Source organism: Miniopterus natalensis, chromosome 14, assembly GCF_054644295.1.
Source record: "Miniopterus natalensis isolate mMinNat1 chromosome 14, mMinNat1.hap1, whole genome shotgun sequence".
NCBI lineage: Eukaryota > Metazoa > Chordata > Mammalia > Chiroptera > Miniopteridae > Miniopterus > Miniopterus natalensis.
Genome location: NC_142094.1, coordinates 34632205 through 34920562, shown reverse-complemented (window position 1 = coordinate 34920562; position 288358 = coordinate 34632205). Strand labels below are relative to the sequence as shown.

Genomic DNA, 288358 nt, shown 5'->3' with positions numbered 1-288358 from the left:
GCATTCACATATACAATAAGGTAAGTGATTTTTAATTCCTCCAGACTCAAATCTCCCTGGCGTGACTTACTGTCATTCTGCTACTGAACCTTGAGAAATTATGGGTAAGTGCCAAGAAAAAAAGATGACTTTGAACTGCTCTTTCACCAGTTAAAAATAATACTGAAACCAAATGTAAACATAAAAGAAGTGGTCAGATTCAGGTTACATATTAACCGTGTTTGGTCAGGCTGGCGCTGAGGCACAGCTGCAGAAAACACCTTTCACTTCTCACTGTTTCCAAACCTCCCTACCTGGACTGGACTGGATTTACAAGAGAGCTTTTGAAAAGATGCAGAGAAGGCAAGCAACACACATTTCCTGGCAATAAATTTAAAAGGTTGCTAAAACATTCCAGAGATTTTCACTCAACATTCCTCTGGCCAACACATCTGCAATCTGCCAATCCTTAAAAATTGGTGTTTTTGCGTCTTAATCTCACAAACATGTTTGAAAATACCTTTCCTCCCTGCCTCCATGTCGAGCAATTCCAACTTTTTCCATTCTCTAAAACCACAGAGCTAAAATGCTGTTTAATTCATGCAAGACTGAGTTAACTGGCATGAAAATACATTTTCGGATAGTTTTGCTCACTTTTCCCCTACTAGATGATTCCATTCTCGAAATGGCCCTGTGGTGATACTCTCATTACAGAGGGGTCCAGCAAAATAAAGGAGCTGAGTTCTGAAATTATATAAAAGCAAAACTACTACTCTAAAAATATAAGCTGTAGCCCTGGCCAGTGTGGCTAAGTTGGTTGCGTGTCATCCCGTGCACCAAAAGGTCACTGGTTCCATTCCCTGTCAGGGCATATACCCAGGTTTGGGGTTTGATCCCCAGTCAGTGGGGGTGTGTGCAGGAGGCAACTAATCAATGTTTCTCTCTCACATCCATATTTCTCTCCCTTTCTCTTCTCTCTCCCTCTCTCTCTGAGATCACTCCTCCTTATATCCATATGCCTTTTGCCATTTCTTCCCAGAGTATGTCTTCCCACCCATTGACTTTGGGTTCAACCATGGGATTTGTAGTGGTCTATGAAATGAAGTGGAAGTGATGGTGTACTCGTTCAGAGCCTAGGCCATAGGAGTCTTCGTGTTTCTGTCCGCCCTCCTGAACCATGAGATGAGCATGCCCTGAGTAACCCACTGTTCCCAGGAAGCTGATGAGACAGACATGGAGCAGAGCTTGGCCAGCTGCTGCAGCCCCAGGTGACCCACAGACCCACAGTGAGAAGCAGAGCTGCCTCATCAGGTCCAGTTGAACCCCAGCCAACCCAACGCGTGAGCCATAATAAATGTTTTTTTTAGCCACCAACCTCTGGACCAAATTGTTAAGTAGCAAAAGCCAACTGATACAAGCACATTCCTGAATTATTAGTTTTACCCAAAGAAAAATAATACCAGCTCCTTAGTATTTTAAACTCTGCCTGCTTTCCATATGGAGTAAATTCGTAAAAAGAGAGACTTAGGAAAGGTCCCAGGGTCAGTTGGAAGAAATCTTTCATAGCTCCATGTTGCCCCATTCAGCAAATGAACCAACACTTGATCCCCATCTTTGCTGATGGATGGGGAAAGTCACTGCAGCACCGTGGACCACCCCATCTCCAGCTCTTTCTCTTGCATCCTTTCTGGTCTTCTAAAGGCAGTGATTCTCAACAGGGGTGATTTTGCTCTGCAAGGGACATTTGACAATATCCAGAAACATTTTTGTTTGTCACAACTGGGTAGGGGGGAAGGTGTTACTGGCTTCTAGTGGGTAGAAGGTAGGGCTGCTGCTAAACCTTTCGATGCACAGAATAACCCCCAATAACAGAGAATAACCTGCCCAAGATGTTAATAATGCTGAAGTTGAAAGCTGTTTCATTATTTGAAATTATTTGATTCTTTCTTCTTATAAGAGTGTGTAAGAATTGTATGATACAAATTTATTAAACATACGAAAATTATCTTTTTTAAAAATTCAAGCCAAATTTCTGTATATAATGTGCAATATATGTGAATGCATACTTTCTTCAAAACATAAATGGCTCTTTTCTCATACATGTCCTGAGCATATAATAGTTGATAGAAGAAAACCTTTGTTTGGCTATTTCTGTACATCTAGAAATAATTACTAGAAACTCAAATTGGCTGTCAGAAATCCCACTTCATTCCAAATATTTCTGGATATACAAAAAACACAAATAAGTAAAGGCATCTATTGCTGATTGGGCCCTCTGCCCCACCCCCCACTTTCCACCCCCAAAGGCACTAGAACTTTAAAATGTATTTGTCACAGTGGTCTTGGGCATGAGACCATTTTAAGTGAAATTGCTGTATTATGACAATATCCTTTAGTGTTTCAGTAATTAAATCCTCTTAATGACATCCTAGGGAGACCAGGTTAATATTGAAGACTAGCCTCAATGTTTTTGGATCTGTGTCAAGAAAAATAACCGTATCCCCAGAATCACTGAGAATTGATGGGGGTCGTCAGGTTGGTGAGTCAACTGTAGTTGAAATATGTGGCTATTTCTGATGAAAGGTTGTATTTGGCTGGGATGTCTAAAGTAATAGAGCTGATAAAACTGGAAGAGACTCTGGAGATTCAGTGAATGAAGGATTTTAATGCACCGTTGTGTATGGCAGGGTCTATAAGAGGCATTTGGAAAGATATAAGGAACTTTAAAATAGAATTCATAAGAGAGGACCCAGGATGGTCTGCTCGAGATTTGCAAGGAGAAGGGGAATATAAGTCTGCTGGGACAGCATTTCAAATCACGCGAAAAGGGTAAGGTTACAGAGAGGGAACCATGAATCCAGAATCAAGCAGACGAGCCCCAAGGGAAAGGTGAGATCAGGGAATTATCGTGACCAGGACCCAGGGGACCTGTGCTTGGCATGGTCGTTCCTCAGCCATGCTCTGTGGGAGGACAACAAAGTCAGCAGACTGGCTTGAAAAGTCAAGGCCACAGGAGTAGCCTAACTTAAATTGAGGCTGAACAATTGGGTAATATTTTTTAAGAACCTAATTATTATTAACTTGTGCCAAGCATCAATAAATACTGTATTAGTAACCTAACTTGACTAGGGAGCAAGAATATTCATCCTATAAAGTAGCAACACTTTAAATGCCTGGTAGTATATGCTCTGACGGTGGATTTAAACCTACGTTCAACAAAGCCATGAGGATCAGTAGAGTTCCCCACCCCCCACTTCAACCAGGAAAAGCTCCACTTTATCTGTTTTAAATATCAGAGCCTCTGGCTCTTTATTTGAAAAAATAGATTCTACTGCAGAAAAAAGTTTGAAAAACAATATGCTAAGATGCAGTGGTCCTGGCTGGGAGGAAGATTGCTGGAGAAATGAAAGTCAGATCCATGACTCCCAGGGCCAAGAGTCTTATAGACAGAAGCATTGGAAATTTTTCTGAGCAAATCAACAATATGAAAAGGGAAGAAGGCCTGTCTGTTGGAAGGCTCCTCCCTGGTTTCATTCATGTTGGCGGGGAGTGTACATAATTTATTATGCTAACCGGAACACTTTTGAGAATGAAGTGGGGTTCTATGAAAATGTATTGGTTGGGACCAGGGGCATAATAAACTATGACTGTTCTGGGCAATCCAAAATATTTGGTCACCCTAATTAAAGTAGGTAGTAGCCATGGTGACACAGGTTTTAATAGAAAAGATAGATCCATTTCTAGGTTCGACATCAGTGTGAATTGCTGTTGTACTGACTAAAGAAGATGGTTCCAATAAGGAGGTTAACTTATACAAGTGGATTGACCATGTATATCAAGGTCATTTTTTGTCCATTAAATGAGACTAGAGAGAGAAAACCTTCTTAAAGTTTCTATAATATCAATGTCATAATTTTATATTATAGGCCCTCCCCTCTTCTGAAGTTGAAAACGGAGAGTGCGTTGTTCAGAACTATCCAACTGAAGTCACTAAAAATGACAGGGAAACTTAGTTTGTGTGCCATTGCTCATGGATAGTGCCCAAGATTAGATGTGGTTACGCCAGCAATTTTCAACCTTTTTCATCTCATGGCACAAAAACTAATTACTAAAATTCTGCAGCATACCAAAAAATATATTGTATTTTTTGCCAGTTGGACAAAAAAATAGGTATAACTATGATTCATTTACAGCAGATGGCTATAGTTGTGTTGGCTGTTGTCACTTTTTTATTTGACAAGCTAAGGGAAAAGACTTCAGTGCCCCTGACTAAATAGTCAGGTATTGCATGTGTTAAAAATTCCTGAGGCACACCAGCGAGTCGTGGCACACCGGCTTAAATAGCTGGGTTATGCCATCAACCAGTGTCCAAGCCCACAGAGCGCTGCTCTGACTGTGGATCTGTACATTGTGTTCCCCTCTTTACCACTGTTGGCCACCACTGCATCCCCAACCCCACAGCAGTCAGGTTCTGTTTGGGTGATAGTTAACACGTCTAACCACTTCACCAAAAGACCAACAAGAGGAAACCACCAGTGAGAGAGAAAGTTAGCTTATTACGAGTTCTGGCCACCTCACACCTTGTGTTTGTTCATTGAATTTGCCAGAAAGTTCCCTTCTGACAGCCTAATTTACAACTTTCCTTGGGCTGCCAAATCATCACCCAGTAGATTTCTCCTATTACTCCTACCCTGCTACCCATCTATGGCCTTCTCATAGAGCATGAAACAAAAACTCTCAGACCAAGCAAACGTGTGACCCACATCAGGCACAAGCAATCTACCTGTCACTCACCGGCCACACTTGGCAATTGGCAATAATGATGTGGGCGGCCAAGTAATTACAGCAGGGAAGTTGGAAGAAGAAATTTATGAGTTTCAATCTAAATGCTTGGCATGCTGTATCACTGGAAAACTGAGCTCCTGAAAGTCAGGAAAGGAGAGCTATAAAAAGTGTGTAGATTAACGGTTCTGAATTACATATCAGGGGTCTCATCACTGTTTAAAATTTTTTTTATTAACTAGGTATTCACAGTTCCTTGCCCTCGATGCTTCCTGGATCTCTCCCTGAGGAACATGGGAACAGGGGAGCACTGAACTCCAATGCAAACATCATTGCCAACAATTCTTGCGTGGTGGCCATCTCCATCTGGTATCATTAGCGCTGGTCTTTATTTCCTTCCTGCTGGCTTTCTGTATTTTCTGTATTTTCTACCATAAACACATATGCGTTTTATAATCAGAAAAATATAAATGTTGATAGAAAAAGGTTGTGGAATTAGGATTCAAATGCAAGTCTATCTGATGACAAAGCCCATGTTCTTTCTACTACACTTCAGTCCCTCTAACCCATCTTTTATACACTGTGTATTTTTTTTTTATTTAATAAGCAAGTAAATAGAGTTGAATGTGTGCCAAATACCTTTCTAAGCATTTTAAATATATTAATTTGCTTAAGCCTTACATCAACCCTGGGATATGAGTACTGTTCATATTCTCATTCTACAGATGGGAAAACCGAGGAACAGAAAGGTTAGGTAACTTGTCCAAAGCGGCACAGTGGGTGAGCAGCGAAACTGAGACTCGTCCCCAGACAGTCTACTCCAGAGCCTGCTCTTCATTGCTCTGCTAAGCTGCCTTCTCCTGCTTAAGATAGATCCTCCTTGGTCCTCATATTCTTTTCTAATCTGGCCAGACACCACCCCCCTCGCCTATGTTAGTGTTAGAGGGGGGCTGTCAGGCTAAAGGAGCATTTTTAATAAGAGAATGACATAGGTAGGTTACTAATAAGATCAGCTCTGGCCTCAAAGCCTCCAGATGAGCCCTGGCCAGTGTGGCTCAGTTGGTTGAACACTGTCCCAGTCACCCAAAAGTCTCAGGTTCAATTCCTGGTCAGGGCACATACCCAGGTTTGGGGTTTGGTAGCCAGAGTCGAGGTGTGTACCGGAGGGAGTCGATCAATATTTCTCTCTCACCCTCCTCTCTCTCTATGTGTATCTCCCTCCCTCCCTCTCCCTCTCCTTTCTTCTCTCCCTAAAAATCAATAAAAACATATTTTTTAAAAGCCTCAGAATGAAAAGTTTCAGGTGAAATCAACTCCAGTCACTGTCCATGATGATAAGAACATCCTCCTGCCTGAAAAAATAATCACAGAATCTTTTTTCTCGTCTCATCTAACACGGATTTAAATTAAGTCCCTTGGCAATGTTTTTGCCTCCTTGATTTGTCCCCAGTGTTCGATTTTTCTTCAGTTTTACCTTCTTAACCAACCCTTACCCCATCACGAACACGTGCCATCAGCATCCCTCTCTATAAAGCACTCGCCCACACTGAGCCAGACTCTTGACCTCCATAGAGCCCAGATTTTTTTCTGTAAACTCAGGGGTTGGAATTCAGGATCCTCAATTGGGATGCCACCTGACATTTAACAGTTTGTAAGCTACTTCCACGTCCATTATCCCATTTTATCTTCCCCATGACCCTGGATAGTGGACACAATAGGTAAGCTATCCTCAATTTCCAGGTGAGGACATGAAAGTTCTCTGTAGCAGAGAAGAAAACCCAGATCTGCCAATTAGAAGCCCAGAGCTCCTTCCTCGTTACTTCCCCGCGTCTCTAAGGGCTCTTTCAAGCTCACAGTCAGCGCTTCTGTGCCTGCCTTCAAGGCCCCTGTCCCCCATCAGGTCAGTGCTCTCTAAAGCTGAAGCTGGCTGCTGCAGGATCCTGGCTCCTAGACACATCTGAGAGGCTCACTTGGTACCTGAGGGCCACAGGGATGGAAGTTCCCTCTTCGATTTTTATCCTCATGAGTCTGGAACGTCAGAGCCAGCCACTGAGACCACGAACAGATGTGAAAGTTGGCCTGGGTTTTCTGGGAGTTGCAGCTGGTTGGCCTTTCCCCAGCCTCCTACTTCCCTCCACAGCTGGTTGTCATGGGGGCTGCAGGCCCGCCTGCCTGGGAGGGGTTGGGGTGGGGGTGGGGGAGCTGAAGGGTTATCCGGACCCTGGGTTGCTGGCCCTCTGGATCTCATTTGTCTCATTACGTATATCAGACGTGTTATTTTCATGCGCGCTGTGTCACGCATTTTAACCTTCCTTCCCGAAGGTCCTTGTCTACATAAGGAGGGTCACTGGCCAAAGAGGGAAAGAACTGATGTGGTTCTGAATGCGCGGAAGCCAGGTAAGCATGAGGCTTGTAACTCGCACAGAGCTTGGGGGCCGAAGTGTGTACCCGAATGGGGATAAAAATATAGCCCGCTTGCCCAGACCAGTCCTAATTTATACCTACTCTGCAGTTATCATTTTAGTAGCACCCTTTTACACTCTCAAAATTTCCTAGCTTGGACAATAAGTTACATGAATTCCTGTCCATGAGATGAGATCAAAAACTACCACATTACCAACTCTCTAAGCTGAAAGGCACATCAAAGACCTTCAGAGGCCCAGCCAGGGCTCCGAATCCCCTTGTAAACATCACAGCAGAATTTACTCTATTAAGCAGCACATTTGGACCCACAGTTCATAAAGAATTTTAAGCCGCTTCATATGTGTCTGTTTTGTCTCAGTAGCTCATAGTATTGGAGGACATCACAGACCATAATGAAGGAGAGAAAGATTCCAGAATAGCTTGGTTGCACATGATGCAGAGATATTTAGTGGAAAGAAATGGGTACAGTACTAATATTTTGAGTGCCCACTCTGTGCTGTACTCTATGATACGATGTTTTACCTCCAATATATCCATATTGGGAGCAATGTCGAGAAACGGGCATTATTTCCCGTCTTATGAGTGAGAAAACTGAAGCATAGAGAGGTTAAGTAAAGTGCTCAAGATCCCCCGAGCTAACATTGGCAAGACTGGGATTGGAACCTCACTCTTTCTGATCTAGACGCCCACGAGCGGTGCCCCTATTAGAGCCTGTGGCCTCCCACTTTGCCTCCCCTCCCCATTTCCTTTCTCCATTGGACTTTCTGGTGGGAGAGAAAATGTGTGGTAGGTGGGTCTCACCCCTTAATCCAGGCAGCCCCTCCCACAATCCATCCAGTTCCTGAAGAGCACACTTCTTCAGCCAAGGCCAGAGACAGAGCTGCCCTGGAGAAATTCTGTCACGACCTCCCTCCAACTTACAAGAATCAGCTTGTGTCCCCGTCAAGATCTAAAGTGAAGTGACAGTGAACGGTGGACAGTTATTAAGTCATTTCGGTGTTCCCTTTCCTTTTGAGGGAAAGGCAGAGGCCGAGAGAAAGGAGAAAGAATTGGAGCTGCTCTGTTGCTCTGAGTGACATGGCCGTGGCCCCGTTTCCTGCCTGTGATATCTCTTCAGAGCAATTGTTTTCTCCTGCGGGGACACTTCAGAGGCTCGGAGACAGAAGCTCTTGTGACCGGCCACAGCGATTCTCAAAAGGCCTGGGGAGAATTACGAAGCAGTTCTCGTGCCCCATATATTGGGAAGTGCTCACAGCCGTGTGGCAGATATGAGTGGGCACAGCGGCGGGGGAGCTGCCCCCAGGGAGGAGGCAGGGGAAGCCGCAGGCCAGGGGCCGGCTGAGCCCCGCAGAGCAGCCTCAGTGGCAGCACAGTTCCCCAAGTGAAGCCAAAGGTTGGGGTGATGAAAAATTAACACCACCCCCCTCAATCAAGTCTGAGGCAAACATGAGGAGGAACGTCAAGGGTGAACCGAAACACTGACAGCCACTAACTTGACATTCCAATGTGCGTGTGCAAGTTTGTGTGTGTGTGCAGATGCGCTTGCATGGTTGTGTCTATGTTGATCCCACAAACAACGGCCTAGCGCCTGCCATACGGCGCTGAGCCAGGCAGGCTTGGTTCCTGCCCTGATGGAGCTCACGGTATCAGGACTCTACGATCCGTCTCGAGGTCTGGTGCTTTGAAGCGATGTGGCCGAGTGGAAGGAGACAGAACAGCTCAGTGACCTTACTCAAGTCCTTTCACTGTCAGGGTCTCAGGTAAGATTTTCCAAGGTGCAGTCCTTGTAGTATGTAGTGAAGATGTTTTACTTTGTTTCATAATTATTTATTGTGTAAGTATCACATCAGATCCAGTATTTTCATGGGTTTTATGGCTTAAGACAGGCTAGGTAAAAACGGTCAGTTTTTTAAAATTAAGTCAAATAATATTGGCAATAATATAAGGAAACAGCAAAGATTGTGAAAAGACGCCTCAAAGAACTGACATTTCCGAATCACTGGGACAGTGGGTGTGAAAACAAAAACGCATGTGACCCATAGAAATAGAAGGGAGTCTAATTACCGCTCAGTGGGCATTTGCTCCCTCGTTCACCCCAACAGTAATGAATTAAGCAACTATCTTGTAACTAGCACTGCTCTGATTGCATACGGCCTTGTTGACAGCTCGGCCCCATTCAGAAGGCACTAAGTGAGTGTTGATGTGGGGAGAGCTTAACGAACAGTGAGACCTAGACCCTGATCTAAAGAGAGTATAATTTAGTAGGAAAGAAAAGACCAGCACGCAAATAACTGTAAAATAGGATAAGCTCCAAAGAGGAGGTACAAAGTCCCCGTAGAAGGTGCTCAAAGGAGGGATAAGTCACGCCTGCTGGGCGAGGTCAAGAAAGACTTCATGGAGATTTGAGATGGCATTTAAGATAAGCCCGAGAAAGATGGGTAGAATTTCAAGGGCCCAAAAAGAGGAGGGAGTGGGGGATGGGAGGCATTCCAGAGAAGGGAAAACACTTGAGCAATGGTTCAGAGATTGGGCCGTGAGGGTAGAAAGTCCCTCTGACTATCTAGCTAAAGTGTAAAATGCAAGCAGATGATTAGGTGGGATCATAGTATAACCAGCCTTGAGGGGCAGACTAAGGATATTTTACTTAATGTAGTGGAAATGGGGTGGGGGGCAATGGAGAGTTTAAAACATGACTGGAGCTGCACTGGAGAAAACTAAGCCTGCAGATGGGCTGGAAATAGAGGCTAAGGGTATGAAAGAATGAATTTGGTGGATCCAAATGATGACTTTACAAACAGAATCTCTGGGACCTGGGAATTAATTCAAGGTGGGAGACATGGATAGAAGCTTCAAGGACAACTAGACAACTAGATCCCTCCTGTTCCTCTGATTGATGCATGTCAATAATAATTGTTCTTGTTAATGACATATAATAATTATATATACCATATTAATATATAAAATATGTTCTATAATATAATACAAATATTATATATCACATATAATGAACCATTGCCATTTGGTATATTTCATCTTGACTTTTTTTCTATGCTTAGATTTGCATGTGTAAATATACCGATAGGAAGCTACCTATTTCCTCTTCTAAACTAAGAATCATCCTCTTGATCTTCTGTTTTTTCCATTTACCCTGGTCTTTTCTCCTGGCCGCATTCTTCTCTCGAAGCCAATGTGAACCCCTAAGACACTTACATTTGTATGATATCACTTACAAGTGTTTTCCTTGGCCTGTAACTTCAGCATATATATTTGTTTAAAATATATATAAATATATGTGTGTATTTATATGTGTGTGTGTATATATATGGGGGGCAGGGGAGGGGCTCAACCTGATTACATGACTCCTTAGAAGTGGAAAACCACTTTTTTTCCTAACTGGGGTCAGAGAGAGAGACTGACCATGGAGGAAGGATCGTAGAGAGGTGATGTTACTGGCTTCGAAGATGGAAGAAGAGGGCCACAAGCCAAGGCCTGTGGGCAGCCTCTAGACACTGGAAAAAAGCAAGGAAACAAATTTTCCCCTAGAACCTCCAGAAGGCACACAGCCGAAGGCACACAAAAACTATGTTGCCAACCTTCTCCACTTACTAGTTGCATGGCTAATGGCCTGAGAAAGTCACTCAAACTCTGAGTCTCCTTGTCCTCAACTAAAATGGGGACGATGCCTTGTCATGGAGGTCAGGTTACTCAACGAAATCTCAAATCCGTTATCCCTTGGTTCTCATGCAGAAGCCATTCAGTAGGAAGTGTCAGTGCTTCTGCAAAACAGCTGATTCAACATTACTTTATCAAACCATTCCCTTCTCTGCTCAAAACCTTCCAGAGACTCCCCTTCTTACTCATAGAACAACCTTAAAAGACTTCCCCTGTTCTCAAGGTCCTCATTATGTAGTCTAACCCCATTTCCTCTCTGACTGTATCTCCTCCTCTCCCCCTTGCTGACTGTGCTCCAGCAACGCTGAGAGCTTTGCTCTTCCTGGGGCAACCTCCAGCTTCAGGACACTTACTTGTCCTTGCCCTTTTCTCTGTCTAGAATCCTCCATATCCACATGGCTTCTCCCTCAAACCCTTCAGATCTTCACTCAAATATTACCTTCTTTCTGAGGGCTTCCCTAACAACCCTACTTAAAATTGCAATACTCCCAAACACTCCTCATCCCCGTCTTGTACTTTAGTTTCTGCCATAGCAATTTCATCTAACATAATACATATTTTATTTATTTTACTTACTTTGCTTCCTCCATTGGAATGTAAGCTTTATGAGGACTCTTCATGGAGGACATATAATAGGTACTTGATAAATATTTGGGGGGTGAACAAATCGGTGTGTATTCAAATCTATAATCAGAAAATAAATATAAGCATTTTCTCCCATTAAAGACATACCCTTTCAGTTACAGATGGAAAATGGAGTCAAAAGAACAGTAATGGACCTGTCGTTGGACAGTGATGTTGCAGCTAAAATCAACTCCTTTACTGATATTGCTGAACCCGACCAGATCAAAGGAGGAGTGGCAACATGACCAAGGGTTCCAAGACCCAGCCCTTGTCTCCTAGACAGAGAGAACCCAGAGAGAGACAGCTTTCTGATTTCTTGTCCTTCCTGGTTTTGGCCAGCCTCTAAAAACCATAAGAACAGTTTGTCTCAGTATTTCAGTACTTCCGCTTCCAGGCCCAGGAAAGAGCAGGAAGTGTGAGGGCGTGTGAAAATTGAGAGAAAAGAAGAATTAAACCCACTACATGTAAAGAGCTCAAAGACTTCCTCTGTGGCCTGTCACAGTACATGGGTTTTAATGTGCTTTCACTGTAAGCCCAGGGGGGACCAGTCTCAGGCAGAAATCCAAAACCCAAAATGCTAGTGCTGGTACTCATTCATCCAATACAGATTTATTTGGGAACAACCGTGTTCCCTGCAGAAGACAGATGTGGTCCTTACCCAAGTGAGCTTACACTTCACGGTGGTGTAACATTAGAAAGATAAACTCAGTTCAGGTCTACCTACCCAATATCCATGCTGAACAGGCTGAGTTTCCAGGCAGGTCCCCCAGGGGTGTCTTAGACTATGAGGAATTATATGTAGGGTTAAGGTAAACTTTAGAATCAGGCCAACAGAAGTTCTAGTCTTGGCTATGCCACACTCATTAGCTAACTGTAAAGTTCCTAAAGAAAGGGCTGTGTTTATTTCATTTACAGCTCTATCCCCAGCTGTATCCTTAGCACAGTGCCCAATACTCTCAACAAATACTTGTTGCCTAAAAAATTTAAACTCTCAGAGTCTTCGTTTCCTCCTTTGTAAAATGGGATTATAAAACCCACCTCATGAAGCTGTGTGAGGATAACATGAAATCGAGTATGTTAAGTGCTTACACAGTGCCTGCTAAGTGATAAGCATTCAATTCAATGAACTGCTATTTAGGTGGCAATGGTGGTGACTTGATGGTGGAGGAGGTTTCGTTAGCTCTGAATAAATCATTGCACATCCCTAGCCTAATGATTTGCTCAATCTGGAATTTTGGATTAAGAGTGGGCTGGATGAGTTAGATGTCAGAGTGATCCATTTCTCTTAGAAAAGTCCTGTTCAACTTGAGTCAGAAACTCTGGAAAGGGGAAGGACTCGTTCTACATCCCAGCTACTGGGGTAACTGGCAGCAGAACCGAAACAGCATGACTAAGCACAGCCCATGGTGTTTTATTGCATGGGGGAGGGGAGCTGAGGTCCCTCCCTCTCTGCTCCAGAGGACTGGAGAAGTAAAGGGTACCAGTCTTAATTGCATCTGATCATGATTGTGAAGAGGAAGGGCAGGCAATTGGCACATTTCCCTGGCCTTTCCTTTGTTAGGTTCTCAACACTTAAAAAAAAAAATGTTAAATGTCCTTTCCCTAGCTACATATCTTCATGTGAGGCCCAGAGAAATTTCCCTTGAAGTTTACTAGCTCGTTTCCTCAGTAGATTTACAGGGCCACCTGCCAATGTGCAGGGGTTAAATAAAGGCCTAAGGCCTCTCTAGAAGCTAAGAACCCAAGAGTCCCTTAAAGCTTTGGAGGTTCTTAGAATACTGTGGTCTTTATAATACTTCTCACTGTGGTAATAATATAAATGAGATCTCTTCCAGAAATAAAGGCAAAGAGCCTCGAGCTCGATGCCAGGGATGTTTGTGAAAGAGGTCTGCAAGAATGGGATATGAGCAGCCCCTTTCGCAGTAATCATTTCAGAAGCTCTTGCAGATACAGGTGGGTTTTCTGTCAGCAATCGTGGTGGAAATAGGGGAGCATCTTCTCAAAGAAACAGAAAACGCAACAACTCAAATGACTTCAAGTAATTGTCACTATTCCTGGATTGAGTCATTTGTTACCTCTTTCTCTTTTAGACACCTAGCTTTAAATGAAATGCTCCAATAAGCAGCAGCAGTCTGGTTAGTAATGGCTAATGGGTTCTTCTAATTTTTTCAAAAAATTTTTAGGACCATGTCGGGGAGAGAACTCCTGATTCCCACTTCTCTAAACAACCAGCCAGTCCTCACTGTCCTTCTGTAAAGCTGCCACAGCTGTGGGGGAAGAGAGACATTTCAGGAACAGCTCAGAGCAAAGTACTAATTGAAAAATCATCTCCTTGTATTGAAGGCCTACTATGTGTTACTCCCTGTGCTGGGTATTGGGAATATGGGGGTGAGTGAGGAATGGGAGCCCAGCGCCGAGGAGCTCACAGACTGGAGGAGGACCCATGGAAGAGGCCTCTGCATAAACAGACAAATGCAATAACTTATAATTAGTGTGGTGACCAAAGCATGTGAAAAGTGGTGAGGGTGCAGAATTCAGGGCCCATTTTTTGGAAGGTAATATTCACATGCATCTCAGAGGATGACTCAGAGTCTACCAGTCCAAGAGCAGCAGGCCAGATACTCAGGCTCTGCTTCATGCGGGGCTTTGCTTTCTTAAGAAAAGCTGCCAGAGACCCACAATTTCCTTCCAAAGGGTATAGTGATGCACTTCATCCTGAGGTCTTAACTTCAGCTTCTAGACCTAGAGATCATTTTCCTCAGATGTCTCTTAGGTAAGCTTTCCAGTCGGCTACATCTGAGGCCACCAGTGCCACAGCTGAACTAAAAGAAAGGAAGGTAACAGCCTTACTGTAAGCAAGGTGACCTCACCCCCTCCCACCTTGGGTTTGAAATTGAGAAACCCAGAGATGACCACAGCCCCAGGCCACTGTGTGCAAAAATGGGAAATGTCACCCACCAGGTCCTCCCCTGTGTCTAACCAGAATCGTCAGCTTGTAGATTGGGGAACTAAGTGGCTTGACCATGTTGCACGTAAGCCGTATGCACTGGTCCGAAGGAGACTACTAGTGAGCAACAATTCGATTTAGAGTTCACTGAACCCTCTGGTTTGGGAAGGAAATTGCTGGTAATCAATTGCAGCAAGCACATAGGCTCGGGGCCAGGAAGAGAAAAATCACTTTAATGGGCAAAGCAGATGTTGCTAAACTCATTGCAAAAGTGAGATGGGCACGGAGCCAGGCCTTGCAAGAGAGATGCTGATCTGTTCTTCTGAATGAAGAAAACAGAGACACTTCAAAAGCGGGGTTCTACGAGGGAAGCCAGAGGTCTGTGTCCCCATTAGGTGGAATCAAAGAAAATGCACAGAGCTGTTCGGGTCTCCCATACCACCGCAGGACCGACAGCTGTTAACATCTCATAAGGGTTTTAAGCAAACCCAGAACGCTAGCTAAAAACTATCTGGCACGTCTTCATTCTGTTCTAAGGAGACTACGTAGTATAGTGGAAAGAACATGGGCTTTTGCATCAGACCTCTTTCTTCTAATCAGCTCGTTGGTTTTATCCTCAGGAAGTTTTATGACCTTGGGCAAAATTCTTAATCTCTCTCAGTCTGAGTTTTCTCAGCTGTGAAATGGGCCTAATGTGAGAGCAGTTGCGAGGATTAATGAGACTGTGAAGTACAGTAGAAAATGCATGTAAGCAGTAACCTGTTTTCGGAGCCATGACAAGACTAGTGCCATTAGGATGTGGGAGAATTGGTTCATGATGGGATGAGAAGGTGGGGAGGGGGTGAATTTCTGGACCCATATCAACCAGCTTTGCCACTGCCTCTGAGTGGTGGATTACTTCACAGGCCAAATTTTCATTTGTATATTTAGGTGGATAAAATATCTCTCGCGCATTTAAGAATTCAAAGAGTACAATATCAAGGCCCAAGGCTGGTCACCCTGTGTACTAAGAATATTTTCATGAAGTAACTTCTAGCATAAGCCCCCTACAGACAGAGTTAATCCTGATTCCCCAAATCCAAAATGTTTTTTCCTTAATTCCCACTCATTCTTTGAGGGCAAACCAGAGGCCCTCCTCTAAGAATCACCACAGGTTCCTCACAATCTCTACCTATTCGTATGTTCCCCCATGTGAGTTTTGATCAGCTGTCTTAAGTCCTTCCTGGAACAAGAGAGGTTCCATGTTAAACTTACTCATTTAAAAAGTTAAGTGCTACCTGCTCAATTGTTTGGCCTGTAGCAGTGACTTGTCTTTCATTGCTCTTTACCTGAATCATGTGGGTCTCTCTGTCCTAAATGTTTTGTAACTTCCTGGAGTTCAGATATTGATCTTGAACTAGTTGAAATCTGCAAACCAAAAGGCAGAAACCAGAGGGCTCCATTACTTAACTAGTTGTGTGAATTTGAGCCACTCTTTTACCCTTCCTAAGCTTAAATTCCCTCATCTGTAAATTGCAGATAACAGCTGGGTCTTCCTCCCGGGGCTGTGTGAGGATTATGTAAGATCAGGCCTATAAATTGCTTAGCACTAGCGCAGTAGCTCAGTAGTAACAGCCACTCTCCTGAAGCTTCTCCACCCAGAGGGACCAGCCCCTGCCTAAGCACCCAGAATGTTGACTTGCATTCAAATCCCCTGAGATTTCCAAGCCTCGGGCCATTTCCATAAAGAGGCCACTCTTCGGAAAGCTATGTCCCATTGAAAGTTTGTTTCCACGTTCCCATCAGCTTTAGAATGTTCCTGATAAGTAAGCAGAGCTGCCGAGGGACTTTGGCAGTGAGTTTCTGGGGGCTGGTGAGAGGAGGATGTTTACCGGAGCGCAAAGGCCAGGTCCTGAGCAGAGAACATTTTGGCCCAGAGAGATCCCGGGGAAGGCATTTTTGCCAAGCACAGACTCCATTCTCAGGTCCTGAAGTCAGTGTTAGAAACTAAACAAACCTTCCCGGTTCACATTTGTTTACTTTTGGCAAAATGCAACTTCCTGCTTGAGAGGAAAGGGCAGTAAAGCTTTCTATAGCCTTCTTGGACATAAAGTCTCTCCTCAAAACAATTGATTTGTTAAGCCGAAATGAATCAAATGTACACAATGGGGATCTCCCTTCCCCTTAGAAATGTTCACGTTTTAATAAGGAAAGCGCTCAACAAAACCAAAACAAATATTTTTTCAACTGTTGGCCCATGAGGATTGTTTAGGCCATTTCTTCTTCTGAGAGCAAGAAAAACAGACATCAGGAGGGAGCCAAGTTACATGTGCTATGTCAGAGAAGTCACTCCGACACACTTGGGGGTTGAGATTTCAGTTACACAGAGAGTCAGAAAGTTTAAGTTCCCACAGCCACTCAAACCACATTCCCCAGCATGAACACAGAACAACCGGGTCTTTCATTATGACTACGTACCCAGCCATGCCCTTCGGGATCCTGAATCCCCGTGGATGGTCCCGTGCCCCGCACTCAGGTTGGAAAACTGACTGACAACCACTCACAAATCTACCATAAATAATCCTTTTACAAGGATCCTAGATAACTTACTCAGGAGGAGAGGGGTGAGATGGGGGGTGTAAAGCAGTTTCTATAATTTTTAAGCATTGAGCAAAGTTAGCATAAAATTTGGGTTTATTTGTAACCCAAGTGCTCTCTGTAAATCTTGGATCTTTTTGTCATAAAATATTAAATTTGTAAAAGACCTTAAAAGTTATCTGGTCAACCCTTCTGCACCCACCTATATACAGACACCCACCTATATAAGAATATAAATGAAGAGTATAGAGAAGTTTCCTCCCTAGATTATAAGCTTCTTGCTCCTTAGGGTGAGAACTGTTTTATTGACTCTTGCATTCTACAGGATAGTACCATGAACACACTAAGGATTCAGGAAGAAAATGCTGAAAGAACAGGTTAAAGACCTGCCCTAGTCTGCAGTCAGGAACAGCAGGTAGGCATCCTGACTCGTGGTTCTATGTGCTCCCACCACCCTGCCTCTTCTGTATCCAAGAGACTGTAAGCTTCTTGAGGGCTCAAGAAGTAACTTACTGTTATTTTTGACCATCCTGTTCAAGGCATTGAACTTTGCAAGCATTCAATACAAATATTTTGAATGAGTAAGAAAATCAATGAATACTGAGTAGACACAAATGGGATAGCAAAATATAATGCCTTTCTTTAGTGATTTCAATATTATCCTGCCTGAAAGGGGACATTCTTTCCTTCTCTAGGATGTTGGATCCAAGGAGAAATAGATTTGTGCATATTCCATACACTCCTTTGACCCTTCTATTTTGATGTCTTACTGGCCAATTATAAAATTAGAATGATGACTATGTCAAGAGATGTCACCCCCCCCCACCCCCACTGCAGTACTGCCAGTTCCTTACCTACAAATCAAAGCTAACCTGTAAAATTACTTAAGCCTGTACCAAAAAAAGGGGGGGAGGGGGTCCATCTTGGCCCATGAGGCCATCAAGTCCTACTTAAACCTGTAAAAAAAATGGGTCTATCTTGGCCCATGAGGCCCATATATCTGGCTCCAACCTACCTATCCACCTTATCTGCAGCCTCTCTACCAAGTGAACTTCTCTTCATTTTGGGGTTTAGTGAGCTGTTTAATGACTTTGTGCTCATGGGCATGCTGTGGCCTCTGCCTGTAATGTATTTTGTTATCGCTATGATTACCATAACCACTACCATCACCACAGCCACCACAACACTACTGCCATCATCATTTTCATCACCATCACAATCACCCACCATCACTTCCATTCAAAATCAACGTCACCACCTCCACCACCACCACTGCCCCTCCACCACCATTACTATCTGGTAACCAGCACTTCACCACTACCCCTTTAAACTTGCAAAAAGTCCTCCCCCGTTTAGAGCCAGCTCTAATGGAACCTCCTAAATCCCTCCAGAATTTAGCACTAAATCCCTCTCTGAGCTCCAACAGTCACTAATTTTCTCTGGTTATTGTTCTAATGTACACACAAACTACCCACACTAGAATATGAGTTTCATGAAATTAGGTATGTTTTTTGTCCTTTACACTACTGTATCCCAAGGACTTGGCAGATAGCCTTTGCAAATCAAATATGAAAGAATATATGAAAGGATGGGTGATCAGGGTTTGGCATTCTAGCCTAAGGCCACACTTCCCTCCCACACCCTAGGCCCTTACAGCAGGACATCAGCACTTCATGCCAAAGACCACTGTAGGAGATCTCAAGAATCAACCAATGCCATGACTGTGGGTCAGCATGTAGTCAGGGTTTCATAGTTACTTCCTCTTTGTTTCACCCCAGCAACCACCATGAGCTCATCCCAGCTCTGGGTACACTCTGTCCTTTCCTGTACAGCTTCCTGTATAAGCCCTTGCTGTTTCAGGTCAAAGCTACCCTCTCCACCTGAACCCTGACTCAACCATCCTTTCTTTAATCTGTCTGGCTTTTACTCGGCCCTCTTAGCTACAGCCAACTTGTACTCTTAAAATTACTGCTAAAAAGTCTTCCCTTTGGTCAGATAATGTACTTCATTTTGGTGTTCAATGAGCCTTTCAACCTGGGATTGAGCACACTTTCTAATTTTTCATTTTTCCAAACCAGCTTCCTTTTTCTGAACACCGTCTTTTTTCTGTGACCACAGTGAACACAGATCATCATTGCGAAGCATTATGGAGCATCACCTCAAGGTCAAGTGCCATGCCTAGTACGGGGAATTCCAAAGGACAGACATAATCCCAGTCCCTGGAGAGCAGATGTCTCATCACAGAGAGAAAGTGGCCAACACACAAAAAGAGAAATAACCCCAATGCAGGATGTATAAAGTGCCCAATGGGTGACGTATAACACCAATGTGCCATGCAAAAGTGAGATGGACCCTGGAAGCCCACTTTATTGACATTACTTTGCCCTTTGGTTCTCCCCACTGGCTATTCCTTCTTATCTATTTTACAGCAATTATTCCCCTCCTTGCTTCTAAAGGTTGACATGCTCTGGGCTGCTCTGGGCTGCTCTGGGTTTGGTTTAGCCTTGGGTCTTTTACTCTTCCATTTCTATACTTTCCTGCTCTGGTAAATCTCATCCATTTACATGACTTTAAATACTATCTCTATGCTGACAACTGCCAGATTTCTATCTCCATTCCAGACTTCTTTCAAGACAAGGTTGTATAATCAACTATTTTGTTAATACACCACAAAGATATCTGTAAGACATCTCAAGCTTAACATATCCAAAACTGAAGTCTTGGATTCTATGGCTGTCTGTCTCTCTCTCTTTTTCTCTCTCACACACACGCACACACACATACAAACACATGCACATACTGATACACACAATCTCATTTAAATTTTGTTTCTCACCCAGGTTTCCACTTAAATAGTTGTTTAGGGAAACAACAAAACTAAAATCACCTCTGATTCTCCTTTCATGCTTCCCCTACATCTTAAATGGAATAGCTTGTGTCAACTCAGCTATAGCTGTACATGGCTTTGGACAAAGCATTTAACCTCCCCATGCTTCAGTCTCCTCATCTTAATATGGGGATCAAATCACCTACTGTACTAGATGCAGGGAAAATGAAATATCACATACACAAAAATGCCTAACATACCATAAGAAATACAGCAGTAGCTTACATTTCCTAGCCTCTTACTCCATGCCAGGATCTGTGCTACAGGTTTGGTACACATTCCATCATTCTGTCTACACACAAGCCTTTGAGATAGGTACTTTTTAAATTGTCTATTGTTCGTTGGGGAGAAAAAGGGACATCTGTAATATTTTAAACAATAATAAAATTTTAAAAAAATATTTTTTTAATTAAAAATAAAAATAAATAAATTGTCTATTGTTGTTCTCATTTTACAGATGGGAAACTGAGGCTTAATGAAGTTAAGTAATTTCTTTTTCTCAATTTTACAAAGTTTGGATCGGAACCCAGGCAGTCAGATTAATGAGGTTGTGCTATAAAATGAGTAACAGTCACAACAATACTGATGGCAGCTTTCTTGTTTCTAGTGCTTGCTTGGTGGTGGACATTGTTATTAAAGTTTTGGCTCACTTAATCCTTATGTCAGTCCAGTGTGACAAGTACCACTTTACAGATTGGGGCACTGAGATGTGGAGAATCTAAGTGCTATCATATCTCTGCTATCTTTTTTAAGCTGACTGCTTAGAACTGGCTTCAGCTCCTCAGGTAGTTTCTCTAATGGACCTTAGGAGCTTATACAATTAATGGTCTAATTGATCCTTCTGAAAACATGGAAGAAGAATTATCCTTTAAAAGGAGAACTCCCAGGGGAGAGCATGTTAACTCGGGGTTTACTGCATCAAGGCGTAATCATCCAAGGCTCCTTTCTCTCCCACCCCCATCTCCATTCAGCTACAGGTCTTGCAGCTCACCTCCTGAATATTTCTCTAATTCACCCCTTCCTCTTCATCCTACCTTGACTGCTCCAGTTTGGGCCATTCATCTCTCAATAACCTCCCACCTAGTCTCCCTGCTCCAATCCCAACCACTCCCCTTGTCCTCTTGAATTCACCCACTAAAATGACTCCACCATGCCCTGCAGAATAAAGTCCATACCATCACATTTACCTCCAGCTCATGTCCTAGCCTAAATTATATATTCTAACATCAGCAAATCTCTCATAGGTCCTCTCATCCATATTGTCGTTTCCACCTTTGTGTCTCTTTACATGGTCTCTCTGCATAGAAATCCTCATGCATCTTTCTGCATATAACTGACTCCTGCTTGTCCTTCTTGGCATAGCCAGATTAATCACCGTACCTCTCTCCAGACTCCTAATAAATCCTGCATTCTTAGCACATTAAGTCGAAGGTATCTATTTATAGATCTGTCTACCCCCCACACCACAGATTTCCTGAGGATTTTATTCTTAGGATTTTATTCATATCCATGACCCTTTGTACTGCGTATGACATATAATAAGCACTCATGAATATTTGTTGAAGAACTGAACCAAAGTCAGGGGAATAGAGATTGCAATGGGCAGTGTGTAAGTTTGTCTCATGCTGTTAGTTATAATTAACATTCAGTGAACTCTTCCAAGTTTGAATAGTTCTATTCAGCAGCCAACTTGAATCATTTGTTCTTAGAAGCACTTTATCTCATTTAATCTTCACCTGTAAGTTAGGTGCTGTTACTATCCCCACTTTACAGATGCAAAAACTGAGAGAAATTAAGCAACTTTCCCAGGGTCACAGACTTAGTAAGTAGTAGGGCTGTGGTTTGAATCTGATTCCAGGTTCAAGTTTTTAACCAATGACCACAAGACTATAATACCAATCAAAAAGCATATATCATAAACTCAAGGCAGGAGCTGCCAATGTTGCATATGTCTGGGTAGAAATAAGGGCACAACATCTGTGTGAGAAGGAGAACCAAGAGAAACTTGGAATCAGCATAAACTTCAGGGCATGGCTGGCATCAGGATGAGAGAGTCACCTGGCATACACATCTACAGAACGAGGGGTTGATGCTTTGCCACGTCCACTTGAGCCACTGTTTAGCAGTTGAAGGCAAAGGCCTTAGGTACAAACAGACCTAGGTTTGACTCTCAATTTCATTCACTTCAGTGGCAAATGAATGATCTTCTCCAAGCCTCAGTATCTTCATCTGTAAACTGGAGACAATGATCTTTAACTGCTTTTGAGATTAAAGGAAATAATGTAAGTTAAATATCCAGTGATATGCCTGACACATAGAAGACACTCAAAATAGCTGCTGTTGTTACTGTGATTTGACTGTTACCATGCATGCACGAAGTCAGAAATCATTACAGGAAGGGGGAGGTCACACAATATACCTGGGTGCTGGAAATCCATCGTCCTTCTGGGGGTGGGGTCCATCGTGATCAGGGAAGGCTCCCCACTCGCTGTCCAGGACCAGAGACTGCTGATCACTCATCCTTTACGAGCTGTAAGAAGCGTTCAGCAGTATTCATGCCATATTCTGAGAATAAGGCCCTGGAAGCTCCCAGTTGCACATTTCTTTTTATTTAATTTTAAAAGCCAGTGGATCAGAAATGTAAGGTTGGGTCAGAAAAGAAGGTCATTTCTAGAGTATCCAGCTCTGTCAGTCTCTGTTCACAACAGCCTTGAAGAATAATTTTCTATCTAGTCCCCATGAAAAGTGACGTTTGCATTCCTTGAAATCCCATTGCTGGTATTTATTCGATCAACTGCTGGTAAACTTGACCTTTGCAAAGACTTTTCCTGCTGGCAAGGTGGTGCAGATAGTGTATTGGGGAGCTGTTATAAAGTCGTCTTCGTGAGAGACTACTAAAGAGTCTCTTTTAAAAGTCTCATGTGATTTAACTGGACCAGGATTGGAATAAGTTAAACAGCTTGGAATAAGTTAAACAACCGACAGGAAAAGCCCGAAGAAGGTTGTCCCGCCATCAAGTTCTGCCTGTGCTGGGAAAGAGTCCGCACCCCACACCTTGTTCCTCCCACTCCCGCTCCGGAGCAGCAACCCCCCCCTGCTTCCCAGTCCGCCCACTGTGCCTCCCCTGCTGTTTGTCCATGTCCAGGAACACATGCTCTGTGAAGGCAGGCCAGGATAATATAAAATTATGTCATGAATGACTAAATTCAACTCACTCCCTTCTGTACTGTATTTTTTATGAGGAAACTCCATTTGATCTATTTGAGAACGCAGCATTTGAGTAGGCCTAGGAGTACTGTATACCTGACTCAATTGTACTAATAAAAAAAAAAAAGCTAATATTTCTTAAGTGTTTACTGGGTTCCAGGATCTGTGTTGAGAGTTTTTACATATATTATTTCATTTCATTTATTTAATTTACATATACTCATTTTATTATATTATTTAACTAACCTTATGAAGTAAGTACAATTATCCCATTTTATAACCAAGGAAATAGAACATGAGAGACAATAAGTAACTCACCCAAAGTCATACAGCTACTAAAAGAAGAAAATGTTTTTTAAACCTAAATGTGATCAAGTTTACACTACTGCTCTTAACCTAGAACCTTTTACTGTACTCTAACGCAACTGTTTACTGACTTTTCCATAACAGATCTGCTTAAGCGGCTCTCACATCAGATTATGTGACCATATCTGAGGCTTCTTACATCTTTTGAGACAGACCCAGAAAGACAAGCTCTTCCCAGGCAGCCCCTTTCTCTACAAAACCTGCACCCACACCCTAAAATGTGAAAAAGGAGCGTGGACAATACACCCCAGTGGCCCGCCACGCCTTGGGTGGGGACTCTGCACTGCTCTGCTGTTGGTCTCAAGGCTGCCTAGACCTTGACCTCTTCAGGCCATCCCCTGCTTATGCCTTAAGTCCAAAGCTGCCCCCCGAAGTTCTGTGAGGTATCAAGATGAAGAGTTACCAGATGTAAGGTTCTTTCCTGACACCATGTTTGAGATTTAGTTTCAGGGTGTCAACTAAATATCAACACCATTTTAGAAATGTAGTGTCAAAATATCCAGCAGGGCTTAGAACTATAACCAGCACTCTCTGTCACCTAGCTGCGGGCACCTAGATCTCTGAATAATGAATGAAAGTGCTGGTAAGGTGTACTCTCAATAAACCCATGTGCTTTTTCCTAGAAGAAAAAATACAATAGTAGGTTCTACTTAGTTCATAGTCATCATGTGCCAGGGCACTGTAACTTGCATTATTTCATTGAACCCACTCTGTGAGGTCGATACAGACAAAACTGAGGTCTAGAGAAGGTAGACAAATTTCTCAGTGTCTCATGACTAGTTAATGACAGGATTTCACCTCAGGTGGTCTGACACTCACTCTCTACTATATATCTTTATGCTACACTCCATGAGGAAATGAGGTAGCCAACATCTAGGTCTTCATCATAGCCCAATGCATCCATTTTCATCAAAGACTTGCAGATCTCCCAGGTAGATGCTCCATGCTAACCCATTTCAGTTATAATTTCCTCTCTGCCCGTTGTGGTTCAGCTTTTACATTTTTTAAAGCAGTCCTTTGCTGGAGGAAGACCCACAAACACCATTGAACAGTGGCAATGATGGCTACCCACGATTAGCTACTGGGAATTTTTTGAGTTGATAATTCCTCAATCCCCATTTTGAATGGTGACCATGTCTTGGATTACTGCCAGAAAGAGTGATCCTTTCCAAGGCTGGACATGTAATAAGGAAAGGGACAGATAACAGAAACCAACAGTAGAATACTTTAGTGTTTCCAGGAGGGAAATCCTTCTCAGCATATTTCTAGAAATTAAAATGGCTTTTCTGAATTTTAAGTCCCAAGAAAAGTTGGTCAAGAATTGAGAAGATGGGGGACGTTATTATAATTGCACCATGAGAACTAAAGCTTAGCAATCAACATAGAGACATGACTAGTTTGAAGAAATCTACTGACATCAAGTAGAAAGCAAAAGCAGAACAGCTGATATGTGCAGCTAAGGGTCAATGCCAACATTTCAGGGAAGTGTGACAGGCACACATGGATTGGCTGCCCAATCCAATGAGCGGATCTTGTTTGTAGCTGTTGTTATAAGTGTGTGTTCGTGGTCCTGTTTGCTGTCTATGGTGACTCATTTTTGAAAAAAGAAAGTAATATTAATAAATTTATATGCATATGTACTTTATAAATAAAATCCTATTAGTGGTATACCAAAAAAATTTTTAAGTTTTGGGAGTAAAATAAGTCCTTAAATTGGCAGTTTCAACATGAGATTCTGCGTTGTGCTGTTAATTTTGCTTGGAGATCCAATGTTATGTTAACCAAACACTACCCAGTAATGTTTGCCCATATTTTCAAGCATTTAAATATTTGCAGTAGGCTATAGTTCTTTGCAAATACTAATAAACTTAATCTTTTTCCTTTATTAAGTTCATTTTCTTAGACATGCATGATTGTAAGTAAAAAATCTGAAAAATGTTGAAGTATTTTAAAAATAATTTAAGATTAGGGGTATTCTTAAGAATTCTAGGGAGTTCTGATTTCTCATCCTTGAATCTCAAATATTAATACCTTTTGGAAACACTAGAATTCTTAAATTAGGTGGCTGAAGTGGAAAAGGTAGAGTATCCTTTTGCACACAGAAGCACCTATTCTTTACAACTTTGGAAGCAAAAGCACCCAAGTCAGTCCACTAGCTGATTGCAGACATGTCACTGCTGGTGCCAGCTCTCAGGCAAGAGACTTGGAACCAGCTAAGAAGTGCAGAGTGCATGTGCACTGCGGTGCACAGAATTCAGTCTGCTTTCCGTGAAGTGATGTCATCCTGTCAGATTGTTCATCTCTAGGTTGTAGGTGGTACTTCAAGGACCAATGAAAACAAGATAAAGCCAAAACCAAATCCAAAAGAAAGAAGAACAGGCTCTATTTTCCAGAGACAACATGTGGATCTTAGACAAAATTTTCTACTCCAATTTGTGCAGCAAAGACCTGGAGAAAAACCTATCCCAAAAGATCAGAGAAAGGAATCAGAACCTACTATGAGCTATAAAATTGGAGGAAATGAAGACCCCAATGGAACATTCCACAGTTAGTGAGCACTAAAGGCTCCCTGAGAACATGCCTCCCCTGATATGCCTCCTCTTCTCCCTTATTTGTGTACCTCCCGCCTGTTTGTGGCAAACACTGAGCTCTCGAACACCTTGTTGTAGCCCACTCTTCTGTATGGGGAGTGCCTGTTCTTTAAGAGAGGAGATTCCTTCCATCATGTTTTCTATCAATTTTCCTCATGCATTTTTTGAGGAAAAAATGGGCTTGGGCAGGCCACCCACTCACTTGTGTACCTGTAAAAATGTAGGTAGGTAGGTAGGTAGATAGATGATGATAGATAGATGATAGATAGACAGAGACATGTATATATATTGCAAAAAATTTTAAATAGTTCGAGGACAACAATTTATCAAGAAAAGGTCACTGTTTTAGGAACTTTTGTCTGTGCATGGACATTTACCAAGTGTTCTCATTTACAAATGTACCCCACTCAGAGAGCTGTCTTAAAGTTCTTCCTGCATCTACTACACCAAAATGGAACTTTTAAAAAGCAAGTTATCTTTGTGCAAGTTTCTCAACAGATTCAGTGTGAGTGTATGTGCCACCAAGTGTGATCTTGTGCAGTTTTGATTTATTTTATTATTAAATTCAAGCATTTCTCCAGGAAAGATGTGGTGGTGGCACTGTTTTAAAAAAGGAACAATGTCCTTCACAAGATGATCCCCAATTGTAGTAGCAAGCAAGGACTCAGGTCCCAAACCCTTCCCACCAGGAGTGACATGCAGGGTGGCCTGGCATGTACTATCTAAGTAGAATTTGGTCTTTAATCTGTGGAAAATGGAAAGTCCTTGGAAGATTGGTATAACATGCCCAATGCAATATTTTGAAAGATAAATTTGTCTCCTGAATGGGAGGGTACAGTCACCTGTCAGCCAACAACAGTTGGCCCATTACCAAAAGCACTTGTCTACAAACTTCTTCCATGCTTTAGTCAAATTTTAGCCAACAGCAGTTGGCTTTAATTTCTCCATTTAGTCAAATGGAGAAAGAGGCTGCAATACACTACGTTACAGATTTCAAGGAGGAGGTACAGAACTTGATGGAAGCAAAAGACTTAGTGAATGAATGGATAAATGAGCAAGTCACTAAAACTCTCTTAGCCCCAGTTTTCTCATCTGTAAATTGAAAGTGAAATACCTGCCTCATGAGAGTGGGTGTAAATGCTCAGCAGGGTACCTATCATACAATCTTTAGCTCTCCAGATGTTAGGCAATATCATCATCACCACCACCACTACCAGCAGGACCACCCACATCATCACCATCACCACCACGACCACCAGGACCACCAGCATCCATCAGCAGCAGCCACAGCAGCAGCAGCATTGAGTGCTGTCCACATCAGGCCTCCAGAGCAGGCCTGCCTGCCCAGAATTTCTTGAAATTTGTTCAACAGGCCTCTCCTTAAGCCTCATCTCTGGATTCTCAAGTTGCTCTTCCCAGCACGGAGAAGGTCTAATCGGGAGCAGGGTCTCAGGAAATAATTAAGGAGGCTGAAGGCGTTGACCAGGGAAACAAATTACATGTTAATTCAAGCACAATGCCCAGTCCCCAGAACATTTAAATTGGTTGGACACCCTTGGTGTTATTCAAGTGTTCCTTACAGATGCTAATCCACCCCACTGGGACCCCTTTACAAATGACAGCTGCCAACAAATACCCTTGGGTAAATCCACCTTAAAAGAATCATTTAGAAATGGGCATGTCCTGTGCTCCTCTGAGAATCAAGTTAGGATCATTTGTTCCCCGCTCAATTCATCTGTTACCCACAGACGCATTCTCTGGGAGCGATCTTCCTCTTTAGAAGTTCCTCTCTTGGGTTTTAGAGAGCTTTTTGGCTTGAAGTCTTCCTAAAATTAAAGCCAACTGCTGTTGCTCTCAGATGCAGTGATATTTCACCCTGGCCGGAGCTGACTATCACAGAAACATCCCAAACCACATAAGTTCTTATTGTTTAAACTGTTTTAAGCAGCTGTTAAAACATACCCGAAGATATCAAAGCCACTCTAATTAACTTCCTGCTTCTCTGGGACTTCAAAGTCTTTCAAAAAGTTTTAAAATAGGGTTTTTATAGAGAATTTGACCTAATATTTAAAGAAAATTCTGCAAGCTTGCCTAAGAGACTCCAACTTCTTCCCTTTTCCATCTCCCCTCCCTACCCCACAAAATCTTAGAATCCTGCAACTAGCAATGAGAATTGAGGAGAAAATTTTAAATCTGCCATAACCCCAAAGGTGGGTCTCTTTTTGCACGTCGGTGCTATTTCTCAAGTTGGTAGCTGACATCCTGCTTGAGTGGCTTTCCATGCCCAAGCACTACCTAACCTGGCAACTCTTTCCCAGCCTTCAAGACAGCTCCAATGCACCTTCTCTGGGAAGCGCCCTTGACTCTCCCAGGCTGAGGGTGCCGCTCCCTTCTCTGGCGCCTGCACAATTCCCACATCACTACTTGGCCTTAATCACAATGAATTGGAATGTACCCGTTTATATGTCTGTCTCCCTGTCTAGACTGTGAGGTCCACAGGGCAGGGACTGTTTTGTATGAAGCTCTATTCTCCCACAGCCTCACACAGGGTTCTGCATATCCATGGTCAGGGCTCGATATGTCTGATAAATGACTGCACTGCAACTCATTCTGAGAGAAGTAGGGTTGTATCTTAATTGATCCTTTCTTTATTTATTTTGATCTCTCTCCTTAGCCTTTCTCCAACCATGACAAAGACATTGTACCTAGTGATCACTGCTCTGAGAAATAGTGTCATAAAAATTGCCACAACTTAGAAATAAGGCAAAAAGGAAAAAAAGTAGGAAGCAGATCTTTCCAAAGCCACCCAAAGCCCCTTTTCTTAGAAAATACACCTTCATTTCATTATTTGCTATTGACTAAAGGTCCCTAACTTAGTGAAGATCCCTAACTTAGAGATGCAAGTACTTTCTGTCCAGTGGAACAGATAATCCCTAAGATTTATGGCCGACCAGACATTAACCAGTTTATATCTAACCCAGTAATCTCATCTAACATTTCTTTATTAAACTGCCTATAAATATCCTCACTTCATAGGTAGCTTCTGAGCAAGCCATATGTAACATCTTACTGGTTCCCTCATTAATTTATGAGTTCAATAAAATCCTTGATTTGTGTCTTTTTTATTTTTTCTGAGGGTCAAGATTTTACCTTTTTGAAAATTATTTTTTTTAACACCAGATGCAAACCAGATTGACTGTAAAACCAAAAAGTCAACAGGATAGATTCCATGGAACAACAGAGAGCCTTGGTCAGGAGTGGTTCTGCTAGGAATTTCCTAAAACCTCTGGAATCTCTCTTTTACTTATCTGTCAAATGGAGACAAATGGGGTTATTGAGATAACCAAATGAGAACATTTAATTAAAGAATTTGGGGGAGGGAATAATTTTGGGATTCTTAAGGCCCCCCACCCCAGAAAGCACTTGTAAAGGAACACCAGCTTTTGCCCCAGAAAACAGTGATGGGGAGAGCAAGATATGGAAGTGATACCATTGTAATTAGCTGGTTATTAATAATGGGAAAGGAGCAAGAGAAAGGCCAGACATTATAGTCATGTCATTTGGACAGCTTCATCAATAAGCTGCAGTTTCACAATCGCCAGGGAACCATTGGCCCGTTCACTGCAGAACACTGGGGTAAGGGACTAGACAAAGGAGAGATAGACACATGCGCAGTGAATTTGGGGTGACTAGGATAGAAGGTACCTATTGGTCAAATCTGGGAAAAGAGACTATTGGCCAGAGTAAGCAGGGCCAATGTAAGCCCACGAAATATTGGGGATACATAATCCCCCAAACAAAGGAGTTGGCTCACTCTCTTGGCTTCCTTACAGTCACCCATGTTCCCTCCAAGCCATGTGGCCCTGTGGACCTCACATACAATGGACTGCTGGACTGCAGTGGGGAACACAAGCTAAGGTAGCCTGATGCTGAACTGAACTCTGCTCCAACATGGAAAGCAAACTCTGGACACTGGATCTGATTCTAGCCCTGCTGAAGTCACAGCTGCACTTCTCTTCCTTGCGGGAATGAAGGGAAATGGGGCTTTGGAAACTCAGGGGTTTAATTCCACAGAAATCAAGCTTTCTACAATTCTCATTCTCCCGCGCAAGTCTCAGAAAATTCCTTTTCTCAGGATATCGCAAGAAGCCCACTCCCACTAGCAACTGGTGGAGACCAGGACCTCTCCCTACTGATAACAGAAGGAGACTGGAATGAACACAGATAGGAAGGAGCCATTGCCATCTCCAGGTTAAGCCACTATTACCTTTTCCCTGAACATTAGAGAGAGGCTTCTAAAGCTTCCATTTTTGTCTCTGTCCCCATGCATTCTCCACACAGCAGCTGGTGTTCTTTCAAAACTGTAAGAGAGATCATGTCACACCCCTGCTTCAAGCTCTCCAGTGGCTTTCCGACACTCTTAAGATAAAATTTAATCTCTATATTTGGGACTACAAGATGCTATGCGATCCAGCCCCATGGCTAACTTTCCAGACTCATCTCACCCTCGCTCACTTTCTCACCTTCACTCACTTTGCTTCAGCTCATCTCAGTATTGTCAGCTTTCTCAGGCATGCTCAGCTTTCTCATCTCAGGGCCTTGGCACTCGCTGTTTCTTCTGCTGAAAATTTCCATCCCCACCCCACTTTCTCCACATTACTGGCTTTTTCTTTTGATGTTGACTTAAATTTAACCCTCCTAAAGAGATGACCTCTGCCCACCCTTTCTAAAGTATATCTACCATTCTTCTCTCTCTCTGTACCCCATTCTTTCCATGTACTGCACTCCCCAGAATATGAATATACTTACATATTTTGTGTCTCCCCAGCCAGACCATAAATACTACATCAGGAGAGACTGTCTCTTGTGTTTGCCCTTGTGCCTGGCACATATTAGATGCTTGTATATATTTGTTGAATCAACGAGGGTAAAGACATGAGAAATGCAGCTGGTGCCAAGTCGAGGTGCCCTGCATGTCTGAATGCATTTCTGAACCAGAGCAGTGCAAGTCCCTCAATCTTGAGCCAAAGTTTCAAAAGACTGTGTAGCCAGGAAGAAAAATGTCCAAGCTCACAAGGGCATCAACTCAGAGCCGCTTTCAAGAACAGCACTCCCCAGAGATGCTTTGCCTCAGGAACTCGTAATAACAGGTCTCCCCACCAGGCACTTTGTTTCGTAACTCCAAAGATATGGCATGTCTTCAGGAGAAAAGAACAGCCCTTCCTTCCAAGAATTCAATGTTACCCAGAAATACTACTGCATCTGTACCCGAGGGCTAAGTTTGAAGCTGATGAAAGAAACAACCAATTGGAATTCAAGAGTATTTCAACAGCAGAGGGAGAGAAAAATCCCAGAGGCCTCGGACTCCGCCCCGTCGGCTGCAGGGCATTAGATGGCACGACTCCCTCTAAACTGGCCTGTGTTTCTTAATCAGAGCCCAAGGATACAGCTCCATTTCCCGGGGCTTAGGGTTTTACAAATTCTGTGACTGCTCTTCCTGGGCACTCCAACTACTTCTGCAAAATGCCCTGGTCACCTTCAAGATTCTCCCATAGGCCCCTGGGCTGCTCTGGTTAGGCTCCAGGCCTGTGAAAAGGTAACTTCAACAGGAGATGCTCCTTAAGAGCTGCTGGTTGATGGAGTGTTTGTCTGCTTTCTTGCTTTTCATGTCAAGGATATCAAACAGCAGCAAAAGAGATCACAGCCGCAAAATGCTGTTTCCTGGAAAGGTGTCTGCTGGGGAAAGGGCGAAAAAAAGATCTAGCTTAGCATGCAGCTGCCCCCGCAGATTTGCCCTGAGATCGGACTCTGCTGGAAATCGGTCACTGGAAGTGCCTCTAAAAAGCACATGGCCACGCTTGGTTGGTTGGAGCCTCATCATCCGGTGCACCAAAAGGGTGCGGGTTCGATTCCCGGTGGGGGCACGTACCTAGGTTGCGGGTTTGATTCCCAGTCGGGGTGCAACCAATCAATGTCTCTTTCACATAGATGTTTCTCTCTCTCTCCCTTCCTCTATAAATAATAAATAAATACATAAATAAATGCATAAATAAATAAATAAATAATAAAAGGCACGTGGCCAACTATAACACTGAAGAGGAGTGCGAATTACCTTACAGTCTGAGATAGGTTTATGATGGGCAGAGAACACCTGCCTTTGTGGGTTTTCCTTTTTCAGGCACAAAAGGCCTTTTTCTCCACATCAGCCCATCTGCCTGCCCTCAAAGGCCAAGCTGCAGCCTTCACAGCCAGGACCTACCCCCCAGCCCTACACGCACACACACACACACACTCACGCAGCCCCTCTGCTCAGAGCCCTCATGTCCTAGCCCAAGAATCCAAATTGAACAGTTCCTCTTATCGCCCCAAGGCCAGTGCATTCCAAGAAGCTGCTCATCTGCCCCCCAACACACGAAACCTAAGATTTCTGCAAACTCGGAAAACTACACACATGAACTTGTTATCAAGGCTTTGTTTAATGTCTTTTTCCTTAGAAATAGTCTTGAGGCCAAAAATAGAAGTTTCCATTCTGAGGAACAGGCGGCATCCCTGGGAATTAAAGCAGCACTTCCGCGCCTTTCCAGAAAATTCCTGCCAAACACGCACGCACGGACACACCGAGCCGCCCGCACACCCTCGAAAGCTGCTGTCTGTAGGTTCAGTGGTGGTCAAGGGCCAAAGGCCTGCTGTTTATTTTCTATCCAAGAAAGTTACCAGAAAAGAGTGCTAGGGCACCTCAAGGACGTTTTAGAAGAAATCTAACTTAATCTAGTGTGATGACTTTGAAAATGGCCCCATTGTCCACCCCTCCTCCCGCCCGCCATGGTCCCAGAATTCCTCTCAAGACTGACTTGTCTGAAATCCCAAAGCTTCCCTCGGCACAAAGTTCACGGCCTTTATTCTAGCGAACCGCTGTCGGATGATTAGCCGGGAGCTCTCTCTAAAGTTATCCCTACGATAGAGCCAGAAATGGCAAAGTTAGGGAAATCTTCTCAAGCATCAATACTGAACAATATGCACAGATAGAGTCAGACTTGGTCAAATGTCAGTATAACAGTAACCCAGGAAACTATGCTACTAGCACAAAATACGGGACTGTTTTGCTAAAAGGTTAGTATTCTCAGCATTTCTATAACCCTCTTTAAGGGAGCTTACGTGCTACAACAGATCCGATGTTTACATTTGAGTGTGCGACCCATTGTGCATCCTCTTGCCCCTCCCAAGACGGGAGTGGCTCAGCTACAGGATCTGCCAGCAAGATACTGGTCGTTCTTCTGAGCCAAATGTTGTGGGGGTTTTGTGCCTTCTGTTTTCGTCCAGCAGGACGAATCTCCCTGACCTCAGCATCCTTGTTATACATGCGGTGACATATACCTTGTTATGGGTTGGATCGTGTTTCCCAAAGATGATGTGTTGAAGTTCTAACCCACCATACCTTATTTAGAAATAGGGTCTTTATAGAGGTAATCAAGTTAAAATGAGGTCTTTAGGATGGGCTCTTACCGGTATTACTGATGTTTTTATAAAAAGGGGAAATTTGCACACAGAGACAGATTCCCACAGAAGGAAAATTATGTGAAGAGACACAAGGAGGAAACCAACGTGAAGGTGGAGAATTGAAGTGATGCGTCTCCAAGCCAAGGAGTGCAAAAGATTGCCAGCAAATCACCAGGAGTTAGGAAAGAGGCGTGGAACAGACTGTCTCTCAAGCTCTCAGAAGGAGCTGAACCTGCCAAAACATTGATTCTGTACTTCTAGCCTCCAAAACTGGGAAACAATAAGTTGCCCAGTTTATGGAACTTTGTTATGGCAGCCCTAGGAGACCAATCCACACCTCCATCACAGCATGTGTGCTCCTTACTGTTATATTTGACTTTGGATCCTCAGGCCTCTGACAGCATGTGGCAGGTAAAGGGGTCCCTAAACTCTAAGTTGTTATTACATAACCCTTTAAGAATCCATAGCCTAGAACAGAGGCAGCAAACCATGGCTCTTGGGATAGATCCAGCCTGTTGTGTATTTTGGTAAATAAAGTTTTATTGGAATACAGCCACGCTCACTCGTTGATGTATTGTCTATGGCCAATTTCACACTATAACCACAGAATAGTTATAACAGAGACCATATGGCTTGCAGAGACTAAAATATTTACTCTCTGGCCCTTTACCAAAAAAGCTTACTGACCCCTGGTTTGGAAGAAAAGAAACATAAATGAAGCATAGCAATAGAATAAAATAAATGTTATAAGAATACACAAATAGTACAGGAAAGAGAATGATAGGTTGAATCAAAGTTTTCATAGAGAAGGTGCCATTTGAAAAGTGAGACAGATTTTACTCAGAATAGGCAAAATGCTTTTAATTTATGCACCTTCTTGTGCTGCTTTGACTGGTGATTTTTGCACTAGTGATTGCATAGTGGTTACGGGTTAGAATTGGAGCTGGTTAGGGGAAACTGATCATGGCTTCTATTCTCTACACATTGAGCTTGACTCACCCACCAGTGGCATATCCAAGAGGAGGTGTTCAAACTCTGGACACTGCCAAGAAATCTAGGTCAGAGACACAGATTTGAGACTCAATATAATAAAAATTAAGCCATCATAGGAGGACAGAAGACACTCAGGAAAAGAGTGGAAAGTGAGGGAAGATGATTGTATATAAAACTCATGGAAACTTCAGAACTTAAATGGTAGGCAAAGGAAGAGGAAGAGACCCTGAAGAATTTGAGCAGAAGCAAAACAAGGAAAAAGGAGGGAGTCATGTCTGTCCCTAAGGCCCAGGGGAATGCTACCAAAGGCCAGGAGGACCATTTCATCAGATTTGACAACTAGAAGGCCACATGGCTTAGTGACAGTAATTTCAACTACTCAATACTGGCAAAAATTATACTTCAAATTAGATAATTAGGGAGAGCACACTTCAGTTATTGTCCAGAGGAAAAAAAATAGTGTGAGAAAGGCAAAGAAGAAATGGTTAAAAGAGTTGAGATAAACATCAAAATTAAAGGTAACTAGGCTGAAATTAATACTTCACCCATAGATGTAAATGTTATACTCTCCTGTATAGGTTCTATCCTTTATCTGAATTCAAAAGGTCTGAATATCAATCAGATGCATACAATCCTTTCCTTTAGACAGCCAAGCCAACTAAACAACTGACTTACAGCATCTCAACAGGCATGAAGGGAACCACAGCTGTGCGCCAGGTGCTGCACTAGTCGCTTCACACCAACTACCTCATTTGCCCTCCACTAAAACCCTATGTCGTGAATGAATATATAGTAAAGTACAACCTGTATTTTCTTCAGGTAAGGACACTGAGGCTCAGAAAGGCCACACTGCTACACACATTCCAAGAAGCCAGAGCAGGGGGCATTGGGAGGAAAGGAGATTGAAGCCAACATTTATTGAGTTCTTACTCTGTAGAAGCATTTCTTTAAGAATTCTACATACTTTGGCTCATTTAAACCTCACAACAACCTCTGTGGAAGAGGGGATGGTAAGCACATGAACTCGAAGAAGTTCAATTCAGTGTCAAAGGTCAAAATTGAGTGAAAAACTTGGTTTTCCAAAGAAGTCCTTCAGAATTCAGAAATAAATTATATATTGAGCAATGGGAAGGTAAGGGAAGTCTAAGATAATGCTAAAATAATTCAAAATAACTTCTGAGTGCCCCCTAAGACATTTCTGAAGGGCTCCTCTGTCTACCAATGAAGAGCAACAGGTCCCCCAGCTCTGCAGCCCCACCCCCATCAGCAAAATGCCTGAAGGAGCAGCAGTGGCTTCAAGCTCCTCCTCCTTGAAGTATGTCGTGGGGCCAGAGGACCAGAAGGTTCATTCCAGTGTTGAAAGTCAACATTTCCAAGCAGATTATAGAGTGTGGCAGGTAAAAGGTGTTCAGTAATTGTTTATTAAATATGCAGTTCACCTGAGACTAAGAAAGACTCTACTAAAGAATTTTCAGAAAACCTTCCAATTGTCAAAAATCACTTCCCTATTTTTTGGAGGACTCTGTTCTGCAAGGCTTTTGCTCACCTGCTTTACACAGTTCCCCATGCAGTACAAGGTTGCTGGTCCACACCCTCTCTCTGCCCTCATTCGTGCATTCATTCCACAAACAAAAAAATCCTTACTCCGAAATGTAGTCGACACAAAAGATAATCTTGAAAGAATGGAGCATGCTAAAAAACAAAAGGAAAGCTTTTGGTTTAAGAACAATCAATGTTCATGATGCCGATGGGAGACAAGGAAATAGATTACTTGTTTTTTAACATGGTTCTAATTAAGCATTTGGGTTTTTCGTTGTTGACTATGGTGAAATAAAACCCTCATTCTCTGCTGGTGGAAGTGCTCACTGCTTCTGTAAGATAATCTGGCAATTCTTATCATGAGTTTAGAGTAAGTCCAGCCCTTTGACCTCTGAATTTTTCTCCTAAGGACATAAACTTAGAAAAATCACCAGAAAAACAGGCTGAGAGGAGTATAATATGTTGCTTGATCTTGGGATGTATAGTGCCTGTATTCTATAGCTCCCCAGTTATGGACCATAAGCCACTTAACCTCTCCGTGCCTTGGGTTCTTCATCTGCGCCATGGAGTTCTTAAGGGGATTAAATGAGTTATTAAATGTAAAATTCTTTACAAACATTTTCTCATTCATTCCTCATAAAAATTCCAGAAAGAAGGCAAGAAAAATATTGGCCTGACTTCCTCAATAATAAGCACTCAGTTAACTGCAGGCTCTTTTTATTATACCATGTACATGAACAAAACACAAAGGTGTTCCTCACAATATTACTTTTGATAGTGAAAACTTGTCAAAAGTTAAGTGTTCAATAATAAGAGAGTGGTTAAATAAGTGATATTTCCATATGATAAAATAGGCAGCTGTTTAAAATGTTTTCAAAAAGGAGTTAATGCAATGGGAGAAATTCAGCAAATAATGTTACATGAAAAGATGGGCTGTGAATTTGTATGTATGGTGCGATCCCAATTTTGACACCACATTGTAATGGATAAATGGATAATGCCCTCTTCGCCCAAATCCCTTCTTTGGAGCGCGTATCCCTCCCCAGCTGCTGTGAATATCACTGCTGATAGCTCACAGCTGCACCCCTCACTGGGAATTGTTCTCAGCCCCAGGAAACGGACTCGTCCAAAATTAGCCCCTCCAGGGAGCCAATGAGTTGCTGATGAAGGGGTACAAAGGCCTACCCACTTTCCTTTGCAAGCCTCAATGGCAACTGCATTTACAGTCAGATTCTCCTCTTGCACCCTTCCCCCTCACTTCCTAAAGGGTGTTTCCAGACGGTGCTCGCCCAATAAACATTCAGACTGCCGTTCTGTTTCCAGCAACCCAATCTAAGATATTTTTACATCAAAATATGACGAAGGAATATCTCTGAGTGACAAAATTTCTGGTATTTCCATATTCTCTATCATGAGTCTGTACTGCTTATTTTAAATGAGTAAAATGACATTGGATTAAAAGAGGCAGGAGACTTCCTAGAGTGTTGGAGTTAATTAAGCCTATGGTTTTCAATGGATAGATTTTATTTTTCTTCTTTATCTCAGGCTTGACTTTTCTTTAAATATATGTAAATATTTTCATTGAAATTATATCACTAGTAAGTAATGAGCCTGGGTTAAATCCGAATGTGCACACATTCGAGTATATAGCGCCTTGACCTGGCATCTACGTAGTTCATTCATATGTCCCAAGGCTGCTGCTGCAGCTTAAAATGTAACTCCTTTCTCTTGGAGAATTGTCTTCACATACTATGCAATTTACTAGTCACAGAAAAAAATCAGTCTCCTTGCTTTTTAACAAACAGTACATTGGTGTTTTATTTTCATTAATCTTGTCCATCTGCCTGCTCACCCCTGTCTACTCAATATGTGATTCTAGGTACCACGGAAAGCCTCAAAGGATCCAATTCTTCCTCCAAGGGTTAAGATTTTTTCTTTCATTGGGAATAGTCAAAAGAATGTGCCAGAGCAGTTTCAAAAGAGGAGGCCTTAAAACATCCTGAGTGATGATACATCCTTGGAGTAAGTACACAGCCGGCTAGAGTAGCTCCTCGAAGAGGACAATGCATTGAATGTGTCAGCTCTGTGCGTCTGTTTAAAACAAAATCCACCACATAATTTCCAGTGTCACTTTTATGTTCAATGTAATCCTCTAGTTCTAATGCCACAGGTTGCCTATCAACAGCTTAGGTTAAAAAAATAATAATAAAATTTTAGAAGCAACTGAGTCAGACTTTGTACTTGTAGGTACAGTACATCTCCTCCTATGGATAAATGCCAAGTTGTTGTAATGACGCCAGAAAAAGCCATCAAGATCCATGGAAGCCGGAGATGAAAGATAGCAGCTTGTGGAAAACTCTCAGCCAAACAGTATATAGTACCCACAGATAAGCATTTGCAAAGCTAATTCATGGGGGAAAGAACAGGCAAAGCTTTGGGCTTTACATTTTTTGTATCATCAATTTGATTATCATGAAATGTACAATGTTCTTGCATCAGTAGCAATCTGATTTTCTTCTACCAGAAACCTCAAGCACAGACTGATATAATATAGGTCATTCAGGCTAATAAAAAAAACCACCACCAACAAAAAACCTTTCCATATTTGGAGGGAAGATACTATGTGGAGTCTAGGGGAATAACGTGTTTTTAAAAAGTTAGTCTTTCTAGTGATCCCAATTCTGGGAGTCTATCTCAAAAAAATAATCAGAAATGTAGAAAAATCTTCATGTATGAAGATGTCATCACAATGCTAATATTTATTTATTATAGCAATGGGAATAAGCTACATGCTCAACGCCAGGGAAATGGTTCAGTAAACTGCCACACTTAACTAATATTTCTGAAGACTTAAAAATAATAAGGAAAAATACTAGTCATAGTGTGGAATGAACAAAGCAGGATATATGGTTTTATGCCTAAGGCAATGTTTTTGTTTTTGTTGTAATTTCTTGATTTGAGGGAGAAACATCAATTTGTTGTTCCACTTACTTATGCATTCATTGGTTGATTCTCGTAGGTGCCCTGACTGGGGGTTGAACCTACAACCTTGGCAGATGGGGACAACCCTCTAACCAACTGAGCTCCCCAGCCAGGGCCTGATGCAAAGTTAACTACAAAAAATAAGTAAGCAGTAAAAGTCAACTCAAGGGAGAAACAACAATATGTCACCAACCTGTGGATGTCTTAGAGTAATGAGATTGTACACCCTTTTTCCCCCCCTTCTAACTTGTCTGCATGGTACTGACTTTCTATAATGAAATAAAAATTATAAATTTATATTATAAAAATGGAAGGAGGAGCAGGAGAGAGTTAGCTATTGCTTTACCTTGGTTTCTGAGGTGATTGGGAAAAATAAAGCTGAGGGATCATTCAGATCAGGCACCAGGCTACTGAGACGGAGGGCAGAAAACCAGCAATGTAATAAACGCAGCTAAAAGAATACGGTAAAATGGGGGTGAAAGGGTTAGCACAGTGAGAACCCGCATTAAGATAATATTTTGAAATGTTAGCCAGTGTGATTTTCTTGTCTTTCTTTTCACCAAACCTTTCTACCATTCAGTCAGCTGTGTGCTCTAGACGTATGTTTGGAAAGTAGAAAAAACCACGAATCTGTTCTTGGCCTCACTTTTAGAGGCCAAAGCCTCTGAGAAGCTGGAAGAACTTGGGGCATGAAGAGAGAGAGGCTTGCTGGCTCTCCAGATTAGGAATCATTGCCCAGACTGGGGTGAAGGGGAGAGCTGGAGAAGAAGCTAGGAGAGGTTGGATGTTGGTGGGTCCCCAACAGTGGGCCCTGCAGCCCGGCCACCTCTCCTGACTGCAGAAATGGGAAGGGAAAGTCCACAAGCCTTGCACAAGTTTGAGGGCATATGTGCCCCTTTTCCAGGTAGAGCCAGGGAGGCTGCAAGATGCCAGAGCAAATAAAGTGGCCTTGCAGATGCAAGCAGCTCAAAGCAGCTGCTCGGTTTCCTCATTCCAAAGTGGTACAAAAGAGAGGCTGGGCTCCTGCATGGTCAGGAGGAGTGAATTCTACGCATTACCCAGCCACCCGGCAGGATATGTGGGCACAGGATACTTGTCACTCCAGAGAGCCCACTGAGTCGCCCTGGGCCTTACTGACCTCAAAGAGCTTCTGTATCTAGGGAGGTGCACCTCAAGCTCTCTTTTTAAAAAAATTTTATTGACTGATTTTCAGAGAGAGAGAGAGGAAGGGGGAGAGAGTGAGAGAAAGAGAGAGAGAGACTGATCAACTTGTTGTTCCACTTATTTATGCATTCATTGGTTGATTCTTTCATGTGCCCTGACCAGGGATAGAACCCGAACCTTGGCATATCGGGATGATGCTCTAACCAAGTGAGCTGCCTCGCCAGGGCCCAAGCCCTCTTGAACTACCAAAAAGGGCCACCCAGCTCTGAAAGAGCCCTGAGGTGAGAACAAAAAGGACACAGCAATGATCTGTGTGGCCCAATGAGAAGGATCAGATGGAGTGGACATCTCGGTGGCTGCCAGCACAGATAGGAAACAAAGCTCAACGAATGCATTGCCCCCAGTCTAAATGGTGGCCACAGGTAAACACCAGGAAATGCAATGTAACCATGGGGGTGAGTGAGCAGGGGTGGGGTGGGGTTACTGAACTGAATGAAATTTAATTTCTCATGCCCAAAGGGATGGGAGCTCAAACGAGAAAGCAGTTATCTCATTGATACTAAGAAGCCATCGACTATAAAATGCATCACTCATTTGTAATACCACTAAGAAAGAAAGATGCCAATTAATCTATAAAACAATGCTTTCTTGTCAGTTAGAATTATTTTACACTTGCTGAAAAGCTCTTCTAGACCCATTATATATCACTCTTGTATATACAAAAAGGGCAATAAATTAGTAAGAAATTTCTGAAATTATCTTCAGTTTTCAGAGTCTAACTTTTCTGAATCAATGTTCATAATTTTCTGCACAGTATTGTGATCTGTATCGATGATGAACATTTCTTACAAGTGCCACCACTACTGGCTCCAGGCTTTCTTCCAAGATATTGCCACCTATTCTAATGGGTGCATTCTTCCTTGGCACATACTAACAGATGATGCCTTTTTATGTAATTCAGTAACAAAATTTACTAGTTTCATATACTTGTAGTAATCAACCTCTATTACCCTATATGAAGTAGTTATTTTGCAGTCATTTTTCAAAAAAACATATTTTCTTTACTAATATCATATTTACATCCCACTGTTCTATTGTCCAAACCTTTGTGTTAACTTTTTGTTTCATTTCAACTGAAATTCAAGATGAGCTTTTGGAAAACATTTCTAACAGCAGCTAAACTCAACTTGGGTGATACCAACCATGTATATAATTCAACTGAAGGGACAATAATATAAATGCCTGTGACCAAGTTTGAACATGACAGGCAACACCAACCAGATCAGCACTGGCACCTGGCTGATAGCAATTCAAAGATGCCATCCATTGTAAAACCCTGCTTTCAGACATGTGAACATACGAAAAGGCATGTGTTAGAATTACTGAAGTATGGTCATTGGAGTTAAAGGAATGTTTTAAAGTGCATATGTTGCACACATGAGCTTGTAAAATAAAGCTATGCCCATCACACAGGTGTGAGGCCCTCCCCACGCAGCAATGGGAGACTACACTTGGGTTTATAGGCATCCAGCTAAGTACATAAGCAGGCTGGCCACAGGGTCAGGCCCCAAGTGTTAGTCTAATGTGGTCTTGTGATATCTGGCAGGAATTGGTCAAGCAGGAGCAGCACCCCTAAGCTGCTGACATAAAGAAAGGGGCTTATGCCTTCATGGAGGAAGTGACCATAGCATCCATTTTTCTGCCCCTTCGAATAACTGATTTTCAGCCCAGCTCTTAATCAGGCAGTTGAGTCTTCCTGACAAAGAGCAGATTATAACTTTCCCTTCATGGTGTGGTTGTAGGGCAATATACATAAACAAAAACAAAACCTGATGGGTAAAGGGAGTAAAATTGAGACGTGGTTAACAGCATGGTCTTGGAGTCCAACTGGTATGGGTTTGAGTCCCAGATCTGCGCCTATTTATTGTCTCATAAGTCACTTACCCTCTGTGTGGCAGAAGCTAGCTAAAACCATTTTCTCTTCTTCCTGGGTCCATAACAAGACCATATTTCCCAGCCCCTTTGCATTTAGGTGGGGCCCTGTTTTTGATTTCTAGCCTTTGGAACTTGAGCAGAAGTCTAGCACATTCTCTTATCAGCTGCCACCAGATTCAGAGGACTGAGTTAGGATTCTGACACCCTAGAGGATGGTGGCACCTCCATAGGGAAGGAGCCTGAGTCTCTGAGCAACTGTAGGCAGTAAACACCCTTGACTACCAAACTACATGGACAAGTAACATGAGCAAAAGTAAGGCTCTGAACGTTGCAGTAATCATCCACGCCATGCAGTACATTCTGTGGGCCCGAGTTTCCTCGTTCACGGCGAGGTGAAATGAGTTACTTGAAAGAGTCAGCACAGTGTCTGCCACATGGTAACTACTAAGAAAACAGTGGCTATGTTATTATTATTGTATATATTGTCATTATTACTGCTGAGGCCAAGAACACAGATATAGAATTCTAATAGACAGGAGGTATTTTTGCAGCAGATAGTAGAGGAAGTAAAACTTCTATAAATATCAACTGATACAGGCTGTATTTAAAATGAAATTTGAGCAGTCACATTTTCAGAGACTGAGAATAACGTGCGAATAGTAATAAAGTCCCTGAAACAGGGAAGTGACTGATTCCCGAGGAGGCAGAGTATGCTAAGCACCAGTGTCAGGCCCAGAAGGTCAACAGAAGCCAAGAGAAGAGGAATCTGCCTGAGCCACACTGGACAATGTTTCTCAGCACTTCCTCAGGGAGGGGGAAGTGGTCGTTGTCATCAAAATTCCACCCTCTGAACATGTAATGATAAAGTTAATGTAGAATAAAATATATGCAGCTCTTTTTAATAGCATGTCAATCGTCTTCATTGATTCCTTCGTTGTTGCCCCAAGGGCCTCAGTTAGGAGGCCTCTCAGGAGACTGCCCCAGGGACACACCCCCACCTGCAGTTTGGAGTCAATTCTGGTCCATAAAGTGGCTCTTCCTAGTCAAACATTGCTTTGACAGGCTCTTCCAGCCGTGTGTGCAATGCATTCTGCTAGCACTGGAGACCTTCCCCGGTCCATCTTGTCAATTTTTATTCATTCATTCATTCATTCATTCATTCATTCATTCATTCATTCACTCAAGAAACACTTATTAAGCACCTACTCTGTGCCTGGTACCATGTTAGCTACTGGATATACAGCAATAACAAAACAAACATGGCCCCTGCATTTATTGTTCTTACAGCTGAGGGGGGGAGGGGAGATACAAAGAACCGAGTAAATTAAAAAATGTACAATTACATACTTAGAAAATGTTCTGAAAGTGAAAAAAGGAAACCATGATGTTCTCTAACAGGAAAGAACAAGAGAGACTCCATTTAGAAAGATCATCCAGGAAAACCTGCCCAAAAGATGATAATATTTGCTTTGGCAATGTCCCCGTGCATAATAGGTGCTCATTAAATTCAGTGATGAGCCTTTTCCTCTTCTGGTGAGCATCAGCCTGAATCTGAGTTCTGACCTCGCTCCTTCTGCCCATTTCTTTCTTTCCATTTCATCAGCAGCAGCAGCAGCTTCAAGGAGATGGCCACATTTTTCAATGGTCTCATTCTTTTGTAAGATTCGCCCCAGTGGCCCCTCAGGCAGGCCTGATCTTCACGGTTTCAAAAAAGCTAGGAGATGTTTGGGAATAATCACGATAACTGCCATTTCTTGTACACTCGTCTTTGATGGTGGCTCAAACATCCCGAAATGGTTTTCAGGGCTGTCTCCTTTTTAGGAACGCTGTCTATAGTTTAATCTTTCCTTATTCAGTCTCTTAAAATAAAGAAGCACAACAGTCAGAGTCATTATTAAACGGAAAAATCAAACAGTAATAATACTCCAGAGACACTAGAAGTATTATGAAAAGGAAGTGTTTAAGTGGAAAATACCCAGCTTTGGAAATAAAACTGCAGGCTTCAGGACTTAAGTATGAAACCTAGTGAAGGGATGTGAGCAATGGTGAAAAGCTCTCTTGCCATTGAGTCGAGTCTCTGGTAAATGACCCTTGATGAATCTAAATTTGCACTGGGATTTGAAACTTTCCATGCTCTTGTATTTCATCAGCTGCTTTGAGTTACTTTTAAAGAAACACATTTTTAATGAGAAATTTTTAACAGAGAATGCAGTGCAGATGTAATTCTTTAGAACAATTATTCCCTTTGTTGATGGCATTTTTTTTTTCACAGTACCCACTTGCAATGAAATAAAACTGTAATTAAAACTCTAAATGCACTCAATATTACTGTCCCATTGGTCACCTCCAGAGATCCTTCAAATGTCATTGTGGAAAGAATGTCTTATCGGAAGTGTAACGCTCTAAGACACCAGGCCTTAGATTTTTCTTATTTAGAGTCATAAATTGGTAATATGCAGGAAACTTTTAAGTGATTTGAAAATTATCACAATAAATAAAATCCAAGGCTATAGACCATAGTATAGCTTAATTCTCCTTGGGGGAAAACAACTGGGGCTTTGGGGGGCTTTTTTTTACATTTTTCAACAAATTACAAACACATTGAAGAATTTAGTGACACATATGTTGCAGACATAGACCAACACACTTCCCGCAGTGCAGACATGAAACGCTCAGTCTAATTTAGCCATGACATAAGTGTATCTTTCTGAGTCCTTCCCTAACTGAGACAGGGTGTGCGAACGCTTCAGTTGAGTCTTTGAAGCCTCTCAGAGGGATTGAGAATGGCCTCCCCTCCCCCGTGATTTCCTCTTCTCCCCCATCCCCGCCCCCTTTAGCATTCCCACTTTCCTAAAAGGCTCACCCTCCTTACAAAACCCAAGCAAGCAGCATCCAAGAGCAATCCAGGCTGCCGCTGTTCATGGCCCATCTGGGCCATTCATCTGTGGTTTCTTTCTCACTCGCTCCCTTAGTCTTCATCTTTTTAAAAAATGACACTATTCTCATCTTTCACCAGGTCTCCTGACTGTCGCTCTCTCCTTACTCCAGTCTTCCCAACACATTGCTTCCAAGTAATATTCCCAAGTGCAGCTGAGTAATCACTCTGGTAGTGGAACTCCGATGCTCACTTTGCCTGCGTAGGGGGCACTGCAGGGCTTAGTCTCAGTTTACCTTCCTGTATCCTTAGCACCCCAGTCCAATTCAGTTGTCCTTAGTTTTCTGCATACACAGCGTACTTGACCCTGTCCACATCTGCAGTCATGCTGTTTCCTCCACAAGGAATGTTGTTCCCCTCAGGCCTGCGTCCGAATCCTATCCACCCTTCAATCCCAGCTTCCAGCAATGCTGCCCTGTGCACTGGGCCTTGGAGGATGGCTGCGGGCTCCATAGGCATCCAGGAGTGTTTAGAAAATTCTTGGCATGGACTTCTACCACAGTCAAGCCTTCTCTTTCTCCACTAAGCTGAAATTAGAAGTATTTTCCTAATATGTTCATGCTCTACAATTAATTTTCACCTTTCGTTCTTTTGCTTTTTGTTTACCAAAGGATAGAATGGCCTTGTCACCATGAACAATTCTGGAGGTGTAGCTGGTGAAGGTAGGTGAACAGTCCACCCAGCGTCATTTGTAAATACTCCCTCATGGCTTGAAAGCATTAGATGAACCCTCTTTGAGGGGACAGATCACCAGGCCTTGTGGGTTGGAGTGCGATGAGACCTCAGACCTGCCCAGAAACCTTAAATCCTCAAGCTCTGGACATTCTCAGTCTGCACCAAAAAATTCACTGGAGTGGGTCAGCCTGGCTGGCGTGGCTCAGTGGCTGAGCATCAGCCCATGAATCAAGAGGTTCCCCGTTTGATTCCCAGTCAGGGCACATGCCTGGGTTTTGGGCTTGATCCCGAGTAGGGGGCATGCAGGAGGCAGCCAATTGATGTCTGTCATCGATGTTTCTATCTCTCTGTCCCTCTCCCTTCCTCTCTCTCCAATTCTACAGATTTTCTATGAAGTAGGCAAATTCAATTCCACTGTCTACCTAAAGGTGTACTTCCCATATTGTCAGTGTTTTGGGCCAGGTCCTTTGATTCCAAGAACTCACACACTAATAGATATAAAGGGTGAGTATAGTGAGAATACACTGGCATCTCACAAAAATCCAAGAGCAGGAAATTATAATACATCCTGGTGCCTTGTGAGAAGTAGAGCCAGGAAACTCTCAGGAACCAAGGTCATTTTATTTCTTAGGGTTTACCTGCTTTTCTTAACCCACCTGTTCTTTTCTTCTCTTTTTGCCATTCATTGTTCTCTGTTTCCTCAAAGTCTTTCCTCCCCATAATTTTAACTTGTACTTGGCTTCTTAAGACCTCTCTTGCCTCAAGTTAACCTGTGATCTTCGTGTCCATTCCCTAACTGGCTCAGGCTTTCGGTCCCCAGTTCTGCCTTATTGAGAGGGCAATGTGATTCATCCAAAAAGACTTTCAGCAAGTCACTGACTAGCCTTAGTTAGCTGCCCACCCAGCCTGTTAGGTATATGTGCGATGGGGCAGAACATCTTGAATACTCTTTCACAATTTGGGAATCTAGTCTACAGGCTCATCACTAGGGCCTTAAAATGTTTAGCCTGTCCTCTTACCTTGTAGTTAAACACAAAGAAAGGTCTTTACAATCACATTCTCATGGAAAGATGGCTCACTTCCCATGACTCTTTGGAATACTTAAAAAAAAAAATTTCCCCCACACATAATTCATTAACTTTGTATTTAGTTAGAAAGGCCTAGGTTATACCTTGTGGAAATAATTGTAAGCATAGGAGATAATTGGGCACATTTGCCGAACAGGGTTCGCAAGAAAAGAATTTGCCCATAGCCGTTAGAAATCCTGAGAATTGGTTCTAAGAGTTTGGCATTAAGGAAAATTGCTAAGTATGAATGAAATCATTTCAGAATTAAATCCCCTACTCAAAAAACAAGCAAAATGGGGGGGGGCAGCCAAAGCCACATTGGAGAGAATCGTCGTGAACTCAGCCCCGCATGCCCTTTCGGCACCGTGGCCTGGCCAGGAGAGAACCTGTGATGTCTGCGCTTGGTTATTTAGCTGGTAAACAGCCAGGTTCATAGTTTCTATTCTCTTGGCTTCATCTTGTCCAATGGCCACAGCACGTACCTGGCACACCCTGGCCTGGAAGCTGACTCTGAAGGCTCTTGTTCTCTTGTTCTATTTGGGGGTGGGTTAGGTTTTGGAGACGGTTTTGCCAGGACTGAAAAAACAACAACTAGACAAGCACACTTCGGTCCATCCGTTTTGCCATCTTCGCTGAAAGGAGACACCTTATCACTTGTCAGGGTCCTGATGACCATCCTGCTCTGCAATGACAGAAAACCAAGGAGGAAAGAATGACAGTGAGCTCATTAAGTCAAAAGGGAAAACACTGACCTTCTGAATCAAGGTCAAAAGGAATTTGATTAAAATTCAACGTTGATACTTCTAGCTTAGTAATCGGGAAAAGAAGGAAACAAAGGTACATAACCCACACAAGATAAAGGCCTATATGAAACCGACAGCAAATATTATATGCATGGGGAAAGACTGAATCTTATTAACATCAGAAATAAGATAAAGATGCCTTCTCTCACCATGAGCATTTGGCACGGTCTAGAATTTCTAGTCCATGAAATAAGACAATGAAAAGAACAATAAGACGTAGCTTTTGACAAAGAGATAAAATTCTTGTTTGCATATAATGTCATTGTTTATCTAAAAAACTTGAAACAATTAATAAAAAACTATTAGTCTGAAAAAGAGAGCTTAATACAGCAGAAAGTTACAAAATAAGCATTCAGTTTTTGCCCTTACCTACAGCAGCAACTATATTGGAATCGGAGCAAGATGACGAACTGAACACAGACGACTGTGGAGCCTCCCACCCAAATTTTTTAACATATAACAAGGATAAACCCAACAAGCACTGGAAAATCGAGGGAAGTTTCATTAGTGACTAGAAATCGTGAGTAATGCTTTGAAAATAGAGACACACACAAGAGAAAAAACTGTAAAGAGTAGAACAGAGCACAAGAACCTCAACTCAGATGGAATAAACACGAATCGCAGAGGGAGCCTTGGATCAATCAGTGCGTGGTTAACAGGTCATAAGCACATTTCACTTACGGACTGATACAAAGAGTGCTAGAAAACTGAAGCCGAGAAAATATTAGGAGAATAATTTATAACCAAGTAGAATGTATTCTATATTGTCTATATATTTTATAAGGAATATGTTCATGTAATTCACAATAATAAACAGATCAAAGGAAAAATATGAGTTTTAGTAGACTTTTAAAAGCATTTAGTAAATTTCAATACATATTCCAATTTAAAAAGAAAAAAACCTTAGAAAAATAATAAGAGGAAATTTCTTTAACTTAACAGAGGTTATAAGGGTATATAGTAGAAGCCTATAGAAAGCACCATATTGATGCAGAAATATTAAAATGACTCCCATTAAATCAAAAAAAGACCAGAAAACATGCTATCACTGCAATTATTAAATATTTTATTAGCAGTACTAACAAATAAGAAAATTTTTTTTAAAGAAACATACATATGGGAAAGGAAAAGATATATAATCATTATTTGCAGGTAATATAATTGTTTATATAAAACTTAGGGGAATAAACTAAGAAATTTCTGGGACTCATATGAGAGTAGATACAGCTAGCATAAGATCAACACACAAAATTTAACATTATCCCTAATCATCTCTCATAACCATTTAAAAAGTTAAAAGAAAAAAGGCACCATTTATAATAGCAACAAGCACAGAAAAACCTAACAAGAAACATTGAAGAACTGTATGAACAAGATAAAAGAAAACCTAATTAAGGGCAGATATACCACTGTTTTAAGTGGAAGTATACAATATTTTTTTAAAGTTAATCAAAATTCTAACAAAAACTTTTCTGGACCATAACAGACTGATTCTAAGCTTTGTATGAAAGAAAATAAATGAGAGAAGCCACAACTGTTTTTAAGTAACAATAAGGGGTAACTGGACAAATGCTGAAAAGCTAAGGAAAAATATGTCAGTATTACCTGATGAATAGAGAGATGGTTCACGGAAGTAAAATATTCAAAAATGCTATGTGTATATGGGAATTTAAAATATTATAAAAGTAGAATTTTAGATCAATGAGGAAAAAATAGTCATAACATTGTGAAAAATGGGTATTCATTAGATTACTACCTTATACCATACTAGAAATAAATTGCAGGTAGATTAAAGAACAACATATTTAAAAATAAAAGTTTCATTTTAAAAAACAAAGTATAATTTTATAATCTTATGAGAGTTCAGTGTGGGACAGAAAACCCAGCAACCAAGACCAAAAACAATGGCATTTGATTGTATAAAAAATTTAAACATGTACACTAATAGACAGCATAAAAACGTTAAGATTCAACAGACTGAGAGACCATACAACCAACAATAAATTACTTCTCATAAATCAGATAAAGCAATTACAAACAAGTAGGAAAAAGACAGACAACTCACTTGAAAATAAGCAAAATATTAGAACAAGAAGTCATATAAGAAGAAACACAAATGGACAAGAAACATGAGATTTGCTCAACCACACTAGAAGTCAGAACAATGCGACTTAAAACAATAAGTATATTTTTTCCCCAAGAGAGAAAGAACTAAAAAGATTAATAACATCCAATATCAGCAAAGCTATAAAGAAACCTTATTACTGGAAGTAACGTATTTTTAAGTTTTACTTATTGATTTCAGAGAGAAACGAAGGGAAAGAGAAAGAAAGAGAGAAGCATCCACTTGTTCCACCCATTCGTGCACTCACTGGTTGATTCCTGCTCGTGCCCTGGCGCGGATGGAACCCACAGCCCTGGTGCATCGGGGCGATGCTCCAACCAACCGAGCTACCAGGCCAGGGCTGGGAGTAAAATGTTTAAACCATGACAAAACCCTTTTGCAGGGCAATTTGGAAACATGTTAATAGCGTTTCCATAATTTGTGAAAACACAAAGAAGCTTAAATAAAGATATTAATTCATGGAAGTATTATTTTAGTGTAGCACGTCAGTTCAGCAGACTCAAGCCTCTTGACTTCGTGGGCACTGCGCTTCCCATCTTTCGCTGCCAAAAACGGATGGAGTTCATCGCAGCCCAGGGAGTCAATTTTGCAGCTTCCAGTGCTGAGAGTCCAGGATCTAAGAGGCACAGAAAAGAACAAGAGCAGAATCCACCCCCCCACCACTGCCCAGATTCAGCAGCACTTCAAATATTCCAAGGGTCAGATGGGAGGGCCTGTACCCACCGGGTGGCCTCAACACAAACACTGCTGTGACTGGGTGGTTGTGACTTCCAGTGGATGGCAAGAAATTGGAGAGTGAAGTGAAGACCTGCGCTGTTTATTGAAATTCCTGGTTATGGATGCAGCTCCATCAACAAGCACTTACATAGACCCTACATGGGGACACGTGGATGAGTAAGACACAGTTTGTGCCCTCTTGGAATTTATGTCTTCGTTGTTGTTTTCTACTCCAGATACTTAGTGATAATTACGATCCCATGGGCAAAGGCTAGTTACTCCAGACTAGTGGTTCTCAATGCGAACATCAGCATCAGCATCTCCTAGGAACTTACCGAAATGCACATTCTCAGGCCCCACCCCAAACCTAGTGAATCAGAATCTCTGGGGGTGGGGTTCTCCATGTGATTCAGATGTACACTTAAGTTTCAGAGCCATCACTCACTACTCTATATTAAGCATGAAGCAATGCTTACATTATTTTCCTTGTAAAAATTTTGCTTAAGATCACTTATAAATACAAAGAAGCCACTATATAAATTGCATATGCTATTTGATTATAAAGTGGTGGGACACATTTTGCACATATGACTTCTGGAAACACCCCATTATCATAGAGCTATCCTATATAGAATGTTCCTGTAGCAAAAATATTTTCCTTTACTGTTAGATCAATGCATGAGTATTTCCTGAGCTCCTATTATTTATCTGACACTGTAACGCTGTAATGAACAAGTTCGTGCATATATCTTTTTTTCCCCTGAATTAATTCCATGGGATAAATTTCCGAGCATGGGATAACTGGATGGGGAATGAAAATTAGGAACATCTTTATAGCTCTTGATACATGTTGCCATGCTGCTTGCCAGATGGGCTGGTCCTCAAGTGATGCCAGCTGTCCTGTGAATGTAAGTTTCATCACCAACTTCCCTGCACAGGGCATAATCCTTCCATTTTTATGTGTTTAAAATGTTGCCCTTAGGCTGCTCTATTCTACTTTCTTTGTTTTCTAATGAGGTCCTAGATTTTTCCCATGTGTTCCTTTAACATTCACATTGCCTCTTGTGTGACTCATCTGTGGATGATTTTTGATTTTCAGAGATATTACTTTAGAAAACACTCAAGAAGTTCCTGCTAGATTCTGTAAACAGAACTGTGCTCTGGGCATGCACCAAAGGTATGAGAATGTGGAATTAAGCATCTACAAGATAAGAAATCTCTCACCTGAGCCCTTGGTAGAGCTTCCATAAAAGTATCTTTTTTGCATTTTACCAGGGCTGTGGCTAGCCCATATGGAGTCGTGTGAGTGAGGGGTAGGGGAAGTGTCTCTTCTTGGGGTTGCCCTCTCTCTTCCAGGCATGGGGCTTGAACAGGGGGGGTTGGTTTCCATTCTCTCCCGGGCCCAGTAAACAGTAAATCTGCTTGACCTTATCCTACCGCCCTGAGTTCTTCACTCCCAGTTCCCGTACAGAACACCTGACTTTCTGAAAACCAGAACAAAGCGAGAGGAATCCTGCCATTTCCCGTTTTTATGGCCTCAGCTTCTCACATGGTGGCTGCAGGTCTGAGGGTGGCCCCACTGCTTCCAGTTGTCTTTTCTGTGGTTTGAAGGGAAGCCCTGTGCTTAGGCAGGTTGGAGACTAATTAAGGGCCCGGGAGTTGGAGGGCATCTCCCGCCATGGCTCTTGAAAGTGTGTCACTGTGTCCCTTAGTGCGAAGGGAGAGCATATTGCTCAGGTCATTTCTATGGAGCCTAGGGAGCGTGCCTGCAGCTGTGGCATGTTCAAAGGACTCTCGCTCTCTACCTCGCTTGTCCCTGACCACTGACCTCTCACTAACTGTTTTTATTCTTCCAAATGTTGACACTCATTTGTACCATCAGCAGAACATGCTCAAAGCTTTTCCTAGCTTAAAAGAAAAATCCTTTATTCCACTCAGCCCCTCCTCTAGCTGCCTTTTCTCCTTCCCTTGACAGCTAAGCTTCTGAAGGCATCCTGCACAATAGTCTCTCCTTCTTCAACAGCCCATTCACTGCTCAGCCGGCATAATCTGGCCTTCAACCCAACAATTCCTCTAGAACTGTTCTCACCATGGATGCCTGCTTAACTCTTTAAGTGCCAAGCACAATGGACATGTTTTAGCTCTTATTTTTATTGGCCTAGACAAACTGCTAATCCTCGAAACTCCTGTTTCCTGACTCCATCACATAAAGACAGGAGTCTGTTTTTTACTAGACAGGAGTGCCTAGGACAGGGCTTGGCTCTAAATAAATATTCGTTGAATGAATAAATAATAAATACATTTATCTAAATAAATAAGCTCTAAATAAATACTTGTTGAATGAATTGTTCTTTCCTGGTTCTCCAGCTTATCTGGGCATCCTCAGCATCCTTCCACCTCAGTATTCAGCTGATGCTCAGCTTCAGCCTTGAAAGGACAAATGACCAAAGGCCAATATCACTGTTATTTCTGGCATCCCTGAACTTGTGCATACCAATAACGGTATGCTACCACAGGTATCCATTGCATCTGATCACATACCACCCTGCTACAGAAAAGGCACGTTGCTTAGATTTATTGTTAATATCGAAGTATTCACTTTCAAATATAAATAAGCATTCTAGATATAATTTGGAGTGAAAATCTTGAGTGTTGTATATGCAAAAACTCTACCAGTTACTTAAAAACATATAAGCACTACACGAAGAAAATGCCGAAATAATTAGCCATGATCTTGAAAGTTGTCTATTTCATGAAAATCAATTAAAGACTTTCAAGTAGTTAGATAAGGGATTTATTATATAAAAATATTTAGCAGACAGTATGTTTGCTAAGTAACTTTAGCAAGAATATGACATCCTTTAAGTCAAAAAATGTTCATAAAATTTGAAATAATGATAATACAGGCCAAAACAGTAATTTTGAAATAATTAATGTTCATCTATTTAATTGCATGAAGCCATGAGTCTTTCAAGATAAAGTCCTATTTGGGGACCCTTCCATGCCTGGTGAGGATAAATTAAAAGGAAAATGCAACCTTTGCCACCTCCAAGTTTCATAACTAGGAGGTTCTCCAAAATCTGGATCAACATCAACCAATTATCTTTGTTGCAAACATAATAAAAAATATAAAGAAAAGAAGAAAGCATTAGAGAACAATGGGGTACCCCAAAATATCTTGCTTCTCCACTGACCTCAACTGAAAGTAAATAGCAGTTCAATGCAAAGGGGTAGATGCTTGACCACAGGAGGAGCCTGGGAAGAGACAGCACTGAGGAAAAATGGTTTCTATGCTGTGATATCATAGTTTTCAAATTCGACTACTCAATTTTTAGATAGCCAAATAGTAAAAATAATTACATTTAAAAATAAGAATTCAAATACACTCTTATATGCCAGAATTTCACTTTGTGACAGTGTATTATTAGTTTTGGTCAAATACTAATTATAACAGTAGGCCATTCCACAAAATTGTCTATTTATAAGCCTCTTTCTCTGATGACTCATGAAATATTGATATCTCTGTGAAAAATACAGGCAAGCAAGAGAAATGTTAAGTAACATTGCAATCATCAATAAGCAAACTGTGAGTAAAACAAATAACCTATTTTCTTTAGCAAATATATGTAATGCTTTAAAAAACAAAACAAAAGAGTGAACCCAGAGGTAAAGATCTAATAGTTATGTCAACTAATTGCAATATATAGACCTTAGGGGGATTATTACTGAAATAAACAAATTATAAAATAAATAAATATATTTATATGTATATTTATGCATATACGTACAAAATAGTCAAGGAAATTTGAATGCTGATGGGATAGTTGATTCTATTAAGAAAGTATTATTCATTTTTTAGCTGTGAAATTATGAGTCCTTATTTTTCTAGAGATAGACACTGAAACATTTATTCATAAAATGGCATGATGTTGGGGATTTGTTTCAAAACCACCTAGGCAGTGGGAGTATAGACAAAGCAAGGTTGGCTAAGAGTGTTATGGTAGCCAGCCTCTAAGATGGTTCCAATGCCCCCACCTCTTGGTATTCATGTCTTGAGCAATGTCCTACCATATGAAATAGGGTTAATCTTGTGCAACTACAAGATACTGTGGAAATGAAGGTGTCTGACTTCTAAGAATAGGTCACAAATACAGCTTCTGCCTTGCTATCTCTAAGATCACTCACTTTGCGAGAAGCCAGCTAACTACTGGTCATGAGGACATGTGAGCAACTCTGTAGAGGGATCCACATGAAGCGAAGCTAAGACCTCCTGCCAACAACCAGCACTAACCTGCCAGGCATTTGAGTGAACCACTCTGGAAGCAGATCTTCAGTCAAATTTTCAGACGACTACTGTTCCAGTCTGAGCCAGATCCACACAGCTAAGCCACTCCTGGGTTTCTGACCCACCAAAACAATATGCAATAATAAGTGTTTATTTTATTAAGTTGCTAAGTTTTAGGGTAATTTGTTATGTGCAATAGAAATGAAATTATTGAAGTGTGTTGCTGGGCGCCCAAGGAGTTCATCATACCGTTCTCTCAATTTAATACCTGTTTGAAATTTAATAATAAAAATATCTTAAGGCCAATATTTAAAAAACAAAATATTAATGTTTCATAAAAGGCCTTTCTCTATCCACTGGTGAAAGATTAGAAAGCTGGAAACTGGTAGGAGTGAGATTATCTCTCTCCTCTCCCCTTCAGCTTCCTGTGATGTTCCTGGCAATGTCCCTTGGTCCTCTCCTCTGGAAGACCAAACCCCGCCATGGTTCTGTCCCCTACCTCATAGCCCTGAATCCTGGGCTCTGTTCTAGGGCAGTAGCAGTTTCCTGCTCTTATTAATCCCTGGGTTGCCTCACCATCCCGTTTGGCATCTTGGTTTTTCCCTCATCATGTAACTAATGTCCTATGTTAAATTCCATTTGGTTTAACATGCAGAGTGATTCTGTGTTACCGAGTGGACCTTGACTCACCTTGACTCACCTTGTATACCTCCTCTACCTCCAGATCCTCAAAGGAGGGAATCATGTATTCAGCCAGTGCTTAATAAATGTTCATTGAAAGAATGACTAGAGCCCTATAAATCTCTGTCTTAAGTTAAGCAACAGCCATACACATATAATTACGTATTAGAAAAAGGAATCCCCAAAGGTATGAGTGGTTCCCACAGGCAGGTGATCATATGAAACACTCCATTTAGGCCAAGAAAGAAGGGCCCTAGTGGGGGTTTCTACAGGCAAAGGCAGAGAATTCTTCCACACTGACCTGACCTCCAGCCTTCTTCACTGAGATCAACCAGAATTCCATTAAAAAGTTTCAGCCACAAAATGGGGCATTCTTTTCTTGTGATTCACTTTACCCAGAAGCCTCTGGTTTCCCAGAATCTGCGTTAAGTAGTAGCTTTCAAAGAGGATAATATTTGCCAATGATCCCTGGGGCGCTACTTTACATTTTTATGAAACAAACAGGGGATTATATTGTCCATACTCATTTCTACGGGCACATATTAGTTCTTTCCCTGGCATTCAATAGCAATATGTTCCCCTTAAATTAGGAGAATTATGCTATTTCAAACATCAGTTGTCAACTAAGGTTGACAAACAAGCTCCCTGACATTCTCATGAACATCTTACTCAGCACGTGAGTACTGATCTCTCATTCGTTTTGAGAAATGCTACTCACAGGCAGGAAGAAGTAAATACTAGAGAATCTGAGTCTTACCAACTTCCTATAATCAACCTGCTCAATTCTATCATCATCCCAAGCAATAATCTTTTAAATTCTACAGGGGGAAAAATGATGCTGTGATTATTATGGATCTAATCAAATCAAAGTCCCCTCTGTTGACAACTTGTTGTTTTTCTTCTCTGGCCTTTTGTCATCATTTTTCATATCCCAGGAGAGCTTTATCACACTTCCCCTGCCCACCGATTAGTGTGTCCAGATTCTGGTTTCCTGTAAGGACCGGTTCAAATGCCAACATCCCCTCTATGAAACCTCTACGGTGTTATCCTGCTCAACATAATCAATCTGTCCTCAATGGATCCCTTCTCTACTGTTTTATACTGCATTTGTAGACATTACTATATATGTCTTAACTCTCCTACTGCATTACAAGGTCCTTAAGAAAAAAATGCACATTCTCTTACTGTGTTATCCTTACAGGACTTACCAGAGTATTGGATTTATAGATGATTTTCATTGTTTGTTTAATTAATACATTTTTCTTGGGTATAAATTGCTATCATAGATAAACTGTTGCTTTGAAGATTTTAGTGAATAATTAAGGGAGATTTGGGACAAGGTTTTTATAATTATTTGAACAAGATTTGATACATATAATGTAATCCAAGTTCCACTATTCTTTTGCTCAGAGATTCACCTCTTCTACCCAGAAAACTCTTAATCTTACTAGAATGTGAGCTTAAGGGCAGACACAAGGTCTATTGTTTCCATCTATGCCCCCGTGCCTGGTGTGTAATAAGTATTTTATATATATTCACATACCAAATTAATCCTTCAAGGTCCAGCTTGATTTCTCTCAAAGCTTTTTCTAACCAACCCCAGATTCGTTCATGCCTGATGCTACATACAAATGTGTGTATATATGGGGGGGGGGGGAGTAGATTTACGGTTGTATGTGAAACACAGAGTTTATTCTTGTATTATTATTTACTAAGTATTGTACTATTTTCCATATGAACGACTCTAAGCCTACTTTTGCCCCACCCTGTATGTACACACTTATGTGTATATATCCTTTCTTTGAATAATCCAGTATAACAACCATCCAAAGAAAGCACTCTCCCCTTCCAGTGGGTAAGGATGCTGAGGGTCAGACCTTTAAGTCCCCCGATTATGCACTGGGCGAGTGTCAGGCCTTGAATTCCAATTCAGATACGCTTAATGCCACAGGGCTCTTTCTGCTCCGCCACAGTGTCTCTTATCATTTCAAGAGGCCTGAAATTTTCTTCACTTTCCAAAATCAACAGCAAAGTAATACAACCCTCCCAGGGTCAGCATTAATGTTAACGTCTATAGTCCTTCGAGATCTGCGCGCTCTCTGTTCTTTGCTCCGTGGTGCGCTGTGCTTGGAAAGCGTTCTGCCCGTGACGAGAGCCCTCGTACCGCGGCGGCTTCCTTTTCTATACGTGAACTCACAATGTATTTTTCTTGGATTTCTCCCAACTCTTGTAGTTTAATAAAGCTTCCCAAAACACACAGAAGTTTGTTTGTGTGGGGTTTTTTGTCCCTGTGCACACTGCCTCCTTCCTACTGATCAACTCTCTCTTCTGATGGTCCATCTTTTTTCTAATAATATTTCAGCTTAGCATAAATTGGCTAGCTGTTCCCTTCGCTTTTCAATTATAGAAGCAATACATCTTCACTGTAGAAATGTTATAAAATACATGTAAATAAAAAGAAAATATTAATAATTAGAAATCCCACCACCCAGAGAAATACTATTACTATGGCAGCCTCCAACAGTTGTATTTTTACCTATGTGTACATGTGTATATAGATTTTTTTTAAAAAATAAAATTATACACACGAGTTATTTTTTAATTAAGAATTTGTCCTTTAGTGTTCCATGGACATTGAAAAGAAGAGTTTCTGCAAAGAATAACATTTATTATATATTTAAATAAGTGTGTTAAGTTCGAGATGCATTTGAAAAAATAGACAAGATTGACACTCGAAGGGGCAATCTGGGGAGAAAATGTACACTGGGCATTGTCAGGATATTTAACATCATGTGACTCTGAGCACCTGGGTAAAAGTATAGAGAAGGGGTGAGTAGGTAGCCAACATCTACAGCCTGCGGGACGCCCACAGTTAGGCATGTTACAGAGCAGGAAGGAGTGAGAGGAGGGCCTGGAGACTGAGGGGTCTGAGAGTCAAGCAAGGAAGGTGTTTCGAGAAGGAGTGGCCGGTTCCCATTTGAAGGCAAAGTAGAGAGACTTCTGCCTGCTTTTCCTCTCAGAAATCTCCTCCAGACAACGAGGAAGACAGACGCACAAATTCCAACTTGAATGAATCCTGGAGGCATTTGTGAGCCACAAAAATACGAAGAATGGAAAAGATACAGAAGAGCAGGGACCACCTATCAAAAGAGTAGAAAGTGAAACTTCTGCGCTGCACTGAGAAGTGCTGACGGGGGGAGGCGGCCTGTTCTGCCAGCCCCGGGGACCTGCTGGAAGCAGAGTCGCCCCATCTGTAGAAGGGGTCGGGGTAAAGCTGAGAGCAAAGCTTTGGGACCTGGGGTCTCTGGCTCCTCAATGTCAATGGACAACCAAGCAGTATCTGGAAAGATGTCTCCCCTAAGGTGAAAAAAAGACATACAAACAAACCGTAAAAAGGAACTCGAAGAAGATGAAGGAAACAGTGCAAAGAGCAGGAGACACCTTCAACTTTTTCCCGCAGTGATTACCCCCTCAGAAGGACGAGGGTCTGTCGCGTCTGTAAGGCCACAGTAGGCAGCTGCACTGAGGGATAATTCACAGAACAAGAGAGAGACTCTGGAAGTAAAAATATAACAAAAATTCTTTTAAAAAATCAAGACGAGGATTGGAAGATAAAGTCAAGAAAATACCCCAAAAAGTAGAACAAGAAGAGAAAAGATTTTTTAAAATTAAAGTATCCATCCAGGAATTCACATATAACTAAGAGGAGTTCCAGAGGGGGAAAGGAGAAAACGGGGGGAATGACCAAATCAGCACAGACACACGCACACACGCTCAGTTCCCGGGATTAAAAGACATAAAGCTATCAATCCAAAGGCCCTCCTATTGCACAAAAGGAATAAAAAATATTCCTAGGACGCCTGGCCATGAGATTTTAGGACACCAAAATAGAGAAGGTCCTAAAAGCTGGACCGTGTAACAGTTACATCAGAGGTGGCAACAGAGTGTAAACGATGGGAACCTGGATGCCTGGGTTTGAATCCTGACTCTGCTCTCTGCTAATAATGTGATTTTGCACAGTTAATGAATCTCTCTGTGCCTCAGTTTCCTCGTCCGAAAAATGGCACTAATAACCGTATCTGCCTCATTTGGTTGTGACAAGGATTCAATGAGTTCATGGTTGTCAAAGTGCTCAGGATAGCGTCTGGCACCTAATATTTGCTACTGTAGTATTTTCTAAATAAATTTAAAGAAGATAAATGAAACAAGACTTCAAAACTTCAAGGGAAATGAGTTAAAATCTAGAAGTCAATACCTAACTAAAACTCTTAAACAAGTATCAGAATAGGAAAAAAATCTTTTCAGAGACACTTTCTCAAAAAATGTTACTTCCCCTGCACCTTCTTCTTGGGAAGCTCCAAAATTATGGGCATCACTAAGACAGGAATTAAACCAAGAAAGAGGAAGACACAGTAGCCAGGAAACAGGGAGTCTAACAAGAGAAAAGTCCCAGGGTCACAGCAGTACAGCAGGCCTAGAGGACAAGCAGTGAAGATCAAAGGAATGTCTCCAGGAAAATAAATGGAATGGATAGTTTACAGCCAGATTTGACGTTGTGGAACATTATATTGACAGAAAGGAGAAAAATTAGCAAAGGATGCAAGGTACAAAGAAATGGACAAATGAAAATAAATCAGGCAATTACTAACTACAGGAAAACCCAAAAATTCTATAAGAAACAATTAGTACACAGTTGGGCAAAGCAGAGAGCAATGTTTATGTAATCCAAGGATGCAAATACTTAGCAGTAATTTAACTACAAACTATGATATAACTGTACCAGGAGGATTGGAAAAAGATAAGATTTAGGGCTTGGGGGACATGTGCACTAAACGGCATCTACCAAAATAGGAAGTCAATGTAATTTCTAAAATTGAAAAACGAAGTGATTGACATATTATTCAGAAACATGGAGGTCAATACCAGACCAGATATTTGTCCCAAATAGTGTCTCTGGATTCTCCTTGAGTCTCCTCGCTGATCCTGGGCACCCCTTAAACTTCCTCCTAGAAGAGCTGGAAGGCTGATGGTACGTGTTCTCATAACCAAAAAAAGTGTACAGAAGGCTGGAGAGAACTGCCCTGGGGTCGGGTTGGAGCAGGGGAATTTGTCTTTGTTGTTTGGCCTCCATATTTCATTCTCTGTCATGGGAAGACAATCTTCCGTGTCTAGTTAACTGTTTGGCTTGATAACCACTCTTGTTACATCATTTGGAACATCTCCCTTCCTCTTGTTGAGAAAGTAGACATTGAACAGGACCACTCCTGTTTGGGAAAGCCCTTATCTACCTTGATGTGAAACCATAAGTTACTGAGAAGATGGATCGAAGAAAATTCCCAACTTGCTTTCCATTGCTATAAGCTGTGCATCACAGTCTTATTATAGCTACATCTCCCACCTCACTCTTAATCTTGACCACTTTAACTTAAGGGGTGCCAATAGGGTTTCCAGGGTTTCCTTTTTTTCTGTCACTTTAGTCTCAGCCCATTGCACCATAACTAATAGAAATTCTTTGAATTTTGTGGAATGTGGTTGGCACTATTCCCTGGTTTCAAAACAAGTGAGTTGAGGGTATTTTGTTTTTGTTTCTTTAATGTCTCTTGGCCATTTCCAATTCTGAGAAAAGCTTCAGAAATTTATACATAAGCTACCATCTTTCCCAGAAGACTGTGGCAACTGGCAAGGTTTCCTGATTCTCCTAAATGTGCTTAATTCATATCTAAATATTCTTGTAAAATGTATTAAAAATAGACCTTTTCAATTTCACAACCTAAAAAGGACTCTTGTTTTAATGTGTACTAGACCACACTACCTGGTCTTATATTGATTCAGGAATCCCAGCAGAATTAAGAGGTGGGTAGGAAAACAGTAAGCCAGACACTGAAGTCACCAGTGAAGTCTAGGTCACCAGGCAATTGCAACAAGAGCAGCAGTGGATTATCAAGTCCAATGGCATAAACTTCAAAGGAGATGGAGATGTGGTTTCTTTGTGTGTGGGGGTGGGGGTGGGGGTGGGGGTGTGTGCGTTGGTGTGTGTGTTTTGGTTTTATTTGTTGTACAAAAGAGGTAACAATGAGGAGAAGATTTATATGTATTCTATCGCCCCACCCTCACCAAATCTTAAGTTATCTGAAACATAAATGTATAACCAGCTGGAGCGGGCTACAGGGGAAGCAGTGCATTGTGGGGGCAGCCAGATCTCAGGTATAGAGTACTGATCATAGAACATCATGAAACAGAAGAAATCACCCCAGCAGGCTGTTGGTATAAAAGAAGGGAGAATCCTGGAGAACATTGACATCAAAATCTTATGCCTAATTTGCAATTATTTTACTTTAAAACAACACCTGTACCTAATTCTAAGCTTCAAATAATACTGAAAGGTTTATAATGACAAAGAACAGATTTCTGCCTCCACCGCCCTCCATGCTCTGGCCCTGTACTCCAAAAGCAACGTCTCAAATCCATTCTCAACTATTCTTGCTTTCCTTGATAGTGTTGGCCTTTATATATTTAACTGAACATCATATTTCTATCATTTTATTTATCAATTTCAGGTTTTAGGTGTTAGCTATTGACTTCCTGTTAAGGTGGATGAGCACTCAGCTCTTCCACAGCGTCACCCTTCTCACCCGCCACCCACCAACCAACAGCTCAACAATTCTCAGTAAAGTCATTAACCAGTGTTTGCATGATAACAATCTATAGTAACACTTCTGAGGGACCAAAGAGTCCTTTGCAACCATACCCTCTGTCTTGTTCAACCTTTCATTTTTCCCAGAGTTGATAATGACCCCACCTTTTCATTTGTTTGATTCTAATGTACCTCTAACACTAACATATATTTTTTCCAAAATGCTCCAACATCTGTCACCTACCTATTGATAATTTTTGCATGCACGCAAACATATTGCCTCCGTTTCCCCCCTAGGGACCTTTCTCCCTGATGACGCCATGTTTCTGCTTCAATCTGGACTGGCTTTTCTCTAGGCCTGCTACATAACTTTTATTTTTAGGACTTCCCTTTGCTGCTCTCCCTCCCCTTTCCCAGATCCCATGTCTTCCTCTTTCTTAGTTTACTTCTGCATTTTGGTAGAACACATTCTCCCATACCTTCCCAGGAAAGGTTGCATAGGAGATAAAGTTTCTGCATCCCTGAGTATCTGAAAGTTTGTATATTCTACCTTTGTACTTGATTGATAATTTGATCAAGTCTAGAATACTTCTAAACTGATATATTATTTTATGTATGTGATTTTTTAATGTGAATTTTAACTAAATTAACATAGTAAATATTAATAGAAAAATGAGTGAACAAGATGTGAGGAAGTTCAGACACTGGTACATTTTCTTTTTGAACTTGATTTTTGAAAAGAGAAATGAGAGCGATACCTAAATAGAATGCAAGATAGAGAAGGCTTTCTTTTTTCCCTCACTTTACTAAAAAAAAAAAAAAAAAAAAAAGGGTGGATTTAGAATATTTATAGACCAAGAAATGATACAAAAGAGGCTAAAATGTTGAAAATAAGAAGAAAAAGAGACAATCCAGTAAAATATGATCTTGGTGCCAGGAAACAGAGTAATGAAAGTATAGTAGAAAAGTTAGCCTTAGACAAGAGGGTAATATTTTCTCTTCAAAATTAGAGAGGCAGGTTGAAGGAGGTAGAGGGTTGGTTGATGACAGAGATAAGAGGGACAGGAAGTTGAGGCCATCCATGCAGGGTGACAGCCTTTATCTTCTCTGTTCAGCAGAAGGCAAGGGTAGGCTCTGAGAGACGGAGAATAGAGGAGGTGGGAGGGATGGGCCCAGCGGGGCAGTAAAGTTCTGGGGAATGGGAGAGAGCTGGACAGGGGAGTATAAGAGAATTGCCAAGAAGTCCTGGGTTACAGAAATCATCCAGCCCTAGGGTTTAGAATCGTAAGAGTCAGACAGTGGGCATATGAGGTAAACACTTCCCCTTTCCATGCTGCAAGGGTCAGGTTTGGATGGGAAGTGCAGAAATAGGGAGAGAGCACCTTGGATCCCTTTGCACCTTACAGGTCTTTGCTGAATATGAAGTTTCCCCTTCCCCACAGATAGCCCTCCCGCCGGAAGATGAAGTTCCTAAGGGTGTCCAGGCGGCGTACAGACCTGCTTGAATCACAAGCCGTGTGGAACTGCTTCAGAAGGTGCTGCGCACAGTTGGTGACAGAGACAAGGAAGTGAGAACACATTTAACAACCTGTTTCCAGGCAAGGTGACTTTTAAAGGGTTTTGGTGTCGTGTGTAGTTTCTCTTGCAAGATGTGATTTAGGCAGTAGCATTGCCAAAGATGTTCAGGGGCATGCCATGCTCCAGGGAAATCTACTCTACTCAAACTGCACATGCAAAGCCCGTGTTTTACACAGGAAGAAACCGAGGCACGGAGCGGGTAAGTGAGGTCTCGGCAGCTCTGAGCATCACACTGGTGGCAGACCTGATGCAAAGCCTGAACCCCGCACCGCCATTCGTTTTACCTGAAACACACACATATTTGGTACATCCATTCATTCACTTAAGACATCTTAAACGGTTCTCTGCTTGAATAAAGGGCGAGGGGAGAGAAGGCCCCCGGTGCCCCATACCAGGCATCCCCCTCGGTCCTTTCCCATACCCGCCACTGACAGGCCCTGAAAGCACAGGCCCCGGAGCCCAGCACTCATCTGAGCGCAGAGAACTCAGCGCAGACCAAACGCACAGCCAGTGCAGTCCTCTGCGAGGCCTTCTTGTCAGAACTATGACGTAGGTGCCTCTGCCTACGTACATCAAAAGGTAAAATTAGATTTTTATTCAAGTTATTATTCCTGGTTGGAAACTGTTAGTTAGAACAGCACTGTGCAGTAGAAGTATAATGCAAGCCATATATGTAATTTTAAATTCCCCAGTAGCCATATGCTATAAAAAGTCCCAAAACACAGGTAAAATTAGTTTAATAATTTAACCCAGTATACCCCCAAATTATCATTTTAACATGTAATCAATAGAAAAATTATTGAGATATTTCACATTTTCTTCTTACTAAGTCTTCAAATTCTGGTGTGCAATTTATACTTGGAGCACATCTCAGTTTGGGCTGGTCACATCTCAAGTGCTCCATAGCCACATGGGGCTGGTGGCTACAGTATTGGACAGCAGAGAGCTAGAAAGTCACTTATTGTGAGGCAAATTTGGCCTCTCCAAAATTCCCCTCGTAGCTCTGGTCATGTTCCATGGAGTGAGAAAGTGCAACTGGGCCTTAGCCTCTTTTAATATTCCAGGGACGGAACACAGGTCTAGAACTGAAGGAAATGCCTGAGGTCATCCATTGAGTTGGTGGTAAAGCCGGGATGAGCCCTCAGATGTCCTAACTCCTATGCTCCCTGCTCTTCCCATAACGCCATGCTCCTTTCCCTCACAAGGCAGACTTCTTACATTTGAAAATATTCTTGGGCTTCTGTTTTCAAGGCAAAACCTTTTCATTTTTCTCATATGTGCTCCTCAGACCTGCCATTTGCCTAACACAGCGTTTGCATATGGCAGGTAATCTATACATGGCTTTTAATCAAATAAGATTTGCGCAGTTTGTATAAATAGTACCTATACAAATTATTATTCAGTTGTCTTTCTGAGGTTATTCAAGCATTTTAGCATGTACACCATGTACAGCTTGTGTCACTTCATCATATAGGAAAAATGAACTTTGAGATGACCTACCTGGCCCTGATGACACCTGGTAATGGCTGACTTGTTTTCTAATATTCTTAAACCACCTGCTACAGAACGTAGCATAGTCTTTTTCTGGGAATCAGTGTTAAACATATTGGCCTTTGTTACCCAGAATACATCCCTCTGAGGAATTAAGGCAATCTCTTCTTGTTTCTGTGTATCTGAACTCTCTCCCATTTTCCCTAATTTATCATAGAATACTGCTAGTCATTCTGAGATCTCATTCTCAAATTTCTTCGGCACCCTAAAAATTAATTTGTTTGAGCCTTTTAGGCAAATGTTCTCTTACTTGCTTTTTCCCCATTGAAATTCTGATACTGGTGACCCCCAAAGTGTGGCCTGCAGCCCCTGGGGAACACTGAGAGCCTTTCAGGAAAACAACTAACAGTGTCTGCTGTTACTAATAAAATTCTAACTTTTAAGTAAAAATTAGTATTTTTTAAAACCTTGTGTCTCCCACTGTGAACTTGACAGCTTCCTAATATTTAAAGACTTTTCTGCTGAGCTCAGGGTGACAGTAACAAATGTGATTTTTTTTTTCATTGTATAATGAAGTATGTCAACATTTGGAAGATCTACGCAAGTTAGTGAACCAATATTTTCCAAATAACCCACGCTTGATGATGTTACAAAATCATGAGTGGGTAAAAAAATCCATTCATAGAACAAGATAAACCAGTGGGTTTGAATTAAACAGAGTGCAACAAGTTCATTGAGGGTTTCCAATTCCACATTGCAACTAACCGTTAAGAAATTATAACTTGATGAGCTTTGTAGCATCAAATAAAATTATCTACAATTACCTGAAAGGGCTGTTAAAATACTTCTCCTTTTTCTAACTACATATCTGTGCAAGGCCATGTTTTCCTCATACGCTACAACCCAAGGAACATGTCACAACAGATTAAATGCAGAAGGATATATGAGAATCTACTGTTTTCTATTAAGCCAAGTCATAGGTAAGAAAAAATGTATTTTAAAAAGCCACCCTTATCACTAAAATTTTTGTTTTGGAAAGTATAACTGTTTTTATTAAAATGTTATTTATGTTAATATGTAGTAAGTTTATTATTGTTATTTTTGATTGAAAGATATTTGTCAGGTAATAAGGAAAGTCTTAATTTCTAATATGTTATAACCCACACAAAAGCTCTTTTTGAGGTGCTCAGTAAATTTTAAGAATGTAAACCAATCCTGAGGCCAAAAAGCTTGAGAACTGCTTCTTACACCGTTTTACCCTTTCCAGTTTGAAGACTATGCTCTTTAAGAAAAACGGAAGGTCTCTTTAAGTTGTTTCAGGAGGTAACATATCTAACACAGTAGTCAATGGGCTAGGCTTGGTAATGTGACTGACTTGGATTTAAGCTCTGGCTCTACCACTTACTGGTTTTGCTACGTTCAACAAGTTATCGAACCTTTTTATACCTCAATTCCTCATGTATCAGATGGATATAATGGTACTTCCTATCTTATGAGAATTAAATGGCAACACTTGTTAAACTCTTCAATAGTTGCCACTCCAAGTATTTGTATTTCCTTTTAAGAGTAATATGGTGCTAACATAACAATGGGAGAGGTATTCTAAAATCTTGAATTTCTCTTCTTTCATCAAAAAGACGTGTCTCCAATCATAATACCAGTTCAGTTTTTTTCCAAACTCACTGTAATGATTTCTCATATTTCTAGGCACTAACAGCATTACACATTCTTTTTTATTGTCACAAAATTGAAAAACATGATGGGTTGATTTCTGTATGGCATCTCTGTAATAACATTCGTATTTGGGCCCAACTGCAAAGGTTGAATCAGAGTCAACAGGAGCAGGCGAACAAAGAGATTACCAGGCAACTGCTGTGAGGATGAACTTGGCAATTATCTAGGGATAAGTCTGTTATGTTTCAAAATTGCTTTTATTGCAGGCACACAACTTAATGGGCCCGACAGGAGAACTTGTCTTTGTCAGTGCACACTTCACCTTGGACTGCATGCCACAGAGCATTTGAAACATGTTTTTACATATTAAGCCTGTAGTAGAAAACTCTCATAATCATCATGGTTGGACCTATAATAATGCTAATTCTTTACTCAATGTAATTGACAAACAGCAGAAACTTCCTATGTATCTGAGGGAGCCCCCAAAATGTGCTGGAGTTAATATCTTATTAAGTCTCCCCATAGCTAATTACAAATCAAATACATTTTGCTTTTCAAAGCCTCGTCCACCTTTAAGACTTTCAAGTCATTAGAATTGGACACTTATTAATTTATCTTCAAGTCTGTTGACTCTGTCATTTCTATTTTTCTATTGCGCATATGCAGTGATTTTTAACTGCACGTCCTCTTTGCTATAAAATTTCCATGTGGTTCTTTTTATACTTTCTATTCTTTGGCTGAAAAGTATATCTTTTTGTTCAGTTCATGTGTGTTTATCTTTATCTCATGAAGCATATTATAATTACTGCTTTTACGTTTGATAATTCCACATCTGGGTTATCCTGAGACCTGTATCTCTCGCCTTTTTCCTTTGGTCGCATTTTCCTGGTTCTTCCTAGTTAAGTAATTTTGGATACTAGGTTGTATCAATTCTGGGCCTAATTAAAATCTTCTGGGAAATTTGGGGTTTGCTTGCTTGCTTGCTTAAGCGGACAATCCAGTTAGGCTCAGACTGCCAGCTGTGTCTTCTGTGAGTGGGGGTTCCGGTGTTTCGTTTTCTAGGACTTCGCCGTGGTTCCCTGGGTCTGTTCTGCATATGCCTGCTCAGGAGTGAGCCAGGATTTGTGCAAGTTCATACAGAGTTTTAGAGGATCACCTTTCCAGCTCTCTCCTCTTCAGGAGTTCCCCGCTCCCCCTCCCAGCCTGTTCTCTGGCCCACAGGAAACTCTTTTCCTGGTTCTTCTGGCCAGTAAGCTGGATTTCTCTCATGTTCTCCACCGTCGGGAAGCTTCACAAGTGGGGCCGCCTTTGGGGAAAAGCCATTAAAAGAGAATAAAAAAAAAAGGAAACATCCTCATATAGGTTGCTTTGCCAAGTCTGGACTCTCCTTTACAATCCGGGTGCTTCTGTTTACTTTTCAGAGTTCTTAGGTACTTGCTTTTTGTAGCTGGTCCAGAGATTTTTAATTGCATGAGCTGAAGAGATGGGCTTAAGTGGTTTCCTTCCACAATGGCTGAAACCAGAGTTCCCCTGCCTACTTCGCAAATTTTACCTTCCACCACTCTCCCCGTCACTGTCCTGCTCTAGCCTTTCTCTTCTAGTTTCCTACATGGCCACATTTGTTCCTACACCGAGCCACTGTTGCACTTGCTCGCCCGTGTAAAACCTGCTTGCCCACTCTAAAATGTAAGTGCTATGACCTTTCCTGACCTTTACACTACGGTCATTCCAACTGGGCACAGTAGATAAGCCACAGTGTGCTTGTTGGGTGGCTAGTTGGCCTGTTTAACCGAGAACCAATGACTTAAAACTGGGTATTCTAGTTCAAGCAACAATACAGGACGAGTTTATTCAATGGATTTAACACTAAGCTAGCAAATAAAAGAGCTCTCACGCTGAGTCTGATATAAAAATATGTGCCAACGTCTTAACCATCTTACCTGTCAAGAACTTTGCAAGATAGAGTTGTTTGTTTTCTTTTATAACTCAAACAATTGTTAAATGCTTCTTTGCTTTTAATTTTGCTGGACTTAAACCTTGTATTAAAGTTTGCTTTTCTTCTGTCAGTAATAAAGAATACTGGCATGACTTCATTACACATTAATTGTTTAGGCTTTTGGGTTTTGCTTTGTAAATTTGATTCTGTTTAAGAGGTAGCAGACTGGATTCAAATCCAGTTCCCTATTAAGTACTCTTTGTTTTTGTTTAAACTGAGATAAAATCACCTACCTTGAAGGGGATGGTAAAACATGTGAAATGTCTTTAAAATTACATAGAATCCTAAAGATTACGAATTAAAAGCTAATAGTTAACATTTTCTTTCAAAAACATGCCCAATTAGATGTACTTGCCTTGATGGGAGGAGGAAACATACCCTGAGAGTTGTAAATTTCTATTGTATTAAGTTAATTGAATTATACTACTTTCCCTGGACCATAAAGTTAAACTTCTTGGATAGTAAAATGTGGTAGAAAAGGGGGGGTTCTCTCTTTGTCAAAGAAAGTATTTCTTTTACTATTTAGATATTGATACTTTTCCAGAGGTTTCTGCCTATAAGGTAAAAATTAAAACATATAGCCTAGGCCATAAATTTCACCTCTTTTGTTTTTCAAGTAACTCAAAATTTATAACTTGTTTCCCATCAATAAATCATAAATGACACTTCCTTTCAGCTTTACAGAAATGTTTAAGGCTGTAACAGAACTTTAAAAGCCATATCAAGTATTTTGAAAATATAACCACATACATTTAATAAAATCGTAAGAAAAATTTTAAAATGAACTGAATTCTGACAATAAGGAGGAACAGATTGTTTTTATAGGTTTTGCCAAACCAGTTTAGGAAAAAGGGATTTTAGAACATTGTGACTATTTTGGGTGATACTCTTAAAAATTCTCCCTAGATATACCAATAATTATCTTGTCAGGAATTAATATAGAATTGCAAAAGGCAAGAATAAAATTTATAGAGGATAGTAAGTCCTTCCTGCTGATTCAAAGGATGAAAAATTCTACCACTGTTTGATGGATGGGTCTGTTCAATTCTCACCTTTCCAGTGAGGCCTAGTCCAGACTACCCTATTCAACACTGCAATCTCTCCACCTCCAAGAACCCTTTTCCACATTTTCTCCCCCACAGCACTTTATACCTTCTATATGGCATGTTAATTGTCACCCATTATCTCTTACTAGAATGTACGCTCCATGAGGGCAGGGACCTGCTGTTCACCCATTCGTATCCCAAGCATCTCAACAACTACTGAGTGACTTGTAATTTAGCTTCTTTATTGCATCACGTTGTTTACAGATGTCACTTTTTGTTTCCCTTCATTCTTACCTCCCTGTTGGTTGCTCAAAAAATCCGTTCCCTGATCCTTCCAAAGCATTAGTCAGAACATAATTATGCTATGGGAACACACTATTCCAGAATATCAGTGTAAATTATTTCTTGCTCATGCTAATGTCTAACACATTCGATGCAGGGAAAAGATTTGAGGGAGTTCTCCAAATAGTCACTCAAGACCCATGCTGAACACAACATGTATCTCTGGTTACCGCATTAAGGAAAGAAAGAAGCTACAGGATTGCACAAGAAATTTTATTTTTAATGCCTTTCCTCAGAAATGTCACATATTTCATCGGAATAAACTAGTTATAATGGCCTCATCTAACCTCAAGGAGGTGGAAATTTAAGAAAGCATATGGAATGTTTGGTGATAATTACTGTAACATATGCAACTCATATTTCACAGCATGTATCACAATTTAAAATTATTTTAATAAAGTTCGTTTCCTCTACTAGAATAGAAACTCCTCAAGGGCAAGAAAGGGTATCTGTCTTGATTACTAATAGACTCCAAGCCTCTGTTATATAGAGCAGGAACTTGATAAATACTTGCTGAATAAAAAGTTTAAAGCCAATTATTCAAAATAATTATCCTTTTAACTTGTTAAAGAAAAAATACTCTCCATAAGAAAGCATTTCTATTTTTTTATGTCCATCAGTAGCCAAATGGAACTTGATATAAACATTTCCAAATACACCAACTTTGGTTAAATGTACAACTTTGAAAATAACTCATGAATGCACACATCAAGATGCTAACAAACCCATTAATAATATTCAAGATTCATTACTGTATGTCAAAGGTCATCCAGGGTTAACATTTTTATTACAAAGAACTGTGAACTTCCAGTGAGAACTGTTTGCCTGAATCAAACTATTTTAATTTCTAAAGTTGGAGTCTAGCACACATACATTCTCTCTCTCCCTCTCTCTCACCCCTTCCCCTCACACACACTTAAAAACTGCCCACTAGGGCAATTTAAGTAGTAAAAGAAAATAGAAACTGAAGAAGGATTTGTAAACGTGGGATATCATTTGGAGAACTGTAGACAGTAGGCAGAAAATCCTAAAGGTGAACATAAATAAAAGCCAATAAATGACAGGCTATAGAAAGTTACGCCTAAACATTTTAAGAATATCACTATAGTAAACAGATTTCACAAACTGAAACGCTAGAGTCATGACACAAGCCTTGCTCTATTCCACAAAACAAAATCTCTAACCATTTTAAGGACAAATGAAAATCCACAATCCACATGAAACAAAAGAGAAATAAATTATTTTTAAGTTAAAAAAATATAAATCCTTAACACTTCATTAAAAAATATGCAGCTTTATTTTAAAATGTGGTAATGCTCAAAGATGGCAGCTGACTTCACTTTATTTATGTAAAAGTGTTCTAAAAATATCAGTACATTGGCTTATAAGTTATGTACTGCCCTCCAGCTAAATTGTTTTTCACCAAAATTCTCAAATAACTGTCAAGAGTTGTATGTTCTGGTATAAGCCCACCATTATACTAAATATAAGTTCCAGAGCTAAAAGTGAAATATTCATGAAATATTGTTTTCAATGTGATGGAAGTCACAGGAGCACACAGATTTAAAGACAACAAAGTGATAAACCAGCAGTAGCTTTTGTTTTTTTTTTTTTAAGGTGTTAAAATAACTCACTGTAAATTAAGCAACTGTTTTGGGAATCACAGAAACTGAAAATCTTATTCTTCTTTTGCCACCTATAAAGGAAATAGGTGATGAAGATAACTACTAAAATGGTGTTTAAAATATTCCCGTTTATCTATTTAACATATAATCCCAAAATGCAAATGTTTGAAATGGTGTTTAAAGAGAAATACCTACAGTGTTAAGGTTGTGTACGCTAAGTACATGTAACTGTTTCATCTACTTGGACACGTATCATCCTGACGCCAACAATATCTGAACACTCGTGATTAACTCAATCGGAAAGCGCTCTCAGTAACTGCACATAATTTGCATCTGCAGCATTAGAAAGAATCAGGCCTCTTTCCGTTTCCTGATGCAACTGCACATTCTACAAACCTGACAGAAATACTAGCTTAAAGGCTTTGAGAAGTATGCACAGTACAAATCTCATTTCTGAAAACATACATACAGAAAAAATGATTGTATAGTCACTAATGCATTAATGGCTGTCTCCAGGTGGTGGGATTATGAGTGATTATTTTGCTGTAGCTATGGGAAAGTATTCTCAAAATAACTAATTTAAGAATCAAATGTTTTACCACCAACGAAACTATTTCGTCCTCTCCTGTTTTCACATGATGAACTTTTAAAGCTGCCAACCAATATGAACTTGTCAAAGCGGCTACCTACATGCTGATACACTTGTTAAGGTCTCTTGAAAGATGGAAGAACAGCAACATCATGGCTACAGAAGAATTTGCTCTAGAACTGAAAACAACTGACAAGCAACTTCATCATCAGGCTTCCTATAGCTATAATTCCATAGGAAAATCAGTCTCTAACATTTCATCTTTAAAAGGTTTAAAATATTTTTCTCTATTACCCTTTACGCTAATTTTTAGGTACTGTCCTTATGCCAGTCCAGACTGAATGTCTGTTTCCATTCACAAACATTTCTGATCAAAACATAAACTATTTAAGACTCAGTTTTAGATGTGTGGTTAATTGTCTGGAAAGAATAAAAGAACAAAAAATGTTTCGCATTCACAGCAAATCAACTAGATTTAAGGGTCTTGATTTTTTTGTAAGCCTTTGGAAGCCTGCATGTTAAACACTGGTGATCTTTTAATTCTCAATGGAAATGGTGATGGCATTCACTTAACTAAGCTGGCCCAAATTACACTGTAGAAAGAGCATGAATAAAAACAAAATTGCCAGTAAATTCCTTTTTCAGAAACCACCAAGATCTTATAAATCAGAATAATTTTAGACTCCAGTATAGTTTTCAACCATACTTATGTTATTATACATTATTCACATTTACTTTTAAAGTCAGAGAAAAATGTAAATTTGAAATAACATTAAATTCCACTGTTATGTAAATGGCCTGCTTTACTTTCAAAACATTTGTTCAGCCACACTTTTACTTATTACTATGCTCTGTTGAAAGGATGTGCCTTAGTCTCTAAGCTTTTAAGACTATTAGAAATAACGAGATTGAATTCAAGTACACCAAGTTCTTTCAACTCTCCTGGAATATGAGTTTTTAAATGGCGCTAGTCACAATGAGTAGATGAAGCTTCCCGTATGTTAATGGCAGACTACAGAATCGTAAAGAATGAAAAAGCCACGAACTGAAATCTGAAGTATCAATTCCGTTCTGGGGAATTATCTGCAGACATCTGGCTTAGCTAAAAAAAAACACACAAAAAAACAATTTTTCAAGAATCTTGAAGTTTTTCAAGATTAGAATGTTATGTAATGTGCTTGGAACAATTAAGTGTTGACTAAAGTCCTAAAAAGTGCCTTTCTCAAACACGAGTAGACTGATACTCTACTCCCAAGCTGACAAAGCCCATGTTTTAATAGACTGTGAAGGACAGCAGGAAAAAAAAAAACTTATAGAAAGCTTATTAATCACATTAGGCTGCCCATTATTTAAAATTTCAATTAATTTAAGCAATTTAAGTTATACTCTGATTTAATAAAACACCCACACAATGACAAGAATGAGACTTTAATCAGTTTTAAGTGGAGTTTATAACACTAAAGATAAAGGGTTGTTAACAAACACAATAACAAATGGACATCTGATTGGTATGAGGCATTGTTCTGTACACATATTTTTTGTGTATCCTCAGTGCATAGCATTTACACACAGAGCCACTGCTGCACAGCACAAGAGTATCTGAAGAGGCTGAATCAGAGTAAGGCTGTTTAACAGACTGAAATTTTTTAGTATATATATTCTATATGAAAACAGATTGAACTTTTGAACTGGCAGGGTAGAAGGCAACTCTGCCAAACACTGCAGTGAAAGCCCCCCACTTTAGTGCACAGTTCCACCCCTTCCATCTGCATGCATGACACATTAACAGTATTTAAAGGTAAACGAGGCACTTTGTGGCAACCACAGCCATCGTTATAAACATATTGCACAAATTTTCTAGAACTAAACATGTAACTTGTACCCTACTTTTATTTTTTTAAAGCTGAAACATTTGATGCTGCCGGTAAACTCCACTTAAGTTTATAACCTGTGCCACAGCAAAGAATGGTGATGCTATTTATTCAACTACCCTTTAATAATTATGGCAAAAATGTTCAAGAGGAGCTACAGAGGACTTGGGATGGTACAGGGCCCAGTTGTAAGCTTTCTTAAAAGAGATGCCTTCAAGTAACTTCAGACATGTAAGCGGCTGCACATCCAAAAAGTCTATGAAAACATTCCAGAAACTCAGAGATTACCTACAGAATGCATTTTAGGCTAATTATGAATACTGTCATAAATAAAGTTTTAATTAGGACTCGAAAACTTTCAGTCAATAGCAATTCTTGTCAAATTCTATGGGGATGGTAACTGAAATAAAGGAGAGTAGTATGTATAATATATATTTATATATATATAATATATATAAAATGCCATTTTTCCATTTCCAATGACTACACCATAAAATGTAAGCAAGGCTTCTCAAAAACATTGAAACATTCAAAATCAAAACCCTCATTCAGACCTTCACATTCCAAAGGAAAAATAATAACAGTGCAAAAGCCCATTATAATGTCATTATTTATGACCTGGCCCTCCATGTTACATATCGGAACAATACAAATTATGTTTTAATATACTGTGCCCAAAACTGTAACAAATAACAGTATTAATAACTATCTTCAAAACATCAATGGTTGATTTTCAACTGTCAACACTTTTCAGCTTTTACGAAAGACAAGGTGGCATATAAATTTCAATGGTGAGATCTTAGGAATAGTTGTCTCTAACCTTACCAATTTAATTTATGAGCAGTCAATCAATTCTCTATATATCAATGTTTAAATAGAAATGTGTAAATCCTAAGAGCTTTGTTAAAAATTTAAAAATTTAATTTGTTGAATGAAACTGACGAGGTATGGAAAACATGTCAACATTAATTTACTAAGAACATTTTAGATGAAGTTCTGCCTAATCTATTTACCATCAAATCCTATAAATGCTGCTTTAATAGGTCTTATGCAATCTGTACTTGTAAATTAACTAGGTCAGACCACAGCTAGTGAACAATTTCAGCACCAATAAGTTATTGAAAATGAGATTTTACACCATTAAGAAATAAATTGGCTGGATATTCAAATGTTTCAAGGTCAAGGTACTATGTGAAAGACACCAAAATTTCTGGGGGAAAATTCTTTTTAATAGTATCTTCACATTAGCTTTACAATAGTAGTTGTACTCTGCTTAAAACTGTATGCAGTCTGGGCATATCAAATATATGATATTTAAGAAGTGAAAAAGAAGCCCTAGTCCTAACTCTAGCACTATGAAGAAATAATTCAACACTGCACATTTAAAAAAAAATCTATTCTTTCAATAGCAAATCGTTAAAAGCATTATGTGGGACAATTTCTACTGAAAAAGTAAATGCCTTATTATTTGTGCAGTGTTGAAATTTACTGCAACTCTAATTTCCTTTTTAACACAAATAATGTCCTTTTAAATATAAACATTATATGTATTCAGTATTCAAGTAAAATTCCCTAACAGTTAATGACATTTAAAAAATGTGCAAAACTGCAAAACTCATTGTAATAGAATGTGTAAGGTCAAAAGGGTGGAACGGCTGACAGCTATTGGATTGAATAAGTGCATCATAAATCTTTAAAGAAAAAAAACTGCTTACTGTAGAATCTCAAATTGAAATTTCCTGTGCAGCATTACAAAATATTTTATATTTAATGAGAAAAAAGAAGCTTGCAGGCAGCACATGAAGCATCCACAGCAGGTATATGACTGAAAACTAATAAAATATGTGTAAGTTGTTGACTGATGTGGGTAATAACAGCATCTGACTTTTAGCACTGGCCTTGATTACACAGGAGATGGAGCAGTCATTACAATTGAGAAAACATGTTTAATAAATCATTGTCAATTTTTATAATGTTTCAAGCCCATTCTTTGTTGATAGCCTCCACATTTAATGGTTAAGTCATTGTTGCTGTGTTTCTTATCCATGACCACATTATTTTTATATCCCTTCATTTGTGGATTCTTAAGATGTTGTGGAAGGTTCATTCCTGTACCCCAATACAGATTCACTCCCTCTAGCTGCCTTTTCTAGCACCAATATGCTTTAAAAAAATAATAAAATGCACAAACAACAAGCAGTGACAGCGGCCAATTCCTCAAATATCCAGATTAATAACTGTAGCATGCTAAAGAAAGGTGCGTGTAAATAGCTGGAGATGTTATATGGTCCAGAGTCCAGCATAAAATATATTCCTTTCTGAGCATTCCCTCCATTCCCCTAACCCAAATACATGCATTAGAATGTAGCAAAACCCTTTAGAAACTCCTCCAGCCAACTGCAAACTTATCTGTTGCCACAAGTGCAAAGGGGTAGGATGTGAACCTGTGTATCATCACAAAGCTTTTTAGCCACTTCCGTTGGTGACAGAACACAAAATGAGAAATTCCTACGTATACACATCAGTCTGTCTCCACTTTTTATAAAACTGGAATAAAATGGGAAAGTGCCATTTTTATTTATCCTAATTGAATTTTAAATGTCCTTTTGACACAAAAAGGTATATACATGACACAGCTACACAACCTTTTTTCAACTGGACAACAAGTGTCAAAACCCTGTGGATGTATAGGGTAAAACAAGATTGGTCAGGAAAAGAGAATTGTTCCTATAACTGGTAATCTGACACAATGTCCTATTGCCATTTAAAAAAAAAAAAAAAAAAAAAAAGGTCCATTTTCAGTTTATTCAAGTTTGTTTTCATGGTGTTTTTCCCTCTTGATAAAAAAAAAAAAAAATTCAGACTTTCGTAATTTGTGTATGCTGATCTTCATCAAAAGGTTCGTTCTCTGGATCAGAGTCAGTGGTGTCAGAATACCTATAATGATCAGGTTCATTGTCACTAACATCTGGTGTTACAGAAGTTGAACTGCTAGCCTCTGGATTTGATGGCTCTTCTACTGTTTTTGTAAAATACAGCTTCACCTAGAGAAAAAAAAGAGAAAGTTTAAATAGAAAACCCATAAATCAGACTAATCTTAAATTACTTACCATATATATTTTTAGCAGATTCATTTTTAAGTACTATGACAAACATAATCTTTAAAAGGCAGCTGCCTTTTAAATGACCCCCTTCTGAAAATTTCCTACATTCTCTTTCTTATATGCTGAAAAGATAAACTGGGATGTTAATATATTAATATATTTTTTAATAAGCATAAGCTCCATGCATTAACTAAATATACAAAACAAATACACTGAGACTGAAGTTCATCAATAGTTCACATAATATATTTTCAATCACAAAATTCAATTCACTAATAGTAGAATTCTAAAAGAATGTTTCACTTACTACCTATCTGAAAATCTATGTATTCTCTGATACAAACAATACTAAACAAATACAAGTATTATACTATATAAAATACTGATCAACAATGATGTTTAAGATACCATTAGCCCTAAAAACTTCCACTGAAGGAAGAAAAAAGGAGAAACTTAACATCAGACGCTGGTCTAAATGGACCAAGGGCCCTTACAGACTTAGCAGAAGTAACTGTCAAAACTGCTCTACAAGACATGTAGTTCCATTCTAAAGGAGAGGAAGCTAAGGCCCAGGAAGGTTAGGTAACCTGTTGAAGGTCACATATCTAGTAAGTACTAGACATGAGATTTAAATTAGATCTGACTTAGAATCCCTTGCTCATTCTATTATACCTACAGCCCCTCCCCACATTATCCAAGAGTCATCATCAATTATTCTTCTCTTAGATCCAACATTCACTCCATCAGTAATTCTTTTAGTTCTACCTTTAAAATACCATAAACAGCTGATCCTGGAACAGCACAGGGGTTAGGAGCACCAACCCCTGTGCAGTCGAAAATCCACGTATAACTTTCGACCCCCAAAAACTTAACTACAGCTATCCCCTGGTACCCATCAGCGACTGGTTCCAGGACGCCCCCTGTAGATACCCAAATCTGTGGATGCTCAAGTCCCTCATATAAAATGGCATAAAACAATACATACAGTTGGCCTCTGTTGGTTGAATCTGTGGATGCAAAACTCGGGGTTAAGGAGAGCCAACTATATATTTATTGAAAACACCCGCATATAAGTAGATCTGCACAGTTCAAACCCATGTCACTCAGGAGTCAACTGTATACCTAATCTGAGGGCTTCTCATTACCCCTTGCTGCCACTACTCTAGTCCAAGCAACCACCATTTCTCATCTGAACTAAACCACTGCAACACCCTTTTAACTAATCTCTCAAGCTTCCATTCTTATCTCCTCTCCCTATACTTTCCTCTCAAGTCTATATATTAAAGTGGACAGAGTGAACTTTTAAAGAAAACATTCAAATGACATCTGTCGTATGCTGAAAATACTGTCTTCACACTCAGACTAGTGTTTTAGTCAAAATGACTTCTTATCTATCAATCCTCAAAAATTATTATTTGTGCAAGCTCATTCCTGTCTCAGGGCTTCTGCACCTGCTCGTCCCTCTTTTCTCAGATACTTGTATAGCTCACTCATTTCATTTAGGCCTCTAATTAAATGTCTCCTGCTTGGGGAGACCTTCTCTAACCATCCAGCTAAAAAAAAAACACCAAGATCACTCTCTATCACATCTCTGCTTTATTTTTTTGTAGCACTTACCATCATGTGATATTATATTTGTTCACTGATAATTAAAATGGTTATTTGTAATCACAAATATAAAATATTTTGTAACATTAAAAGAGAAAACAATAAAACTAGAGGAAGTCAAACTTTAAAAGCTAGTGATTGAGAAAAATGCGGACTTAAAGAAATTAAACAGAAACCTGTGGATTCTAAAAGACACTTACTTCTAAACACTTAAAAGAAATATAAGACCTAAAGGTACTTAATATTGGATCTATTTTCACTTAAAACATGTAACCCCCCCTTTATTTTTATTATTACTGGCAATATTCTTATGCTTATAAGCTATGGTTACATTTGTTATATTATAAAAATGGAATGAAGAAAAAAGGTAAGAGAATTTTTAGAAAGAGAAAGGAGGAGGTGTGGTGAAAGTAAGAGGAAGAAGTTAAAAAGAGTACGAAACAGGAAGAGAAAGAAAAAACTGTCAAACCTCCATTTGGGAACCTGGAGAATTCTTACCTATACACAGAAACAGAAACACACACACACAGAGCACATTACAGATGAAATTAAAACAAACCAAGTAATTCCATACTAAGAGGAAACCGTTTCAGAAAGGAGATAACAGGGAAGGATGGTCAAAGGCTTTTCAGGCCTCGTAAAATTGAAGATAAGACTAAGGCTGAGACAAGTATCCACGGGAAGGGCAGGGAAAAGGCTGAGGATGGAAAGGTACAAGAAGGGAAAGAACTGGAAAGACCAGACTCAAAAGAGCTTAGCATTTTGAAGAAATGAAGAGAAACCAATATGGGTGAGTTTCAGGGAACAGGGAGAGAGAGAGAATGTGTCTCGAGTTGATGTAGGAGGTAGGCCTGTGCTAAATTATGCAGGTCCTTGTAGGGCACATCAAAGACCACAACATCTTCAAAAAGTGTAAACAGGAGGGACACAATCAAGTCTCATTTTGAGATCACTCTGAGGGACTGAGAATGAGCTGGAGGGGTACAGGAGTACAACCAGGAAGAAGGTGCCATATGAATCATTCCCAAAGGACTGAATTCTCATCTACCTTTCTTCCCCCATTTCTCCTCCATCTCCCTCTAACCTAACTTGTCCCCAATATCTGCTTCAAATTTCACCAAACAACAAAGAATAAAATAAGGGAAGTGCAGCTCTCATAATTTTTTGTACATCCTAGATTTTGTTAGAAACTATCAGATTGCTGCTACATAAGTATTAATTCTAAATAATAATTTAACTTAAAAATTAGTCAAGTAAGGCCTTCACTAAACATATAACCACAACAAACACACACACACACACACACACACACACACACACACACACAGCCACCCACCAACTCCTCAAAATGTTTTTAACTGACCTTAAAATTTGGAGAAAAGTATCGATTGGCCTTGTCTTTATTTGCTTTGTCGAGATCATTTTTTGTTAAAGTGAGTACTAGATATTCCTTGTCATTATCTGCTCGTTCTATACTGCAAATATTATCAATTTCTTGATCACATAGGCTTCCATTTTCTACTTTTTCTGAGGTTTCCTCTGGTCCTGGTATGAAGAATGTATTTACCCAAAAATGAAACATTTTGTCCTAAAAAATAAAAATGACATATTTTAAAAAGAAAATGTTACCTATATTCAACATCTGCCACAAGAAGTCAACAACATAAGCCATGTGTCATTTAATATTTTGAATAAAGGTAAACACAAAGACTAATACTTAGCAATCTGTGGGCTGCCTGTTGCACCTAATTCACATATGATTTTTTTGTTCTTTAAATTTTATTTTTATTTATTTATTTATTTATTTATTTATTTATTTATTTATTTATTTTTAAATATCTCTTTATTGATTTCAGAGAGAGGAAAGGAGAAGGAGAGAGAGAGACAGAAACATCAATGATGAGAGAGTCATTGATCGAGCCCACAACCCAGGCATGTGCCCTGACCGGGAATCGAACCCCAATCGCCTGGATCCTAGGTCAACGCTCAACCGCTGAGCCACACCCGGCCAGGCGTGTTCTTTAAATTTTAAAGCAAAAACGTAATTCCACAAATTCTAAGATAACTTACTTTTGCTTTAAAACCTTAAAATATCTCCTTTCTAGTCTAATATTAGCTTTTAAAAAATCTTTTGAGTTTATATGTATGTATATATTAAAAAATTCAGAAATGGATTTGATTTTGTTTCAATAAGCCATTACAAAATTTACTTTAACAAAAGTTCTTGAAATATCAAGTACAATTTCCCAATGAAGCAAGGCAGATACATTTTTACTGCTATAAGCAATACAATACAAGCAATATTAAGCAGCTCTAGTTTCTTAAATAACAATGAATATTTGCAAAATATTCATAATAAAATACGGAGTGGGAGGGGGAGAGGGTAAGTATTTCTGACTTCTATGTTATAAAATGCCTATTTTTAAAGAATCACTTACTAATAATATGAGGTCTAATTATCAAAAGCATCAGAAGTTCATCACTTCAAACCTTTCTTGAAAACAAAGAAAATGTTCTCTCTCTTACTAGAATTTGTTTTGCATGGATCATTTGACAATTTATGATGTACAGCCTTGTGACACCTTATTTGGTGTCTGTATTGCCATTTAAATATTTTATTCTAATTTATCTTTAAGTTATTCCCCCCCACATTTTTCAGGAAGATGGTAAGACCCTTAAGTATCTTATATCTTAAATGTCTTTGTATCTTTTAACAGTACCTAGCAATGCCTTTTTAAAAATATTCAATTTTAATTATTTTAGCAAAGTCACTGAATTAGTAACTACACACATATTTTACTTGAGTCAGAAAATAAGCCAGTAATATTTAAATTTCCAAAGATGTGGATTCCATATTTTATATATATATACACACACACACATTATACAAATATATAATGTCTGTCTACTGATTATACTAAACTTGTTTTTGTTTAAATCATTGCAAACATTTATAACAGGAAGGGAATAATCACGTAAAATAGAAATGTATGTAAGTAATTTAAGATACACATATATTATAAATATTTAATCTAATCTTCAATTTTACATGTGTTAATGTAATGCACAGGTGATAATAACTGAAATAAGAATTAGCACACTCCTAAAGGTACAAGAAAATAGTGATTCAAGTGCCTGTTTTTAAAAGCAAAGTATAAAATTTTAAGTATACTTGTCTTACAATGAATAGAAAAGAACTACCTTAATTTTAGAACATTTGCTAACACTTCTTGGATTATTAAAAATAATTTTTGAAGATATTGAGATATATTTATATAGAACTGGTAAGAAATGGGTTTCTGGTGAAAAAAATCAGTTTAACATTTTGTGATTTCCTAATTACTTGAATTCTAAATAAAGGAAATTATATTTCTTCTAATAAGTCAAAGTAGAGTTTAAAATTTTTGTAGTAAATGAAACTTCCTCTTATTTTCTTAAAAAAAGGCTAAAAACCAGGAAAACTAAATCAATCCTGTTACTGAAAATACCTAAAAATTGGCAATATGCTCTCTAGTATGTTTAACGAGGCAGTAACAGTATACAAAAGCTACTGTTTTTGTTCATCACCACTTAAAAATTTTGTACACTAGGTTCATCTTAAATGTTCACGTACAATATTTTAAAACTGAGAGAGTTTCCTTTAAAATGAGCTCTTACATTTTCTAAATATAGCTCAATAACATGCAAACCTGTTTTCTAAACCTGTATATTTAAATAATACCACTTTTTTTTTTTTCATTCTTTATTACTTCCTCTTCATACCTATTTCTCTCCTAGCTAAAAATTAAAATAGTAAATTTGAGGAAGCTAAATATAAAATGACCCAGTTGTAAGAAACATAAACCAAAATGGGGGAAAGCTGTTTGTGTCATTACACAAGATCATGAAACAAATCTTATTTGTACACACACCACATTTATTTGAAGGTCTCATGCTAACTTCTTCTCAGGTAATTAATCACCCCTTTGAAGAGGATTATAACTGATTTCATGGAGTATGCATATAATCTTTAATATTTTTTAAAAATTTCTTTGTGTAACTCAAGTTAAAGAAAATTCATCTCAAATTACATATGATTTTAAAAGGTCATAGGACCTTTTCCTTCTAACAGGATTATTTACCATTATAATGGCTCATTAATGCCATAGTAAGCAATGCATGTGCAAATCTAACAGAAAACCAATTATAACTCATTAGGTATCAGTCATAAAATAAAATAAACCTTTTAATCTCTCTTTACAGATTGATTTCTGCCTAACCAAATGCTTTACACAAAAGACTATTCAAGATACAGCTATTTTGAATATTTTTCCCAATAAAAGTAAAGGGCAAACCTTTTTTAGCTTGTTCTGTTTATGGAAGAACTCTACTTTGATGTCACCACACACAGGCAATGGCTGAGGGAACTCAAAGTACATGAACTTGTCTTCCCGTCGTGTGGGTCCTGAATTGGAGGAATATATCTTCACTTTTAGCTGGCAGACCACAAAATGAGGATCTGTGTGGTTAAATACACATAAGCATCATTTCACAGGAAATGCCTTTAACTATCAAACTGCCAAAAACTATTTTAATTATTAATATTAGCAATATACAAAATAGTAATTCTGCTTTTATAACCCTGATCTAAAACAAATCAATAAGAAGAAATTAGGTAAAAAAAATGTAATCAATACAAGATTTTCCCTAATCTGAACCTTCAACATAAGGTTCTATTACTGATATGAAAGTCAATTCTACTTCATAAATAGTAAGTCCCAAGATTCGACTTCTAGCAATATAGTAACAAAAACTTTAACATTAAAATGATGTTAAAAATGTAATATAAATTATTTTAAGCATTAAAGTGCTTAAAATAATTTTCTGGCTCGGTTATGAACTGCATAAAAGGTAACTTTTAAAAGTTATTTTGCTGCAGTACTTTAAAGTCTCTACCATGTAACAGAATCCACAAAATACAAATCATTACACATTTACAAGAGAGAAGAAAATATACTCTATAACAAAGGTTATACTAAATTCCATAAACATAAGTCTCCATATTTATAAAAATATTAACCATCATTAATTTTACCTATAGTTCACATTTTATTTTTAAAGGTATATAAAGCCACCATGACGAGAAACAGGAAGAAAAGGATTTGAAATGTCTGCAAAGAAATGCAACAGACATCAAGTACAAATTGTAGTGCACCCTCCACCCCCCTCTAAAACATGCTCCATATTCATTAATATGTATTTTAGTTTTGGCCTTTGTCTTTTAAAATAACTGCTAAAATATGACCTCTCAAAATGTATCATGCTTATGTATTAGCAATGCAACTAAAAGGTAGTAAAGTGTGGAAAGGGAAGAATTATATGTTTTTATTTTTTTAATCTACTCATAAATACACGTATACCTAATGACATTATGATGGAAATTAAAGACAAGAATGTGAAGATTCTAGGACTTTAAAAACTTTAAGTTACCTAAGTAATATGACAAAGTAAAATTCATTTGTAGTAAAATGAGTTCAAAAACAAGTGCACTGAAAAGAAAGTGATGAGCCTTAGAAGGGTTAGAAGTGAGTTTTGAAGGAAACATGCCAAGATGATCCAGAAATAAAAGCAACCTTGTATAAAGTGCATGAGAAATAGATATGTGTACATATATACATATAAAGTAATACATTCTTTATCAATAGGACAACAACTAAGAACAAGGCAAAATGCCTATCCAAGCTAAAGGAATTTCCCAGTTTAATAAACATCTACTGGCTCATCTATACAATATTTAGAGCAGTATCAGCAATCACATAATAAATAGTAGGACTGATCATAGCACGTGGGATTATTCTAATTTGAATTTGTATGTCATTTATCCTGAGAAAAAGGCGCTCTAAAAGTGGGAAATATTACACTAAGAATCTGTCAATAATTTTCACTTCCTTGACTAAGGATTCAAAGTACAATGAGCCATTTTACAAGATAAATTTTACTGGGAAGTCTAGCTTGAAAAAGAAACAAACAAGGTATGATTTCAAAGCTAAGAATAAAAATCTACTGGAATAAAAATGCTTTGTAACCTTATTAATTCTAACTCCACTAATTCCATAATCCTGATTTTAGACCTTTAAAAAGCAAATTAACTATCTAAGTCAGAATTCATCTAAAATGTGTGAATTTTAGAATTATAACCAATAAGCTAATTACAAACCAGTGTTACTTAGAATTTCCCTCAAAAACTAAGCTAAAAAGTTGTAATAAAATTAGGTGAAAAAGATTTCCTCAAATCACTAAAGAAAATAATGTTTTTATGATATGAATTTCACATTTTAGACAGATAAGACAAGTCCAAAATTAGTATGGCTCTGTCAACTCCTAAGACACAATTCTGATATATATTCTTTGATATGACTGTTTTCTAAAGATTGATAACCCAGTAAAAAAATCAGAATTAAGTTTTCTTGGATATATGTATATTGAGATAGTACTGAGAGAAAATCAGTGATCATCTCTTATTAACATTTTTAACCCTTTAAGATATATAGAATATAGTTAAGTTTTCATTTATTTAGAAATATTAAGACAATAATCAAATAAGAAAAAAACTGTTAATCCCCAACAGCTTTGCAGAAGACACTACTTTCACCACAAGTTTTGTTTTCTTCACTGATTCCTCTTATCCCTCCTGAAACCAAATTGTTGCAACTCCCCTTGTCTCAGTCCTCACCATTTCCCTCCGAGCCTTCGCATCCTAGAGCGGCACTCCACATTTAACTGAAAGTCTTAACCACTATGTTTCTTCCTGATGCTTCCCAAAATGTCTGATATATCTCTCATATAAAGATTCAGGACCATATTTTCAAGTACTCACTGAATATCTATCTTCATGTGAACAGCTCACCTTCACTTGAATTAAAACATGTTTAAAACCAAAATATCAACATTCATGTCTCCCGCTCAGATTCACTTTTCTTTCCTCCCTTTTCAGTGAATTATTCATCTGACCAGAACAGAAACTTTTGACAAAATCTTCAAATAGAAATGGCAAAAGAAAAAATAAGCTAATTCCATTTGATTGCCTGAGCAAAGTGACATAAACTGGTTTCCTTTCCACCATTTTTTTCCTCTTGCTATTACCACTTTCTACACAAATGTACTTAAAACACAGTTTAAGCCTCTAGCATTATCACAGACACCGTCAGATTTATCATATCAAGTCTGAAATCCCCATTCAGGGTCTTCTAACAGTCAGCCACGCATTCCATTCCTATTCTATTCTCTGTCTGTACATTTCTTGTCCAGCTCATTTCCTTCTGCTGCGCTTCAATTCAAGCTATTTCCTATTGCCTGTAATACTTCCTTCAGTTTTAATGCCAATCTAAACTGTACGCTTTCCCCAGTGTTCAATAAAGAGCTGGATTTCCTTCATGAAACTATCTGACAAACCCCCAAAACTTTTTCATACCATTTAAAATTTATACATACAAAAAATAAATAAATAAAAATAAAATAAAATAAAATTTATACATACAACCACCCACTTAATTATATTACTTATATACAGCTTTACTATATAGTATTAAATCAGCGTGCATAGAAAATTAGTAAAGATGAAAAATATTTCAGTAGTCAGTATGAATGTAACACTGAGACTAAAACAAAAAACAAAACAATACAATATTTAAAGGTAGGCAAGCAGAACAGAACTGATGAGATTTTTTTAGAGAGGCCAAAATGAGAAGAATTACACAAGGTAAGATTACTGAACTGAATGTTCTCTTCTTTCCCTTATTATTTCTCTAATATTTTATATCTTTCTTTAGGTGCGTATACTGGTATCTATACTATAGGAAATGAGTGAGTTTTTCTTCCTTTTTCCCTCTCCTCTATGAATCTGTTAAGCTCCTATGTCAATCACCTCTGACAGCTCAGTGCCTTGCACCCCAGCAGCCTTTTAAATTGTACTGAGATGACAAGAGGATCAAAGAAGTACCTTAGAAGCCTTTAACATCCTATATTAATAAAACTGTGGTCTTTGATAAAGTTGCCTTGCTCTAAGAATACAGGAAATATCTGATGAAGGTGATCACACCTATCTGACAAAGATAAACAACATCAAGAAATTTATTTCCTAGGTATAAATTAATTTAGGGGTAGAAATTGCTTTAAATTACATAAATATTTTCAAGAAGCAAAACTTAAAGCTAAAAACTAAAACCACTAATGAATGGCAAAATATCACTGAAATTAGAAGTATTAAAAGAAATAATGTGCTGATATTTTATCTAGAAACTATGAAACTGCATCTAAATACTTGAATCTAAGTCCAGGTTTTCGACACCCTTTGATTCAACCCTATTTCGTCAATATACTTTAGCCTGTCACCATGTCTTAATCACTTTTTCTTTTCCTCTTTATTGTCCCTGTTACTATCACTATTGATATCTGGTCTTCCCTAAGATATGAAGGAATTGGTCCCAGTAAACTGATGAATCCTACTGCTACTCTCATGCTGGATGTGATGGGACAGATTTTTAGTCATCTAATCAGAACTTAGGCTGCATTTGGTAATGAAATTTGGCTTCAAAGACATTAAAACACATTGCTCTTGGCTTCCTTAGCCCAATGCACTAAACAACTGAGCTAATTAATCAGCATGGATGCTTCAGAAATATATATACTCCTGCATAAATTTTAAGCATGATAAATTTCTTTCTAGGTTTTTATAGAAACTTCTACATATGTTAAGAAAAGTGTTCCAATACATGGATGAATGAGAATTTAGAGCACTTACTGCAGGTTCCGCCACTGAACATTGGAATAGTTTCAAACATCATCTTGTGAAACAACAGTGCCACTGGTCTATAATCCAGATGATTCTTTAACAGGTAGCTATAATAATACACATAGCGCCTCTGACTGGGAATAGTTACTCCCTGGTGGACAGAAAAAGAGAAAAGCCAAATTCAAAAGAAAAGTTCCATTATAGTTATTTCACTTAAATTGTTGTGGTACTGGGTTGTACCCATTGAGGAACATATATACATTAGAAATTTGACCTTAAATGATTACTATTTAAATCCAGCTCAATAATAAGAGTAAATCAGAGGAACATCAATACAAAAGAAAATATCAAAATATCTTATCTCCCTTAAAATACAATTATAACACCACAGCACCCCCATTTATTCAATGGTCACAACAATGCTCTGACCCATGAACCCAAAAAGCAAAGGCAACTACATATCCAAAATAACTGTCAAAGGCCTCTGCACTACAGCTGTGCTCTTTATACATACTGCTCCCCACAAGGACTTCTGGACTCTTATTAAACACACAATTCTTCACAAACTTGGCTACTTATTTTCCAGGCAAAAACGTATCAGATTCAGCAAACTAGACAAAAGCGTGATGCTGGCCTTAGAACCCAACAGAAACATGAGTATGTAGCTGACATAAATTTATGCACTAATCCAGTAACACAGGTACTTAGAAGTCCCTAATCTACATACATCGCTTTGTTGAAGAAACCAGGAAATATGTAATGTTTTAGAAAATTTAAGTATTACAAATGCTAAAAAAATATATAACTCGGTGACCCTGATTTATCTAAAGAAAAAAATCTTATGTGTGCAGAAATACATTCACTAATGATGCTGAATAATGAGGCACAAGGGCATTTATCTAACATTTCTTTTCCTATTACACAACGTGACTTTAGAAAAATTTACTGTGGTGTCAATAATAATACTGGAGACTTAAACTGTGTGTTAAGTATAGTTGTGTAGAAAGTGATGAGAGCAAGAGGAAACTATTCAGTGAGAATATCACTTACCACTCCCTTGCATGTACTCTTTCTTTAGGTGAACTATTTCCCCCATATTATACTTTCTAGCCTTTGTAATATGCTAACCCTTTCAGATTAAGGTAGAAGGACTATGCAAGCTGGGAAGTTTTACATATTTTCTTTTTTTTTTTTTAATATATCTTTATTGATTTCAGAGAGAGGAAAGGAGAGGGAGAGATAGAAACATCAATGATGAGAGAGTAATTGATCGAGCCCACAACCCGGGCATGTGCCCTGACCAGGAATCGAACCCTGATCGCCCAGATGCTAGGTTGACACTCAACCGCTGAGCCACTCCCGGCTGGGCAGTTTTACATATTTTCTAACACCTCAACCAAGTAAGATAATTATTTGAAGCTTCCAGGTTTGATAGCATCCACCTAAAATGCAATTCAGAGCAGGTACTTAAGGGCTCCTACACACTTTCATTCTTGGATGGTCTATTCAGACTTTGTATTTCATCCTAAAGCATTTTTTATAACATTTTCATTGAAAATTGCCCATATCCCATTGAAATTTTCAAATTCATTAGCACAGATTTGAATTTTTAATTTCACCTCTACACTAGTTATATCTCCTCAAATTTAATGTCTAATTTTTGTTCCTTCTGTTTAATTTTTCCTTTGATTGACATTAAAGATATATTGATTTTATTGGTATGTTTATATAATGTGCCTAGATTTTAAGTGGTTTACTATTTATCATCACACATTTATATTTTCATCTTTTTTTAAATTCCTCTCTCCAACTTGTTATTATAATAATCTCTAATATGAATTTGTATTCCATCAATGACCCAAAACTATTTAAGTGGTTTTAAATTTCAAATAGTTGATTTAGTTGGATTAAATGTTTATTTAAAAACCTCTAATTCTATTGAACTGTGTAATCAAGGAATGGGATTTATATATTTCCACTTGGAGGTGAGATTTTCTTTGTAGCTGGCATAATGAATTATTAATCTTGGTAACTGTTAAGAATAACAAAAATGCATTTTATGGGTTATTTTTGTACTATATTAATCAAGATATTTATATCTTATTTTGTACCTCTTGATCTTAAAGTATACTGAAGACTGCTACTATAGTTGCTTTTCAAAAAATTCATCTCAGAGGGAGGGAGGGAAGAAGGGAGACAGGTAGGCAGACACATACACACACACAAACATCAATGTGAGAGAGAAACATCGATTGATAGGTTGGTCTCCCAAGTGCGCCCTGACCGGGAATTGAATCTGCCACCTTTTGGTGTTATGAGATGACACTCCAACCAACTGAGCCATACAGACCAGGGCCACAGTTGCTTTTCTATCAATTTCTGATTCATTTCTTCTAGCTTTTGCTTAATATATTTTGATGTTATGTTTAACACATAAGAGTTTTTAACTTCTAAGTCTTCATGGTGGAATTCATCCAGTGTTTAATATAAAATGGCATTCTTGATCCAGTTTTATACATTTTGGCTGTAAATGTACTCTGATGCTGATATCCTGTCATCTGCTTTTGAAATTTATGTTTGCCTGATATATTTTTAATAAACTAGTTTTTAAACCTGAGCTGTTTTACGTAAATCTCTGTATGTGATTAAGCTTTTACAAAACAGAGACTTAAAAGTACAGGTTATATATATCTTTCAAACCTAGAATACTACTAGACCAGAATACCAGCTAGATACCACAACACAAAATATGTAATATTTCGTTCATATTCTGTGCATCAATACTCACAGATCATCTTCTCTATGATTAATTCACAATCTATATTTCTCAGTTAAAAAAGTCAGTAACCTTTTCACTGGCACTTCTAAACTCAGAAATAATGTAGATATTTTAACAAGTAGTGTTTGCTTGTAGCTTGGAAAGCTACACTTCAGAATGATCACAAAAAGATTATTACAGGAAAGTAATTCAACAAAGGAAGAAATATGGCTCTTAGGAATGGCCATTACAATGAAAACATGTAACAGTTATTGTATATTAAGCTACGTGCCAAATATTTTACATATATCCCTGGCACTACAACTTTCCCAGATAGATTCTATTAAGGATAAACAGTCCCAGTACACAATAATTATTTTGTTCAAAACCTGCATCTGAGCCTAAATGTGAATTTGATTCTTAAAAAAAAATTTTTTTAGTCCTCACCTGAGGATATGTTTATTGATTTGAGAGAGAGAAACATCCATCTTGAGTTTAGCAATATAGTTTTGAGTTATTATACAGAGAGATTAAACAACCCAGAACAAACTGATTTTGCAGATGTTTTATCATTTATATTATAATAGGACTGAATTAAATAATAACTAAGGTCCTTCAAGGCATAAAAATCTTACAATTTTATGAATATTTAGATTGGATAACAAGGCTTACATACTGTGTATGAGAAGAACTCAGTTTAGCCCAGGAGAATTAAGATGTTAGAAAAAATAAAAATGTTATATTAAGAATTTTTCTAAATTATTTTATTATTCATTTTAGAGAGAGAGGAAGGGGGAGAAAGAGACAGACAGAAACATCCATCTGTTGTTCCACTTATTTATTCATTCACTGGTTGATTCTTCTATATCCCCCGACCAGGGATAGAACCTGCAACCTTGGTGTACCTGAACGATGCTCTAACAAACTGAGCTACCCAGGCAGGGCCTAAGAGCTTTTAAAAAGCTGAAAAAGAGGATAATTATAGCTTATTTTGTTGTAAGTAAAGAGAAAATAATGAAATTTCATTAGGTTACTATGTGGGGAAATTTAGTAAGTCAACTAGAAAAAATAACCTGATGAAATGTGTGATAGGACATAAAAATTCATTCCTCTAAGAAACAAGAAAATTCCATCTTCTTGGTGTCACTTAGAATAAGGTTAGTATTTATTATTACTAGAAGATTTAAGTTTTCATTAGAGATAAGCTAATAAACTCACAGAGATAACATATAAAACTTTATCTCTAATAACTGCTTTGGGGGGGGAGGGAATCAAAAGCTCAGATACTTTTCCTGGAAGTTTAATCAAAGAAAATAAATGCTCATGCATTCTTTACCTGCTACCACCTGAAAGAGGGAAGGCAAGGGAAAGAGCGAGGAATAGCAAAACGCTCTGGATAAGCTTGTCATATAATAAAAGTTTGTTCTTTAAATTCAGAAAATTTGGAAATCTTTCCTAAATACAGACTTACCATCACTCATAGGATGTTTAAACTCTTTATTCATAGCTTACAATAAATATTGTGTTACTGATTACAATTCTGACACATAAGTGCAAATGCAGACAGTGTGAGGCATAGGACTAGATGGAAAACAGCCCTAAGAGTTGTCCTATGGAAGCGTAATGTAGTTGCCTTCTTATAAATTATTGAGTAAAAGAAAGGAGTCTCCCTTTCCTCAAGAAGCTATCCTACTCTCAGAAAACATTTTTCTTTACAGGAGGTATCAGTTGCACTTTGGCTTATACCAAACACTCAAAACCTGAAATATTATTTGGACATTACTAACACAATGGCACATTTTATGGTAACCAGGAACTCACCACTCTGCTACCTAATTTACATTAAGTCCACTGAGGAAATGTCAAGACTCTGCCCCAGACTGTTTTGAGGAGAGTATCTGCACAGTCTATAAATTCTTCACCGAAACATGACGACTGGCTCCTCTTTCTTCGGAAACAAGGGGGAGAGGGAATGGGAGGAGGGTGAAGAGAAGATAAAGGTGGAGGGGAAGAGAGAGGGGAAGAGGGAGGAGGGAGAGAGGGCGAGAAAAAACATTCTGCTCCTATATAAATGTCACCAGAACACAATTATCTTCAGCCTCCTAATGTTTCTCTATAATTAAAATTAAGGATGTAAGCAAAACTATTCTAAAGGCAGTTCTAATAAAATTAATCGAACACAAACTAAAAATTGGTAACATATATGTATCTCCTGTAACAGTGGTTCACAATTACAAAAATGCAAACCTAAAGACTAAATCTAAAAGGAAATATTGGCAAGAGAATAATATCTATCAGCAGATGTTTCAAGAATAAACTACTTTGGATAATCAATTATATTCACTTTAAGATACTTCTCTGGAATAATTCCAAAGTTGTATAACAGCTTATGTTCACCTAAGTTTTCTAATGATGAAATTAGTTACAGTCTTTAAAGTTTAAAAATATATTATTTCACTAGTACTCCAACTATTAGGTAAACATGTAATATAATTGAAAGTTTTTTAACTACTTAAATCAGGGGTCATTACATGGCATCTGTAAAAAAGGGTATAAACTGAGGCGGCTTTCAAAATAGGCCAATTACATCAGCACTACATGACCTTTCAGAAGAGCTTGACCCTGTACAGAGATTAATTCTGAACAGCCTCAAAATTCTTTTGCAGTTTCAGGATTTGTGGACTTAATAGTGTAGAAAGATCAACAGTGTTCTGGGGAACTCAAATTTTACTCTGAATGCTATCATTAACTGAGTAATCTTAATTAAAGCACTTCATCTTTCTGGGCCTCAGTTTTATCACCTATAAAATAGGAAACATTCCTGCAAAAAAAAATCCTATGACTTTTATCCACTGGATCTAGCTTTCTAATGCTGTTTCAACCTAAAATGCAAATAACGCCATTCAGTAAGATACAGCTTTGTCAACAACATCTATTCATAAATTTCTTTTCCTTTTAAAATTTACACAGGGTTAAAGGTAGGAGCACATTAGGATACTCCTTTAGAGCCTATAAATAATTCATCAAAAAAAAGGTCTAGGTATATTAATTAATCATGATCTGAATGATTTCATTCAAAGATGCTTAAAGTAATCAATTTTGGCTAAATTACTCAACTCTGAATCTTAATACCATGTAAAAGCTAAACATAACAGTTTTACTGCATGCATCCTTAACAGGACACACAAGCTCCACTTGCTAGCCCGTCACCTGTCACCTGGGGGAGAAGCCACAGTCTGTAAGAGGATGAAGGGTGTGCTGTGCCTAGAGCAGTCCCACATTGTGGGTGCTATTACCTTCTTCCACATCACACTATAAACTTTACATTTTCTTTTCATAAATGTTTCTCTGCTATCGTTTCACCATGGCCCCTATTTCATAACAATGTCCCATGGGGCTTGCCATTTCCTCAGATCTCTCCTCACCTCTGTGGAGAAACACAATTGACAATATTACCAGACTGTGATGACTAAAATGTCTTCCATATGACAAATTAAAATATGTCTTCACTTTTTTATTATGGAGACTTCACTTGGATCTAAGTTACACTGGAATCAGAGAAACTCAAGTATAATAAAGCTGAAGTATACTTGGGTTTTACTTTTACCCCTGAACACGATGAGATAGAATATCCCAAGTGCTTCTTCTTCTATGTCTAATTCTCACTATCAGAAGCATTCCATCAAGCATCCTACATCAGAAAGGGTGTATAAGCATATGTGTATGTGGGGGAGGGTATAAGAGGGAGGGAGGAGGGGGAAAAAGGCTGAACACATGAGAGTTAGAAAAGTTGACTTAGAAAAGGCTACACCATTACAAAATTTTTATTTGTCCCCAACTCAAAATCTTTGATTAAAGCATGTAACCAGGCTGTTGGCTATAAAGCCAAACAAGCAAAAAAGTCACACAGTTGAATGTGGTGAAGGCAAATACCTCAGAAATGGTCAAACATATCTGTAGCTTGCAACAGAAAAGACTGCTTGCTGCAGTACTGCTATCAAACAGATTTTATCCATTTCAAAAAAATGACTTTTTTTTTTCTTCTTAAAACTATGAAGCAAGTCATGAAAGGATTAGAAATACCACTTTCCTTCAGCATATGACTTCTCAGCTCAGCCAGCTACTAATTTTCACCAAATACAGGCATGGCGGCACAAAGAATAATCCCTATTTTAGGGTCCTTTCTGGAAACTTCAGGGAACATCAACATTTTCAAAATGGTGAAGTTTCCTTGCCCCTCCCCCCAAAAAACTAAAAACATTCTCCTGAAGAAATCTCAGTATTCTGTAGACAGACAGTATACCATAATGCCTGGCAAAACATCTGGTTTTGCTGCTTTGGTAAACACAGGGGTCGTGCGTGTCGTTATGACTCGCTGCTTTGTTCATCAATATGCACTGGGATGCAAGACCCTACCTACCATCAGTCCTGAGAGAAATCTTACCTATTGCTGTAAAGTATTCTACTGCTTCATGAGTGCCAAACCTTGAATCATAGCCTATGCAAGAGGATTTGTCATGAAAAATCTACTGTTCTGAAAGTTTCCACAGTCATAAAAGCCAAGGCTTTCAATCAAGGGATTCTTAAGAGGTTTTGTCAAGAAATGGGAGCAACTATGCAATTCTTTGCTACACATAAGTTCACTGGCTTTCAGAAGACAAATCTATAGCCAGAATTTTACTGCTATTAACCGGGTAAAATATAAATTCGTTTGCAGTTTAACCCTTCATTCTTAAAACTAAAATGTATAGTCATAATCCTTTTCTTCCCAGCATAGCATTATGTCAGGATCTTGCTGAAAATGATCTTTAGAAAGTAAACGATTCAACACAAATTTATCTAAAAGAGTCTTGGAGAATTCTAATTTCTTGACACAATATTGTCTAAAGAATCTACAGATTCCATTTGTAATTTCATTCTTTGGTGAGATAGGGTTGTATGCACTTGTTTTTGACCAAAAACAAAGTAAAAACTGATTGGATATCAAAGATGACACAAAGGTTGCCAAGTCAAAGACAATGGAATAGCTTGAATGTGTTATTTAAAAGCTAAATAATGGCAGCCCTTTCATTAAAATTTACTATGTGCAGAACTAAAGCTTAATTTTGGTTCATTTGCACCACTTAGATTTAGCTGTCATTCTCAAAAACTGGTCACTGATTTCTTTTTTCATCTTCACCCAAGGATATGTTTCTACTGATTTAGAGAGAGAGGGAGGGGGAGAGAGAAACACTGATGTCTGAGAGAAACTGACTGTTGCCTCCCATGCACACCCCAGTTGGGGATTCAAACTGCAACCTAGGTATGTGCCCTGACCAGGGATCGAACCCAAAACCTTTTGGTGCTCGGGACAATGCCCAAATCAACTGAGCCACCCAGCCAGGGTATGGCCATTGATTTCTGCATGGAAAAAAGGGGAGAAATAATTCTTATGAAGATTTATTTTACATTCTATGTTAAAAAAATAGTTTTCAGTGCAATTAAAAACTGTTAAGAACAATTTTATGTTCATGTAGGCCTGGGGTGAGGAACTGGCTCTGCCAAGGCAACTGAAGGCCAGACTCGAAATTCAAAAAATCTAGGAGCTCTTTTTCATAGCTAATTTTTAAGCTGATGATTTTGTATGGCCCGTGAATGATGTTATAAATATCCAAATGGCCCTTGGCAGAAAAAAGGTTCCCCACTCCTGATGTAGACTATGCACAATTTTGGAAAGAATATTCATGGCTTTCACCACATTTTTAAAAGGTGTATAACATACTTTAAGCACCATTAGCCTAAATCTAGTGTTCTGGCTCCACATTACACAACTTTTCTATTTTTTAAATTCTTTTTACCTGATTTCTTTTCCACTACCAAAATGGCTGCTGCTCATCAACCCTGCTTTAAATTTCTACCACTGCTTCTGCAACTGTTATTTAATTTGATTCACTTCTATATGGTTTTCTACCAATTCAGTCTCTTTTCCTGTGCTGCCCTACATTTATTCCCATCAATGTAAAACAATTTACCTTCTACAATTTTAATTAGCAAAAGCAATTGTTTTTCTCTACCTGATGAAAGGATGAAACAAAGTAAACATCTTAGCCCCCCCCCCCCCCCCCCCCCCCCGCTCTGGAATTCATTCCAGTGCTATCAACCCAGGGTACAAACCATATACAAAAATTTAAGTCAATCTATCATGATTAACATTCACCAAAATCATGCACTAATATGAGAATATGAGATTCAATTTTTAAAAATACCACCAATAAACAGTACTTTGGCATTATTAGATATAATTCAAAAAAGTCACAAAGACACGCAACAAGAATGAGGAAGGAATAAAGGAATCAGGAATCAATGTAACTATCCAGTTGAAAATAATAGATATGATCACTTGTGCTTGTTTTGAAGATGAATTAAAAAGAAATTAGCTTAAACTAGAAGAGAGTCTCCCTGATTATAAAAATTATTAAAACTACAATAAATTTTTCACTTAAGTTATGATGTCTCCCTCAGTAGAGCTCTTTAAAATGAGTTTTCCCGCCAGGCCGGGCATGGCTCAGCGGCTAAGCGTCGACCTGGGATCCAGGCGATCAGGGTTCGATTCCCGGTCAGGGCACATGCCCAGTTGCGGGCTTGATCAATGACTCTTTCATCATTGATGTTTCTATCTCTCTCTCCTTCTCCTTTCCTCTCTCTGAAATCAATAAAGATATATTTAAAATGAGTTTTCCCATCTATCATAGAGCAGTTTGGGTTTTTTCTTCTCGGAGACAGAGAAATGCACAAAATTTCTTTGTAAGAAATGTAAACATGTTTTGCCATAATTACCATCCAAAGAAATAAATCTCTTGAAAATCACTGTAAAAGTTCTCTCAAAGGTTCACTTTTTGCTTTCAAATGCATTACACAAATTAAATTTGTCACTGATATTCAACACAGTCTTTAGTCTTCTGAATAAAAGAAACTCTGACTAATCTTAACATATTAATATTCATATCAAAAAATAATCTTTAAATAATATAAAAGTAAAGATCATACTTGACTAGGTAATGGCACCCAAGTTATTATCCAAACACATTTTATTCTCAATCAAGCTTCAGAAATATCAAGCTTACTTTTTATCAATGTGCTGCTTTTTTAAATGCTTTGTAAGTATTCTGAGACTAAATATGCAATACAGTTCAAGGGTAAGATATGCTAGCATGACACAAAAATGCCTGCATGAACAGGAAAATTCATTCAGTCATTTGTTCACATAAAAGTTAAGGTAGTAACTGATTTAAATATTTAGGCTAAAAATATAAGATTATCAACTTTCTTTTTAAAAATCTGTTTTCCAATAAATTCTCAGATCTAGGAAGAAGAAAAGAAAAACATCAAATATAACTTACCTTTTTGTCTCTGGTCCTTACTTCCCCATAGAAATCTAGGGCCTCTTGTGCCTTTAAAAATTTGCCCCGATGTAACAAATATGCACAAATCATTACACCAGTTCGTCCCTTTCCAGCTTTACAGTGAATTGCTGCAACATGATTGTCGTCTTCACTTAGCCATTGGTCAAGATCTTCACAAAAGGGTTTGATAAGTTCTAGCTGTGGTGGATTATGGTCTTCAAAAGGATACTGTGCAACTGTGGTAAAAAGATAACCTCAGAATAAGAGAAAAATCTCTTCTGAATTGTTTATTAAAAGTAACTTATCTTTAGAAATGTTGTATATAAGCTCAACTGACGTTTAAAAGAAAAACTGAACTCCAGAGAAAAAAATAATTTATGGCCTGATAATTTTCTAATTTTTGAACAGCAACAGTCTCTCATTAACTCTTAAACTTATCCATTAGACAGGGAGGCCAAGTATTATTTTCCTCACTTTATGGAGGAGGAGACTTTGCTATGGAGAGGCAGCATAGGTCACAACGTATCAGAGGTGGGGATGAACTCAAAATGAAATGTCACATGAGCATCTTGTCAGGACTCTGAATTAATTTTTTAATAAAAGGAAAAATAATACTTGTAATATTGCATCACTACAAAACATATTCAAAAGAAAGATTAACAAATCAACAATAGACAGGATTGCATTTTAAACTTCATATAATAAAAATGCTAAATGTGTTATTTCTTGTAAATGTTACTGTTGTATATATACACTTGACTTGAAAGGCATTTACAAACTAAACTGAAAATACTACTTATGAAAAGTATACAATTGTAGTAAAGTTTATCAAATGAACTTTCAGGTCTTTTCGCATGACTTATTAAGAACCCAAAACTACTCTGTACCTCCAGTCAGAGTAGAGTATTTTAAAATTTGTCTGCAAATAAGACTTTGAATATATCACTATTAAATTTTATCTTTTTGGTCTCTGCCTTGGCTCCACTCTATTAAGGTCCTTAAAAGTTCTGACATCTAATGTACCTAATTATCTTGTGTCATCTAAATATGTAAAAATTATGTCATATCTTCAGTCAAGTTATAATGTGGCATAGGATAAAATTGATTAAGTCCTCTGTTGTGATAGGAGTGCTCTTCTGGTAGGCAACAACTACCATTACATCAGGACATCTTCCTCTTAGTCATGTGCCCAACTACTATCATTCTATCTTCACTTCCCCAGTGGCACACAAAAACATCTAGGAAAACCTGTTAAACGTCTACTTAAAGCTAGATAAACCTTGACTGAAACACACTATAACTAGAATGCAGTGGCCTAAATTCACCAAAAAAAAAAAAAAAAAAAAAATTCTTAGTGATTATATTAACTCTCACCATTATTAGTGCTTCTGAATTCTCAAGCCAAGTGTTTGAAAGTTCATTCTAGATTTCAGGAGGCATCAATGGCAAGTACATTAATCATGGCACTCACTTTCTCTTAACAGCATCTGCCAAACTTCTCAACTCTCCAGTTCTCTCAGGACTCAAGGAGTTCCACAAATATAAATGGAAGTTTTTGTGGGCTGAGATAGAATTGACTATACCTGAAGAATAACTCATTTAAAGCAGTTCCCTATCAGGTTCCCCTTATCCATATTTGTTATACCCTTTCCACCTTTTAGATCATGCTCCTTGATAGAGTTAAGTTGTTCTGCTTTCTCAGTATAATCTCTTACTATTACACCAAATGCCTCAAAAAAGTAAATATAACCCCCACCTAATTCTATTGCTAGTTTAGAAATTTCTCCTAATTTTTAGTCCATTCTGCAATTTAGTTTTCCTAATATTTCTGGCAGGCTCACATGGTGCTTGTTTCCTAAAACACAACATCAAAATTATATTTTTCAAATTTTCTAAGATCATCTTTAAGACACATGTATATCTCACTTAATAACTGAGATTATTCATTATTGCTATGACAGTAAGATTTAGTCTACTGGTTTTATTTAACATAATACAGTACATTTCTACCTACCTCTGCAGTTAAATTTGGCCGTATCATAATGTCTTTCAGCACATCTAAAAGAGAAGTTTAAATGTGATATAAAGTTATCGTTTACAATTGAGAAAAAAGTAAAACAGTAACATTTTCTGAACCTTTGTAATGTACCAGGCATTATGTTAAGTGTTTTATAGCAACTATTTCTTTTAATCCTGTGAAGTAGGTTCTATTATCTCCATTTTACAGTTAAGGAAACTGAGCCTTAAAATGTTAAGTGGATGTAATTAGAGCTTATACATTTGCTTATAAAACTTGTGATGTCATTGATATAAAAGACTGCAAATTCAGCTACATCTATACCTTCAAGTTTCCTTTATGGAAATTTTGCATGCTAATGGAGTTTAATAACTACCTTTAATACCATCTTTACTTCACAGTTGAGTGTTCACAGTTTTCTTAAACTATTATTTTAAAATACGTTAAAGCCTGGCCGGGCGTGGCTCAGCGGTTGAGCATTGACCTAGGATCCAGGAGATCAGGGTTCAATTCCTGGTCAGGGCACATGCCCGGGTTGCGGGCTAGGCAGCCAATCAATGACTCTCTCATCATTGATATTTCTATCTCTCTCCCCCTCCTTTCCTATCTCTGAAATCAATAAAGATATGTTTTAAAAATAAATAAATAAAATATGTTAAAAATAGTAAAATTATAAGTGCAAAGGAAAAGTAAAGAAACTAAATGATGTGAATCTACTCAGATACAACACTTACTAAACATATTTTAAGCCAGATATTTCTCTCTTTAGATGAGCCAAAGGTCATCTTTTTCAATACCCTCTCCAGTTACAAATTTTAATTAAAGTGTTAGACTAAAGAAATAGTAATAAGTAAAATCAATACAGAATAGTAAAATGTTGACTTAGTACTACTGTAGGGCACACTAAAATTTGTCTTTTTAATAGTAGTGACACGTTTGTCATCATGCACTGGCTTACTCATGATTAATAGGCAATGTTTATAAACATCAATAGACTCAGAAAGGGATTCCATATATTAGTTTGTGATCAGCAGCATCCTGGTAACCTCAGTTGGTAACCAAAACATATTTTTTAAAAATTATTTAAAATACAAACTTAGCATTTTAAAACAAATAAAGGTCCCCCATCCTTTAATCCATAATTCTAAAATTCCCAAAGTTTGAAAGGTCTAATATTTTTTTCTTAAATTTATGGCAAATTTAATCACAGCAGAACCTGATCTGAATTTGACATTGTATGTTTTCCTTGATTAATACATTTACAGTGAAGAGTCAAAAGTTTCATTCTAGGTGCTGTTCCAAAACCCACTGGGGGTGTGTTATGGTAACATATACGCTTCCATGTTACCTTTCTGAAAACCGAAAATATTCTGAATGCCGAAACACAACTGGCCCCAAGAGTTTCAAATGAGCGATTGTGGACCTATATTTTATGTTTAGTAATCCTGAAAATATCTGTATAGTTCCTCTACTTTAAACAGTTTTAAACCCATTAACTAGTTATAAACCAACTACAATTCGCTAGTTTCTAACTGGTCAGACCTGAAATAAACTTTCATATTAATGCTCAAAACAAAGCTTTTCCATTTTAGCCTAAGTTAGTATATTGAGTTTTGCTAGAAAACTTATTCAGTAATGACATATGCACATATATGTATCCTTGCTAAATAATTTCACACTCACACATATTAAAAAACATGACAGGTCGAAAGAATAGAGCTCAGAATGAAAACTCACATTTTACACTTTCTTTGGTACAGAGTAAAGAAGCAACATGGTCAACAGTGAAGAATCCATAATGAAATCTTTTTTAAAGAATCATGTAAAGATAGGGTTTAGGAGGTAAGGCTAGAAAACAATTCTCAGAAGCTGTTCTCATGATAGCACAACAAAAAAATAAACATTTTGAGTTTCATGCAGATTCAGTTCCCTAAAATTCCCATGCTTTCTTAAAAGCTCAAAACGTTTGCTTTGACCAAGAGTACATAAGACTATCTTCATAAGCTGATTCTCAAATATTACTATCAGGAGAAAGGGAGGGAAAGTAGAAATAATGAGCTACTAAATGTCTACTGGATGCACACACCTTATAAAGGAGTTTCCAGGTTTCTTGATTCACCCTCATAACCATATAACAGTTAATATTATCTCCAGTTCATATGAAAAAGCTAAGATTTAGAAGCACACTAAAAAAACTTGCCCCAAACCACAATATGGAAATGGGAGAGCCAGAACTCAAGCTCAGTGCCTCTGATTGCAAAAGTCCGATACTGCACGCACACCCACAAAACACACACAGTTCCTTGTAAATTTTCTGCAATACGTTCTTAAGTCTCTCAACAAACCAAAATTGAAGATACATAAAAATAAAGCAAATGGGATTTGACTAAGACAAGGGTTTAAAATTAATCATTTTTATAATTAAAACTCAACTCAAAAGATTCTTATCACCCGGCCGGGTGTTGCTCAGTGGTTGAGCATCGACCTAGGATCCAGGCGATGGGGGTTCGATTCCCAGTCAAGGCACATGCCCGGGTTGCGGGCTCAATCCCCAGTCGGGGGGTGTGCAGGAGACAGCCGATCAATAACTGTCTCATCATTGATGTTTCTCTCTCTCTCTCTCCCTCTCCTTTGCTCTCTCTGAAATAATAAAGATATATTTTTTAAAAAAAAGAGATTTTCTTATCATCACCTCATACTGACTTCTATGAGACAAGAGAAATGAAGGGCACTGAAGGAGAGTTTTTATGAAGCAGACAGAAAGTGAAGAAAGGGGCAAGATTAACAGGAAGAGCTACCACTGAAGTGAGACGACAGGGAATCGACTATGCATGCAGGTCTCCTCTTCCCTCTCTCCAATAAAGCTACCCCTATCTTACAAAAGAAAACTTAATCGATAAAAATTAACAACAGCTAAGTGCTTACCACAAAATAATGGAGAGTTGTATGTCAAACAGAATATACAATAAAATGCAGTATCCAGTAAACATTTAAGTTCCTCAAAGGCAAGAGCTATGCTATGTTTTTATTCCCTATTTCCCCCCACTCCTCCCCTTACTCCCACCAGAGTAGATTATACAGAACATACAAAAATAAAACATCCACATTTGCACGAAGAATTAATTTACTAAATAGCAGTATACCCAAATTTGTTATTGACAGGTTAATCTTGTCCTTTCTTAAAATAACTTGTTGAATGCCTAATAGATGTACAAACAGATACAGTCTGTTTATACTATAAGAACTCTTCTTCATCCATGTCTTAAGTGCCATAAAAAGCTTAATATACTATTAAATACAGGTATGTCTAGTACAAATATTTTAATATCTTTCAATTTATATATGTTTGTAAAGATATATATCACATGTAATTAATATCCTAAAAATAAAATAGGAACATCCTCTGCTTGCCAGACTCACCCAGAGCCAGAAATAAAAACAGGGGTAGAAAGCAGGTGAGGACTGAAAAGTAACATCAGAAATCAAAACATGCTACAACTGGAGAGTTCTACAAACTTATGAAGTAAGTAAAATTTGGGAAGGTTAAAAACAAACAAAATAACTCAGAAAGGGAATACTGGCATCAACAGTGGATGGTATGCTACCAGACCATATGTGTGACCTATGTATCCGTGTGACCTTGTTCAACTCACTTAACTTCTCTAGGCCTCAAATTCCCCATTGTAAAATAAGAAGGTTGGACTAAATGATCTCTTTCAGGTATTTTCTAGTTCTGAAAGTCTATGATTCCATTAAGTGGAATGGAGGAAGGGAGTTAAACTATATGCACCAAAAGCTACTCTCAACTAATAACAAGACAGTTCATTAACTTGGGAGTCCAATGTTTGGAAATACAAAAACAAACAGGCAGTCAAGTCCCCAATGCCAACTTTAACCATAATAACATAAGTGAACCACAATACTCACAGTACAAGCCTAAGTCCTAAATTGTGGAAGCAGGAAGCCACTGCATACAGGAATGAAAAGAATTTCCTTTCCTATCTCTGAATATGTTAAACTCGAATAAAAATTTGAAAGAGGCAGATTTATCTTTAGTATCTATCTTTCTACCTTCCTTCTGGGACACACTAAATGCCCAATCCTGAAGGTCTAAGCCTGAAGTGTCTCATTTAATGGACTCCAGCTTTTGACAGTTCTTGCCCGTTTTTTCTTTCTTTTTGAACTTAACTTCTAAAATCCAGTTGTTTAAAAAGTACAAAGCTTTGTGGTCTTTATTTTCCTCCACGGAAACCCTCTGGCACCTGAAACAAGGATTGTTACTGGAAAAGTAAACCAGGAAAAGAGGATGATACATGTACAGATCAACTGTAAGCTGGGGCCCACCTAAACTTGTTTCTACAGCACCTTTACTTTCTTTCATCTTGTCCTCTACTTCTACCACAGGCCAGACACACACACGCACACACACACACACACACATTCTCTCTCTCTCTCTCTCTAACCAGAATGAATCATCTGCCATATTATGCCAACAAGTTTCTTACATGCCATTCTCTCTGCCTGCAATGCCATTTCCCCTTCCCTACTAGGCCTGCGGGTCAACCTCTACTGATTCTTTTCATTCCAGCTCAAACATCCTTTTATTGTGACATCTTCTCTTTGGAGTACAATTACTACTTCCACTGTTTTCTACACAGGCCTCTTCTGTGCAAGAGTTCTCTCTTCCATAATACATTATTTGCCTTTCACATTACACTATAAATTACATAAAGGCTAGAACTACGTCTTATTCACCTCACCTCTGGACCAACAACATGTTTTATAATGTCTAGTGTGGCAAGTACGCGATAAAGGCTCTTTGAGAATCTGAAGAAATTAATGAAAACTCACTAAGAGAAACAGTATGGTGTCTACTTCACTCTCAGGTCTTATCAGCACAGAAAGATCACTAAATTAAAGACAAAAAAGCAACATCTCACAAACCAACAGACACAGAGAATCTTTCATATTTCTTGGTATAGATTTAAATGCCCATTGAAGGTAGAAAAGAACCTTGTTCTTACATTTGATAAATAAACTCTACAGAAACTCTAACAGTGAATTAGTATAAATAAATTTAGATTTAAAATTTTCCTGTTGCATAATTTATATATATCACATAGGAAAAATAAAAGCCAAGGAGAAAAATAACACATTTTATAAAACCATTGTTTAAAAAACAGAAAATGGTCATATTTGGGAAAAGAAAAATAGTCTTCAAGGGCAGAAATGGTTAAATATTTTCTTTCCATTTTTCTTTTTGTTCCCTTTTTCCTTTTCACATCTCTAATTACAAAGTCAAAAGAAAAAAAAAGAAGGTTAAAGATAAGGTCAGCTAGCTATATCAACTGGGCAATCTTTATATCCCTGCCTCAAAGGAAATGGCTCAATTCAATAATTTTCAGTAATTTATTTATGTTTTATACAGTTAAAGAACACCCAAAAAGCTGTTCAATCAACTGACCTAGAGAAACAGAATAAAATTATATTCACTGTGGAACATAACCTCTATGGAAGATGTCAATAATGCTTCAACAGAAGCTCTGCTGTGTTTTACACTTCAAGTTACTACAGGGTTATGGGCTAGATGCCAAGTCATTTAAAGCACATCAAGTAACAAATCTGTGCCAACATTGTTTTACCTCATCACTACACTTTCTAAATAACCTAACAATGCTTTCAATCAGACTTCTTGAACTGAGGGCTTTAAGAATACATTCTGTTCAAATATATCTGTAACTCTACCTCATTCTAACAAGGAAATAACTTTCACTTTAAATAGTTATTTTAGAAGTATTTGGAAGCATACAAATAAGAAAACATACTTACAGATTGTATATCTTGTAATGGTTTTTATGCTTTGAATCCAAAAACCTTAAAACAAAACAAACAAACAAAAAGCCACCATTAACAAAAATGAGCTAACATTTGAAATTACATTAATACTATTGAGAAAACCCAGAAGACAGATTCTATTTTTCCTAATCTCAAGTACCATTTAAGAAAAATAAACTCCAATAAATATTCCTTCCATGGGTTAAAACTAGTAATCAGATCATTCTTAAATAATTATTACATTACACAGATTTATACAATCTGAAGTAAAGCCATAGCTTTTCATAGGTTGAATATTTTCATAATCTTCTCTCTTCAGCCTAACATAGTGAGGATGAGTATTAAGAAATAACTTCTTTAAAGGGTAGCATTAGCATTTCACTAAAGTTACCTAGCTCATATAGATTTTCGAGAAATAATCACATGTAATCAAATAATCTTAAAAATAACCCTGAAAGCCATAATTTTCTTTCAAACTAAAAACTTTTGATATTTAAAAGATGTAAGTAGTAACTAAACTCTGTACAAAGTTTATTAAGCATTTTCACATATATATTCTCATTTGATGCTCATAAACATCTGAGGTAGAGCTTATTCACATTTTACAGATGAAGGAAGTAGGTATCAAAAAAATTACAAGGCCATACAGTTAATAAATCAAAGCATCAAGACCAAAGACTTCTCACTCAAAATAAATAGTTAAGAAACTAACAACAACTACAACCAACACAAGAACTTACTATATGCCAGGCACTATGTTAATTAAGTACCATATATATATTTATATATATATAAATTTGTTTAATCCTATGAGGAATTAGAAAAGTGTAAGTCTGGAGAAATATCAGAATAAGTAGAATAAAAAGACAAATGGAAAACAGAAGACAATATTTTAAAAGATTCAAGTCCAGGAGATTCAATATATGAATAGGAGTTCCAGAGAAAAGAATAGAAAACACGTAAGAAAATTCAAGAAAAATAGCCCAAACTGAAGGACACAAAGATAGTATCCAGCAAAAAATGATGAAAATAGACCCCAAAAAAGGCATACATATTTTAGTGAAGTTTCTGAATATTGAAGAGATAAACATAACACCTTAGAAACTGCCTGAGAGGAAACAGATTTCATAAAAAGAATCTGGAATCTAAAGGACATCGCCCTTTTTAATAGCAACACAAGCAGCTAGAAAAAAAATGGGAAAAACTTTGAGGGAAAATCATTCCATACCAGGAGAGATTACAAATCAATTGTAATGTATAATAAAGGCATTTTTAAATAAACAAAATCTCAAATAATTTTGCTCTCCATATGTTGTCTCTCAGAGAGTTATTAGAAGATGTGCTCTACCAAAACAAGGGTGGTAAACCATGAAAGAAGATGACGAGTTCCAAGACCTGAAGAGTCCAACTCATGAGAAGGGTGAAGGAACCTCTCAAGCAGACAGTATCGCTTCAAGCCTAGAGTACAACTAATCCAGATTAGGGCAGACCAGAAGATTCCCAGAGAAAATAAATCAATGTAATACCTAATGTGGGCAAACATGTTGAGAGATTTATACAACTCCCCAGTTGTATAAATTTAGAATGAATTAAAGTTAAGAACACAGAAACTAAAGTTAAAAAGGGGGGGGGGAGGAAAATTGTAACTCCAGGGAAAACAAAATATGCAGTAAAAATCAGTCATGATATATCACCTGTGATTGACATTATTTAGTCATAATCACATTAAAAAACCCAATCTGATACAACAAAAAATTACAATATAACTACTGGAAGGAGGGAGAATGGGAAAACTAAAAATATGTTTTTTTGGGTAAGGGGGGAAAAAAGTGTCCATCAATTTGGATGTGAAAAAACTACGCTATACAGTAGTAATCAAAGCAGTACTTATAATTTTGTCACTCATTGAAATGATAAATTTTCATATCATACTACAGGTGTTGCAGATATCAAAATATTATTTACAATCAACACTTCAAAATTAAGTCATTAGACCTACCAATAGATTTTTTTCATGTAAGGTGTTAATAACTGTATCTTTACATCAGATATCTGGTTTTAAAATATTTTCATAACTACTGTAATCAAAACTAATATTTATAATCCTATGAATTTTATTTTATGGATTTAAAGTCACTCTAAGAAGGGGTTCATAAACCTCACCAGATTGCCAAAAAGATACATGGCATAAAAAAAAAATACTAAGAACCCTTGCCAAAGGGTAGAAAGAAACAAAAAAAAAAGTAACAACCTTCTTTGTTGTGGTGGTAGTGAATAAACCCTGTAGAACTACATGCTTCTAATATTTCATGTGTACAACTCTTTTGTAAGGTAAATATTTAAGGTAATACGTCACTTTTCATGATTATTTAATTTTTAAATAATGTTTTGCCCGGCTGGGCATGGCTCAGCGGTTGAGCATTGACCTAGGATCCAGGTGATCGGGGTTCGATTTCCGGTCAGGACACATGCCCAGGTTGTGGGCTCGATCCCCAGTCGGCGACATGCAGGAGGCAGCTGATCAATGACTCTCTCATCACTGATGTTTCTATCTCTCTCTCTCCCTCTCCTTTCCTCTCTCTGAAATCATTAAAGATATATCAAAAAAATAATAATAATGTTTTTATTTTTTATTACAGTTGGAACACAGTATTATATTAGTTTCAGGTGTACAAAAATAGTGATTAGGCATTTATAACTTACAAGTGATCACCCCAATAAATCTAGTACGCATCTGACACCATACATAATTACAATATTATTTATATTCCCTACGCTGTACTTTACATCTCCCCAACTATTTTCATAGCTGGAAATTTGCACATCTTATTAATTATTTCCCTTTTTACGCATCTCCCCAAGTCCCCCTCCCCCCAATCTGGCAACCATCAATATGTTCTCAGTGTCTATGAGTTTGTTTTATTCATTCGTTATATAGATTCCACATATATATAAGTGAAGTCATATGGTAGTTCTCTTTCTGTCTGACTTATTTCACTTAGCATAATACCCTGTAGGTCCCTCCATGTTATCAGAAATGGCAAGATTTCACTTTTTATGGCTGAGTAATACTCCATTGTATCTATGTACAACTTCTCCTTTATCCATTTATCTATCGGTGAACACTTAGGTTGCTTCCAAAACTTGGCTACTGTAAATAATGGTGCAGTGAACATAAAAATGAATGTCTTTTTGAATTAGTGTTTTGGGTTTCTTCAAAGAAATACCCAGAAGTGGATTGGCTGGATCTTTCTTTGTCTCTAGTTATATAGCCTTTGTTTTAAAGTCTCTTTTGCCTGCTTTAAGTGCTGCTACCCCAGCTTTTTGTTGTTGTTTACATTTGCATGAAATATCTTCTTCCATCCATCTTACTTTGTGTCTGTCTTTTGATGTGAAGTGAGCCTCTTATAGACAGTGTATGTATGAGTTTTGTTTTCTTATCCGCTTGGCCATATTATATTTTTTAACTGAAGCATTTAGTTCACTTACATTTAAAGTATTTATTGCTAGGTATGTAGTTACTGTCATTTTATTATTCATATTTTTTACTCACTTTTTCTTCTTCTTAGGAAAGCCCCTTTAACATCTTTTATAATACTGGTTTGATGGTGATGAACTCCTTTAGTTTTTTCTTATCTGGAAAGCTCTTTATTTCTTCTTCGATTTCAAATGATAGCCTTACTGGGTAAAGTAGTCTTGGCTGTGGTTCTTGCTTTTCATCACTTTGAATATTTCATGCTAATCCCTCCTGGTCTGAAATGCTTCTGTTGAGAAGGCAGCTGACAGTCTTATGGGAGCTCTCTTGTAGCTAAATGTCTTTCTCTTGCTGCTTCTAAGATTCTCTATCTCTAACATTTGCCACTAGAATTATGATGTGTCTTAGTGTGGGCCTCTTTGGGTTCATCTTGTTTGGGACTCTGCACTTCCTGGACTTGTATGTCTTATTTCCTTCACCAGGACTTTCCTAGGAAAGTTCTGCAACATTATTTCTTTAAATAGGTTTTCAATTCTTTGCTCTCTCCCTTTCCTTCTGGGTCCCTTATGATACAAATGTTGGTACATTTGATGTTATCCCAGAGACCCCTTGAACTATCGTCATTTTCTTACTCATTTTCTTCATGCTGTTCTGATTGTTTTCTGCTACCTTGTCTTCTAAATTGCTAATTCAATCCTCTGCTTCCCTCTAATGTATTCTTCATTTTGGTTATTGTAGTCTTCATTTCTGACTCATTCTTTATGTTTTCTATTTTCATTTCTATGTATCCTATCTCTTTGTTAAAGCTCTGAGTTCATCCACTCTTCCCCTAAGCGCACAGAGCATCCTTATAAGCAGGATTTTGAACTCCACATCTAGTAGATGCTTCTCTCCATTTTGTCTACTCCTTTTCCTGGAGTTTTGTTCTTTCTTTCATTTGGGACATGTTTCTTTGTCTCTCATTTTGACTGCTTATCTGTATTTGTTTCTATATATTAGATTGAGCTACTACGTCTCCTATTCTTGGTAGAGTGGCTTTAGGTGGGGGCCTGGTGATGAAGTCTCCTTGGTTACCTGAGCTGAGGGTTTCAGGTGTGTCCCTTGTGTGGGTTGTGTGTGCCCTCCTGTTGTAGTTGAGGCTTGCTTGCTGTTGGCACTTCAGTGGGAGGGATTTGACTCTCAGACTGAGTGGCTGTGAGGAATGGCTGTGGTTACCACAAAAAAGCTGTTGTGAAGGGGCTGACCCCACAGAGTAGGGTCTGCTTTAGTGGGACACTAGTGCCTGCAGAGTCTGCACTTTGGGTGTGTGATCTGTACAGGTGTTTGGGTAGTACTCCGGTGTGGTCTGAAGCTGGACAATATTAGTATTAGTTCTGGGACCTATTAAGAGGGCCTCTGGTGAAGGCCAAGGTCAGCTGTGGCCTGTGCCTGGCTAAGGGCAACTGGTATGAGCTACAAGGTATGAGCTACAAAGTGACCTGCAGATGGCTGCCACATGTGCTAGGCTTAGAGGTGGCTGGGAGAGGCTAAACTGCAAACTGAGCCCAGCCGGGCGTGGCTCAGCAGTTAAGCATCAACCTAGGATCCAGGCGATCGGGGTTCAATTCCCGGTCAGGGCACATGCCCGGGTGGCGGGCTCGATCCCCAGTTGGGGGCATGCAGGAGGCAGCCGGTCAATGACGATTCTCTCATCATTGATGTTTCTATCTCTCTCCCTCTCCTTTCCTCTCTCTGAAATCAATAAAGATATATTTTTTAAAAAACAAAACTGCAAACTGAGGCTGGCTATCACTGGGGCACGGCTTGGGGCTGCTTAGCAAGAGCACTGGGCATGCCAAGGCCAGCCACTGCTTGTTTGGGGGTTGTGAACCTTTGAGAGATTTTAAGAAAGTCGCCAGCAAGAGCTAAGACAGGCCATTTTTATGGAAAAGCCGCTAGAAGTGGACTGGGTGGGCCTGGAAGCTGGATAGGGCAGGACTCCATAGAATCACCAGGGTGAGGCCAGGCTGTTAGCCAGGTTGCTGGAGACTCAGACTTGATGTCCCCATCTCCTACAAGCAAGGTAGAAGGAAGGCTTGACAAAGTAACAATGTTTACCAGCACTTTTGCCTGAAAGAAAGCTGTCCTTCCAGCCCTCACCCAGAAGCAAGACAATTTAGTTCTTCCCTGTATGTCCCTGGCTGCTGGAGCTCAGAGCGAGGGAGTTTGGCAATAAGTAAATCTGGGCTTGGGCCCTTTAAGAGCAATGCCTGAGACTCCAGCAGCCCTCCATCTCACTCAGCCACAAATACCTCTGGTTTTTCACAGCCACAAGTTATGGGAACTTCTCTTATGACACTGGAACCCTGGGCTGAGGAGCCCAGTGTGGGGCTAGGACTCCTAATTCCTCAGGGGGAGCCTCCACAGATGAGATATCCCTCCTGTTTCTTAACTGCTACTCCATGGGTGTGGAGCTAGCCTGGTCCACATCTCCGCTCCTACCACTCCGATATGGCTTCTTCTATATATTCTTAGTTATAGAACTTCTGTTCAGCTAGTCTTTAGAGGTTTTCAATGATGATTGTTCTACAATTTAGTTGTAATTTTAATGTGATCATGCAAGGAGGCAAGCACAATGTTTACCTACTCCATCATGACTGGAAGTTATGATTCTTTGTTTTAACCCACTGCTTCAATCAACCAAGGAAGCACTGACTGTGTTAAATTATGTTAAGAAGACTTATACTGAGCTATAAATATACTATAGTAAAAAGTGGTATGTTACACACCATTTCACTGTCTCTTTTACCTTGTTTATCTTCTACATTCATGTACATTTTTCAATTTGTACTTTTGGATTTTTCTTTAAACTGAGGTAAAATTTACATACAGTGAAATACACATATGTTAAGTGTACAATTCTATGAGTTTTGTTAACAACTACCTCAATCAAGATAAAATACACTTCCACCACCCCTGAAAAATTTCTTCATGGCCGTTCGCACTCAAAACTGCAACAAGCTCCCAGGTAGCTACCAATATTACCATAGATTAGTTTGGCCTTGTATTTCACATAAATGTAATCACAAAATATGTACTGTTTTGTAACTGGCTTCTTTCACTTAATCTAATGTTTTTCACATTTTCTCATTTATTCCGTATATCAGCAGTTCATTCTTTTTATTGTATTATTTCATTGGATGACTATAACACCATTTGTTTATCCATTCTCCTTTGATTGATATTTGGGATGTTTACAGTTTGGGGTTACTATAAAGTACACAAGCATTCTTGTGCACGTCTTTTGGGGGACATATGCTTTCCTTTCCCTTCATTATATAATAGCTAGGAGTAGAACTGCTGGGTGATAAAAGAGAATACAGGGTAGATACATGTTTAACTTTATAAAAAAAACTACTAGTTTTCTAAACCAATTGTACCATTTTACAGTCCTACCAACATTTCAAAAGCATTCCAGTTGCTTCACCGTCACATCAACATTTCGTGCTACTTTTTTGTTTGTTTGTTTTAGCCCTTCTAATGGGTATGAAATAGTATCTTGTTGTGGTTTTAGTTTTCATTTCCACTATGACAAATGATGTTAGGTATATTTTCATTGGCTTTATAACCATTTTTATACATTCTTTTGTGAAACGTCTGTTCAAGTCAATGGCTCATTTTTTTTCTTCAAGTGAATAATTAAAGGAGTCTTCCATATATTCTGTGTACAAGTCCTTTGTCAGACATATGTATTATAAATATTTGCTCCTGTCTACAATGTCTTTTCATTTTCTCAATGTTTTAACAATCAACAACTTTAAATTTTTATAAAATCCAATACATTAAACTCTTCTTATGTTTAGAATTTTGTATCCTCTCTAAAAAATTCTTTTCCTACCCCTTAATTTAAGATATCCTCGCCTGGCCGGGCGTGGCGCAGCGGTTGAGTGTCCACCTGGGATCCAGGCGATCGGGATTCGATTCCTGGTCAGGGCACATGCCTGGGTTGCGGGCTCGATCAATGACTCTCTCATCATTGATGTTTCTATCTCTCTCTCCCTCTCCTTTCCTCTCTCTGAAATCAATAAAGATATATTTAAAAATATATATATATCCTCTATGTTTTCTTCAAGAAGCTTTATACTGTTAGTCTTTTCTCGGTTCCTATTTTAATGTGATTGAAAATTTAGAAATTTAGAGAAATGCTAAATATAAATGAAATAGCCAAAACAAACACAAATGACTTGAAGGCCAGTGATTAAAAAATTTTGAAAGCAACTCATTGCTACCTGCCATATCTTCCTCCATGGGTTTCTTTTGGGAGAAAGTGAATAGGCAACAAATGATCTGCAAAATACAACTTTCTCACAAAGCATACAATGTAAATGTGAGCCAGAAAAAAAGGTGTTTTGGAGGATCAGCAGTTCATTTTTAGTTTATTCTAAACCTGATCATTTTAAGTTTTGAATCCAATACATAAACCAACACTACATTATTAGGGATATACACATACCATTGTCCAGCTACAGGGAACACTATCCACATGTGGCAGCCATACATACATATTAAATTAGATTCCAAAGGATAAGACACATACTAAAGTGGTCATACTGGTTATCATGAATTTTCAGAGACAGAGACAGAAGTTTTCATTATTCACACTTTCAACACTTCTAAGTTGTGTTGTTAAAACATAAGCATATGCTATTTTCAAGAGAAAAAAATTTTCTGTCCTATTTTATTTTCCAAGGCTAAAGAACTGATGAAGTTACATATATCACAGTTTTATATCAAAAAGTAAGCTTACTGAGTTTAAAATAGCAGTGCAACTCCTTTAGAACATATTTTTAGAGTTAAAATAAAATGTATACTTTTATATACTATTTTAAATTAGAAAAAAATAAGAGTTCTTTTTATGTGGCAACAGTCCTCCTTAAGGAATAATTTTAATGAGATTCATTAATAAGATTCCTATTTACAAAGATTCGTGAGGCTTTTCTTAATTACATCTTCATCCATACTGAGCCTATCTTTAGGACTTTTTAAAAAAAATTATTGGCACAAACTATCACAAAATCACAAATCTGACCTTGATGAGAAATGATAACCAACAACACAGAAACAATGTGTTAAAATGCTGGACTATTATCTCTTTAAATCCCTCTTAGAGGCTCTAGCCATAGAAAGTCCATTATTTAATTTCAATACACTTATGTTCCTTTACCTAAGTGTCCATAATGTATATTCAAAGCAAACTTTTTATTCTCTTTTAAATTTTAAGTATTATTTATTATGTGCACAACTGCTTAGAATTTTTGCTCCCCCCCCCTTTTTTATCCCCTATGTTCCACTTAAGAAGTACTAAGGACTTACTAGTCATTTGACTCCTTATAACATGCATTTTTTTTTTTTAATCACTTCAGTTCTAGAAAAGAAAATTATCTATTGGGATAACCTTTCATAAAATTAAATATCCTACAAAGTAATAGTGATTGAGCAAGTACAAGGAAATACAATAGAAATGGCCAATAGGCATCAAACTGGTGGTGGCTTATTGGGATGCAATATTCGGGCCATTAAAACAACATCCAGGTTGGAGACTGGGAAAGAATGTCAGTGTCTTTCATTAATGAAGGAGAGAGAATAACATAAAACTTTTCACTCTATTTGCCATTTACAGAGAAAATCAATACAAATTTATGGCTAAAATTCAATAGAAAGTAAAATTTGAAAATTGTAAGTTATTAAAATATTATCAAAGTTATTTAAACAGTTTAAAGTCCTGTTTCTAATTAGCAATAAATAACTTTATCTTTAAAATTTTTTATATATTGGTACTCAATTTAAAAAAATTATCTCTTAAAAATTTTCTGACAGTAGCATTTATACACTTTTGACCATTATATAGTATTTTAAACAACTGTAAAACTGGGCAAAATGTATGAGGCAACCATTTTTAGGCACTGAACAAAAGGCAGCACAGGCTTGTGATGCTTAAGAAAGAGAAGCAAGAGTTAACACCCATGACTGCCTCGCTTTCAGCTCCGAGGCTCTTTTCTGACAGAGCAGAAGGAAACAGAACAAAGGTTTCACCGAGGTAAACAGGTAGAGGTTGGAATTCTGGGCTGCTAAGGCAGCCAGAGTTTGTAAAACAGGGTAGCAGAACAAAAGGGAAGAACAGAAAGAGGGTATCAGAAGTCTTTATCGAAATTCACCTCAGGACCTTGGCTAAGGGTTGGTGGCATACATGCAGGATGGGAAAGCATAATGGAAAGGACACTAGAGAGAGCACAGTATTGGGAAGGGTTCTGGCCCAGCCAGAGTGCAGAGATTTTACTGAGAACTTCAGGTATTCAGCTGGGACCCCAGAAAGGCCACACCTTAGGAGTAAGGACCACGCCCTAAGACAAAAGACAAAACTGAAATAGGCCTGACCTAACAAAGAAAACCAAGCCTGACAATACCAAGGTTAACTGTTAATTTAAATGCCTGCTGAAATAAAACTCAGGTATTAAAGAAAGCAACAATCTAGAACCCTTAAAGAGAGTAATAATTCAGATTTCCTTCAACATATCATCCACAACATTCAATGTGTAGTTAAAACGTATTAGGCATGCAAAGCAGAAAAACATGACTAATGACCAAGAAGAAGAAAAAAAAAGCAGTCAACAGAAACTGACTCCAAGACAAACCACATGCTAGAATTAGCAGACATGGACTTTGAAGCAGCTACTATAAATACATACAAGGATGTAAGGGAAAATGACTATAGTAAGTGAAAAGCTGAAAAGTCTCAGCAAGGATGTACAAACTATAAAAATTCTAGGCCTCCAAAGTACAATATCTGGGGGGCGGAAAACACCAATACTGCATGGTTTTAACAGAAGATTTGAGACTATAGAAGAAAGAGGTGGCAGATTTCTTTTCCAAGAATGACTGCATCTCCCATCCCACATGCTCTTCATACAACATAACCTTAACACTTCTCCCATGAAGTGGTAGAGCCTATGGTTCCTCCCCCTTGAACCTCGGTACACCTCTGTGATTGTCTCAACCAAGAGAGTAATGTAGAAGTGACATTGATTTCTAAGGCGAGATCATAAAGATGCCATACAGTTTCCACCTTGGACTCTGGATCTTCACTCTTGGCACCAAGTTGCCATGCTATGAGGAAACCTAAACTAGACTATGTGGAGAGGCAACGTGGAAGGTCAAGTATAGGGCTTCTGGCCAACAGCCCGAATGAGGACACAGACAAGAGCCAGCATTTGTGAATGAAAACACCTTTAGATGATTCAGGCCCCAACCTGCTAACTCATCTCCAGTCACTCACTGTCTTCCCAACTAAAGCCCTAGACATTGTGAAGCAGAGACAAGGATCTACGAAACACACACACACACACACACACACACACACACACACACACACGTGGTACTGCTAAAAATTCAACAGTAGAATTAAAATGGAAATAGAAGAATTCAAATGGAATACCTAAAAATATTCTATTAACTCCAAAGAGGAATGAGAGAGAGAATGAGAGTGAATGAATGAATGAATATCAGACAACTAAACATATACAGAAAGATGGTAGACTGAAACAAAACATATCAATAACTATATTAAATACAAATGGACTAAACACTCCAATTAAAGTCAGTTATTATAGAGCAAATTCAAAATTGGCCTTCTTCATAATATTTCTTTATGAAATATAGTACATATGTTTACATATACTTGCTATACAAGCTGGAGCGCTCTACAGGCAAATTAATATACTATTCAGTGTTCAGCTCTGAAGAAGCAACATTACATTAATCAATTGCTGGTTCTCTATACATTAATACCATGCTACTGAACTCACTACTCCAATAGAGGGAAAAGAATCTGGGTTGCAAGATAAGTTTTATAACTGACTGAAAAGGCCTAAGAAATTCAGTTATTACTTTGGTGAAGTTACTGTGGTAGGTCAAGGTCTTATCCTCTACCTCTTCAGACCTTTTTTCAGGGACAATTTCAAACTCATGTCATATAAGTGATTTATAAGTATCATAATGACCATAATGGAAATATATTAATTTACTTGAAAAACCCAACTGCCACAAGAACTAAATTATTCATATCTTTATGACCAGTTCAATATCTCACCACAAGCAAACCTTTGAGAAGTGAAATCAGAATGTTGTGATTAAATGTGGAATAAAACAAGAGAAGTTAAATGAAGCAATTTTTAAGAGACTAAGACATTCTTATGTTTCTATCTCCACAACAGGAATGGTCTTGTCAAAAATATCTGAAGTCCACTGCCTAAGTTTTCCCTTCCCTTGGCCATGCTTTTTCTATGTTTCAATATCTAATTAATCCTTCTTTCCACTGAAAGGTTTTATGAAGATATATTTCACTGGATTAAATCCAAGTGTTATTGTAAAGTCCAAGAGTCATTATGTTTCTTAAAGGTCAATCGGTATACCTTTGCTTGGTATCAATACATAGATAAATACATAGATACTAAAGTTTGTATAATTTGAGCATTAAATCATTCTTAAGTGCTTGGGGAATAGACAAAAATTCATGATAAATATTTATTGAGCACCTGCTATGTGACCAGCACTACTGTATACAGAGTGGTAACAAAACTCCAAATACTGACAACCACAATCCTAACAACAAATGCTCCTAGCAGCTTGAGAGAAACCCAGTAGCAAACCCTCTTTTTAAGGTATCCAGTTCAGAAAATAGCCTAAGAACATTGGAAAGCTCCTACTAATCCAAAAACAGGTAAGAAAGAAAACATCTGAAAAGAAGAAATATAATTACTTACCTGCTACATTTTTCTATAGCTACACTATTTGGTAACCATAAATTTCCTCTGCTGTATTTATGTTAAATCAACATTTGCTCTTAGAACTCTAATATACCTATAGTGGCTACCGCTACTACTAAAATATAAAATTGAATTGTTTTTCTTTTAAAAAACTCAGGTAATACCATTAACACAAACAAGCTCCAAACAGTCTAGTCCTTAAAGTATTTTCTCCTGGTCATCTTCAGGTTGTCAGAATTCAAATTAATTATATATCCAATACAAGTTAGTATCTTGTTGAAAAATATACTTTTAACTCTTGCCTGCACAGTGCTTTCTCCTACATTACCTTGAGTTAATTAAATAAAAAAGAAAAAAGAAGAGCTATATATTAAATTCTGCTTGAAGATAGTAATCCCCAGTACTAAAGAAAAGCTGCTTTCTTTAAAAAGGTGCAAAACTGGAGGGAAAAGAAAGAAACAGTGAAGCAAGTGACTTATAACCCACTGAAAAAATGCAGAAGACTATTAAAAATAAAAATAAAGAAACCGCCAAACATTTCGCCAAAGAAGTTGTATCATTTTGCACTTTTACTAACATGAGAGTCCAAATGATCTACATCCCTGACAATCCATTAGACTTTCAAGCTTTAGCCATCCAAGTAAATATGAAACAGCATTGTCCCTGTTTTAATTTTACTTATTTTGATGATTTATTTTGAATATTTTTTCATATGCTTATTGATCATTTATACATCTTTTGTAACGCTTCTGTTCACATCTTTGCCCTTTCTTCATGGGTTGTCCCATAACGATGTAAGAGCATCGTTATACTGTGTGGAATTCAAGTCCTTTGTCAATATGCATCATGAATAATTCTCCCAGACTGTGGTTGCCTTCTAATTTAATTAATGGTATGTTTCAAAGAAAAGAAATTTTAAATGTTGATGAAGTCCAACTGTCAATTTTTTCTTATATGCTTAATTTTGTATTTACCAAGAAAACTTTGACTAAACCAAAGGTCAGAAAGATTTTGTTTTTATCTAAAAATTTTACAGTTTTACATTTTACTTTTATGTTTCTATCTATAATCTATTTTAAGGTAATTTTTGTCTATTATGAGAAGTATAAGTAAAGGTTCATTTAATTTTTCATATTGAGATCCATTTGTTTCAGCATCAAGTGCTAATAAGAGCATTCCTTCCCTAGAAAATTATCTTGACACTTTAATTTAAAAAAATGTATTTGTGACTTTTTCTGGAATCTCTATTCTGTTCCACTAATCTGTATCATATGATCCAGCAATTCTATTTATAAGTATTTAACCTAGAGAAATGAAAATATTATGTCCACAAAAGTCATACATCCATGCTCATAACAGCTTTGTTCATTATAGATCCAAACTGAAAACAGCCCAAATGTGCATCAGAGGTAAATGGACAAATCATATCATATTCATACAATGAAATACTACTCAGGAATAAAAGAAAGTTACTGACACAAGCAACAGGGATAAATTTCAAAAATATTATGCTAAGCCTGGCTCTCGTGGCTCAGTGGCTGAGCACTGACCTATGATCCAGGAGATCAAGGTTCGATTCCTGGTCAGGGACCTGCCCAGTAGGGGACATACAGGAGGCAGCTAATCAATGACTCTCTCATTATTGATGTTTCTGTTTCTATCTCTCTCTCTTCCTCTCCCTTCCTCTCTCTGAAATCAATAAAGACATATTTTTTTAAAAATATTATGCTAAGAGAAAGAAGCCAGATGCAAACGAGTACATACTATATGACTGCATTTACATGAAATTCTAGTACAGGTGAAACTTATCTACAGTGAAAGAAGGCAGATTTGGACATTGCCTGGAAACAGGGTTGAGAGCCTGATTACAAAGGGGCAAAAGGAAACTTTTTACCATAACACAAATGTTCTAACTCTTGATTGTGGTGATATTTACATGGGATGTACATATATGTCAAAACTCACTAAACTGTACACTTAAAATGGGTACATATATAAATTATAACTCAATAAAGTTTACTTAAGAACAATTTGATAACTATCAATTTGTAAAATGAAACCCACTTCAAAAAAAAATCTCAAAGTTCTTTTGATTAATACCAAAGATAACAGAAGGAGCACATCATCTTTGGAAATTATAACTTTAGAATGGAAAGCAAAACAGCACTGTCTAGAATACCACTATCCAAGAGAACTTTCCACAATGATGAAAATGTTCTATATCTGTGCTGTCCAACACAGCAGCCACTAGCCACATGTAGTTATTGAGCATTAGAAATGTGACCCCTAGTACAAGTGAAAATGAATAAATTTATTTTAATTAATTTAAATGTAAACATAAATAGCTGCGTATGACTAGAGGATAATATACTGGATAGCACAAGTCTACAAGATAGCCTGTGCCAGGTGGCCCCAGGCAGGGCACAGGGAGTAGCTGACTTTGCACTTCCCGGGAGCCCCAGAGCCAGTGCACCCAGTGGTCAGCTTCAGACCACACCAGATTACAACCCTACCACATCCACGAGAGACATGCTCAAGGGGCCGGACTTGGTGAACATCAAAGCCCCACTGAAGCAAGTCCGTCTCCACAAAGGCATCTCCTACACAGTAGCTTTTCCACTGGAGTCACAGCTGGTCCTCTCAGACAATTGGCCTGGGGGTTAATTCCTCCAAGTGATGCCAACAGCAACCAAGGCTCAACTACAAGACAGTCAGTGCACACAGCCCACACAGGGGCATGCCTAGGGTACCCAGCTCAGGTGACTGGGGAGGCAGAGCCACTGGGCACTAAAGAACACCTTACTATACAGGGCAGTCTACCAATTCCAGGAGACACAGCAGCTCTACCTAATACATAGAAACAAATGTGGAGACAAAGAAACATGGTCCGAATGAAAAAACAGAAGAAATCTCCAGAAAAAGAACTAAATGAAATGGAAGCAAGCAAACTACCAGAGTTCAAAACAATGGTTATAAGGATGCTCAAGAAACTTAATGAGAACTTAAAGGAACTTAGTGAGAACATCAGCAACATAAAAAAGGACCATTGAGAAATGAAGAATACACTAACTGAAATGAAGAATAATTTACAGGGAATCAACAGTACAGGATGTTGAGAATCAAATTAGCAATTTGAAATATGAGGAAGCAAAAAACACCCAATCAAAACAGCAAAAAAAAAAAAAAGAGAATCCAAAAACATGAAGACGGTGTAAGGAGCCTCTGGGACAACTTTAAGGGGCGCAACATTCATATAATGGGGGTGCTGGAAGAGAGGGAGCAAGAAATTGAAAACCTACTTGAAAAAATAATGACAGAAAATGTCCCCTACCTGATGAAGTAAATAGATTTACAAGTCCAGGGAGCACAGAGGGTCCCAAACAAGAGGAACCCAAAGAGGCCCACACCAAGACACATCACAATTAAAATGCCAGGTTGAAGACAAAGAGAGAATCTTAAAAGCAGCAGAGAAAAGCAGTTAGTTACCTACAAGGGAGCACCCATGAAACTGTCAGCTGATTTCTCAAAGAAACTTCGCAGGCCAGAAAGGAGTGGCAAGAAATATTCAGTGATGAAAGGCAAGGATCTACAACCCAGATTACTCTACCCAGCAAAGCTATCATATAGAATCAAAGGACAGATGAAGAGCTTCCCAGACAAGAAAAAGCTAAAGGAGTTCATCACCACCAGACCAGTATTGCATGAAATGTTAAAGGGAGAAAAAATGAGGAAGGAGGAAGGGGGAAGGGGAAAGGAGGAAGGGGGGAGGGGGAAGGGGGAAGGGAGGGAAGGAAGGAAGAGAGAGGAGAGAGAAGGAGGAGGAGGGAGGAAGGGAAGAGAAAAAAAGATTAAAAAATTTGAGCAATAAAATGGCAATAAATACTTATCAATAATTGAATCTAAAAATCAAAATAAACAAACAAGGAATCTAATAACAAAATAAGCTGATGAATAAAATAGAACCAGAGGCATGGAATCATGGAACGGACACGAATCTCAGAGGAAAGGGGGGGTGGGGGCGGGAAGAGATTAACCAAAGGATTTATATGCATATATGCATTACCCATGGACACAGACAATGGGTGGTGAAGACCTGGGGCTTAGCGCAATCGGGGTGAAGGGGGGCAATGGGGAGAAAAAGAGGAGGGATATCTGTAATATTCTCAACAATAAAGATATAAATAATATATATATATAGGTATGAAAAAAATCCCACTGGAAGACAATACATATGCCTTAGTACGGTAGAAAATATTAATATATTCCTGGAAAAGAGCATAAAACTGGAACAGAGGACAGATACAGTAATAACTGGGGTTATTACTGAAAAAATATTTTTAACTATATGCAGTTTTCTAAATTCTTCCTATGCTTGATTAATTTTCTTTTGTCAGTAGATTAATAAAGAAGGGAACTTCAACTCTGGACATATTTCTAACTAAGAATGAAGAACATGTTTGAGTGGAAATGCCAGGAAACGGAGAAAGTGCTCATATAATTTTAGAGTTCACGTCAGAGAAGGGAGGAAATACTGGCGTAGTTAGATATGATACAGATCAGTAAAACGGATTTCAAAAGCTTCATTTAAATAACAGGCTATGAATTCATAACTCAAAAATCAAAAAGTAAAGACTATAACTAAAATTCTGTATAAACAATTACAAATGACCCACAAAGGAGAAAAAAAACAAAAGTTATCTAAGAAGACCAATCAACATAGCTACAGAGAATTTACTCGCAAAGTTCAGATTTAAAAGGGGGGGAGGGGGAGGAAATAATCACAGATAAATATAAAGTAGTATATATAAAGGAACATAAAAATTGTATATACAAAAGAAAGGGCTTGGACTTGGGGAAATGTTTAGACCAAAAAGAACAATAAATAGGGCAGAATTCCACAAGTTAGACAGCTATATAATGCTAGAGGCAGAAAAAAAGCAGAAACTCCTAAATCCTCTTGTCATTTCCATCTTCACTGTCCAAGAGAATGTTGCTCTGATTCAGTAACTCAAGAGTGGTGAGTGCACAACACTGCTCTAAATTAAAAGCATTTCCTAAATCGCTACTTAAGCAAGACTATTTCTTAAGAATATTTCTTAACATCTATCAACAGAAAAAATCTTTGATATTCTGTGATTATATGTATTTGTAAAGCAGATCATAAGCAATAACTCAAAACAGAGATAATCCGCCAAGCTCTATCACCGCTTCATCTGAATCTTATAAAATTAAAATGGCAAGAGAGGTGGGGCGTTATAAAACTGTCGGAAGAAAGAGTACCACTAATTTTCTTATTTTTCAAAGAGATCATAAAAATATTTGAAGGAAAAAAAGTTAAAAAATAAATCAGTTGAAGATAGGGTCAGTACAAACCTACAACCAAAAGAAAAAAATATGTAAGGCCAATAAACATCACAAAGTTGCTTACTTCTCAATTAAAGAAATGTAATCAAAAATCAAATTACAACAAACTGCAAAAAGTTTAAGCTTGATAATATTCAGTTTGCCAAGGCTGTGAGAGGGCAACAAATACTCTATTACATGTTGGTGAGAATATAAAATGATACCATTTTTGAGGGTAAAAGTTTAAACCACGGACCCACAGCAACTCCACAGCTAAGCATTTACTATGAAGATATACTTCTTGCAAAAAGACACTAAGATACACACGTGAAAATGTTTATTACAGCATTGTTTTTAATAGCCACAAACTGGAAACCCAAATGTGGAGGGGACTGTGTATTATGGTATGATCATAAAATAGAATAAAACAGCCAATAAATGAATCAATTATATCTCCTTGCCAACATGGAAAATCCCTAAGTATGTTAAACGAAAAAAAGCAAGATGCAGAAGACTATATGCAGTATGTTCGTTCCCATTTTCTTAAAATGTAGGTATAAGATGAATACAATTCTTAAATAATATATGAAACTTTTAACTATAGATATCTTTGGGAAGGGGATCTAAGGACAGGAGGTGAAAATAGGAGAAATTTGTAAGGGATATTGTCATCTTTAGGCTGCTAAGCATTCAAATCATTTCCAATTTGAAGAGAATTTCAAGAGGTGAAAAGCAAATAATCCCTTCTCCATCTTTCTCTCAAGTGCGCACGCCTAAACCATTTAGGTCTTCCTGCTCTGGACACGGAATCCTAGGTAGTGAGAATACAGAGGAGTCAGAGATTATTCAGAGAGATCTCCAGAGGAGCTGCATGCAAGTTTATGAGCAGTCACAAATATCCAGTCATGGCAGCAGTAACTAGGACAGCATGTGTCCCAACAGCAATGTCCTAAGCAAAGACTACTCTTAGTGTAACCTCATGACCATGTCTTGCTTCCCTTAGCTTCTGCAATCTTCAAAGTCTGGTTCTCTAGTTATGAACTATATAAGCTATCTAATATTTTTCAAAAAATTATTTTCTGATTAAGTTAGAATTACTTTGTCCTGTGTAACCAAGAACCCTGACTTTTCTTTTACAGTATTTTCCTATAGGCTTTGTGAGGGGTTGTTGTTGTTGTTTTGCTCTGTTTTTGTATTTTTTTAGTGAGGGCTGATGAAATCATACTTTTTTGTGTGTTCCCTTTAATATTTGAACTTGACAATCTCTTATCTAGCACTTTGGGCAACAGTGAGACTAGCAGAAGAATAAACAATCTATTTAAAAGAAAATATGGTAGCGTTTTTTAAAAGGAAGGAGGGTGAGTTCTCTCAAAGAACTTGAACACTGCTTAGGGAAACATTCACTATAGCTGCCCCTCCCACTTCCTCCTTTCTCCTCCCAAGGATTTCATGCCCACAACTGGCTCACTGCCTTACAAGTCTGATACAATGGAAAGGCGGAAAAAAGCAAGAAAACAGCATTTCCAAAGGGAAATGGGAAACTTTAACTGTAGATATTTGGAAAGCAGAGACAAAAACTTAAAAGCAGAGAGGTAATACCCACAAAACTTGGAAAATCAGGAGTACAAATCTTTCTAATACAACTATACCTTACTTAAAAAAATTTCAGTGTATTAAAATCTTAATTCATTAAAGACAGTTGTGAGAACAAACACTGCCTTCATATTTTAGTCCTTACTTTCCTCAAAGACTTTCTATGAAATAGAGCTAAATAAGCTGCCTATTGTAAAAATAATATATAAACAAATGTTTCAAAAGATATAAAAAGTTTGTAATAAAAAATTAGTAGACAGAAGACGGTAGAGCAGGAAGTACCAGGAATCCATTTTCCAACCTAGTCAAAAACTGTACTGGCATAAACTATCTGATTGACTATTAAAATTCTGGAATCTATTTCAAAGCTTGTATCTTACATAGGAAGGGTTGGACAGTAAATCACAGTTAATTTCAACTCTTAGTATGATAGCAGCTCCTGACCTGAGCACGCCCTTCTATCCCTTTGCCCCCAGGCAACCATGCAGTACACTCCTAGAGCACTGTACCAGCTTGTGGGACCCTTGTCCTCCAAATACCAGGAATCTGTGTTCCTATCCGGACTTCTGCTTCTGATTACAGATGTGCAGACACAGAAGTAGACTATCATTAAAGCAATCCCCACTGACTGAAACAGCTTCCAGGGGATTTTAAATCCACAGCCTATTTTTTTTTTCTTAATTTTTTCCCCTCTTCCTTTTTGGGGAGACAGGTGCTTAAGAAGTATGACGTTCACGTACAGGTGTTTGTTTCAACGTAAGTTTTCAACTCCTTTAGGTAAATACCCAAAGGGATGCAATTTCTTGAGGGTATGGAGTCTGTTTAGTTTTGTAAGAAACCACACCGTCTTCCAAAGTGGCTGTAACATTTTACACGCTGTAGGTTTTTTATATGCTTCCATTATGGAAAGGAGCAGACATTTTGTATGCTACACATTGGATTCCACCTATATGACATTCTTACAAAAGTCAAAACTACAGAGACAGGAAAAGCATCAGTAGTTGCCAGAGGCTAGAGGGACAGATGAATAGGTGAAACGTAGACCACTTTTAGAGCAATGAAACTACTCTGTACGATACTGTAATGATGGATACACATCATTATAAATTTATCCAAAACCCATAGAATGTACACCACCAAGAGTGAACCCGCATGTAAACCATGGACTCTGAATGATAATGATATGTCAATGGAGGTTCATCAATTATAACAAATATACCACTCTGGGAGGACAATGATAATGAGGGAGGCTATGCACGTGTGGGGGGAGGGGGCATCTGGGAAATCTCTGTACCTTCTGCTCAGTATAGTTGTGAAAGCAAAATGGCTTTAAAAACAGTCTATTAAAAAAAAGGCACTCCAAAGCTAATATGATATGCAATGGTAAAAAACAAAGTTTTTTCTCCGTCAGTAATGAGACAGGAGGCCTGTTTTTGCCTCTTCTAATCAACCGAGTACTAAAGCGTTCAAGTCAAAGCAAGCAGGCGAGAGAAAAAAGACATCCAACTCGGAAAGGAAGAAGTAAAATTATCTGTTTGCAGATGACATAATCTTACATGTAGAAAACCCTAAAAATTCTACACACAAAAAAAAGGAAGAATAAACAAATCCAGCAAAGTAGCAGCATACAGATTTAACATGCAAAAATCAGTTGCTTTTCTCTACACTAACAAAGAACAATTAAAAAAGAAAAATTAAGAAAACAATTATATTTAGAATAGCATCAAAAATAATAACATATCCAGGAATTAACTTAACCAAGAGGTAAATTACTTGTAAACAGAAAACTACAAAACACTGTTGGAAAAAAATTAAGGAAGACCTAAATAAATAAATAAAAAGCCAGGTTCATGGTTTGGAAGACTTGCTATTGTTAAGATTTCAATACCACTCAACACAATCTGCAGATTAATGCAATTCCAATCAAAATCCCAAATCCCAAAGACTCCCCCCCCCCCCCCCAGAAATAAAAATTCCATCATAAAAATTCATATTGACTCTCAAAGGACCCTGAATGGAAAAAACAATCTTGAAACAGAAGAACAAAGTTGTAGGACTCAATTCCTGATTTCAAAATTTGCTACTACAAAGTATGGTACTGGCATACCAACAGACGTATACCAATAGACAGAATAGAGAGCCTAGAAATAAACCCTTTTATATATGGTCAAATGATTTTTGACAAATGTGCCCAAACCATTCAACAGGGGAAGGACAGTCCTATTAATGGTGCTGGGAAAAGTGGATATCCATATACAAAGCATTAAGTTGGATCCTTATCTTACACCATATACAAAAATGAATTCAAAATGGATCAAAGACCTAAATGAAAGACCTAAAATTATAAAACTCTTAAAAGGAAACATAGAGGAAAAGCTTCATGACACCAGATTTAGCAACGATTTCTTGGACGTTCACAGCAAAGGCACAGGTAATAAGAAATAAATTGGAGTACAGCAAAATTTAAAACTTCTGTGCATCAAAGGGCACTACCAATTAAGTAAAATGGCAACCCAGAGAATGAGAGACAATATTTGCAAATCACATATCTGGTAAGGGATTAATATCCAGAATATATAAAAAACTTCTAAAGCTCAACAACAAAAAAACAAACCATCCAATTCATAAACAGGCAAGGGACTTTCAATAGACATGTCTTCAAAGATACACAAATGGTCAATAAACACATGAAAAAAGGTTTGACATAATTTATTATTAGGGAAATGAAAATCAAAACCACAATAAGTTACTACTTCACACTCATTAGGAAAGCTATTTAAAAAAAAAAAAAAAAGTCCAGAAAATAACAAGTGTTGATGAGGATGTGGAGAAACTTTAACAAAAAGACAAATATTGCTCGTGAGAATGTAAAATGGTATAGCCACTACAGAAAACAATATGGTAGATCCTCAAAAAATTAAACAGAATTACCATTTGATCCAGCAATTCCACTGCTGCAGGTATACTGAAACAAATTGAAAGCAGGGTCTCGAAGAGATACTGTTACACCTATATTCACTCCAGCATTATTTACAACAGTCTAAAGGTGGAAGAAACCCAAGTGTCTGTCGACAGACAAATGAATAAACAGAATATGGTATATATATAAAATGAAAGGAAATTCTGACACATATCACAGCATGAATGCACCTTTAAAACATTATATGCTAAGTGAAGTAAGTCACAAAAAAGACAAATGCTGTATGATTCCACTTATATATGATACCTAAAATAGTCAAATACATAGTGACAGAAAACAGAAAAGTGGTTACCAGAGGCTAGGACTAGGGAGAAGGGGAGTTACTATTTAATGGGCATAAAGTTTCAGTATAAGATGATAAAAAAAAAGTTTTATAGATGGACAGTGACCACTGTACAACAATATGAATATGCTTAATGCACTGAAGTGCCACTTAAAAATGGTTAAAATAGTAAATTTTATCTTATATACATTTTACCACAATAAAAGTAAATGTTACTCATCTCCAGCTCTATTAATCCTTAAACCTGTATTCCTGCTTCTAAAAGCGACCGTACTCAACTACTCAGATTCTTTTTCCTGGCATTTAATTCAGCATTTCTATATAATATATACTACAATACTGCATCTTGTAGATTTATTAATTATCTACATATTTTCTGCCATGGTTAAGGAGACTTACAAAACCAGTAGTACCCACACACGTTTCATTTCTCTTAATCTCCCTTAAATGGTAGTATCACAATATTGGATTAAGTCAATCAACAGATATTAATAGTTGCTTCCAGTGTCTAAGTCACCTGTTTTCTAAGACTCTATTGCATCTTTTACCCAAATATTTCAATATCGACCTATCAGTTCTTTTTTTCCCCCTCACCTCCCTCACCCCCTGTCCTACTGCCCCAATGAAAACTGGTTGCTCTTCAGCTTGTAGCAGTTGTTATCCTGGGACTTTTCTTTTTCGTTTGAGTTGGATCTTCTCTTTACTGAAGCCCTTTTAATTCATGGTTTATTCGCTTGTTTTTCTGGGGTACATCTTCTGGTAATCTCCTAAGAAATGTTGCATGGACATATTTTTTTTAGTCCTTGAGTATCTTGATTTCTTACTTTTGCACTTGATTGGTAGCTTGTATAGAGACAGAATTCTAGACTGAACGTGTAACTTTTGAAGTGCTGTTTTCTCCATCTTCTGTCTTTAATTCTACTGCCAAGAAGTTCGATGCCATATATATTCCTTACTCCTTAACTGATCCTGAACACTTTTAAAACATTCTTAGTATTTCTGGGGTTCTTAGAGAAATTTCATAATAACTTGCCTCGTATTGGCCTATTTTCATTTATTATGCTTGGCACTATATAAGCCTTTCTGATCTGGAGCCTCAACTCCTAAAGACCTTCCTTTACGATTCTGTATATTGTGTGGACCAACACTGTGTTAGGGCAAACAAAGGACAGTAACAGGCTAAATTAGCCCAAGAGTTTCCAGTTTTTGTCCTCTGATATCCAGAATTATACAGTTATTAGGGAAATGAGCTTTGGAATATGACAGACCCAGACTGAACCCTCGACTTTAATACTTGCCAGTGTGGCATTTAGAAAAGTTAACTTCTTTTTAACCATCTATGAAATGGGGATAGGTTTACTGCAGATATTTAATAAGATGACCCATGTCAACTGTTTACACAACAGTAACATGTGTATGTAAATACACAATAAATGTTACCTATTAATAAAATATCAAAAGTGGGACTGATACAGATAATGTAAACATTGTCAAATTCATCAAAGCTCTGCTATTTGTAAAGAAACAAGACTAACAAAAAAAGAAAGAGGCAGCCAATGAGTATAGGATTTTCTTTTGAGGTGATAAAAATGTTTTGAACTTAATAGAAGTAGTGGTTGCAAAACGTTGTGAAGGTACTAAATGTCACTCAATTGTACAGTTTAAAATGGTTCCTTTTTACCCTGGCCGCTGTGGCTCAGTTGAGTATCATCCCATGCTTGATTCCCAGTCAGGGCATATGCCCAGGTTACGTGTTTGGAGGCAACCAATGGATGTTTCTCTTTTACACTGGTGTTTCTCTCTTCCCCCCTCCCTTCTTCTCTCTTTAAAATGAATAAAAACATATTTTAAAAAAAATAAAATGATTAATTCTGTGTTATGTGATTTTCACCTCAATAAAGAAAAAACCAGGAAATAGAGAGGTAATATGAGAGAAGAGGTCAAAAGTTGCTGGAAAGGGAGAATGGAATTGCTACTTTCCTTTAAATTATTTTGAATAAATAATCTCTATATAATCTCTAAACATTAAATCCTCTAAATAATCTCCTTTCAATTCTTTTTAACTGAATAGCCAATGATAATGGAAGGATAACAAACACTTCCTTTTGATTGAAATATCAACATACAATTAAGATTGATTGAAAGATCAACATATAATTAAGAAAAAATATCTGAAAAACGTCTTCAATAAGAAAATGCATAAAATAAAATAAAAGATGATCTCTTCAATCTGTAATACAGATGCTTATATGGATAAAAACTGATAATCTATAAGATACTGGATAATGTTTTTTTGAAAAATCACTGTATATCAGAAGAGTGAGCTCTAAGCATTTCCTTACAATAAACCTGGGAATCTTCTCACATCTAAAATCTTTCCAACAAAAAAGGAGGAAGTAAATTATTTCCTTCTAATTCAGACTAGGGGAAAATATTGTTACATGCATCTTTTTTCATTTTCAGCATTTCCCAACTGTACTCCATAAAACACTATTTAGAAAGATGCTATTTAATATACAAAAGAAAAGAGAAAAGGGGGAAAGAAGGAAGGGAAAGAGAAAGGGAAAGAAAGAAGAAAAAGAAAGCAGCATATTAGAATTTCACTCTTGGGAGATTTACGGTGCACGGCAGCAGTAAGGAAGCCAGCTCACCTCTATTATATCTGCATTTACCTGACTTATTAGGTACAGAACAGTTCTCAGGCTATGACTGTTAAACACATAAAGCATCAACAGGTTAAAGACTGCTTAGATTTATACCAGATAACACATAAATTAGATAACTTCAATATTAGCCTGAGGTATAAGACTAACCTACACATCAAAGAATAATCAACCATCTGAGAAAAACATTGTTTCATATTACCAGCTAGTCAGAGCAAGAATTTAGTGGTGAGAAAGAAGGGGGAGAAAAGATGGTAGGTAAGAGGAAAGAAGAAAAACAACCTGGGAAGAGTTAGCTCTTCAATGTCCCTGTATGAGCTATCCTTTTTCTTCCCTGTTAATTCTGATTGCTTATTAAACAAAGCTTTTGTGCCCAGTTGGCTGGAGCATTATCTGGGACACCGAAAGGTTGCGGCTTAGATTTCCGGTCAGGGCACACATCTAAGTTGCAGGTTTGATCGCGGTTGGGGCACGTGAGAGGCACCAATCAATGTTTCTCTCTCTCTCCCTCCCTCCCTCTGAAAATCAATAAAAACACATCCTCAGGTAAGGATTTAAAAAAAAAAAGGAAAAAATACATATTTTTAAAATTTGCAATTAGGATAGTAAAAAAATTTCACCTGGTTTACTTTCCCCTCCTCTCCCTTTTTTTCCCTTAACATTAATTCCTGATCCTAGAAAGTAACTAATAAGGAGAAGTTAAATATTTGTCACAAAGGTACTTTGAGTATCTCAAGTATAAAATTCACATTGCTATAACAAATCATATCCCAAAACAGTTAAGTAATACTGGACAATTTAAGCCTGAAGGTATTCACAACTGGAGTTTCTTTTACTCAAGGCATTGGTATACAACAACAAAGTTCGAACTCTGTATATTTCCTGTTTGGGGAGAAAATAACAGGAAAAATATGGAATTAATTAAAAAAAGATATTTTTTAGACATTCCAACTCAGAGGGTAAGGGACAATCCAACCAGAAATAATTTCATTAACAGAAAAGGTTAAGAAAACCTTTATAAGAAAATAAAGACATTTTTTCACTGAGATGCTATTATCTTTGGACCAAATGGAAAATACTGATTGTAACTACTGTCTCCAATATACTGTGAGCTAATCAAGAAAATCGAGGTAAATCCTAACAGACAAATTACTTAGGAACTATTTATTTTTATTTTAGCTCACAGAAAAAACTACATCTTCCTTCCCAGTCTTTGTTCATCCTTTCTCTCATAAAAAAAAGGGGAGGGGGCTAAGTAACTGAAGCCAACAAAGCCTTACTGACCATTTATCCCCCAAATTTAAAAAAGAAAAAACAAAAACAAGCACAGCAGAACTATTATATTCAGCTGATTCGTTATTTATATGCTAATACAATTACCATTACCCCAGGGTGATAAGATCATTCAGCTAAAGCAACCATTGGCTATATAACAAACCATACACAGAAAACATTTTTAGGAATAACAGATTTTAAAAAGTTAAAAGCTAGATAAAATAAACTAGATACATTAAAGCAGACAGCATAAACTTCAACTTTGGTTACTAATTACAAACTAAATGTGTGAATCTTAATTCAGAAGCATAAAAGCAGTGGTTATGAAGCCAAAAGAAGATAGATCAAAGTACTTCCCAGCACAGTATTTTCTTGGTGAAGTTATTACAATTTAAGGTCTGACAATCAAATGTACTGCTCCGGAAACTGACTTTATCAGTAACCTAAAAGATGATTGCTCAGCCTCAGTGACTAACTCAGTCAAAAGAGATTAATTCACATTCAGAAGAGAACAATGAAAAAATGAGCACACCAGATTAATTTCCCACAAAAATATCCTTCCAGGGATCACAAAACTTATCCTTACTCTTTCCCAGTATGAGTACTAATCTGACTTGGTTGAATCAGTGATTGGTTGAATACAGAATGACAGTAATATGAAGTAGACCATCTTATGAGATAGTTCGTCTAAGCCATAAAGAGGCCCAATAAACACTCCTGCACAACAGAGGAGAATACACCTCTGGTGACTGTACTGATCATTTCCCAGATTCCATCTTTCAATCACAATTTACTTTGCTCATTCCTTTTTCTATCAACCATTGCACTTTCTGTTGATGTGTGTTACCACTGACTGAGCCATATCAAACTGTTACTCCCATGGAGCTTCAATATTAAGCATCCTTCCACTGTGTCTTGCCTATGAGAAGGGCAAATTCATTTCCCTCTTTTCAATTTCTTAAATAATACTTCTGAGAGCCTCATGTATACTACCTAAAATTGTAATAGAAAACACAAAGTAGTTTTGGGTTCTTGTGTAGTTTTTGTAGAAAATGAAATTTAATTCTGATATGAACACTGTAAAAATCCAACTGGACACAATTCAGTCTTGCAAAATGTAAGTTTACTTTAGTTCAACGCAAACTGCTAAAAATTAACAACTTACAGATAACTCACATAAGGGTATAGTTAAGCTTACATACTTAGGCAATTATTATAAAAAGAATTCTACATTGCATAATGCTTTAAAAGTGCTTTACCACTCATTGTAACATTTAATTCTCATAACCATCAAATATTTAAATTGAAAATCTTCAAGAAAAAATCATCGAAAAATTTAACCTTTAGAAGCCATTCTAGCCCTGCTGGGCGTGGCTCAGTGGTTGAGCATCGACCTAGGATCCAGGAGATCGGGGATCGATTCCCAGTCAAGGCACATGCCCGGGTTGAAGGTTAGGCAGCCAATCAATGACTCTCTCATCATTGATGTTTCTCTCTCTCTCTCCCCCCCCTCCTTTCCTCTGTCTGAAATAAATAAAGATGTTTTTAAAAATAAAAAAAATTTTAAAAATAAAAATTAAAAATAAAAGCCATTATAGTTCCTACTAATATTTTACAATTAATTTATTCATAACACATTTTTGCTCTGAAATCAGAAAATATATTAAGACTATTTACACAGCAGACACTAATTCCTTCTCTCATAAAATGCATCATGTACTGTTAGGTCATATATATTAAAAATTATTTAATGGGCCTTTTCATTGGTCCTTGTTCTGAACTGAATGATAATTACACTAAGAAAATTAAGCAAAATTATAAAATGGACAAAGTTAGTCTTTTATGCCCAGCAACTTCTTTCTATATCTCTTGTACCAAATACTTCTTTAGGTGCTTGGTACACATTCGACCCATTATAAACTGCTCTATGTAAAAATACATTATATTGGTTATATATACCTTAGGATAAATACATTTACATGAATAAATGCACTCAAGGATTTTAAGCCTAATCCCCAATTGTAATATAAAAAACAATAAATAAAAAATAAAAATCACAGCCCGGCTGGGCATGGCTCAGCGGTTGAGCGTCGACCTAGGATCCAGGCGATCGGGGTTCGATTCCCAGTCAGGGCACATGCCCGGGTTGCAGGCTCGATCAATGACTCTCTCACCATTGATGTTTCTCTCTCTCTCTCTCTCCCTCTTCTTTCCTCTCTCCGAAATCAATAAAGATATATTTTAAAAAATAATAATAATTAAAAAAATAAAAATAAAAATCACAGTGTAACAAAATCCAGGCGTTAACCCACTGAGGGGCACTTTGCAGAGTCCATGAAAGCAATTCACATAAACCTGATTATGTAAAAAGTTCATTCTTATCAAATGGGTTGTATCCTATTGAGGACATTAGGTACACTAAGGGGGGGAGAGGGGGAAGGCAGTTATAGAGCACCAACATAATAAAAATCAAGTTTACATGACAAAGTACAACTTTTTCAGTGGTTTAGAAATCTTTTCTAAATGAAAATACAACATAATATATCAATATTCAAAATAGAAAATTAAGAGTTCTTACCTTACTACATCATCAATATTGTTCCTGTATACACCTTCAAGTCTTTCTGCAGGAAACCCCATAGCAATAATGTTTGGATAAATATCTGAGTACTTAAGTTAAGAAAATATCTGAAATATGCAACAATGCAAACTACATGTACAAGTTTTAAAACATTCACTGATTATTTTTAAAAGGCTTTCCCCACTACAGCTATGCTAATAAAAATCGTCAAATTTATTTATCTATAAACCATCATGTATAATTAAGAAATACAGGTAAATACACTAATTCTTTAAAGAAATCCTCAAAATGATTTGGCAAAATAATTTTCAAATCCCTCTACTTAGTACATTAAAAATGCACCTAAGGTAAAAGGTAGCTTCCATATTTACAGTATTTAAGTATATATGAAAAACGAAAACCTCAGACTTTTTTGGGACAAAAACCAAAAATCCAATTAAAAACAACAGAAAAACTACACAACCTCCAATTTTCCTGGTTATAAAAGACAAAACAGTATGGAGAAAAGTAGATACAATTAAGAATAAAAACGTCAGATTTAAGAGCTACTTCTAACCAGTTGTATAATTTGGACAAGTCACTTAACCTTTCAGACTTCAATTTCCTATTCCACATGATTACATTAGACAACCATTAAGATCTCCTCACCCTTAGTGTTTATGACTTGATAATACTAAACTGGGGTAGAAACTTATTCTCATTTCCTGTCAAGGTAATCTATATTTAGCATGCCCATTCTATTCCCTTGTTATACACAACAGCTGGCATAAAAACAAACTTCTACACTTAAGAATTTATATCAAACTAACTATAAAAAAACCACCAACAATCTACATTTCTTTCCAGCTCTCATTTCTTCTTGAGCTCCATCAATCCTCTCTAATCCCAGGATTTTCTGACTGGAATCTTTCAGATAAGCCAAACTAATCTGCCTAAAGCCTCCCTTCAAGACCATCTCTAAAGTTCTCCGCCCACCTACTTCTGGACCCATTCATCTTCCAAATACAATTCAAAAGTCAACAAATTCAGTGTCCTTTTCTAGATCTTTTTCTTTACTTTCTGCTATACTCACATTATTGAGCTGGTTTCACTGTTATTTTCAAACCAAAAACAATTATCAAATTACTGAAAGCTTTCATTTTGATAATTTAAGAAAAGGTTATATGTTCTATTCATATGACTACTATGCACTGATAGGACAGATTTACAGACTATTTTAAGGGAAAAAAATGTGAACAGCAGTGTATACACTATGCTATCTTTTGGATAAAAAATAGTATTTTATAAAAGAAATAACATTTTCTTCTTGTATAAAAGAAATAATATTTACTTATATATTTAAAAAGACTTAAAGAGTCTAACAGTCACGTTCACAGGTACAATGATGTTATGGATACTGTTTTAACAAACCAGCCATAAAGGACATTTTTGAGACAACTAGATAAATTTTAATATAATCTGAGTACTGGATGAGTTGAAAATTTACTAAAATGAATAAGTAGACATTAATGAATGAGAAAAACGCTACAAAAGAGAATGTACAGTGTGATGCCATCCTGGTAATACATATTTTTATATATATATATATATATATATATATATATTCCATCCAGATCGTCTTATGTAGACAAAAAGATGACAAACTAAGGAACTAAAAGTAATAATCTCTATGTGGTGGGAAAATATATTTTTTCTCATTTTTGCTTGTTTTGTGTTTTCTGTGTTTGGCACAATGTACCTGCACTGTTTCTATAATGGATTTTTAAAATTATGTTTGTTTTATAATTATCTATAAGTCTATTTACTAAGTGTCATGAGAAAATATTGTCTTGCCCTATATGACTAGGAACCACCTGTATATAGTTTTAAAAATGCTAAATTTCTACTCCCAGAAATTATAATAACAACAGTTATCTAAGACTTAAAACAGCATTTACTATGTGCCAGGAACAATTCTTGTCACATTAAGATACATAAATTCACCCCAAATCTCAAAGTGTTCTTCTACTACAAAGATTCCAAAAGAAAACAATTAGGATGATCATTTTTAAGGTCACAAATATTAGCTATCATCTATTATTCTCAGATAAGAAAATAGACGCACCTAAAAAATAGCTCTTGGTCAATTATTGAAATGTTTTAGGGTATTATGTCCATTCATGACAAAAAGGGGAGCGGCAGAAAAACAATACAAGCTTATAGCAGTACAATTGCTGAAAATGAGTAATTTTTTCTTTTTAACTGTCTTGGAGCACAAACATAAAAAAATGTGGGGCTTTTTAAAATACCTTTTTTATTATTGATTTTTAGAGAGAAAGAGGAAGGGGGAGTAGAGAAACATCGATTTGTTGTTCCACTTAATTATGCATTCATTGGCTGATTCTTATATGTGCCCTGACAAGGGATCAATTGAGCTACTTGGCCAGGGCAAGAAAATTTTATATTAACAGAAGAAAATGAGGCAGCGACAGGGAACCCAAAGCAGTGGCAGCAATCATCAATCTGGAATTTCTATCTAAAAAATTATGAATACAACAGTTTACAATAGCTAAGATCTGGAAACAGCCCAAGTGCCCATCAATAGATGAGTGGATAAGTGGATGAGTAGATGAGATCAGTGGATGAGTAGATGTGGGACATTTACACCATGGAATACTACATAGCTGTAAAGAAGAAGAATCTCGTACCCTTTGGGACAGTATGGATGGACCTGGAGAATATTATGCTAAGTGGAATAAGCCAGGCATCGAAAGACAAACATCACATGATCTCGCTTATACGTGGAATCTAAAGAACTTAATAAACTGATGAACAGAATAGATTCAATGACATGGAAGCATAGATGAGATTGATAAATGTCAGAGGGATGGAGGAGGGTGGAGGGGGAGAGAGTAACCAAAGAATTTATATGCATATATGCACAACCCAAGGACACGGACAATGATGGGGAGAGGAACTGGGGAGGGGGATGGGACAGGGTGGAATGGGTCATTGGAGAGAAAAAGGGATATCTAATATTTTAAACAAAAATTTTTTAAAAAAAGCAAAAAAAAAAAATTATGAATACATTTTAGTCAAAAACACTCATTCAAATCACCCAAGTTTTCCTGAACAATACATGAGAACTATTATTTTATTAAATAACAATTATTACTACTAACAAACTGATCTAACCATTAAGTTCAGTGAGAATGCTAGCAAAATTTTAGCTTTACAGAAAAGGATAGAAGTATAAAACCCTTTAAATGCAGTCATTTTAAGCAGGATTAAACTCAAATTTATTCTTGTACTATGAATACTAATAAAGTAAGTTTGCAAAAAACTTGGTTAACCTAATAAAATGATTTTTTTTATAACTATACATAAATGGGAATGTTAAGTAGGCATTAAAGTAAACTCAATTGGCCTCCTCCTTCATTCATTTAACCACTCAAACACATATGGAACATTCTATGGAAGGGGCACTAAGAATGTAGGGCTAAGTAAAGACTACTGCACTCAAGGAGTTATTTATTCTATCAGGGAAGACAGACACAGAGACCTACAACTGTGCCAAAGGCCCTATTATGTATATATCAAGATGTTTTAAGAGCTAGAGAAAGAGGAGTAATTCCGTAAGGGCAGAGATAAAGCTTCACAAAATAGGTAATGCGTTAGATAATCCTTAAGAAGTCAGACAGTAGACAGAAGAAACAAGAGCAAACACACTGTTCCAAGCAGAGTATAGAGCAGAGATATGGAAATATATAAAATATTCAAAAAAGCGAACAGTACAGTACAGCTCACACACAATGCTTTATGGAGAAGGCAGGACTGGCAGAAGATTAGGTCCAGTTTTAAGGATGCCATGGCAGGGAGTTCAATTTAACCAGACAAATAAGGAGTCAAAGGCCAGGAGGAGCAACATGGGAGTCTCTTGCAGAGCAACATCCATTCCCCTGCAATCTCTTGCAGAGTGACTATCAAATCCTTCCTTTAAACAGAATCTAGAAATCCAGTCTTTTTAAAGTTTCATTTTCCTCAGATTCTCACCTTCCTTATTCATAGAGTTTAAGATTTTACCCAAAGCTTTGGCATCCATCATAAGTTAGAACATGTGCCAGACAGAATGCCAAATAAATTCTTATTTAATCCTAACAATCTATGAATATTACCATTTCATAGATGACAAAATTGAGGGTCAAAATGATTTCATAAATGCCCAAGGCCCCAAAGTCAGTAAGTAATAAGTTATGATTCAAACCCAGTATGTGCATAATTCCAAAGCCCAAACTTTTTATACCATGCTGCTTCACATAAGGAGATAATTTTTTCGTATTTCCAAGTCATTAATGAAAACATAAAATTTTCAAGAAAGCAGGCCCAAATGAAAGTGATTTACTAATCAAATATTTAAACTTAAAATCTTATTTAAAAGACAAAACAAAAATCTACTGGCATTTCCAAAATTGATGTCAGCAATTAATGAATGTTGAATTTTGAGGCAATATTTCTTATGCCAGCCATTATACCAATAAATAAAATCTCTAAGATAACTTTTGCTTACCTATACATTAAAATTTTTATAATGTTTTTAGACATTTTAAACCAAGTAAGAATGAGAAAGACACACACATGTATGTGATTTCTAATACAGAATAGGTTTATCCAGCACTTACTGGATATACTTCTAAGTAAGAAGTAGAGTGTTTAATATGAAATTTTCATCTAATGACTGAATCTTAAGAATGATGATTACTGAAAGTAAAGCAGTTCTGAAAACTTTCTTTGTAATACTCTCTATAAATATATGGTGTCCCCAAAAAATGTATACACTTTGAATAATTATAAAGGCAGTGTTTATTAAAATACATTTCATTATCAAAATGGAGCTATCAGCTGTTAAAGTGTGTATGCAATTTTTTGGGACACCCTGTATATAGATATGCTTATCCCTAAACAAGTTATAAACTAAAATGCAGTGCTAGTATACAAACCAGTAACTAACTGCTTTTTTCCCGGCCATAATTATTTTAAGGAAAATTATTTCCATAGATCATATAACAAGTTATTTTTAAAATTCTAGTTAACTGAAAGTTACAGTAACAACATACACTGAACTGACTGGCAAATACAAACTGATAAACAGATTTAGAGGTAGTGATCAAAGAGCATCAAAAGCAAATGTGAAGTTGCCTGGTCACCAGAGGAGCCTGAACTAAACCAGCAGCAAGAGTGAAGGAATAAAGACAGACTAACAAGAGAAAACAAGAACCAAAACAAGTTAGCAAATACCAATACTTCACCATTTAATTTTACTTTCCAAGAATTTCTGGAGATTTTCCATGCTTTCTGTCAGTGCTTTCAGCCAACAAATATTTAACGCAAGGTGAGAGGAAATGAAATTAAGTTTACATTTCTCTCAAAAACTTTTAACAAGTTTAAATTTAACAGATACTTTCCAAGTATGTCACAGTTACATCCACAGTATCTCTTCTAATCAAATTATGCTTTAAATACTAGCCACTGTCATGGACTTACATGACTTTCTCATTTAATGAAAGATTTTCTTTCTTACTAGATTTTCTTTTTCCCTATTAAGTGTGCTAAATGTTTGGATCTGGTTTCCAAATTAAAGATTCAGCTCTAGCTGGTTTTGCTCAGTGGTTAGACCACCGGCCCACGGACTGAAGGGTCTTGGGTTTGATTCCGGCCAAGGGCACGGACCTTGGTTGCACAATCGATCCCTAGCCCCAGTATGGGACACACGGAAGGCAAACAATCAATGTGTCTCTCTCACATGGATGTTTCTCTCTCTCTCTCCCCCTTCCAGTCTCTCTGAAAAGCAATAGAAAAAAAGTCCTTGGGTGAGGATTATAAAAAAAAAAGATTATAAATTAAAGATTCATATTGAGAGAAAAGCAGAAATAGGAGTTTCTTTAATTTTCCAGTTGATAAAGTGCTAATTGTTCATTATTTAAGAACAATTTGTCCTAATATATAAGGCATATAATAATTCCTGTACATACCAAATTAACACAACTTAAAATCTTATTTTCTAAATTGAAAGGGTACATAGGTACAAAAGCTTGAATTACAGAAATAGTAAGAGAAACAATGCTCCCAAAATGTGGATTTTAAAAATAAAGAAGGGCCCAAGTGGGCGTGGCTCATCGGTTGAGCATTTACCTAGGATCCAGGCGATCAAGGTTCAAGTCCCCGTCAGGGCACATGCCTGGGTTGTGGGCTCGATCCCCAGTCAGGGGCGTGCAGGAGGCAGTCAATCAATGACTCTCTCATCACTGATGTATCTCCCTCTCTCTCTCTTTCCTTCCCTCTCTCTGAAATCAATAAAGATTTTTTTTTTAAATTAAGAGCTCTATTTAAAAAATTAAAAATAATTACTAAATATCAGACCCTGTACTAAGCAGTTAATGCATATAATCAACAGAGAAGACTAGAGTTTCATTCTCAGCTTTGTACCTATGACTAAAAGCCCTATGACTTCAGGTTAAGTTACTCAATATCACTGGCTGTTTAGGGATTAAATGAGATATCTGGAAATAAAACTGAAAGGGCTCTATAGCTGTAAATAAGGAGTTATTGAGGCTGCATGAGTTAGAAATGTCCTGTTATTTTAGTTTAAATGTATCATTACAAAGCAACTCAATACAGTGTTTTTATTATAAATAAATTATAAAAGAATTCCAATATATTAACTTAAATTCACTTTAGCATAAATTTTAGTTTCTTTTTAAAACCTTTTTAATTATCTGCTAGCAGTGCCAAACCAGAAAGGAAACTTACTGCCAAATAATTTATGAACTCGACTGAAGTTTTCTACTCCTCCAAACAATTCAAACCTCACAACTTTCACATTTTTATGATACCAACCCACCTTGGCTGAAAAGTTGACACACATTTTTGGTTCAAAATAGAAGTTTAGGTCTTTCTAAATGAAACTGTCACATTCTTCAAAGGTAACATCAAGAATTTCTAGTAATTCTACTTAACAATACCATAAATTGGTTCATTTGGCAAGAAATCTACAAACTATAACAAAGAGCTATGAAGTGTTGTACCGTTTATTCCAACAATCCCACTCTTATACTCTAAAAAAACAAAACAAAAACAAACGTAAACTACACAAAGATATTCACGCTAGTGCTGTTATAAAAGAAAAAAAATTAAAAGAACCCTAACACAGTGCCCTAAGCAAAGCTCGGTAGTTAGCCTGATGAAATATTACCCATATAGCTTTAAAAATAACAAGTACCCACTGACAGAAGAAAATTTGTGAAAAAAGAGCTCATAGAACAGTAGGAAAACACTGATTACAAGTATGTAATTATGTGCATATTGTACATTAACAAGCACAGAAAGATAATTTCCAGTGATAAACACGTGAAATAGAGTTAACTTTTTTCTACTGAATTGTTTAAATTCAAGAATCATTTTGAAAGCATTTCAAGTCAGATAAAGTAAAATTACACGAAGATTAAAAAAAACATTTTTAAAAGGAACAATAATGGCACTCTGAAATTCATTTAAATTTAAGCAAATTATAATCACAGAAAAATACTTAAGTTACTGATAGTGCTAGTAATACTCTATAATCCAAAGTAAAATTCTTTAGTGTATTAGCTGAGGCACTATTAGCCCCCTCAATTAATTTAATCACTTTTTCCTGAGCTGTTAATTCTGAAATAATATATCCACAACTCTTCAAGCCTATATCTGAGAACCTCTAAAATTTAGGTTGCCCAACTAACTGGTTTTAACGAGTATACCAAACAATTACCTTCTTCCTAGGTCTCTGGATGAATACGATAAGACTGATTTCCTGTTTCAGAACTGCTGCAGTTAAAATACACACACCCCTCTCTACCGTTTTGCTCCCACTAAAAAACATCTAAGATTGTCTACCAATAACAAATCAAAAATATAGCTATAACTTACATAACAACTACCAAAAAGATTATCAGTTCAACAGGCATTAGACATACCTGTCAACATTATATACTTGAACTAAGCCAAATGCTAACTCTAATTTCCCACAGCAAAAATCAGAATAAAGCATATAAAAGATTATAAAAGTTAAAATTATAATATTGGTCCAGCATTACTATAAAGTACCAAAGAGGGTATCTTTAATCTTTATATTTAATGCTAGATTTATAAGTTACTTCTGTAATATCATTCTATTATAAAAGCCATGCTTTTATGATTTATTTTACCAGGACTACCTAAAACAATAGATTTGAGCTAGTCTATAGTTACGCAAAATAAAAAACCATTAACTTTTACAGGGAAAAAAAAGGCATTCAAATAGTTAAGGTACAGAAGATGCTAAGGGATGTGTCAGTAATTTAAGAACAAAGGCCTAGTAATATGTAATGCCAAATATACTCAGTATTAGCAAACTGCATTCTGGAAAAAAAAGATTACAAGATTTCCAACTGTACTGATCTTTTAGATGCAACTATGAACTAATTTCCTAATATTCAAAAACTACTACACACACACAAAGTACTAAGAAAACAAGGTTCTAATACAAATGTGTCTCTGGCAAGTTGGTTTTCTTTTTCCTGTTAAGCCAAAACAGCATAATTTTTAAGTTGACTTCTAACAATCAAATTTATGTTTCAAAGAAAGCCCTGTTAATTTGAACCGCTTTAAAAGAGAAAATCTCCAAATATGTGTGTTACACAGCTTCCTTTTATATTTAGCTTTAATATAATAAAATCGAGTCACTTTATTCTATAACCTTAAGCCAGAAAAATCACTTGAAAAAAGGGCTTGCCTTTTTTTTCCAACAGGCAAAAATAGTTTTGCCTAAGTGCATGCAGTATTTTAATCTGGATAAGAACAATATTAACTAGAAATACATGTGGATTTTAAAAAGTGAAGGCACACATAACGACATTCATTACTACATTGGTGAATCAAAATACCGGTTTTCTAACTGCCTTGTTCTAATATTGAAAATATGATTCATTTCCCACTGAAGGTATTTTAATCATTATATCAACTTTATAATCACTTGCCTAAGTGGTTTATCAAAATATATACATATACTAAAATACTAGCTAAAACTTCAGCTTTAAAATGTAATATATAATTTTAAAATATGCTAACAGATATGTTAATCTATATTTCTTGATTTGAACAGATAATTCTCCTAATTTTAGTGGGCCACCTATAAGTGCTTGTTCCTGAAGAGATACCATTTTAGTTTGAATCCAATTACTGCAACTGGGGAGGGGGGGCACAATTACTAATCATGGTTAGCTGTGGAATCTTCAAAGGAGAACATACTAAAAATCTTGGAAAATAATTAAGCTGAAATGTAAAAGAAAAAAGTAATTAAGTCAACTTTTTCAACCAGTAAACAAACTTAAAAAACAAAGTTTAACATACAGAAAGACAAAAATACCAATAGATTGGAGGGATAGAAATGAAAACAAGGAAAAGGAGTTCTTTAACATCACACCCTTTATATACTATTTAGTTAACAAAACAGGCAAAGACTTTTAATATTTGGATAAAAATCTCAGCTACATGTGTGCCTCTCTTAATGTAAGAGATATAATTTATGTATACATTATCTGTCTATCCAAAAAAGTATCATTCTTTTCTGGCCTACAATTCAGGCCTGAACAAATTCTATAAACTGATGTTAGTAAAACAATCCACTTTCATCCGACATTAATTTGAAATTGGCAAGATGTTTCTTATATAAAAAATAGAGGGCCCAGACACAAAGTTGCATTTGAGAACATAAATTCAAAATCATATCTAAACTGAAATATTATAACTGATCATATTAATCATTTGGCATGAAAACAAACTTCTCAATAAAAAAACAATGTTAACACAATAAATAAAACAAAGTAGATTAAAATTAATCAGATCCTATTAAGCCTGATCTGCAATTTTAAAGACATCCATGCAACTTGACAAGACCAAGTGCCTGGGGGTAAAAAAATTAAGTTATAGAAACAAATTTTGTAGTGACTTGAAGTGCAACAGTTAAATTTTAAATGGGGAAACTCACTAGCACATAGACAAGAACTGAGGTGTAGAAGAAGAGAACCCCAAAAATATTTAAAGCAAATCTTTAAGGAATACTTGTCAGTTGCATGATTAAGTTTTATAATAATGAATCCCTATATACCAACTGTTAAGATATAGTTTAAAACTATCAAAATCTTGTATAACTTACTATCAGGTTAAAACATGATTTTCTACTTAAGTATCCAAATAATGTTGTAAAAGTAAATGAATAAAAGCCAGACTTTCATTACATGATCATTAGTTCTCAACCAGTACTTTGTATTTTAGTAGAAAAATATAAACAGCAGCATTATAACCATTAAGTTTCACTTTTGTAAAAGCTTAAAATTTTGACATTAGTCTTTAAAAATCATAACAGATAATTCCAAAAACGTAAGTGTCAAAATCACTTGTATCACTAGATTTTCTTAACTTTTTCCTATATTTAAATAACAGATGGCAAGCCTTCGTTCTTGGACACTACACAATAATCACAATCTGTGTGACCTTTTCAGTACTAAAAAAGAGTCCAAAATAGCCTTAATAACGAGCACCTTAGCTATTTTACAATATTACATATAATCTTGATTGCCCTGGACAAGACCTAGATATGCAAGATTGTACACTTTCAGTGTACTAAGTTATTTCTTTTATACAGATTTCCTACAACTAATCTATGAAAACTATTCAGACATTAGATTGCTTCTCGAGTTTTCAAAAAACACACATGCATACACCACCAAAAAAATAGTTTTGCCTTCATGATGTTTTCATTAGTACCCAAGAAGGTAATTTCCTTGAGAATTGAAAGAACTTTTCCTCATTTGGAAAAATGTTACTCTAACAAGTAATTTTGTTTTAAAAAGAGAAGAATTTGTTTCTTCCTCAATATTTTTTATGCTAACTACAGGAATTAATAAATTCATTGAGAATTATCATTTAACTAATATGGTTAAAATTATTACCCCTTTTTAGTATGACACTTAAAAATAGTACCTGACATCAACATGCAATTTTTGAGCACAAATATTAATATTGATCATAAATGCAAATATGCAAACCTTCATCAATTAATACCACCAATTACTGAGGCAACTATGAAATATAAATTGTATCACTCAAAATATGCTCCAGGGAACAGTAACATCAAAACGAGCCATACCCTGCCTCATTAAAGACAGAAAAGCATTTATAACTACTTTAGTATAAAATGGGAGAGTTTATTCAAATTACTTCTATATCCTCTTTAATTTCAACACAGTATTTCTCCAACAGGAAAAAGAAATTTGACAGATCAAAAGTGTTTAAATAAATTTTATTTCCTCTCACTTCAGTAAAATATGCTTAAAATTTTAAATATGCAATAGCTTTCCTATAACTAAATGAAAATAAGAACGTTTCAAGGCTCTTAACACTTCATCTATTTTTTGTGTAACAGATGATTTTTTTTTTTTTTGCATTTAAGTTCTTTGGTTAATCTCTTCCCACCCGCCCACGCCTACCAGATTATGATTTTGTGAATCAAAATCATAAAAATATTTCCTAATATTTAGGCCCTCTTAAATCTACTCTAAAGGAAAATAAGAGAATAGCAATTAGCCAAATATACTGGAAACAATTTTAATGTATAGCTACAGGGAAATAAACATTTTTGATGACTTCACCATTTAAAAATCATTACTTCAGGGAATTATGAGGTGCTTTGGAAGTTGTTCAAACACATGCACTCCTTTAAGTTCACTAGGATAAATTACATTTTAAAACAGATGCATATGAACAAAACGAGGAGCTAATATGGAAACATGAAGTTTCGGAGAAGTAGGACAATGGGTAAATTTGTTTTAAATTTTCTTTAATCCTGTTTTCATAAAAGAAATTTTCTTTAGTAAGCAAATGGAGTTTTTTATTCATATACTGAAATAAACACCATAAGCCTTATTCAATTAAATTATAACAAAAAATGCTATGTTTTTCTTAACAAGTTTGAAGGTACCACATGACTAGCAATCCTGATTTAAAATACATATATTTAATTTTTTAAATATTTAAAATATTTAAGATGTGGTATACATATACACACACACACACACCCCACATAATGGACTACTACTCAGCCATAAGAAAAGATGAAATACTGACATTTGGGACAATATGGATGGACCTTGAGTATATTATGCTAAGCAAAGTAAGTCAGTCAGAAAAAGCTAAGAACCATATGATTTCAGTCATGTGGGATATAAAACTGAAACTCAGAGACAAAGACAGCAGTATGATGGTTACCAGAGGGAAGGGAACGGTACTCAAGGGTAAAGGAGGCCAAATATATGGCGACAGAAGATGCTTTGACTTTGGGTGGTGGGCACTATTCCAATCATGTATCATAGAAATGAAAAAAAATAAAATATCAGTATTTCTGAATCTCTTATAATTTCAAAAAGAATCATTAGCACTCAGTCAAAACTTAAATTTAGTAAGAATTTTTAAAATAGGCCTTGCCCGGCCAGGCGTGGCTCAGCAGTTGAGCATCGACCTAGGATCCAGGAGATCACGGTTCGATTTCCGGTAAGGGCACATGCCCAGGTTGTGGGCTCGATCCCCAGTCGGGGGCGTGCCGGAGGCAGCCAACCAATGACTCTCTCATCATTGATGTTTCTATCTCTCTCTCTCCCTCTCCTTTCCTTTCTCTGAAATCAATAAAGATATATTAAAAAAAAAAAATAGGCCTTGACATTTTACTCTGCTTGAGCAAAGTAAGAGGCAATATAAATTGTAAAATCAAGCAAACAGAAAAAAATGATAGACAATCTACTCCTAGGACACTCTTGTAATTATGTTTGCCTTAAAAACAAAACAAAGCAAAAAAAAAAATCAGAATCCACTAAGCTACTCCCTTGGCATCCTCTCATATCTGAACTAATCTAAGACTATCCCAAACTTTTCCAAAAACTTCACATTAATGCAAGTTTTTTATTTAGATAAAGAACTTAAATTCAACAGGCTGACAGAAAATTTAGGGTCTAGAAAAGAATGTAATACATGCATCAGAGAGCCTTAGAGTCAACCTTACTTTATCTGGATATGAAAAGTTGTTATAACTTGTCAAAATTTGGCATTTTACATCAGTGCATTTAATTTCACCATATCTGACTATAACAAAAGCACCTTTAGAATAAAAGAAAGTTTAAGTTTAAGGAATGCATTAAACAATAACAAAAAACAAGTATACTGGGAGCAAAATATCTCCCAACAACTGCATAATTAAAGGAAACAAGCTAAGGGTTACTATAAAAACTTCTGGCAATATAAAATAAATTTAATGCTTTTTTAAAATAAAGCATACCCATCCTGTTAGAGCAGTTCTATGTAACATCCTTCCAGTGCATTACACTTACACATTTATTGAATACATCTTCAGCCTTTTCTAACAGAATTTGAAAGCAACAATTTCACAATCAGCCTAATAACACGAGCCTTTTTCAAATAAACCTTTTTTGTTAGCAGGGATATCTTTTGTGGACAAAGTTCTTATTATAAAGAAAACCTAGATGTTAAACGCCTAGCTCGATCATTTATTATCAGTTTGACCTTAAATACCACAACCTAAGGGCAAAGGTACTGACTTTTACTGAATATTATACTTACTACATACCAGACACTATACCTCTAAGCTAGGGTTTCTCAACCACAGCATTATTGGCAATCTGGACCAGATAATTCTTTGTTGTGGAAGGAGCTGTCCTGTGCATTGTAAGATGTTGAGCAGCATCCCTGGCCTCTACTCACGGATGCCAATAGTATCCCTGCCCCCTCAAACCCCTCCCCCACCACCAGCTGTGACCACCAAAAATGTCTGGACATTGCCAAATGCCCAGAAAAGGTGGGAAGGGATCACCCCTAGTTGGTAACCAATTCCTGAAAACATCTAAACTATACTTGTAACAAACCTAAAAAAAAAAAAATCACCCCACCGTTAAGGATTTTTACCACCACTTACCACCACGTTAGAGATGCAGTAAGACTTAGTGTATCTTTTATTACACAGCTGATACAGTGGCTAAGCAGGGATTTAAACTGGATTTTAGGTCCAGCTGATTCCCAGATCTATTCTTCCATCCCACTATACTACCTTTCTTAAACTCACAGCCTCATCTACAAAATCAGGATAATATTTACCATGCACAACTATTTAGGGGATAGAGATTTAATGAGATAATGTATGTATAAATTCTATTAACCTAAAGGAGCTAACACATTAAGAATCTGCTTGATGAGAGATCATATAACACAGTGGTTCACAAAGTGTGATCCCCAGACCACCAGCATCAGCGTCACTTGTGAACTTGTCAGAAACAAATTCTCAGGCCCCAACCCAGACCTAATGAATCACAAACTCTGGAGGTAGTGCAAGTAATCTATGGTTTAGCATGCCCTCCAAGTTATTCTGATATCCCTAAAGTCTGAGAACTACTGATGTAACAGAATCCGAAAAGTACTGCACCAAGTGCCCCAAAACCCTGCATCTTTCTTTCGACTCAATCTTCTAGAGCTTTTAACAAGTCACTGATTCTACTGGAGCTATAACTCCTATACTACAAAAGAAAAGAGGAAAGTAGTGCTTGGTCTATCTCTTAAGTTGCCTCTTTTTATCTTTGCCAAATCACAAACGCTGATTAAGAAAAGGCTTTGTTGCCCCGGCCAGGTAGCTCAGTTGGTTAAAGCATCATCTCAATATGCAAAGGTTTCTGGTTTGATCTCAGGTCAGGGAACATACAAGAATCAACCAATGAACGCATAAATAAGTGGAACAACAAATTAATGTTTCTCCCTCTCCCTCTCCCTTCCTATAGATAGATAGATAAATAAATAAATAAATAAACAAACAAATAAGGATGTTAATAAAAAATTACTAAACAAATATAAGACAGTGTACATGCTAGCTAATTATATTAATTAAAAAGAAAAAAAATCCTTCTGACTCAAGTCCTCATTTTTCATGTTTCTAAATAATTAAATAAAAATGTTAAATTTCACAACACAGCTAAATTAAGCCTGGCAAAGCACTGTTTTCAAATTATGGAGAAAAAATAAAATAAAAAAAAACAACAAGAGCCAAAAAAGCCCAGGAATCCCATTTTGTTTGTGAAAGATGCAAAGTAATTCATAAATATGCATTTTAAAAATAAATACCAAAAAAATCAACCTCAATAACATTCCCCAAATTTCATTTTAAAAATAGAAAAAAGTTTCCAATTCTACTTATTTAATCTCCAATCAGTTCAGAGTAACTAGAATACGAAGTCTCACTTATTCATGAGAACAAAAGAATTTTAAATGGAAAATAACTGCATACATTTTAAAGCAGAGTTGTTTGCAACTTTGAACGTGTATACTGTATTTATAAATAACTTAAAGAATGCATCTGGCCCGGCCGGGAGTGGCTCAGAGGTTGAGCATCGACCTACGATCCAGGAGATCCCGATTCGATTCCTGGTCAGGGCACACGCCCGGGTTGTGGGCTCAGTCCCCAGTCAGGAGCGAGCAGGAGGCAGCCGGTCAGTGATGACTCTCCCATCATTGATGTTTCTATCTCTCTCTCTCCCTCTCCCTTCCTCTCTCTGAAATCAATAAAGATTTTTTTTTTTTTAAAAAGACATCTGATTTGAAGAATACCTAATTCGAATGACAATGTATTTCTTAATATCTTAAATAATTACATCCTCTTTAAAAGATCAGAAATAGTAAACACATAAAAATAGCAGAATGAGAGAGCCTTATTGTATTTTAGCCTGAAAATCTACAAAAATCAATAAAAATAAAATTCAAAACTATTCTGAAGGGCTTTAAAAATACTAAATCAATTTGGGTAATGATATAAAGCAAAACATAGGTCCATGCAGTATTAGAGACACAAAGTGGGAAAGCATTTTAGACAACTCGATTTTCCCAGATGTCAAAATGCACAGTTCAATTCTACAACCTAGATTTGGAACCAAATACAGCCATTTTTTACAACACATAAAATATGTTAAAAGTCACATAATCAGACAGTCACATATGTAATTAGTTAGGGCACCATTCATTCTGCAATGTCAAACAAATAAGGAAAAAAAAACCCTGAAAATCAAATGCTTCGTATTAAGGGTGATACAGCTAGGAGACCAGAATAGGCAAAGGGGAAAAAAAGATCCCTATGGATACATAATAATCTTTACTAGGCAGGTCTCAAGCTTATTCCATGCTTCTCCATACCTGATAAGAATAAAGGAAGAAAATTCTTTAGCTCTTTCTTCCCATTTCTAGGGCCTAAAATTATATTGAGAATCTTGATTAAATGTGAAAATGGGACACAATAATACAACGGTTTAACACCAAATTTAAATCTCTATGTCATATTAATGTACTGCCAGATTAAGTGTAAACTGTATTGTAATAAATGTAACTGGCATTCAAAGCTGCATGACTCCCCCAAAACCTGAACTTAAAAAGAAATGCTAATATGCCTTTTTTGATAAACAGTTAATATAACTCTTGTATCATATATTAAAAGTTTTCTTTCATTTGAGGCAAAGATTACTCTTTGTGAATAAAAATATCATATTTAAGTTGACCTATTTTTTACACTAAAGAAAAGTTAATGTTATAACAATTTTTTATCCTAAAACTTCTACTTTAGTATGATGCTTTTTGATTAGCATAATTAACTTTTTTGGTCAATAGTATGAATCATCAGAGATTTACACTACATTTGCGATAAAACCAAAAAATTGGACATGTTATATACATACTCAGAGCTCCTAAAGGAATACCCCTTATTTTAAATACTCAGAGCTTGACCAATTAATTTTCTAACATATCCAAAACTGAGGAAATTGTTATGATCGCTGCTCCTCCCATCAAATGAAAATACAAGTAATTTCTTATACATGGGTAATCTGAAATTATAATTTTTAAGAGAAGCAGCTACCATTTAAGTACTTACAATGTGGCAGGTACTATGCTAAGTGAATTACCTGTATTATCTCACTTATTCCTCAGGAAAAACTTTATGTGAGTAGCTACCATTAACCCCATTTTACAGATAAAAGAGATTAAGAAGGTTAATTAACCTACTCAAAGTCATCCACCTACTAAGGAGCAGAGCCAGTATTCCAACACAAGGTAGAGTGACTCCAGAGAGTATACTGCCACCCTAAAATCTAAAATGAAACAATGTACACACAATGTGTAAATAAAACTAATACTCAATATTTTAATGTAATTTAAAATAGATTCAACCTTATTTGAAAATTCTAAAACAGTATCCACCAAGGTAATCTCTTGTTTAAAGAGAAAATAAGCTCATTTTAAGAAATATTATGGTAGTTTGCTAACTGTATTTACTTACCTGTATACACAGAATATTCACCTATGAGTTAGATTCACTGTCCACATAGATTCACTGGTCATACTTATGGACAGTGAATCTAACTGTAAGTGTTTGAAAATTCTGTGTATACAGTCTCCCTTTCCACACTATGTACAGGTTAAGAATATTATTTTGCTGACAGGTTCAGTATCCATCTGTCAATATTTTCAGCACTGCCATCAAGTGTATACCTAATAATCTGAAAATATCCACCCATCTCTTAAATGCCAACTGTTGCAAACAAAGATTATCTGCCTTAACTATACTTGAACTAAATTAAAATCCCATACAAAATTAACTCATCCACTAAATTATGTTTATTCTTCTTATATTAATATTTCTCCAACAGCTTTTTTTTATTCTAGTGCAAATTATATTAAAAGAACCAAACTGCTAATGTCTGTAACCAATGAAAAAACTTGAAAAATTAGGGGATAGGAAAATAGTCAAATCCAATATACTAATTTCACCTTTCCTGACAAACTGAAAGTATACTACATTAGTAAGTGCATATATTCAATACTTCCAAAGAGACTCATTATTCACAGACCAAAATACTTTTAACCACCTAGCGAAGAATGATGTGGCAGCATATGGCCTATATAAAAGAATTAGAATATGTTTGCTCAATAAATCCTTACCAGCTTAAGGTTATTCAGTCTAACCTCAACATTACTGATATCCCTGATAGCAACTGCACTAATTTCAAAGCTACCAGACAGAAAGCAACTATAAAACACAATTGGGTATTTACTGAAATCATTACTGACCCCAGTCTCCCAGGTCAATACAAATGTCTTAAATCACTATCCTTAGAACAAATCTTAACACCTTTCCGTAATGAATTCAGGCCACAAATGAATCCTCCAATACTGGTTATACTTAAAATCAAGCTTACCTAAGGGGGTGGCAGGAAAGAAAGGTTAATAATGAGGGTTCTATGAAATACAAATAAAAATTCAGAACTAATGGTCTCTACAGGAAAAAAAATACGATACCAAATAAATTTCTTAGACTACATTAATAACCTATGTTCTGGAAGCTAAATCCTTATAGTACAGCCAGGCTTAACATTTCAAGTAAGTGAAAAACTGTTACATGCATGCACACTTCTAAATCTCTCTTTACAAACTCCGATTTCACGTATATTAATATAAAAACATTTCCTATACTTTTGTCTTGCTAAAAAGGCTGAGGTAAAAATTTAAAAATAGAATGTTTATTGTCAATTAATGTTGAAACTTTGAGAACTGATTTTCCCATAATAAATACTCTCCATCAAAAGTCACTGAAATGATTACTTCTTAAGTGCCTTAAAAATTATTAAAAAGTATTAAACTATCATCAAATGAACAAATAGCAAATGGGGCACATTTCAAAATGAAAACACTTGAAAATAAGAATTTGAAACTTCACTTCCAAAAAGGAATTTTGTAACATTAATAGGTTTGTACATTGTGTGTGGTTATTAGAAAAAAGCAGATAAACTGCTCCACACAAAAATTAAAATAGTATGACCAGCTACCATTCTCGTGTTAAGATACTCATGTTGCTAAAAGATAATACACACAAATGCACCTTTCTCTACTATCTTTCTAAAACTAAATTTAAAATTAAGGTGGTTATATCTCACCATATTTTATATTTATTCATTTAATATTTTAGTATATCATAAGCAATGTAAATCTGCATTGATGACTGTACTATTGTGCAAACATTTACAGTGGACAGCAATAAAATTCCCTTTTCCTTATATTGAGTCATACAAACTGTAAATTACTCTCCTTTCAGATGAGCTTTATTCTTGAATAAGCTTTAAGAAAATGAAGTTTGTAAATTATCGTATAGCAATTAGGTAGCCCAGTTATATTGTTTAGGAAAGAAATACAACTCAGCAGATACATAACAGTGTAAAATAAAAATTGTGAATAGAATCTTTAAAAAAAAAAAAAAAGAACTCACAATATGGTCATTTCGGTAATCACTAATCTTAAGAGATAACACAGTTAATTTCAATAGTCACTGTATTCTCTACAAGTTAAAAATATTCCCTATGAAGATTAATATTTGAAAAGACACAAACTTACCAAACAATAAAAATACAACAGAAGCCTAAAGCTTCCATGAAATCTAAAGACACTAAATATTGTACAGGCTGATGTTCGGCACTACTTTCGGGACTACCATTAAGAATAAAACCCTACCAACAAATTACTTTTAGAATAAGTCAATTTTGCAAAAATCTTTTACAACTGAATTATGGTCCTCAATTTGTCTTTGAGAAATCACTTCATTATTAATCTTTACCAGCTAAAATACTCCAATCGCTACTTTCATAAAGAAATTTAACTTTCAATAGGCTAGCTGTTGAAATAGATCCTACAACCTGCCAGAGAAAAGGCTTCAATGCCCATTTTAATTTTTCCCCCTACAATAAACACAAAACACTAAAGTGAAACCAAGCAAACCAGTGTTTTTGTGTATTAAAATTATTGGAAGTGGAACTATCCAAGAAAAGTAAGCCCTGCACTTTTTCCCAAGAAATTTTTTTTCCTATCAACATTTGGCTCAATAAAACCACAACTCTAGAAATTAAATGTTATTAGTCATTTGATGCTACTTTCTATGCATACCATAACTAAAAATCGTTTTAGAGAAAGTTTTAAATCACGTAAGTTTCACATATAGAGGGCACACATACTCTGAAATGAAAGGAGAAATAGCCAACACACATACACGTTAGTGTCATTCTACCTTCAAGCAAAATGTTTACTGATGTTTGCTAACTCACATATAAGCACCTGGTAGAATAATTTTAGTTTTATAACCCTCATCATTTTAAATCAAATGAGTAAAGTAAAAATAGCATAAACAAACTTTGATTTGTGCACCAAATGACTAGAAGTTCAGAAGTTTTTTAGAATGGGTTTTTTTTAAAAAAAGTTAAATAAACATTTAATTAATTTGTTCTTATATATCTAGACCACTGTCAATAGTACACTACATCTGAAATCTTACAAATCAGAAGGGTTTTCCCATAATTAATTATCTTCTAGGCAAGTGGGTCAAGTTCAGCCTTAGTAAAGTTTTTCAATTAATGCAATCTCCAAAATTTCCAATTATACTTTACAGTATTATTTTTAACTTAGAAAACTGTTAACATTTTTTGTGTTATAAAGCTTTTTCTTCAAGAACTTTTATAATTTCAAAATAAAACTTGGGCAAAATTAGCTGTGAACATTTATGTGAAGCTACATATCCAAAGGAATATAACCTCTTCAGACATAAAATGTTTTCTTTGAAGAAACCTTCCCCACAATATTTAGCAGGGCACATACGTTAGTGTCATTCTTCCTTTAAGCAAAATGTTTACTGATGTTTGCTAAAATAATTTTTACTAAGAATGCGCTATTAACACTTATGCAATTACATAATTTTAACTAAATATTGTCCACTGCTACAGTTCACACCACCAAATTTTTGGCCCTAATAGAATGCTTTAGTCACTGCAGACCAATAACTTAATTCTATTTTTCATGCCTTATACACTGGCCTACCAGTAACTCTCAATTCCTGTGATACTTTCCATTCTGCAAAAAGGAGGGGCTCTATCCCCATCCTTGATTAAAACCAGTTTATTATATATGAAACTGCAAAGATTGATGCTTTAGACAACCAAAACTATACTGTTAAATTTTCTTGGGTTTCTGTCTTATTCAACAAGCTGACTCAGTAAATTTAACACTGAAAAAAGCTAACATACCTACCATCTGAAGCTAGGGTAATCCACTCTTGCCAGCATTTCTGGTTAGTAGCTGGTAAATTATACTTGACATTCTACACGAGTCAGTAAATTTAAGGGATACCCAAAGGTGTCAGAGGACCTGAAACCTAAATAAGGTTGAGTAGCAATTCTGGCATCACAATGCTTAAATTTCAAGTGAGAACTGAAGTTTAATCTTTACAATCACCATTTGCTACACACAATCCCTTGAACCTACACAACATTATTATCTGGGATCAAAAACCACTCAATCTCCATTCTATTAGGTGAAACAAGAGCACTGAATATAAAATGCTACTTAAACTGCAGATTTCATGCTCTATCCTACATCACCCCATCAGGAGAGAAAAGGCAAATTTAACAAAGATCTAACAAGAGCACCTTATGAGGTATATTATGGCACTATTGATCTCAAATGACAAAACTTCTAAATGCAGGTCAAAGTTGTAATTAACTTAGTTTAAACATACGAACCCTACACTTCTGCCTTCAAATGAGCACCATATAGGCTGAAAATGATTCTGCTTCTAAAATTATGCAAATCGTTCACAACTCACATTTTAAAAGAATCTATCAAGGCAACCCAGGAAACTAAGAACAATCACTGCAAGATTCTGATGCAATATGCGTACGTGCAACACTAATTTTCATTTTAATCTGATCTATACCCTTGATCTAGGGACTAAAGCCAAGATTTAATCGAAATATGCTCAACCTCAAAGCGTCTACTTTTCTGTTCATTTAGTAGACCGGCTTACCAAAGTCACTAATCCCTAATAGCGTCCTGTATTCTGCCTTAACGGACAATAGCCTTTCGGGAAGAAACCCCATAGACACAGACCAGGAAACCAATAGGTGCCTTGACACTTGCAACCAGGCAAGAGTTCCGTCTAGCCGAACACACCCTAGGTAGAATGCATTCAAAGAGAATATATATATAATCTAGAAATTCGACCAGGGTTAAATGTCATAGTCACCCAAACTATGGAAATTTTTCGCATCCGTCTACTCCCACGTTCTAAGAGAGTGACAGAAAGGCAAAGAGGAGCAGCCGCAGAAATGGATACAGGTCAAGTCTAAGTCGAATCCATCCTCTTGATATCTCCTTTTGTTTCTGCTAACGATCTCTTTGATGATGGCTGTCATGTCTGGGAGCCTGTGGCTGAAGAAAAAGGAGGAGAGAGACGGCAGAAGCTGCTGGTGGCGAGGCTTCTTCTGCAGGATGGAAATGGCTTTGGACTTGGCGGTAGCTGATGCCCCTCGCTCGGCTGCCGCTTGGCTCTGGACCGCAGCCGGGTAATGGCTGCTGCGGCGGCTGCTGGATGGTTGCAGCGACTGGGCCTGCTTCTCCTCAGCAGCCAGAGGCCTGGCAGCGGCGGCAGCGGAATGGGGAGAAGACGAATAATCCTCGGAACGGCTGCCTCCTCCGGCGGCCTCTGGAGCCCGGGCCAGGGGGGGTGCGGCGGCGGCGGAGGGGAGGTTTAGAACCGGCCCGGGTCCCTGGATGTGCCGCCGCCGCCGCCGCCGTGTTGGAGGCAGTAGAAGGGGAGAGACCAACTCTCCGGCGTTCCCAGCCCTGGAAATGGTGACAGGCGACTCCGACCCCCTCCCAGGAGCTGCAGCCGCTGCGGCCGCCGCCGCCGCCGCTTCTCCCCCCCGCTCCAGGAGCGGGAGGTGCCGCCGCGCCTCAGCCGGCTCCCGCCCGAGCCCGCGGCTTCCACCTTCCCTTTCAGAAGCCGAGGAAGAGGCTGCCGCACGGTTAGAAAAGGAGACGGAGAGGAGGCGAGGAACGCCGCCGCTGCCGCTGCCGCCGCCGCCGGCCGGCCGGCTCCCCGAGGGCGCTGCCCCCGCGGCTGCTCACAGGCGCTGAGAGGGGCTCTGGGCCGCGGCCGCCGCCGTCTCTCATCTCCCTCGCCTGAGCCCGGCCTCGCCTCACAGCGGCTCAACTCTCAAACTTCCATCATGGCTGCAGCTTCCGAGAGGAGAGAACTGAGCGCAGCCGCGTCCCAGCGTCCGAGCGTGTATCCTGCCGCAGTGCACAAAGAGTTCCGCCACATCACCGCCGCCGGTCGGCCCGCCCCCTCCGCCGCCGCGCGGGGAGCCCGAACGCCTCCGGAGCCCGAGGGGGACGGGAGCGGGCGGGACCGCGCGGGGGGAGGGCAGGGCCGGGGAGGGCAGGGGTGGTAGGTGGTAGGAGGGGGCAGCTCCAGGTGCGAGCGCCGATCCCCAACCTGCTGGCGCCACTGAGCATGCCCAATGTGAGCGTCCGGGGCTCGCTCGGGCTTGTTCCGAGGCGCCCTCCAGCAGCTAGGTGCACTTGCCGCGGCGGCGGCTGCAGCAGCGCGGGGCGGGGGAACGAACGCGCTAAGCCCCGGCCTGTGCGCAGAAACCCAGCCGGAGGAAGGGCAGGCTGTTCCGGGGTGCTAAAGGTGAACGCTAAGGCGGGTGCACTGAGTGGTGTCACTGACTCGGGGGCGAGGTTACCTGTGCACAGGTGCAAAGGCACGGTGACTGCGCCGGTCAGTGTACAGGGAAAGGCAGGGGCAGCGCCTGCAGCGAGGACACCCCTTCCCCGCCTCCGTCCCTAGATTTCCCCGCCACGGCCTGCAGACTCTCTTGTATATCGCAATCGGGTGGATCACAACCGTGTGGATCACAATCGTTCGCAGAGATCTGAATGCAGCAGCCTTTGCCGAGAAATCCCACCTTTCCCTCCCTCCCCCCTCCGTGTCCTCAAGGTGTCAGTCTTCACACAAAGAACAACCCCCTATTGTGTCTCCAGTGTGTATCACCTCATCCGGCTCCCTTTCACCGCCCCACCTCCCGCTTCCCCGGCAGCTCGGCCCTTCGGCCCTAAAAATGAAAGCTCCCAGTCGAGCACGCTGAGTGTGAGAACATCGCCCCTGAATTTCTAGGTCCCAAAGGACAACTGTCTATGTGGACTGAAAGCAGATCCCTAGGGTGGATGCCCCCCGCAGCCCCTGCACTGCCCACGGGAGGGCCGAGCATTTCCCCCCCGGTGGGGCTCTGGTTCGGTTCGCCGCGTCGAACCCAAGCTCCGTCTACAGGGGCCACAGCGCCCCGCCCCTTTTGGGCCGCTGCGAAAACGCGGACGGGTGGATCGCCCTAGGGCCGGGTTCCGCGCGCCCCTCGCGGGGCGGCGCGCGCTGGAGGCCGGGGTTGCGGGGCCGGAATGAGAAGTACGCGACCGTGGGGAGCTGCAACCCCTGCGAGTGGGCGGGGCCGAGGAGACCGAGGAGGGTTCAAAAGGAGGTGGAGGGATACACCGGCCAAGTCGGAACTACTTTCAGGAGGAGGTCACGTGTGTTCCTAGTTGGGGAACTTTCCAAATTCCCACTCCCCTGTAATAGTTGGAGAGGCGAGTGGTCCGCTGCTCTGGCTCCCGGTGCGCCCGCCTGGCGCGGCGGCGGCACCCCAGGGCCTCCTGGTGCACCACGGAAAAACTAGCGCCGAAGAGCCAGCCACCGGAGCGCTGTCGGGGCTGACGCCTGGGAAACTGGTTACACAAGCACCCCCGTCCAAGCACGTGCCCCCGCCTTCCCGCACCGCTGGCTGCCGCCGCTGCTTCTCGCACACCCGGGAAGGGGAGCTCCCGAGCCGGTCCCACCCTTTGCCTGCTCTCCCCAGAGCAAGCCAGAAGTCCGAGACCTGAGGCTCCCGGCTCTGGGGGCGGACACTGCGCGTTCCCCGCCGTGGGAGATGGGGCTGTGCCCGGGGGTCGGTCTGTCCCCCTCGCTCGTGCCCTGCCCCTTAGGGCGAACCTTTCTGGCGCGGGGCTCGCGGGGCAAGAGGGTATCTTTTGCAGCGGCCTGCTGCTTGAATACACCGATGTTGCAACAAACTTCCAGTCACTAACCCTGAGCTGGTGAGCGCGCCCCACCTACTGTAAGCTCGGCCAAGTGACTGATCTGGTCGGAGAACCTAGTCGATGGCCGTCCGCCCAGAACAAACCTGTCAAGTCTGCTTACAGCCCCATTCGTGGAGCTGTCCCCGTGAGAGGCTGGTTCAGAAACGCTGCGAACTGGAGCACATTTACGGGGAATTGATCAGCTGCAAAGCGAGCTGTCCACCTTCTCCTCGGAGAAAAATAGGCATCAATCAACACCAATCTAGGAATTTCTTCCTTTCCTTTCCCCTGGGAAGTAGAACTCAAGGAGACAATTGGAGTCCAAAAGTCTCTGTATTGAAACTTAGGCTGACAGGCACTGGGAGAATAGAGATCAATTTGCCTGTGAATTGCAGTAATTGGGAGTAGATGTTTAGGAAGGTCTACAGAGGATTTGTTCAGTAGATGAGAAAGAAGATTGTATATGAGCACGTAGTTGCAGGCAGCCCCTGAAGACTAGAAACCTCAAGAGACCTAGCTTAGAAGCCACAGGCCATTACCTAACTCCAAGGCTACTAATTAAAGCAGGGATACTTACAGTGTTCTTAGCGATCTCTTAGGCTCCATAATTCTTGGCATTTATGTACAACATCTTCTTATGATACATCTACAAGAGTTAGCATCCTGCTGAACCTTCAGTGTTGGTATTTACTGGAAGCTGATTTTGTGCATGGTCTTGGTGGGCTTTGGGGAGACGGGGGCCGTAAGTGGAAAGAAAATGGAGAGCAACCTGGAAAGAGTCAGAGAAAGGCCTGGTTTCCAAAGATGAAAATCCCATCCACACAGCCTGGTGTGCGCTAGAGACTTCTTTATTTTACAAATAACCAAAGACAAGGAGTCTCTGATTTCTAGGTGTTCCACTCTATTGCATGGTAAGAACCGGGGCTGTGCTCAATTGAATATCCACTACCGCTTGGTTGGGAAAAGCAAAGTGAAGATGGTGAAGTTAAATGAAGGGAAGTAGACTGGGGAGGGGTAAGATGTTCCATGTTAGTTTCTCAGGCTGCTGAGCTTGTCCCCAGAGTCCCTGGAGCCTACCCTACATGAGGATTACTTTTCCAGCATCTGGAAGTTCTGAAATCTACACCTGGGAAGAAAATGGGTTCATTTCTGCCCTGTTGGAATTAGGCATGAGGAGAGAGGATTCTTTTCAGTTCTCGGGGCACAGAGTTTATTCTGGAGCAGAGAGGTTATATGCATCACCAGCACTACCGTTCCAGAATATGAGACTGGCTCACTAGCACTTCCATCAGCTAAAGGGAGAAAATGGGAAATAGTTTTGCTGCTACTCTAAACATCGGCCATCTGTACTTTTCTCTAGTGATGAATGAAAGGGTCACCGATGTTGGCAGATATTTGGCCAGCCTGACAGCAATATCAGGTGGTTATTAGAAGTTGCTGAATAAAAACCTCCTCCCCCTCCCACTGTTTAGCAGATCCCTGAAGGAAAATACTGATGTACCCTTTATCAATTTTTGTTTTTCTTCACTTTTTCCTTCTACTCAAGAAATTTCCTTACCAGGTGGTAGAGCTGAAACCTCTCGATAGCTGACCTTATCTAATGTACAGAAAGTTTTTTCAAAATAATTTTTAAAATTTAATGGCAAATATCTGCTTGGCTGTACAGATAATACAATGCACATTGGTTTCCAAGCACTTCAGCTCTTTGCCTGTCTGGCATCGGGACACTCTAGGGAGAAACCGAAGCTTGTAACAAAGGGAGAATTACATAAAGCTTCAGGGGGACTAACTATATAGAATAATTAGTGAACATGACAAACAAGCTTTAATTATAGTTTCTAACAACTAATTCCAAAACTGTTAGTACACCCAAAGAATGTCCAAAGAAAATATCTTTGGATAAAAGAAATGACAAGCAACTTGACGTGGGTGATATAAATAGTTGATGTGATCTTTGTAGGTCCTGCTGCTAACATGTCTTTTGTTGAACACTCTGCACACTATAGTGCCTTTCTCATCTCCCACACACTGACCTTTCAAACAGAGATCTAAATCAATTGCTTTAATTTTTATGCAATCTTCTCTATTTTTATTCTGTTTAACCACTGCTTTCTAAATAATACAGAATAGAAAAATATAATAATGATAGATTTGAATCTAAACCACCCCATTCTTCCAGTGGCCCAAAGACTTTCCCCCTTATTTTATTTATCTTGATTACAAATATTGCTGTTTTTTTAAATAAAGATATTTTGCCCAAGGCATTTCACCAGAAGTCACTGCTATGGCTTATACAACTAACTGTGTCCTCAAAGAGAAGTTTCCATTATTGTGTATGAACTCTTCAAGTCCTAAATCCCTCCTGGAGTTATTTCAGATGACCCTTATGTTTCCTTTCAAATCTCAGCAGAGAGCTATGCTGTATGAAATTATCACTCTGAGAAAAAAAGATTGGGCTGGGTACTCCTGGGAGAACCACAGAGCAGATGAGGCATTCACTGTGTCCAAGTGGCACTCAGATGTTGTGACTTGGACTAGAGAGTGAGAGAAAAGACCAAACATGACAAGGCAGCTCTGACTGACTTAGCCTCCAATCTGACACTGGCTATCAGATAGTCCACTTTGGTCCTTTTAATATTAACTCTAACTCTAGCTCTATGGAACACATCTTTTGCTTTTAGCTCTTCCAATAATAGAAAAACATAATAAATTTTATATGCCAGCAGGTATTGAGGCATTTACCAGGTGCCTTACCAAGTAGCCCTCATTTGTCTAGGTATAGGAGGCCCAGTGAGATGGAGTCAAGGTTGGCCCTTGCCTCACTCCTATAAATCTTTTCCTTCAGGACATCCTTCTGGCTTCTGAGACATCACTTTTTCTGACAACAAAGGGTACCTTTTTGAAAGAGAAAATGCATGGGGCAAACTTAGTTTAAATTATCTTTTTTTGTCTGTCTTCTTATCTCCATTCATTCATTTAAGGACTCAATCAACAAGTATTTGAATGTCTTTTATGTGCTAGTACTGTGCTAAGCTCTGTAAACAGAGCAATGATATGGTATATAGGGTCCAGCTTTTATGAAATTTAGTCTTCTTGAAAACTTGGCTTCTTTGTCAACGTGTTGCAACCTCTTCACAGCCCTCGGAGGACAGTTAAAGCAATATAAAATACCCTGAAGTTTGATAACTGTTTCAATGATCTATTGCTACATAACAAACCACCGTTAACTTAGTGGCTTCGGAGAACAACCATCATTTATTTTCTCACAATTCTGAAATTTGGGAAGGGCACAATTGGATAGCTCCTCTGCTCCCCATGATGTCCACTGGGGTCAGACATGTGGTTTCATTCAGCTGAAAGTTTGGCTGGGGCTGGCATGTCCAAGATGGCTTCACCCACATGTCCAGCACCTCATCTTGAGGAGCTGAAATGGCTGGGGCTTCCCTCTCTTCGCGTAATTGCTCAGCATTTTGTGGTCCAGCCCAAGCTTCTTTACCTAATGACTGGATCCCAAGAGGGAGAAAACAGAAACTACAAGTTCTCTTAAAGCTGGGGTTTGAAAGTCCCAGAACATCACTTTTATTGTATTCTCTTGGCCAAAGCAAGTCACAAGTACAGCCAGATCCAAGGAAGAGGAAAGAGACTCTACTTCTTAATGGAAAGAGTGGCTGTGATGGAAGGACTTATTAGAAGTCTTATTTGGAAACACTCTATCATAATCCACATTCTGGCCACACATACACACCCACACAAAGACTTGCTGAATACACTTGCTTCCTCTCCCAAAATAATCATTCTGTATAGCATTGGCTCTAAGTTCTAGGATCTAGTGATTTACAGTAGGCCCAGATGTGGGTGAGACATTTCAGATGCTGCTCCTTTTCATATGGAGACCTGTGAACTAGAAAGACAAGTTACATACACAATGTACAGGGATAGGATCCCTGCAATAGACATTCCTATTCAAAAGTATGTGTGTGTGTTGGGGGGAGGGGGGGGATAGCAGGCACATTCAGAAAGGCAGCCAAACACAGTCATGCTGACTCTGAGGATCTAGTTCTCCTTTAGGGCCTGGTTCCCCTCCTTCAGAGCAGCTCCCTAATCCAGAGTTATTGGCTCCAGCTCTGGAATCCAAGCTATTGCTGCTGAGTGAATCTTCCTTTTCCATAAGAAACTGCCTGCTCTTTACAGTTAAATAGTTTGATCCCCAGTCGGGTTGCGGGCTTGATCCCCAGTCAGGGGCATGTAGGAGGCAGCCAATCAATTACTCTCTCATCATTGATGTTTCTCTCTCTCTCTTTTTCCCTCCCTCCCTTCCTCTCTCTGAAATCAATAAAGATATATTTTTTAAAAATAAATAAAGACTTTTGCTACTTAAAGTTTCCTCCAGAAGTAATCATATTGGCCCTCACAGTATCACCACCATTCAAGGCGGTGGCAGACTACTTTATGATCCAAGAAACCTCAAAGATCCCTTAGTTCATCAATCCCATTTTACAAATGAAGAAACTTAAGTCCAAAGGGTTTACATGTCCAGATTACAGATTACATAGCTACTCAGTAAGGGATCCTGTATTGGAGCCTGGGAGATTTCCTCATATCCCTTCAGTGAATAAAGATGGGGGGAAAACATTACTTTTCTTGAAATCTAAACAAGTCAATGAGAGAAAAAATTGATTAGAGGTGGCTTTTAGTGGTATTTTCAAGACTGTGGCCTTCAGTCACAGGGATGACTGAAGGGTGCAAGAAGACTGCCTAAGTAGAGGCAATAAATGGGGTATGGGGAAAGACGGGACAAGTAAACAATACATTTACTGGTGCTTACACTCTGCCCTTAACTGTCCTGAAATTAACCATGAGGATTAGGGCCCCAAAGGTCAAAAATGAAAACATGAGTTGCTGTATGTTGCAAATTTCCTTCTCTTCCTCAGTTCCTACAATCATTTGGAGAGTATCTTCCAGGATACTCAAGGAGGCAGCCCCTATATGTGGGCAGAAAAAAATAAAAGGGACCATACTTTTTGAGAAGGAAAGGCCGAAGCCACTGGGAATAGAGGGGAACACTGCCATCTGCTGAAGAGTGGAGGTCAATGAAAATGGTGCCGTGCATAGATAGAGCACCTTCGGCAGGATCCAAAAATCAGTTAATCTATTTGCAGTCTGAGCAAGTCAGTGCAGAAAGTTTAATTCCAGAATCCTACAGACCAGTTTGTGCTAGAGAAAGGTTAGTCTGTCTCAGGTATGGGGCCTGTCTCAGTCAGGTAGAGGCCTGCATCCCTGCACCCTCTCTTCCATGAATAGTTGTGCCTATTGGCTCTGAATTTTTCCCAAAACCTAAATCTCAAAATAATAAAGTAGACTTCGTTAAGACTAGATAGAAGTGATATGAAGAGAAAAAAGCAGTACAAAGAAGTTTATTCTTTTAATACATACATGAGGTATAAAATTCCCAGTGGCGGTGGTCCTGTGTGGTCCAATAAGGGGCTCACCACTACCCTTCCCTAGATTAATGTCTTTTTTTCTTTTTTTCCCCCTCTTCCCACTTCTTCCTCTCCCATTCATATACAAATGTACATACAAACAAAGGACAATTGCAAGAGAGGGCTGGGAGAAAATTGCTAATCCTTTGTATAGAACCTCAATCTTTCCCCTCTGCTGTGGTCTGAATGTTTGTTTCCCTCACCTCCCCCGATTCTTATGTTGAAACTTAACCCCCAAGGTGATGGTATTTGGAGATGGGACCTTCAGGATGTGATTAAGTCATCAGGGCAGAGCCCTCATGAATGGGATTAGCATCCCTGTGAAAGAGGCTGGTAGGAGCTCCCTTTCCCTCCCCCCACGCCACAGGAGACCCTCACTAAACACAGACACTGGTGATGCAGGCATCCTGATCTCAGATTTTCAGCCTACAAAACTGTGAGAAATAAGTTTCAGTTGTTTATATGCCGCCCAGTCTGTGGTATTTTGTGATAGCAACCAGAACAGACTAAGACATTTTTCTTTCATCCATCCTTCTACTCACCTCTCTCCTGTCCTCTGTCTTGCCATTCTCTCTCTTCCTAGCCCTATTTCTTCCCCCTCAGCTCTATGTTTCAATATTCTCCTTATTAATATATAAGAAACCGACATGGCTAGGAGGCCAGGTGGGAAGGTGACATTTACAGGGCAGCCAAGTTCCACAGCTTCAAGGGACACAATTCACATTATATGTGATGCTGTTATTTCATGCTTTTTAATTTTTTCAATCACATGAATGTAGTATCTTTCATTTATATTTAATTGTTTAAAAACCTAACCTTAGTGGCTCAATGGTGGGCCACTGTTTAGTCCCACGGTTCCCCTTAATAATACAATAAAGCAGTTTAGACCCTGCCCAGTTATAAGTTTCTTATTAACAATGTCTTAGTATTTAAAAAATGAGTTTGAAAGATACTCTTATTGTGATTTAGATTTTCTGTCTTGTAGGAACATCAGGAAGAATACCATAGAAAAAAACCTAACACTGTCAGACCTAGCTTAGATATTTTATCTTTTCTAAATACAATGAATGGGATTTTCTTTTGTGTGTTTTTGATGCTTAATTATACTTAAATGTTTTCCATATCTTACAAGATATACAGGTTTTACCTAGAGGAAGCCCTAGAGGAAAAGATGCCTATAAACAAAGATCATGGTACTTAAAAATTAATTTGGGAATATGTTAATTTTTAACATAAATTTCATGAATCCAGGGAACTGGAAGAAAGCTAAAAGATATAACCAGTGTACTTTCTAAGGTTGTGGCGGGGAGGGTCCCTTCATTTACCCAGCTCTGAGCCCTACATAGTCATATCTAAAACTTATTTTCTGGACATAGTACCTTTGTCCTGGCTGCCTCCCAGTGTGCAGTCCCAGGCCATTCATTGTCTGGTTCAGCTCATAGGACCACCCTTTTCTTGTACCACCTGTTGAAGCAAGTAGGAGTGTTATTGGTGATAGTGGAGCTCTTGGGGTACTGCAAGGAAAAGAATTTACTGAGGCTCCCATTGGAAGATGCTGTTTCGTAGAAAGCTTTATTGATCATGTCAAATTAAGGGAACCTCCAAGGTCCCATCTCCATCCATCTTGCTGTGGAAGAAGTCCAACCTTGTCTTCAGCGGGACCAGAAAAAGGCCACTGCCCATAATTTCTTCACTGTATTAAAGTACAGTCCAGCATCCTGTGTATGAAGTCTGCATGGTTGTGGTCCATTGCAGCTACTAAGGCCACATGGCTATGGAGAGAGAACACAGGAATGCTCAGGTGAGTGAGGGTCATACACGGAGCAAGAGAGAGAATTTTTTGTCTGGGGATTTTAACTTTCCAAAATTTCATGCACTTCTGATGGAGTCCACCCCTAGCCAATCCATTGTTCCCTAGGCTAGACTGACAGGCAGGCACCTTTCCTACAGCACCTGGCTTTATGGTGCATGCTCCCATCTCCCCCTTTGTTTGACCCCTTCCCCCAGTGATCTGCAGGGAATGGACCTGTGGTTCCCTGGGGAGAGTGAAGCTACCCAGATGACCATGTTTATAATGTCTGGCTTCCCCTTTTTTCTCTTTCTATTATTAATATTAACTAGCTAGTTACGTCTATAACTAATAGGAGGAAGGCTGTAGTTAAGATGTGCCTTATTATTATATGTTCTTATGTACTTGCTGTCAGGTATTATATTTTATTATTAAGCCTTTATAATGATTTAAAAAAAAACTTGTAACTGTAAAATAGGATTGTCTATGTTACAAATCTTATTTGTTTATTTTACAATGTTGGGACATTTGTCCTATTCACCAGTTAACTTTTCCTTATTTAAATTTAGCACATTAAATCTCCTTAGTTTTTAAAGTAGAATTCTCCTGCCTGAGAATGATCATTATGCTATTTTTGAAATGTGTTGTCCTTTTCAACTACATCCAGAAATTTGCAAACCAGAGAAATTTGCCCTAAGAGTAAGCTACCTTAGTCTTTTACTTACTTGGTAGCTTACTTGGCTCGGGTTTGCTACCAAAATCTAGGTCAAGCAATCCTGACTCCTACTTTTCTCAAACTGCACAAACTATTTCTAATAATCTTCTCCACAAGATATCTGTTTATTTTACAATTAACAGAGGATATAAGAGGCCTTATAGGCATTTTCGCTTCAGGTCACAGAATGCAAACCAAGTACATGCTGTCTTTGTACCAACCTGGTCGATGTAGACTAAGGATGCTCTTTAAACAAAGAAAGTCATGAATAAAAATATTTTCAGAGGTTGTCACAAAGCAAATTACAGAAAAAAATTAAGTGTCTCAAAGAACTCTGGTGGGTTACTACTCATTGGTCACCTGTTATTTTAAGAAAGTGACCATGGTCTTTCCCCAAAGTTAGAAAACTCCTATCATAAACATAGATGGACATTTAGTGGGACTTCTCCCAAGTCCTTGAGAGATATAGCAATGTCATCAGTGATGTTGGTTCAGTTAAACAGTCACGCAGTTTAGGAGACAACACTAGCAATTCTACTTGAGTATAAACCTCAGGGTAGTGGTCTTCAAACCAAAGAACTGAGGCACTCAGAGAGTGTTAGGGGATCAATTCCAGACCTTTAACTTTTATACATACTCCCTCCTAAATCTGATTTACCTGAGAACCAGTGTAGTTGAGTGGCCCTCATGGTTCCTACTCCCTACCTCCCCTTCCTCCCGCTTTAAAAGAGAAAAGTGTATCTCTCTCCGTCTGAATGTTAAAATGATGTGCTGCCTCAAAGCATAAAAACCTGCAAGAAGCTAAAGAGAATATGAAATAATGATGTTGGTGTCGAAAAGCTGAGTGATGCTACTGAGTAACAAACCCTTTTGAAAGTTAGATTGTTTAACATTACTAGTTTTCTAGTAAATTGAAACAAAACCTATTCAAATGGTCCACCGATAAGTCATTAAAAATAAGTTTAACATTACTAATTTTCTAGTAAATTGTAGGAAAAATTATTCAAATGGTTCACTGATAAGTCATTAAAATTAAGATCACTAACTGATGTATAGCATATAATTTGGAAAACTTTCAACTAAATGAATGATATCACTAAAAAAATTCCTTTCAATTGTCATCTATTGTTATGTGAACAATATTCCTCGGTGCTTAAAATATAAAGCAAAAACTAGGGATAAACTGATGCTGAACCTACCTCCTGGAAATAAGTAAAATTCATTTGTGATATACAAACCAGTATCTTAAAAGCTCCATTGATTTTTTATGTTAAATATTTGTCAATATTTAAAAGTATTTAACTGATTATGAACTAGGAATAATTGACGATAACTCAATTCAGAAGAATTGTTGACACTCAAGAGTAGTCTATTCTAAGGAATTTTACATAATTTAATTTAAATTAAATTTCTATATAAAATTTGTTGTAGAGAAATATGATAGAGTGATTGATAAAAGATATTCACACATAATGTATGTTACACTTAGATAAAAACCTGTGGCAGAAGTGGGAAGAAAATTCAAGTCCAAAGGAAAAAAAAGAATGATGTAAAATTTCCCCCTATAAGAATTTATTTGTGTTGTTAATGTTTTGATGGACAATGGTGAGTCTCAAATCACTATGGTATTTATATTCCATTGGATTTCCATTTTAAAATTTCTACTTTTAAATGTTAATGTTTACATTACATGGAAATTACTTCCTTGATAACTACTTATATTTATGATGAAAAGTTTAATTCTAATTCTAAAATGTGTAAGGAAGAAAAGTTTTTCCAAATTCTTTGCTAACAAAAAAGTTTAAAGACCCCTGCTCTGGTGGAACTTCCATACATGAGCATACAAAAACATATGTTCAAACGTTCGTGGCAACATTATTTGCAACAGCAAAAAGATAGAAAGAACTTAAATATTCATCAAGATGAATAAAGAAAAATATAATATTTCATATGGTAGAATATTATACACCAGGTTGAAAGAAATAAATTAGATCAATTTATCAACATGGAAATATCTCAAGATTGACCAGACCCTAGTTAAATCTGATCCTCAGAATTACAGTGCATTCGTCTTTCTCTCAAATCCTTATTCTAACAACGAAGAAACCAGTTCAGGAAGCAGGAAGTCCACAGGCTGTGTGACATCAACCAAACCTTGGCCCTGAAGCAGAGAACTTTGAATGGGTGTGTAACATGATCTGTCACAGTCATGATCATGACCACTCCACAGGTGTCTGAGGTATTTTAATGACCACCCCAGCTGGTAGTGGAGGGGCGATTAAAAAGGCCAAAGGACCAATGCGAAAGAAAAAGATTTCCGCATTATCTTTTTGAAATCTCTACTTACCTAGAAAGAGGAATTAAGGTATTTATTTACTTTTATAGGAAGGATGGATTGAGGAAGTAGTGATCTAGTAAATACCCAATGCTGAGATAAGCAGACAGTGACTCTTAGCAAGAAATTAAGTCTATGATACTAAAATCAGAGTTCAGGAGTTTATTTCTATAGAAAAGCAAAATCCATTGTGCCCAGTAATGACAATTAAGTTCGTTGTCCATACATATGAATTTCATTTTTCTCTTTCTGTTTAGAGAAATCTACTTAAATATTTGAATACTTTGAAAATTAAATCTTCTTTCCTCACTTACCCCAATATAAAAATTAGTGATAACGTAAAATGGGGAGATAATAAGAGCAGTAATGATCTTATTATTATCACTAATGACATTTATTATCACTAACATTTGTTGGTAACATTTAAAAATGTATGAGATCATTAAAGGGCATATGTAAGGTCTTATGAAGACCACTGGCACATTTATATTTTCTCTCCTAGGTCTCTGCAAATATATTTCTATAAGGACAGCCTGGGTGAGCACTGTGAACCAAATAATAATGAATATTTATTGATTACATAATACTGGTAAATGACCTACAGAAATACATCTCATGTATTTCTTACAGTTTGACCCTAGACTGCTTCTCTACGACAGGAACTGAAACCATCCCTCTCCTGTAACAGCTGAAGCGTTATTATCATTTCTGCAATTTTCCACCTCCAGGAATTTTCTCCCCAACGTTCCCAATGATCTGCAAGTACTTTCCCAGCAGACTCATCCCATCTGTTCACCAGACATGCCCATACAGGCCCAAACCTCCCTAGTGAAGCAGCCTTCATACAGGAACCTCTACCAAAGGGAGAAAGGAAACGTTGTTGGATAGACTGTCTCATTGACCCTCAAAATGTATATGTCAAAGGAAGATGCAGAGTGGTAGCCCTGGACATAAAATTAAACTGGATTGCTATCTGTTGATAAATATTTCCAACTTTTTGCTTCATTTAATACTTTCTTGTTACTCCATTCTTCTCTTTGGAGCACAGACTAAAGCATTTTTTGAGTTAGTTTATAAGAAACACTTACTCTGAGTCACTTTTGGCTTCTCTGAACGCTATTACCCCACTGCTTTACCCTGAAAGAGAGGTACTTAACTATGTATATTCAGCTCATAAATTCCTACAGAGGCTATTTAGCATGGAGGCTGAAAGCACCATATCTGGAGCCAGATTGTCTGCTTTCAAATTTTGCTCTGCCACTTACCGCTTGTGAGATCTTCAGCAAATTATTTTTCTGTACCCCAAAATGGGGATAATAATAGTACCTACCTCATGAGTTATTATGGGGATTGAGAATTATATCACTTAGAACAAACCTGGCACATAGTAAACACTATATAAGTGCTAGCTGTTAGCTGTTTTTGAGTGCAGGTACTAAATCTTTCCTTGTTGCCATATCTGATACCTTGCATATTGTTTGACATATGGTAAACTTTTAGTAAATGCTGAATGAATGCTGAAGAATTACCAATAAGTGCAAGATAGGAGATGATAGAACAATAAAGATTCTCCCAGTCCTTCAAGATATCCCCAATAAAGAGTACTTTTTGAATAATTTTATGCCTTTTATGGATATAATCTTATGTCATACCAGTGTTTCATTTAAGAGTTTAAATAAGCTGCAGTAGCCTCTGAGTCCCTCTAGAGTCAAGGCTTGGTAATGAAACCATCCAATCACATTGATCTGCCACATGATTCTCTTAAGTCACATTCCAACATTATGACATGAGCAAGAATGCACACAACCTTCTTTTTCCACGTATTCAAAGTTCTCTGTGGGGGCCAGGTTCAGATGTCACCTCCCCCATGGACTAGCTAGCTTCCTGGATAATGTCCCCTACAAACTAGAAGGATGCCAGTCCCAGCTGAACTCTGCAAAGAACAAACCAGTGTGGGCTTCCCAAGAACCAGACTCATTCACCTTTGTCAGAAGGTATGGTAACACTTGGAATCAAAACTTCATCTAGACTCTCGTTGAGGCCCTGGACAACTCTTAACTATATCTCAGTCTTCGCTTCAGTGAAGCTACCGCCACTTCCCACTGAAGTTTCTTGGAGGTTAACAACAACAAAAATCTAAAAAAAAAAAAACCTTTGCCCTTCTCACAATGCCTAACAGTTTTTTACATATCAGATAGACATTCAGTTAAGTATTTATAAACTCAGTGACTAAAAGGCTACACTCTTTCAAATACATTCTTAAATATACAAACATAACTTACCAGCTGGATATAATATGATCCTTAGATAATATCATACATATATTATATTACATTAACATGTCATGTTATATAATCCTTTTCTTTCTACACTTTGTTATGGGATATTATCTGGAAAGACTTTAATCGCAATTTCCATCTTTTGTTTCCCAAAGAAAACAACAGAGGAAATGTCAGGCTTAGTTAATATTCTGTGCCCTGAAGTAGGGGGTGGGGGTTGTGTCTATGAGGCTTTTTAAATTACAAAGCAAATACAGTAATGTAGTTTTTCCTCAGTAGCAGCATAAATAACCAAAATTCCCCAGAATGTGGACTCTTAATTTTAGTTGAGGTGAACTTTTTTCTCTTTCAAACAAGTTTTGATGGCATTATCATTTTCTAATATTTCTCTTTTAATTTTCTCTAAGATGAAAGTAGCCAAATCACAACTGAGTTTTAATTTCGCAAATTATCCCTATGAACTCGGGAACAATGTGATGCTTTAATAAAACTGTAGTATGGGAGGGGAAATTACTTGTTCTAGAATAAGTGACAACCTTTTTATTCCTAAGTGAGCCAAGCAGCATTAAGCCATATCTTCTGGCCAACAGTGGGAAGAGCTAAAGCATGGCCTTGGCCCTGCGGAGGCCAATATGGAAAGGGAGAGGTGGCATAGAAGGGGAATGGAGCGAGCACACTAGGAAAGGATGGGAGACTGCAGCGGTAAAGGGAAGGCACTCCCCTCAAGGATCAGCAGCTTCTTTAAATCCTGCTCTACTGATTAACCTAAGTTCATAGATGTAAAAAAAAAAAAAAAAAATGTCATGAAGGAAAAAAGAAAAAGGAATGGATGAGATAGAAAGATTAGTGGGATGGGGGTGGGGGAGAAAAAGACGTTCATTTGGTGGAGAGCAAGAGAGCATAATGTGAAATTGCCTTAAGTACCAAAACTCACTGATCTGATCTAGAGTCTTCAGCCCACTTGAGACAATAGCCTAGTTCTAGCCTGATTCCATCACAATTATGAGAACTTGCTCCTTTTTTTTTTAAGTTTCCCTGTAACTTATTTATTGAAAGTATTAAAATATATCACCTCTTATCTAAATCATTCAAATCATATATTTAAACTATCACAAGAATGCCACTCAATTTATGTGGGCACAAACTATCACATTCTAATTATTCTAGAAAAATCATTTTAAAAAAGCGGAATGACTTCAAGCTCATATATTTGGCTAATAAAAATACTTTATACTTTAATACTTTAAAAATTCACAACAAACAATTTTGCAACATAATAATTAGACCATACGTCATGATGCTGTCATGGTAGGCTATGATATTTGCTTTTGGGTAAAACTACAGTACAGTTTCTTGGCAACCTGGGCCTTTGATAGTTCAACATGTTTCTTTTGAAACAAAAACTGCCTATTGAGGTTGCTGACATCAATAGCCAGATCAAATAGGTCGATGTGGGAGAACCTGGTGAGCAAGAGGTTGAGGAGCTCATAGCCAAGAAAGCTCCAAGAGAAGCCTTTCAGCTCTGGCTCAAAGAGCCCGAAAAGCACTTCCTAATGCTCAGAGAATATCATGGAAATCTGATAGTTTGTGTTCTTTTTTCTATTCTCTAGTGCCCCAGGCCCCAAGAAATCTGGGTAGCTAAGCAGTGGCAGTAACAGCAATGGTAAGGGAGGCTCATAGGCACCAAAATCTCTGAGGGAGGGGAACCTTCCTCTATGAAGAAGCTGTGATCCCAAGAGGCTGGACAGAACATCAGTTGCATTATTTCTCTCTGTAGTTCCACTGGTTGGCCCTGGATTGGCACAGTCCCAGAAATTATATAACAGAGGAAGCGAGCTAAGCATAGTTTTCTGGCTATAGGTCTAAAAGAGGAAGTCCAGGGAAGCAGAAAGTATCAGATATCATGGAGAGAGAGGAACTCAGGAAAGTAACAGATAAGTTAAGTATAAACTCCTTACAAGAGAGCAACAATTCAAATGATTGAAAATTTCTTATCAGAATCCATAGACGGTAGGTAGAATGAAGTGGAACAACTTAAAGTGCTGGAAAAGAAAAACAAAAAACCCTGTCAACCCAGAGGTCTAAATCCAGCAAAAATGTCCTTCATGAATGAAGTTGAAATAAACATATTCTTAGGGAAGAAAAACAAAAAAAATTATTGCCAACAGAACTACTCTAAAAGATTACTAAAGGAAGTTCTTTAGACAGAAAAGAACTTATACCATAAGGAAACTTGGAACACCAGGAATAAAGAACATCAGGCCTGATCGGAGTGGCCCAGTGAGCATCAACCTAGGATCCAGGAGATCAAGGTTCAATTACCAGTCAGGGCACATGCCTGGGTTGCAGGCTCAATCCTCAGGGAGGGGTGTGCAGGAGGCAGTAATCAATGACTCTCTCTCATCATTGATGTTTCTATCTCTCTCTCTCCCTCTCCTTTCCTCTCTCTGAAGTCAATAAAAATATATTTTAAAAAAAGAACATCAGGAATGAGAATCTATGTGAGTGTTTTCAGAATTAGTTACAGTATTCTCTCACCAACTGGGAGTATCTGTGATTACATTCCTGAAAAGTGCTATGTTAGATAAAACCTTCTTTGGCAAGTTCAAGGTTTCACAGAAAATAGGAAATTTATAAGAGAATAAGACAATAAAAGTGCCAACTAAGCAGAAAATAATCACTTCTCTCAGTTGTTCATGGTTGTTTTTTTTTCCTGAAAACCAGACTCTGCTGTGGAAGGTGGGGTTCATTTTATATATTAACCGCACTTCTTTTTGTCAAGTTCTTGATGCAGCCCTTTCTGTATTAGTATATAATTCTTTCTTGCATTTGTTCTCTCATTGGTATCATTTTTGCAAGTTTTGGCAACATTTTTAGTAGCCATCTGGCTTTTCCAGAAAAGAAGGGCATGGTTTTTCTAGGCCTTGTCTCCTACTGTTACTCTCTACTCCTGTAGAAAATAGCAGACCTCTCTCCTTACCATCTGAACATAAGATTTGGGTAGGAGTGAAGATGAGGGTAGGAGTAACTGTAGTTAAGTTCTTTGAGACCACACATTTTTAAATTTAGGCCTACAAATATGGAACCACATTGTGACAAAACTATGATCGGCAAATGGTAGTTGACAAGGGATTATTACATATATCTTCTTAGAAATCTTCATAACTTTTTAATATTGTAAAGTGTACTTACTCCCAAATCTAGAGTTCAAATTTAGCATTCATTTATTGGATTCCAAAAGAGGTAAAAAATCAAGTTCTCCCATGCTCAGGTCAGAAGGAACAAAGTATAGAATCATGGAATTATGAAGTTGGTAGAACTATCCCAATCTCAAAGGAGGAAACCCAGAAAGGCTGCCTAACATGTGACAGGTCCAGAGTTGGCCCTCGCATTTAATAGTGTCATAATTTAGAATTTCTCAAATACTGTCCTCAATAATCTGAATCTTGCATGCTTCAAACTATTGTGACAGAAGCTGTGTTTGTTCTTCACCTACCTGACATGCTATACTTGGCAACAGAATTTAAGGATGATCATTAAAATGGAGTGTCATGGCCTAGCCAGAGTGGTTCAGTGGTTGAGTGTCGACATAGGAACCAGGAGATTCGGTTAGATTCCTGGAGAGGGCACATGGCCAAGTTGTGGGCTCAATCCCCAGTGAGGGGCATGCAGGAGGCAGCCAATCAATAATTCTCTCTCATCTTGATGTTTCTATCTCTCCCCCTCCTTCCTCTCTCTGAAATCAATAAAAAATTTTAAAAAATAAAATAAAATGGAGTGTCATGGACCCCACCTTCCTGTGTAATGAGGAGGAAACGATGTCCCCCTGCAGAGGTTTTTAGTTGTCTTCTGTTGTTGGTCTATGAGTGTGAGTTCATCTGCTGGAAATCCTTATGATTTACTCAGCTGAAGAAATATGTTTATTCACTCTCTTCCCCTACCTCTCTCAAAAAAAAAACCCAAAAAACAACCCACAGAAAATAAAACCAATCAATCAACTATATTTCATGACTTTAGACACCATTCACTTAAACTGTTCCCTTTTACTTCCAAAATTCCCAAGGAAAGGGTAGGGGAAGGCTCTTGAATACTAACGTGTGAGGATAACATGATTATACAACTGTAGAGAGCCAGTTTGTCTAGCATAAGTAGATTGAATGATAGATTGGAATGTGGAAGGTGTAACACTGTCCAGCCAGAGGTTCAAGAGTGTCTAGACAGAATTCTAATGCTGCTTTTACCTGGTTAAGGATTATTAGCATCTCTTCAGCTTTTTGCAAAACACCATAGGGAAAGAAAACACCGTTGAGGAGTCAACCTCTTTGTCTCCTGTCCTTTACCATCCCCTTTTCTGATCCCTCCTTCACCTAAGAACTCAGAAGACAGAAAGAAATGGGTGTGGGGCATGCCCCTGGCACTGGGCCTTATTTGGCATTGAAAGCTCTCAGAATGGTTCTGCTATTTAAAGTTAATAAGCAGCAAACTAGAAAATGGAAAGGTTTGTGAAACTCTATCTTCCATACTATTGTGAAGTTGAATGGGACTTTGAGCACTGCCAATTTAGTGTACTTGATTTGTTTCCTGCACTTCTGTAACTCAAGTTACAGGCTTTTCTCTTTCTTTCTTTCTCTCTTTCTTTCTCTCTTTCTTTCTCTTTCTCTCTCTTTCTCTCTTTCTCCTTCCTTCCTTCCTTCCTTCCTTCCTTCCTTCCTTCCTTCCTTCCTTCCTTCCTTCCTTCCTTCCTTCCTTCCTTCCTTCCTTCTTCTTTTTCAAATACCTTTGTTTTGTTTTTCAGTTTCCAGAAACACACAATAAAATGGTAGCGAGAGTGATTTTCATGTTAGCTTGCTAGTGCACGACTGCTGGGCCACTCTCTAAGGTGCAAGAAGAAAGTCTAGTAGATATTTCATTCTTAAGCATCTAAATACAGCAAGTTTTGCCCTTGCCTTTGCCTTTGGAAGCCATGTGCTCAGTCTTTGAATAGGATATATCATTTCCCTTGCTCAGTGAAACTCCCTCAGCTTTAGGAACATTTCTATGAGTTGCACATAGTAAATATTTTCAAAAACGTGTTGTGCTCAAAAGAATTAAACTTTATATGAGGAACTGCAGCTCTGATGTTATGATAGTTGTGTGTTCCCCCCACCATCACATGAAATCAATAGGAATGGGTCCTGAAAGTCCCCATTAGATACGTAAGATTTTTTTTGGGGGGGGGCAATAAATGAAAGCATTTGCTAAGCCCTTTCTATGTCCTAGGCATCCTGTTTTCTCAAGAAGTTCACATCTGATAGAAGAATAGAGAAAATTAGGCCTCAGTTATAATTCTGTGAGATGAGTGCTCTGCCAGTGCTAAGCAGAGTGAATTATGGAGGCAAACAGAATGAACACAGGTGTTAGTGTACTTTAGTGTGCTTAGAAAACAAAAGGTCACAAATTTTTCTTGTCCGTTTTAGTTTTCCTTATGCTTCAAGGTTACAAGTTATTCTGGCTAATGCAGAAATGGGGAGAAACAAGGTTTTATGCAATCTTATTTTTTAAAATGTTAAGCACCAGCACACATCATTTTCCAAATACTTTCAAGGGCATTTTTCTAGAATCAGGTAAATGAGAGCAAGCAAGTGACCTACTTACAGCAAAAAATGCTCCAGGTTATAAAAGATGGGAAGCCAAGTGCATCCTGGAAACCACAGCATCTGGTCTTGTTTTACGCTTCATTTATCAATCTGCTGTTACAGGAATTGAGAATTAATGTTTCAACTACGGTACTGTTTCTTCTATTTTGCTGATGAATTTATATCTTTGTTATTCTTACCCAATCTCTCTCATCTTCTCTCCCATTAAAAAACAAAACAAAACAAAAAAAGCACTTGTAAAGGTACCAAACAAATCCTAGGGAGATTTCTCTTTCATCTACTCCTTAAAACTTTTGCTAGTAAGGCTATACTATTGTAAGGTTAGACATCTTCCAAACCAATTCCCTGTTTTGACCAATCCTGACTTTCCACAGATGGTATCATTTGAACCGTGTATTTTCAGCACTGTATTAAAGCTAAACAACAAAATGTTGCAGGTTTAAAATAAATATCTAAGTTCTAGAAAATGTTTATTGGTAGCATAAACTGTAAAAGGTATACAATGGGCAGTAGTGCTAGAGAAAAGAATTATGTAACAATGTAAGAGTGAGAATTAGTGCTATCCTGATAACATGAGAAACTGCATACATGCTCATTTTTATATATACGTTTTAAATTATGTGTAATGTTTAAAACATAAAAGCATAGAGTAGATTTACAATATGTTCTTTGAACTTTGCTGTTGCATCTTTTAGCTCTCTGTGCTTTTTATAGAATGGAGCTATAATTTATCTTTTCACTCCTTGCTGTTGAAACTTTAATTTTCCATTATTTTTGCCTTGATTTCATCCTATTTCAATGGAAGCCTCAAGCATTTAATCTTGGTCTTTCTCAGTGCTCTCATGGCTTCAGGTACAGCTTCATATTCTTGCTTTACTTTCTTTCTCCTCCCATTCTATTTGAGTTGTCACAATACTAATTAAGATTATTCTTTTCTGATGAAATATTTTAAAAAGAACCAAGGTTACCAAGTGACTATTATACTGGCGTAATTACTGCTATATAATTTTACCTATTTGTTGAAGTTCTACTCTTTCTAAATCACTGTCAAGTGAATCATTTCTAATGAGTAAGGAAAAGGGTCCAAAAAATTTCAGATGTTTTTCCTTCCAAAGAGATTTTATTCCGAATCTCCTCATGAGGCTTCCTTGCTTTGATTTCTAGATGTTTCCCAGCTGGCTGGATGGTTCAGCTGACCAGGTAGGCTTTGGGGCCTAGGGCAATAGGGATTTTTGTAAAAATACATCTGAAATTATCATTGACTAGGGTAGGATTTTTCAAAGTGTGGTCCAAAACTATTTTTATCTAAATCATCTCAGCTGCTTATTCAAAATGCAAACCCCTGGGCCAAAACCTTGAGCAGTTAAAGGGGAACTTCTAAGGTAGGGACCTAGGGATCTGCATTTCATCAAGTTGTCCAAGTCTGTATAGATCCACTGTGAAATTTGAGAACCCTCTAAATCTAAGGAATCCTTTCCCATTCAGGGTCCAGTGCACTGAATAACCTTGGCTGCAGAGCAAACTAACCACACCCTCATCCAACTAACAAAAGCAAAGGAGAGTTTAATTCTATGGAGGTAGTGGGGTGGGGGCAGAGAAACTGTCATAAACTTGTTTTGACATTGGTTAAGAAAAAAATCGTTCTACAATAAATATAATAATTATTTTTAATATCTCAATTGTAACAATCACACAGGGAAGGCCCAGAAAGTCTACAAAAAAACTCTGTTGTTATAATTTTCTGATTAATATTACACCTAATGAATTATTTATTGAGCCCCTACTGAGGGCCAAATATGGTGTTTTGTGCTGCCAGGGATTATATAAAGCTATCCCGGGATGAAAAGCATATGTTCACTCTGCTCTATTCTAAAAGAAGCTACTTGACTTAGTGATTGCTGGAAATGAACATGTATGGTGTATGGAAAGGCAATAATTTGATGTCTTAGGGCCTAGACATAGGAAGCTTCCTAAAGATTTCCTAAAAGAAAATTAGGTTCAAAAGGTATAGGCATAGGCTCTTGGTTTATAGCCAAGCCCTGGAAAAGGAATGAGCAGCAGCACTCATTTGGAGACATGTCTTTATGGTCAGTCTTGATTACTGTATCCAACAATTTCCTTTCCTATGCAATCATACCCCAATGTTAGGCAGCTCAATTGAGACTGCTGCAACCATATTAAAAGTTCCATCTCATTCTAGAACTCATTTAAGACGTCCCTAGTAGGGTGACCTACTCCTCATGGTTTGCCTGAGACGTTTTCTGTTCTAGCATTGAAAGTCTCCTATGTCCCAGAAACCCTCTTAATGTCTGACAAACTGGGAAGATTGGTCACTGTGGTCCTTAGAGCAAGGCAGGAGAAGTTCTTAGTTGACTTAGTTTCACTCGGTGAATGATGAAAATCCATCACCATCTTGAATTTCTTAGCTTATTTTCCTTACCAGTAGGTATGATTACTCTAGCAGGCCACAAAACAGAATGTTCTTTCCTTCAGGAATCTCTACCTTTTATTTATTTATTATTTATTTATTCATTTATTTATTTAAATATATCTTATTGATTTCAGAGAGAGGAAGGGAGATGGGGGGAGAGAGAGAGAGAGAGAAAACATCAATGGTGAGAGAGTCATTGATCAGCTGCCTCCTACAGGCCCTGGACTGGGAATTGAGCCCACAACCTGGGCATGTGCCCTGACTATGAATGGAACCAAGATCTCCTGGCCCTAGGTCCATGCTCAACCACTGAGCCACACCCGGCCAGGCTAATCTCTGCCTTTTAGCTCTGTCAAGGCATGTTCCCATGAGCATCCCAAGCAATGACTCAGGTTGAGGATAATCCCAGGGATCCAGGTGAGAGTATCTTCCAAGGCTTCTAAGACTGCAGGTGGCTTGTGTTTTTTTTGTAAATGCTGCACACGGGTCTCATAATCATCCTGTTTTTCTCAAGTTCTATCTTCCTCTCTCCGTAATCAGTCTAGTGGTACTCCTAAACCTAGTTTCCTATCAGAATGATACTATGATACACATATAGACAGAGAGGCTTGGATGTAAGACATGAACCACTTACAGTAAATTCCATTCTGATCCTTGTGAGTGGCTCGTTTTTAAACATTCATGCATCCCTTTCATTGCCCTTTAAAGCCTTACGATTTTGTCATTTCACCTTCTTGCCTTTCACCTAGGTTCTTAAATTTAACTGCTATTAAATACCACCTCAAAAAGAGTATGTCAAGTGTAGGGTTTGAATTAGAAACAGATCTAGGTTCCAAGGAAATGTTGCCCCTTATTAAGGTGCATAACACTTAGGAAAGTTTACCAAAGTTTTAAAATTTGCTCATCTAGGAAGAAAATAATGGCTCTTTTAGAAGACTGGTTTTACTGAAGAATGCAGATTACGGATGTGAATATTGCCTGACACCTGGTACTGGCATTCAATAAACTAGCTATCATCCTTGCGGCAGCGCCACAAGCTCGCGGCAACGGCAGCACTCGCTGAGCTCAGCCCTCGGGCTGCAGGTTCTGGCCTCGGGGACGGCGCCCAAAGCAGAAAGGCCCGAGCCGCCTCCCGAGAGCGTCGCGCGAGGAGCCGTGCGGTCGCCGCAGTCTCGCCGCCTCGCCTGAAGCAGCGGTGCTTCTCGCGCCTGAGGCCAGCGTCTAATGCCCCCCCCCCCCCCCCCCGCAGTGTGCTCTGGAGGCGCTGGCTTTCAGGTTTGCTCCCTCGGGACCTCTCGTGTCACGTCTCTCAGTCTGGAAAGCGGAAGGGGTGAAGAAAACGGGAAGTCACCGAAATGCAAAACCTGCCACCAGAGGCCCGATTCTGCCCCGGCCCCCGGGAGCCTGCCCGGGTGGGCCGCACAGCCGTTTCGCTCTGAGATTTCCAGACGCCACCCCCAGGTGCCCGTCGGCGCGGGCCAGGCGCAGGGGGGGCGCTCGCCCACAAGCGGAAAGGCGGGCGGGGAGGCTGGCCGCGCGCGTCAGCGCTCTGCCTAAAGCGCAGAGCAGGAGCGCGCAGGTTCGCACCGGGCGCTACGGGCCAGAGGGGCGGGAGCGAGGACCCAGCTGGAGTCGGGGCGGAACTTGACGGAGGACACAGAGCGTTTCTTCGCATTCTCAAGAAGGCGCCCCTATTTGCCGGGGCTGCGCCGGGAGCCCGCGAGCAGGGGAGGGGCCTTACGTGACAAGCGCCTTCCCCGGTTCCCTATCCGAGGCTAAGCTGCTAAACGCAGAGCCACGGCGAGCGCCGCAGGCGGACACACCGGCTTCGCGGGAAGCCTAGGCCCAGCCGGGCGCAGCCTAAGCAGCGGGCGCGCGACCTCATGCCCGCCCAGCCCTGGGGCCAGTCCTAAAACCCGGAAGCGCGCCCCGGTCGCCAACAGCCGCGGGCTGCGCATGCTCGGGGCGAGGGGGCGGGCCGCTCGGGCGGAAGCGTTCTCCGCCAGGCGGCGTTTCCTTCCTGTGTGAGCCTAGCGCTGGGCTCCTGCTGCCGCGGGTTTTGCACCGGGGTGAGTAGCGGGTTCCGGCGGGGCCTCGTGGTATGGGCGCGGGACCCCACGGAGCGCCTTCGGGGGCCGGCTCGGAACTGGGAAGCCTAGCAGGAAAGGTCACTCCCCTTCCTCCCATGTCCCGTGTCAGTACGGCCCCCCAGCTCCCCCCCTATCCCTTGGTATCCAGCGCATTAACCTCCAAGGGCGTCCCGGGCCTCACCTTGGCTTTCCGCCCGGCCTAGGCCCTTGGGTGTCAGCGCTGTTCCCAAGAGTTAGGCCACTTCCTACAGGGAATCTCTGTTAGCAGCAGGGTCCCTGCCTGGGCTTGGGGTGGTCCCGGGCGACCTCAGAATCGGGGGCTGGTTGTTGCACCGACACTGCTACCACCTGGTGCAAAAGCGGAGGTGGTTCCCAAGGCCTGGGCACACTTTCGCACAGGGTGATGTTAATTATAACCTGTCCTTTATGTGAAGGTTGGCAGTCTTTCATTGACATAGGCTGTGTTCATAGGACCTTGATGTGTGCGAAACTGGGTCTTTGAGGTTGATAAAAACTTTGTAAAACACTGCCTTGAATCAGGAGAGAAATACTGTAGTGTGAACACTGTACTCTTGGTCCTTAACCTGTCAGTAAATTGCTCCTTGACGAGGTAGTACGATTTCAAAGTTTTCTACCCTGAAATGGAGAACTCTCTAAAATGAAACTATCCGGTGTCATGTTTCCCGAGCAAATAACAGAATTACAGTGTTTTGTGATGTTTCTTAGCTGTACATAGCACCATCTATGTTTATGTACATAAGTGTGTGTTATTTTGTTGACCCTAATGTTTATACGAGGTTTCTCTACTGCTTTATGCACATGCAGCTTTTATTGTAAATTCTGCTGTAATGACATTGTTACTGTCACGGCCTTACATTGCAGACATATCAATATCACATGAATGATAGATGAGTGTGCAATAAGGTATATACTGTTACAACCTACAAGTAGAAGTTTCAGTTTCATTTCAAGATTATGAGGTCATTTTAAAAGATGGACTACTATTTTAGAAGTGGCCATAGTTCTAGACTACTGTATTACAGTCAATAATTTAGTTATGGGAAATACATAGTTAACAGAGGTTTTGTATCTTGATATTTTTATAGGATTAAAATTGTTACTATCTTGATGACTGGGATGTACTGATAACCTTAGTTTTTCATGTAGTTCAGTGAACATCCAGTAGATGGCAGTTTTATCACTACTAAATCAAACTTGAAATAAATGAAAACCTTTTATTCAGATATCTCTAGTTTTCACAGATTGTTGTTAAAACCCTTATTTTGCCTATTGGTTTACTTTCATTAATGAATAATGCCCTCAAATAATGGTACCACATATTCCATCCAACTGCATTTTCAAATTTACTCTGTTGGAATAAAGGCTAGAGAAGTAAAATCTTCACATCCTATAAGAAGTGGAATATTGTTAACCTATTTTTAGGAATTCATGCTGATGGAAAAAACTGTACTTTGATTTGTTACATGAGACATTTTAATTAGGTGGCTTCTTTTCCTTAGCTCCATTTTAAAAAATGCAATTAATAAAATAACCAGACTGTGCATTCCTTGAGTAATTGTATCTTAGCCATTATTGTGTATCCAGTATATAGTAGGCATTATATATACCTGTATAATAAGTGCTTTATTGTATGAGTGAAATCATTTAACGTTCCTAGGCCAAAGTTTCTTCCCCCAAAATGAAGGCTTTCAATTATTTAGTTAAGTTTAAATTAAATAATGTCCTATGGTAAAGTGAATGGCTTCTCATAATGGAGAAGTAAAGTGAATGGAACCCTTGACTTTTCTTTGGAAGTCATTCAAAAATCTGGCAGTAATTGTGTTAGAATGATTGAATGGGAAGTTTTTCTGCAGTTGCAATTTATCTGTTAAACAAATAATTATTGAATAGTCTCTTTTTTGTATGTAACATTTATAAAAATGGGTAAAATATAAATCTTATTTATAAGGATTTACACTCTCATTGAGTAGACTCAGTATCACATAAGTTCAATAGTACAACCAAATTAATAACATAGAGGATCAGGAGGTTTTTGAAGTTTGGATAGAATTTGACTAATCCTAGGTGAAGGGGGAAAAATGACCCGTCCAGGGTACCAGGCAGATAGGCTGGAGGGATAATACATGGGGCATTTTCAGATCCTAGTGACACCAACTATTGAGGATCTTTATTGAGAAGTGGTGAAAAGTAAGATGCTTAAGTTACTCTTTGGGGCTAGATTAGAATAGTCTTTAATGGTTAGGGTTCCTATAAATAAAGGGAAAGATTTGGGTCTTTTTATTAGGGAGGAATATATACTTGAATGGAGGAAAGGTATCCAAAGGGTATTTCAAAATCGTTGGCACTATTTTATTTTTTATTTATTTATTTATTTTAAAAATATATCTTTATTGATTTCAGAGAGAGGAAAGGAAAGGGAGAGAGGGAGAGAGAGACAGAGACAGAAACATCAATGATGAGAGAGTCACCGATCGAGCCGGCGACCCAGGCATGTGCCCTGACCGGGAATCGAACCCCAATCGCCTGGATCCTAGGTCGACGCTCAACCGCTGAGCCACACCCAGCCGGGCGTTGGCACTATTTTAGAGGGAGGGTGTGAAGAGGATCTTTAATTGAGTAGTGGTAGTGAGAAGAGAAATAAATGATAATTTTCAGAGCTGGAATGACCATAGATACTAATCTGTGCAGTATTTAATTTTTCCTGTTGCTGAGCCATCTGTACAAATTCTGATTCCCTTTCACATGAGTGCAAAATATATTCTCTTTTTTTCCCTTGTCATTTAGCACTCAGCACATTTCTGTTCTATGAGAGTGTAAAGCATTATTTGAAGCTGAGATTCCATCTCCCAAAATGTGATAGTCACATTGTCCCCAGCAAACTTATTTTTTTGGGTAGGCATTGCCTTTGATGGGGGTGTGCATGCCTCCTGTAAGCCTAGCTGTGACTGATGTAGCTGCTCAGAGATATAGTAAAAGTAGGTACATTGCCTTTTTTCCTCTCTATCTTGGGTGCATACTGTATTTTTGTGGTTCAAAAATATTTGAGATTCTGTTGGTTCAGATAGAGTTGGGTTATAGGAAACAATAGTATGGCTCAAAAAAATTAATATCACTTATTAAGGAAGTGACATGTATAAATTTAAGAAGGCTTTGAAGACCTTTAAAAGTAAGTATGAGGAAATAGTGAATTCACAATTTGAGTTTTATTCAAAAAATTACCTGGCTTAAATTACACTTAATAGAAGAAATTCATACCATCACATTAGTAAAGTATTTCATTGTTGGGCTGCCTTTCTTCAGTTAGATTAGTGTTATAGTCATTATTTTTCTAGTCTCTGAAATAGTTATTTTAAAGCTGTTTGAAGAGTAAATACCTTAAGATGTTTATTGTATTTTGCTAGTAGAGTTATTCTCTACTTAAATTATATGAGCTTTTAGGCAAGTTCATTACAAATTCTATAAAATTAACCTCAGTTTCTAATCTGTCCCTTCAGTTTCCAAGGGGAGTTTAAAATGTGTTTGTTTACCTAACATTTAAAAATCCATTTCTCCTCAAAACACTTTTTTAAGGTAGGTAATGTTGAATTTGACTAGTAGTTTTTGTTGCTTAATTTAAAGTTCTTACCAGCCTCCTAATTTTAATGACTAGTTGTTACCTAGTGACATTTCTGTTTGTTTTTTAAGGGTAGCTGTCAAGATGGTACATGCTGAAGCCTTTTCTCGTCCCTTGAGTCGGAATGAAGTTGTTGGGTTAATTTTCCGTTTGACAATATTTGGTGCAGTAACGTACTTTACAATCAAATGGATGGTAGATGCAATTGATCCAACCAGAAAGCAAAAAGTTGAAGCTCAGAAACAGGTATGATTAAAATCTTTGAGGGTCATTTCTCTTGTAGCTAGCAAATATTTTTCCATAAAACTAAGGATATAGTAGAATTATAAGTTAATGAGAAGTCCTGTAAGATTCACATTAAAATGTTTATGTCATATTTAATTTCATTATTCCTAAAAATAATTGTTTCTCAAATCCTTTTTGATATATAAGCAACTTAGAAGAGAAAATGATGAAGAATAAAAATAGTATTTGGTTGCGAACATTCTTATTAGATTATTTCTGTCAGTTATTTGTTATCTGAAGGAATCTAGGTAAAACTTTTGAACAGATTAAACAAAATTTATCTTTAGTAAGGCATACATTTTGCTTTGTATGACATTTGAAATGTGGGTAATACAAATTGTCAGTTTTAGACTTACAAACTACACAAATTTCTAATTAAGGAATTGCTAAAAAAACTTATTGTTAATATAAGTTGTAATTTTATTTTTCAGCTACTGCCTCTTGTCTTTTCCTCTTAGGATGACATATTTGTTTTGGTTCCTACTTTTTTCTAAAAAACAAAAGCCTTCAAGAAGTCTTTCAAATTTTTCTTGCTGTTCGAGGGCAAGATGTTTTATTCATGGATTTTTTAGATTTCTTCTGTGAGTTGTGACTCTGATGCATTCAGTAAACCTTTATTGAGCTCCTAGCGAGTGCTTGGTGCCGAGGATAAAAGATGAATAAATTGTGTTCTTTGAGATGCTGTAGGCTGATGTGAGAAATAGGGATGTAAAGAAATGACGGTTTTACAGTGTTATTCATAGTTCTCAAATCAGTGAAAACTAGTTTCATAATTACTGCTTACTGTATATGTCTGAAAAGCAATTTGGACAGTTGTGAGTTTGTTTCTTGAGTTTGATTATAAAATAATTGACTCAAGGTCTAGATTATGTCATCATATCAGTCAATTCATAACTCTCTAGGACGTCTGACCAGTGTAGATTTTTTAAAAAATGAGTTTGAGTATATCCACGTGTCAGCCTAAGTGTACATCCTCTGCCCCTCATCTGAATCATGAAGTCAATTTAAGTCTGAGGTTAAATTATTGATAAGTATGTTATTTAAAGAAATTTTAAAAGCAGAATGTGACTTGAAACAGAATTTTGTTATTTGTTTTCTTGGCTTCTAAGAGCCCTGGAATACACATGTGGAAGACATGTAGAAAACCAAATATAGATACTTAAGTAATACATGAATACATTAAACCTTTATTGAAAACTATGTGTATAGTATTGTTCAAAATGTCACATATGTGAAGTAGCTAATACCACATCTAACCTGATAGTGTCCATGGTAGGGAGAAAAGACTTGTTTATGATCGTATAAATTATAATCATAAATAGATATCTTCATTGCCTAATGAGTAGTGAAGACAAACTATGGCATTTAGAGAAAGCATTCACTGATGATTGAGGCAGTTGAGGATGACTTCATGAAAGACCTTGGCCTCCAGAATAGGCAAGGACAGTTTTAAGTAGAAAAAATCATGAACAGAGTCATGATGGGGATAGGAATAACAAGACCTGTTAAAGGAACAGTAAATAGACTAGTCAGGTTGGAATAGAGTGTTTATGCAACTAACTAGTAGAACTTGGAGGGAGAAGTAAGGGACTAACTGATAAAGGACTTTGAGTACAAAGTTAGAGAACACAGCTCTACTTTTTTCTTACTCAGTCTTCTCAGTGTTTTGGTGGGTGAACAGAGGCTGTTAAATGTCACAGCATTGAGAAGTTCATCAGCTAAGGAGGAGGCATGCTTTCTGTTTGTCCAGCGGCTATAGCTTCTCTATTATCCTTCCTTTTTCCTGCCTTACTTCCCTGGCTAACTATTGAAATATGCTGTTGACCAGTTGAAGTCTTTTGTATAGGCAGTGATAAACCATTAAACAGTTTTGAGTTGGTGGATGATGTGTAGAAATAGTTCTGGCAAAGACTTAGGTAGAGTAAGGGGGTGAAAAAAGGAATGGAATGGGTGAAAAGAATAATAATAATGAATGTTGGAAGGGCTTTGTGATGATGTGGGAAAAGAAAAAAGACGCTTTACAAATGGGTCCAAGATTTGTCTGGAGTCCTCAAAGACTCATAATATGTTTTTAAAAAAATTTTTACTTATTGATTTTAGAGAGAGAGAGAGAGAGAGAGAGAGAAATATGGATTTGTTGTTCCACTTATTTAGGCACTCATTGGTTGCTTCTTGTATGTGCCCTGACCTGGGATCGAACCTGTAACCTTGGCGTATCAAGACGATGCTCTAACCAACTGAGCTACCCAGCCAGGGCTACTTAGGAACTGGTAGATAGGGCAAGTTTATGGGAAGATGACATTTGATTTGGGCATCTTATCCAACAACTTTCAGAATAAATACAATAAAATCAGAAGGAAGAAATGTAAGTGAACTAACCCTATGATGATGGTCTTCACATGTCCAAAAAGGTATATTTTCTACAATTTTAATGCATGTTTGTGATAAGAGCTTATACCTAATATATAAAGCTAATTACTCAAATTCTTTGATATTTTCTATTTAAGTGCATTTTTAAAAGCTTTGTATTAGTGATTTCCTCTGTCTACACTTAAATTGGAGTACTTTAGCTGTGACTTCAGTAAAAGGTTTTTAACTTACGTTTAATTAGTTCATTTATCTCTTTTTTAACCCTTTGTGGTCGTTTGTCTACTCTCAGCCACCAAAGCTTTTTTACCGTTCCGGTCGTATGTCTGCTCTCAGCCACCACAGCAAGGAACCCTACGAATCTTAACTCTATTCATTCATGTATCAGTTCATAATTTCTCTTGTTTATCCTTCATAATCTTGCATGTTATATATCACTACTCTTTCAATGGAAATTAATTCCAACCAGTACGACACCCATGTCCAAATTTAATACGACCACAAAGGGTAATTCTTGTTAATGCTATCTCTAAAATTATTCTTCCAAAAGAACAACCAATTTTAGTAAACTTTTAGAACCTAAATGAAATGAGTGTTTCTTTTGCTGCTTTTCTCCATTTCCTCTTTCCCCAGTTTAGGCAAAAATATTAGTTCACTATTTCCTACCCCACTTCTTAATTTTTAAAATCATATTTCACATGGAGAAAAATGAAATAGCATGAAAGGATTAAAAATACTATGAAACAGTTAAAAAGATGGGTATACAGTAAAATGTAAGCTTCCCTCCCACCTCTGACTCCCTTCACAACCCAGTTCACCATTTTTCCTCCATAGAAACAACTACTTGGAGAGACCCAATTAAAAACCAAGCAAATGTTGGTGACTAGAAAATATAATTGTCATTAAGCTGCAAATGATAAACCAACACATGGACATAAGCCATTTTAGAGTAATCCAATCATGATTTTGTTTTTCTAGTTAAAACATTTTAGAAATAGAGGCTCAGTTAAATGTGTCGAAGCTGGACAATTAGGTAACTTATTACTGGAACAGTTTGGTGGTGGTATGGTGTTTTGGGATGTTTTCTTTTCATTGATAATTTTTTAAACCGTGATCTGCTCTCCCAAATAAGGACTATTAGTGTTTCATCTGAATATAAGCTTTGAAATTAGACAAATTAGGGTTTGAGCTCTGGTAGTGCCAGTTTCTAGCTGTGTAGTCTTAGCAGTTCTTCTAATTTCTTTGATCCTTGAGTTCCTCATCTGAGAAATGAGAATAATAATAGCTATTCTCAGGATGGATTATAAAGTACCCACCACAGTGCCAGGTAATGTTGTAGATGCTCCATAGACATTAATTTATTTTTTCTCTCAGTGTTAATGCAACCTGAAGACATTGTTAAATGAGACTGCTGTTATGGGGAAAAGATTCTAGGTAAACTCGACTATAACAATTTCTGTCTCAGGGTAAAGAAAAATAGTTGATTTTTTTTTTTTTTAAAGAAACTCCAGATATAAATAAAGATTGTTATTATTTAAAGCAAGAGGTAATTTTGGCCTGGAGTGAAATTTTAAGGGCAACTACCTAATGGGGAAAAAGGCAGGGTTTCTCAACTTGGCACTAATAACATTTGGGGCCAGATAATTGGGGAACATAGGGGGACAGGCTATCCTGTGCCTTCTAGAATGTTTAGCAGCATCCCTGTCTCTGCTGACTGGATGCCAGTAGTTCCCTCCTCTTCACCCAAGTTTTCACAACCAAAAGTATTCTCAGACTTTGCCAAATGTCCCCTTGGGTGCAAATTCACCCCCAGTTGAGAACCAACCACTATTTTAGAGCATGGCCTAAAAAAGAACACGTGGGATGGCTTTACATTTATAGAATCATAATGAAAAAGAAGAGTTAAGTTAATGTTGTTACAGATACTAAAATGGAATACCTTTCATAGCTGACACATAAAAGATTTAAAGGCCGTGAAAGAGAAGATATTTATAAGAAAAAGATAAAAGGATCTGGGGAAGGCAACTTTATCCATTGAGTAATTTTACAGGGGGGTGGCTAAATAGGAATAATGATGTGGTATATAGCACTTTTAAAAAATTCTATTATTACTAGAATATGATCAACACACATTTATCCACATCCTTTAAGCATTATCCTATAATGCTGAGTGATTTGAATTTCCTTGTAGAGCAGCAAGATCTTATATAATCACAAATATGTTAGGAAAAGGTAACAAAAATTTAGGTAAGTACATGATATAGCAGAGCACCTTTATTTCTAAAAATGTTCACTTATTTGAAATTTGAATGTTATTTTTAGATTATTGAAGACTCTTTAGTGGTCACAAACTTCCATCATATAATTGGGGAAACCAAGGTAATATGTGTGATGACTAGAGTATGGGCTCTAGTGTTAGACTGCCTGGATTTGTATATTGCCTCTTTCATTCACTCACTTCTAATCTAAAGTAGTTACTTAATCTGAGCTAAACTTCAGTTTCTTTTTCCAGGGTGGGGGAAATTGTGCCTATCCCATGGGCTCTGAGGATTCAATGAGTTAGTTTATTTATAGTATTTTGACATAATATTTGGCACACTCAACTAAATATTTATCATTATCATGATTTTTATTTTAATTGAAAGCTTTGTTGCATTGTTAGAGCTCATAGGTTTAAGGTTAGTTTTGCCCACCTCTAAAAATATATGTAAGTATACTTCTAATTCAGAATCATTTTTATCATATTTGGTTGCCTAGCACCAGGAATTGACTAACTAAAAGGGACAGCATCTCAGAACAATTTGAAATTAGATAGGTATGAACACCTGTTGGAAATACCTGGGTAATTTGGAGTAAGTTAGGCACCTGTTTTCAGACACACTGTTTATATAAGTAGAGAAACTTCAGCTGTGCATTTCTTGTTTAGCATTAATTCCTCAGTCTTTCATCTTGAGGTTTCATCTCTGTCATGATCATCCTACTAGGAAAGAGAAACCAAGTTGGAGCAGTGTGAGGCCCTGTGTATATCTCTTCAATCATGTACCCTATTTTCTCATTTCCCCTCATTTCTCAGGAGCTGGTTTAAATTGCCCTCGTTTCTGTGGAGTAGACCCTCAAATTTTTCTTTACCTAAGGACTTGCAATGGGAAAGGATGAGATCAAGGGGCCTAGAATATTCCTGGAAAATTCCTGTGTGTCCATTGCTTTTTAGATTTCACAGGTACCTGTTTTAAACTGCCAATATCTAAATATCAAACTAAAGGAGGTTGCTTTTTTTCTTTTTCCCTAGGCAGAGAAGTTAATGAAGCAAATTGGTGTGAAAAATGTGAAGCTTTCAGAATATGAAATGAGCATTGCTGCTCATCTTGTAGACCCTCTTAACATGCATGTATGTACCTTTAATCTTATTTAAGATTTTTGTTTTGGTCTAGAATTTTGTGTCAGTGGTCCCAAAGGCCACAGCCAGGTTTGATGATTCTCTAAGAGGAATCAGGATTCAGCATAGTGTTACTCACAGATATGACTTATTACAGCAAAAGGATACAAGGCAAAATCAGCAAGGAAAGAAGGTCATGGGATGAAGTGATAAAGTCTGAAGGTAATCAGGCACAAACTTCCAAGAATCTTCTCCCATTGAAGCCACACAGGATTCATATGATTCCTCCAGCAACAAGTTATGAGATCATTAGAAACTTCATGCCCAGGGTTTTAATTGGTACTGGTCGCGTAGACTTTGTTTTTCTAACATCAACCAAAATTCTGAAAGAAAATAGGTATTCGCCACAGAGCATGTTTGCACAAACAGTTTAGGCACAGTGAACTGTTCTTATCAGGGAATGAGGGGAACGCTCCTAAAACCTAAGTTCCCATACTCCAGTCAAGGGCCTGCCTTGCATGCAGGCCTTTCTAAGGATAATAATCTTTTTTTTTTTTTTTTAAGTATATCTTTATTGATTTCAGAGAGAGGAAAGGGAGGGGGAGAGAAAGATAGAAACATCAGTGATGAAAGAGTCATTGATCAGCTGCCTCCTGCACGCTCCCAACTGGGGATTGAGCCCGCAACCCAGGCATGTGCCCTGACCGGGAATTGAACCCCGATCACCTGGATCCTAGGTCGATGCTCAACCGCTGAGCCACGCCCGGCAGGGCAATAATCTTTTTTAAAATAATATGTTTTTATTGATTTTAGAGAGAGAGGAAGAGAGAGGGATAGAAAAATAGAAGCATAGATGAGAGGGAAACATTGGCTGCCTCCTGCACACCCCCTACTGGGGATCGAGCCCACAACCCAGGCATGTGCCCTGACTGGGAATCAGACCAGCTTCCTAGTTCTTGGATTGACACTCAACCACTGAGCCACACCAGCAAGGCCTAAGGATAATAATCTTAGTCCTGATATGTTAGTTTATTTTTGCGCACATTTGTTTAGTTAAACTTGTGCTTTTTTATATTTACCTTTGTGGTATATAAAATATATTGCTTTAAGTCATGTGGATACTTTCAAAATAGACACAGCTTGTATATTTTAAAGCCTTCTGACTCAAGTTTAAAAAATTTTTTTTGGAAAATAAACTAACTGAAAAACACCTTAAAAAAAAAAAAAATCAACCGAACTCTAATATGGCTGAGGGGCTGAATGTGGGGCCAGTCAGAAGCAATAGTTACAACAGACTTACTTTCTTTACGACTTTAAAAAAGTGAAAAAGTAATCACCTACTTTCACTGTAGCTATAACAGAAAACTGAGTATGTCAGTACAGCTTTACTCAGAAGTGAATATAGGTAAGGCCTCAAAAAAGTACCATTGTAAATTTATAAATCATTCAAATGGACGATCAGTTCTGGGGGTCTATATATCTTTGTGCACACAGATAATGACAGACGTACATTTTTATCTTCTAGATATGGGAATAGAATATTGTATTTCATTTTATTTATACCTCTTGTTACAAAATTTATTTATACTTCTTTTTTAAGGTTTTTTTTTTTTCAGTTAGTTTATTTTCCAAAACATTTTTTTTAAACTTGAGTCAGGCCTGGCGGGGCGTGGCTCAGTGGTTGAGCATCGACCTAGGATCCAGGCGATCGGGGTTCGGTTCCCGGTCGGGGCACATGCCCAGGTTGCAGCCTCGATCAGTGACTCTCTCATCGTTGATGTTTCTGTGTCTCTCTCTCCCTTTCCTTTCCTCTCTCTGAAATCAATAAAGATATATTTAAAAAATAAAAATAAACTTGAGTCAGAAGGCTTTAAAATATACAAGCTGTCTATTTTGAAAATATCCTCTATTTACTATTTATAAAGACAAGTCTTAACACAGTTTTACTTTTGACTAATAAAATTCAGAAGTCTATTTTGGTGGTATAGACCTTTTTTCTAAAATTCATCCCTATTTTTGACAGCGTCATATATGAATTAGGCACACTTCTGGTGAGCTCTTCTGTACCAGCAGTGCTGAATTAACTGAGCTGGTTGCCGGTCTTCTTGGTGGGAGTATTTCCTCTTAAATGGAGTAAATTCAGCATATTAAGTCCCTGCAGAATTTTGAGTGCCAGACCTAGTGCCTTTTTCTTAAATAGTAGGTACTTGATTATTAAATTCCTATTTGTAGTGTCATAGTAGTTTAATTTAGTTATTGCTACGAAAAGTCTTCACTCACATTAATGTATAATTTTAATCTTTTATTTTTTTATGTATAATTATCAGATTAAATTTTTCCATTTGAGGAAGTTTTTTCTTGCTTCAGTAAGTAGACATTAGATGTAAAATTCGTGTTGACCTTACCTTTTACCAGGTTACTTGGAGTGATATAGCAGGTTTAGATGATGTCATTACGGATCTGAAAGACACCGTCATCTTACCTATCAGAAAGAAACATTTGTTTGAAAATTCCAGGCTTCTGCAGCCTCCAAAAGGTAAAGTAAAAGCTTATATTTGCTACAGCATTAAAAATCTTGGAATCATTGAAACTTTGTCATTATAGAACAGGTGGGTTTGAAGTTAGATTTTCAAGAGAATGCTGAGATCCAGTAAACTTTTACAAATAATAGTTTTAATATAATTGCTCATTCTTCAGCTTTCCAAATTTAGATAAATTTTTCTCCCTATAGTTACACTGCAAAATAATCCCTTTATTTCAGACTCACTCATTACTTCCAAGTAAATGAAAATTGGGAAAAATCAAGGTTTAAAAAAAACCCCGAAGTCACAAAATGTGTTTTTTGTTTTTGAGATAATACTTTAAAAAAAAATTAAATTTATTGGGGTAGCACTGATTAATATGATTATGTAGGTTCCTGTCCCATCACATTATCTGTAGAGGCAGAAGCAGATCTGGTGACCCAATAGAACTTCCAGTTTAGCAAAGATTGTATAGCATGTCTCTCACTTTTTCCAGGGTAATGTTCTTTCCTTCATCCACAACTATGTTAGAATGGTAGTCTTGAAAATGACCACCCCTTCCTCCACATAGATTATCGTATTATTTTAGGCTAAGAATATAAGTTTTCTATGCTGCCTTGGGTCACAGTAGTTTACTGTATCTTTGTGGATTTGGGTGTGTATTTAAAATCTTTGAATTCTTGTTGCTTGTTTAAATCATATTAAATATGAATGTATACCAGAGGCTAAAGTTAAGTTCTAGAAATAAGCATTGTCTTTAAGTATTTTAAAAGTTAATTGTAATGTATTATTTTACTCATTCTTTCAGAATTAATATGAAATATAACATAAATGCTATGAATTGAGATACATTGTGTTATGGGAAATGTAGTGAGGATAAAGGCCAGTGGTCAGCAAGGCCAGGACTAAAGGTTGTTCTCTAATATCTAAACTGTGAAGAGTAAATAATTCAGTGAGGATATGGTAAGCAGAGCTCAGAATTGGTAACAAATGGTAGGCAACTATTAAGTCTTTTGAACTATTTTCTAAATAATGGAAAGATAATACAGAAATTTGAGCAAAAAGTCATTTCATCTGATTTATATATTTAAGTAAACACTTTGATTGCTCAGGAATGAATCAAGGATATCCACAATGGGTGTAGGAAGACTGTTTTGAAAGCCATTACCTTCATCCAAATGAGAGATAATAGAAATTAGTTTAGAGAATAGACATGTAGCTGGAGAAGGACCAGTGGCTTTAATAAATATTTAGGAGATAAGGCTGATAAGACATGCTGATTGACAGGATAAGGTAAGTAAGGAAGAAGAAGCCCAATTAAGGATGGTTCCATTCTGAGTGCAGTTACTCATCAGATTTATTTGGGCATAAAGATCATAAGTTTAATTTTGAATGTGTGGAATTTGAGCTCCCCTATGACAAGTGTTGAATGTCAAATAAGTTGAATTGGTCTATTTTCTTTGGGCTGTTGTTAGTATGCAATAGTGCTCTGTTAGCTTGTGAAGCTGGAGGGTGTTAGATGATTTTATTTCTTAACCATTGATTGAGGGTTGTCAGTTTGGATGTGAAGATAATTGCCTTTAATATTCTGAACTGGACCTTTTTATTGAAGGCAGGATGTACAAGGTGCTATAATCCCAAATACTTGTCATCACTGATACTGAATATAGAATATGGCTCCTTCCTTTTCTTCTATTAAAAAGATTAATAAAAACAAGTGAATATTGGGACAAATTTTAGTGTGGGCAGAATTAATATGTTGATTATCACATAAACTAAAGCAAATATCTTGTTTTCTTAAAGGAAATAATGAAATAACATGTTAATTTCCAGGTGTTCTCCTCTATGGGCCTCCAGGCTGTGGTAAAACGTTGATTGCCAAGGCTACAGCCAAAGAAGCAGGCTGTCGATTTATTAACCTCCAGCCTTCAACACTGACAGATAAGTGGTATGGAGAATCTCAGAAATTAGCGGCTGCTGTTTTTTCCCTTGCCATAAAGCTACAGCCTTCCATCATCTTTATAGATGAAATAGGTATGCTATGTTTTCTAGGGGAGCATTTTAAAATACCATTTTTAAGTGTGGTATGTAGATGACCAGATGGACTTTTAGCATTTTGTAGGCCAAATTGATAAAACAAAAGAGATAACCGCCATCCTAAGATATCACCCATAATTTCTGTGTTGCAGAATGGATCTGTTCATTATCCTACTTGATAGTTTTTTCTGTGTTTTCCCTCTTACAGACAGAGTGCAATAGACATCCATGTACACTGTAGATACCTAGAAGTTGAACCATTAGGCTGTGTGTTGTGTTCATCTTCAACCTCACTAGGACTACCAGTTCTTCAAAGTGGTTATACCTGTTTTCACTTTCATTATTGTGTAGTTTGTATTCCTAGATACTCCCTAAAATTTGTTGGGGTTTTTTGTTTGTTTTTTGTTTGTTTTGTTTTTAAGGAATTAGTAGTTTATGGTTTTGTTTTTTTTTGTTTTGTTTTTTAAAAATATATCTTTATTGATTTCAGAGAGAGGAAGGGAGAGGGAGTGAGAGAGAGAGAAACATCAATGATGAGAGAGTCATTGATCAGCTGCCTCCTGCACGCCCCCGACTGGGGATTGAACCGGTATCTCCTGGATCCTAGGTTGATGCTCAACTGCCCAGCCACACCTGGCTGGGCTAAAATTTGTTTTTTTCAGACATTATCATCACTTTTTGCCAATTTAGATTGCATGAGTTATCTCATTATTGTTTTAATTTGGGACTTTCTGCTTACTATTAAGTGTGGGCATCTTTTAACATGTTGGTTAGTCATTTGCATTTCCTTGCTTTTAAGTTGTTGATATTTGGGGTGATTTTTCTTGATAATTCTTTTTTTTTTTTTTTTTTTTTATATCTATATATATCTTTATTGATTTCAGAGAGAGGGCAGCAGAGGGAGAGAGAGATAGAAACACCAATAATGAGAGAGTCATTGGGGATGGAGCCCGCAACCCGGGTATGTGCCCTGACCGGGAATCGAACCTCGATCTCCTGAATCCCAGGTTGATGCTCAACTGCTGAGCCACGCCCTGCTGGGCTCTTGATAATTCTTTGTTGATGTTCATTAGCATTGCTGGATCTTATGGGAAAACTATATTTAGCTTTGTAAGAAACTACTAAACTATCTTCCAAAGTGGCTATACCATTTTGCAGTTTCACCAGCAACAAATAAGAGGTCCTGTTGCTCTGCCGCCTTGTCAGCAGTTGATTGGATTTTATCAGCCTTTTGGATTTTAGTTATTCTAATAAGTTTGTAGTGATGTCTTATTGTTATATTAATTTGCAGTTCCCTAATGACATGTCATTGAGCATCTTTTCATATGTTTATTTGCCATATGTTTATCTTCTTTGGTGAGGTGTCTGTTCAGATCTTTTTGGGTTGTTTTTCTATTGTTGAATTTTAAGAGTTCTTTGTATATCTTGGATACAAGCCCTTTATCAAATATTTGTTTTGTAAATATTTTCCCCCAGTCTGTGCCTTGACTTTTCTCTTACCAGTGTCTTCCACAGGGAAGGATTTTTAATTTTAATAAACTCTAACTGCATCATTTTTTCTCTGATGGATTGTGCTTCTGGTGTTGTATTTAAAAACTCATCATTATACCCTAGGTCACCTAGATTTCTCTTATATTGTATTCTGGCTTTATAGTTTTGTGTTTTACATTTAGATCTGTGATCATCCATTTTGAGTTAATTTTTATGAAAGGTATAAGGTCTGTGTCTAGATAATTTTTTTGCATAGGAATGGATGTCCAGTTCTTCTAGCACCATTTATGATATGCGTTAAGTTTTTACAAAAATATTTTGTCCAACTTTTAAAATAGTGTTTATGTATATCTTTTGCCATCCTTTTCACCATTCTGAGCCCTTATATTTAAGTATGTCTCTTGTAAGCAGCATGCAGTGGTGGTTAACTGAATGCTGCTTACAAGTATGCAGGCAGCTAAACAATTTCTCTTATAAAAATAAGCAATTTAAAATGATTAGATTTTCTTTTACCCCTTTTTTTTGTGTGTGTGAGTTAATTTGATACATAGTCCAACAATGGAAAAATTGTTCAAAATTGAAACTATAAGAAATCCAGAATATATGTTTACCATCACAAGACTGTCATGACATGGTAATGTTTTTTTGATATTTTTTTTAAAGCTTGGACCTAGAACATTACACAGCGTTTTGTACCACTTCAAATTCTAGTTTCAAGGCTGAAATGTGAAAGTTACCCAGAGATGGCCAGTAATTTGAAGGGATATAAGACAAAATATTTGAAATAGGGATTGTACTAGAAAATCCAGGATTTATTTTTAGTGTCCTTTTTCATTCTTAGATGTACCACCTTTCAGTTTTTTCATTCTAGAAGGAAAAATGTTTCCCTGCTTCTTAGAAGGATTTCATGTTCATTGTAGATAATTTGGAAGACAAAATAATTCAAAAGAGGAAATTAAAATTGTTCTTAAGTCTATCACTGAGCAATAACCAAAGTTATTTGCCTTTTTTTGTTTTGTTTTGTTTTTACCATGTATAACATTATATGCATGCTAGCTTGTGTATCTTAAACCATTTTCTGTCCTAGATTTTCCCACTTAGTAGTGTATTGACATTTTCTAATGTAATTTTATTTATTACCGGGGGAAGTGTGAGGAAAAAGATGTGACCCTTAATTAAGAGCATAAAGGATACAGATAATCTGGAAAGTTAGGCCTGAAGTATACAGATTTTCCTCTATACAGATTTTCCTCCAAGACACTACTTGATGTTTTTCTAGCCTCTCAGTACCAGATTCTATACTTCTTTTATAGATGTTAGCATAAATGTATTTTTAGGGGGGAAAAAGGAAGATTGTGAACTGTTGTTTTGTTTCAATTTGCCCAATAATTTGCCAAAACTGTTATATCAGAATGTGTGAAAAGGCATAGTAACCCTTTTTCTTGTGATCTTTCAGGAAGTTGTCAGCTTTTGGTTAAATGATTTTAAATTATAAAGAGTAAATAATTTATTAATTTCTAATGTTAAGGACTTTTTTCTTTCTAGACTCCTTTCTACGAAACCGTTCAAGTTCTGACCATGAAGCTACAGCCATGATGAAAGCTCAGTTTATGAGTCTCTGGGATGGACTGGATACTGATCACAGCTGCCAGGTATTTGAAAAAAATGTACCTTAAACTTGTGTTGAAGAGAAAAACCTAGGGTGAAGCCTCTCCTTAGAATTTTTTTTAGGTATGTTTTTATTGACCGTAGAGAGAGGAAGGGAGAGGGAGAGATAGAAACATCGATGACAGAGAAACATCAATTGCCTGCCTTTTGCACACCCCTTACTGGTGATTGAGCCCAGAACTCAGGCGTGTGCCCTGACTGCGAATTGAACTAGTGACCTCTTGGTTCATGGGTTGATGCTCAACCACTGAGTAACACTAGTCAGGCTCTCCTTGGAATTTTTAGAACCATTATGCCATGGAAGAGGAAGTGACTAGTGGCTCTGGGAATGTTTCTATCCTTACTTACCTCCCTAATGCACAGGCTTTACTATTGGCCTCAGCTTAATTCCTTTAGTTTTTTGCAGTTTGTCGATTAATTTATTTGATTTTTAAAAATATTTTATTATTTTGTATTTCTTGTAGCCAGAGGGAGAAAAGGATCCTCTGTATCCACCACATTACCATAAATCAAAAGTAGGAAATACATCATTTTCAAGAGAGAAATTAAGCCACATGCTTTCCTTCTACATCACCTTTATGAAAACATAATTTCATTATGAGGGAAAGTGCCATTAGTATTTATTTCTTGGATGATTGGAGAAGAAAGTACAACAGATAAATTTAGGTGACATCGATAGAAACCATTTTTATTAATAATTGGTTCTGATAGCTCTCCTCAATGGGGGTAGTTTACAGGTTTCCCAAAACTAATATCCTCCTTAGCAACAGAATTTAAAGTACTTAGACAACTGAATAATTTAGGCCATGTAAGAGAAAATAGCTTAATATTATATCCTATCCTATCAGATGATAGTTTTAAAAGCCAAGGAACCTTCGCCAGTTTGTCTAGGTGCTTAGAGCGTTGGCCCTCTGACTAAAGGGTCCCAGGTTCAATTCCAGCCAAGGGCACATTATGTCGGTTGCAGGCTCTGTCCCCATCGGGGTGCGTGCAGAAGGCAACCAATCAATGTGTGTCTCTCACATCAATGTCTCTCTCCCCCCGCCCCCTTCCACTCTCTATGAAAAAGCAATGGAAAAAATATGCATGGGTAAGGATTAAAAAAAAAAAAGCCAAGGAAAGAGCGACAATTTGATGTTTATACTCCAGAGCCACTTTATTCAGAGCCCCACAGCATGGTTCTGAGAGCATGAAACACAACTGAAAACTGAGTTTTCAGAACCATGATTCCTTGTGACGCTAGTAGTACTTACTGTTTTCATTATGACAGATTTTTATTTGAGGGAGCAAATAAAGATGTTACTTTTTTAATCAGATTTAAAATATATATATATCATTTTTTTATTTCAGAGAGAGGAAGGGAGAGGGAGAGAAAGTTTTGAAACATCAGTGATGTGAGAGAGTCATCATTGATCAGCTGCCTCCTGCACGCCCCTAACTGGGAATGGAGCCTGCAACCCGGGCATGTGCCCTGACTGGGAACCGCAATCCTCTGGATCCTAGATCAATGCTCAACCGCGGAGCCACTCCTAGCCGGGCAAGATGTTACTTTTTTATTAAACTTCAGCCCCAATTTTTTCCCTTATGTTGAGGGGTTTAAAATTGACATTATTAATTTGAATAGCAATTTTAGACATATTCTTCTTTAAGCTGAACCAGTTAGCTTTTCTCTAAAATTGTCTGTTTTATGACTATAGATGGAGCCCACTACCCCAGGTAACTTTCTGGAATGTCTGATACAGCCACAAAGGAAACAAAAATAGTTGTATGGCACAGTTAAACCTGCCACCACTACTGGAAATCCAAATTAACTGATGACATATTCTTCATCTTGAGAGACATGAGACATAAAAGATAACAGTGTTTTTAGGATAGTCATTGACATAAAGTTTTGAGGTATAAATTTAGATCTGATTTTTTTAAAATTTATCTTTATTGTTGAAAGTATTACAGGTGTCCCATTTTCCCCCCCAATTGACCCCCTCCACCTCGCTCCCACCCCCGCCCCAGGCCTTCACCCCATCATTGTCTGTGTCCATGGGTTATGCATATATACATATAACTTCTTTGGTTAATCTCTTCCCACCCTCCACCCCCCTTCCCTCTTCCCTCTGCCCTCTGAAATATGATCGTCTGTTACATGCGTCAGTGTCTCTGGATCTATTTAGTCCATCAGATTCTTTTGTTCATTAGCTTCTTGTTAAAGAAGACCCTTCAACTTTTCCTGTAGTGCTGGTTTGGTGGTGATGAACTCCTTTAGCTTTTCCTTGTCTGAGAAGTTCTTTGTCTGACCTTCAATTCTAAATGATAGCTTTGCCGGGTAGAGTAATCTTGGTTGTAGTTCCATGTTTTTCATTACTTTGAATATTTCTTGCCACTCCCTTCTGGCCTGCAAAGTTTCTGTTGAGAAATCAGCTGATAGTCATATGGGGGCTCCCTTGTAGGTAACTAACTGCTTTTCTTTTGCTGCTTTTAAGATTCTCTCTTTGTCTTTAACCTTTGGCATTTTAATTATGATGTGTCTTGCTGTGAGCCTCTTTGGGTTCCTCTTCTTTGGGACCCTCTGTGCTTCTTGTAAGTCTATTTCTTTCCCCAGGTAGGGGGAGTTTTCTGTTACTATTTTTTCAAATAGGTTTTCAACTTCTTGGTCTCTTTCCTCTCCTTCTGGAACCCCAATAATATGAATGTTGGGCCTCTTGAAGTTGTCCCAGAGGCTCCTTATGCTATCTTCATATTTCTGGATTCTTTTTTCTTTTTGCTCTTCTGGTTGGGTGTTTTTTGTTTCCTCATGTTCCAAATTGCTGATTTGATTCTCAGCGTCCTCTACTGTTGATTCCCTGTAAATTAATCTTCATTTCAGTTCATGTAGCATCGATTTTCTCAATTATTTTCATCATACTCTTACTAATATCCTTGAGCATCCTTATAACCATTATTCTCAACTCTGTATCTGTTAGCTTGCTTGGATCTATTTCATTTAGATCCTTTTCTAGAGATTTCTCCTGTTCTTTCCTTTGTGACATGTTTCTTTGCCTCTGCATTTTGGCTGCTTCCTGGTGTTTGTTTCTGTGTATTATGTAGAGCTGCTATGTCCCCTGGAATTTGTAGAGTGGCTTTGTGTAGTAGCTGTCCTGTAGGGTCCAGTGGCTCAGCCTCCCCAGTCACCTGAGCTGGGCCTTCTAGGTGCTCCCCTGTGTGGGCTGTGTGCGCTGTCCTGTTGTAGTTGAGCCTTGGTTGCTGTTGGGAGGAACTGACCCCTAGACCAATCAGCTGTGAGGACCAGCTGCAACTACAGCCAGAGAGCTGCTGGAGACACCCCTATGGAGCAGGATTTACTTCAGTGGAGCTTTGGTGTTCACCAAGTGCGCCCCTTGAGTGTGTTACTCGTGGATGTGGTAGGGTTGTAATCCGGCATGGTCGAGCCTGACCACCAGGTGCACTGTCTCTGAGGCCTCCCAGGGGGTGCAGAGTCAGCCTGTGCCAGTGCCTTGCCCAGGGCCACCCAGCATGAGCTACACAGCAAACAATAGATGGCTGCTACTTGTGCTGGGCTTGGCGTTGTCTACGAGAGGCCAAGCTATTAGCCAATGCAGGTTGCCACTAGTGCCAGGCCTGGGGCCATTTATCAAGCCGTATGGGGCCCGCTGCTGCTTGTTTGAGAGATTTTAGGAAAGTCCTAAGCATGAGGCTCAAGAGGCCACTTGCATAGAGCCAGTAGAAATGGCCTGGATGAGCTGCAGGTGGGGAGGGGCGGGGCCAAAGGTGTGAGTCAGGTGCTGGCGATTCAAATACAGAGCTTGCCTGCCGGCTGGGTGCAGGGAGGACTCACCAAAGGAGCCATGGCCTCCGCCAGCTCTTCTGCCTGGGAGGAAGCTGCCCCTCCACCTCTCTCCCCGATTTCAGGCAGGTTAGTTCCTCCCCAAGTGTCCCAGGTTCCTTTCAAGCCGCTGCGTGGCGCTGGGCTCAGAGGGAGCGCATCCAAGTGAGTCCGTGCGCGGGCCATTTAAGAGGAGCTGCTGGGGCTCCCGCAGCCTCCTCCACCCTCAGAGACAGTCCCCGCTGGTTTCACAGCCCGGAGTTGTGGGTACGTCTCTTCCTGGCCCTGGAGCCCTGGGCTGGGGGCCTGCTGTGGGCTGGGACCCCGCACTCCTCCGGAAAACCTCCACTGCCGGGATTCCCTCCCTGGTTTCAACTGCAGCACCGGGCATGGGCCTGGGGCCGCGGGCCCGCGGGCACCTGCGTCTCCGCCCCTCCTCCCGGCCTCGGTGCTCCTTCAGCTCCCTGGTTGCAGGGCTTCTGTTCAGCCACATCTCAGGAGGCTCTGAGTGATGGTGGTTCTGTATTTTAGTTGTAATTTTGATGTGGTTGCGGGAGGCTGCGGGTGCAGCTGTTGCCTACGCCACCATCTTGTTTCCTCCTAGATCTGATTATTTTTTACTTATGCCTAAAGGTATATTAATTTTGTTGCTTAAATACTAAAAAATTACTGTTGCTTCCCATTTTGAATTTTAGTTCATTTATGTTAGATAAAGGTGCGTGTAAAGGTTACCTGCCTGTTTTTGCCCCTTAAAATCACTTCTTAAAGTTTGCTGCTTTGAAGTGAAACTACAAGTGGTTTTATTCACTCCTGCTTTTTCATCATGGACATTGTTGTTCTCCTTTATACATTCCTTGGACCATGCTGTGCTAGATTTATTTGGATTTCGTGATCCTAATTTCGAGCATCCCATCTTCTATACTGGGGTTTTTTGTTTTGTTTTAGGCTATTTACTTAGAATATTTTTCAAAATACAATCTGTTTACAGGTTTTTTCAGGTACTGCCTTAACCACAAGGCCTTTCGTGATTCTCTGCTACCTAATATGATTAGTCTTCAACGTACTTCCATATCACTTTGAATCTCTCATTTTAACACTTAATATACTGCATTTCGAAATGTACTTACTTATATTCATCCTTCTTTATCTTATGCAGTTAGTTCATTTGATCACTTTATGATCACTTTAAGACTTTTTTAGTAGAAAATTTCATTTCTGATTAATTTTATAGATAGTAAAGAAAACAGGTAAGGACATTAATATTTTGATTTTTTTTTAAGACCACTTAATCGAAATGCAAAATTGCATTATAGAACTAACATTTCTCAAGTTTGTATTTATATTTTTTCCCTCTAGGTGGCAACCTCTCACAGTTAATTGAAAGTAATTTGGCTCTTAAATATCATTAAATGTAGAATAGAAGTTGAATATAAAATTTAATGAATCTTTCAACATGTTCTGGAGTTAGACTTATGATTATTTCAGAAATCTAAAACCTCTTAGGCTGAAATAAAATAATATTAAAGAAATAAAACTTACCCTTAGAATACCAATAAATTTCATTTTGGATAGCAGATGTGTGCTGTTATTGGCTTATACAGAAATATCAACAGTCATACTAATAATGAAGCCCTTCAGAAGTTAACTTGTATATCTTTGTCTTTATTTGTGTTAGTTTTCATCTCTACATCTTTTATAAAGAATGACCCAGAGGTTTGCAGGGTCATCAGCATTTAAAAAAAATTCTACCCAGAATTTTGATGTTTACTTTTATTTTGTTGGCCTTGTTTAAAGTTGGATTGCTTGAGGTTTTATTAGCATTGAAAAGGTATCACCTGTAGTGCTGATATATGCCATGAGATAACGATGTGAAATGTAGAGGAAAAAGTACATATCTGTTAACTTTTACCAGCATCCTCAGACTTTGAGGAAATTATTCTCTTCTTAATATTATTATTACTATCCCCTTGTATATACTCCCAAGCTATAACATAAATGACTTTCAGTTATTTAACATGTAGCCATTGAGTAACAATGTTTTGCAAACTACAGTAGTTTTTTCAAAAAAAAAACCTTACCAGCTTTGCTATCACCTGACTTATTTAAGATTAATTTCAATTTGTATCTATAAATATTTAAGTAGTACGTACTGGGTTAATATCAGATTTCTTATAGAAGATTTAGTTTAACACCACTTAATTTTTTATATTGTCTAAGCCTTTTAAATAACAACCTAAAAGGAATATTATTGGTGGCTTTTAATACCTTTTTTTTTTTATATATTTAGGTCATAGTGATGGGAGCTACTAATCGTCCTCAGGATCTTGACTCAGCTATAATGAGAAGAATGCCTACAAGATTTCATATCAACCAGCCTGTAGGTGGTTTTGATTGATGTTATATATTCATATATATAAGTTAAATATTCACCTTTTAAAGGTCTTTGCCTGTGATTTCAAGAAAGGAATGATTTTTTAAAAAATAGCACTTATTTATGATGGGCAGGGAAGGACTAGGGCAAGAATCCACATCATTGCTTCTTTGTTCTTTCTACTCTTGCTTATTTTCTTATTTCTTTCTTTCCTGAGATCAATATTATTTGCTTCTCCTCAAAGTATGTAATAACTTTAAGTTTGCCTAGACACTTTAGTGATTTTCTCTAGACTGTAGCAAGTTATCTATGCAAGATATATATGAAAATCTAAATTACAGTTTTGGTTTGGGATTAAAGAATTGTTCTGTTTAGGAGGCCTGACAGGAGAAACAACTGGGACTTATTTGATTAATTATTGGCAGCTGTAATCAATGCTGTCCTTTGATGGGATTAATGATTAACCAGCAGCTAAGATACTACACTTTAACTTAATGGGAATGTGAGGATGGTGTTGAACCAGTACTGTCTTCTTTCTAGCTTTCTTGTTAGTAAAGAAGTACCCTCAAGTAGATGATTGTAATTTATTGATACTCTAATTTTTGCACAGAATTATCAGAACTTGAATTTTCTCTTCCTTTAGATTGAAGAGGAAAGGAAGAAAAACAGGTTTAGTAATAGATATGTACTATACATTCAGCATGTTACATGTATAGCTATGTAGAGGAACTTTTGAGGTTATTCCATTCAAATTTTGAAGTAAATAATAATTCACTTATAATCTCTAGCTAAAAGTTCTTTGTCCCACTTTATATTCTGCAACTTACTAGATCAGTTTGTGGCATTAAACCCGTTTCCTAAAGATTGTTGGTTGTAACCTCTATAAAATTACCCTGTTTTGCTATAGATATAACCTCTGGTTCCTCTGAGAGTATTCATGTACGTACCCACTCTATTAGAAAATGTACGTGATAAATCAGAATATTTTAATCTGATGTAGAAGACTATACAATTTATTTTGTATGGCTGATATTTATTGAGCATTAATATGTGTCAGAACACCCGTAAGGCTCTGGTGAATGGAACATTGCCCCTGTCCTCAAAGACAGTGTACTTTACACAGTTATGTTTAAAGAGCTGTGAGAACCTGAGAGGATAATGAAAATAATAATTCTATTTGAGGATTTGATGAGATATACAGAATCCAGCCCTGGCCTAGTAGCTCAGTTGTTTAGAGCATTGTCTGTCCCTCTCACTCTCAGAAATAAATAAAATTTAAAAAAAAATTAGAGTCTAGCTGGGCATTGAAGGAAGGTAGGAAATTAATAGGCAAGTTAGACAAGAAAAGGCTTTCCTGCCAAAATGAACAAAGGCAAGAAAGTGTAGAAGCTCTTATTTAGCTGTGACTTCTGGTGTAGTTCAGTTAGGGCATGAAGGAGAATAGATCATGGACAGGTAGACTGCTCCCAGGTTTAGGTGAACTTTGTATGCTTCACAGAAGAATTTTGATTTTATTTTGTTAGCTAGACATCAGAACATTTTTACGGAAAATTAATTTATCTCAGTGGTTTGAAGACGAAGATTATATTGATAGAATCTGTGCTTGTAGTCCAATAGAAAACACAGTAGAGTACACTAGAATAGAACACAGGATACACACCATGGAAAGTAGACTTTACTAAAGTTATAAGTTTGTTTTTAAAGGTTTTAATCTTCTAGGGGAGGAAGGGAGAGAGAGAGAAACATCAATCGTTTGTTTAATATATTAATTTTGTGAGTTATCAAAATGAGTTGTAATAGATTTAACAAATTTGTTGTAAGTTCAGACATTGTTAATGTAGAAACTGGGATTTTGTAACCCTCTTTTCATTCTGTTTTTAGAGAATAGGGTAATTTTTTTATTGCTTAACTATATGACGTCAAAGTGTATGATTAACCTTACCTTAAAACTCCTCTCCAAGTTAAATGTTTATTTTAAAATAAAAAAGTAGTTTTTGGTGATCACTTGACATACCAAATTAACCTTCATACTTAATATCCTGGAGTTATAGAAAAGGCAGGGCTTGGTTTTGTTTTTCTGATCGTTTGATTTGGTATTTGTGTAATCACATTCGTTTTTCCAGTGGTTGTAGGAATAGGGATGAGTTCAGCCATAATGATTCTTGAAAGCATTTATACTTACTATATAGGTAAGGCATTTTTGTACCAGCTCTGTTCTCTGGTGTAATAGTGAGAAGCGTCACTGGGACAAGCACACAAGCATATGAACAAATGTACTACCAACACTAAATAGAAGTTCACTCATGTAAGTTAGTGAGCATGCAAGTCATATGTTGAGATGGAGGAACTGGGGGTATTGTTGCCATTTCTTCAATTACTGGTAAAAATTGTATGGCAGTGGTGTTTTCAGTTTTCTAAATGAAGAAAGGGTGAGTTGCAGCGCAATAGAGGCAAGTCATTGGGAGTCATAGGTATTCATCTACTCACTCAAGAAACATGTAAGAGCACGTTTTCTCCCAGACATTTTGCTAAGCATTGGGATTCAGAATAAGACATAGTTGAGCAGGACAACCAAGGCCTTGCTTTAGTCAGTAGTTTCCATGATCTCTGTCAGTCAGAGTTTCTGTCATTCCCTGTAGGGATTGTCAGGTGTTTTACAGGCAAGGAAGAAATATTAGGAAAACTAGTTGATCCTTTTTTTTTTAAACTAATTGGAAATTTTCCTGGTTTTAGGCTCTAAAACAAAGAGAAGCAATCCTGAAACTCATTTTGAAAAATGAAAATGTAAGTAGAAAATTACTATTTTTTCCTGCCATATAAATATTATGTTTATGTTCATGAAATTATTTTTTTATATTTATTTATTTATTTATTTATTTTGAGAAACAAAAAAGCCAAGTTCATTCATTCATTTTTTGCACTTAAAGTGCTCTTCGATGACATCCTTTGCCTGAGACTCTTTGCCATAGCCCTTAACCACCACACAACTGCAGCCAACCACTTTACGGGGTTTTCCCTCTCTGTCGATTTCACAGAGGCCTACCCACTCCCCCAGTTTCTTGTCGTCAACCTTAATTAGGTTGATTTGGTGTTCAGCACAAAGGGCCTCCACCAACTTGACATACACAGGCTCATCACAGTTGGATGCTAGCACACAAAGGTGGGCTTGGCGCTTGGCAGCTTCGTGAATTCCACGCGCTAGGCCATCGTGGATGAGAGCAGTCTTCAGCACCTCTTGTAAAGCAGTATTAACGTCCATTACACCTCCAGCAGCAATGCCTTCCTTGGCCATGGTGGTGGGGTATGTGCAGAGCTGAATCTTGAGCACACCCAGGCCTCCGCCTCCGCGTAACTCCGCGGCAGCAGGGAAAAAGAGCTCATGAAATTATTTTAGAGAAAAATGAAAAAGAAAACTGAGCCCGGCCGGGCGTGGCTCAGCGGTTGAGCATCAACCTAGGATCCAGGCGATCAGGGTTCGATTCCCGGTCAGGGCACATGCCTGGATTGTGGGCTGCAGCAGATCAATGACTCTCTCATCATTGATGTTTCTATCTCTCTCTCTCCCTCTCCTTTCCTCTGTCTGAAATCAATAAAGATATGTTTGGAAAAAAAAAAGACTGAACATTTAAAAAAAAAAGAAAAAGAAAACTGAGAATAATGTGGCTTTGAACTTGAAGTAAATTACTATAAAACTTTTAATATATTTATTTTTTTAATCCTTACCTGAGGATATTTTTCCCCATTGCTTTTCAGAGAGAGTGAAAAAGGAGAGAGAGACATTGATGTGAGAGAGACACATTGACTGGTTGCCTCTCACACTCGCCTCCACCAGGGCCGGGGATGGAGCCTGCAACCAATGTACATGCCCTTGACCAGAATCGAACCCAAGACCTTTCAGTCTGCATCCCAGTGCTCTAACCACTGAGCCAAACCTGCTAGGGCTACTATAAAACTTGATTGATCATGTAACTCAGTAACTATGGTATACTTGAATTAATTAAGGTAATCTGCTTTTTAAAAGCCATTTTCATATCTACAGATTAAAATCCTCACTCTTCACTGCTTTCCAGTTATATAAGATATGTTTATTTTTGTACAGAAGTGTGGGGTTTTGTTTTTTAATTGCAGTATTTTTGAAGTTAGAATTTAGATTTTAAAAGATGTGGTAATCAGTCTTTAATAGTATTTGTGTTTAAGGTTTTTAAAAAAATAGTAATGTCATCAGTGTTTCAAAAATTAAAATATATGTATTAAATGGTATACAGTAAAATGTCTCAGTCCCTCCCATATACTGTATTTCTTCTGTATCCATTTTGAGGGCATCATGCCTCTACAAGTAAACTAAAATATACTGTTGTTTCTCTTCCCTTTTGTACATAAACCATATTAATAAACCTTGTGTACACTGTTCTATGCATTGCTTTTTTCACTTACCTTTGAAATCTTTCCATATTAGCATAGTTTTCCTTTTGTTCTCTCTCTTTTCACTGCATAGGATGCCATTGGATGGATATACCATAGTTTATTTAGGCAGTGCCATATTGAAGGACAGCCTGGTTGATTCCAGCCTTTCACTAATATAACATGCTGCCTTGAATAACCTTGTACATGGCATTTCACACTTGTGCAGGAATATTAGTAGAGAATTTTCCAGAAGAAGAATTGCTAGACATTTATAATTTTAGTAGCTATTGTCAAATTGTTCATGCCCAGTTTATTCTTACACCAGCAATATTAGATTTCCTCTTTCCCCATAGCCTTGCCAAATGAACATTATGGAACTTCCTGCAACATGATAGGTAGAAAATGGTACCTCATCATAGTTTTAGTTTGTATTCTTTTTTTTAAAATACATCTTTAGTGATTTCAAAGAGAGGAAAGGAGAGGGACAGAGAGAGATAGAAACATCAATTATGAGAGAGTCATTGATTGGCCGCCTCCTGCATGCCCCCGACTGGGGACCAAGCCCACAACCCAAGCATGTGCCCTGACCGGGAATCAAACTGCCATCTCCTGAATCCTAGGTCTATGCTCAACCACTGAGCCACGCCCACTCGGGCTAGTTTGTGTTCTTTCGGGATGAAGTGAGCATTATATGTTTAAGAGCCACTTGAATTTTTGTGTGAAATACCTATTCATATTCTTTGCTCATTTTTCTATTGCATAGTTCTTTTTTTATAGATTTGTAGAAACTTGACTATATTAGGGTGATTTTGTCTAGGGTGATTTGAAAATATTTTTCCTAGTTTATCTTTTGACTTTACTGGGATGGTTTCTTTTTTCCCTTTATGACTTCTGGGTTTTGAATCTAAATTAAAAAGGCCTTTTCCACTCTATATTTATAAAGGAATTTTCCAACTCTTGCTACCTTTCCCCCCAAAACTCTGTAACCAAGTACATTTAATGACATGGTATATTCTTCACGACCCTAAGCGTCCTACGTACACTCACTGTTTGAACTCGCTGTCCAAATTGGGGGCTCCAGTCAGATTCCTGTAGTTCGTCTCCTTTAAATCATTGTCAGGCCCATGGCTTATTTTGTTCCACACATAACATACCTACTCCCCACCCTCCCGTATTTTCCCATCATAGCTCATCTAAATATTTTAGTTTATCTCTAAAAGAAAGAATTTCTTTTAACCTAACATCAGTGCCATTATTATACCTAACAAAAAAATGACAATACTTCATTATTATCATTGAATATCCAGTCTGTACAAATGTCTTGTCTCCTAAATGTCTTTTTTAAAAAAAAACACTATGTATTTATTTAACTCGGGACTCATATAAAGTTCATAATTTGCTATTATTTGATAGTTTTTACATCTCTCTTTATCTATAGAGACTTAATCTATAGGAAGGCTATGGAGTCTTCCTTCATCTCTCTTTTCTTTCCCTCTCCCTTTCAATTTATTTGTTGGGGAAAAAAGCAGGTTGGGCTTGTCCAGATTTTCCCTTATTCTGAATTTTGCTGATTTAACAAGGAATAATTGCTTGTTTCTCTAAAATTCATCAAAAAGGATCAAGAGACTGGATGATATTCAGGTTCACGTTGGCAGGAGGGGAAACAGGACTACTTCTAAGTAGAATTTACTTTCTCATTAGAAGAAACAATATCTGGATGTCCTTTATGGTTTATTTTTATGTTTAAATCTTTGCAATATATTTGGTATTTAGATATATGCGATATGAATCAAACTTTGCTTTTTTTCTAGATGGATACTCAGTTGTCTGAGCATTGTTTATTGAATAGGCCATCTTTTCCTCATTAGAAGTGCCACCTTTATTACATATTAAATTCTTATGTATTGGCTGTGTTTCTAGATTCTGAATTCAGGTCATTGATCTCTTGTGTCTTTATGCACGAGCACCATGATCTTTTAAATATTGAGGCTTTACAAATTTTATTAGCAAGTAGGGTTAGACATCCTGTATTGTCTCCCAGCCCAAAGTTCCCTGATAATTTTTGTCCATTTTTTGTAAATTTTAGAATTAATTTGTCTTATTCCAGGAAAAACAAACACTAAGTTTTGGGGAGATCATAATTCAAGAGAATTATGATCTTTTTGATGTTGAATCATTCTACTCAAAAGCATGTATGTCTTTTTGGTGGTTCATGTCCTCTTTTGTATCTTTTAGTAGTGGTCTGTTCATTTTTTTTTTTTTTTTTTAATATGTCTTTATTGATTTCAGAGAGAGGAAAGGAGAGGGAGAGAGAGAGATAGAAACATCCATGGTGAGAGAGTCATTGATCAAGCCCACAACCCTGGCATGTGCCCTGACCGGGAATCGAATCCGATCTCCTGGATCCTAGGTCTACGCTCAACCGCTGAGCCACGTCCGGCCGTGCCTGTTCATTTATTTCTTTAAAATATATCAGAGTAGCATGTTGTATGCCATTTTGCAAAAGTTTAAAGAATCTAGCAAATTACAGAGATTAGATCATTGTTATTAACTATTTTGAGAATCATAGAGAGATCTCTTTAAATAAAGAAATAAAAACTAATGTAGTCTTTCCTTAAAAAGCATGAAATGCTTTTTACAATTCAGGGAAATTTCTAAAACCCTCCGTGTATTCTAGGTAAGAAACTCCTGTCCTAGATGAATGAGAAATCAACAAATTACATTTTGTCTTTTAATTAACTATTTGGTAATTGCTTTAAAAAAGACATTATGTAGTTGTACTGTTGTTCAGATAAAACATACTTAATTGGTAAATCTTGAACAAGGATAAGTATTGAGGAACAGTGCAGAGAAGAAAACAAAGGGGATAAAATCATTTCACAAGTTCTTTTGAATTAGGGTGGCTATGATGTGGCTAAAAATGTAACAGGTCTTAGAAAGTATTTGCTGACAATTTTGTAGAGACTTGGAGTTACCTAATACTATTTCATTTTAAAATTTTTAAATGAAAGATGGCATTGCACGGCTGGAAGTTAACCTTTTCAAACCACGTATATATGGTCTAATGCAGATATAGATGATTTACATGTTGATGTATATAAATGATGAGATTTAAGCCTTTTATGTCATAAGACAATCATACTTTACACAGGCCATTCAGTTTCACATTTACTTAAGAAACTATTCATTATGTCTTATTTTAACTTTGATTTCAGTATTCTGCTTTTTTTTTTAACAGTAATATCTTTGGGAATTCTTTTAGAATTTTATTTGTCATGGGTGCAGGGAATTTTTAGCATCCAGTTTTTTATTCATGAAAACACAAAGGATTAGTCTCTAATCAGTTTTATGATGCAGAATATGAATGCTCTCTAGATAACTGCTGACATGGGGACATCTGATTTCCCACTAACTCATTTATATGCTGGAGGCATATTGTTACTTCAATAGGATTCGTAAGAAATTAATCTAATTTTGTTAAAAGATGCCTCAAATCAATAGCACAAACATTTGTTTAATAAAATGAGCACCATTATGCTTACACACTGATGAGCAGAATTAGGATTTTTGATGCAAATAGACTAACAGACTTTTTATATTTTGTGAGTTTTTATTCTCTGAAGAAAAGAAGGAAGCTTATGAAATGATAGTGTTTTCTGATCTTTCACAATTCTGTATTGATAGATCCTTAACATACTTGCTCATTTAAAAAAGATAGTGTAGTGGTTTTGACTTAAAGTTTTAAGTATAAAAATAATTAGAATGAATAAAATATAGACCTTATACTAGTATCATGTTTTTTGGCTTTAATTCTCACCTGAGGATATCTTTTCCATTGCTTTTCAGAGAGAGTGGAAGGGAGAGAGAGAGAGAGAGAGAAACACTGATGTGAGAGAGACACATTGACTGATTGCCTCCGACTGTGGCTGGGGATCGAGCCTGCAACTGAGGTACGTGCCCTTGGTCAAAATCGAACCCGGGACCTTTCAGTCTGCAAGTGGATGCTCTAGCCACTGAGCCAAACCAGCTAGGGCTACTAGTATCATGTTTGACTCATCAGTAAAGAGATAGGGTTTTCCCTCCTATACAAACTAACCTAAATTTATGCGTGCCAGTGCAGAATTGTTATATGTCATCACTGTGTAATGATTTCTATTAAAAATTATGCATTTTGAGTAAAAATAGTTATCAATTTGACATAAACAGAACTGTATTAGCTTTCTTTTGGTTAATATTTGCCTCATATATCATTTTCCAGTCTTTTACTTTCAACTTTGGCCTTTTTCCTTCAAATGTAACACTAAGCCTGTTCTGTTTTCCCTTTTGACAGGGTGTGGCTATTATAAACCTCAGATAGCTACATTTTGTTTTTTTAATAGTCTGATCTTTTCTTTCACCAGCATAGTTTAAGCTGTTTGCATTTGATTACTCATAAATTTAGATTCATTACTTCTTTCCATGCATCCTGCTTTTTCTTTGCGTTCTCTCCACTCTGTATTCTTTAGTGTTTAGTGTATTCTTACATTCTTTATTCCTCTTTCCCCCTTTCTCTACTGCTTCGGAAGTTACACATTCTCTTTCAGTGGTACCCTTAAAAATTTTTGACATACATACTTAAAGTTCAAGTTAATAATAGGGCTGCCCTCTTTTCAGTACTATAATTTAAGACTGTAGAATGCCTAATGTAGCTGCCCCCTGTGGATTACATTTTCTTATTGTCTAGCATTTTAGTTCTACATGGTTTCTCTACCCCAAATTATTATTATTACTGTGTATATAGTAAAACTTATTTAGATTTATCTATACGTTTACTATTTTCTTTGCTTATCATTACTGTTTGCCTCACACCCACCTTCTGAGTTCACTTTTCTTTTTATCAAAGAATACGTGATTTCTTTTTATTTAACCCCTCCTTTAGGAATCAGAACACTGTCAGGTGAGGTCGCAGTTGCAGAGTTGACAGTAGACCCTATGTCCTCTCACCTCCAAGTCTCTTGACCTTGTGTAAATTTTCTCTTCTTACTTAAACACTGGGTCTTCCACAAAAACAAATGTGAATTTAGTAACTAGTAAGGGTGGCATTTCAAATGAGTGGGGGAAAGTAAATGTTAAGACAGATGGTTAGGGGGGAAATATAGCTAGACCTCTATCTACTACATTGTGTTCAAATCCTGGTTCTGCCAATGGTGTGACCTTGGGCAATTTATTTAACCTTTCCAGGTCTCACTGTTTTCTGAAAATGAAAATGAGAATACTTACCTGACAGGATTAAATGAGAATAACACATGTAAAGTGAATGACACAATCATTTAATCGATGGTAATTATTATAGGTACATTTTTTTTCTTGCCATTTTTCTCCATCTATAGGTAAGTTTGGTAACGTTGTATTAACCCAAGTCTATTATGTGCCCATACAGTCACTTTGGCTTGACTATATAAGTTTAGGCCGGAGAGCAAGACAGTAAGTGCTGAATTAATGCTGAGGTAGAACACCAAAGCATTACAGTTAAAATGGGTGTTAGAGTGTTTCAATGGAATATGCTTTTTGTAATGGACTTGGGACTTAAATAATGTAGGCTGTTTGCCAAGTATGTTGACTATATTATAGAAAAGTGTTAACTCGGGACCTTTCTGAGAGTACTGAAGTGAATCCAACATTGTTTGAATGTTTTCTTCACTGTCACTCCATGATATATCTACTGAGACTTAGTCCACTCTTTGGTCATAATGACAATAAAAATTAGATTTCAAATGTTAAGCTTTTATGGTTAAAAAAACCCTTTTTTAAAAATATATCTTTATAGATTTCAGAGAGAGGAAAGGAGAGGGAGAGAGAGAGAGACAGAAACATCAATGATGAGAGAGGCATTGATCAAGCCTGCAACCCGGGCATATGCCCTGACCGGGAATTGAACCCCAATCGCCTGGATCCCAGGTCGACGCTCAACCGCTGAGCCATGCCTGGCCGGGCAAAAAAAACCTTCTGGAAACTGAAAATACTCTAATGATTCTCCTTCTATGCTGTTCCAATATGCTTACCATTCTTTAAGAAGAGTGTTTGGATATCTCCTTTGCAGTATATTTTGTTTGTTTTTTAAGTGTGTTTTATACATCTCTGTCTAAGGTGGATAGACATGTGGACCTGTTAGAAGTTGCCCAGGAGACTGATGGTTTTTCGGGAAGTGACCTGAAAGAGATGTGTCGAGATGCTGCCCTCCTCTGTGTCAGGGAATATGTCAGTTCTGCCTCAGAGGAAAGGTATGTGTGTATAGAGCTGAGCTCTGATATTATCAAATCCTCTTAGAGCTTGTAGGTTAGTTTCTTTTAGTTTGCTTTACAATACCAACTCTGCTTATAGAGTATGAGGAAAATTGGAATTAACAATCTCCCCAAGTTTATTTCTTGTCTTTTTTTAAAGGTGAGTTCTGAAAATGAATTGGGGGTGGGAAGGGGTTTTGAGGAGGGTCTAGAATGAAGAGGTAGAAGTAAAAACTAAATTTATACTGAAAATCCATGAAGTTGGCACAGAATGCAGACAGAAACTTGGGTTTGCCCATCTCCACTAGGAAGACCAGGTCCTCTAGTACTCCTGGGTTGCTTTGCATCTTAAATTCCTCAAGTTCATTTCACATGGAAATGAGTGCCTTGTCTTCCAGGAATTTTACATGTAAATGGGTGGGCCTTGCTGTGGACTAGATTGCAACTTGTTAATAATGTATTTACTAAACAGATAAACCATTTTTACTGCAGCAAATTTCAGTTGAAACCAGTTTCAGGGTATGATGAACTTGCGAATCAATTTTGTACTAACTATTCCAACAAAGATACTACTGAACTGGAGTCGCTCCTCCCTGGTGAACCATGCCCCTTGGGAAGTTTTCCAAAAGCCTACTTGCCCTAGTCAGTATGACACTGTATTTCCAAACCCCTGTTCAGATTAGCAACCTTAACGAAGGATCCTGTGACCCTGGCAAACTAGTGTACTTTGAGGACTTGTGTTGAATGTGTTCTCCATCTCTTGCCCCTTTGTTTCTCAGTCTCCCTCTCTCATCCCCCTGAAGCTTTCACTCCGAGACCTGGATTTACCTGTTGTACTCTTGTGTTTATAGTGCATTGCCATAGGAAAAAAGCTTCTCTTGGTGTAGAAAGGTTTGCTCGAAAGCTGCCCTGTTACCGCTAGCTAGGTATGCACTAGTTCTGGACCTTTCTTTAGTGTTCCTTTGATCCCTTTCTTGCAGAGGGCATCTCCATTTATTTATTTATTGCCAGATTGCTCCAGCTACTCTAGTGCTAAAGTTGGGAATACTTTTGACCTCTGTAGCCAATCTACCTTCTGAAGGTTTTTATTCTTGTAAATAAGATTAAGAAGGGGAAAAACAAAACAACTTACGAATAAATTTTGCTTAAATAAAATTACATTAATAATGAAAATCCTGTTTTTCTGCTGTCCTGAAAGCCCTGAAAATTTTATATTTCAGTGTGAAAAATCTGACCAATAGACTTGGGTTATCATAACTTTTCCCCAAAGTGGTTTTTCCTAAGTGTCCATAAATTACAAAGGAGACATTATATACAGTCTTTCGTTTTTCTTATTGTTGAAGTGGGGAGGACTCAGATTAGTTGGTTTTTATTAATAGCAAATCATTTTATTTTCAGTTCATCAAAAGCTAAACATACGTAAGTATACATAGAGAAAAGCTACATTTTAATTTCAGTTTCATGGCAATAAACACTTGACTCCTTGATTGGAATTAATATTTCCACTTCGGTAGAATGACACACCTTTGTGTAACATTTTCACCATATGGTGATATTCTGTACTTAGATACTTCAGTATCTGATTTTAGTTACCACAGCTCTAATATTTATAGCCGACCATTTTTAGCTTCCTACCTCTTAGCAGTCAGTGCTTTTTAAAAATCTCCTTAAGATTTGTATATGTATAGATAATTCCTGGAAGAGTTCACATTAAGCGTTAATTGTGGTTGTCTTTGGGGTCTTGGATAGGAATTTTATTTTTTAATCATGGTAAAATATTTTAGGGAGATGTATTCTAAAGTTATTTGAACATTCGTTGGTTTTGTTTGCATTTTAGCCATGACGAAGATGAAATTCGGCCTGTGCAACAACAGGACCTGCATCGGGCAATTGAAAAGATGAAGAAATCGAAGGATGCAGCATTTCAGAATGTTTTAACACATGTTTGTTTAGATTAAGAGTAAAGGTCATGTGTACCAGTCAGTGCAACCTGGTTTGGTGTGCTCTGTTATCATTAGGGAAATAGAATGAAGGGAGAGTGTTCTTTAAACAGTGAGGGAGTTGAATGACACTGGTTTTATACTCTGAATTCTAAGTTATTGAGATATAGTTGTTATATAAATGGTATTACCACTTGTCAGAAATCATGAGGAGGAACAGTTTAATCCAGCCTGCGTGTGGGTGCTTGTGTTTGACCTTTTTAGCCATATGTTGCAGCCTTATAGCATCTAAGCTGGTCTTAAAGTAACAGGTGATTCACTGAGTCATTAGTGAGAAATGGGGATGTGGTTAAGTGCTGCTGTCTAGATATGTGAGTGTGTGTGTATTAAATGTATATATTCACACATTTTATATTGACATTCTTCTGTAGATATGTTTGAATACAGAAACTTTTTTTACCCCAACTACTGAATCAAAAAGTACCAAATGCTCTGTATAGTGAAACTAAGATTGAAGGTTGTGTCTAAAAGGTACAGTGATTCAGCCATTTCCAGTTGTCACTTGTTTCAGCTTTTTTTTAAGATGAGCGTTCTCTGCAGTTGAATAGTTGAAGTCAGCTTCATTTGAATACTTCGTTGTGGCTCAATTATTATGGTTGTCAGGATAATAATAATAGTTGTTCAGAGATCAGCATTGAATGGTTTCCATGCGCTTGTGTGATCAACACTGATTTCACCCTTCCGCAAGCATACTGAGTAGAGACATTTAAAAATTGATATATGTAAAGGTGATTGAAAGCCATTAGAAAGAGTGGCTTTGAAAAACCTCAGTGCCATACAATACATGTATGTGACTTTCCCTTTCTTCATTTAATGTTACATAGTTCTGTTGTAACCATGGTTTTCTAATGTTATTTTAAAGTTATGTGTTCTTTATTTACGGTCAAATATAATTTGGTCATCAAAAATAAAATGATAATTTAAAACAAGTAGCTGTTACTAAATGTGTTAAAAATACCCTACCTAGGTAGTACAAATATACACATCAAAATTCCTACATTGTATCTGAAGTCACTTGATGCTGTGTGCACTACATGTCGGTGAAACTTTCTTTTGTCCACAATTTCACTAACTAGAATTCTCTTATTGTCACTTAAACACACAGCATGAGGAACGTGGCACACTATGACACTGAGGTGCCCCTGGATCATCAGGAAATGAAATTACGCTCTCTGTGTCTTTGTTTTGTTTGTATTTCTCTGAAAATGCTCAATCTTTATTTGTGAGTTATTGGATTAATTCTTTGATAATAAGCCCCTCACTAGAACCTGTTGAATAGTTTGTTCTTCAGTTGTGCTTTGGTGGGTGGGGTAGAGGTTGGGGGAGAACACTTGGATAACAAAAATCAAGTTTTGAAAAATTGTGAAGATCATTGAATGCAAAACACAAGATACCAAAAAAATATAGTCTCCATTTTTAATAATTATACTATTATTTTATAAATGTGTAATAAAGAGGTCCCTCTTAATTGATTTTTCTCTACTTAAGCCTTGGTCTTTTTCAGTTATGTAAAATTTTCTGGGGTGGTTTTGGTTTATAAAACCTGCCCTTGGGCTGTTTCTATCTTGCTGTGTGGCATTCACACTTAGAGTATACATACCAGTATCTAATCATTATTTTTGTTTTAGTATGAATTTTAGTAATCATTTTAATCTGATGACATATTGATAAAAAATAAGGACTGATACATTTTTTCTTATGTCTCCTACCTTTTTATCCTCTCAAATTCAGAATATCCAGTAGTAGAAGTTACCAAATTTATCATGGTTTTAGTCATCGCATGAAGTTAGAGAAATACCCCGACCCCATATGGCTCATCGAGGCATCTGAGTGCAGTTGAGGAAACTTTGTCATTATTTTCTTACTGTTTCTGACAGAATATGCATCTTCCCTACGTGATAAATGTTGGGAAAGGCCTTCTTTTCATTTGTTTTTATTAAAATATAGTTGAGATGCAGTATTATGAGTATTTCAGGTGTACAACATTTATATAACCTTATGAATTGATCACGATACATCCAGTAACCGTCTGTCCCCGTACAAGTGACTACAATAGTCTGCATTTCCTTGTGCTGTGCATTACATTCCTTAACTTATTTATCTTATAACTGGAAGTCTGTGGCTCGTATTCCCCTTCACCTCCTCCCCCTCTCCTCTGGCAAACATTGTTTTGTTCTCTACATCCATCAATCTCTCGTTTGTTCACTTGTTTTGTCTTTTAGATTCTGCGTGTAAGTGAAATAGTATGGTTTTTAATCTTTGTCTGCCTTATTTGAACTTTGCATAATGCGCTCTAGGCCCATCCAAGATTTCATTCTCTTTTATGGGCAAGTGAAATTCCGTGTGTGTGTGTGTACCACATCTTTATCCATCAGTCAGGAGACGCTTACGTTGCTTCTATATCTTGGCTGTTGTGAACAATGCTGCAGTGAACATAGGGGTGCAGATATCTTTTCAAATTAGTGTTTTTGTTTTATTTGGATAGATACCCAGAAGTGGAATTGAAGAAACTACTTTATACTTCTAAAGAACATTTAGTGTTACATAACCTATCTTTCTGATGTAGGCATGCATTTGACATGTGTAGTTGGAGTCCAGGTTCTAAGGTATTGCATTTTGGGTATCGTTAAGAGCACTGGATCTAGAGTTAGAGTGTCTAAGTTTAAATCCAGGCTCCCCATTAATTAACTGTCCTTGGACTGGTTACCTAACTTCTTTGAGCCTGCATTTCTCATTTCTAAACTGCAGTGACAGTGGCACCCACCTTTAGGGCTGTATCGTGAAAGAATGCGCGCAAGGCACTCAGCACAGGTGCCTGGCACAGGTAATGTGATAGCCACCACATTACTGTATTACTGTTACACACTGGTGCATGTATCTGGTGACCAGGCTCAGATTTTGAGCATTCTCCATGCTTAAATCGTTTCCACTATCCCCAAACCTATACTCCAATAGAGGATTGGGATGGAAGTGGAACACCTGTGTGATGTTTCTTTAAAAGCCTCATTGTCGGAGGACTTCTGATGAGTCTGGTGTGTCTCAAACTTTTCCCAGGCCTTTTAAAAAGGAGAGTTTAGTACCGCAATATTTGAATCAATTCATCTCCTTTATGACTTCTTTCCTTTCTATCTCATTCAACCCTCACCCCTACTTGCAGGGTGACCCAGAATTTGCCATGCTATCAAGAGCTGGGTTGGGATGACCTAAGTATTCTATATGGGCCATGATAGCCTAACATTAGTAGCTATAAATACTACTAGATTTGGTGTTAGATGGGGATGTCTGCAGCCTTGAGTGGGCCTGTATAAAAATGGCAGCTTCTGCCACTGATAAGAATTTTTTTTTTACTAGATTTGTGTTGTTTGTGGACAAATGTTATAATTTTCTTTTGGATAAAGAAAATGAATGATGTATATTTTAGAATTCTCTTTTTAGCTTCTCTTAAGGTCAGTATCAGGATATCGAATAGAATTCTGGTACTCTGAGCATATATCCTGCATGACTAAAACCTCAGCACTAGCTAGAAGCCCAAGTAAAGCCATCAAATCATTTCCTTTAGAGCTGACACAAATTTCTAGAGGGACCTCATTATTGTATCTGCTGTCGATTTAGTCATCAAAGATAGAGTTCCCCTACTGTCTCAAAAGTTAAAGCTCTCCTTACACTTGCAGGTGAAAATTCTAAGACATGTTCATGAATCTGTATTGAGCGGATGTATAGCACACCAGATGCAAATGAGATCAAACTTAAAAGAAACCATTTAGCAATAAGTATAAAAAGAATATCCTCAGTAACACTGGTAAAATTTGCACTATTGTAACTTAACAGCTCATAAAGTTCTCATTACCAAAACACTGAACTGGGAGTATATTTTTGTGATTGTCTAATATTTATAGTTATAAATCTGCTTGAGAACATTTTTAGTTGTGAGCTTTTGTGCTTTGAAATACAACTCCAGTGGATGTGATTGCCTATGTGGACACCAAGGACAGGTTTGTGAATCGTGACAGCTTAGCTTTAAAACTCGAGCCAAACATATTGAAATAATTGCCGGCATGCAGAGCTTGGAACTGAAATAGAACACAATGGTATATGCCTCCCTAACTTCCAAAAATCTAAGAATGACCGAGATACCGACACGGGATGATAATATATCATCCAGCGTCAGTCTTTCACAGATATGTCCGAGGGAGATAAGCATCGTCTGTTGGGCCATAGTGTTGGGTACCATTTAGGGTTCTATTGCAAGAGGGCAACTCTAGCTGACTTAAGCAATAAGAATTTACTTGAAGGATATAGGGAGTTCATAAGATAAAAGGGAAGCTAAAGAATTGGGCTTAGCATAGAAACTCAGAAAGTTCCAGAAGGTGTTTTTTTAAAAAATCAGGTATCGTATAAAAATCTTGCTTTTATTCCTCCACTGAATTAAATGAATTCCCAACCATTTATTCAGGATTCAAAGTCCTGGGAGTGCAAACCCAGGTCAGCAGTCACCCCTGGCAGTCCTGGAGCTTTTGAGAGAATGATCTTCCAGGAACTCCTTTGGCTTAAATGGTTTGAGAGCAAATATCTGGATTTACTGACTCATCAAGACTAAATGCAAAAGGAGAGCTGTATTTCATCCAGAGGAAACAGTATTGTGGGAAAAGGTGGCTGGGTGCACAAAAAAATGACACATGGCCAGCTGGTCACATGAAGCCCTAGCTTATGCTAAATGAAGGCAGTATTGTAACTCAAGTGGGCGTGCTGAAGTATGAGCCGTGTGTGGACAGGGTGCCAGCGTCTGCTCGATCCAGTGCCATGAGCTCTTGATGGTGTGCCCAACTCTAGCTAGGTGATCACTTTTTAACTTGTACTATATATTGTTCCAGGTAGTGGGTATAAAAAAGGACAGTGGAGACTGAAGCATAATACTGGTTTTTGTTTTATTTACAGGGCCAGTAAGCTCTTCCCTCTGATAGGCAGGGTGAAGGACTGATTGTCCCCCTTCCTTCTAGAGTCCAGTTAGGCTGGCTCTGGACTGTAGCTTTATTTAATAAGATTGCGCGGACTGGGCTGACTCCACCCCCCCACCCCACCCCCCGCAGGTGCCTTTGATCTTAGCAGTGTTTGAGCTGGAAGGGATTTGGGCTGCAGGTTTATATGTTTGTGGTTCTTTGGTTTCAGTTCTGACGGGTTTCTGGCATCCAGCCACCACAAGAATGCACAAGACTTCCAGGCCTCTTCTGTCATTTTCTCTGCAAAATCCAGGGAAGGGGGACTGTCTAACCTGGCAGGTTGTTTTTGAATGTTTCCAGGTTTCAATCACTATTGTCTTGAGTGTTGGCTGGATTCTCCCCTGCGAAGTCTCCATCTAGCCTGGCCTGCCCTTCTGAGTACTATGTCCAGACTCAGGAGTCTGCCCTCATATGAAAAAGTACCAAGGTTGCCTGCTCAACTTTGAAGGGCTTATTTCTCCCTGAAAGAAAGTTGGGAAAAAATTCCTTGCATCCACTGTTTGCTAGCCTCGTAGAAAAAGTATTATTTTATTTTTTCTGGATTTTTCTTGTTACTATGGGAGTGAAGGTCTTTCCCATCCTTCTACATTCTAGCAGAAGGAATTGTACAGGTATTTATTATAAGTCATGTAAAGTTCATTTTCAGCATTATAGGTTTCGATCCCGGCTGTGGAACTTTTATTACATATGGCAGTGTAACCTTAGGCAAAATCTCTTTTCTTCTGTGGGCACCTGTTCCCTTATCTGTAAATAGGAATCATAATGTGTACCTTCTGGGGTTGTTTTAAGAACCATGAAAATGTTATGGAAGCTAGGAGGTGAATATGGCTGTAGGTTATCATGTCCTACACAAGTCATCTCTGATTCTGAGCTCCATTTTCTTATCTATACAATGGAAATATTGAAATAGATGTGCTTTTCACTAAACAGCACACTGGCCACATTGATAGACAGATGTAGGGCCCTTAACAATACTGACCTGATCATCAGGACTTCTAAAGTGGGTGGCTTTTTTAGCTACTGAGGGGTGTCGGCCTTGGTAAGTGGACTTGTTTTAATAGGCCCAATTATAAAACGCGCCATGGGGTAGGCAAATCATAGACACTCCATTTCCTGGGCTCTGTTGGAGCTGTAAGTTTTCCTTTGGTTGTTGACCTTGAATATCCAAAGATATGGTACTTTATATAATTATTTTTATGATTTGAAGATAGGATAGGGGAAATAACCTCCATAGTGATTAATGGAATTAATTTCTTCCATGAATGTAGGTTCTTAGTGAACACACTTATGGAGGCCATTCTTTTGACTAGTTCAAAATACCACATCAGTGTTGGATTTGTTTACGTGAAAACAGTCTATTATTATTTCCACTTTCGCTGAGCTGAACTTGACCTTTCAACTACTTATGGAAAGCAGGGTTATGCAGTAAGCATAAATCAAGATCTTCACCCATAAGTTCTTATAATATATACCAGTTTACAAGAACTTTCACATATTTTAGTAAAATAGGTGCAGAGCAAGTTTAAACTTCTGAAACCAACCAACCATATTTAAGTTTACCAAATGAAGTATTTTTGATGCCAGCAATTGCAAATATATATATGACATTGAAAGAGCTGTGTCCACCAGTTTGTTGCTTATATATTTGAAGGTAATAAAACTATTATTATTTTTAAAATATTTTTATTGATTTTAGAGAGAGAGGAAGGGAGACGACCGGGGCGGGGGGGGGGCAGATATTGATTGGCTGTCTCCTGCGCACACCCTGAGCATGCACCCCGACTGGAGATGGAAAAGCATTATTTTTATTTTGTCTTGGTTTTTCTGTATCAAACTAAAATGTCCAAACTAGCCAGTGACCCATTTATTTTTAGAAATACTTTCAATACAATTATAAGCAAAGAAATTAGGTAGTTCTTTGCAGTGTCTATTAGTGAATGGCTTGTATATCACTTTCATTATGTGGTTAATGTGTATTAGGAGTGGACCAATACATTATGGTTAATATTGACCAAAGAATTAAATTCATGCTAGGGGAAAGAAAAAATAAGTGGTTACTCTTTCAATAGTTATATAGTCAATTCTTGATAATTGATCCGTTTTTGGAAATGGGGATATGCTTAAATATTAGAACCTGTATCATTCAAAACCTCAGGCAAAAGCTGCATTATTGTTCCTTCAAACCTTTAGACATAAGAACAATTGATTGATCTGGTGACCATCTAATTTCCTGGTTACCTACCGGGGCTCGACCTAAAAGGTAATAGAAAGGAGGAAGATGGAAAAACAGACGTGTCTGTACTCAAGTAGCCAAGGTTTGTTTCTTGCAGGGAATATGGGTTGGAAAGAAATCCTGTGGCCTGATACAAGTGTTGGTATAGTTATGAGTCTGGCAATATCTGACCGAATGACTTACACATGCCTTTCCGAGATTTCTTCACCCGCCCAGTACAGTTTGGCACACTCCCTCAGCACCACTTATGTCTTCATTGTCCGAATAATAGTCACTAGGAGGGGGAGGAAGGAGCCTGGGAGAAAGGGAGGGGCACCACGTGGGGGCTTTGAGCTGGCCACTACACCAGTTTTATTTGGAGCGAGGACCAGCAGCAGTGATTTTCATTAAAACTTCAGGACAGAAAGGAGGCAGGGGACTCAAGCAGGAAGAAAATCAAAGTGCAGGTCTTCCTGAAGGCCACTGAAAGTAGCAATTGCTGAAGGTAGTAAAGGTGTGGGAGTTACTGGGAAAAGAAACACAGCTGCTTCCAACCCCGCAGGCACGTTGGAAAAGGGAACAAGTTATAAAAACAAAAAAATCAGATCCTCAGACAATGAAATCCTGGGGTGAGGTCCCTAAAGACCTCAGTCCCCTCTGAAAATACCACTGTAGGGCTTGTCATTCACAGCCAGAGCAGTTCTTGAAATGACATGGGTAAGGGCAAACGGCCTGGTAATTATGGTCTGAAAGGGAGTTGCTACTCTTTCCAATTATATGAAGTCACACAGCCCTCAGCAGTCACGTGGTCAACCCACACTCAGTGTCACAAGCAGACAAGGTTCAGCCTTCATTTAGAGAAATTTATTAAAATCAGGACAAGCATCAGTTGTACATACAAATAGTCATTTGGACTGTGTGATACTAGAGCAGAAGAGCAGTTTTAAATATATTTAAAAATCACAAAATATAGGGTTAAGGCACTACATCCTGTGTCTCATGTTTTTAATAAATACGCTGTTTTTAAAAAAGGCAGTGCAAGTACCTCTGATTAATGAGTATAGGCACTCTATTATTAAAGACAGTTACACTTTGCTGTGGCCATTGTACATTATTCTCAAAAGAACTTTCATGAGCTAAGATTAGCATTTTTAAAAAAAAACAATATTTTAAAATCACAGTATTTTCTTTCCAGTTCGTCTCTTCCAGAGAGACCAATGTACAAAAGGTATTGTTTCTTCATATATATCTTAGCATACGGAATTACCCATAAAGTCCAAAAGATTGCCTCCCAGGAAGTAAAGCCATCAGAGAAGTCGAGTGTCTCAGAACCAGCAATACATCTTTGGAAAAAGTTTTTTGTTTTCAACTGCAAAAATCAGCTGAGTTTTAGAAATTTTTAAAATATCTTTATTGATTTTAGAGAGAGGAAGGGAGAGGGAGAGAGAGAGAAACATCAATGATGAGAGAGTCATCATTGATCGGCTGGCTGCCTCCTGCACGCCCCCGACTGGGGATCAAGCCCACAACCCGGGCATGTGCCCTGAGGGGAATCAAACCACGATCTCCTGGATCCTGGTCGATGCTCAACCGCTGAGCCACGCCCGGCTGGGCAATCAGCTGAGTTTTAAAAACTGGACCTTTCAGCATCCAAGGAGACTGCTTTGTTAAGTGCCCTCCATTCAAGGAGCTTCAATATACATTTGAGGGGAATCAGGCCCAGTTCCTGTGTCACATGGTGTAGACCCAGCTCACACTGGGAGTCACCTGGCCTGGGTGCTCGTTCAGTGCCACCAGTCCTTCCTAATTATGCCGATTTTGTGTTTTCGCTGCCATGCCCAGCAGCTCACCACGCATGTGCTCGTGCTTCATCTTAGTTTGGTCACCTGTCAGGCGACAGGGTTGGAGCCGATGCTTTCTGCGGTGTCTTCCAGTCCCAGTAGCTCACCAGTCTGATGGCGTGAATGGTTTTCGGTTGTAGCTGCAGCTGCTGCAGTCTAAAGGCACAGCCTCTTTGTAGGACACAATGACTACAGCCAAGAGGAGGAAAACTAACTTTCCACAGTATTGCCAGACGGCCCTGGGTAGAAGTCTTTCATCAAAGCACTCTACGCTATTTAATGACAACATCGTTTAACTGGAGTTATATTAGTCACAGAAGTGCATTGAGACTTCTCTTATTAGGTAATATCATTTTAGTGGCAGGAGTAGGTTGTATAGATCTCTGAGAGTAAATTCACATTTTCACACATTCGCTAGCCAGGTCCTACTTCAGCATCTAGGAGACTGGGCAGTAGGGCTGTATAGAGCATGAAGAGAAATATTAGGAAGAACCTGATGTGAGCCACACCCCATTCAGGGTAAGGCATTTTATTTATTTTTTGTCAGGTGTATAGAAGAAGCTGCCCTTTCTGATTTATTTTATTCTGGTGTGTGACATTGGGAGAGTGTAGGTTGGTGAAAGTTAAGCTGGAAAATATGCTTTACTTTTTGGCAAGTAAACTAGACATGTGGTCAAAGCTTTAAGAAATCTAAGACCTACCTGCTCAGATGCAGTAGACAATGCAATTAATTTCATTCTAAAATGACGACAGTATTCCCTTTACCTGCTAAGATTTGGTCTTCAGTTTGACTTTTTTTTGTATACATTGAAGTTGGCTTTAAATTTTATACACAATTTTTACCTCATTATAAAACACTAAAATCAGTCATTGAGAAACAATTGGATTCAAAGCATCTAATTACGCAAACAGAAAAAGGAATCAGGTAGCACGTGAGAGAGAAACTGGAGCTGAGGGCATTTAGTTGCTCTTCTCCAGGGACCTGTAATAATCTGTCAGGACTTTCCATGCTTTGGGGGCCATGAAGCCATCCGGGGGGTTCTCTCCTTCCCGGGCCAGCTTCCTCATGCGGGTTCCTGAGATGAAATCAAACTCGTTGTGCCTGTCACAGGGTAGAAACAAAGAACTCCACGTAGGTAAATAACATCTTCCTTAAAGATTCTTGGGGTAGTGTATGTGTTCTGAGACATTTTTTCCTTCTGTAAAATGCTGCATCTTCTAAAAGGGCAATTTGCTAAATCTTTAGTTCAATAAAGGTACTTGGCAGAAGAAGGGGACATAATGCCAGCTATCCATTCAATGTTTACTGTGTCTACTCTGTTCCCTGGGAAGTGACTCAGGACGCTCTGCCTGCTTCTGTGAGCTCTGAGCATGGTGAGTGCGCAGTAATACTCATTAAAATCTTCTTCTGTGTTGACCTTTCACTCAATGTGCCAGGCATTCTGCATGCTCAAGGAATGTACGTTCAAAAAGAAACATTTATGGGCCACCTCCTATATTCAAGGGGCTGTGCTACAACTTTAGGGAACACAGAATGTATAAGACCAGGTGTCACGTGCGAGGTACTCCCAGTCCAGTTAGGAGCATGTGGAGATGCCCTGGAGAGTTTTCCGAGGGGCCAAAATTGTGCTTCAACATTCTAGCTGTACAGATGTTGATTAAAGAATTTTCCTCTGAACACCTACCTTTTTGGGTCATAGAAGTCCATGGCTTTTTTGGCTTTGTTGTAGGCAGCCACTCGGAATGGAATGATTTCCACAGAGGTGAGGCCAGGGGCCATGCTCAGGACCTTGCCCCCGTGAGTGGGTTCATACAGGTCTTTCTTGGTGTCAGGGTGGGGCATTCCTGCAGGGTCCCGGCCCACGATGTAGAAATTGGCCCCCGCAATCATCCGGGACCTGCAGTGCCACTGAACCTAGGGAACATCACATGAGGGACATGCTGGTCATCACTGGCCAATCCCGTGGTCCCTGTTTACACACCTTTATTCTGCTTTAAGTAATTCAGTAATGTGGGCCAACGAATAATTGCAAGAAAGTCAGTGAGGTGTCTAAGACTCCACGCTCTCTTCTTTGGCTTGGTTACTTGGGTGGGACAGGAGCTTTAAGGGTAAGAACCCCCTGCCTTAGAGCCTAAGGTTGCATTTCCTAATCTCTCCAAACAGGTGAGCAGACCAGGAACACTCAGATCTCACCGTTTTACAGAACTGTGTGAATTTTACCTCCCAGTTCCTCTCTTCAGAATAAATCACAGTCTAAAGGAAATTACAAACTCCAGAATCTCTTATCTGACTGCCAAGAATGAGCGAATTACCTTTCGTATGCAGACACTGACACTAGTTCAACACAGCAATGGGATTTCAAAATGAATTGTCCTCTTTAAAGCTCAGATAGAAATATAGAGGGTGGACAGGAGAGCTAGGAGCCTGGAACTTTGATCTGGCCGAAGAGAATTAACTTGTTAAACTCAGTTTGGGGCATTTCAAAGGGTTGAGACCCTTTCAATTCATCATACTTCCTGCAAACTTGTTCAAATCCACTACACTGGGGGTGCAAGCGGGACAAAGGTCTCCCACAGGCTCGCTGTGTGATGAGAGGGAGACATTAAGCTTTTAAAGGCGTGCTCTCCATGAGCCTCTAACGTAGCTCGGGGCAGGGACAATGACTTAAGAGCAGCTTTGGAAACTGAATACCAGGTGGGACACAACTTGCCCTGTGACCCAGGGGCGTTGCATTACCCACCTGGCTTATGCACTCACTTCCATATTCTCAAAGGCCACGCTGTATACCCGGTTTGAGCTGATGTTTCTAGCACTTTTATAAGCGCTGCATGGGAGCATCATTAAGTTGGATAGAGAAGAAAGACCAGGAGAGTTCAGAACCTGCTTGTGGCGCAGAAGGAGCCCAGAGACCCATCTGTTCTAAGTCAAGGGTGAGCCTGGCTTCCGAGGCCCGCTCACCTCTGTGGGGCCCGCGTACAACATGGGAGAGGGGAAGATAGCCACGATGGTTGACTTGGGGTCCAGCACCCCCTCCTCCAGCACCGCCGCGTGCTGCTTCATCCGCCAGTCCAGGGGCACGTCGTCGTCCTTGGTCCAGCCGCCCAGGGGGTGGAGCAGCAGCACCGGGTGCTTGTAGCCCCTCTGCAGGAGCCGCCGGCGCGTGTCCTGCATCAGCAGAGCGTGCCCGTTGTGCACAGGGTTGCGCAGCTGGAAGGCGAACACCGCGTCTGGGCGGGAAAACAAAGGCCAAGGTCAAGAAAAGCACAGCGTGGCTTGTCTGCGGGAACACAGAGGGAAGGCACAGCCATGGTCCTGTTCAGTGCATTCATTACATCCACTTGTTTTCGATAATTAGCTGGAGAATCCACATGGGTCTCTAGGGGCGTTGTTCCAAAGGGACCATCCAATGTCAGGCTGCTTTTGCAGGGACAGGACGCAGAGGCGGGAAGCCCAGGGAGAGCCCCACGCAGAAATGAAAGCATTTCTTGCCAGGACCTTTGCGGCAAACCCAGGCTCAGGCAGGTGCCCACCTGCATTCATCAGGCCTCTCATTCCCTGCTCCAGGCTCCCTTCCCCAGGGGGTGAATAATAATGGGGCCCCTGCAAGGTCTCAACAATCTAATGATATAAAATAGTTCACCTTCTCTTTAAGGAAATCTTCAAAACTAACTCCACTGAGTGAGGGACACCTGAGAGCCTTAATTTTTCTTTCTTGTTATGACATAATATATAACCATTATGGAAAACTTGGGAAATACAGAAAAGTCCTAAATAGAATATAAAAATTACCCCTCATCTTATCTCTCTTTTTCAAAATATGTGAAGTGAAAATCTCCTCCCCTTGGTCCAACTCCACCGCCAAGAGGCAGCTGCTGTCGCCAGCAGGCAGCCTGGTGGGTGCACAGCTGCCAGAGACTGCTGCTTCCAGGCACCGAAATAGCTTTGGGTTTTAAAAACAATTATTATATTTTATTTTGTTTTTCAAAGTTATGTTATCTGATTCTGCAAGTTGCTTTTTCACTTAATAAATATACTGTGGGTATCTTTCTGTGTCGGTGCATATTTTTAACTGCTGGATAGTAAGTGTTCCAGCGTATGGATGTATTTCAACTTTATAAACTTTCTGTATCAGTAGACATATCAATAGAAGATGTTTCCAGCTTTTTAAAACTATAAAGATGCTGTTCCTGACATCCTTAACTCTGTAATCAGAGGGTGGTAAGGAGTAACAAATGCATCAGAAACAGCCGACCTACCAGCATTCATCTCTTTACATTTCTGTTTGAGCTCCAGAGGTGTCAGGCGGTACTGGTCCAGCCCATCGTTCCACTTTACTCTCTCCAGCACCTGGAGGTCTCCGCCAACCAGCCAGTCCCCACTTTCCATCACCATCTAGAAAGACAATTATTAGCATTAGTAATGAATATTGATTTCTATTTATCTGAAAAAATTTTTCCTTTTGGACCCATCTTGGGTTACTGTTGAACTGCCTTGAGTGCTCCAGCATTTCTAGCATGGTGTTTATCAAGCCTTTTGGTCTCTCAACCCCTTTATACTCCGACAAATTACTGAGAACCCCCAAGGGCTTTTGTTTATGTGGGTTATATTGATAATTATTTCCCATGTTAGAAGTTAAAACTGAGAAATGAAATAGACCCAGAGGGGCATTAGGACATGGGACAGGGGCAAGCACAGAAAGAGATGGATGGGTCGGCTGCAGGCCAGGAGCCCACTCTCCACATGACCATATTCTGGTGCAGAACCAAGGTGCCTGAATTTGAACCCAGCCTTCCAGATTGTTATCAGAGCATAGCTGTCAAAGTAGAAAGAAAATATTCTATTTAAATTTATTAGTTGAATATGTAACTTTTAAAGATGGTATGTGGGCTTCCATTAGTATTTCTACTGTGGGACCCACAAACGTTAGGTGTGAGAGTGGTGTGAGGAATGGTGAAAGTACTGAAAAGAAAACCATGACAGTGCTGGATGAAAGGAGAGAAGGTTAGCACTCCCCTCAACAAGGACGGACAAAGCCCTCAAGTCTGACGACACGCACGGCTGAGGCATCGCCACCTACTTTGTGGCACCTGAGCATGTTTTTACACAATGTCATATGTCGATTATACCTCAATAAACTCACAAAGAAGAGAAACATAACAACCTTAGTTTTTTCTATAAATTTAAGTATTTGCAGTACAACCAATGACAACTTAGAGCGAGTGTCTGTCCTCAAGCACTGAGACAGACATAGAAATGTTATTCCTCAGTCACATAACGGTCTCACGACCCTTCCTCTGATCAAATTCCTAACTGCCTTTTGCACTGCTCAAGGTCAACGTGGCCATCTGAAATGCCAGCAGAGGAGAGGGGGGCAAGGGAAGGGGGGAGAGAGCTGACTGATCACAAATACCTGGTCAGAAGACGCCAAGGTGGGGACGGTGCACCTCTGGCTCACTCCCTGTCACGGCCAGATTCTGGGTTTACAATGACTTCCATTCCACGGCCGTTCATAGGGTCAGGGGTTAGAACAGAGCCATGGTTCTCAGCAGTGGGTGATTTTGCCTCTCCTGGTGGCATTTGACAATATCTGAAGGCAATTTTGATTGTCACGACTAGGGTGGGGAAGGTGTGCTATTGGCATCTCGTGTGTAGAGGCCAGGGTGCTACTCAACATCCCACACTGCACAGGACAGCCCCTCAACACACAATATGTAGCCCGAATATCAAGTGCTGTGGCGGAGAAGCTCTGGGTAGAGAGGGGGTGATTGTGCAAGGGATTTGGTTCTGTTTTCATGGTCCCTAAACTCCGTGCTCAGAAAAATCACAAGAATATTTTCAAATACCTGTACCCCATCATTTTCTCTCTCCTCATTGCTTAAGTTAGACTATAGATAAACTTTTGAAAGATTGAAGACCCTAAATCCCTGGGAGTGTAGTAACTCATTCTGGACATTAGGGGTCCACCCTATCCTGGTTCTATCTGTAGGGCAACCTTGAACCAATTTCGTTCACTACCTAGCCTAAAAAGTGCCTGTCTGAAGAGGAACGCAGGAACTATGTGTTTGGTTTTGCTGGGATAGAGCGGGACAAAGGGCATTTCTCTCCCCAAGGTGATCCGAAACTGTGGCTCTGCCTCATTTCCCAGAAGCCCCCACCTCCTACCAAAGACAGGCGAGGAGCCACACACACGGGGAGAAAAGAGGAACAGGCTTTAAGGGGGCCGGTGAGGCAGTGAAAGGGGAATTGGGCTTGGAATCGCGGAAAGGGGAGGGTGACCCCCAACGCTAGGGCGAAGGTTGTGCAGGTCCATCCGCTGCAGAGGAAGACCTGGAAGAAACAACCCGGAGAGGGAGGGGGAAAGGGACCCGGAGGAGGGGGCAGCAGGGGACAGGAAGGTGCAGGGGTCAGAATGAAGAGGAGCGAGGAGAGGAGAGAACGGAGGCAGAAGGGGGGTGCAATGGTGCTTTCGGGAAAATAAGATCATGATGAAGGGGCTCGGAGAGTAGAATCGAGAAGAAGGAAAACTGACATGTGACACAGGTGGCAGATGCTATTCCCTTCTGTGACATGGCCGGAGTCACGGAGTTCTGGAGCTTACGGAGCCTGTAAGTCAGGTGGGCTCGGCGCCCTGGTTTCGGCGAGAAGGCACAGGGGGACGCGGCAGAGTTCAGGCGCAGAGGGCTGTCAGCTGGGACCCAACCCCACGACTCCCCGAAGCCAGGCTCCCTTCCACTGTGCCCTCTGCCCCTCGCCAGGGTCTCCATGCCACTGTCCCCGCGTCGCCTTCAGAGGCACCGCCGCTCACGCCCCGGCCAGGCAGCGCCAGGGATCTGACGGTGAGCAGGACGCGGGATGCGGGCCTTCCCTGCACAGCCCGGGGACACGGACAGCGGGGTGCAACGGGTCAGTGGGGAGGAAAAGGGCCATCTGTAATATTTTAAACAAAAATAAAACAAAATAAAAAAGATGTGGTCCTTGATGTCATGGCGTGGCCGCCTGTGGACCGACAGAAGAGTAAAGGGGTAACGATGCCGTGGGCCAGGTGTGGCCAGCACACGGGCAAAGCAGTCTGGGGGGGCAACGAGGGGGCACCCGGTGAGGGTCAGGGGTCATGGGAGGACGGCCAACCTCCTAAGGGGAAAGGAGTAAGAGGCGAGGCGAGGAGGCGAGGGCGAGGGCCAGCGTGTGCGAGAGCGAGGGAGAGGATGGGGAGTGGCGGGGTGACCGAGGAGGGTGTGCGGGGCGGTGGTGAGGCCCAGCGTGAAGCCCTGTGTTCCATACAGAGAATTCCCAGACATCTAATGCAGTGGGTCTCGACCTTCAGGGTGCAGTAAAATCACAGGGAACTTTGAAGTCCCAACACCCAGAACTGACCCCAAGGCAATTAAAATCCGTAAGGGTGGCATCCAGTCAGGGGTGATTTTTAAAGCTCCCCAGGGGATTCTGTTGCTCGAATTGACCACACGGTCTTCACTGCAGAGCTAAAGGGAAGTCCTACTCTGTTCTCTTGGTTTCCACATCTGTAAAATGGGAGTAATGATTCTCGGCTACTTCACAAGAACGTTGTGAGAAATAATTACTGTTTGGAAAAGCTTTCAGAGACATGGATGAAAGGCAACAGGGCTCCTCCAAGCATTGTTTCTATACGTTCACCTGCTCCTCCTCATGATTTCATCTGACATCATGTCACATGGTGCCATGTTAGTGACTCGGGAGAGAGGGTTGGAATGACTTGAATGAAAGGTCAACATGACTTCAATGAGGAGCAATGTGATAGGGGCAGAGCATTTCCTTGGTGACGCTGACCATTTTCCATGCATATATCACTCCAGTGTCACATGGAAATACAAGAAGGCCTACGATTACTTTTGGAAGAAATTATTTTTGGAGGGTGTGAGATTTTTTTTTTGGTTTTTTTTTTTTTAACATGTTTAAGTAGTAGTATGAATTTCAAGGTGCTAAAAAAAAAAACAATGCAAAGAGTTTCTTTCCCAATGAAATCTATGGTAATATACCTTCAGCACTCCAAGCATAGTGTATACAGGGCGAGTGAGTGGCTTTCTCTCTCTGGTTATCCATGGCCCATTTCTCACCATTAGCTAGCTCACTGGGAATGTTTACAGAGTCCCTCTAATAACCTAATGGTACAGGGTCACTGACTGTACTGTCAAGGCCACAGTCACATCAACACTCTCCCTGGCTTCTAAGAAATTCTGAGCTCCAACTGCCAACACGTGTTGCAAGACAAGATGAAAAGAAATAATTGATTAGGAGCTTCCTTAGGTTTTGTTCGTTTGTTTGGTTGGTTGGTTGGTGTGTGTTTTTGTGAGTTTTTTGTGGGGGGGTTTCCCCTTTTAGTGCTAATCATGTGGATGTGGGTGTCAGGCCCAAAGGGTGGAAATATCTGAGCTGGCATGATGACAGGCAACTATTCCTTAGGACACTGAGTGAAGATGAGATCACAAACCTATATGATTACTATCAGGAAAGGAATAAAACAGGCATAATTAAGGCCCAGAACACAATTCCTTAAAGAGCTCTCAGTCGATGTCTAGCAATTTTCAGGACAGTCTGCCAGTCTCTGGGAGAGAAACTGTTCAGATGGCTTTGAGCTGGATGTGCGTTAAGATTAAAGACGCTTGCACTGGCTGGTGTGGCTCAGTGTGGCTCAGTTGGTTGAGCATTGCCCTGTGCACCGAAAGGATTCCTGGTCAGGGCACATGCCCAGGTTTTGGGTTGGACTCCCGGTCAGGGTGCATGCAGGAGGCAACCAATTGATGTCTCTCTTTCACATCGATGTTTCTCTCTCCTGCTCCCTTCCTCTCTGTCTCAAATCAATAAAAAACATTTTTTTTTTTTTTAAAGAGTAAAAGCCAATACAACTACTTAAAAAAGAAAGAAAAAAGAATACAAATGTTTATCTGCAGGGTGGAGAGCTGGGTCCAACAAATGAAAAGCTGCTTTGCGGCCAACCCACCTTTTGTATCAGAGGCTGCTGCCAGCGGCCTTGAAAAAACCCTTCCTATCTTGTAACATTTCACAACTGAGGGAAAATAAAATAAAATAAAACATAAGTTTGCCTAACAGATTAGAACAGGTTTATTTTAACATCCATTTTGCAGGGTCTCAGGACTGAAAGAGGTCTTGGGGTTATTTTGAGTCTGGACTCCTTTTATAAATGGAGAAACTGAGGCCCAGAGAGAAGATGTGCTTTTAAGAGTCTCCTGGGGCCTCAGATTGCTCTCTATTCCTGTGAACTTTCTGAAAATTAGGTACCCCAGCTAGGGAATTTGACAAGTCAAATTAGCAGTATGTCTTTTAAAATGTCAACTCTAATGCTTTAATCTTGGATGAGGAATGGTTTTTGCATTCAATTTCCCATAGTTTTCTTTATGGAGAATGAACCACCTCCAGCAATTCCATAATACCCTTCACTCCCACCCCATCAAACAGAAGTTGCGCGGGAATCTGAGGAGGTTTAAGTCTGTTTTGCTTTTAGGCAAGAGAGACTTGAAATGATCCTAATCAGATGAATACATTTTCCTATCTAAAAAACATCCATTGATGAAAATGAGGTTCCCTCCCTCCAGAAACTCTGCCAATATCTGCCCTGATTTTTGTTTACTGAAAGGATGTCACTGACCCCGCCGTGGCCACAGAACATGAACTCTGAGTCTCTTTCCAGCTGTTGATTGGACCCATTCTATATGAAGAAATTGACTTTCCTTGTGAATTTTCAAGATGGACAGGTCTGCAAGGTCTGGCTGTGGTTCTGTGCAGAGCTAGAGGATGTTAGACTAAATTATCTAACCTGCCCCGTTGTTTCCCATTTAGCTGAGGGACCCAGACATCATAGGAGCCAAGGACACAAGAGATCATTTAGACCAGCCCTCAAAATAAAGACATTTCTTTGACCCTCTCTAAAAAGATCTCCAAGGCAAAGCCTGCAAAACTTCCCTTGGAAATGCATTCTTCCACCTAACCACAGTTTTTCTAAGGACTTAAAAAGAACTATTTTTGTCCTAAGTTGAAAGAGATCAGGCAAACCTTTCCAAAGGCTTGGCAACTTACTTTGATATGGGGATGTTTTGCACACGTTGTCCCCCACACACGGGAGCAACGCTCCTCTTTTCTATGTTCATAAAATTCAGGGTCTTGTAAGATAGCCACTTTCCTTCCACCGTGTGTCAGGACAAACTCGCTGCACCCTTCCAGCCGCACCTTATCATCCGCAGAGACAGGAAGCACAATGGGAATGCTCAGGTTGATCACTCCATCTGAGGAAAGAGCCATAGGGTGCGTGAACATGGGATACAGGGTGCCGTCTTGTAAGGATGGCTCAGATGGGCACAATGTCCCTTCCAAACATTTCCTGCAATAGTCACTAAGACCTAAATCCAACATGGTTGTGTTAGGTGCACCAGTTTCTCTATAGTATATGACCTCAACACACTAGGAAGTTTAAAGTCTTTAAAACCCCAGTTACACAAAATAAAGGGAATTGGGGTTCGATTCCTGGTCAGGGCACATACCCGGGTTGCAGACTCGATCAATGACTCTCTCATCATTGATGTTTCTATCTCTATCTCTCTCTCTCCCTCTCTTTTCCTCTCCCTGAAATCAATAAAGATATATTTAAAAAACAAAACAAAACAAAAACAGAGATAGAAATGGTGGTGGTTAATTTTATGTGTCAACTTGGCTAGGCCACAGTACCCAGATATTTGTTATTCTACATTTCAAACATTTCTCTAAAGGTATTTTTAGATGAGATTAACATTTAAGTCAGTTTGAGTGGAGCAGATTACCCTCCATAATGTAGTGGGCCTCGTCCAATCAGTTGAAGGCTTTAATAGAAAGTCTGACCTCCTAGGAAGAAGAGGAAATTCTGCCAACACACTGCCTTTATTTTTTTAATTGAATTTATTGGGGTGACATAGGCTAATAAAATTATATAGGTTTCAGGTGTATAATTCTATAATAAAATCACACTGCCTTTAGACTTGAACTGTAACTCTTCACTGGGTCTACTGCCTGCCAGCCTACCCTGAATATTTTGGACTTGCCAAGCCTCCACAATTGACTAAATTGATTCCTCAAAATAAATCTCTCTCTCTCTTTCTCTCTCCTATTTCTCTGGAAAAACGGTATTAATAGAGAAACTAAAAATACAGAGTCATGGGGGTCCTTTAATGTGAGGCCAACAATCCTACTGGTCTCTCAAGCCCCAGGGCACCATTACATTAGAGCTCAGCTTAGTAACTGGCATAATGATGGTGGAGTCATTTTTAAGTTTCCTTATGTTTAATACATTCTTTTAATTTAATTTTTATTTTTTACTGATTTTCTTAGAGAGGGAAGGAGAGGGAGAGAGAGACAGAAACATCGATGAGAGAGAAATGGCTGCCTCCTTCATGCCCCTACTAGGGATTGAGCCCACAACCCCAGGCAGGTGCTCCGACTGGGAATCAAACCAGCGACCTCTCGGTGCATCAGATGCCCCGCAACCAACTGAGCCTCACCGGCGAGGGCCACGTTGTTTTTTTTTTTATGTGAAGAAGTTGTTTGTTTTTTCAGAAGAACATTTTTTTTTAACGTTTCTAGATAAAACAGTTAAAAAGTGTAGTTGTTTTTCAGTTTGGAGCTTAAAAGGATACAATTTGGGACCCTGGAAATATCTGTTTTAATGAAGTCAGATAATTAATGTAAAAGAAATTACACAACTGTTTTGCTCCTTTTGTAATGGTGCCCTAACATTCTAACAAACGTGTGAGTCTCTCCTTTGACCTTATAGGTAAGAGAATGGAGGCGCGAAAGAACATTAGGGAGAGCTGTGGGGAGTTCCAAAGTTTAAGACTCAGAAAGAAATGAAAGGAAGGTAGATAAACACTGAACTCCAGAGAAAACAAATGCAGTTACTTATGGATTTGAGGAAATGTACCATAGATTAATGAAACCTTTTAAACCTAACTTTCCAAATTCAACATTTAGAATGCCTCCAATAGAGTTAAAGATCTGAGATCTGAGTTCTGGTTTTTTTTTGGGGGGGAGGGGAGCAAACACTCTCTCTAGTAGCTATGAAACCAAAGTCTCCAGGCAGCTCAATTTACACCTATTATATTCTCTCCAGTAGTTACTAGGATGTAAAGAATGTCACAGGTTATAGACAGCAACTGCCAGCAAAAAAGAGACCCTATCATAAAATCCTGTAACCTGCTCTGCGAACCCTTATAAACCCAAAGGAAGATACTGTGCAGAGAAAGTAATGGGTTTTGTCATTCAAATAACTCCTCTGTTTCAAAGTTGAGAGGCAATAAAAGTAGGCCAAGCCCTGCACAGAAAACACTAAATTCAGTCAGGCGTTCTCCCATTTACCACCTGTGTCATTCACCTTCTGTGCTCAATTTCCTCACTTGAAAAGTGGGGCAATAAATAATATGTATTTCCCCGGGTTGCTGGGAGGAGGCATGTTGTAAAGCACTGTATCAGCGGAGGTTTACGGTGAAAGATAATTAAACCCATTGCATAGTCTAATTGAGAAAACGAGAGAGGTTAACAATAACACTTTCAAGGATAGTGATGATCTAGTTAGATACGCTTTCTGTGGATCGTGCATCACTGACCACGCTGCTTAAAGAGTGACTCGACCAAAATAATGTAAAAACAAAATGCAAAGCAAAAGATGGGCAGGATGCTGGAGGAAGCCTAGCTCTGGTTGCAACGTGCTTATAGTGGTGTCTTTCCTCAATTATTCTAGATTGAAATCCAAGGAATACTCCACTTTCCTGTTGCAATCGCCTCCTTCGATCGACTAGGTTCCTGCCCAGTGTAGCCTCTGACCCACCTTTATTTCAGCCTTGAGTGAAAATCCAGACCGAGGAATCAGCCCTTGCTGACAAGAGTGTAAAGATGAGAGGCTAATCTGTGGGATGTCATGGAAAGAAGTTGCACCAAGTAATGTTAACTGATCTCATATACCTGTAGCTACAACTCCACACAGGTATAAGCAGATTTAATGTTTTTATTGATTTCAGAGAGAGGGAGGGAGAGGGAGAGAGAGATAGAAACATCAATGATGAGTCATTGATGAGCTGCCTCCTGCACACCCCTCTCTGGGGATCGAGCCCGAAACCGGGGCATGTGCCCTGACCAGGAATTGAATCAGGATCTCCTGGATCATAGGTCGACGCTCAACCACTGAGTCACACCAGCTGGGCTCTATCCACTTATCTAATACAAAAATTTATTCAACAATTACACTCTGTGCTGAAATATTCTTCATAGCTTCAAACATTGACTCAGGCTTTCAGCCTTTTTCCATATCATAATTTTACCTTTTCATTCTGGTACAGTGCAGAGTTTTATAGTCATAACAGGCACGTGTTTATTCCCAGGCCTGTAACCGCCAATCATCATAGCTCACCATTAAACTCATGCATAATCACACATCACCAACAAATGAGGTATGATCGCTCACAATCCAACCAGGTGCACCCACTTTAAATTGCATCTAAAACTGATTTATCCTTCAGCAATTAAAAACGTTTTATAAATGCAATAGAAAAATTTTCAGATTTGTGAAACTACATGAGGACCAACATTCAATAAAAGTAACTAGTGGAAAGGATCACAAACTTTTAAAAGCTCAGGAACAAAATGTGCAGCAATTTAGAAATGCGTTTACTTTTGTCAGCCAAATACAACATTATAAACAACAGCTGCATCTGATCCAGAAATTTCCTGTTATTTAAACTCCAGTCAACAGAAGGATGTCGCATATTATGCTATTATAACTGGTTGGATCACGAACTGTTAGCAATTCCAACTGGTTCATTTTAATTTTTTCAGTTAGGTTCTCAACCATTTCTAATCATTATAATGTATCTACAAATAATAATTTAACTACTTGGAAAGTTAAAGTACATACCAGAAAGGGCCATGCCTAGAAAAATACAAACACAATTAAAGAAAATGTTTTCAGCTCTCCACCAAAGTCATCTTAAAGCAATAATTTTATACTGAGGAACAAATTCCTATTATAAAACTTCACACACACAACATACAAATATATTTTGCTACTCCTACTTTTAGAAAATAGAGAATATGTGATAGCAAAAACCTGGTGAAAACAGATTTGTACTGGATATTATTCAATACAATCCAAAAGCATTATTTCAGATGATTATCTGTTTTAAAAATAATTTTTACATATGTCAATGGCTCCTCCAACTTCAGAAAGAAGCTATCTCTTGCAAATATGTGATGGTATAACTACTACATATGGCTCCAGACTGGGCTTTGGAAGCAGGTACAGAAGTAAACTGCTCTAGAACATCCTAGAATCGTAGATGTTTAGAGGACGTGAAAATATGCTCTGTAGAACAAGCACAAATGCTAGGGCCAGGATAACCCAGATTTGAATTGAGACTTCGGTTGAATTAATTTTTCCAATATTTATTTCTCATATGCACATCTTCACAGTGGTGTTATCTAGATTAAGTGTGATGTCCTATGTTAAAAGCCACGGTCAGACCACATTAAGTGCTGAATAAATGCTGACAGTATAGAAGGAAAGCCCTCAAGCCCTGCCTTGGGAACTCAGAGCCACGGAAGACTAACTTTTAAATGATCAAGTCTCACAAGGCTGCTATGATTTGACCCTACCTGGGGCCACCAGCCAAGAACACAAACTTGTAGTGCCATTTATAAATTTGGATGTGACATTTATGATTGGAGGCTCTGTGACAACCCCAAAACTATATATCCAGTGAAAAATAAAATGACATAATACATTGACATGAAAGTAGATCTCTGAGTACTATAGGGAGTAACTCATATTAGACTGAGCTAATCTTTTTTTAATTTAGGGGAAAATGTGACCCTTTGAGAAAATTAAAACCAACAAAATATTTTTAAGAGATAAGGTCAGAATAAAAGAAATATTGCCTATAAACTATAGGCAATTAAGAAATTTGAAATTCTTTGTCTATAGAAATTATTTCAAGTTTTTGACGGTGGTGATTCAAACTCTCTTGAATTGGTTAAAATTAAACGATATCCATATGAATGATATCTTGCCCAACCTTCTAACATATAAATAACCACTTTTTGGAATTTAATTCTGCCTACTCAGTCCAGAAGCCATTAAGGCAGGCTCTGCCATGAGACTGTCACCATATGGTGCAGGGCAGGGTTTCAACTGGCTTCCTGCAGACGCCCCCAGGGATGCCGTCCAGGTGGAAGGGTGGCTGAGTCTACCCCTCCCACAGGAGCAGCTCTAATTTCGTCTCTTGCATAGACTGCCTCAGATTTCACTGAAATACAGTTCTCTGGCTTTAAAAAAAATGTTTGACAACCACTCATGCGGTGGGAAGGACCTACTGGACCAGGTTCAGACAATGAATTGTACTGTCTGTCCAGGCAAGCTCACGCCTATCTTCATTAGCACTCTGTCTCCAGCAGCCAGAGCAGACCCTGGCATGTGAGACACTCAGTCAATGTCTGCTGGATAGCTGATGAACTTTTTTTGTGCTACTTCCAAATTGATGTGCCTAGATATAAGCCTTGGTCTCTTTAAGAGTTCAAGTTCCTTTACTTGCATGCTATGGGGGTTTGTTAATATATAAAAACATTCACTATTAGACCAGACATTCCTTTAACCTTTCGACATCCCAGTGAGGTAGGTACTGTTATTAATGTCCGTTTTACAGATGAGGAAGCTGAGGCCTAGGGGGTTTAAGGAATTTGCCCAGGTTTAAAGCAAATCACTGGCATATGAACCCAGTTTGGCTCCACAGCTCACACTCTTACCCACTATAATAGTCTATCTCTACTTTAGTACAAGTGGGCAGCATATTATATCCCTGGTATCAATTTTTATGAATTGATTTCCATAGGCGTTGAGGAAGCTCCTGAAGAGCGTGAGGCATTTTGAACCCTGACTATACCCGGAGTTACACAGGCATGCCCAGCGGACTTGGGCTGCAGAGGTAGATGGTGGAGCCAGCGGAGAACTCCCACAGGGCAAAAAAGTCTTGCAGAGAGTCCCAGAAACAGGCCCTACAGGTTGGAGGGGGTAAGGATTGTGGAAACAGCACGACACCTGGTCTTACCCACTCCCCCGCCCCAACATAACCTCACTGGCAGCCGCAGGAGAATGTGTACCTATCACCAGAGTTGTTTCACTCGATTCTCTAACCCTGTGGGACTCAAGCAACCCACTAGAGCATCCTCAACTGAGGTGAACACAGAGAAAGGGAACATTCTCCTTCCCCCCTGGGAAAGAGTACGTGAACTGTGGCAGCCCTCTGGGCACAAGGACAGCGGTGGCTGCAGTGACTGGGCAGAATCTGCACCTCTGTGGGCGCAGAGAGGCACAGATGCACATGCAAGTGGCATATGGCTGTAGGCCTGACTCTGGAGCACCGGAAACACCCTTGAGAATTCCCACAAACACTTGAGGGTAGGCTTTGGAAAGAACTGGGATTTCTCTATGAGCAGGTAAGGGTTGGGAACTAGTGGGATTCAAGTATTAACGAGAAAGTGACCTCATTTGTATCCCCAGATTGGTGGGCTTGGGGGAGGGGAGGGGTAGGCACCTGGATTACGTGGGAAGTGAGAGCACTAAGAAGTGCTTCACCCGCCTCGCCTCATGGCAGTAAGAACCAAATGAGAAAAAGAAAGGCAGCGTGCTGTGCAAATGGAAGAGCACCATAAATGGAACGGAAATGGTGTTAGAGGGAGGGAGACTTGGCTTAAATTATCCAGATGGACTTTCTGCATTAGCTGTTCTTCATCTTTTTGGATCATAAACTCCTTTCAGAATCCATCAAAATCTGGGAAGCCAGGAAAAAATTCCCACTTCTCCCCTTCTTAAAACACACACAATTTTGCTTGCTTTAGGACTCTTTTGTCCCCACACCATGAAGTCCTAGACCCCAAGTTAAGAACCCCTGGTTTCCATTAACACTGACCTTTGCAACAACACCCATCACTCTGGTATTTTTCTTTAAAGAACAAATATTAGTTAAAGGTTACAGTGCTGAGTCTGTAATAAAGTCCTCACTTTCAAGGTGGCTCACTTTTCTTTTGGCCACAGCTCAGGTTTGTATGCTCACGGTCAACCTCTTGTTCGTGGGTGGCTGCTGAGTCTGGTGACATTTACTCGACATAGCCTGTGCTCAGCAAGTGTTGAAATTAAGACATTGAGGTAAATGTCAGCCTGTAAATGTTTGCTGTACAAATATCCTGAGCTATTAACTTCTATAGGGAAGGACATCAGGAGAGCATCTGGGTATGGAAAGAGCACTGGGCCAGCAGCCAGGAGATTCTGGTCTCTTGTCTTGGGCCCCTCTCTTACCAATGGTATGAACATCAGCCAACTACTTAACCTGAGGTCAGTCTCCTCATCTGTAAAGTGGGATGAAAATAGTTGCCTGTCTTCCAGAGCTTTCGTGAGGACCACATGAAATAATGCCTGAGAAATGCTTTGCAAACAGTGAAGTGTTGTATAGATATGCATTATTATTTTTAAGGCAAGATATAAGTAAATCATGTGTTTTGGAACGTTATTTAATCTGAGAAATGAAGTCTCGGGTTTGGGGGCATTATCAGCCACAACTGATAATGGAATAGCTGATGAGAGGAACGAGGGGAGAGGGCCCGTGTTGACCAGTCCTTTCTGAGCTCTGATTCTGGCTTTACGCCCCAGTCCCCAGGCAGAGTCACAAGCCTAGAACATGAACATCTTTCCCAAGAAATGACATCTGATTTGATTTTTCTTCCTAAAAGATTTGAGCCAAGCTCAGTATTACAAATTCAGGGTGACTCTACCACCACCCCTCCCACTTATCAGCCTTTCTCCAGAGCCTCGAAACAGACAAGTCCCTCTTGATTAGCTCGGGCAGTTTGAGGAAGGAAATGATCATAGAAGAGTCCGGAAGTTTCCTGAATAACACATGCTTCCGACCTTGACCAGATCGGTACAAGCCATCAGCTTATGCCCAGAAAACTGCCTCAGTGCTCTCTTGTTAGAGTTTAGTAAATGATGCCATCCTAGTATATTTCATGTATAAGCATGAATATTGATTCACACTTTAGCATCCATCAAGGAAAGCAACTGCTGCAATGATGCTGGACTGAGCAACCTGGAGGATGAGTGGTCCCTGTAGGTCAACAATGTGTGCTGACTTCATCCTGGTTGCCCAGATGGTCCTAGTATCTGGCAACAATGCTTCTGACTGTCTGCTGCCTTCTGAATATCTGGGCCAGCAAAGGACAGGTGGAGGTGAAATAGACGTAACCATCCCGTGGCTCTGTGTGCAAGAAAGCCTTCAGTTCCTTGGTTTTGAACAATCAATAATCCTTTGAGGATAACCAGAAAGATCTTTAAGATGGAAGCTTATACATCATAGGACTAGACACACCATAAGTGATCTAAATATTTTCAGAAAAGATTTACAAACCAAGAGTTAGCTTTCCTTGCTCCTGTGAAGAGTCTGAGAAAGTTTTCTCTTTAATAATAAAGAGTGGCAAGAAAGGGAAGTTCAGAGGCTTGGCACCGAGTTCTGAAAAAGCTCTAGGAACCACTTGGAGATGGAAAGTTGACAGAAAAGGGAGAAAGTGAGCAAAATTAATGGTCAGAATTGTACAGAACCTAGAAATCTATTTGGTGAATCAACCTTTTCTTATATAATGGAGGGTAATGAGGACGCCTAAAGTCTCAACAAGTTAAATTACTTTTCCAAAGTCACAAGGGTATGTGGCAGCAGTAGGTCATGAACGCTACGATTTCTTAGTCCAGAGCAAGTCCCTTTCCACTAATATCGGTCCTTCAGCTGTTGTATTAAATACACTGATCAAGAAGAAAAACAACAGAAACTATTATGATTTGGGGAATTTAAGTGAATCGGCCAAAGAACAACAAGAACAACAACTAATAGTAATGATAATAATAATAAAGAGTAAGAAACAAAAAGCCATACCATCCAGCAGGGTGCCGAAGTGCAAAACTTGCAAGTATTCCTTCTCGCGCATAAAACCTTTGAGGGGAGTGGCCCAGCCTTCACTCAAAACTTGGACCCACTGAAGATCCAGCTGCAAAACAGGATAAGCAGGTGAACGCTTCCATAAGCTCTGGGGCTCAGCCATCTGGCCCAGAGCAGGCCTTTCTTATTCAGTTGACAGAAGGATGAAGGCAGAGCCTTTAATGTCTTTAGTGTTCCCATATGTTATGCCAACCCATGGTCTGGGGCCAGATAAGTTTGAGTCTAGAACCCTCCTACCGGGGTGTGGTGAAAAGATTTCAAATTGAGATGATTTAGTTGAACGCTTTAGGCTGTATCTATCCTTACGGTATGCAACTGTGTTGAATAGTCACTGTTCATTCTTCCCCCCCTCCAAAAAAAATTCTGGTTTGGCTATATTTTTTCACCAAACTCACTATTTAGTTGATTGAATTGGGCAAACCATTGACTCTAAGATAACATTCCAAAATTCTTAGCATGATCCTGAAAGCCCTTCAAGCTCCAGCCCAAAGGCTCATGCAGGAACTTCCACCTCTTCCCATTGCCCTTTGGGGGCCTATTTCACCAACGCCGCTGCCGATGTGTAGTCCAAGCACACATGTGGTTTCAGGCCTAGCCTCCCTCTCCGCCTCTCCTCAGGCCGGATGCTCCCCGATGAGGAAAGAGGAGAATTTGCAGAGCAGAAAAAGATCAGGGCATTCATATCACTTTAGTTCAAGGTTGCTTTTTGTTTTCTCCCAATTCTTTCTCAATTGCCCAAGAAGCACTTGTATTCTGAACAAGCAATCTTCCAGCAGCTGCCAACAATTATTGCCTAGTGCCTGCACTTTGGCATAACCGAAGGTATGAAGACAAGTGAAGCTGCCCTATGGAAATACAGAAGTTACCTTCCTGGTCTGCCTCTCTACTTCGCAGTGATCAGCTGTCCTGTGTCAACTCTTGGCGACAGATTTGATTGGAGAAGAGGGTAAAAAAAAAAATTGACAGCCCCACCAGTGTGGCTCGGTGGTTGAGCGTCGACCCATGAACCTGGAGGTCACGGTTTGATTCCCAGTCAGGGCACATGCCTGTGTTGTGGGTTTGATCCCCAGTAGGGGGCGTGCAGGAGGCAGCCGATCGATGATTCTCTCTCATCATAGATATTTCTCTCTCCCTCCCTCTCCCTTCCTCTCTCTGAAATGAATACAAACAAATTTTTTCTACAAATTAACAAAATGAAGTGTTTTCCTTTATGAACATTGCATTTCCCTTATTCATTCTGCCCATATTATTAAGAGCAATTGTAAATGGATTATAATGACTGATATTAAACCTAATTCCCCTTGGCCAATCTGCACCCTCTTACCTTGGTGATTGACAGTGAAGGGAGAGCTTCAGCCTCAGCTCGGACTTGGCTCAGTTTGTTTTCAGGCACAAAGAGCTCATGGATGCCTTTGATTACAGAATGGGGAACAATGTTCTGAAATGAAGCAGAATTGGGAACAATTTGGAATGAAAACTAAAAAGAGAATGCTTCCATACGTAGATGATTTTTCATGATCTTATGAAATTAAAATAAATAAAAAGAAACGACAACCAGTCCACCCACCTGCTCTTGCAGAAGTTCTACCACCTGCTGGACACAGTCGCTCACGGAGGACAAGTTGGTTTTCAGCACCAGCTCGGGCGTTTCGGGCTTCTCATAATCAGAATCAATGCCTGTGAATCCTGTGAGGCAGAAGGGAGGACATCACATTCGCCCCAACAGAGCCACCTTTTTCATCAAGTCATAACGCATGTTGCAATAATGTGTTAAACTGAGAACTCAGATTATAACGGAGGTCAACCAGCCATCCTTGACCTCTAGCTGTATGTGAAAAAACATACAGCTGTATTTTCAATAGAGAAAGTCACAAATCATCCACAAAATCTGGCTAGCCAAGCCCAAGCCCCCTGTAGCTGATTAGAATATAAAAAGAGGACAAGAAGACGGAAGACTCAGATACACTCCTCCTCCTACACACACACACACACACACACACACACACACACTCACACACGCTCACAGACTCATCCACTTTAGTTCCCTGAACTTCATTTGCTCATCGCTGACGACAGTTCTTGAAAAACATGAACCCACATTTTAATATGCCTGTGGCCATTTTGAAGATATAGTGGTGGGATATTATGGGTTGTGTATGCTACATGCAAGTTTGGAAAACAGCTTTTGAAACTTCCAACAGGTTTCTAGGGACTGACCGGGAAGGATGGGTGACAGACATAAGCAACAAAGGTGCCGCTGAGCTGGTTCTCCTACCTTTGATCTCTCCAGCTCGGGCTCGTTTGTAGAGACCTTTTACATCCCGGCTCTCACAAATGTTTAGAGGCGCATCTATAAATATTTCAAAGAAGGGCAGTCCAGCCGATTCATGGATTTTGCGGGCATTCTCACGATCCTGGGGGGAAAATTTTTCACTTAGGAAAGTAAGGAAAGGTTTCCCCATGAAATTGTTCATCACAAAACATCGTGTGCTCTGGGGTCCCCCAGCCTGAAGAAAACAGTGGGCTCTATGCTCTGCAGAGGTGGGAGGGAGCTTCAGCTTCAGAGAAAGTCCAGAAGTTTCATCTGGTAAACACAGCTCTCTCCAGGACTTTCAGAGAAAACCTTGGGAAAGAATCCCTGCTAAAGTTCAAGGCTGGTGACACGGGAGCATTTCACTCAAAGGACATGTTCCAAGTACAGAACGTCTTATTGGAAGCTCACAGAAATTCTCTTTTAAACCAGAAGAGTGACACTCCCCCTTGGTGACTGCAGCGTGAAACACACAGACCCTGAGGCTTGGGGAGTGAGCTGCTATTTTCGGTAAGTGAGCTAAGCATTTGGCAATTTTGGAGAAATGAAAGCACAGAGCTTTAGGGTTTTTCTTCTTTAACTTTTTCTTCCTTTCAGCTCCGGCCAAGGGTACCCTGCGATTGTGAACATGGCAGGGTGTATGTGGTCAGGCGCCCTGGCACCTGGGAATGAAGGAACTCTTTACAGAACCCACTTTAAACAGAGGAAAGGAGGGAGCAAGTGCGGACAGGAAGGAACAGTGGGGGAACCTGGAAGTGCAGTTCCTCTCTGCACCGCCCCCACTACCTCTCCTGGCAGGGGGGGGAGCCCAGTGCGGAGCCAAATCGGTTTACCTTCGCGAAAGGAGAAATGAAGCTGGTGATGCAGACCAGGCCGGCGTCCGCAAACAGCTTGGCCACCTCGGCGATACGGCGGATATTTTCTTCTCTGTCTCCGGGAGAGAATCCAAGGTTTTTGTTAAGGCCATGACGGACATTGTCCCCATCTAGGGAGTAGCAAGGGATGGCGTGGGAGACGAGGTATTCCTCCAGAGCAAAACTGATGGTGGTTTTCCCAGCACCGGAGAGACCTGTTCAGAACAGGCAAGACAAGACAGGCATTGTCCCTGATTGTTTATGACAAATTGGAACCTGATCCTAATCATGACCTGATCTTAATTTTTACCTAATTAAAGTGTAATCACATCCTTATTACAATCATTTGATTGACCTCAAATCAAAATCCTTAAAATCTAGAAAAAGCATAGTTTGCAACAAGTCAAGTACTTGCATTTCTTTCAAATCTTGAGATAACTAGTTGTCCTATATTAGGACTATAGCCTTTCAAAGCCAGGGAGGTTCATGAATGGGGAGACCTTGTGGGGCTACATTTGGCTCTTGCTATGTTCTGTTTTGCTTGCGGAGTGTTTTAAAGATCAGAACGTTGCACATAAAAATCCAGATTTTGGCTTCTCTTGAAAAAAAACCAACCCAGAATATCTGGTGAGAGAGTCCTCAGATCCTCTTGTGACAATAATCAGCTGGAGTGGAGGGGACAGTCAGCCCTTGGAGTCTGGGAGGCCACCTCCCTTGTGGATACCACTAAACAGCCAACTGACAACAGAGCCCACAGACTGCCCTTTATTTTCAAAATTTCCCCCAAATGACTCTTTGACACATGAAGGCAGAGAAGCATCCTGAGCTAGGCTGTGGCTGTGCTGAGAGCTGTCCTACTCTCTTAGCTGTTTGGAGTCTTACATGAGAACAGTCTTACATGAGAAACCACTTTTTACCACGATTTCAAAGCACAATGAGTAGGAACACACTTTATAATTTCTATACGAAGGAGAACATACGGAGAAAGGGAAAGAAATGCAACCTTCCAAAATCATTTAAGAGTTCACAATCTAAAGTGCCCTGGGAAGTAGCACTCTAAACATTCGGTCGTCCTGAGGATCTCGGAACCTGAAGAATGCCCCATCGTGCCAAGCCACTGTCAGCACCCGGGCATGGAAGAGGGAAAGTTAGGGGCAAAGGAAAGAGGTCACAAGGTCACTACAGAGAAGACAGCGGGTGGAAAGGGGATAAAGACAAAAGTACAAGAAAAGCAGGGACAAAGGACAGAGAGAAAAGGAGACTTGGAAAGGAAGGTGATATATGAAAGGTAAACAAATATTTTCCATTTTTTAGTTATACTTCAAAGTCATGCCCCTGGCCTTGAGTCAGGATTATTAGAAGAAGTGGCTCCCTGAAGAATGTGTTGGCAGTCTCTACAAATCACTGCTGACAACACTGTCTATTAGGTGACTTTGTCTATCATGTAGCTCACTGTCTATGAGAATGTCTGTCTGGATGTGGGGTAGGGGAATGGAACTCCTGAATCTCTGGGATCTTCTCTTCCATCAGAAAATGAGAGAAATAATAGAAATTTCCTTTGATTTTGTTTCAGTTCTCAGGAAACTAAGAGCTAAATCACAGTAACTGTATCTTTTTTAACAACTGAATTTATTATAGAATCTGGATATTTATACACCAGGTAAGTGGTATCACTCTCATTTCTATAAGATTAGGTCATTCATTCAAGTAAAGTATCTTGTCTTTGCCATTCTTATTGTAGAGCCATATCACAATTTATATCAGAAAGTAGTTCCTTCCTGTAGCCTATTTCAAAGAACCATGTTTTTTCCTGTGGAACCAGCATTGGTCTTGCTAAATGAGTCTTTTCATATCATCACCAGGTTTATCGAGTTGATAGGACTTACTCCAAATTTCTACTCTAAAATGAAATTAACTTTGTATTTGACTTTCAGAATCGGCTGCTCAACTACCATTCTGCATTTCAAATCAGGGCTCAAAAATGGATCAGGCCTAGGAAAAGAACTGAATAATTTGAATGTGAATTTGACACTTTACAAGAAAAGGTAACATGTTAGGTCAATACCATTAACTTTTTTTTAGCTATCATTATTATTTTTTAAATAAATTTTTAAAAATTGATTTTTAGACAGAGAGGAAGAGAGAGTGAGGGAGAGAGAGAAATATTGATGTGAGGGAGAAACATCAATCTGCTGCCTCCTACACGCCTCCCACCGGTACTAAGCCTGCAACCCGGGCATGTGCCCTGACTGGGAATCAAACCGGCAACCTTTCAGTGCATGGGACCACGCCCAACTAACTGACCCATACCAGCCAAGGCTATCATTATTATTTTTATTACTATTATATTACTATGAAATTTTCCAAGGAGTGGTTATTGAGACATTACATGAAATTATTTATTTTCTTCAGAAAGTAAAAAGAGAGAGAAGTTGTTCTGTTTTTACACTCCTGTACTTCCTAAACATTTTTACACAACTACAGGGAGCTGAAATCACCCTGTAAATCAGTCACTGCTTTTCAGATGATTGCCTTTGCATGCTTTCAAATTCTGAAGATTATCATGCATAATGTATTATGCTTATGTCAGGATTAATTTTTTTCCATTGATTTTCCTCTTGCATCCACCAAGGGTTTTGTTGGAGCACAGTAACTGCATTAAACTAGGTTGTTGCTATATTTATTTTAATATACTGGAGTAACACTGGAGTAACACTATTGAGAGCTTTACCATGGACTAGGCACTGCTAAGTGCATACCTGCTTTATTTCATTTAGTTCTACCTACACCTCCATGAGGCAGGTACTATGTTTATTCCTTAGAGAGGTTAACTGGTTTGTCCAAAGTCACATAGTTACTATACGCAGAGCTGGGGCTCAAAGCCAAGTGTCTGGATTAGATGAACTTGGTTTCTTCGGGTCGGCCTGGTCAATATCCTACCTCTGCAGTATGAGAATAAAAAATAAATGTTATCCCCTCTTCCTGCAGTTCTTTTTCATTTTTCAAGGGTGTTCCACATTAGAAAAAAATGGACTCTGTATGGATGTCCCAATTTAAAAGCTGGGCAAATCCACGAAGGCAAACACCTCGTGAAGACAAGCATGTAACAAGAAAGAAACAACAGGGACACAGCGGTGTTTTCTCTACGGCGGCCCATCATGTCACTCAGAGGCAGGTGGGGGAAACATTTCAGGAATCAAGACGGGTGACCGCCGCCTTTTGGAATACAGCAGGCTCCTTGCCCACTGCTTGTCCTCACCCTGGAAACTGGAAAAAGTTGTTGGACCACGGATGACTAAAACCAGGAAACCAAAAGCAAGTGCCACAGTCACTAGAAAAGACACTTGAAAAAGAACGAAGCTGATTTAGACCACAATGGGAGAGACTCAGGATATCAAGCAAAGAGGCCTGGCAGGTACCTGTCTGCCACATTCATTAGAGTTACCTCCAGGCAAGACTACTGTGAACAGACAGTAACACATAAGTTGATTTCCGAACCTGGGTAAACATATCTTTTTATCTGGGGTTGTCTCTTTTTGAAATATTATGTCTGTAAAATGAACTTGGTTTTTCCTTTCAAGTCTAGGCTATGTCAGACTTTTCCCAGGAATCAACCTCCTCTATGCTATACTCAGAGTATAAGGTAACAGCCCAGGACCAGCTCCAGTTCTGTCACTAACCCTTAGCTTTGACATTTTGTGGCTATAAAGACACAAGAAAAGGGAGGTTCTTTTGATTACCTCAGTGCGAGTAAGTTATTTCTATATACAAGGGCAAGCCTCAGCTAAATAGAAATCACTAGTTTTCCTTCTGGCACAAAGTTTAACTTTTTTACACTAAGTAAAATAGCCTCTTAGAATGCTAAAATATCAGAGAACAAAAAAGAACCTCTCTAAACATCAGAAATGCCTGCTTGATGCCAAAGGCTTGATGTCAAGTTAGAAAAGCCACATTCATAACTGCCACTCAATGTGTTTAGGCACGAAATTGAGAATTATGGAATTCCTTAGGCTGAAAGGGGATGTCATCACCGACTTGTCCCGTCTTTTCCTGACAAAGAGGAGAAACCTGAGAACTCGCAACATTCCACGGCGTGATCAAAGTCCTAGTTCTCTCTGAGGGTGGAGTGAGGACCAACACCCAGGCATTTGTCAGCTTCCTTTTAGTGTTAAAATAAACACAGAATTAGGTGACACCGATGTCCTTAACACAGTGTGTCACACATGGATTTTTGAATAAAATATATCAACATGGCATACCTGTTAGCCACACGGTACATCCTCGGAACCCGCCCCTTGTTCCAACCACCTGCCCTCTCTTATTCCTGCTCACGTGGTGGGCCTGATAGATGACATTAGTGGATTTCTGCTGGTACTCCTACAAAAAAAGACAAGGTCAAGTGTAATAGTTAATAAGATAATAAACATAATATGTATAAATATAATAAAATAACAGATGACATTGTCTTCCCCAACAGAAACTCCTCTTTTATAATTGGCATACAGAGTACACTAATTAATTCTGCTACACACACAGCCTTTAGAACACCAGACTCTTTGAAAGTATAATTTGAATAATTACTGATACAATGTAAAAGTTCTGGTTCCACAACATTTTTAAGTGGGCAGTTTTTGCCCTGGCCAGTGTGGCTCTGTGGTTGGAGTGTCGTCCTGCGCACCAAAAGGTCTCAGGTTCAATTTCTGGTGAGGGCAGGTGGGTGAGGCAGCTGAGAGATGTTTCTCTCTCACATTGATGTTTCTCTCTCCCTCCCTTCCTCTCTCTCTAGAAACAATGAAAACCATATTCTCCAGTGAGGATTTAAAAAAAAAAGTTCATTTTTTTGGTGGAAAAAATCTCTTAATGACATGTGACCCAAGGAGGGCAGGGTAGAGGGAACCCATAATGGTGGTTAAAATAAAAAGGTTGGGAACTATTCACATGTGTTTTTGCTGTGGTAACTGAATTTCTTATGACATATAATCTAAGTTGCTGAACTATTAAAATCTATGGAGTCTTTTCAACACCACACATGTAAACCCATCAGAGCTAAGAAAGCACCAATATTCTTTGAGCAAGGCCCAGAGTTTTAGAAAACTCCAGGCCACATTAAGGGCAACTTTTAGATTCTGGAGCAAATTATTCACCTCTTTATGCCACTTCCTTTGGGAAAAAACAAACAAAGGGGGATACGAGTAGGACTTTGGAGGCTATATGACATAAAGGATATGGACATGCTCTGTAAATGGCAGAATTCTCTATACATGTAGATGCTGCTGCTGATTGTTTGGTATATACCCCCAACAGGAAAGGCTGGAGCCAGCTGGATTAGGACCAGGAAAATCACTTCAAGACTAAGGGGGAAGGAGCCCCCTTGCTGGCCCTTGGACGCTCAGAGAGGCAACGCAACCAGTGGGGGCAGGCCTGCCAGGGAGGCACAGGGCCCCCAGCAAAGGGGCCCAACAGGCAGGGAATGGGCTGTGTCAGAGGGAGCCAAGAGGAAGATGTTGAAAGCTCAGATCAGCTGGGTTGTCTAAAACCATCCCAAGCTAGATGCTCTGATCTTCATCCAGCAAGCCTGGTGAGGACCCAAGACTTGGAAGAGGTGGGATATAGTTGCAGAATGCAGCAAGTTTGACAGCAGCAGTGGCTTTCACTCGTGGGTTCATAAGTGGGGACAAATTAGGCTAGTCCATGAGATATCCAGCAGTATTTCCCCCGGTGAGCAAATCCCCTGAAGGTATCTGAGTCTTTTGTGCCAAGTGTACTTTATAGCTCAAGGGTAACATTAAAGTATTTTCCTCTATGTATTTCCTTGTTAATCACTGCCATTAAATTCAAGAACATTGGGCCTGGATATCAGGCCCAAAAGTCAGTTCACCTGTTCATGCATTGATTCTTTCAGTAGATGTTTATGTCAATGAGCTGTAACAAGAAAAAATTCTGAGATGTCCTAAATTAAATTATAGCAGGCCAGAGGATAGGAGGAAGACTTGAAAGATTAATCAGTTAAAAGCCACAGGCCAAAACCAACAAAAGATTGCTCACATTCCCGAATATATGTTGAAATTTGGAATCAACTTCCAGGATGCTATTTTTAAAAAAAAAGGGCTAACCACCAGATGCCACCACATCCTGTTTATGTATGAACTTTCCAGACTATTGCCCACAGCCAATCCCGAAGTAGGAACTGTTTCTTCCTTAGGGATTATGCACCTGTCCTAGAACTGCTCCCACTTCACCTTTTCCCACCCTCCCAGAGCCAATGTAAATTCTCAAGGCCTCGAAGGTTTTTGTTTAACACCCACTACTATGTGCCGGGGGCCATCACAGGCAGTGGGAATATAGCACTGTACTCAACAAAGCAGAGTCCCTGGCATCATTTTGGGGGGCAATCACAGCCAAAAAGATCAGGTAACTGGGGCCTCATTCCCTAGAGGAGGGGGAGGGTCTCGTACATATATCTGTATACTATATGGAGTTATATAAATAACACCTGCAACTCAACTTAAAAGATTTGAACAATCACTTCACAAAGGAAGATACACAGTAAGCACATGAAGAAGCACTCAGTGCTATTCATCATGAAAGAAATGCAAATTAAAACCCAAATGAGATAGGACCGATAACATCTAATGGCAGCAAGCATTCTCATATGTTGACAGTGGGGGTGTAAAATGGCCCGATGGTCTCAGAAAAAAGCCTGGCGGTTTCTTATAAAATGAAACATTTACCAGCCCTGTGATTCAGTAATTGCATTCATAGATATTTACTCAAGAGGAATGAAAACATGCATGCGCAAAAGGACTTGTACAAGAATATTCTTAGCAACTTTATTGGGACAAAAACTGGAAATAACCAAGTGTCCATCAGGAAAATAGATAGCAAAATCCACACCAAAAACACCCCAAAACTTATAAAAACCCTTACCTGTAGAACACTTACACAATGGAACACTTTCAGCAATAAAAAGGAATGGACTACTGATACATGCAACATGGATAATAGATGAAAACATCATCATGATGAGTCGAAGAAGTCTTACACACAAAAACCTACATGTGATTCCATTTATATGAAGTCCTCAAATAGGGAAAACTAATGTGCTAAGTCAGAACAGCAGTTGCTTTGGGGTGACACTGTTGTATGTCTTGAGAAGGGTCTGAGGTACACAAGTGTTTGCACTCCTGCTGGAACTCACTGAATGTACACTCAAGGTGGACATTTTATTGTATGTAAATTTTGCCACATGCACAAAAAGAGCCATTTTAAAAAGTAAGCAAACCAGAAAATAATAAGATTCAGATGGTGGAATTATATTGTTCAACGCCGTTGCCTTTATGGAAAAGGGCTCTGATCCCAGTCAGAGCATATCTGACTTAAGGGGCTGCCGCCCACCTGTGCCCATGAATGCCCACCAGAGCTCAATCTATCCACAGAGATGTTTCTCTCCTCCCCTCCTTCTCTCTTGGCTGTTTCTAGGGAGAGATCCAGAATAAACTCCAGGCTTTCTTAGTCTTCTGGGGAAAATTTGTTATGATCTGGTTAAATTGCCTCCCCAATAAGTGCTTGGTGTTCAAAAACAGTTCAGAAACTACCAGAAGGAACTACTCTAAAAGTATTTAACAGGTAATCTCTGAACTTTTGGGGATTATTAGCTGACTCTTTTAACAAGCCTTTAATAAAATAATGAATCTTTTCTTTTATCTTCACCCGAGGATATGTTTTTATTGATTTTTAGAGGGAGAGGAAGGGAGAGAGAAACAGCGATGTGACAGAGAAACTGATCGGGTATGTGCTCTGACTGGAAATCGAACCCAAAACCTTTGGTATATAGGCCAACACTCCAACCCACTGAGTCACCTGGCCAGGGCTATTAGCTGAATCTTAATCCTGGGTGTCTGTACAGATTTTCTGTGGCCACATCAATATTTAAACAAAGTTTTTTCAGATGGCCAAGTACTGGGCTTTTTTGATTTAGGAAGATATTTTGCTTCTTATTTATCTCAAATTTAGCCTTGATTTTCTTCCAAAGGCAGACAAATAAAATAGAAGCAGATGTTTTGAATGACATGTGAACTGCAAAGGCACCGACCGGGCTGCTGAAAACTCATCTCTTCCTTGTTGAAGCCTTTAGTTCCTTCTAAAGAGCACATGGTGTTCTAAGCTTTGGAAGGAAAGTGGCTGTCAGAGAAAGGATTCTCTCTATGGAAAACAAAACACATGATAAAGAAAAAATCCTTGCCTCCCTGGGTGTAGAAACAGCACACAGACATCCCTGGCACCTCATCTAACACCGTCACTTAGCAGGAAGTAGCCTGGAAACCACACAGTTGGTGGTACACTTCCATTCTGGGTCCCTAAGAACAATTTTGCAAAAATCCCTGCCCTCTTCCAGCTCACTGGCCCAGGAAAACTCCCTTCAGCATGCACAGGATGAGCATGGGTTTTGTAGGCAAGCAAACCTGAGTCTAAAACCTGTTTTGCAGCCTTGCCCAAGGTCACTGGCTCTGTGACTTTGGGCAAATATTGAACATTGCTGAACCTCTGTTTCCCGCTCCATAAAATGGGGCTGTGGACAAAAAATGGGCCACTCACTAAACTGGACAAGCTCAGGGGAGGCCTGCATGTTGGGCCCTACGAACTCAGAGACCCAAAGTAACCACATAGGATGGTCTGAACATAAAAATTCCTAACTAAAAGCGAGACATGGCAAGTAGTCACATCCTAGGCCTACAGCCTCCTTGACAAAGGTCAGCCTTTACCGTAAGTAAGCCTGTCTAATGTCTTTTTGTATCTAAGATGACATACCCTTGAAATGTCCGAGTAGCCCGGGCGGTGTTGCTCCATGGTTAGAGTGTTGGCCCATGCACCTAAGGATCGTGGGTTCAATTCCCAGTCAAGGGCATGTACCTGGTTTGCAGGTTCAATTTTTAACCCCACTGGGGCAAGTGCAGGAGGGCAACCAACCGATGTGTTTCTCTCTCTCCCCCACCCTCCCACCCTTCCACTCTCACTAAAAATTAATGGAAAAAATATCCTTGGGTGAAGATTAACCGGGGAAAAAAACAAAGAGTAATCCACCCCCAACTGCTCAGGGCACACTCACTGCACCAGAGCAACCCCCTCACTGTAATCTTGTTTCCTAAATATTGTCTCCATGTGCTGCAAGTGTTCACTGTTAACTATTCTACACCCACCAATGTAAAAGAAGTTTGTGTCTCTTTTACTCTGTATCAAAGCTCAGAGATTTGCCTGCTTTGCTTTCTCCCACCTCCCTAACCTACCACCAATGAATTTCATGCAACCCCCTTTTGTCTCTTCCTTTGATTTTAATGTATTAAATAAGCTGTAAAACTGCCATTCTCTGGAGCATTTTCTCAATCCGTTGAGATTTTGCTTGCTGATAATTATCGTCAGTTTGGCTTGAATAAACTCATAAAATTTTTTTTACAGGTTTGGATGTTTCTTACATCAATAGGATTAAGAATAGTTGCCTCACAGGGTTGCTGTAAGGATGAAATAAAATGATTTTCTATATAAAGTATCAAAGGAAAAATAAGACACACTGTAAGATGTTGAATCTGATGAGGCCCAGGTGGGATTTGATCTGCTCTAGAGAAATCATGGTAGTTTGAGGTCCAAGTCACCCAGATTTAGAAGTGTTTTAAGGATTTGGGTGCGCGCTAAGGCAAGTCTGAGAGGCATCAGTTGGAAGCCTCCCCATTCTACCCCAGACTAACTGCTCTCCTGCTGTTTCAATCATAACCCTTAGTTACCAGTTCCAGGGGAGCCTCTGCCCCAGGCCAGCCTCAAGAGCTGTAAGAGTTGGGACCTCAGCACAGAGCCCAAGGCTGCAGCGTGTCTCTCGGCCAGGTCTACCCCTCCCCCCTTAATGATGCAGAAAGGGGAGTGCTGGAGGAGCTTCTGGAACTGGGGTGGGAGGGGCCTTGATTTTGCATGACTGGAAGAAAAGAAGCGACAAGGCAAAAAAACTTCTGATGATTTCATGGCGGGGTGGGGCATCTCCGGAGCCAATTAGAGCATAAGTCACAGTGAGTAGTATTATGAAAGGGAGGATGCTGGAGGCTGGAAACCACATGTCAGGTTATGAGTTTCCCAATGCTCAAAAGCTTTTTTGACGTGTGCATAATCTCTTCAATAAAAAAATAAGCAAATAGATTTGAATTTATACTCTCCTGGCTCCTATGCAGGGCAGACAAATCCATTTCCTTAATTATAACTCCACTCTGTTCCCTTTGAACTTGGCCCTTGGTGCTGTTGAACTATGGTTTTATTGCTCTCTTGCTCATTAAAAGTGTTCCAAACCTCCATGGCCTCAGTGCTCAGTTTGAAAATTCATTTAAAGATTCATTTTCAGAAAGCAGCAACTTCAATAATTGCTCTCTCAGGCCCTTACTAGAAGCTCCACTTTCATATACATTATCTTGCTTATTGCTCAAAACGTGGGAACTAAGGAGGCTGGGCACTGTGACCCATTTACAGATCCAAAAACTACTGGCTGAATTCCCACACCTGGAAGATGCAGGACACGGAGCCAGTCCTACTCCTGCCCAGGCACATCTCCTAGTTTCCAGTCCCAGCCGTGTGACTTCTGTGTTGCAGCTTCCTCATTGTGGATTAAATGAAACCATGTACATTAAGGCTTTTGATACTACATAAAAATGCAAACAAAAAAATCATTCTCTATTTTCATTAACATGAGTAGCTTCAAATGTTTTACAATTGCCAATCTTTATTTATATTTATTTCCTGTCAGAGTATTTCCTTGGGTGTATAGCCCAAAGTAAAATAATTGAGTGTTAAAAGTTAAAAACTATTTAAAAGATCTCATTACGTATCACCAGTTCATTTTCCAAGTTACCAGGCTACCACAATATACCTATTTCTAAATATTCCAATTGATATGTTGTATTTGCAACTTTACGGTTTTTCCCTTAGATTTCTTTGTACTTCGGTAATTACTAGTAAGAATATGCATTTTTCCAGGTAATGTTACTTATAAACTTGTGTTTGTCTCTTTTGATATTAATTAACTGCAACCTGGACAATGATCCCAGCCACTTTTTTTCTCTTTCTTTCTGTTTTCTATTTACCTCATCCACTTTTTAAAATATATTTTGGTTCTCTTTCTGTATTTTGCATAGTAAAATTTTTATTAACTTTAATTATTCACTTGCTTTCCTTTTGATATGTATTTTATTATATATCATATAAAAATATATACAATATATATAATATTAAAGGTTATTTCCAGAATATATAAAACTGTTCCCATTGTCTTTGATGTTTCCACATTTGATCATTCAATATAGCTGGGCCAAATATGCTCTTCAGACTTCTATCTGTTTTTATATGATTAAACTTTATTAACTTTGTGTTATATCTGATATTTTTATAATGTGTCATGTGGTTATATGGATCAATATGTTATATCCTTATTATATTATAATTCATTTCCTTACTACTTTAAAACTCTTTTAATAGTTGGAATCTATTTCTTGAATTCTTATGTGTTTAAATTTCTGCATTCTTATGTATTTCTACAGAAGCTTTCTACTTTTAATGTAGACACACCTATGGTTCTGATAGTTATTGTTCTGTAATATGTTAAAACATTTTTAATATAAAAAGCCCTTTAAAATTTTTTTTTCCATTTTAGTTTATTCCAAAACTCATTTCCCCATGGAAATAAAATTATTCAAGTTTTGTTGAGAACATGCAATGCTTCACTGTGATTTTCCCTACTAGTCTGGCTAATTCTCAAAGCATCTCAGTATTGAAATATAGGAAAAGGAATCATTAGCCAAAAATGTTTATAGTAATATTATTTAAAATAATGAAATCAGAAACACTCAAAATGTCCATCAACTACATAGATTATGCCACACCCATATGATGAATATGCCCATCTATATTTATTGACCTAAAACTATATCGTGATATATACCCCAATGAGAAATAGGTTACAGAGTAAATTAATGTTAATTCCATTTTTAAAATATATGCATTTACATGTATAAGGCTACAAAGAAAAAGAATCTGAAAAATAAAGGACCAAATGCTAATAATAGTAATCGTCTTGCGGGTTAGGTAATTCTAGGCAATTCTTCTTCTTGTCTCTATATTCTGATTTTTCTATATAAACTTGGAAATAAATATATTTTTAAACATGAAGTATTTCTCAACCAAAAAATAGTGAAGCCAAATGGTTTGATGGTCAAAGTGTAACAGATGTGTGAACACAAGCGACTCACGAGGTGCGTTACAGCCAACAGGAAAACCAGGGGACACTAACGAATTAAAAAACCATTAACCCTGGTATCTTGAGAATCAGTCTTCGAGACAACCAGTTCCTCTACAATATATCATGATAGACAGCGAACTCTAGCAGATAACCTTTACAGTCCAGCCCACATCGACTGATCACGGTGGTGGTTGCTTCAGGCACTTAGTTATTTCATGCAGAGGAAAATGGCCTGTGGAGAAGCCATAGTGGCTTTTGGAAGCAGAGATCACAAATGGGAACCTCTGCTCACGCTCCCACACATTCTGCTTAGGGAGCTGGAGTCTGAGTCCGCTGGCGTCACCTCATGGGAACCTTGTAGAGAAAGGTGCCCTACAATCTTAGGAAAATCTGTGAACAGCCCAACAGCAGGAAGGGCACCTTACTCAACTTTAACGCAATCACTACCCACTGGACGCTGAAGGTTCAACTCCGGCTCTGTGGTTACTGGTAGATAGGGAAGTTTTCACTGAAGAAGTGTCATTGAGGTTAAAACTTTTAAAAAAGAGTTTCCATTGAAGGGAATATGGTTCTCGGGTGTTCTGTGTAAGGAGACATCCTGGAATATCTGGGAGAGCTAAATCCAATTTCACAAATACAGTTTTCATTATAAGATGTGTTTATTTCTTATTATGTTAGCCATCCCTCCCCACAGATTGCCCGCTTCATGGGGATAGGCTTTGTGTTAAACTGCTCTTGAGCTAACAAGGGAAATAACCATATCGAATAGCCAGTGATAAAATACCCGTTGTGAGAACTGAGACACGAGTTGACAAATTCCCGAAAAGAGCAAATTAAATCATTTGTCAAAACACTTACTGGGCAACACAGAGATGGCCCAAATACGGAATTTATAAATGAAAAGCGTGGTTTCATGAAAAAAGTTTTAGGATGGATGTAAAATTTCTTTAAGACCCAAAAAGATCATTTTTCACCCATTTCTACCACAGAAGGACTTATTGAATAGGCTGAAGCTGTAAATAAGAAAATGATTTAAGTCGATTTGGCTTCTGGAAGTCACCACTACAAAATAAACCACGGGCTGACTGCTGTGCCGCGGACGAGGATTTGAATGCTGTGGAAAAAATGACAACAAATAATACAAGGGGTGGCACAGCCAAGTCATCTTTAAACAGTCCCGCAGGGCTCTGCTTATTAAAATACTTTATAGCATTTAATTTTTTTCAAAGCATCTGAGTAACATGTAAATTGCTGGAAAGCCCCGGGTGGCACGTTCAGAGGGTTTTGCGCAGCACTTCCATGCTTGCCGAGGAAAATCAAGCAGCCCCTCCTGCTGGGGTTGGACGCGGGCCCGTGGGCAGGGCGGAGGGAGATTGCAACGTGCTACTCAGAACCGTGTGCAACTTAAAACTGTGTGAATTCTTTATTTCTGGAATTTTTCATTTAGCATTTTCAGACTGTGGTAACTGACACCACACAGAGCAAAGCCGCGGATGAAGGGGGAACAATGGAAATAGCTCTGTGCCTTCTTGCTTCTGCTCGTATGCCCTGGAGGCTGCCTGATTTTCCGTGGACTGCAGCCTCCGGATGACTCTCCCTCCGGCTTCAGTCCCCCCCGAGACTGTGGGCGCCACCCGGGCCTCAGCCTCTCCCAAAGCTCCCAACGCACAGGCATGCTGTGGCTCCCTGGCGCTCTCCGGGTCAGAGCTGCGTGCTTGGCCCAGCTGGGACTTCGTCACCCAGGAATCAGAGAGGGGTCCGGATAGAGGAGAATGACAGGGGGGAATGAGATCTGAAACTCTTCAGGGGGGCAAAGGCCTTCATAGGGCTGTTTTGTGCTTCAGAAGCAGGAGCGTGGAAGAGAAGCTACTAGACGAAGTTCATTGCAGGGTAAAAGAGTAAATGCTTTTTGATCAAGTAATCCTAAAATTGCATACTGTCCTAGGGTGGACCATGGAAATTACGTGGCTGGAAAGTGGGGGGGTATGTGCGTGGAGTGACTTCTCAGGATTTCAGGAGAGGGGTGTACACACCCACAGATGCTCCTAAATCTTCTCCCCTGGCTCCCGCAGTGATATGGATGGGAAGAGCTCACGCTCACACTGGCTGTGCAGCCTGGTTGTCCCACTTGCTGCCCGCATGCCCTCAAGCGAATCATTTAACCTCTCAGCTCCTTCATTTGTAAAATGGTTTTTATAACAGTTGTTGCCTTACTCAACTCTTATGAGGATTAAATAAGAAAATGCACATAAAACAGCACAGGGCCTGGCCAATATTAAGCCCTCACTAGCTAGAGTAAGAAAGATGGTTGTTATTAATGATAATTAAAATACATATTATTACTAATAAAATAACTATAGTAATAATTGCATGAATGATAAGCTAAAAATTATTGACAGCCCTAGTGCTTCCCTCTGTGCAGTCTTCCCCTGCCATGCAACATGCAATATAGAAAGAAATTAATGATTTCCCTCAGAGCTCATTCATTTTTATCTTCCAGCTGTGAAACCTCCTTATTCCTGGCTATTTCTAGCTCAGCACAGAACAAACAGCCCTTGGCCCCTCTCACTACGTGCAGAACGCGCAGTTGTGTCTATTGACTAAAGCATATGCAAAAGTAGCTGGGTGGTCGATTCCTTACCTGTCACAGCAACTAAAGCCATGCGTGGGCCTCACAAAGCACAGCAGAGCATGGCGTGTCTCATCACGTCCATTTCACAGACGGCAAAACTGAGGTTCGAAGATGTTAACTGTTTTGTCCAAGGTCACAAAGAACTTTGTAAACTGCTCACTGAGAGCAGTTTTAAATCAGATAATAAAAAAGATGACATCAAATGTAAATTGATAAGACTAACTTTCCATTACCTGTTCAATCATAACTTCTTTGTGAAGTGGGAGGAAACTTTCTCATATATTTAGAGTTTGATCCCTAAGTGGGTTAGTCTAAAAAGTAAATTAACCAATTAAAATCCAAAATAAGAGTATTAGTCACATTATCTTTTTATATATGTGAGCTTATGTTCCCACCTAGGTTATAAGTGTCATAAATTCATCATATTCTATACTTCTTTTTTTCTTTTGATTTTTTTCAAAAAATATTCATTGAATACCAACTATACGCAGATACTGTGCTAGGAGCTATGGGTACAATAGTGAAAGAGAACACACAGGCCTGCTCTGGGGCTTCCAAGGCCACGTCCAGGCCTAACGATCATGCACAAAGCACTCAGAAAATTTTAATTCATTGAAATTGTCTGAAACCATATTGAAAACCTTGTTAAAGCTGCCAGATTCAACAAATAATAATAGGGTATGTCCATGCAATATTTAGGATATACTTATGCTAAAAGATAATTTGTTGTTTATCTGAAATTCAAAGTTAACTGGATATCTTGTTTTATGTGGCACCCTAGTAGGGGTTTACTTCTCAGAAAACAAGGCCTGGCTTTGCACTGATTATGTAATAAGTCATTTCAGCACTAAAGATGTTTATCTCTGCAACTCACTCTTTTTTTATACTCCATTTATAAAATTCTCTCTTTAGAAATTGTTTTCAAAGAAATGCCTTTAGGTGTCATCTCAAGAGACTCAAGTTTTACAACCAGTTCTGAAATTTCAGACATAATAACTTTTCAAAGTTTAGGTAACTCTTCCAACAAGTCTTTAATACCCTACATTAAGAACATTCAGTGCCCTGCCGGCGTGGCTCAGCTGTTGAGCATCTATCGACCTGTGATCCTGGAGATAGTGGTTCGATTCCAGGTCAGGGCACATGCCCAGGTTTCAGGCCCAATCCCCAATAGGGGCATGCAGGAGGCAGCCGATCAGTGACTCTCTCATCACTGATGTTTCTATGTCTCTTTCTCTCCCTCTCCCTTCCTCCCTCTGAAATCAATAAAGATATATATATATTTTTAAAATGCAGTCTTCACATGTAACCTTGAAATTAGTGGTGAGCAGGTTTATTGGGTGGCTGAGATGGAATACAGAATCGGGGTGTGGGGTGGGCAGGGGTGTGCGGTGGGGCGTGAGGATGATATGAAGACACTGAGGGGAAGAGAAGGCAATTTCGGAATCAAAGACGACCGAGGACCGAATGCAGACATTCCTAACTGGCTAGCTGCACCCTCCCCTCTATTGGCCAATGAGTAAAATCGCCTTTTTGTAGGAAAACGGCGCCTGTCCTGGCTGGCAGAGGGAAGGAGTGTCTGGGGAAAAGGGTGGGGTTCTACAGAGGACAGCCTGCACAATGAACTTTTCTAAAATGCTTTTAGGAAAAAAAAGTTTTTAACCTCTCTGCCCATAGGTACACAACCAACTTAGTCATTTGAAAAAAAAAAAAAAAATCTTCCATTCGGATTTGAAGACTGTCAGTATGACTTCTTATTTTCCGCAGCAGGAAACAAAGTGTGGGATCTGCCTTCCTGGGGAGGGAGCCTCTGGCCTCTGAGAGGAGATGCAGCCTCCTCGATACTCTCTCTTGTCATCACAGCAAAGATCCCCCGAACTTCTGCACTGTTCTTAGACGGTGGGTCGGGGAACATGCAGGAGCAGGAGAGCGCGCTCCCCCAGGCACCGGAATTTCCCGCTTGGAGGCGGGGAGGGGGGCCTCCTCTGCGCCTCCACTTCCACGGAGCAGCCCAGAGCTGCCCCCACTCACGGCCTGGTGCTGACAGGCGAGGAAACCGACTTCTCTTTTCCCTGCTAATCTGCAGCCTCTACTTTGAAGGGCTTTCAGGAAGCAACAGGCAGAAAAATGCATTCATGCACAATTTCTAAGAAAAAAAAAAAGTGAGTTGGTATTTCTTTTCCTATAGTCAGCCAGGGAAGGCTCAAATATAGGGAAACGGGTTCCTCGGTATAAGAAAAACAAAAATAAAGATAAAATACCCCACAGAGTCCTCAGGTTTCTCCACATTCCACGTGACAAAAGTAGCGCCTAAGCAGTTAAAGCCAAAGATAGACTAACAAAAAAACGCACTAAAGTCCCCTCTCAAGAGCCAGTTTAGCTTTTAGACCTGCTTTGCAAGGGGAGCCCAGCTTAAGCCTACACACAGGACTTACAGGGGGTTGGGACATGTCAGGTGAACGAATGGGGCCACCTGGCAGAGCCCTTACTCTGAGCACAGTAAACTTGACCTAGGAACAAAGCAAGGGGGAGGGACGGGTCCATATATATGGCCTGGCGACACAGATGCTTGTCTTCCGGTCCAGCTGCCACAGCCTCACAGTGAATCTTTGAAAGGGATAGGAGAAAGACAGAAAGAGATCAAAGACCTGCTTCAGCAAAGAGCCCAGTCAGGCATGGAGGCCAACAGAGTAAGGGCGGAGAGCACGGGCTCTCAAGGCAGGCTACCTGGGCTCACAGCACGGCTAGGCCACAATGGCCTGCGCGACTTGAGGTAAATGAATTCTAAAGCTGCTCAAAACCTCAGTTTGCTCATCTGCAAAATGGGCAAAATAATACCATCTACCTCATGGGGTTGTTATAAATACTGAAAGACATCCAACCACCATTCAACAGTAGTCTAGTAAATAAATCACGGTGTCTTTATACAATGGACTATGACGCAGCAATGAGAATGAACACGTTACCACAATATACAACAAGAATCAGTCTTATAAACACAACCTAGAAAGGGGCCAGACATGAAAAGTGTACATACTGTATGATTCCATTTATCTAAAACTCAAAAACAGGCCAGCAGATAATCTAGAGCGTTCAAAGACAGGGCGAACATCCTGCGTTAGCAGACTGTGCGTTTGACATGCTATCATGAACTGGACCTGCTTCCTGAGGACTTCACAAAGCATTAGGAGGCCGGGAGGAGAGCCTGGGACACACGGCTTACCTTTGAACTACAGCTGGAATGACAACATGGTCTGCATTTAACCACATCCCCCATGGCTGCTTTCACACAAGCAGGAGACTCCTACAATAATTATCCAAGTGGTCAAGTAAAAACCTTAGGTTCTGCTGGGAAAGACTAGGATTGATTTATTTATTTACTTAACAGAATTAACCTAACTATCTGGTTTCAATCCTCATTGATCATACACTAAAATCACCATGCAACTCCTAATTTTGTTGCATTTTGAGATCAACGTGTATTGATACAAAGTGACTATAAATAGATGCAAAATGGCTGTGCAGGCGGCATATCAACTCTCTACCTTTTTTTATACTATGTAGTATATGCAAGATGTTTCCTCTGATTAAGTGGAAGAAACTCAAAATAGCTATTAGTGAGCCTGATTCTGGGACCATGTGTTTAAACTTCATGAATCCACATGAAGACAAACTATTTCTGACCAATTATGCAGGACGGTCATGGAGCAACCTGGCACACTCATGCAAATTTACACCACCGAGCTCAGTTTGGTTCTTGTCAGGTGATGGAAACAGAGTGAATATAGGGATATCCCCTAAGCCACCCTCAAGGCCCACGGTGTGGAACTAACATGGTTCTGGGCCTACTTTGCATGTGAGAAGCCACATGACTTGAAATACTCTACACTGACCCCAGGACCTATGGGGAAAGTACAAACTGCACCTCAGGGCTTAAAACCACCCCTCCCTTCTGTCCCCAGTTCCTGGATGGAGAAGAGAGACGTTAGCACAGTGGACTGGCTCAGCTCTACCTCTGAACCTCTCAGTCTGACCAGGCTTTCTCTGTGCTCCTCTTTCCGACAGCACCCAGTTCCCCTTATTTACCTCTGCAGAGGAGACTAAAGGGGGAGCAATGCAGCCACCCCACTTTGGTGTTCTGCATATCTTCTGGTATCTACACTGTTGGAAATAGCTTCATTTAATGCAGATGGCTTGACACTGGTAGTGGGACTATTCTTTATCATTTCATGCCTGTTTTTACAGAGTATTTTCTTTCTTTTTCAAACATCTTTTAAATGTCATGCTTCATAACTTTTCTCAACCACAAATATTCTGTGTGACTATCACACACGTGCCTTCCATCTTAAGGACTTAATCTTGAAGCTCTAACTCAAGAATGGAGGACAGCTCCCACCGACTTAAGGCGGTTTTATGGCCTAGGAAATCCTCTCAGAGTGTGCATTATAAAAATGTCTTGTTTGAATGTTAGTTATTAAATCTGCCCCCCAAAAAGGGAGGGGGGTCTTCTTGGTTCAACTAGAAAAATAAGCCTCAAGGCCATGCCAACTGGACCCTGTGTACCTACCTAACAAGCTGTCCCTGTGTTGACTTGTGCCAGTGAGACTGAGAGAGGGGGATAGAGGGTTATGCTCTGCCCTTCTGTAGACCTGCAGGAAGAGCTAACCCAGCAAACCTTAAGCAAACAGGGCTCATCTATGGACATGACTATCGGGTTTCCCCTCCCTTCTCCCAACTCTCCCTCCCTCCCTCCCTCCCTCCCTCCCTCCCTCCCTCCCTCCCTCCCTCCCTCCCTCCCTCCCTCCCTTCCTTCCTCTTTCTTTCTTGCATAGGACATTTGCTGAACTTCGATGGAAATGGAAACTTGAATTTCTTTGAATTGACACAATAAAAATACCATTTTTAAAACATGGATGTCCTTTAGATTTTCCAATATCACACTTCATTTTTGTCCTGTTATTTGCATAACTTCATGTTTCATGGCAGCCAGAGTGTCAGATAAAGTCTGAATGCACACACACTAAAAACAAAAAATATTCCTTCAACTAAGATTAGTCAGTTCGAATGTTGAAGATAAGATTTCACGACAGACAATTTATTCGGGTGCAGCAATGCTGCCTGGTGAGTTGTGTCAGACGTTATATAATAGTATATGATAAGTAATGGAGCCAATCCACCTCACCGGGGGCACGTAAAAGCCTGATAGTCCATTGAATGGGAATAAAGAGCCACTGAATTTCTCATCTAAAATACCCAGTTTGACTTGTATGAGAGGCCAGTCTATAATGGGGATAGGGAGCTAACCGTGAAGGATGAAACTTGGCTCTATCGCCATTTCACAAACTGTGTTCTTCAGACTGTCCTGGGATATAACATGGTTTTCTGGGGGCGGGGGGGGGGGGGAGGGAGGGAAGAGTGGGCATCGGCCAGACAAGCTTGGGAAGCACTAAAAGGGTCGCCAAAGTCATGGGCTTGACCTTCTGGTAGTTTAGTTTTCTTTCCAGTAAAATGAAAAAAAGAAAAAAAAAGCTTATTGTAATAGAAGATTTGCTTGCGTTAGTTGTTTAAACAGTTCGGCTTCGTTTTGCCCTATCGGGAATAGTACGTGATACATGTAATACTATATAAACAAATCCTTGAAAAGGATCTCTTTTTGTAATGTGAAAATTCCCATATCTTGTTTCTTCTGTTGCAAAGAAAGAGATTTAGTTACTATGTTAAGGCGTGGGGGTTTTTGTTATAGAAAAAGCTATCCCTTGGAAGGAAGGAGTGAGAAGGGAGGGAAGGAGAAAGGAGTCTGGCGTGCTTTGAGCCTCTCCACCTCCCCCGGCCTCTCACACCAGCACCTACGACGTAATTATTCCGATCGAATAAAGTGAAAACGGTCATTCCATGAAGCCCCATGAGCCCACCTGGCTAAAGAACAGGTTCCCAGGTTCAAACATCCTCCCTGCAAGGGGAAGGCTCGGGGCTGGGGTTCGCTGCTTTGGGGACAGCCCGTTCCACTGGAGTTTGGCACAAACTCCCTTCCTGTGGAGGCAGTTCTGCCTCTGGGTAGCTCCTGTGGCTCTCGGTGTCCTTCCCTAGGAGAGCTCCAGGCTCTTCCTTTTAGGAGCAGTAAGTCCTGGCAGGCCTTATGGTCTTGCATCTGCTCTTGCATCTGCTCTTCACAGTCCTATTAGGTAAAAGGCCCGATTTCGCCCCAGTGCTCCTTTCTCTATACCATCTTTTCATAACAGATGCATTGCACCCACATGCTCTGTTCTTGCAACAGTCTGTCCTTCTGAGTTACTATTTATTTTATCATAAGGTTACTAACATGCCCCACGTTTAATGACTTCTCTTAGTGCAACCAAACAATGGTCTACTATCCCTCCCTTTAAGGCAGGGCCTTGCTGCCCTGTAGCTTGGCCTTATTGGTTCTAAAATGCCTTCAGAAGCTCGAGGGCCTGGATGGGTAAATACCAGACGTCTGCTTTCCCTGTAAGTCTAACATTCCTTATGTCACTCTCTCGTCTTTTCTCTTTCCTAAGAATGAAGTCACGATACCTGCTACAACGTGGATGAGCCTGGAAAACATTATGCTAACTGAAACAAGCCAGACACAAAAGATCACATGCTTTGTGATTCCATTTGTAGGAAACATCCAGAAAGGAAAAATATTTAGAGATAGAAAGTGAACTGCTGGTTTCTTGGGACTCAGGGTAGGAATAGGAGTGACTATATGAGGACTCTTTTTGGTGTGATGGAAATGTTCTAAAATTAGATTTTGGTGATAGTTGCACAACTCTAAATTTACTAGGAATCTTTGAACTGTACAGTTAAAATGGGTAAATTTTACGATATGCAAATTATACTTCAATGAAGCTGTTTTTAAGAATAATCCTTCTTGTATTTATTCTTTGAAGAAAACCTTGAGCTAGCCCATTTCATTGTCATTCAGAATCTCTTCAAATTCTTATAGCGGTTCTAAAATACACAATTTTTGTCGATGACCAAACCTATACATAATAATTTATTTTAACTCTAACATTTATTTACCTTACATGTAAGAACATCCCCTGTTCGGTAGTTTCTTTATTTTGATGAGACTGTGGTAAGCATGGCTTCAAGAATTTCAAAACTATGGCTGAAGTTGAGGCTCTAAGAAATATGTGAATAAACTGTGGTATATTCACACAATGGAATACTACTATACAGCAGGGTTTCTCCACCTGAGCCTTGTTTGGGGCGGGGGGGGGGGGGGGGGGGGGAGGGGAGGGGAGGCTGTACTGTGCACTGTAGGATAGTTAGCAGCAACCTTCCGCCCACCTCCTTGCGACAACCAGTAAATGTCTCAAGACATTACCAAATGTCCCCCGAGGGGCCAAATGATTCCTGGTTGACAATCACTGCTCGGTAGCAATGAGAAGGAACAAATGCTAACCAAACACAAACACCATGGACAATGCGGATGACTCTCACAAACACAACTCAGGGCAAAAGAAGCCAGACAGCAGAGTATAGACTATACAGTGCCGTTTATATATAAAGTTCAAAACCAAGCAAAACGGACCAGATGGTTACCTTGGGAGAGAATGTCAGTGACTGGGAGAGGCTTCTAGGAGTCAGGTGGTATTCTGTTTCTTAATTGGGGTGCTGGTTACACAAGTGTGTTCACCTTATGAAAGTTCATTGGGCAGTACATGTAAGATTTATATCTTTTTATATGTATATATTATACTTTAATAAAAAGTTTTAAAACATGGGCCATTTCTGCTGCTGCAAAAAGAGGGCATTCAAGGTGATTCAGGAGCAGCTCAGCACCTTGCGAACAGGATGCTCATTCATCCCTCCACAGACCCACCGTGGCTCCTGCTGGCCCACCCTGAACTGTAAGACAGAAATCCAGTGTGTTCCGACGATGAATGAAAGCTTGTTCCTGAGGAACTTCGTTATCCAGGTGCCAAAGCCAAGAAAACCCCCACCCCAGCCCATTTTCAATTCACACTTGCCAAGCACAGGCCTAAAATTGATTTCAGTGTGAAACTGAGCTAAATGAAGCCAAATAAAGTAAGGCTCACTCCAGTGAGAAAGAAAATATGGGTCTAGTTCCCAAATCTGAGAGCATTACGAGTGCCCAAAGGTGGCAACTACTGGTGTTGGTTATAGAAGCAGAGAATGAATTGTGCTGGCTCATTCAAGTTCTCACTCACCTGAGACTCCTCCTGACCAATAACTTGCCCTTGTAGATAGTGGACCCCGTGCAAGAATGGACTTTGTGGCCATAATGACCTCTGATCTAGGCGGAGTTAGGTGACTTCAGCCCTAGGCCTAAACATCTAATAACCAATGAGTTCATGCTCCAACCAACTTAGCATAAAATAAAGCACAAAGGGCTGTAAAGGAAAACAACCAAATTACAGTTATCAAAATAGTTTTAAAAATTATAGCACAGTAATAAATATGTTTCTTTATTAATATATTAAATAATCAGATCCAGCTACTTAGGTAGACAGCTATAATGACTACATTAATTTTGTAGTAATAAAGAACACAGATATTGTTGTGATATCAGCCTCTGCCTATATCAACGTTTTAAGGTAATGACTATTTCTACATGTAATTTAAAAAGTGTTTTTATATTCAACTGTATTCTTGTGTGTGTGGTATCTGAGTTCGTGTGACACTTAGAAAGGTCTTCCCGATTCTGAGATTATAAAAGATCCATGTTTTATTCTTGTATTATATGGTGTATTTTTTACAGCTTACCTCTTTGCTCCATCAAACCTCTTCTTTTCAAAATTAATTATTAAAATATACACTAAAATGCCTATCTTTATTCCTAAGGCCAAGCATAGCTTTTTTTAAAAGATGGTTTTCTCAGTTCCGTATCATATTATTTTTTTAATCTCCATCCTTTGGCAGGTACAGACCCAGATCATGGCTTTAGCTATGGAGTGGTTCAAAGTACAATCCACATGCTTACCCACCCTATGTACCTTACACAGTTAATGTTATCCTATAAAGAGATAGGGGATCGCTCTTCAGTAGTAACTTGATAAAGGGACTTTATTCCACAAGATTTTGAAATGATGTTGCTTAAGAAAACGAAAATGGCTTAGAAGAGGCGCACAGAGTTTCCTTGGGCAGGCAATTCACTTAACAGTTCTCTATGCTAGTTCTGCACAGCGCTGGTGAGAGGGCTTGGCAAGAATTCCCTTTTCTTATCTACCCTGGTTACTAGACGCGAAGCCATTCTCTCGCTGACATTTTCTGTCCCAAGGTATTCTGACTTGCTGTAGGTGAAATTTATTTTCCATCCTGATAGCTGTATAGGAGAATTATAGGAAAAGAAAAGAATTGAATTTATTTTAGATTTAATATGTGCTGCCACATAGTTTTTAAAGTAGCTGTAACCAAATTCGCTCCAAAATAAGACAGAAGGAAAAAGAAAGTAAAAGAAAGCTGCTGTCCTAAAGAAACCAATGGTAAACCAGAAAACCTGCTGCTAATTTAAGAACTGTCATTATCGTGAGTCATCTAATCTTTTTAAGCCTAAACATCTGCATTTTAGGTTTGCCTTTTCTTTTCTTTACTACATTAATAATGAATAATCCCTGTGAATACAAGACATATTATTTTTAAAACCTAATAAGATCAAAGTTCATCAAAACCCATAATCAGATAAACCAAGGCAAGAAATCTATTCGAGTGGGTAGAAAAGGCACAACTATTTAATTCGATTCATTTTAAGTAATTTTATTTTATTTTATTTTTAAAATATATCTTTATTGATTTCAGAGAGAGGAAAGGAGGGGGAGAGAGAGAGATAGAAACATCAATGACGAGAGAGTCATTGATCGGCTGCCTCCTGCGAGCCCCCGACTGGGGATCGAGCCCGCAACCCGAGCATGTGCCCCTGCCGGGAATCGAACCATGGTCTCCTGGATCCTTTTAGATTCATTCCCATCAGGACAAACCAGATTCAGTAGGGAGGTCCGGAGACTTACGTTATCAAGAATCACAAGCTACTTAAAAAAAATCAGGCTACTCTCTTGACTGTAACTGGGAGCAGGGCAAATTCCCAGGAATAAACAGTCACCACAGCCAAGAACAGCTGCCTAAGAAAGAATGATCTCCAGATTTTTCCAGAACGCTGTCTGCTCATTAGGTAATGGCAAAACAGCACAAGAATGGCAGGCTTTAAAACATTCCAGCTGGAATATTTAATTTTAAATATTCCAAGAGGAATGCAGTCATCACAGAAGTCTGCATCAGCTGGTAAACAGCCTAACATTTTAGGGGGGGCAAAGTATGAAAAGGGCGAACGGCATCCTGAAGTAGAGAAAACCCTCCTGTTACTAGCTAGCTGGAGCCTGGGGCACATCACACCGCTCCACATTCTGTACAGTGAAAGACTCAGGGTAGGCCATGGTTCTCAACCCACGCTGAGCTGAAGCACCTCTCAGCCAGCTTCTCAAGAATCCAGCCCAGACCCCCTCAATCAGATTCTCCGGGAATGGGATCTAGGCATCAATGTGTTGTGAAACTTGGCAAGGTTGAGAAAAATTAGGTTCGATAATCTCTAAGTTCCCACTGAGATCTCAGTAAATTAAGGGAAGCATTCAGAACGCGTGTGATGTATGGAAAACAACAAAGCATAAAACCCACACAGGTGTAAAGAGAATCCTAACTAGGGACTCACAACACATAGATATTAGCAGAGAATGACATTCTCGAATGAACCTTGGCATCCTTACACATGAATAATAAATACCTTGATTAAGAAAAACAACAACAACAAAACTGTGCACAGCACAGAACAACATGATGGGTAGTGTCATTAATCTCTGGTGACATTTATACTCTTCATCCGATTCCAAATTTATAAAATACATACATATCAAGCTCTGAAAATTCAAAGATGCAAATCTCTAACACAAACTACAAATCAAAGAGTGTAAAAGCAGAAGTTTTTCATTTCTCACTCAAAAATATCAAGAGTGGATGTGAGAAAAGCCAAGAGAATTATTTTATGAGGACATATACACTCCTTGTTTTATGGAAGAAAGAGATAAATACTAATTCACGACAGCCAGAACCAACAGTACAACTGAGAAGGCATTGTAGGTTGATTCCTATAAGTGACTGATTTTAAAGGGGCCTTAAGAAAATAAAGCAAAACAAAGACCCTCCCTCATATGGCCTGCTATCTTGAATTTTAACCTACAGGACATGAGTTCTTAAACTGCAGATATTAGACATGGACCTTGTAGGGGGATCTGTGGATCCTCTGAAACTACATATAAACACTGTGTGTGTGCATGCGTGGGTGCATCCACGCATAGAGGTTTCTTACCCTTTCTGAGTCAAGAAACTCTTTGGTAGATTGTGGACCCCTTCTCAGAAAAAATTTTTAAATTCATAAAATAAAGCACAAGGGACTGTAAAGAAAAACAGTCAAATTACAGTTATAAAATAGTTTTTAAAAAGTAAAGCACAGTAATAAATACACTTCTTTATCAATATATTAAATAACGAGACCCAGCAGCTACTTAGGTAGACAACTATAACAACTACCTTAATTTTGTAGTAATAGGGAGCACCGATATTGTTTTGATACTGAGCTCTGTCTATATCAACTTTTTAAGGGAATGACTATTTCTACATTTTTTAAAGAGAAACTTTTTTTTTAAATCCCCACCCAAGGACATGATTTTATTGATTTTAGAGCGAGAGGAAGGGAGAGGGAGAGAGAGAAACATTGATGTGAGAGTGAAACATCTATTGGTTGCCTCCCACACGAGTCCTGACTGGTGATCGAACCCACAACCTTTTGGTGTATGAGACAAGGCTCTAACCAACTGAGCCACACCAGCCAGGGCCTACTTTGACATTTTTAAAATGCACTATATGCAAAGCTAGCCAGGATGAGATCATGAAGACAGACCTGGCTTCAGAATTTTTTGTTCCATGAAAATAAGAAGGTAATCAGGCTGAATCAGCAGCAAAAAAATAGTTTAGTTTCCAGTCTCCTCATTAAAATAAATGTACACTCACAAAAAAAGAGAAAAATTTAAAAGTATAGCTTTTTCCATTTCAAAGCTCAAGTGTTCATTTTTAGAAGCACATAAAAATATGTATAATTAACTGAATCACTTAATTCATGTTACAGCATTTACAGTACTAGCTCTCCCAATGAAAATGAAGCCATATTGTGTTTTGCAGCACACAATTAACTTGGTATAATCCCAATAAGAAACCCTTCATTCCAAACATCATTCAGATGTCCTTGAGTTTCTGAGACAAAATGAAGTATTATACCACTAAATGGGCAAACTTGGGCAAACCTCTACTATTATATTAGCTCACAAGAAGGCCCTAGAAAATTTACTTCTCTTTTTAAAATATTTTTTTTTATTGATTTCAGATAGAAGAAGGGAGAGGAGAGAAACATCAATGATGAGAGTCATTGATAGGCTGACTCCTGCACGCCCCCTACTGGGGATCAAGCCCACAACCCGGGCATGTGCCCTGACCGGGAATCAAACTGTGACCTCCTGGTCCATAGGTCAGCGCTCAACCACTGAGCCATGCTGTCCAGGCTCATCTCTTTATTTTAGTGACCTCATCTCTGGTTTGTAATACTTATAACTACCTATATTGGGGAGCTACTAAGGTAATTAAGAATTTATGAATACGCTTTCATGAGCATGATGAAACAAAGGTACTGTGTGTACCTAGCGGAACCCCACTATAATTCAGGGAGCTGGAATTACCCTCAAGAAAACACAACACATATCAAATTGAGTCTCCTAGAATGTGTAACTACACTCAGAAGATGCTCTAAACCACATAATTCTAGTGTTCAACATAGGTCTCAGCTACCCTTCTGAATGGCAGCCCTGTACGTGGTCCAAGGGAGGCTGTATTTTGTTACCTCTGTGTATTTTCTTACACATTTGCAACTGGTTCTACAAATGAGGCTGTATGTGACACAGGCTTCTTGAACCATGAAAGATTAAGATTCTGTGCTGAGCTGTGCAAATGCCAGTGAAACCTCTAGTCCATCCAGAGAACAGGCCTGTAGCTTGTGGGGCTTTGGGAACTTGTAACTCATGAATGCTCGACTGTGCAGAGCTCGCATAATGAACAAGGCAAGGTCTAGAGTTACATGTAAGTCACTGCAATTATTTCTAAGGACACTTATTCTTGAGTGTATGCATTCACCCACGAGAACACTGAAGCTTTGTACTATTAAGGTGAAATGTTGGGTTCAATTCCAAACACTACCGTTCCTAAAACTGGCCACAGAGCCTCCTCCAAACTAACATTTATGGCCTTTTCACGGCATTTGCTAAAATCCACATCTTCTAAAGATTACACAACATTCCAAAAAGCCGCTGAGGAAAATTACTCTCAAAGCAACTACATCATCTCTTTAAGATTCTTCGCTGCATTAATCTGCATCCACAAAGATAAAATTTAAATGTGTGTTGAAGTGATCAGAATAATCACTCTGACAGTCTTCGGAACAGTTATATCTAGAAAAAAAGGAAGAATGATCGAAAGCATGGCATTCATAGTTAGGAGGCAGCTGCTTCCAACTCTGCCACTAACGGTTGTGCATCCCAAGGCAAGTTATTTAACCTCAATAAGCCTTACGGTTCTCAACTGTAAGATGGAGATAAGAACATCAGCTACTTCATAGGACAAGATTAGACACTGTATGGAAAGTCCCTGAGTACATGCTTGTTCCTTTGCCACGTTTAGGGGAACCCAGTTGGATCAACAAAGTACATTCTTGATCACCAAGGCAGACTTATGTCATCGAGAATGAATATCATAGTGTGATGTTTAAAAGGCTTATTCAGTAACAGCCTCAACACAAAAGAAAATGGAAGAAACCAGGTATTTAGGATGACCCAGATTTTCCCATTCAATAAATGTGGCCAACTGCACCAAGACAACTATCCTTTAGGCATTATTTTGTTTCCGAGGTGTCTTGCACAGTGAAGACATGGATTCTGTGCTTTAATTTATATATTGTCACCATTCCTCTCTTCATTTAAATAACATAACCCCTCTCCGGTAAAGGATTTCAATCTCATGTCTTAGAGTTACACCCACCCAATGCCACACTCCTTCACGTGAGCATGGGCTCCAGCCTCTTACAGTGTTCACAGAATCGGAATCCAGGCCTTCGAGGCGTCTAACACAGAGCCTACGGCCCAGGGCTGCTGAAAGCGTGGACTTCCTGACCTACGATGGCAGAATGAGGCAACTCCCGAAATGCTTCTTCCAAACTCCATGGAAGGTGCCTTTTGCAATCTCACAATTTCCAGGCACTCCTCATTGGTCTCCACTGAAAGGGAAGCGTTATCTAGTTGCCGACATCCTTAAGAGTTGACCTCCGGTTGGGTCAAATTTTTATTGTGTGAAAAGTACCTCGGTGGCCTGGTTTCCTTTTATCATCTACAAATCACAGTTAAAACTTGGCTCAAGTATTAGCAGCTTTAGTGGAAACAAATCATTCTAATTATGTTGCTGAATACTGACATGGTTGTACGGCTAAGCAATAAAAACTATTACCCATACTTGTTGCGTCTGAGAACAAAGAAAATTTATCTTCCAATTACATACTTTATGTCACCATAAGGAATGAAATGTGTGTGATGCTGAGGGTAACATGCATTTGCTAGTGTACGCGTTTTACTCTTTTTCTAAAAGGTGCTGGGGAATGTCTCTAAATAGAATTCATTATTATCATCTTGAGATATATTAGCAGTAGGCAGCTGCCAAAATATTTTACAAATGAAGCAGTAATACTTTACTAGTTAACTAATCCAGCTGTGTTTGCTACTTGGCATTAAATCTCAATTCCCTGTATGAAATCTACAACTTATTAGCCACAGAGGAGCTGATAAGATTTAGCTTCTCCCGTGGGTAACTCTCTAAAGACATTTTGGTTAAATGAGTTCCCTTCTGAGTTCACTAACTTGCTTCAGGAGATGGTGAGGACTAGCTGAGGGTGTACCCAGGTAACCCCTGGAACAGTGCCTGCCACATAATAAGCGCTCAGTGCTGGTCATAAACAAGTTGCAACAGAGTAGGCATTTTCTCACAAAACATTCTCTAACAACGGAAACTCCTGATACATATGCAAATTCCCTAGTTGGAATATTGATGTATAAGTTTTATTAGATCTCTTCTTATTCATGTGGCTAATTTAAACACAATGGAGGAATGGAAATTTATTTTTTATTTTTTAGTAACTACTCAAAACGTTGTGTTAGTGACTCAATGGGCCAAGATCAGTAATTACTCATATAATTTAGGAAAAGACTTTCTATTGAGACCCAGCAATTTGGGTAAATTTACCTGGCAAGACCATATAGTTATTGTAATTGATTTTATGGTACTTTACGAACTTAGGAAACAATGGAAATGAATGGATTTAAAGATAAACTGGAAGTTCTGAGACCTACACCAGGGATGGAGAGGCTTTAGTGTGTAACTGAACTTGCTTTAACTTTCGCCTAATATAGTTTTATCTGCATTGCACGCTCTGCAATCACTGGCATCTTTTTTTAAATTTTTTTTGATAAAATGATGAAACTGTTTGAGAAGGCGTAAGGAAGAATGAGTGAGCCTGGGGACTGTTCGTTGGCCTGTGTATTCTGTCTCCAGAAGGTCAAAACAAAATACTAAAGCTAAATCAGGTTGTACTCAGTACTCAATCTGGAAGTGTTTGTGTGTGGGGGCGGGGGGGGGAGTTCTGTTGTTTTGTTTTGTTTTTAGTGTATGGAACATGGGTAGGGCCTCTTTCAAAGGGAATGTGAGAAAGAAAAAAGCACTGGGAGAGCAGTTAGGGGATCAGCGCTCTAGTTTAGGGACAGCATTGCCAACTAGCCGGCCAGAAAGATAGCCGGGGAGCTTTAGCAAAGCTGTTAAATGCTGTGTATCAACTGTAATATAAAGGGCTTGAAGATGAGTTCTTAATTTTCCTCCCAGAAACTGAATGCTAAAAATGAATTTTTAAAGGGGGAGCAGGCTAAATAAAAATTAAATAATTTAAAATTTTAACTTAGTAGCTTAAAAATGCATAAAAAGTCAGTTGGGGATTTTATTGCTTTGGGCCCAAGGCCTCTGCAAGACTGACTGGGCAGAAGGCTGAGAGAATATCAAGGTTTGGGGTGGGGTGGTGCAATTAGACAAAGTAAATGCTGTGTTTAGAACAGACTTAAAGATAGAGTTTGAAAGAACTAAAAACTATAATTAAAGAATGCAAGGCTTTAGTAGCTCTAGTTAATTATGGCAAGCACAGTTCCTGGTTGGGTTATTTAACAAATAGATGCCGAGTAGGTGGAGTGAACAAACATAAGTGAAATCTGACAGGAACTAAAAAGGGAAAGGATTTTAGAGACTTTAGGAAAACAAAATAATATACAATGGGACCACCAGCAGAGGACCCAAAAGTTAATTCAGGTTTTTAGCAGAAAAAAATATGCAAATAAAAGTCATCCCCAATGCCTTGAGTTGCCAATTTTGCTAGAAGTTGGGAAGGCATGAATTATCCATAAGTAATGATTGAGGAAAGGTGTAGATGAATGAGGTAATGGGGAGAAATCTCAGACTTTATTGTAGGCAGTCTGACTTGCTCAGTAAAGTCTGCCAATGATTTTTAGAGTACATATGGGGCATAAGTTAAAAAGAAAAAAGTAATTGTAGTAATATTAGAATGGATGTAGAAAGAAGCTTAGTGGGGGAATACCTTTCTATTTAATAGATGGAATACTGCCTGATTCATGAATCATTCAATAAAGCCCATTAGAACTTTAATTTTTTAAAAAAAAGCTTAGTGGATAACTTGGCTGACATGGCTGAGCAGTAGAGCACTGACCTATGAACCAGGAGATCATGGTTCAATTCCCAGTCAGGGCACATGCCTGAGTTGTGGGCTCATTCCTTGGTAGGGGGTGTGCAGGAGGCAGCGGATCAATGACTCATCAAGATAATTCTATCTTGTTCTCTCCCTCTCCCTTCCTTTCTCTGAAATCAATAAAGATATATTAAAAAAAAAAAAAAAAAAAGCTTAGTGGATAAAAAGCAATATTTTAAACAACAACACACAGAAAGCAGATGTTAACTAGATATTTAAAGCAAATGTTAACCTAGAACAGAAATGATCAACTTTAATGATGTAGCTTTTGATATATTTATGTGTTTTAGAAAAGCTTACTTTTATTGCCAAAAGTTAGTATTTGGTGCTCACCAGATTGAGCTTGTCATGTTTATGATAGTTGTGTTTCCACAGTACCAGTTATAGCAAAATCAAATTCAGGAGTAAATTTGAAATGCAGAAAGAGTTGCTGATAAGATGTTAAAGGAAACCACACCAGCCAACTGATGGAAGTCATTTTACACACCATGTGCTATCAGAGGCAAGTTATATTTCAAATTTTAATACAGTGGCTCTTGCAGAGAGAAAAAAATATTTCCATCTTGTGCACCCATTTATTCTAAATTAAAAAATTATTTGGTGATCAAAAAGGTAGGAAAGAATAAAGACCAAATTTTTAATAAATTCCATATTTATGGTCAACCAACTAACCTTCATGAGAAGCTTTATTTAATCTTTATCCGAAGAGAAGCAAAGGGAGTTTAGACATCAGTGTGAGTCTGAGAAGGGGATTGCTCCTGCGCCTGGTGCCGGGCTTGGGTAGAGAGGGGCTGGATAGCTTTGGGAGCTCTGAAAATGGGGGGCACTGGGCGTACTTCGGATCTTAAATAGATCCCAGAGGAGAGGAGGCATTAGACTTCTGCAGCTTGCAGAGCCCCTGGAAGTCCCAGCCCGGCTACAGCAGACAGCATTATGCTGGGAGCATGGAGGAAGCACCGAGCCTCACTGAACTCCCCGAGTTGCGCTGGAGCAGCACAGTGACCTCGGGGTCCCCAGAGAGAGCAGGGAAAAAGCAAGAAGACATGCTGAAACCGGAGGGTGACACAGGATGAGACGGGACGACGGAAGTCTCTAAGGATGCTGGCATCGGCAGAGGCCGCAGGACACAGCGAGCACCCCTCACCCCAGGCCTTAGCAGCTTTGTAGGGGGAAAGGATTAAACTAACTGTCTATGACCTAAGTTTACTTGCTCGTAAAGGCACGATACAGGAATGATAGGAAACATTAGTGGTACATAGGAATAGAGAAGAGGCAGAGATTTTTATTTCCAGCAATGACGGTCTAGGTTATACACACCAAATGGCTGGTTATAATATAAAATAATCTCGTTAAAAACATGAAAGAGCTGACAAGACAGTAAGAAGCTGTCAGGCCAAATTCTGTAGGAAAGCATGAGCCTACGAGGTGAGCAGGGAGGCACTTTTGTCCTGATAGGGGTGGATCCAATATGATTTTGACAGCCTCACCTGGGAGTTGAAACAAATCAGAGCCCATAATCCAAGTGGGGCGAATAAAAAGGCCTTCCTTATGTTAAGCTGAGGCTCCTAAGAGTCACACCCCAACAACAAGAGAACCAGAATAAAACCACTGCCCGGTCTGAGAGGCTGCAAGGACAGTTGCCTTGGCATTGAAAGGTATACGCAGGGAGGTGAGGTCCCTGAGAAGTTGTATACACAGGCTGGCCCTTGTGTGCAAAATTGCAACTCAAATCTACATCACCTGGGTGGTCTAAAAAACTGAGAGTGGTAAATTTAGGTTAAAGTGGCTCCAGACTAGTAATGCCACCAAGCACCTGGCAGGAACAAAAGCAAATCCTCCGGGGGGGGGGGGTGGTGTTGGGTGGAGGGGAGGACATTCATCCTAAGCCTCAAAGAATCCATGAAAGTAATTTTTCAGTGGTAATAACAAATACCCAGCAAAACTGAGCAAGCCCACAAGAGCGGACAGATGAGGGGTGGAAGTGGGGGTGGGATTCAAAGAAAACTCTAGATCCTAAAAGCAAATTCATTCTCTAATGAATTCTGTAGCCATTTACGCAACAAATATTTATTGAGCACCTACTCTGTGCCAGGACCTATGCCAGGTTGCTGGGCATATATGCCATTTTGGCTGTTATATGAACAAATCACCCAGGGGATGAAAGGTTAGTTGAACTGCCATTATATTTATGTTTATTTACCTTTAGTTTCTGTGTTTTCCTAAGACTTCCAGACACAAGGACTGAAGAGTGCCCATTACTATTTAGTGATAGGTTTTGAAATAAACAATAATCTCCAAGGACTGAGATTCACATCATTGATTCCTTTCCCAGACTCTCAGTCCCTAAAGGTTCCATGTTTGAGTTAAGCCTAATTATCCCCTGAACAAACCACAGAGCCACGTGCATGCAAAGAAAAGTGATGAAAGACAGGGAAAACTATCTCAGAGACATAAAACTCAGACTTAAGTACATTTATCCTTAACTGTGAAAGTCCAAACAGATGAAAAAGAATAGCATGAATTAGACATTAATTTTAAGGTATATCTGGAAACAGCTGAAGGCACAGGAAGGGTGGAAAGAATTGAGTCCATAATTTACTTATACAAAGATTGCGTTTCTTGGTGACGGGTGGTTGGCAAACTCTTGCTAATATCTGGGTTACTCTGGTGCGTTTACACTAATTACCAACCTTTGGCTTCTGCCTAGCTTTTCACAATAAGGATTCAAATAGTCAATCTCTATACTTCTGCATTTGCTCTTATTATATATTATATAAATATTCTGGCGGTTATTTACTTAGCCTTCAGGATGGTATGACTTGTGCTTTCTTCTTGTCTGCCAAACCAGAACACTATGGTATAGTAATAATAATAATAGCTACTTATTCTGGGTCTGCAACTGTGCAAAGACACTTTTTAGGAGTTATTCAGTCCTCACGATAATTGTAAGGGGTAAGTCATTGTTACCCCCATTTTGTGCTCAAAGTTGGGCAGACCTGAATTCAAATCCTGCCCTGCTTTTGTCATTTCTCCTCCCCTAAAGATGGGGCTCAGCTTCCTGGGTGAAGGCTGCTGTGGGGATGAAATGAAATACAGTGTGGCTCAGTACAGTGTGGCCTCTAGGAAGCACCTGTTTCTTCTTTCTTGCAATGGTTCCTTGTCATGAAATCCATGTCTTGACTTAGGCAGCATCTTCGAATAGGTAGACAACCTCTTGCATTTATGAAGAGTGTTCTGCTTTCAATACCCCTTCACTTCCTTCCCAACCATTGGCTTGTTTGATCCTTTGAAAGCTATATTAATACCTTAGTTGACATTTTTAGATTGGTTGTCTTCAGGACATAATAACTGTCTGTCAGCCTTGACAAATGCTAATCCAGGAAATGATGTGAGAAGAAAGGACTTTTCTTTCCAGTCCTCTGGAGGCAGTCCGCCTCCTTCCTTCTCCTAATCTACGTGTGTGTGCAAGAGGTGTGGGGGTGGCCAGTGTTGGAGGTAATTCAAGGGTGGTAGGGAGGGATGTGACACGTAGGTGTCCTAGGCTTAGCATGCCCAGCACAGAGTGAATGTGCCACCGTCCCTTATAAAAAGAACGTTTCTTTTCTTTTTTTCTCAAGCTTGTGAGAAAATCATCCTACCTTCTCTTATTTAAACCAAAACTACATACTTACTCTTCTTACAGTGGTCTGGATTGAAAGGCTATATTCATCAATGTGGCAAAAAATCCTGGGAAAGATGCATTCACCCCAATATACTGCCTGGCACACAGCAGGGACTCAACAAATATTTGAAGTTACTGCAATGACTGCGGTGTATCCTCTGTTGACAATGAAGAAAATGCAATGCTTCCTCACTTCTAGGGTAGCCTCCTAGATCAGCAAGATTCACTTGTCAAATAACTGATTAGTTGAGAGGTCACACAGGTGGACAGATTTTGTTTTGGCCTGCAAGGTTTCAAAATACATTTTGAATTAACATTTAAAGCTTCAGCGGTTTCATATACATTTACAGCTTGCTTGCTTTACCCAACAGTATCTATCTGACCCTTTTGCGAACCTGTGCTGGTGCCTGAATTATAACTGTGGGCTAAATAAAAGTTCAGAAGTCCTGTCAGCTAGATCAGGTGTTCATTTAATCCTAAAAAGAACACGCCCCAAACACCCCAAACAAAAACTAGAAGGTTCAAAATGTGCGATTACAAAACCCAAACTCCCAAGGCCCTCAAATTTCTCTCTGAGAAAGGACTGTGCAGCTCCCACAATCAGCTTGTAAAGCCGTCTTCTCAAACCCTCCACTTCACGGGTTCTTGCTAACTAGAGGCATGAAGAGGAAACACCATCTGCCCCTTCACTACTAATGCTTGAAAAAGCTCCCCACCCCCATCAGAACTGGGAAAGAATTCCTGATGCAAGCAGGGAGGAAGCCTTAAAACTCCACCGACATAAAAAGGTACTAAATGCCACAGTTGCTTGTCGTTTAGAAGATACCATTTAGAATTTTACAGAAATTAATCAAATTAAATAGGCCTAAAATGCAAGTGATTTTTCACTTAATATTTTTTTTTTAAAAAAATATCTTTATTGATTTCAGAGAGAGGAAAGGAGAGGGAGAGAGAGAGATAGAAACACCAAGGATGAGAGAGTCATTGATCGGCTGCAGCCCGCAACCCGGGCATGTGCCCTGATCGGGAATCAAACCCTGATCGCCTTGATCCTAGGTCGATGCTCAACCGCTGAGCCACACCCGGCCGGGCTCACTTAATATTTTAAAATATATTACAATACTGAGAGTCTCCCCACTTTAAAATCATTCCTATAGAAGGCACATAGATCCTGACGATCCTTCCCTTTCACATTGATGCCGCCTCCCTCCAGGACCCTCCTTTGCTGGTCCAGTGTGGTCCCCTGAAACCACAGAGCCCCCACTCCCTTTCCCTTGCTGCTCAAGCCCACACTTCTAGCCCCTGCACCAAGTGGCCCCTTTCCTTTCCTTCCCTAATTCTTGTTTTTTCATCTCTCCCTCAATCCACCACACATACACCTTAAAGATATTTCAGTAATAAGTATTATATAATAATAGTAATAAAATTGTTATACATTACTAATGTATTACATTAATAATACATTAATATTACTTATAGTAATAAATACTTATTGAGCGCCTACTATGTGCCAAGCACAAGTTTATTTAAAAGAAGTCAGCCCATTGAGTGGCCACCATAATCACCTGAGGCTCGCAGGGTGGCAGCCAAAGAGGAGTGTTCAGCAGTCAGACTGCTGGTTGGGACCTTAGCAAGGCTCGCAGACCACCTCTGGTGTGGTCCAAGCGCCGTCTGCAGGGCTCCTTCCAACTCTTAAGAGTCTGTGGTTACTGCTGTCATATTCAAGGATGTGAAATTTATAGAAGCTCCTATCGCTGAGTGGGAAAGGAACTTTTGCCTTTGGCAAGCCCTCTGTTCCCCATGAAAGGGATGTCCCAGATTAATTCTGGATAAAACTGAGCCTCCTCAAAACAATCCCCTCATCTCACTCCAAGGCGAGGAGTCGCCCTGGCTGAACTTGAGGTGCCACCAGATGCCAGTAGGGAGCGGAATTTAGCTAAGGGTTAAAGCCTGCCAGTGTAGAAAAGCAATTTCCTCCAGTAAGTCTAGATAATTGCAGTTTCCTCTATGAAAGTCCGTCATCAAGTCCACGACAAGGAAGGTCAATGGACGAAGTTCCAATGCCTGTCGCTGACGTTCGCCCAGAGACCCGACCTGGCAGAACCGGAGTCAGCTCAGCCCTCCCACGCAGCAGAAAAGGCGGGTCGGGGCAAGCTCGCGGGGAGGAAAGGACATTTCTCCTCTCTCCTTTCGCTAGGTTCGGACCTACTCTGCAAGCTCGGGGGTCTGGCCGGGCGCGACCGCTCCAAGGCGCGTAGGTTCCCAGAGGCGCGCGGCGGCGGGGCGCGGGCGCGGGCGGGCGCGGGTGCGGGTGCGGGCGCGCGCGGGCTGCCCGGGGTCCCGCCGAGCCTCGCCCCGCGGCCGTCCCTCCTCCGCGCCCCCTCTTCCTCCGCCTCCCCCGCCCCGGCCCCGCGCCGCGGCCGCTCGCCCCCTCCCGGGCAGGGTGGGAGCCAAGCGCCCCGGGAGGCGCGGCGCCGCGGGCTGGAGGGGAGGGGGAGAGGCAGGCGACTGGAAGCCTACCGTCTTCTGCTTCTTGACCCCCGACATGCTGGCGGCGGCGCCGGCACGCTGGGACTCGGGGCCGGCTCCCGGAGCGGACGCTGGGACGCGCGGGCGGCGGCTGCGGGACGCCGGGGAAGGAGGTATAAAAAGGCTCCGCAGACACGTCGCACTTCCCTTGACCAGCCCCCTCCTCCTACTCCTCCTCCCGCGCTCCTCTCCGCCCCGTCGGCCCCGCCAGCGGCGCCCAGCCCAGGGAACCCGGCCGCCG

At 39.0% G+C, this 288358-nt stretch overlaps 4 protein-coding genes, 1 non-coding gene and 1 pseudogene across 7 annotated transcripts; 2 read left to right on the top strand and 4 right to left on the bottom strand.

Annotated features, from left to right (window-relative positions):
* Window positions 1–70414: 70414 nt before the first annotated feature.
* PTEN (phosphatase and tensin homolog) lies at window positions 70415–157640 on the bottom strand. 2 transcript variants are annotated; one of them, XM_087824425.1, is made up of 10 exons: window positions 157528–157572; window positions 157060–157457; window positions 134766–134850; window positions 105769–105813; window positions 99937–99980; window positions 97920–98158; window positions 87792–87933; window positions 83347–83510; window positions 80376–80600; window positions 70415–77344 (listed from the first exon to the last, which is right to left on the bottom strand). In XM_087824425.1, the coding sequence occupies exons 2-10, from the start codon at window positions 157136–157138 to the stop codon at window positions 77159–77161; spliced, it is 1209 nt and encodes a 402-aa protein (XP_087680551.1). In that variant the 5' UTR covers window positions 157139–157457; window positions 157528–157572; the 3' UTR covers window positions 70415–77158. The 2 variants fall into 2 exon arrangements, with proteins under 2 accessions (XP_087680551.1, XP_016076253.1); XM_016220767.2 differs by lacking the exon at window positions 70415–77344 and adding an exon at window positions 77353–78411 and having other exon boundaries at window positions 157060–157640.
* A 165-nt stretch (window positions 157641–157805) lies between these two features.
* On the bottom strand, window positions 157806–158049 carry MLDHR (mitochondrial lactate dehydrogenase regulator). Its single transcript, XM_087824426.1, is given in 2 exon segments — window positions 157806–158003; window positions 158005–158049. Coding segments are annotated over 2 exon segments (96 nt in total). The 3' UTR covers window positions 157806–157952.
* Window positions 158050–182527: 24478 nt separating this feature from the next.
* On the top strand, window positions 182528–219776 carry ATAD1 (ATPase family AAA domain containing 1). Of its 2 annotated transcripts, none has more exons than XM_016220810.2 (10): window positions 182528–182594; window positions 186321–186495; window positions 192191–192289; window positions 194693–194813; window positions 196633–196833; window positions 199873–199979; window positions 206100–206189; window positions 208917–208967; window positions 216714–216847; window positions 218685–219776. In XM_016220810.2, the coding sequence occupies exons 2-10, from the start codon at window positions 186334–186336 to the stop codon at window positions 218803–218805; spliced, it is 1086 nt and encodes a 361-aa protein (XP_016076296.2). In that variant the 5' UTR covers window positions 182528–182594; window positions 186321–186333; the 3' UTR covers window positions 218806–219776. The 2 variants fall into 2 exon arrangements, with proteins under 2 accessions (XP_016076296.2, XP_016076297.2); XM_016220811.2 differs by having other exon boundaries at window positions 182543–182594; window positions 186326–186495.
* LOC107543333 (small ribosomal subunit protein eS12 pseudogene) lies at window positions 209092–209483 on the bottom strand (annotated as a pseudogene).
* A 7129-nt stretch (window positions 219777–226905) lies between the features above and the next one.
* Window positions 226906–288135, bottom strand: PAPSS2 (3'-phosphoadenosine 5'-phosphosulfate synthase 2). The gene is made up of 12 exons (XM_087824237.1): window positions 288109–288135; window positions 254369–254486; window positions 250089–250324; window positions 249220–249358; window positions 248512–248630; window positions 248269–248382; window positions 246882–246993; window positions 237970–238175; window positions 232155–232290; window positions 230857–231125; window positions 229583–229812; window positions 226906–228999 (listed from the first exon to the last, which is right to left on the bottom strand). Exons 1-12 carry the CDS (start codon window positions 288133–288135, stop codon window positions 228858–228860), a joined length of 1848 nt encoding a protein of 615 aa, XP_087680363.1. The 3' UTR covers window positions 226906–228857.
* Window positions 232878–233001, top strand: LOC148091541 (U6atac minor spliceosomal RNA). Its single transcript, XR_015715677.1, has one exon. It is a non-coding gene; the product is annotated as a U6atac minor spliceosomal RNA (small nuclear RNA).
* Window positions 288136–288358: the final 223 nt, after the last annotated feature.

Excerpts from the sequence above, each read along its gene's own strand:
- PAPSS2 (XM_087824237.1), bottom strand. The coding sequence starts at position 288,135 with ATGTCGGGGGTCAAGAAGCAGAAGACG. Across the intron at positions 248,631-249,219 it reads CCGAGCTGGAGAGATCAAAG|GATTCACAGGCATTGATTCT; the intron begins GTAGGAGAACCA and ends TCTGCCTCACAG. Across the intron at positions 238,176-246,881 it reads CTTCGGCACCCTGCTGGATG|ATGGAGTGATCAACCTGAGC; the intron begins GTATGGCTTTTT and ends CTCTTTCCTCAG.
- ATAD1 (XM_016220810.2), top strand. The coding sequence starts at position 186,334 with ATGGTACATGCTGAAGCCTTTTCTCGTCCCTTGAGTCGGAATGAAGTT. Across the intron at positions 186,496-192,190 it reads AAGTTGAAGCTCAGAAACAG|GCAGAGAAGTTAATGAAGCA; the intron begins GTATGATTAAAA and ends CTTTTTCCCTAG. Across the intron at positions 216,848-218,684 it reads AGTTCTGCCTCAGAGGAAAG|CCATGACGAAGATGAAATTC; the intron begins GTATGTGTGTAT and ends TTTGCATTTTAG.
- PTEN (XM_087824425.1), bottom strand. The coding sequence starts at position 157,138 with ATGACAGCCATCATCAAAGAGATCGTTAGCAGAAACAAAAGGAGATAT. Across the intron at positions 98,159-99,936 it reads GGCCAAATTTAACTGCAGAG|TTGCACAGTATCCTTTTGAA; the intron begins GTAGGTAGAAAT and ends TTTTTACCACAG. Across the intron at positions 83,511-87,791 it reads GTTCAGTGGCGGAACCTGCA|ATCCTCATTTTGTGGTCTGC; the intron begins GTAAGTGCTCTA and ends TTAACCACACAG.